This window comes from Lepisosteus oculatus, chromosome 8, assembly GCF_040954835.1.
Source record: "Lepisosteus oculatus isolate fLepOcu1 chromosome 8, fLepOcu1.hap2, whole genome shotgun sequence".
NCBI lineage: Eukaryota > Metazoa > Chordata > Actinopteri > Semionotiformes > Lepisosteidae > Lepisosteus > Lepisosteus oculatus.
The window spans coordinates 36,584,075-36,872,432 of record NC_090703.1 but is presented as its reverse complement, the minus strand read 5'-3'; the positions used below and the strand labels follow the sequence as shown (position 1 = coordinate 36,872,432).

At 36.9% G+C, this 288,358-nt stretch overlaps 3 protein-coding genes across 8 annotated transcripts; 1 reads left to right on the top strand and 2 right to left on the bottom strand.

Moving 5' to 3' along the window:
- Positions 1-13,287: 13,287 nt before the first annotated feature.
- Positions 13,288-16,813, top strand: gpr185a (G protein-coupled receptor 185 a). The gene is made up of 2 exons (XM_015351106.2): positions 13,288-13,394; positions 14,355-16,813. The coding sequence occupies exon 2, from the start codon at positions 14,357-14,359 to the stop codon at positions 15,362-15,364; it is 1,008 nt and encodes a 335-aa protein (XP_015206592.1). The 5' UTR covers positions 13,288-13,394; positions 14,355-14,356; the 3' UTR covers positions 15,365-16,813.
- Positions 16,814-32,010: 15,197 nt separating this feature from the next.
- LOC102689998 (actin-binding protein WASF3) lies at positions 32,011-80,540 on the bottom strand. Of its 3 annotated transcripts, none has more exons than XM_015351090.2 (10): positions 80,367-80,540; positions 57,925-58,093; positions 57,591-57,725; positions 43,897-44,050; positions 42,828-42,945; positions 40,991-41,166; positions 38,267-38,308; positions 35,935-36,210; positions 34,389-34,774; positions 32,011-32,676 (listed from the first exon to the last, which is right to left on the bottom strand). In XM_015351090.2, the coding sequence occupies exons 2-10, from the start codon at positions 58,055-58,057 to the stop codon at positions 32,519-32,521; spliced, it is 1,578 nt and encodes a 525-aa protein (XP_015206576.2). In that variant the 5' UTR covers positions 58,058-58,093; positions 80,367-80,540; the 3' UTR covers positions 32,011-32,518. The 3 variants fall into 3 exon arrangements, with proteins under 3 accessions (XP_015206576.2, XP_015206577.2, XP_006632674.2); XM_015351091.2 differs by having other exon boundaries at positions 57,925-58,090; XM_006632611.3 differs by lacking the exon at positions 38,267-38,308.
- Positions 80,541-106,503: 25,963 nt separating this feature from the next.
- LOC102690200 (5-hydroxytryptamine receptor 2A) lies at positions 106,504-267,774 on the bottom strand. 4 transcript variants are annotated; one of them, XM_015351097.2, is made up of 6 exons: positions 267,310-267,774; positions 178,121-178,238; positions 138,627-138,747; positions 137,233-137,817; positions 112,898-113,098; positions 106,504-108,724 (listed from the first exon to the last, which is right to left on the bottom strand). In XM_015351097.2, the coding sequence occupies exons 4-6, from the start codon at positions 137,588-137,590 to the stop codon at positions 107,880-107,882; spliced, it is 1,404 nt and encodes a 467-aa protein (XP_015206583.1). In that variant the 5' UTR covers positions 137,591-137,817; positions 138,627-138,747; positions 178,121-178,238; positions 267,310-267,774; the 3' UTR covers positions 106,504-107,879. The 4 variants fall into 4 exon arrangements, with proteins under 4 accessions (XP_015206583.1, XP_069049532.1, XP_069049533.1 ...); XM_069193431.1 differs by lacking the exon at positions 178,121-178,238 and adding an exon at positions 154,700-154,787; XM_069193432.1 differs by lacking the exon at positions 112,898-113,098.
- Positions 267,775-288,358: the final 20,584 nt, after the last annotated feature.

Here is a 288,358-nt window from a genome sequence, read left to right as displayed (position 1 = left end):
GGATGGGAGACCTCCTGGGAAAAACTAAGGTTGCTGCTGGAAGAGGTGTTAGTGGGGCCAGCAGGGGGCGCTCACCTTGTGGCTCATGTGGGTCCTAATGCCCCAGTGTAGTGACGGGGACACTATACTGTAAACAGGCACCGTCCTTCGGATGAGACGTAAAACCAAGGTCCTGATTCTCTGTGGTCATTAAAAATCCCAGGGTGTTTCTCGAAAAGAGTAGGGGTGTACCCCAGCATCCTGGCCAAATTTCCCCATCTGCCTTTATCAATCATGGCCTCCTAACAATCCCCCTCTATAAATTGGCTTCATTACTCTGCTCTCCTCCCCACTGATTGCTGATGTGCGGTGAGCATTCTGGCGCACTATGGTGGATGCTGCACATTGGTGGTGGTGGAAGGGAGTCCCCATTACCTGTAAAGCGCTTTGAGTGGGGTGTCCAGAAAAGCGCTATAGAAGTGTAAGCAATTATTACTATTGGGTTTCCACTCGGTCAAATGTAATAAATCAATAAAATTAAATCAAGCTTTCATTTTCAAAGAAAACCATGCAATATGTTAAGGCTGAGAGTGACAGAGTGAAATTCATTTTCCCTGACTACATTTAGCATGTTCCTTTAGTAGTGTGATTCCAACAAGGTAAATATTGCTTTCAAAAGCTTTAAAATGACGTTTCTGGACAGGGCACAGGTCAACAATTAGCTGCTTATAAAATTTGGTAGATTTGATTTCACTCATACTTAAAACTCAATACTTGTCACGATCGCTAATGGATTTTGTGCACCTGGATTGTTCTCCCCGGATTCACTCTCCCTGGACACCTGCACACCTTGGACACGCCCCCTGTCTCCATACCCTCTCCAGCATGACTTTTTCCCCAATGTTTCTTCACAATTCCGGATTGTGTCGTCTACATAGGGCACGGAAAGAACTGTTTCATGACAATACTGAGATGAGCATTGCATGACATTCCTCTTCACAACAGTAGAACTCATACGATATCTGTCATTAGACTTACTAGAGAAATGTCAGTCTTCTGTAATGAGGAAAAATAGGGGTCTGCCTTTATTTAAAGACATACAGTACATAAATGGGGAAAGTCGGTTATTTTTAATGATCTTCTTAGTTTTTAGTTGAAAAACATACAAATCCACAAGACTCTTAAATACTAAGAAAACAAACCTGTTTAGCTAAAATTTTCTGTCTTTAGTTTTTACCTCAACTTTTTAAAATGTAATCTTCTGGTTTACATTTAAAAAAATGTTTTTAGATATTTGAAAACTTGAACTGTGCTAGAGAGGTCTGTCAAGATGACATGTAGGTTTTCCTTCAATATTATAAGTGCTCAAATAGGGGGGGAATGTCAGCATGAAATTCCAAATCTAGAACCTACTTATGGTCTGTCAGTTTAAGATGGTCAGTTGTAAAGATCTGATATTCAATTTAAAGTTAATAAAGGTTTCCTGAAGCCTCCATTTGTCATCTCAGTGGGAGGGTCGTTGGTCTCTCTGTCCAAATAAATACAGTACACTGGTGTCTAATTATTCACTGCTCAATTATGATATTTATGTAAATGATTTTTAGTAATATATATAAAAAAATAAACAAAAAACATCTGTGAGCATTGTTTGGGAAAGAAGGACTGTTCTTTGTATATTGTCCCTTGACAAGTGTGTTTGTAAAGGAGCCTTTAAGAAGTCAGGGGGAGGAGTTTCTGAATAAAAGGCAGACTCCCGAGCCAGTTAGGCATTTTCCTGTACAGGAAAATGTCTGTTACTTGCAGTATGGGAACTTTTATTTGTTGAGACTATCTTCTGGCTCTAGTAATAACACTGCTCCTGAGTTTCAAGATCTTTACTTTTGTGGTTATTTTTTTCATCATCCCCCAAAACAGCACTTCTCAAAAGGTGTTTGGTGACAAGAAACATCTGGGTTTTTCATCATCCCCCAGAACGGCACTTCTCAAAAGGTGTGTTTGGTGACAAGAAACATCTGGGTTTGTGACTAGACTATATTTTCGTGTGGTTCAATTTCTTTTATTTTCTATATCTAGAAAAATGAAACATGAAAAGTGTAAAATAAATAATCCAACCATCTTTATATCGAGGTGCTCTCCTCAAGTAACCACCATCTCAGCCTAGACAGTAATCTATGTGCCCAATATCACGCAGGCAGATGGTGAAGAATCTGTTTCTCCTGAAAATCTCCAATAAAAAGTGATTAAATAAATGCCCCAATATTTCTGAGGTGTTGTAGAGTTTGCTTAGCTTTGTGTTTGTAATAGGCCCCATAACTACATTATTGTGATTGTATTTTTACTTTTTTTTCTCCTATTTAATAAATAAAACTTCTAGATTCACAGCACAAAGTGCTTCTGTATTTCTGATTAGAAACAGGATTACCTTAGAAGGCAATCAAGTAATGGCTGAAATAATGAAAACAGTTTTAAACTGTTCTTTAAAAAATGGTGGCACCTTAATAAGGTACTGATTAAAATGGGGTGGTGGGAGTGTGAAAAAAAAACAGACCTCCAAAAACCAGCTTTAAAAATCCACTTGAAGCCCCAGTGTGCAAATGTAGGAACTGAGAATGTTATCAATGAGAGTAACTGACACTTCATTCTTATTCTGATCATGCGCCATGATTCATAAGCTTGGCTTTGCCACAGGGCATGTGCAGTAAAAATAGAAATGCTTTGAAAGGCTTGGTATGCAATGTTTTCATTGAAGAATTAGCACACACTGCTTCTGGTACTGCTCCAACTAGAGCATCAGTGATAGTAGCACACATTGTGCAACAGGTAAGAAGAGTCCATGGGATAATGAACCTGTATCAAAGATGACCATTTCAAATCAACCCTGGCATTACTAATCATGTCCTGGCATGATCAATAAATGTCAATGGCTGAGACAAACTAATCAAAGCACAGCTATATAATATATGCACCTTAACTTTAAACCTCTAAAGCTTCAGTCTGAAGTTGGGGTTTATCATTTTAGAAGAGGGAATTATGAAAGAATGAGGCCGATCTTAAAAGCGCTGAACTGTAAACAGGCGGAGTCAACAGAAGGATGTTTATTGTTCTAAAACAGTGTTAAAGGCTCAAAACAAGTTCATCTAAAAAATAAAGTCAATCTTTAGGAACATATGAACCAATGCAGCCTTTTTTAAAAATCAGGCAGAGAAGGAAGATACATCTATGGAGGGGTTGTTCAGTTGGCTATAGCAGCTGGAATTTTAAGGGTCTTTAGCCTTGTACATCAAGCGTTCCACCTTTCATTACATAAATTTCCTTTCAAAACTCCTTGTTTCTATTACCAAATTACACTTGTCTCAGACCCACTAGTCATCAGTGCAGTTAGCAACTTGTCACTGGTTCTCAATGTCCTAACTAAACTTATTTCAGTATTGAATGCTTTTCAGACATTTATTTTATTGGTGCAGTATCCTTCACCTTGCTTCTTGATATTCTAGTCACTAGATTTTAATTCCTTGAGCACTGTGTAACGGAAGCGTTCTTTCCGGACCCTATGCGGATGACACAATCGGGGTAGTGAGGAAACACAGGGGAGAAAAGCCATGCAGGAATCGGGAATGAATATGGGGGGGCCTGTCCAAAGCGTGCAGGTGTCCAGGGGGTGAGTCCGGGGCAAACAATCCAAAGAAGAAGTACAAAGAAGAATCCAAAACTGCGCAAAAGTCCATGGCCAGGAGATCCATCCAAAACAAAGGATTAAAAACTGGAACCGGGTCAGAACCGGCGGGAATGGGAACAGAGAATAAAATCTTAATGGGACCAGGCGCTTCCAGGTCCCGGACTCACATGATACGGAGATCAGTATAGAGCCCAGATTAATGTCAGCACCTGGCTTTTAATGTGGACTGGGAACAGGCTAAAACAGGGGACAGGTGCACAAAATCATGTCCGAAGTGACAGGGCCAGAGTGCCCTTAAGGGGGAGGGACTACAGTCGTGACACACTGATCCTCTGAAGTTTTAAACTTGATATCAGATTCTAACCGAATCCTCTTTAAGTACAGTACGCTTACCTAGTTTGGCAATGGAGGATTCTACTTTGATGATCACAGGATTTTCGTTGATTACCTTTCTTTACTCTTGCTCAAGCATCATTCTGTGGCACATGTGACAACCATTCCTTTCAATCTGTTAACTGTATACCTGTTCATATTCTATCTTTAGTTTTCAGAATTTAGAAAGTCAGCATTGACATCATGGGGGCTCTCGATTCTTTTGGAGATCTAACAACCTCATCCTTATAAATGAGTTGTCATTCTTCTCAGCCAGAAGAGCAACAAAACCCTTTATTTGAAGGACAGCTCTTCTCTGTCCTAATTAAGGTTTGCCCAAACTACTGAACTGTAATTTAAAGTAACATCAGCAGCTTTTGATCAGTTTCCAAGAATGCAATAAAACAGATCTCATGTGTTGGTTGTCCCAGCCCTTTGTCATTTACAACTAACATTAGCCTTGTTGAAGAATGTGGGGTTTCGAAAGTTGGAGGTGTGCTGTATGGGTTACACAAAACAAAAACTTTGTTATCCTACAGTTAGGGATGTGTATTTTTACCTTGTTGATATGTGTAACTTGTTGACATAACTTTGCATGAAGCCAAATAATGCATGGATTTTAGATAATCAACCCATCATCTTAGTCTCCCCAATTCTTAAACTTAAATTAAGAATCAACACATTTAAATTTACTTGTCTTATTCTTTCGAAATATTCAATAAATTGATTAATAGCCACAGACATTTAATCCAACATCTTTGTGTAATGTTAAATGTTTGTGATTGCCTACAGTGACTGTAAACTGACTTTAGGTTATACTCTATGTATTTACCAGTAGTGTCAAATTTCATGGTGCAGCTTTGAACAATGGTTTAATAATCTATTTTAAAGAAACTCCTTGATATCTGAACCTTGGTGGTTGCAAATATTTAATTAATTGAATAAACAAGATTTCTGACACTGATTCCTAAACAGAATACAAATCAGGGAGCTTGATTAATACCCCAAACATCCTTTAAGTTTATGACTATGAAAAGACATAATGCTATTTGTCTTTTATTCAAACATGTACTCTTTACATTAAGCCAGTTAAAATGTACAAGAATCACCATTTGCTTGTTCTTAACATGATGACTTGTCTATAGTGGATACTTTTGACCTTGTATACATAAAGATTACAATATTGCTGTGTAGTTGTACCCCTGAGGTAATGTTTAAACATTGCCTGGATCAAAATAGGTTTATTTGGTTGCTTTTGGTCCACCTGCCTCCTGGACTACATATTTGCTAGATCCAATTGAAGGACAGCAGGAGTCAAACGTACTAGATGTAGTAACAAGCCTCATTGAACTTCATTGTATTTGTTCATCTCGTTGTCAGGCTGTGAAGCAGATGATTAAGAGCAAAACAGTGCAAAGCTCAAAACACCCTCACAATCACCAAGTCCTTTCAAGACTCCTAGTAGTGCTGGCAAGAAGAAACATAGGTCATTAATGTTCAAACTTAGATGTTTGCTTACTTTTAATAATTAAAAACAGAATTACTATAGACATTACCCTGATTGACCCACTATTCCTCCCACTTTTTACAATGAGGATCTTCAAGAAAGTGAGACAAGTAGTTAAGAAGGCACTGGGAGAGAAACAAAAGGTAAATGACACATCTTTCTATGTACATCTACTTACCTAACTCCTGAACGCTGATTTATCTTCACTTCAATTTCACTTCAGGCAAGCTTACTGTAGAGTCACACTCATTTCCCCAATTCAGGGTACCAACAGTGAGCAAACAGACTAGCTGCAGAATCACAAAAATGGGAGGAAACACACTTATAGTACCTGTCAATGGGAATTGGGTTCTAAACTGAAGTTTTCATTCAGAGCAACCTTTACTCTCATACCTTTTAACTGTCTCAATGAAAGAACAGTGCCAAAAACAAATGTTTTGAACCCCCAGTGTAAGTATTGGGAATTCCAATTTTGTATCAATGTCACCATTGTTGAATCAAATCAGTCTTTTCTTATTTTTAAATTAAATGCTTTTTTAACAAGCAATAGTTTCTTCAATGGAACAGCACTACTGAGTCTGTGTGAAATAATAAGTGAACTCCTAGTTTACTCAGCACAATTAAAGGTAAAGGAGAACCAAGTCTGGGTTGCCCTGTAATCTGTTATGTTCAGAAATGTTGTGAGTTTGGTCTTCACAATACAGGTTACTGAAAACGTCATGCCACGATCAAAAGAGATTTCAGGGGACCTCAGAAAAACACTATTTCTTTCTCATCAGTTTGGTGAGGATTACATGACCATTTCTTAACATTCGGTCATCCAGTGTCAGTGTCTACGAAAGGAAAATATTCAAGACCATATGTTTCCCTGAAAATTATCTAGGAAGTCATAAAGTAGTAACATCTAAGGATCTCTTGCAGCAGCTAATGTCAGTGTCCATACAGTACCTCAACCAATAGGAAAAGACTGAACAAACAGACAAATTAAAGGTTGAACTTTTTGGCCACAATGAGAAACATTTTATGTTACAAAAACTAAAATACTACCTTCCAACAGAAGAGCTTCATCTAAGTCATCAAACATGGTTGTGGGGGAATCATGGCTCAGGGCTGCTTTGCTACCTCAGGATCCAAATGGCTTTGTAATAATTGATGGAATCATGAATTTGGCATATTAGCAAATTATGGAGGACAATGTCAGGCTCCATAAGGCACCCAAAAGTGAGTTATACAGCAAGACACTAATAATAAGCAGATGTACAACAGAAGGGCCAAAGAAGAAATCTGAGCCAGTTCATGTTAGGAAACCCTCATCCTAAAAGCCAAAGTTAACAACTGATGAATCGTTACAGGAAATGTCTAGGTGAAGTCATTGCTACTCAAGGAGGTGCCATTAATTATTGAATCTAAGGATTCAGGTACATATTCACACAAATATATTTACTATTGGATCGTTGTGTTAAATAAATAATCCAAATATATCTTACATATTTGTATTATACGTACTGTACATTCATTAAGGCTATTGTAACCTTTTATTATGTTCTAAGTACATTCTAGTTCTAAAACACACAAGAAGAATCAACCTAGGGGGTTCACAAGTCTTTTTTCTGTTGTGTATGCAGTAAGATGTAAGAAGCTCTTTAAGGTATGTCCTTACCTATGAAGTACTTCACATGTTGCAGTTGCTACAGAACTTTGCAATCTAGTTGACAACACAGGAAACTTATGAAGACCGAAGTATAGAAGCTTGTGGTCTGACACTCTAGCAGAAATGGTCATGACATGAATTTATAATGGTACTGACAGGCTTTGACTTGTGAAAACTCTCTCAATTTATAAAAATAGTATTTATTTAAAATTTAGAGTCTCAGAGTACAGAATGACACCCAAGTTCTGAAAACTTCTGGACAGCAAGAGGTGCTGTCAAAAATATTCTAATAGGTTTTGGATTCAACAGTAGGTCTGCTTTATCTGGGTTTACCTTCAACCAGTTAAGCCCATCCATGACTGGACTTCTGTATTTACAGCCTGTAGCTTCTACATAGCTCAATCTGAAAAATTGACACCTCTATGTGGCCAAGCTTCAACCAAAAAGAAAGAGCTGGTACAGCTCTTTCTTCTTCTGGCATCCACTGCAGCTTTTTATAGCAATTGCCTTTCTGCCAGGATGCCTAGGAAGAGGCTTGAATGTCAACAAGCTCCTGTCCTTCAGGTGTGAATAATCAATAACACAGGTCAGAGAGGGATTCTAATACAAACCTAATTGCAGTAAAGTAAGAGGGGAAAACCAGGAAATCCATCAATAAAACAAAGACAAAAGAGAATTATAGTGTTATTAAATAACCTGGGTTGATAATGAAATAGTCATAATGTGAACCTCAGCTGAAACCTTGTATCATCCATCCAACCATCCATTTTCTAACTGCCTATATTCAACATGGGGTCGCGGGTAGCTGGGACACATCCTGGCAAGCAGTGGGCAAAATGCAGGATACACCTTGGATGGAATGCAAGTGTATCACAGGGCAAACACACAGACACAAACCGACGCTCACACTAGGACCAATATTCCTAGAAGTCAATAAACCTATCAGCCTGTCTTTGGACTGTGGAGTGCTATGTCCTCAATATGGCTCAGTCTACAGGCGAATGGGGACCAACACATGAGCCAGGGTTTAACGGCCAGAAATACACAAATAAACAAAACAAAACCCATTAATTACACTATTCTACAACCCAATACCCTCTAAACCTGTCTCCAGAGAAAGGGGTGGCAAAGCCAAAACAAAGTCTTCTGCCAGATATCTGTCTATTCTATCTAAACTAAGCTATAGTGGAAAACTAAAAAAACACGGATGCCATAACAATCCCAACCCTTCACCACAGCCAAGAAAACAAATCTGATACATCTCGTTTTAGCCATTTCTTCTTCTAACACCTCTCTTCCACATAACTCTCCCGATGTCCCATACGGCATTTAAAACCGGACCGCTCTCTTCAACCAATCCAGACAGAGACCCAATTTAGGGACACACCCACCTCCAAAAATGGACCTCTGCATGGGAGGGGAGTAAAAAAAAAACAGAACAGTAGCAAGAGAAAATGAGAGTAGCCTCTGGAAACTATGTGGAGTGTGTACAAATTCCACACAGACAACACCACAGGTCTGGAACTGAACCCCAGCACTGTAATGTATTTAGAATCTAGATAAGCTGTATCTGCTAACATAACTTTAAATTCTGGTCCAAATGTTCCTTTGTGTACCTGTATAACACCGATCTTTACAGCCTGTAAGCTCATCAGTGACTGTGGAATAAAAAACCCTGTGTGGTGCTTAATCAGCACTTACATTTTGCTTGTGATGATCTGCAGTTTTGAGGAAATATTACCATATCAAGTGACTTGCTGATGGAATTTCCTGCTCCCCTTCTACCCATTTACCTTCTTGCAAATTTAAAACTTCATAACATTTTTTCCAGCGATATTAATCTAGACTCTTAGTAGGGATACTTAGTACTTAGTAGTACAGACTAATGCCTCTGCCAAATTGAAAATTTTCTTTCTCTTTTTGATATCTGACAGTGTCAATCTGCAGCTTTTGTTTGTGTGTCTTAAGATGCAAAATATTAGTCTGTTGTTTTCTTTTAGATATAATCCAAGTTTAAATAGCAGCTTGTGTAAAATATGCTATATTTATCAGTATACAGCAGATATTGCTGTGTGCGGTAGCAAAAAGAAATCCATTCTTATATTGTCTATCCATTTTTAAAGAATGTGATATTCTGTAAGGTGCACTACTTGATTTAATGGATATACTTGCTCCTCTTACTTAGATAATTTAAAAGTGCTGATGAGGCATTATTGTTTATATGTACAGGTATATAGACACTGTGGCATGATGATTATCACTGCCTCACAGCTCTTGGACCCTGGGTTTGAATCATGTCCAGGGTGCATTCTGTGTAGAGTTTGCATGCTCTTCCAATATCCCTTATCCGTGTGGGTTTTCTGAGTGTTCTGGTTCCAAAAGACATGCTGGCTGGGCTCATTGCTGTTTGTACCTGTCACAATCGTAATCCCTCCTCTTAAGGGCGCTTCAGCCCTTTTGTATATAAGTTTGATTATGTGCACCTGCCTCCTGTTTTGTCTCCTTATTTAAGCCTGGCTCAGCATTGGAAGATGGACGCACGGAAGCCCGCCTACCAGCTGGTCCAGGAGTGACCTGACGGTATAGGCTTCATCACGGCTTCCTGACCATCTGAGTCCGGGGCTTGGAGCGCCTGGCCTCATTACCTTGGTTTTATTCCCTCTTTTTGTTACAGATCCTGTTCCGGATTTTAACTGTCTCGTCTTTGATGGATCCCCCGGTTTTGGACTTTGGACTGCTCCCCGGATTTTCCCCTTGGACTGTCTGAACTTGTTTGCCAGCGCCACGCCCCCCGAGCACTGGATCACCATCGTCACGCGCCCTTGTCTGTCACCCTGTCCTATCCTGCTGTACCTTCCCCTGATGTCCTTCTCCACTTACTTCTGGATTATACCATCTGCATAGGGTCCTGAACTACGCTTTGTGGGAGCCTGAACCGGCTCTCGTTACAGTACCAGCGTGATTGTGTCTACATTTTGATGGACTGGTATCTTATCAAAGCACTTTACAGGCACTGGGGACTCCCCTCCACCACCACCAATGTGCAGCACCCTCCTGGATGATGCAATGACAGCCATAGTGCACCAGTACGCTCATCATCAGTTATCAGTGAGGAGGAGAGCAGAGTGATGAAGCCAATTATTAAGGGATTGAAAGGATTATTATGAGGACATGATTGGTAAAGGGCAAGGGGAGATTTGGCCAGGGTGCTGGTGTAACACCCCTACTCTTTTCGAGAAAGACCCTTGGATTTTTTTAATGACCACAGAGAGTCAGGATCTTGGTTTTACATCTCATCTGAGGGACAGTGCCTTTTTACAGTATAGTGTCCCTATCACCCTACTGAGGCATTAGGACCCACACAGACTGCAGGGTGAGCACCCCCTGCAGGTCCCACTAACACCTCTTCCACCAGCCGCCTTAGTCTGTCCCAGGAGGTCTCCATCCAGGTACTGACCAGGCTCACACCTGCTTAGCTTCAGTGGGCTGCCAGTTGTGAGTTGCACAGTGATATGGCTACTGGTTCACCATATCATATAGTAGTTAGTACTTCAGATCTGTTGCATTGCTCATAGGAAAAAGCAAAGTGCAACACATGGATAACTTGTTTTCCTGGAACTTTTTTTTATTTGATTCAGTGATTAAAACGCAAATCACCAGAAGACATGTGGGCTGGTGAAAGGTCTTAGCTGCAGGAGAGATTTTTTTTAGCAATAGCAACAGCTTGCCACTTCACTTACAGTACAATTTATATTTTACTACAAGACTAAAGTGTTTTTCTTCACAGAGCAGGTCTCCACAGAGAAAATCATAGATTTTCTTCATGGGGAAGAAAATTGAAATCAGGGCAAACCAGCAGCCTCAGCAGATGCAAGAACATCTAGTCATCACCACATATGAGGTGAATGTAACACAGTGGGAAATCTCAGGTTTCTGGCATTGATCAAATGCAGCCCTTGCTCACTTGATTTGTGTAATATTGATTCCTCAGTTTTTGTAGTGGCAAGCTATTTGCTTTAGGCTTAAGCTCGGTGTTATGTGTTGGTGTGTGTCTCTATACTGTATATAGTGGGAAGGGTGGTCTTTCATAAAATTAGGAAATATGATCACTTTAAAGGCAACAGTGAGAACTTTAGCATGGTATTCGGACCCAAGGGAAAAATCTCTGTGTGCAAATGTGGACTGACCTTCCCTGGGCAGTCTATGAGCGTTTCCTATAAAATGGTGTTTCCAAGCTTATAATTTCCTAACATTGCCTGTTTTTCTGCCCAGCTCATTTTTATCACTGAATACTTTCTAAAAAAAGAGACACCTTACCTGTTTTTTTAATGGAAGGTCATAGCCAGTGTAAGCATGCAAAGGTTCGCAAACATGTCCTTTCTGAAAAAAAAAAAACTTAAGGGCTAATATAAGAACTGTAAGATGTCTTATTTTCCTCTGACGACATCAGCCCGAAATTCGGGCTATTATCAAGAAAGACAGTAATAAACAAAGGAGTGATCTGTTTTCTGGTAGGGGGAATCGTAATCGTTTTAAAGTAAATAAAAACGTATTGCTTTATTTGTAAACAAGAGGAAAATTGAATTATTATTTACAAATAGTTTACAGGAGCATCTGGAGTGCTCAATGTATGCTTGAAATGTCATAAAGAATTCGCGCTGCGCAAAGAGCACCGCAGAAGTTTCTACTGGGGGATCTAGCCTGAACACCACTTTTGAGCACTGATCATCATCTAGACATCAGCTTCGATTCGCGGAAAAGCTTATGAATGAAACAGCAGCATTGTAGTAAAACGTTACTCATTATTCTGCTCACGTTCTTCCTGATCCACAGACAGAAGAACGAAACGTGAATGTAGTCATTATGTATTTTTTAACTTAAAGGTATAGTGCCTAGTTTTATAATAACAATCCATCCCCCTATTTTACTAACAATATTGTTAACAACATTAGGGTGCTGTTTTATGGAACTGACCTAATGAATCCTCACTTAAGCTCAAATATGAAAACCTACTCAATATTTTTTTTATCAAACAATGATACACATGTAAAACTACCTTACCTTTGAAAAGCATTGACAGACACCATTGAAATGTTCAGGCTTGGAACCCATATTATATATGACTAAATGATTCTTTGTTTATTATCACAGCTTACCTATTTTTTGCGATTTCATCCAGGTTGTCTTTATTTTAAATAGTGATGATTGACATATGGCACCTATTCTCTAATAAGAATACTATATAGTGCCGTGGAAATATATCGTGACACGTGACAACAGAGTTCTGAACATGATTTATAAAAGAGTGCACCATTTACTTGGATTAACAGGAAACTCAGGCCAGATATGTTTAACAACGTTTAGTTGGTCAAAATTTGTTTTTTACTTGAAACAAATTGTACAATAATCTAATTATAAAAATTATGATGTCTGAGCCAATTTCACTTAAATGACAGGGCATTTAATTTAATCGATGGGCAATAGAAAACGCAATGACAATTTAGTGTAATCAAAATAAACCCATACAGTAAAATGTACATTACTTCAATTAAACACAATTTTTACCCGTCTCTCACACACGTACATGTATAATTCAAATGTCGAATATATTAATATGATTCCTCCCGCGTTCTTCTATTTTAATCCCGTACAGCAGGCTATAGAAGACCACGACAAAAGTGAACTGGCTTCCATCAGAGAATGCGACGTTTTTTAAATGGGATGTTGAATTTTAATTGACTTCTTAACTTATGTTGCTGGTAATAATTATTCATTCATTTTTTGAAAGACGTCTTTTGGCGAGGTTTACGTCGATTTCTCATTTTTAGACTATGAGACGGAGCAGTTTTTATCGCTGCCGCACCTGAACGTCGTGGAACGACCTTGGGGTGAAGCAGCTACGACGTCCACAGAGACGTTATGAATGAAATTCCAGCAGAAGGAAGAAGTCGTTATTATTATTATTCTGATCACAGCTTCTCTGATTCACAGACTAGGGACCTGATCATGAATATAGTGAACACTTCTGACGTCAGAGCTGAGATTTATCAGCAGACCCAATGGGGCAGAATATTAAGTGCAAGTCAGTGCCAGAAATCTGCCAACATTATTAGCAATGTTAACCAAGGAATAGCGCTGAATTCCAAGGACCCGGAGACCGAAAAAAAGACTTGATCCTGCGGCTTTAAACAAAGCGGAATCAGGAACTGGTAATTTTAGTGTTTTTACCCCCTAGTGTACCTTTGACAGACTACTAGTGTGTAAAATAAAACCTTGCAGCGCAGTATAACAGCGTTAGATACTGTATAGGCTACATAGTCTATGTGCTTTGGGAGAGGATACGCGCGGGCGCCTGATTTCCTAGTCTTTTTTCATATTGTACGTCTTAAAAGGATGCACCCTCGATGTACTTGGTGACCTTTGTTAGTCCTTTATTGCTGACGAAGGAGTGTAAGTGAAATATCTCTCTAGCATGCACACAAGAAATAGTTCTGCTTTTTATATCGGAAAGCGTGTTGAGGTTACTGTTCCAAAATACTGCAAGCAGTAGTAGCTAATGCTTATAATTAAAACCCTACGCGGTTTTTACCTTGAGTCTATAAATAGCTACTTTACAAATAGCGGATTTCATGTGGTTTTATTTTTTGCCTTGTGTCATGCTGGGCTGGTGCATCTAATTTTTATTGTTTTAATTAAGTTTTATGGGGTGTTTGCATTTGTGTTTTGAAATGCATAATATACATTAGGGTGGGTTTCTATGAGCATTATATAGGTGTTTCTAACGTTAAATTAAAATATAGTTAACTGTTCCCACTTCTGTATGGTTTATGATGTCTTCCCAATTTGTCTTTCGTAGCATAGTCGTTTTTTGTGATTATTTAAGGCGAGCATGTTAGCATACAGTATATGACGGAGGCTTCTTTCGTATAATAGGCAATGCGCTTAAAATATACTGTACGTAAGCATTTCTGATATTTTGTGTAAAGCAGAGCGAATACGGTGATTCTTTGATTCAAGTGTATGTTCGTTTGTATGCTCAGGGCGGGGTAGGTGTATGCTGTGGAGATATTTCCACCCCATTTGCCCCTGTTTTTTGTATTTTTCCGTTGCAATCTACATGCTGAATCTTCTCTCTCTCTCCTAACTCCCTCGTCTTCTTCCCCCGTTAGCTATGATTCACACTCTTGCCGCAGCTATGAGCAACCAACTTCCAAACACCTCTTCTCTTAATTCGCTGAACTGGAATTTTCAAGACGGTAGAAACTCATCGCTCGTCAGAGCCTCTGATCTGCGGCAACTGCCTGTTAGCCCGTGGGACATCGCACTGTGTGTCACTGGGACGCTCATATCTTGCGAAAATGCCATTGTAATTGCCATTCTTTTCTACACTCCTACCCTCCGAGCGCCTATGTTCATTCTCATAGGGAGCCTTGCCTTTGCAGATCTATTAGCGGGACTTGGCCTGATTCTGAATTTTGTTTTTATCTACATGCTGAACTCAGAATTTATTTCTCTCATCTCCGCCGGACTACTAATCGCTGCTTTTTCTGCGTCTGTGTGTAATATACTGGCTATAACCATTGACAGGTACCTGTCTTTATACAACGCACTGACCTACCACACGGAAAGGACGGTAACTTTCACCTACATGATGTTGGTTTTCATCTGGCTAGTCTGCATTAGTTTGGGATTGCTACCGTTGATGGGCTGGAACTGTTTGGACAACGAGTCGTCCTGCAGCGTACTTAGACCCGTGACCAAAAACAATGCCGCCGTCCTGGCAGTGACATTCCTGCTGATATTCGCTCTAATGATGCAGCTGTATCTCCAGATCTGCAAAATTGCCTTCAGACACGCACAGCAGATTGCAGTCCAGCATCAATTCATGGCCACATCCCACGCCTCCTCAACTACTAAGGGGGTGTCGACCTTGTCCATTATTCTGGGGACCTTCGCTTTGTGCTGGATCCCTTTCGCCATGTATGCCCTGGTGGCAGACTCAAGCTACCCCATGATTTACACCTATGCCACGGTCCTGCCTGCTACGTGCAACTCTGTAATTAATCCCATCATTTACGCCTTCAGAAACCCCGACATGCAGAAATCTCTCTGGCTGGCTTGCTGCGGTTGTGTTCCTTCTAATTTCTCCTTGAGACCAAGGACGTCAAGTGATGTATAGGTTCACATTTTTGTGTTCAACATCAAGATTTCATCAATAGTACCTTCCCCGAGGATATTCTTGTGCTCTGTGGTGCAAACTATGCATTGCCAAAAAAAGGTGAGATTCTCAAGAAATAACACGGTGTAAATTCAGTAAAATAAGCATACCATTACGATTGTACTTAAGGTAACAGGTCCATGGTTTTAAGGGAGCGTTATTAATGCGTTGGAAATACTGTAAATGAACATAAAAAATGCACTCTTGCCGATACAGTTATTAAGCTATTACAAAACTTAATTTCCCGACCGGGGGTTCCCTTCCGTTTCTGATAAGAATTTCGCAAAATCCAGGTGTATAGAATTAGAAACTGCACATATCCGTTCTGCTTAGGTGAGTGCACCTCGGGAGTTTCCATTAACGGAAATCATCCATTTGTGTGGCATTTTTCTGTCTCAGACATATATTACATATCGATAGTACAAAGTACACATTGGCACCATTGCCAGAATATTCGCCATTTTTATTTATTAATATTCAGGATGACAGGGTGACCTTTCAATTCAATCTGTGGTTTTTGTAATCCAAATATATATATATATGGCAAAACTGAAGATTTGAAAAAAATTAAAAAGATACGCAATCTAAGAGTTAGGTGAATCTGAAAGATGGATCAGGCGTCGATCTATTTATAAATGTGTCCCAGAATCTAACTATAGTTTAATACATATGATATATACATCAGTAATAGCTCCCATTGAACAAACGGAATATCTGACCTGCTGTTATTAATCGTTTATGCTTTTTGAACATTGTAAACAGTGTAAATACTGTTTATTCAAAGGTTGCAGAACTGTCTGATAAATGCATAACATGAGCTGTATTCCACTGTCCCATTCTGCGTAGTTATACAGTACACAGTACTTTTACTCGATTTCAGCACCATGGACAGCAACAAACTGATTTAAGGTTTTGAACTTGCTATTCCTGCCATTTAACTTTCTCTAAATGCGTATACACAAATCGCTTTTTTACACTTGATTGTCCTTGTTGACTGGCAAATTCTTTTTTTTTTTGTCAGTTCCCATACTTAGGCAGTGCCATGGTTTTGGAAGATTAATTCTTGGGTACTTGAAAGGCTTATGGCCAGCGACAAAATTTAATATTTTTTAAAACAAGAGATTAATGGAGCGACTGGCAATCAGTTCAATAAAACTAGACAAATGGCAGAGCTTTTCGTATCCCACTGATGTACAATTTTGACAATGCATTGAAAATTATATTTTCATTTAGTTAAGGTGTACTTTTCTTCAAAGGAGCTATAAGGTAATTAAAACAATGAAATACAATCTGTTTTCAATTGAATGCTGATTTTTGTATCTTTTCAAGATTGTTATGGAACCGCACTTCTGATAATGCCCAAATTGTGTTGATAAAATCAATATTAACTGCAGAAGCCATTAAATTCATATGAATATAGAATATATGAAGATATATGAAGATTGTGATATATAACTGCTTAACATTTCAAGTAAAGAGGTTCTTAGCATGCTGACCATTCAATTAATGTCACTGTTAGCCTGCAGCAGATGACTGCATAGATATTCTATTGGTTTTCATCAGTTTTACAAAATGTTTACATGTTTACATTGATAGTAATTATATATATATATTCTTGCAATGGAATGGACTGGAAGATGATTGTTGAGATCACTGAAGCTTCACTTGTTTCCTTTTCTGACATTTTGTGTTTCAGAATTTTCATTCATTGATTGTAAAGTAAGGTTGATGGGGATGTATTGTAAAGTACAATGATGCAGTTCTTCTGTTTTTTGAGAATCTAGTTCTGAAAGGCTAGAAGGCCTTCTAACTGTTGTTTTATTTTGTGCCCCAAAATGCTTTATCAAATTTCGCGATGGATGACATGATGACACAGTGGTTAGCATTACTGCTTTGCTGTGCTGTGTTCCTGAGTTTAATTCTGGACCTGCGGAGATATCTGTATAGAGTTTCCATACAGATTTACTGTATGGTTCTGTGCATGTTTGTGTGGGTTTCCACTGAGTGCCCCCCACATTTCAAAGACATACAGACAGGCTAACTGGTTTCTGGGAAAATTGGCCCTGGTATGAGTCTGTGCATGTTTGTCTGTGTGTGCTGGATTGGACATGTAGTTCAGCTGCCTTGCTCCTGTCAATTGCTAGGAGAGGATCTGGCTCGTGTATTGGATAAAGCAGTTAGAAAATAGAGAGGCGTACAGTAAATCTTTTGAATGAAGTTTTTTTTAAAGAAACCAGTGAAACAAACTGTACTGTTATCACTGGAAATACAAGTGATATGACATCAGACTAAATCTATATCAGTAGTTGTTCATCAGTTTTACTGCAAGAATATATGCAGCTTCTCCATAGGATATATGGAGTGCTTATTTGAAAATAAGTGCTGTATTTTACTGAGGTTTATAAAAACTCCAAAATTAAAGAAAAAAACCTCCAAATGTAAGTGTTTTGGAAACTAACAGATGTCTTTCAGTGCATTTTGTAACAAATCAAGGACTTCGTTAAAGTGTGTCTTATAATCCTGCACTTAATAAAAAGCACTACTGATGTCAAGAATGTGATTTTTATATCCTAGTAATCAGGGAGCCAAGCTTTGGTTACAGTTATATGGTCATCTAGTTTTCATTATACCTTAATTATGAATTTTGTTTTCTTTAATTATTGATATATTTACAGAGGTTTTTCTCCCTTTGCCCATATGTAAACCAGGAAAGTATTTGAAGAGACATAGGAAATGTACTCTGCTACAGTTCTTTATGACCAAAGGCATAACATGAAATTGAATGATCAGCATGTGGATTTTCTCTCTGCACTTTTATGTAAATAATTTGTGTTGATTTCTTTATGTACATAAATTGATGAGGACTCTACAATTGACATATTATACAAAAACATCTCAACCTTACATTATATTCTTCTTCTTCTGCAGCTGAGATACATAAGGACTTTGGTCCTGTTATTTTGTTTATTTTTCTTGTTTTGGTGTTTGGTTTCCAAGGCTACCATAAATAGTCAAGATAATCCTAAAATAAATACTAAAACAATGCTGTTACCAAAAACTTGACTCCTGTGAAAATGGCGCATATGAGCTAATGTAAAATAAATAATTTAATAGTTTTGTATTTTGGAAACTTTTTAAAGTCATCTTTTTTGTATTTTGAGCAGCAAATCAAATTAATATTATGCAAACAATTGGGTCACATGAAGTCTCTTCTCTATTGTTTAGTGAATCACCACCTCAGTTTTGACAAAGAATCTGTTGAGATTTTGGCCTTACCTAAGCATGACTGCAATAATGTGTGATGTGTTTTTGTGCTGTTCATTAATATTACTTAAGAGCTAAAATGAAATTTGTCTTCACTTGAGGCCTTAGGCTGCTTTCAACATATGCCTAAATTATCTTAAATATATATATATATTCTGAAGTCAAGCTCTCTGTTCTTAAAAAATGTTGACAGCTGCAATGAAAAAATAAAATGTGATCCTTTCAAATAATGCTGATAGGAGATAAATTCACAATAGAAACAAAGCTACATAGGGTAGACTAGTGCAGATATGTGATTTATTTTTATTTTACGCCTTGTAGGCTGAATTAATTGAACAGTGTTCTAGTGTATGTGCAACAGTACCTGCCAAGCACATTTGAGTGACTGACCTAAAGTGATGTCCTTGTGGATACTGTATGTGTATGTTTGTTGTCTAATGATGCACTTTTAGGTATGCATTCTACAGCATAAATCAACCTTAAGAAATCATGCATAAACAATTGGCACATCTAAGGAACATGTTGCATTTCATTAAGTCAGTGTAATTTTCTCAGGTTTTAACTGCAGTAACAAAGTGAGTTTCTCAGATTTAAACTGGTGAAAATAAAACTGCATCATTTATTCGGTTTATTACTTTCATAGTACGGTCAGTAAAAAGAGACCCACAAGACATTTTGTACCTGAGCTCACTTATCTAATAAAATTAATTATTCACTTTCTATCCAGGTTAAGCAACTTGTGATGTAAAAAGACTTGTAATTCCTGCTGCAATGCAGTTCACATGAGAATTATAACAATCTGTGGGCTCTGAAACAATTTCTCATTTACTACAAAAGAACTACTGAACTTGTATCCCCTCTAATTCACTCCATTGAAACATTTGGTAAAGTAATGGTACAGATTACGCTATGTGTATTGGCAAACCCTGCTTTATGATGTGGTATTCTTAGCACATTACACTACTGTGTACCAAACAAACAGTCTGACTGCATTCATATCTGAAGGCTTTTAATCAGTGGAGTGTTTCAAAAATACCATCTCTATGACCTCATAGTTTAAAGCACACTGTATATAATGATAATGGCAAAATACAATGTTTTAATTCATTTCATTAAGGAAACAAATGATGACAAGTTAAACTTGTTTGACTTAATTTCATTATCCATTTAAGCTATACAAATTGAACACACACATACACAGTATAAAGTATATATACTGTACATTTCCCAAAGCGTTTGTTTCTGTAAGCACAGTGGAAATTTTCTAATTGAAAAAGCCTTCGTAAAATCATAGGTAAAACCACTTCTTCTAAAAATGAAATTCTAAAGAACAAAAGAAAAATAGCTGAATTGTTTTTTGGGTCTCTTCTACTTGCCCGTTCCTATCGCTCCAATACAGCAGCTCACTTGTATCCCGAGAAATGAAAGGTGTTTCAGTAATATGAAACTTGCCAGCTGTAGAAAGGTGTTAATTCAAGGGTTTAAGCAACTAAAATTTCAGGCCTACAAAATTGGGGAGGGCAACATCTTGAACAGTTGTTAAACAAGATTGTCTCACCAGTATTGTTCATTTTTTTAGAACAAAATTGAGATTGGTTTGATTTCCAACAATGGCTGCTTGAATGTGTTTTATTTTTGTAAAATTGTACAAGAACTGTGACCTAATGTCTTACATTAAGGTTCAAATGTAGGAAAAGATGTGTGTGGTCTGCTTCAGTCATTTGTCTCTGTTCCCTTGAAAGCAACACACGAAAAATATTAATGTTCTATTGCCAATGTGTATTGTGTTGTAATTAATTAGATAATGCTATAGGGTGCATCAATTTTCCATTCCAGGGACTGGGTTTGTTTTCTTATGCAATCCTGTAAAATACGAAATCTATATTTTTGTATCAACCACAATGATCTGAGTTACTGTGTTTTTTTCTGTGTTATTTATTTTAAATCTGTCAAGACATTTTCTTCAATAACTGATGGAGTATTTCAAGTGCCATTTTTAAGTGTATTGTTTATGTAATTTGTGATTGATTGCACTTGAGAGTTTAAAGTCATTGTGCCACTTTTCAACTAAATGAAACAGCTAAATGGACATCTGTTCTGAAAGATCAATTGGGTACAGTATGTGGAAGGATTCAGTATTTTATCCCCTCTGTCTACTGTGCAGAAAAAGGTGGTGGATTCAATTTTGGCAAGCTGCATATTGTAACCAGTAAATTCTTAATTAGAAAGCTTCCTTATTCATAACTTTGGAAGCCATGGTTTTCTCTATTTGATTAATTTCGTATTTAAAGAGCTGGTTTGTACACTATATTATAGACATAATGTACTGTAGATATTTACAAAGCAATTCCCAGTAGTTGTTAACACTTATGCTTCCATTTGCCATGCTAGGTATGCTGGAAAATAAAGTCCAGAACACATTTTTGAATTTTTCTTTTTTGCTGGTGGAAATGGCTTCATGTTGAAGTCCCCCAACCAGAAGGAAAGCATTTGCTGTAGTATCACATCCGGTAACAATTCCTTTTAGTCAAGTATTGACCATCCCTGTAGTTGCTACTGTGTACTGTGTGTTCATACGCATTGTAAATAACTACAGAAAATGTACAATAAAAGTTGGCTTATATCAGGCTGACCTGCAAGTCATCTCAGAGGCACCCAGTGTAAGTCCATGGTCAATTCAAGCCTTTTACTTGTACTGCTAATCTCACTAGCTTGGACACCTTGCATCGCAGAGAGCCCTGTGCCATTGCTCTTTACTCCCATTCGCAACTACAGTTCACCCTCAGTTTAATGGACTACCAGGTAGAAGGGAATGTCCATTCACCATATTGGTGAATGTCCATTAAATCATGAATGACATTTTTTCAGTCCAAAAACACACTGTTTAAACAGTATAAGCTTTCAGGATCTTTTGACTAATTATTTGCAAAAAACACAATGAAAATTGTTTCTGTGCCTCGTATCATAAATATACAAGCTCTGTATTTCATGTATCATAAATACACTGTATAAAATGTGCTAAGGCATATGGAACATAAATAACACCCATTGTAAACCATTGACCTACCCGTAGAGGAGTCCATTGATATTCCTGAATTTTAAAACAACAGAATGTGTTGTTTATTTTTATTTTGTTTTATTATTTGTGCGTTTTATTGTACATGTTGGAAAAGTCCTGTATTTCTGATTTTACAGACACAATTCTCTGTTAGCAGATTTTGTCCATTAAATCTGAAGTCCATCAAGCCGAGGGTTTACTACTGTATGTTGAAGTTACAGCCTATACATTAGACACACATAATGTAAATGAGGTTGTGCCTTTTGTCTTACATAAAGCCACAATATGCTCAGAAATCAGCAAATTTTCAACGAAATCCATTTTGGCACAGAGGGTGAGTGTGTCCCTGAATGTGGGTTCACTGCTGGAGGGGTTGAGGACAGGCTTCCTGTACCTATTTGTGATTTAGTTCTGGTGATTGGATAGACTATGACATGGCTGACCACTAAAGTTATTGTCTGTTTCCAGTGTACCCAATCTCCGTATGAATATGCTGTGTATCAAAACAGAAATAATGTATAACATTTTCCCAAGGCTTAATATAAATAAAATAAAACTTTCAGACATTATAAAATGCCATGGGGTGATGCCACACAAGCCAGCATTTAAACAGAAAATGTTTAATGATTTCCATTTTTGTATCTTTGATTGCAAGTGATTTCCTTTGAGAGAATATTCAAGACATCCCTTCATAATTGGTGGTTATAGAGTCTGCAGTCTTCCATTTTGCCATTGTGCTTTTTTGTAGAAAAAGAAGAGGATGTTTTTTTTTTTCCGCAAATAGCCCGTTCTACTGGAAGTTTGCTGAGAATAAATGTAAATATTCTAAAAACAAATAAATATTATTAATTAAAATTCCCTCATTTGCCAAATAACACTGAACTTTCAATCTTTTTCCCTGGTAAACAATATGCTATTTATTACTGGATTGAGTAATACGGTAGTTGTTGTTGGTTTTAGATTGAATCCATCCCAAGAGTAAAATACCTTTTCAGCAATGGCATTATGATACAGTACATTATCTTAAAAACATTGGTCACTGAGATTAATTATTGTAACAATGTGACCTTTTTCTACAATTCATCGAAATATGTGCCCCCTGCCCTTATTAACAAGACTTTTTCCTCTCTAAGACTACATTTCTTTACAGGGCTTGTTTTGTTTTCACTTTGTCGTAATTTTGTTTTCCAAAATGCATCACGTATCTTCTCGTCTTTCACAAGAAAATACCAGCATTGTTCAGTGATCTTTTAGTTTTATTTTTTAATGTTAAACCATTGGGTTGGGCTTTATTTCTAAAGCGTGGTGCTATATAATTTAAATTTTAAAACAGATATAGTCTGGTGTAATTCCTTCTTTATTTCTTAATTGAAAGCAACAAATAGAAAAGAAATAGGAAAGTGGCATGGTCTTTTGCACTGATTCCTTACAGCTCCCGAAAGGACAATGACTCCTTCTGTATCAAAGACAGCTGGACAGGTTTATTGGTGTGCTTCTAAAGTATGTATGAGCCCTGAAATGGATCATTGTCCGTGGTGTTGTTTCACCTTAAACCTTATGATTCTTGAGTATGATTTATACCCCACCTGGAATTAGCAACTTTCTGATAATTGATAAATAAATAACATCCTGAAAATGCTTGAGCTTAATTTTGGATGAAAGTCATTCTTTCATAGGATAGGTTGTGAACAAAATAGTCCAGTATTTTTCAATGTACTGTAGTCAGTTTTAACTGATGCTATGGCTACTTACAAAATAATGCCATTTTACTTTTACTTTTTTGTACCATGGAAATTCTTTCTGATGACAAGTACAAATGCACTTTACAAAAAAAGGGACATGCTACTTCTTGCACTGTAAGTGTTGAATGTATTCCTTGCGGAAAATAATTTATTTTTATTACTGTGGATAGAAAAAGATGAAAACTGTCAACACAGAAATAAAAGCAGTTGAAAGAAAATGTGTCCTCTTTTTTTACACGATGCATGAATGTGACTCAATAAGAAATGTTAATGTTGGCACTATGGTCCCTTTTTGATTGAAGGATCTTTTTAGTCAGTGGTGTGTAATGGATGGAGGTTGGTCAGTAAGTCAATAGAACATGGTACATAAATGTAACCACATGGTGTCACAAAACTCCCATTAATGGCCTCAAGTGACTTTGAAAGAGAAAAGCAAGCCTTCAGATTTTGAGAAAGAGAATTATCCTTCTTAGGACCTACATCCCGTGCCACTTGCAGCTTCAGAGACATGGGTCATTTACACAGGTACTGTACATTGTCATAAAACTGCTTCACTGCTTCTTATCTCCTCTAGATTAATTCCATGATTACACTCCCTCAGTTAAATTCGAATGACCTCTTCGCTGCTTTCAAGGACAATGGAACTGTCCCCTGCAAACAGTTGTCATACAGCCAAGAACAGAAACTGAGAAGTATTTGAAATTATTCAGTAAGCCATGATCTGAATTACTGTGATTACTTTGACACCTTGTTATCTGAACTGACACCAGAATCAAAGCAGCTTTTAATATTACTGGGGGAGGGGGAGGAGACTTTGTAGAGCTGTAAACCTACAGTAGTTTATGACCTGTCATATCCCAAGGAACAGAGACTAAACCTCTATAATAATAATAATAATAATAATAATAATAATAATAATAATAATAATAATAATAATAATAATAACAACAAAAGTAAAGTTATAAATCTTTGTAACTTTTTTTAAAATTGTTTTTGCTTTGGCAACACATTAATATATCAGTCGTATGAAATTTGAATTGATAAGTGTATACAAGTCTGCTTTAAGAAACATTAAAACGATATTACATTATATTTAATGTAAAGCAAGACGACTCTGCGATACAGCAATACTCTTCTTAAGAGAAGGTTTGATCTTTGGCCAGCTCTCAAAATTGAATGAGAAGGGCTGTCAATGAGAAGACTTTCTTGCACTGCTGGAAACAGTGTGACTCAGACGCAACCGTGCTCCGTATAATGCAAGGTGGCACTTTAAAGTCCATCATCTTCAAAACAAGTATGTATTGAAAATAAAGCTTCTAAATCTTTGCCGCTGGCTCTTTCATTAAGAGGATGCATTCTATAGTGACTCAGATTAATGGTCGTACTTAACTGAGTCATTGCAGTTACAGCAATAAATTCATTTAATGTGCAGAATGTTCAAGACTGTTACCTCCCTCAGAACACGTTGAATAGAAATATCCAGCTTTATGCAAGTCACATTTTGAAAAAAGCTTTTATTTTGAAACCATGAGAGATGTAAATGATAGAATGTAAATGGATATGAATCAGATGATGGATTAACAAAAGTGACTTCTGCCCAGTCTAAACCATTTACTCTGTTTGTGCAGGATACGTATGTGGTTTCTAAAGTTTTTTAGCTGTTTTTATTGGGAGAGAGGTTTGTCACATATAACCACCGTGCCATCCCCCAAATTAAATAAAATAACATAATATAATAATAAAAAAACGTTACATGCATAGAACAGCATTTGGTATATCTGTGCTGTTCTGTACTATGTGAAATTTCCATCTGTGAAATGTATTTAAGGTTGTTTTAAGGCTAACATGACTCAGTCATGATGCATTCACATTTAAACCTCCTTAGTTATGAGACAGAAAAGCTGATGACTCAGTTTTATCTAGTTTTCTAAAGCATTATCTTTAGGATAACCTGAGCAGGAGCACAAAAAAGGTCTGGTATACAATTAAGATAATAGCAGTATTTTCTTTTCAAGTGTGATGACACTTGAGGAAACGCACATAAAAAAAGGTTAAGTATCACAAAATAATATTCAATTGTTTAAGCTATATGCTTTCAGATTCAGTTACATTATCCAACAATCTTAATGCATTCTCCTTAGAGACTAGCTTTCAGTGTTAATTCCACAAGTTACTGCCAAGGCAATACCCTTTTATTTAAGTATTTAAGTTGTGTAGGAAAGCCTCAACAGACCTGTGGGTTGACCTTTCACAAAACTGTGAACTGAGATGAGTTACAGAATTGCCATGTAAAAAGATTCCTCTGTATTTAAAATGGTCCTTCAGCTTGAAAACAATGACTTTGGAATTTTAGACAAAGCCTCCCAAATATCCACTGTAAGAGTATATTTTTAGAACACTCTTGACAGCAGTCTCAAACATGGTTTACAATGCTCTCAACAAGCTACTATGACATTCTGAGATATTTTTAATTCTTCAGCAGTGCACTGTTTGTCTATTAATAACTGGTCCCTTTATGGGAAATAGTGAACAAATAAGAATGTTAGGCTTTCTAATTAGAATTCAATTAGATTATGTTATCACTATCGTTTATGGTAATATTTGGAATTCATGTTAATAATATTAACGCATTACAATGTTGTTGCTAAATAAAAACGCAGTCTAAAGAAAAATATGTTCCTGATTCAGGTCAATGAATCATAGTAATCATCATTAAAATTAAAAGAGAACAAAAAGAAAACTAAAAGAACATACCTTATGATTTACAAAATGAAAAATGTTGGAGTTCATATCCAGCACTGGAATAGTATGTCCACAGTACTTCTAAAAGGACTCCAGATATACTGTATACATTTTCCATTCTTGTTGTTTTGATGACCATCAAAAACTTAGAACTGGGAGGAAACTATGCAGTTCACCCCACCCATTTTGTAGTTAATATTTCATCCCTTCATATTCTGAAAGAAGTAAGGGTCCTGGTTTCACCAGCATGTCTGGGTGGATTCTTACATACTCCCACAACCCTTAAAGAAGAGCTTCCGGTTCTCAGTTGGACTGAATATGTACTTCCACACAGTTTCCACTTGTGTCATATGGTTCGTAATTCTGTTAGATCCTGAAGAAGTTCAGTTATCCACTGTCAAGTGGACTACAACCTGTTTATGTGTGACATTCCCTGAAGCCCGAGGATATATAGTTGCTCTTGTCTAAAACAATTTTCTATGATGTGATTACCTGAATTGTACACAATGTTCTAAATAAGGCCTTACTCGTGTTTTATACACTTTAACATAACATCCCTAGATTTAAATTTAATGTTTTTCACTCTATATCCTAAAAATCTGTTTACTAATTTTGTTTCCCAACATTTTATAGGAGATGTACTGAAAATAATGTATCAGTACAGTATCAACACCTACAGTAAGTCTTTTTCATAAGCAGACTCTTTTGTCTCAGTGTTTTCTAATTGGTAATTATATTTTATATTTTTGCTACCTGATTGCAAAATCCTCCAGTTGTCTCCATTAAACACCGTCTGCCAGGCGCTTCCTCAGTCCTTGCCCAGATTTTTATCTAAATGCTTTTGAATTTTAATTGCTGATGCATTCAAATTTTATTTGCTCCTTCTACAGTCTTTGCTTATCGTACTTTGCTAGCAACTGCAATTTTGAGACATTTCCAAAATATATTGGTAATGTATATAGGTCATTGATGCATTAGTAAGAACAATGTTCGTAGGAAACATCCCTGTGGTACTCCACCAACTACATCGCCCGAATTTGAAAAAATAAAAACTTTATCTTTACCTATTAAGTATATTGTTTCTTTTTCCTAATAACCAGTTAAAAGTGTAGGGACCTACAGAAGAGAGAACTGTGAATGATCAAATACCACAGAAACAACAGCTGGGTCAGGGATAGAGCTGAGTGATAGTCATGACAAGCTGACAGGGTGGGCCTTTCTTCATGTAACAGCACACAACAGAGCAAGATGCATTTTTAAATATCCCTTTAAAAATGTACTGTACATGTATCTGTGATATACAGTAATTTAAATGAACAAGTATAACATGAACATAGCCTACACAATGTTCATACAAAAGCATATGTTGATATGGAGCCTATCAGCGAAAGTCACCTCTAAAATATGAATTAATGTACAACACTGAAGAAAAATAAAAGCTTACAGAAAGGACAAATTCTGAAGCAACAAATGATTTTCAGGAGGAATGAGGCAGGCTGGGAAGTTGTAGTAGCCATTTTTCTCCATTTTATCTCCTGGGCCACTAAATACTATGTCTTAGTTACCTGGAAGATATATGCCTCTTCTCAGATTCTGTGCATAGACAATGACAAGTAAATTATTCTGCAGATGCTATGGTAGTCTGGCAAGTCCTTGTGTCCATGAAAGCTGAGAAAAACAAACGAATGTTGGTTCCTTTGAATTGTTACACACAAAAAAAATCTAAACAAATGTTTTTTCACAAACAGAACTCACAAATATTCCCTTTATCGACATAAAGAAAACTTGAAAAACAAAAATACCAATTCTCCCATTACTTTGAAAAATGATGTCATTGGAATAACCGTGCATCTGTACAATGTGTTCCAAGGCTTTTGTGAACTTGCCAACCTTCTGAGTACGATTTAACTATGAGAATGTCTAAAAATGGCCTGCAAGGAGGAAATTGTAAGATCAGTGACATCTGTCATTGCTCTGCAATGCTGAATCAGCTATATATAGATTTTTCCAAATGCAGAAAATAACAAACAGTAAGCTTTAATTACAATGGGGATCTTCATCTTCTAAATTGCCATGATAATTAACTTGTATTTTCAATGTAACTTCTTGATGCTAACTGTCCTAGTTTACAAATACATAAAAATGTATCACATGCGTTCATCTTATAATGTTTAAATAAAGACAGATTGTTTTGTGTTTGTTTAAATATAGTTTATTAGGTATACATGCACATCTGCCTACATTTATGCTCCATGTGATACATATACTGTACGTTTCTTATCTAGATATCCAAAGTTACTTACGAGCAGTCTTACCAAAGTCTATACAACAGTTTGTTTAAAAAGACATGAAGAGCTCTTATCAACTGCAGGCTGTACTAACAGTTTTTCATAAAGTTATGTTAGAAAGTTGCAGTGTCCCTTTTGTTTTGCTAGGCAAAAATGCTGTTCAGATGTTTAACATGAAAATAAAGTTTAGTACATAAAATCTGTGCATACATAGCAACTGTCACCTTAACAAGTCCTTTTACCTGTCTGATCTGTTTAGTATTATCATAAAAGTTATCATGTACTTGCTTCCGTTATACCATGCCACAATATATTTCCATGTAGCAGTTCAAAAATGTTTATTTAACAGTTTATTAGAAAGCACCAAATGAAATGTCCATAGGTAAACAGCTTTCAGTGCTCATTAATGTGACGGGTGCTTGGTGTGATGGGTTTTGGAGATACTAACATTCTCTTAATAAAAAAGGAAAAAATATAGCACACCACAAAGAAACTGGTGAAAAATTATCATGAAACAGGCCAACTGTTAATTGTGTAGCTCCCTTGATAAACGTACTTTTCTCAACCTCAAATTACTTAAAAGCCAAATAAGGCATCAATATTTCAACAAAGTATTTACACAAAAAAGGGACACTGCATCTCTGATTACACAACACTGTGGGAATTACATTTGCTTTGAGTGTAACAATACAAGCAAATACAATGACTTTTCACTGTCCTAAGTGTACAGTACATATACTCTCTGAATTGCTTTATATGCAAACTTCTAAATTTATATATATGTTTATTTCTTTTAAAACAAACCTATCAATTATTCTGTACACACTGCACGCCCTCCATAACACTGATATTGGTATCCATAACGGTGATATTGATCCTGATCTTATTTGCTTAGTAAGTAAAAATACTACAAGGCAATGTTAAATAGTTAGAGGAGATACATTTTACAGTAGGGAACCACAGAAATTAGAATGATGCAAGCAAGAGACACTTTTGTTCCAAGGAACAGAGAGAATGTTTCTATATACAATAGGAAAGAGGAAGCTTTATGGCAATAGACTGTTCACTATGCCAAGCCTATACTGTCACTTTATTGAGACCATAATGGCAACATGTACTGTACAGATGGAAAGAGTATCCTGCCTTTCTGGTGACAATGATTTTCAGACAGGATCAAACGTTTTTTCCTAAGGACAGCCAAAATTGTTCTAAAAAAGTTCTTAAGGGCTAATGCATAGGAATTGAGTTCTCTTTGCACAGATTCACGTTAAACAGTCTGCCAAGACTAACTTTGGGCCTTAAGTAGGAGTGACGTCAAGAGCCTTTAATACTTTAGACCACTGAATTTTGACACCTTTATTTCAGTAGGATCACACTTTGTAAACTTTAAAAGAAGAATTGAGCAAGTCTGCTCTTAGTACTTTAGTATGGGGATAGATTTGTAAATATTGCCATCAATCACTTCTTCAGTGGTAGTGTACCTTAAATCACCCTCTGGTGCATTATCAGGGCCGAATTCCTACATCCTTAAGATATTAATGAAAGTTCTTCCATTTTCCTTTATGTAAGGGAGAAACTTTGGATGTGACCCCTGGGCATCGACCGGACCACTGTTCTAACTTTTAATCATCATTGTCATTTTTATATAGGAGCCACAGAAATATGAGAAAAAACTTTCATTAAAATGCGTCAAATGACTTGTTTGAAGATAGAAAAGCTTGCAGTATGAATTCATTGATGGGTCTCTTCATATCATTTTGATTGACTTACTCCTTTTCACTCTTACTGTTAAAGATGCAATTAAGACTGCAAGCAGCGGAACATATTGGTTTTGTAGGTGATATCTCTAGACTTTTTTAATGGATGCATAGCTTTGCTTTCTGAGCTCCTGCTGTTTCCTCTTAAAGCCCTTTCACTGGATCAGTTCTCTATACAGGCAAGCTGAAGCCAGCTTCAGGTTTTATATAATATTTATTACCAAGGTTAAATGGGAGAAAAACACATTCTTTGACGTGCTGTAGTGTTTTACAAATTTTAGGTTAAGTAAATTTGGAAAAAGATACCTTTTAACACCTACTTCTATCACATATGGAAAATATAATATTAAAATATATGGTTTTGAATGCTCTGCAACCAACATAACTCATTTACCTTTTCATTCATGAATTGTCAAACTTAACTCACTACATGATACAGCTCCCAAAGTTTTGGTAAATTATGTTTATTTTATGCTACTCTTTTTTAAAAGAGTAAACTTTAACATGTGGCTTACTAAGCACATATTTGTTTTATTCAAGACTAGAAAATGCACGTTTTACATTTTCAAAAGGTTCTGTTAGAATCTGTTAGGTCTTTACATGTCTTTTCAATGGAAATCTCTTATTGCCTGATTATTTTGTGCAGGTGTGATTTGTATTTGAGAATGCATGTCGAAGTTTTAAATGCTGAAAAGTAAATTTCTCTGGCTGTGCAGTGTGGTGTAGGTCATTTAGGAATATTTAATGCATTTGTACAAATTTTCTGAGTTTTTGTGCTGAACTGTAAATGGAGCCTGAATACCAAACTGTGTAAAATCATCTAGTAAACTGTGCATGACCACAAATCAGGCATCCTCAATTCCAGCACTTTGTCACTTCAATATTGTGTTGCTGTGAGGTAGATGTGGGGTTTCTTACTATAACTGTCTCTTTTCAGGCTACCAGTGGTAATGACTTGCTATTGGTTGTTTTAACCATCAAAAATTCAAATGTTTCCTTTTTCCTGCACTCCACCCCCACCCCCACAAACTAATATTGTATACACTTGTCTTTTCCAAGAGCTAAGAAAATTAAGGGTTTCATATGGTTCTGAACCACAAACCCCCACCAAACATGGAGGAGCCTATTAATTTTGAAATTGATAAGAATAGATCATAGGACACTACATGGCCTTAAAAGCTATTTACTCCATTTATTTTCATTCTGTGTGGTCTCTGACCTGTCTATACAAGAAATCTAAGATCCCTTATAATCAGAAGATAATCTTATAATCTCTATTATTTTTTGGGAGAAGTCTTTTAAATAAATGTGTACTCCAGATATGTACAAGATCTCACTGTTTAGGGTCAGAGGTTTAAGGTAGAATATGTAGCATAAAAAAAGTAATTTCCAATTCTCTTCCCTTGTTCCCAAAATTATCTCACTTGCTAATCAAGTCACATTATCTTTTTATTAATACTTAAAGTGTACTGTATGTGACTTGCCATTATAGAGTAATTTTAAGTTGGAAAACCTATTGTGAATTATGATTAGGTGTATATGAGGCAAAGGAACATATTTATCAGGTATGTTCTATACTGCAGTGGTATTCAGATAGTTTCACATGAAATAACCTTTTTCAGTTAAAATAGGTTGTCCAAGGACTAGCCTGACATTTTTTCTGTCATAAAACACATCAAAGCAGGAAATCTAAAACTTCTACTAAATCACACAGGACAGACACTGTTGTTAACAGGCCACAGTGTTTATACTCATGTTTTGTTAATGAAAATCATTTCTCTCTAGATCTTATTTTTGTAAACTCAAAACAGCAAATTATAACATATTCAACCCAAAATGTATTCCACTTACAACAAAAGGCAGTGAGTGTCATCCACTTAGCTCAAATGTTTCCCTAACAGCCAAGTATTAGAAAAACTCCCTGAAGACAAAGTTCATGAACAAGTTCAGAGAACTGAGACAAATCAAATTACTGTGAAGTCCCGCAAAAGCTGAAAATTGAAAAAATCCTAAAACAGATTCCAAAAGGCCACAACCCCCCCCCCCCCCCCCCCCACACAGACACACTACTCCAGTCTAGCCAAGGCTGACTGTACTGTCCCAGTTCTGGAGCTGTGCATTGGTACAGTATGTATGCTACTTTTGACTCAACTACCATCATGCTCAACAGGTTGTTATGGAGTTGCCCTATGAGCAGGTGAGAGGAGGCCCTGATCTGAAACTGAGACTGAGCAGAACGATGACCCACTGTTTCCTCCTCTGCCTTAGTCAGACCACTCATTCTCATCAAGTTCCGAGTCGTCGTCGGATTCGCTGTACTCCACAGCAATGCGCCTGGACAGGATGGTGGCCACATCGTTGCCCACTGGCTCTTTCTTTGCTTCCTGCTCTCTCTGCTCTTGAACTTTTCTGAGCTGAATACCTGCAAATGAATAGAAACTTTACTCATCAATTGAAAGGAGAAATTAAAATCTGGCTCCTATTGGGCTTCTATTACTACAATAGTTCTATTTTGTTGTTCAGCTGTCAGCAAATAAATAATTTTATTTTGTTTAACAATTCAAAATCCATGTACGTTAAAGTTAACATTTTATCACGTTAGCATCTACAGAGGATGCATGAAGAAACCTTTTTCAGCTGATAACCAGTGTAGTAAGATTCTTTTATATACAGTATACTATTCAAAGCAACTGTGTTATTGCTTGAATATCACTTTGTTTTTTAAGTCCTTACTCAAAATAAAGTTCATTAACCCATTCTCTAGATATGAAGCACAAATGTAGAATTTCAAGGCTTCAAGAATTCAAGAATGATTCATGAATCTGCAGCCTGTAGCAGAGAACCATGGCAACATACATAAAAAATACATGTATTTGCCAAACAGCAGCTTATTGTTTTTCCAAATCAAATTTCAATGTGATCCTCTAGATTTAGTTGGCTAAAACATAAAATTTTGGACAACCTCACCACTTTTAGTTGAAAACAACACCCCTTTTATAAAGAACAGTTATGGGTCTGTTCTACTTATGGTTGATTAACATTGTCTTGTCCTGGGGTCAGTTTAATACTGAAGAACAGACAGATTACCAGTATATTTTATGCAGGAAACTGGTGTCTTCTGTCATAAAACTGAACTTGATAGCATGATAACAGTACTGAACATGAGGTTGAAAAAAGGATACAAATCAGTGGTTTTGATTTGTTGATTACAGTCTCTGGTAGAACATTTATGGTATGATCTGAGGAAAGATTATACGAACATCCTGGAGAAACTCGACAGGTTCAACATGGGGTTTTAGGGTTTGATCTGAGTGTATGAAAGGGTTCATTCTAAATTTGGATTCTGATCTGTACACCCAGAGGAGGAGATACAGACATCTGCGGTGTGGACTATTTGCAAGAGAGTGGATGTGACAATTTAGAACAACTGGAAAGAGAGAATAAGCTGTGTCAAAATTAATTGTGTATGGTGATCCTTATGTTGGTCAAAATAAATATGCAAGAGTCTCTCTCCTAAACATGACATTTATGGCAGAAGAATGCATTGAAGTATAAAATATTGGAAATGTTAATGTGCTGTGTATAGCAGGAGAAGATACACTTTTTTGTGTTCCAGTTCTTCTCTGTGAATGAGGCCGTTGTGTATGAAATAAATGCATTTGGAAACTCTGAACCGCACTGTGCCTTCTCGCATGGCACTGTGCCTTCTCTTGAATGGTCAAGAATTCCTTGGGAGCAGTTTAAGAACCGATCAAAAGACTACAGGAAGTGCTTTATCCAGGTTAATAAAACCAAAGGAGGATTCACAAAATACAGACAGGTCCAGTACAAATCTGTAGTTTTTGCCTTCTATCATACAAATCTGTAGTTTTTGCCTTCTATCAAAAACTAGAGAATGCACACCTGGATTTTCATGCTAAAGTAATGTTTGATTACAGTTCAGCTAGGATATGAATATATTTGAAAGCTTCTATATGATTTAACCCCTGAGTGTGTCTAAGATGACTCTAGACTTTTGCACAGCAGATTATATATGGCTCTGTACACATCTCAGCCTTTTTTGTAGCAAAGGATCTTGCTTTCCACTCTTTTTGTAGGACATGGAGCTTCACTATGGTAAAGCCAAGCACTTACCTCTGCGAATGGCAGCCAGGAGGTCACTGCGGGCATCGCTCATGGGGATGAGAGGAACCTGGCTCTTCCTGGACTCTTGGGTGGCAGGGGGAGTGGCAGTGTGAGCTGGAGAGAGAGTGTGAGTGGGGGGACCAGGAGGAGGGGGTGGAGGGGCCATAGGAGGACCCCCGAGAGGAGGATGGGGAGGGGAGGGGATGTAGGACGCAGGGGGTGCTGGGGGAGGGGACGGGGTGTAGGGGCGAGACACTGCAGCGACCGTGCTGGAGGGCAGAGATGCCGAGGGGGCAGCGGGGCTGTCAAACGCAGTCTGAGCAGAAGGGATGAGTGGAGGAGGGGGAGGTGGCGCAGGAGGCACAAAGTACTCTGGCATCTGCATCTGCTGGGAGCTGGTGGAACAAGGCAAGGAAAGACTGAGCTGAAATTTCATTGCAGATGAAGGCTCCTGAAGTACTGCTTAGGCTGGATCAACAAAATTACACCTCTGTGTAAAATTGACAGGCTCGGTATGAATACTAAATGCAACCCTTTGAGGCTGAGAACAGAAAGCTACTAAGTCTTTCTTTTTACTCTGGTTACTAACAGATGATTCAATCATTACAATGCCACCTGGAGGCATTTTTAAGTATTTCAGTGAATTACAAAATGGTTGAGTAGTACGTGCCAGTTAGCCTTTTACATTTGCATAATATCTGTTTTAAAAATGAAAATACTTAATGTATAACATGTCTGAACAGTGTCTGCAAATCTGCAGTAGATCGTTTTCTGGTTTTATAATCATCTGTTGCTCTCTATCACATTTTTCACCACTAGGCGCGTAGAGAAAAGAGAAAAGCCACACAGATTGTCTGATTTGACTAAAGACAAACAAAAACCACGCTGTGCAAGACTTTAATAAAACCACATGGCCACAAATATTTCCAAGTTCTCTGTCCAAGACAAAGGCAGAAATGACAAACCCATGTGACATACCCATCTATGAATCTAATCACAGTCATATCCATCTGAATTTTATAATTTCATAGAAAACCCCAAAGAACTTTATACCACACAGAACAGAAGCTTTAACTATTTTCTGGTTTTCGTTTAATCACAGTTAGAGCAAAACATGTTTGATACTTTTGCTTTCGTCAGCCCTATGCTGCACTATCCCAAGCTTCTTAATGAACTAAACAAGTCTACATTCTTTTAGTCTTTGTCTCGGTGCAAGAGGAGCACATGTGTATCTCTGCACCTGCTTACAACCAGGAAAAATAAGAATCAGTGTATATACTTACATGACTTCAAATCTTACATATGCTTTCCCACCTTATATGCTTACTTGTTGTCTTTCTGGTGTTGTGTATTCTTTGTGATCTTTTAATTATTCAATTCTGAATAATGTGTTCTAAAACACAAGTTTTAGAAAATTAGATGGCATTTATACGGCAAGAAAGAAAGCTGGGTCCTCCAGCATTTGTGATTTACACTCCACTCACCTGCAACTGGGGACCATACACACTTGCTTGGCTATACTAAGGAAGAGAGAAGCAAGTAAGAAAATTGTCACCTGTAATCTTTCACCGCATGAGGCCGGGGTCCGTTGAGAGCTGGGTCAGTGGGCGGAGGTGCGTGTGACTGCTGCACACGGCCTAAGGAGTTCTGGCGGCCTGGGACAGTGGCTGGTGGGCGGTAAGGTCGGTCGAGGGACTGGGTCTGACTGGGAGCCGCCAGCAGCTCTTTGCTCTCATTGGCCGAGTAGGAGCTGGAGGTGCTGACCTGTTGAGAGGGATGGTTCGGGCTGGCTGGGTAGGACGAGTGTTCGCCTGCGTCTGATGCCACTGACCTGAAAGACGAGGGGGAGGTAGAGGAGGAAGGAATTAGCTTGAGAATATTCATTTCAGATCCAGTTGCAAAAGAAAAGACGAGGTCTCTCAAAGATGCATGAACAAGAACCTGAAAACGTCTGCAGCTGAAAGCAGACACTCGGGGAAATTCACAGAAAGGAAATGCTTTATAACCAGTGACATGATGGGTGTTCAAATTTCCAACATAGGTTCTGCCACAAACACAACCTTTGCCAATCAGTCATTTGTTATCTTTGCTGCGTTGCCTGAGTGTTACATTTGTGAAAGTAGAAAATCTGATATACAGAATAATCACAATCAATGAACCGTGTTGAAAACAAAGCTATTTTTTTATGAATAATGTTTCTTCCAGATTCTGACTTTGTTAGGCGACAGTAAAAGGACCAAGTGCTTATATAAGTTATAATAACTTTAAGAATACTTTTTACTACATCTGTTTTGCTTTCCTTTAACCCAAATCAGTGATATTTTGCCACAATGTTATGCATATTCCTCTGGACTTCTTTTCGACCTGGTGAGCTGATGTCTAACCCCAACAATTAATCTGGTGTTAAGATGCTATCCCTAACCAGGGTGTAAAATTGGCCAATCTCCATTTTTACCTTGAAACTGAGCACAAACATCAGGAAACACTGTACGGTCTGCGCCTGGTCTGAATAAGAATCTGAATAAGGTTTTTAAAACATTTTTTGTGCAAGCCACAGAATTGCTTAGGCTGGAAGATCTTGCATAATCACAGAAAACACATTGGAGCAAAAGGTTTGACAATAGCAACACTGAGTTAAAAAGCAGCCAAGCAACTTGATTGAAGACCTCTCTCAAACACCACTGTTTTTTACATAGCTGAAGACAGATCTTAATGTCCAATATAGGGGCACGTGCTACTTCACTTCACACCTTAAGGAGAATAGTTATTTTGAAAGTGCTACTAAACAATGCCACTTCTAGTGTCTTCTAGTAGAATCCTTGTTTTGTTCCCATACTCCTCTTAACATCCATCCATTTTCCAATCACTTTATCCCTGTATTAAATTGCTTTAACGCAGGGTCACAGGGGAGTCAGAGCTTATCCCAGCAAGGAACAGGCAAAGGCAGGATACACCCTGGACAGGATGGCAGTCCACTGCAGGGCACACACAGACACAAATATATACACTCACACCATTGCCAGTTTTCCCAGAAGCCAATTAACCTACCAATACAATATGTCTCCATGCTGATAGTAACCCAGGTATGGATCTGAACCCAGGGCTCCAGTGCAGCAAGGCAGCAATGCTAACCAATGTGTTATGATGCCACCCTCTTCTGAACATGTTCAGGGGGTATATTCAGTATAATTTCTTGAAACAAAATAATAATATGAGTGATATGATGAATGACAGTATATATTCAATGTCAGGGGGTTTGTAGAGCTAGCATTCTGAGCATAGTCCGTCTGTAACAATATTAAAGCAACCCATGTTGATTGGGAAGACTATAATGTGTCTGTACAAAACCGGGGACTTTTAATTTTGAATCCAGTGCAAAAAACTGACACAATTGTAATTGCACAATGAATTAGTAATGGTAGCACTGCAGGGAGGAACTTCTTCAAAGGAAACATTTTAAGCAAATTTAGTGCCAAACATTGTGAAATTTAATACAACTGCTGTTGAATCCTGAGCTGCTAACCTTCACTGTAAAGGACAGAAAAGCATTAGACCCAGGTTACATTCTGATTTTGTACTGGGATGATCAGCCCTCATCTGTCTCCAGCAATGAGGAAGCATGGATCAATTTATCTGAAGAAAACAAAGTTGTATGCGGAAAGATATTTTGTAATTGAATTGTAAAAAATGATTAACTTCATCAAAGCTCAACCAGTGCATTTGCATAGTTATAGCTCTGTGTAATTAAATAAGCATACTGAAGTGTGCTGACTATCAAAAAGTGAAGTACTTGTCTGCTTTTTGGGACAGCATTCAGAAATGCAAGCATTTTTCTTGGCCATCCATGTCATCTTGAAAATCAAGCATAACTTTGCTGTTTTGCTTACCTCTCTGATATTTTCCTACAGCTTAATGACCTTGACCTAGGACTTTAAGGAAAGAATGCAACAGTATTTAATGTGCATGGAAAAATAAATGCTTTCACAAAAAAAAAACCTTTGAGTTTTTCAAGTCAGGGAAAACAGATTTACCATATAGGAAATATGGTAAATATTTGGAAAATAACTGGAAATTTGGCTGAAAACAATTATATACCAGACAGAGCTGTGAACAGCACAACAGTGAGAAGTGACTATTTGATATTTGGAGCACAAATATCAGTTTCAAGTCTGCTTCCCTGAAATGCAAAAAAATCAATAAGTAGCAGACAGAAGCTCAGTACCCTACTTTAACAGAAAAATGACCAACATGACCTTGACTACATAAGTAAAAAAGAGCTTTATCATGACTGAAAACCAAACCAAGGAAAATCTACAACTGGCAGTATTGCAAAACTAAAGGTTAAAACCAAAGGCTTGTCTGTGGTACCAAAAAGTCTCAGATGTTTCTTGACACAATAATTTGAGCTATTGTTACTCTATTTGTATTGCTAAACTCTTTTATTATTGTTTTTTGTACAGGCGTTCCTTTGTACAGTACTTCAGCAAATCAAAAAAGGCTGAAAATCTGTGATCTGCAGCATTGCTTCCAGAGGTTATATTTCACGAGAGGGCGCTAATGAGAAGCTTTTCCAGTTCCATTCATTCTGGATAGGTAAGCCTAGGTATAAGTTCTATAACTGTTTTCCACAAATTTGGTTAGTTTTGTCTGAAGATTATAAACCTCCACAAAAGCTCTAACACAAATTACTTAAATTAACATGGCATTTATGAATACAATACTGTGACATTATATTTTTGATTTCCTTCTGGCAGAAGTGTCTGCTAACTGATTTATTATTAAATATTTTGAGCCTTCTAAGAGACCACAAAAATACCTGCCCTGAAAGCCCTGAAAAGTAATTTTGAAAATGCAGTATCTGTCAGAAGAAAATAACAGTGAGCAGAGTAATGCTACATTACATTCCAGGACAGTGTACTTTCACACACAGTGTATTCTTTGGATATATAAAACCTGTATAAACAGTGGATATACCTTGTAATGCATCAGAGGTGTTTCAACACCTCCTACATTCAAAAGAGAAAGGGTGTTAATTCTCGTGTCCTGGTTAAATTTCATTTTGGGCTTGTAAATCAATCTATCCTACATTAGTGAAGTAGTTTCTCACTTTTCTGATCTTCATGTAAGGGGGTTGCTCAGGGATAATGGCTGCTGTGTGTCTCCCAGATGGGTGTAGCACTTTGGTGGACCCATCAACTATGTAAGACACTACTTGAACACAAGTAATTATTATTTACATAGCCAGTGTAAGCCATTTCCCATTTTCCTTATACTGTATCTCATCTCCTTTCAATTGTGAAGAATTCATCAAGTGAAAGTGCTTGAAATTCGTCATCAGAAGAATAAACTTCATACCCAATTACTCAGTATTTCATATTGGTACAGCTGTAGACCCAACAAGATCTAGGTTGATGGAGACCACAAGACAAAGCTCAGAGGCTTTGCCACACTCTCAGCAAACTGTTGGCTATCCAGTCAATGATTTTCTATAACAAGATACTCAACTCCGCCTTTACGTGCTCCAGAGTGTAAACTCGAGAAGACCTCACTCCAGAATATTCCAGAGAACAAAAAATATACAGAGATACTATGAATCCAAGAGAAAAGTACTGAATTGTGATATTAAAAAATGCATGGAGATGTCTTTGTCTGGAACAAAGAAATATTGTCCGATGATGACACAAACTGTTTTTGTTAAAAAAAACATGTTTTAAGCTCTGCTTTTCAGCACATACAATCTTCAACAGTGCATCGTATAATCATTGTATATGTGTACAGAAAAAGGAAGAACAATAACTATTTTTGTGTTTTAATAAGCCAAGTAATTAAAACATCATCTTATTTTGTCCTGAACAAATCAGGTTAATCTTCCTATTTTTAAATGTTTCAAGCCATTTCAATTAAAAATGGTATATCATCATAATGGTAATATCATTACCACATACATTTCTGGGCTAAAAGGAATGTCCTACTCTGACCAAAGTTTTGTTTGAAAGGATTTATCTTTTTATTTTAATATAACTTTATTTTTTAATTTTTTAAATCTTGAACAGAGAAGATTATTGGAGAATGATGAGTCATGTGCTGTATACAAAATCCTTAAAGGTGCTGACCATGTCAACAAATTTGACTCATTCAGAATAAACAGTAAAAAATGATCTGGGGAACACAAGTGTGAACTATGGGAAAGTGGCTTGAAAAATGAGAAAAGGAGCCACTTCTTTACTCAGAGAGGGTTGTGAGAATTTTGAACAAGTTACCTAGTTATGTCATCAAAGTTGACACATTGGCTAATTTCCCGAAACAGCTTGAAAAGATTCTTGTACCAATTTACTTCTAGCAACCAAAAGAGGTACTAAAGACAATCCAACCTTTTTTCTCACAAAAGAAAGAAAATACATTGTGTCATTGTAGGTGATGCCATCTTGAATTTGACAATTCCACTTTTTCTTAAAGGGAGTCTTCTGTTGTATCCATAGAATCTCTATATATTTTATTTTCTCTTGATCATTCCCTATATCCCTATGCAGCTCTTTCCCAGAAATCAAGCACGTTGGGCATCTTGTTATAGAAGACCTCTGTCCCAGTTGCACTTGGCAGTTCAGCAGTACCTGCTGTCAGGAGAGAGGGAGCCCTCGGAGGACATGGCATGGTACGGTGATGGGGAGAAGCGCGTGTCGGGCCGGAACTCCTTGTCGTAGGCCATTATTTTCCACTCCTGTTGACGGTTCCGGGCCTTTCTCACCTTCTTCACCTCTCTGCTCGGATCCTCAACCTGCTTCTGCTCCTTTGAGGGAAGAAAAAATAAACTTGAGGGTAGCAGAGTGGCACTGTTGTTAGCATTAATAATATTAGTTTTATTGGTGCATAGTTTGTGTCATGCTTTCCAGAAAGCCTCCATATATAAACAATGCCTGCGTGGGAACGCCCTAATTTAATATTTTGTACACCCAGCCAAACTAGGCTGCACAGAGTATACATTTAAGCACTTTTTCGTTTGATGTTTTCCTTGTTCAAGCCCACACTTACACTACAGTTGCTTCCACTAAATACTACAATCTAAACATTATAGGTAAATTTCCTTTAGTAAAATTCTAACATCTTGTTTGCAGGTTTTGCTGACATAAGGCCATCTTCATATTTAACAGTGGTCAGTATGATCATTTACAGTTTTGTATAAAAATTGTTCATTCAAAAAAATTAACAAAGGAAGTCCATTATAAGTTACTCCAATTTACATTTCACTGTGCTACCATTGTCAAGATATTGGGGATGTACAATAAAAAATCTCTGAACCTGAGTATATCCTTTTTGACTTAGAGTATTTTTTAGAAAGGTTTTGAATGTTACCTTTTGTATAGCTGGTGGTGACTGTAGGAACATATACAAATGTGCAGTAAACAGTAATAATCAAGTGCAAATTATCCACTACTCAAGGTAAGATCATATAAACATGTTTCTTTAATATATGCTTGTTTGAAGTGTCATTCAAAATTCTACAAATTACACTTTGTTAAAATACATGGTAAATCAAGATAAAAATGAGGTACAGTTTAACGTAAAAATGATTTAATTACATTATATTTATATGTACAGTAATTCATGTACTGCACTGTATTTCAGTAGCTATAAGTGAAACACACTCTTTGTCTAACTCATAGTGCTTGCCCTACTCTGTTTCAACGGTACTGGATGGATATGAAAATCAGGATGGATTCTAATTTTGCCGGGCATAGTTTACTCTGGGTTATGAGGTTGCTAACCACCCAAATGTACATTGTTCATATGGTGGCAAACTGTCCTATATATTTCATTTTGCTATAAATTGCATCTTTTTACTTCCTAACTCCTACTTAGATATGAGATCCCCATACATTACTTCTATTAAATAAAAACAGTGATATTATTGGCATTGTCATCATTCACCAATGTCTTCACAGTTACACATATGCTGTCTTAGGATGAAAAATGATAGAATCAATGAGCTCCAATAGGCCCTCATTCCTAGTTTACTGTATAAACAGGTTTGAAACTATTCAGTCTGAGTTTGAATCATTATACTGTACATCCAATTCAATTTCTTTATGAAGATACAATTTTCACTTAATTTGTTGTCAATAAACACTGGTAAAACCATTTGCTGTATTGAACACCCCATAGGGAAAAAATAAAAAAATAGATCAACAGTATGTTTTGTTTTCTATTTACAGAGTTTGTTATTTCGCAGTTTTGGTCTAAAGGACTAGGTCTCACTGTTCTGACTGATTCTGTCGAGTTAAGCACGGGTACAACCTCACTTGTTTCAAAGACTGCCAGCAAGATCTGCACTAACATTGTTGTTTCATCTGATGAAGATGTTTATTAATGAGCTGATTATTATATACTGTACTATTAAAATAAACTTCACAAAAGGATATTTTAAGAAGATCCAGGAATCTATGTACATACCTTCTGTCTTCGTTTCTCTTTCCTCTTGTCTTCGGTGGCTTGAAGCATCTTCTCTTTCCAGAGATTGAAGAAATAGGAGGGATCTGTATAGAACTTCAGCCCATCCTTCTTATCATCCCTACAGAGGCCGGACAAAATACAGGAGTACTTTGAGATAGTACAGAGCAATAAACTATTAGCTAATAGTTGTATGAAGTGCAGTTAACCATTTATTGACACAGCAGTGGAAAAACAAAAATTTGCATGCCTGTTTTTGTAGGAGTTTTGTCCTGTATTTTAAAGATGGTTTAATGCTGTGCATAAGCACCTGTTGTGTTGTATTTGTACAGAAAATTAATGTTACATTTAAGTTGTGTAATGCAGTTGTGTGATATATGGAAATCTGTCTGTAGAACCAAGGTTAATTCTACGTATGTGCCAGTCCTAAGGTTTTCCTAAACATGGCATTTAAGGTAATACCAGAGATTTACTGGGACTATACTGAGATTATAAAAAAACCTTTGAGAATGACTGAATGCAGAGTAATTTAGGAAGATGTATTTGAAAGTGTTTTCTGGAAATGACCTTTTTTGTAACAAATTAAAACTAATTTCAAACCTTTTCTTGAACTGAGCTGGACTTCTTGCAGCCCTACACTTTACAAAAATGAAAAGGGATGATCTAACAGTATAACGTTCACAGAAAAAAAGGAATAAAGAGGACTCCTGAGTGGCCTAAGCACCAAAAGTGCTCATTCATTGTGGAGACATCATCAATACAAGTTACGGTGCCTTGCAAAAGTATTCATCCCAATTATCTTTAATTTAGTAAAATGTCTAGATTTTTTTCACCTTGACATTATAGAGTACTCTGTGTTGATGAGTGGCAACAATTCTCAGTTAAGTACATCATGGTTCCATGCTGTGGCACCATAAAATGTGAAAGTCCAAGTGGGATGAATACTTTTGCAAGGCACTCTATGTCATTGGTGAACTGGGACTGGAATTCTACAAGAAAGGTGCTAAACTGGCAAAGAACCACGAACGAGTGAGACCCTCCCCTCAGACATGTACAGACATGCTGACCTCACCTGTAAGGACTGAGGATGTTGAGAGGAGGAGGTTTGTCACAGCGCTGGTACATCTCCATGACTGGATTGGGAATAGAGTTTCTAGATACCACCTGCTGATCCTGGATTGTGGAGCTCTTGAAGGCCTTCCTCATGTTGATGTCCTGAAGGGAAACTGCAAAAAAGAATTGGAATAATAACGATGTGAGCACCACACTAGGGCTCGGAAAGTTATTGCAAAGCTTCCAATCTCAAGTTTAAGAAGCCAAGGTAACTTTCTAAACAAATACGTATGGAGAGGAAACACACAGCTGTGTCTGATGCTAATAAAGTTCTGTCTTTCATTTACTTCCATAGCAAAATTTGGTGGCACCGCAAGAATTGCTTTTCCAGGGGGGTGTTCCAGCTAAAGCACAGAATGAAACTTAAATCTGGTGACAGACACATCAACAGCTGTGTTTGTTTGCAACTCACATGGTGATGTAACACTTTTAGCAAGGCACAGATAGCCTACTGAGCAGACAACCTGCTGCTTTTAATTACTACCCATGAAAAGGAGGATGCTGATTGATGGATTTAATTCAGCTAAAGGGGAATATTAACTATAGGAAAGGTATAATATTCAGCCATTACAAGCAGGGGAATAGATCCTTTGCTCGGTATGAAAGAAAAGCCCCGATCAGTATAGACGGTACTAGCTGACCTTGACAGCTAAGTCTGTGTTTGGCATGAAATTTATGCATTGACTTATATACACAATCCCTTATGGGCTACTTTGTCTGAATATGTACAGTAGGCATAAATACACTAGAAGACAAAAGTAACAAACATGAATGTATTCTGTAACATGACCACCTGGTTCTTGTTCCTAGTTCTGGCACTACCAGACACTTAATTAACAATTTATGGAACATGGAAGTATAAAATTTATTTTTCCTGGGATATTGTTGGGTTTTTCAAGTCTAAACCCATTGCTTTTACAGGACAAATGTGTGATAGGAACAGAAGAAGGAAGGGAAACATTAGCAGCCTTCTGGATTTTCAATGCTGACATAGCACATCCTCAGGATATTCACAAAAGTAATCACATCTGCAAATGCTAAATCTCTGTCCTTTGCTGTTTTAGTGTGCAAAATGATACCCTAATGAGACTGATTCACAGTGAATTTCAGAATTTCATTGTCTAAGAGCTTTAGAGGACAACCCAATACCACACTGAAGCCATCTGCATATTTTAAAGTGTAACTGCAAGCTGAAAAGCTTAAAAAGCTTTCTTTAACTACACTATTGAAGCTTCTAGGATCATAGCTGAAGGTCTGCAGAGACAACAAAGTTTTGGTATAGCTGCTTTAGCTCTGAGTCACTGTATCAAGGAGAATCTTTTGATAACAGCCCATTGTGTAGAAAAAGAGGAAAATGAAAGACATATGCAGGGTTTAATTAGGCTTCTACTGAATTAAAAAGTAACACCTGCATTCTTACAGAATCTATCATTGCCATAACAGTTAACTAGCATAACCTAAGGAATCCAAAGACATGCTAGCTACAGGTAGAGGACAAGGAAAACAAGGAAACACCAATGTAATGTAAATTCACGTAATAGGATGTTGGACAATTGTTCAGACAATAGAGCCTGTATGCACTGTGATAAACAGTCTACCAGTGTCTGAAAATATGTAGGATTAATGTGGCCAATGACCATTCTTCCACAAGAAAGTCAATCAACTCATGCCTGGTTGATTAAGGTGGAAAACAATGTCTCAGGCATTGTTCCAGAATATCCCATGAATGCTTGATTAGATTCAGTGTCAAACTCACATCAACCCATTGGGCAACCACATATTGTATGTGCTCTGTGGATGGGGGCATTGTCATTTCTTAAGACACTCCTCCTAGCAGGAGAGAAATGCTGCAACATAGGTGGAAGATGGGCATACAGTAATTTTCATGATTAGTATTGAGTATTCTAAGGGAATGAGTGCCCTCATAGTACCCTCAAAGCTTGTCAAACTCCAGGACCTGGGACTGAACGCCTCCCTCTGTAATTTGATCCTGGACTTCCTGACGGGATGTCCACAGGTGGCGAGTATGGGCATCAACATATCCTCTACCCTGACTCTAAACACTGGAGCCCCCAAGGCTGTGTACTGTACTTAACCCTCTCCTCTACTCCTTATTTACTCATGATTGTGTTGCCAGGCATAACTCAAACTCCATCATTAGGTTTGTGGATGCTATAACGGTCATCGGCCTGATCACAAATGATGAGGAGTCTGCATATAGGGAGGAGGTTGAAACCCTGGCAGCATGGTGCCAGGATAACAACGTCTCTCTGAACATCAGTAAGACTAAGGAGATGATTGTGGACTATAGGAAACATCAGGGAAACATCAGGAGGAGTTTTAAGTTCCTGGGAGTTAACATCACAAAGGACTTAAGGTGGTCTCACCACACCAACATCATGGTGAAAACAGCACAGCAGGGCCTATTCTATCTCCGCAGGCTAAAGATGTTTTGCGTGCCATCACATATCCTGACCAATTTCTACTGCTGCACTATTAAGAGTATCCTGATTGGCTGCATCACTGCCTGGTATGGGAGCTGCTAGCCTTGGATCGCAAAGCACTGCAAAAGGTGGTGAAGTCAGCTTAGCTCATTATCGGCTGTGAGCTACCAAACATCCAGGGCATCTACTCAGCTAGATGTCTTAAGAAGGCCAGGACTATTCTCAAAGACCCATGTAATCTAAGTCATAAACTGTTTTCTCTCCTACCATTTGGTAAATGGCATTAAAGCATTCAGTCAGACCAAGAGATTACAGAACACCTTCTATCTTCAGGCAATAAGACTACTCAACAGCCAAGCTGCAGTCACCTTCAGCAACCACCCTAATGGTCTTTGTTAAATGGTCAGGTTACATGGACATACAGTTTTCCATTGTATTTGGAACACTGCATATTGCATTATTTGGACATAATGTATTGCATACACCCTGGATATGTAGCAGTTCTAGTTATATTTTAAATCAGTTTTTTTTAATCAATTTTTATTGCACTTTTATGATGTAACCTTATTCTGTAACTTTTAATTTTGTGATTTTAAAATTTTAAAACCCTCACGTGAGCTTGCAGAAAAGACGTAATTGCCAGCAATTATTGCTGCATGCTATATTGTTATGCATTTGATAAATAAACTTTGATTGATTGATTGAATGAGTGCACATGCTCATTCATCAAGAATATGGGCAAGGAAGATTCATGTGTACACAACACATTTCTCCACTGCTCAGTAGACCATTACTTTGTGCTCTTGGACCACTAGACTCATTAAATGTGCATTGTCAGGTTTAATACGGAGTGTGTGCACTGCCAACACAACCATTCTTTATGGAGTTCTCGGCCAACATTTTTCTATTTCTATTTCTATTGGCTGCTTGTGCCCCATGTTGAAATTTGCAGTCAATGGATCAGGTATTGCTCGTTGGTTTCTTCTTGACCTTCTGAATAATGCACAGATATCATGATCCTGGTGTATGCACTTCTGTGCACTGTTGGCCTTTGCCGAAGATTTCTTTTCCTCAGTTTCATGCCGACATCACCTTAGACACAGTTTCTCATGAAACATCAGCAGGTTCAGCTGTCTTGGTCACGAATGCTCCTATCAAATGAGCCCCAACAATCAATTCTTTTCAAGACCATGCATGTAATTATAGACAACTATGCCTGTCCAGCATTTGTATCCATGACCCTAAGCATGCTGGGATGTTATTAGCTTAATGCATGAAGCAAACCTATGTGAAAGCTTTTGCTTTCAATATATTTGTTGTCCCTCATGTTATGCAGTTATTTCCATCTTTTAGTCTGCTACCTGAAGGGTCACTAGTGTCTCTAAATTGTCATTGTCTGTATATGTGAGTTATTATGTGTGCTCTAAATCTATGAACAACCTGTCTAGGCTGTAGTCCCACCAGAACTCTGTGTCTAGTGGGTTAGGTACCAGTTCATCAGAGCTCTCAAACACCTGCCAGAGATATTGCACTAACTTGCTTTAGACCAACTTGCAATGTGTCCTTACCTGGTTTTCTGTGCATTATTTAAATTTTCTACATTTTTGCATAGTAAACTAATTGAGAGGCTGTGGAACAATGGTATCATGAAATATTCAGTGTTCACCCAGTTTGCTTTTGACTGTCTGCTCTTTCAGTGAATGATGTATGGTGCACTGCAGAAGATCAATCCTCTTCTGTTCTTGCGTAGAAATGTTAGAAATGCTAATATAGGCAATATAGACCTGTTCCAAGCTACTGTTACCTAAAGAAGAAAATTCATAGTGGTGTATATGGAGTGACTAGATTATGTTTAATGGTAAAGCGAAATATATAAACAGTATATGCATTGTTGTCGAGGATTATTGTTTGTTTTTAATGTTGATTTATTTTATGTTGAAATTTGTTTTTTGTAGTTTTGTATGGTGATGCCAGTAAAACCTTTCCACCCTTTTGAATGGACAATTAAAGTTATATGTTACCTTATTTAAGGTATTAAATACTATGCCTCGAGGGTAGGAAATCCTTGCTCTTCATTATTTCAATACATTTTTAATTACTTGGCATACTTCTCTTTTGTTTTATAGAGTACATATTAAACATATAGATCTATAGACCCCTCAGGACCTGTAATCAATCTCATTATGATCATGTCAATTCTGCAGGTCAAGGTGTTTTATTGTTGTAAAATGATTAAAATATTCAAATGTATTTAATTTACTTTATTTTGGAATTTCTTAAATTCTGCACATGTACTGTGGTTACCAGCTGTGGCACTATGCCATGCCTGTAAACAGGATGTAAAGCTAAGTGCACTTACTCACCTGCCTAAACAGAAAAAAAATCTACCCACATACATCAGCATCTTGGAAAGCTCTTTTGTTTCCTGTATTAGAAACCTAAAATTGTGTGGCTGTACCATGTACATTAAGACAGACTGATATAGAAATTTGCAATTACAAACCTCAAACTCTCAGCAGTGGGTGCAGTTATTAAGCAGACAAATGTTCCTCTTGAAACACTGAAGAATAGCTTACAAAATTTAGGAAAGCCCAGGCAATAAATGTAACTGGCCTGATCGATAAAAAGTACTGTTAACAACACTGTAAAATGCCTGAAAGATGTGCTAATGGAACAAAACGTGCTCTGGTTAAGGTTACTCCACTGTTTGTCTCATTACAGACATATTGGCTCTGGTTACAGAACCAACATGTGACAATTATGCTGGTTTACAGACTCATAGCTGGTGGATCTCTCTGTACTTTGCAGTGAATGTCATGGTTTTTCTCCTACTTTCTGGAATGATTCTTGTTAAAGATGGCAGATTCATGCCAAGCCACTCTTGTTAACATGACAGCCCCCGAGAGTATATGTAATGGGGGCAATTATTAAATGCAATGATGATGCTGTGACAGATACTGAAACTGGCCACCTGTAAAAGAGCAACAGTATTCCTCAACTGTCTGCAATAGTTATTGCTGATGGTTTGTGGTTTGGAGACCCATCAGGGAGATAGAAAAATGCAGGGATTCACAGAAGGAAGCTAGAAAGGAAGGAACTAAAAACTTGACAGGACCAGGTGCTTCCAGGTCCCGGACTCGTCTGGTACGGAAACCAGAGCAGAGCCCGGAATAGAGTGAGCGTCTGGCTTTTAAGGAGAACTGAAAAGGGAGTTGGAACAGGGAGCAGGTGCGGTGGATGAGTAGAAAACAACGAAGGGCTGGAGCGTCCTTAAGAGGAGGGGTTTGCGAACGGGACACTAATGTCATGACGAAAGTAAATCCGAGACTGAGGACAAATAGAGAACAGTGAGAGTCTGGGCATTGTAAATATATAACAAAATATACAGTACGGCGGAGTAAAAATGAATATCAGTAAAAATGAACAACAGAAACCTCAGCTTACAGGTGTGTGACTTTGCATTGTGTTAATTGGTCATGGAGTGCTTCAGAACCTTAGAATCATAGTGAAACCCACAGTTTTGTGGAGCAGTGGTTAGGAAGGTTTTTAGCTTTAGTGAAACGTCCAACTTTATAAATGTGTCAACCAAATAGATTAACAAACATAAATATCAAGCTCCTGCATGAGTGTTACTCTACATCGGGGTGTCCAATTCAGCCCTCATGCTGGAAAGCACCAAGCATCAGATCTTTGTCGCTATTGATCTCTCAGTTACTTAATTTGATACAGTACATAACTTGATCAACCTATCACCAATGAATTGTTCAAAGTCTTTAAAAGTCTTTAAAAAATGATGATTTAATAATGACTGTCAGCAGACCGGGTGCTGTATAGGAGAGTTGCTGGGTGAAAGGTGGATGAAACTCAAGGGAACTGCAGGTAATGTGCTCACAGTGTCTGGAGTGTAGTGTAAAGTGTAGTGTAGTGAGGTTCAAAGCTACAGGTGGGATTGTGTAGTGATCAAAGCAGAGATCGCAGGCGGGTAGCCAGGCAGCCAGGCAGGGATTCAGCTGCACAGCCAGGCAGCCACTCAGCAGTCGTGGAGCTGCAAGGTGAAGTGGTGACATGAGAACGCAACAGGGCAAACCAAGCAGGATCATTGGGCAGGAAGTTGTTAGCGCTGGAGAAAGGTTCGGGAGTTGTGCGGCCTGGGTTGTACATGGGGAGTTGTAAACACAGATATGGGAAGATCCAGGAATCTTAGTTGAGAGAACAAAGCAAGCTCAGAAATCCAAAGCAATGAACAGGAGACAAAGCTAGGGAACAAGCTTGGGTATACAGATGCTTACAGTAGCTTTCAAGATCTATAACTGAGCCCAAAGCAGAGTGTCAGCAGAACTGAATCACCTAGATAGGTGAGATAGTAATTGCCTGCAGGTGATCCAGGTCTCCTGTCCATGCCAACCAGCACTAGGTAATAGGTGGGTGGAGCATAGGATGGTTGAAACACCAATGCTAGCATACCCCACAGAGCAGCAGCTGGGTGAGCCCGACACCCTCTGGATAAGGACTCTCCAGGACCAAGGTTGAGATTTGTGTAGTACACGTATATTATTCTAAGAAAACAGATCCTGCTGTGTTTGTGGCTGCTCCATTTTGTTTGCAAATGTTTTGTCACATTCATATTGCCTTGCTATTTACAGTAGGTTGTAAGTTAAATATCATAGGTCTCTGTAAATATACATTTACTTTCTAAAAATCTAAGTGCCACATTTAAAAACATATACATTTTGTGAATTATAGGAAATTCAGATATTATATACCGATTTATTCTTTGTTAAGGGCATTAAAATGAATTTTAAAGAGCCTGACATGACAAGATATACTATTGACTAATAAATAACCACTAAATTAAAATCAGGCTTTTAAAGGCTCTCATTTCTTTGGCTCTGCGGGAAAAAACTAGAAGTACACGCTGTCTGGTACAAATTCAGCTCCCCGAGCCATGGAATGTTAATGGAATAATGTTCACTGTAGTATTCCGGCTGTACCTGAAATGATTTGAAGAACATCTATCATACTTCAAAAAAATATTTATATGCTTCCATCTATTGCTTGGGGTGTGCAAGTAAAGCACCAGTAATTGTTTTTAATTGTTCAAACGTGTCCACCAAAATGTCAGCTGTATAGAGGTAATGTACAGATCTGACCTCAGAAAAAGCTAGTTGCTGACTCCCGGGAAAGCAATACAAAACCATACAGATAGATTCTGGTTAATAAAAATATATTTATATTAAAAATACATTTCCTTAATATCTTTGAAAACCACAGGGGCACAACCTGGCACTAACATAACACTAACAAATGATACTTAATGTTTACGATTTTTTGTAGTGGAGGTACAGTAGAACAGGCAGAACAGAAATAATGTATTTTCATAGGATAGACATTCATTTTTATTTACTAAATCTTTGGTGTTCTATAATCAAAGAGTTTGTTTTAGAAAACTTAATCTGGAAAGCTAATGGCCCTTTTAATCAATTTCTAGTGTTTTCCTACAGCAATCTTTACCAGAAATGTGCATTTAAACAGTATACATGTTATTTCTGCTGCTCTGCACCAGCAAACTGCGACTCTCATCTACAGTCCATTTGCAGTGTTCTACATTAGGGACTCAAGGTCACTCCTGACCAAGCATGACTGTTGAGCAGCTACAGTGCCTTGCGAAAGTATTCGGCCCCCTTGAACTTTTCAACCTTTTGCCACATTTCAGGCTTCAAACATAAAGATATAATTTTTTTATTTTATGTGAAGAATCACCAACAAGTGGGACACAATTGTGAAGTGGAACGAAATCTATTGGATTTTTTAAACTTTTTTAACTAATAAAAAAATGAAAAGTGGGGCGTGCAAAATTATTCGGCCCCTTTACTTTCAGTGCAGCAAACTCACTCCAGAAGTTCAGCGAGGATCTCTGAATGATCCAATATTGTCCTAAATGACTGATGGTGATAAATAGAATCCACCTGTGTGTAATCAAGTCTCTGTATAAATGCACCTGCTCTGTGATAGTCTCAAGGTTCTGTTGAAAGCGCAGAGAGCATCATGAAGACCAAGGAACACACCAGGCAGGTCTGTAATACTGTTGTGGAGAAGTTTAAAGCCGGATTTGGATACAAAAAGATTTCCCAAGCTTCAAACATCCCAAGGAGCACTGTGCAAGCGATCATCTTGAAATGGAAGGAGTATCAGACCACTGCAAATCTACCAAGACCTGGCCGTACCTCTAAACTTTCAGCTCAGACAAGGAGAAGACTGATCAGAGATGCAGCCAAGAGGCCCATGATCACTCTGGATGAACTGCAGAGAACTACAGCTGAGGTGGGAGAGTCTGTCCATAGGACAACAATCAGTCTTACACTGCACAAATCTGGCCTTTATGGAAGAGTGGCAAGAAGAAAGCCATTTCTCAAAGATATCCATAAAAAGTATCGTCTAAAGTTTGCCACAAGCCACCTGGGAGACACCCCAAACATGTGGAAGAAGGTGCTCTGGTCAGATGAAACCAAAATCGAACTTTTTGGCCACAATGCAAAACGATATGTTTGGCGTAAAAGCAACACAGCTCATCACCCTCAACACACCATCCCCACTGTCAAACATGGTGGTGGCAGCATCATGGTTTGGGCCTGCTTTTCTTCAGCAGGGACAGGGAAGATGGTTAAAATTGAGGGGAAGATGGATGCAGCCAAATACAGGACCATTCTGGATGAAAACCTGTTGGAGTCTGCAAAAGACCTGAAACTGGGACGGAGATTTATCTTCCAACAAGACAATGATCCCAAACATACAGCAAAATCTACAAAGGAATGGTTCACAAATAAACGTATCCAGGTGTTTGAATGGCCAAGTCAAAGTCCAGACCTGAATCCAATCGAGAATCTGTGGAAAGAGCTGAAAACTGCTGTTCACAAACGCTCTCCATCCAACCTCACTGAGCTCGAGCTGTTTTGCAAGGAAGAATGGGCAAGAATTTCAGTCTCTCGATGTGCAAAACTGATAGAGACATACCCCAAGCGACTTGCAGCTGTAATCGCAGCAAAAGGTGGCTCTACAAAGTATTAACGCAAGGGGGCCGAATAATTTTGCACGCCCCACTTTTCATTTTTTTATTAGTTAAAAAAGTTTCAAAAATCCAATAGATTTCGTTCCACTTCACAATTGTGTCCCACTTGTTGGTGATTCTTCACATAAAATAAAAAATTTATATCTTTATGTTTGAAGCCTGAAATGTGGCAAAAGGTTGAAAAGTTCAAGGGGGCCGAATACTTTCGCAAGGCACTGTATGTGGAGCAGTGGTTAGGGCTCTTGATTCAAGACCGGAGAGAGTTCATCCTCCAGCTGAGATACTGCTGTTGTACACTTGAAGAAAATTCTACAGTCAGATAGCTCCAGTAAATGCCATGCTGGTGTATATAAATAAATTATACATATAAACATCCACTTCATCACTATAAATAATAATTTGTTCTCTATCAACATAACTGTATACTTAACTATGTATATTATACATACTGTTAGTCATTCCGCACGCATTTCTCTGACCCATCTCGTATTCCCATGCGCGCTGTGTTTAACAAACGTTCACGCCGCAAGTAATGTACTGTACCTATCACTGTTCACTCCTGTCACTATTTCAGTTCCCCTTTTTCCTCACTTCCTCACTTTACACATACAATGAAGTTCAGATCACTGCATTTTTCTTCATTAAGGTTTACATTATTCCCTTGATGTTTTCTGTTCTCGATACAGAACATTCTTCATCATCGCCATTTCTTTCACATTTAAAAAACATAAGAAAGGAGGCCATTTGACCCATCTTGCTCATCGGGTTGTGAAATAACCAAGAGAATGTAGAAGTTTGTCCAGTTATTTTTTGAATGAGATAAAAATATGGGTTCATTTCAAACAACATTTGTAGGCAGACAGTAATAAAAAAAATCTAGAAACAGCAATACTATCTCAAACGATCATATAGTTGAGCATTCTGTCCAACCCTAGCAGTGTAATGCACAGGGCCCAACTGCATCAGACTGGAATTATAATGTGACAACTGGCATCAAACACAGAAACAGAACAAAATTAAACGAAGAGAGTCAATTCCACCAAATGTCTGTATTACCCAGTCAACTGTAGGGAAACCAGGGTCATGGAATGCATAGTAGTTTACTCTCTTTAAAACCTGCTTACAATACTATAAGGTTATATTATACAATACTGTTCATTCCAAACCCCTCCTTTAAAATGTTTGATGCCAGAAAATATCACTTAAAACAGACACGAATGTACTAATTTCCAGGGAAAGCATAATACCATTCATAATTAGGCTTTTTTTAATTTGCAGTTTAGCATCAAAATCAAAACAAACCTTTCTTTGAAAATAAGTCACATTTCTGCCAATATGACACAACATAGTCAGCAAAGAAACTATCTAGTCAAACCTCCTTTAATTTTATACACGACCTTGAGCATATTCTTTCAACAAATCTCATTATGGGAGGGAGAACAGAATATATTGCTAAGTTAAATCATAAGGCAACATAAGAGGAGCATAGAGTGGAAGAGAAATTGTCATAACAGCAGACTTCAAAGGCATACTGATTTTAAACAAATACATATTGTTTTCCAGAGAGTCTCCTTATCACATAGGTTTAAGATGTGGAAAACTAAATCATAACCATAAAGCAGAAGTAGGAGAATGCCATCAGCATGGAGTGAAAGGCTGTATTTGAAACCCTGTACATTAAGGGGGATGATGCTCACAGTTTGTCTAATAGCCTTTGCCAGTGAAGCTCATGATAGGACAAACGGCAACGTCGAGGTTGAGTGCCTCTACACAGTGTGATCCATAGAATCCATTAGTTGTAAAATAATGAGTAAGGTATTTCGGGCATGTGTGTGTTTTATCTCTAACGTTTCAAAGTATATTAAAGCACTTTACGGTAGGTGTAAAAAAAGTTAAAAACAAAAGAAACCAGTTGTAAGGATAGTATTTACAAAACAAGCACATATAAGAGAGACCAGCGCTCAGAAATGCAGCAGAAGATACAGTACATGGTCATTAAAAAATGGAGAAGCCACAGACATTAAATAAAAGCATTTCTGAAAAAAAAAGGTTTTGAGTCTAGATTTAAATGCACTCAGGATAGTTGACTGATTTCATTGGGGACAGAATTCCAGAGCTTTGGAATGTAGCAAAAAAAGGCACTATAATCCATAGAATAGAAAAGAGCTTTGGGGACATATAGTAGACCAGTCAGATGAATCACAACCTGGTAGGAAACCAGTGCAAGGACTCCAAGACAGGTGTCTCTTGCACACGACCTGGTGAGGATTCTGGCTGCTGAATTATGAACATATTGGAGTTTGTTCAATATAGATTTACTAATCCAGTGATTAGAGCATAGCAGTAAAAAGACCAACACCTTTTCTGTTACAGTCAAAGACATCATAGAGTTTCGAAGAATGGTATTTTTCAATATTCTGCACATGAGGGTCAAAAGTCAAACCGGGACCAAATATCACCCCTACATTCTTTAATTGTGATTCAGCACAGTGCTGCTCACAGAAAGGCTTTACGTAGATGATGGGAGGTGCCGAGTAACATGACCACAGTCTTGTCACAATTTAAGTTAAGGAAATCTTGAGAATGGACACAGAGTTGAGTATCATCAGCATAGGAATGATAATTCACACCATGCAATTTTAATATCAAGTGGGAACAGATAAATGCAAATTACATGTTTCCACATGTAATGTTACACACACTTACAGTACATGTTGTACTGCACACCCTAGACTGTGTTCAGACAGTATTTGCACTAGGCTAGCCATGGATGATCTTCAACTTGGTGTTCAATCCAAGTAAGTAATTTCTCCACAAAACATTCTGGGCAATATTGTGAGATTAGAATATTCCAGCAAGACAAGAAGCAAACCACCATCATGCCAAGGTGGTGAGTCTAATATCCAGGCTGCCTAAAGGATGAGCTGTCAAATCAGTTTAGTAAAGAATTTTAAAGTTGAAGGTTCAAGGCCTGCTCTCCATAAACTGTTATCATCCCAAATCCTATTTGTCTTGGAAAGGGTACCCAATTTGTAATGAAAGTTTTGGAAGGAAGTTCCTCTTCAGTGTTCTCTTGCAGATTAACAATATGAAAGCTAGATCAGGTGCTTCTATCCTTCAGTTCAGCCAGACAAGATTTAGACAGGGTTATCTCATTCTCTATCTCTCTGATTCAGTTTTTCTGAAGTAAAAACACCAACTAAACTTTCTTTGTTGACACATGACAGAGCAGTTGCAGTTTCCTCCTACTTGCCTTTCTCAACTCCTGATTTTCTGCTTTTTAACAACTATTTTTCACACTAATCTTTGTACAGGCATCACAACAGGTGCAACTCATCTAAATCAACTAAACCCAACTAAATACTGTAAACACATCAACTAAAATGTGTTGATTTATAATACAGAATCAGTTGCTCACAAACAAGGGCTGCATCTGGGTCAACAATTTAATACAAATAACAGCGACAGATTTATTATTTTGCAATCTTTATTATGTTAATTAAAACTGAAAGTGTCTCTTAAAAGCTGTTCCATAAAGGATACCCCACACACTCTCAAGACAGCAATGTTGTGTGAAATGTGAGGAACAATTTGTCCAAAGAATTCGCAATACAGGCAGAATATGAAAAGACAAAAATTTGTCTCACAAATTATGTCCTTTAGAAATCCTGCCACTAATGTAAAAAAAATCTGCTCTGTGCAATAGGTTGAATACAAAAAGGAGTGGATTGTGTTGAATTTGATAACTTCTTCATGTTCTTTTTGAAATTCCTCACATTACTTTGTTGTTACTCATCTCAACCTACGTCTATCCTTCACAAGCAAATGTCATTTCTCAAAGATGACTGCCGATGACTAAAGGTAAAACAAAAAGCTACGCAATCATTAACAATCTATAATTCTAAGCATAAACTCTAAAATACCATTTTTATCTTCTTCTCAATCTACGACTCATTTAGAAAGCAGTAGTTATTCATAGGTACTGTAGTTAGTAATCTAATAGAAGCAGCATCCTAAAATCACACATCTCAAGCAGATGGTAAACGAGCGCAGTGTATGGAATACTAAACTGATTATATGTAAACAGCTACTCTTTCATATTTTAATGAAATAAAGCAATATTAATGACAAATTACAGCCTACCTTCTTCTACAGTGGAATCCAACTGCGTGACTTTAACTGCAAGGAGATCCACCCTCTCCTGAAGGTTATTCATCCGCATGTAGAAGCTGTTTGCTTCATTGAACAGCTCCCCAAATATATCTTCAGCATGTCTACCTGCATTAGACACATATATATGTTACTTCTTAGTAACACTGACACACTTCAAGAAACTCAATCACTTAGTTTCTGCTTTCTGACGAGAAAACGACTGTTTAACTCTCAGAGCTCAAAAAGCACGGCCTTTATTAAGCCAATATGCGGGCGAGCATGTGAAAGCAGTAACATTATGTCTCAGTAGAAAGTGTGTACTCACTGAGGCTGCCCAGCTGTTTGATGATGGCAGCAAGGGTGCTGTTGGTGACACACTCGAGCTCACTGGTGACCCCTTCTGGCAAGGCGCCACGACACAGATGGCGAGGTTCGATGCTCCTCTTCACCAAAGGCATGTCTGCCCGTGAATGTCAGCTAGACAAAACTACCTGCTTTCAGAAGACAGAAAAAGAGACAGAAAGAAAGACTCCTTGACTTTCTGACTTTGTGAACTAAAGCATACACTTGAAATGCATTGTTTTACAAAGAATTCGATTTTTGAAGCCGACAAAAGTGGAAAAGAACGACACACAAAAGGTGGGTGAGGATTTTCATGGTTGACCTTGGCCACCCTGCATTGTTAGAAAAGACAAAGATACACCACTCCTGAGAAAACAACAAGGGAACTGTTGATGAGAGTGACTATACCAAGAATCTATGAAGAAGAAAATGACAAAAAAAAAGATTATAACTTTTCTGCTCCACTGAGTTATTTTTAAAATGCAGCAGTTTACATTTTGCGCATGCGGTGCTTTGGAACTATGCATTATCCACTGTAGTGTACTGTGTCTCTTAGCATATGCATCTACTGTATTGGATATATGTTGTTATATATATTGTTATCCTTTACCAGCTGGGCAACATTTGCTTGTAGATTGAGATCCAAAAATCAGTTAACTTGAATGTATTGTGCAGTACTCTAAGCGCTTTGTATAAAGCTTTCTTCAGGTCGTGCTGGTTAGAAACACAAGAACAGAAAACAACTAGTACATTCCAGTCACACAAGGACTATGCTGAAATTAAAACACACAATATTATTTGTGTGTAAATAGAACACCAAAGCTTCATTGCATTTCTTCTAAAAGTAAAAACAAATTTTTGATGAATGCTATGCAAATTCAAAACAGTAAACATCCTTTTCATAAATGTCCATGTCTATGTTATTTCCATTCACCTCACAGCATTTATTATAACATATACTGTAGACTATTGGGTCTCAGATTATTTACCATGGAGTATAACATGTTCATGCTCTCACTTGCTCTCTGCTTTCTCCTACAGTACACTATATCACATATCTCAGACTGCTCATTTCTTCCTGCCTATGGGGAGTCATGCGATGCTGCTTAAACTTCTCTTCAAGTGCTTGACCTAATTTTTTCCAAATGTTTACCAGGGGTCTGGTCTCATTCTTATCTGGCTTCCATCTCGCATGAAAAATCAGTCCGCTGTCAGTTAGTTTTATATGGGACATTGCAATAGACAAGCATGGCATGTACAGTAGTTTGGCACAATATTTTTGTCTTCTGTTAAAAAAGTTAACACATAATCCATTTTAAACTTCCATACTGAGTCTATGCAACACCACGCAGAGACTTTTAGAACAAAAATACTTTTGACACTGCAAGACCTGTACACACACTTTCACCAAACTCCTCCTCCCAATGAGGGAATATTGTTTTCCCTCAAACTGCACCTATTTTTTTATGATCTCAAAAGGAGATTTTTGATAACATGATAATAAGTGTCTTGTTACCAATGAAAAATAAGAAACAGTATTGAGGTGTTTTAAGAGAAGCCAACAGATTAATATATATTTACCAACAGTAACTGAAAAATTGACGTGCTTTTTAGCTGTTACCAAAGAACAATGTTAATACTTTAGTTCTAGAAGAGATTTTTGCTGCTTTAATATTGCTTATATAGAGAAAATAAATAATCCGAGTAGGCTTAGGAGTAGAGGCTTAAAAATAATGATTTGGCAAAACGAGAAAACATGCTTATAATAGTTAGCCCATTTAACTATTTCTAGTAGTTAGCAAGACGAGATATGTAAAATTTGTAAACGGTTGAACAAAAAAAGACACAGAGCAGCAAAGTTTAAGGCAATGCAACAACTGTATCTTTCAATCTCTTGCCCTTTTCAATTCTAACAGATTTCCTGTATGTAAAATGCAGCTCTTTTAACACCTGAAGCACCTGCAACACATTTTGCTGACATAAAGTTAAAAATAAGGAGGATGTTCAATGGTAAAACTAAGATCACAAAGGAAATTACTACAACAGAAAGTGCCTTTAATGTTGCGAAAAATGCTTCATATAAAGAAAAAACGAATGCTAAAAAATGCTAGCGAGTACGTTTTTATTTCTAAATTGTCTGCAATTACTTCTGGATGTATTTGAAAGGATGTACTGTATACAGGTATTTTGTAGTAAAATACCCAGAATGCAAAATACTAAATTAATGTGAAAAAACACAAACATAATTTAATAACATGTAATGGTTGTGCCTATTGTTTACACACAGTTAAAGTGACCATATGGTATACAGTTTGTAGGTCTTGTAGCCAACTAGACAACTCAGTATTTACAGTAGGTGCTAGGACCTTCCTCAGTCTGACAGCTTGTGCTGTCAGATCCCCCAGAACCACCCACCACAGACCAGCATATGACAGGAACACTACATAATTCCAGTTTTAATGCTCTAAGCAATTACAATAAGGTATCACTGTCTAGAAGAACAGAAGAAAAAAAAGTATCCATAAGGAACACCCACACTAAAACAAATGGATGCCATAGTTCCCAGTAACCAAAACAAAAGTCCCAAAGAAACATTCAATAACAACATTCCCCAGAATCAATCCAGTATTGTGGTGTACTTCCTTCTGGCGCACAGAAAAATGAAACAAAACTCTTGTTTTACTACTGTACTATATACTAGTATATACTGTAGATAGTACAGTATATGCTATACAGTAGGTAGTATAGACTATAGACTATATACTACCTATAGACTACCTATAGTATCTTCTTCAGTCCCAATAGTCCCATACAACATATTTCATTATACTTCCCCTGATTTAAAAAAAAATAATAGTAATAATGTATATAGTGCCTTTAAAGGTAGCTTCCCAAAGCACCTTACTGAACAACATCAATGAAAAAGAAATATACACAAGATGAGGGAACGGAATACAGAAGGAGCAAAGGGGAAAATAAAAGAACCAGTTAAGTTAAGGTCTTCTAAAGCAGAAGATTTTGAGTTTAGAGAAGGTGACTCTTTGATATCCTTGGACAGAGAGTTGCAGAGTTTTGGGACATAACAGGAGAAGGCTCTGTCACCCATAGTGTAGACGGGCTTGAAGGACAGATGGGAGACCAGAATTAGAAGGGCGAATGTTGCAAGGTGGGGAGTAGAAGAATAGTAGCTCAGACAGGTACTGAGGTGCCAAACCATACAGAGCCTTATATTGTTGGTGAGCATGAGGACTTTGAAGTCAAAACGAAACCTGTTGGGAAGCCAGTGCAAGAACTCAAGGATAGGAGTAATGTGATCACTTGCACTAGACCTTGTCAGGTTTCTGGCATAAGAATTCCGGACATAGTATCGGGGAAGAGGCAGCACCTTTGCCTCTCTGTATCTGGCCTCCACTGGCCAAGGTTTATGATGTTTGGGTCAGGACTCCAAAACTTGAATGAGGGATGGGCAGTCTAGGTAATCATGGGGGGGGGGTTCACCATGTGTCTCAGTGCTCTGTCCCTCCTTCCCTCATCCTGTCTTTCCTCTCTGTCCCTCTATTCTAGGTCTGCTTTCAGCCTGCGTAGCACTCCCAAACATCTAGTGTGCCACTTGTGACTGTGTGGTAATTGACCAGTGTCTAGACAGTGTATCGTTTAATTTGTTATGATTGTTGCCTGCTGTAATTTACGTGCTACAGACCAGGGAACCCTTAAAGGAAGAGATAAACAGAGAGAAAAGGCACCACACCTGACAAACCCTGGCCATTATTTAAACAAAGTCAAGTAAACATAACCCCCCAAGCCACTATCCTATTCCCATGACAAATTGTGTTTCAGCAATTTATGGTATGGATGGCCCGCCTGAAGTATTTTAAACAAATACAAGTAAGGCTGCCATAGTAAATGAGTTTGACACCTCTGATGTAAATTGGTGCAATATACAGTAGATTGACCTTGACCTTCTCTGTCACAGGCGTACTTGGGATATTAATGGAACTAGAATACCTTCATGCAACAGGTATTGGATTTAGCAGCGTAACCATATCAATGAGCCCCATATTCACAGTTTTGGATTCACAGCCCAACATTCACGATTCACAACCTGTTATCAGTCTTTTGACGTTGAGCTATCTCAGTTGTGGGGTTGGGTGTCGGCTGCCAGAATCCTGACCAGGTCTAGTGCAAGGGATCACATTACTCCTATCCTGGAGTCCTTGCACTGGCTTCCTGTTAGGTTTTGTGTTGACTTCTAAATCCTCATGCTCACCCACAGTATGAGGCTTGGCACCTCAGTACCTGTCTGAGCTATTATCCTCCTACTCTCCACCTCACAACATTCACACTTCTTATTCTGGTCTCCTGTCTGTCAGCGGGGTACATTTCCCATAAAAAGAAACACTGCTAAATTACATTGTTCATTTACATTACATGCAAGGACTTTCTCAACCTAGACAAGGATTATCTACTGTAAATTTACTAGCTTCAATCTGAATAGTTACCTATGGCAATATGGCAATAAAGTTCAAGTTCAAGTTCTGTTTTTTTTTCTTTTGGCTGTCTTATTGTGCTCTCTTCTTTATAATCTGTGTTGAATAGTATATTCTAAACAACAAAAATGTTAGAAAATACAGAATTGAAATAGAATAATGTTTTAAATGTGATGAAACATCATTTATTAGATATATTTATTTAATAGCTGTGCCTTAAAAAAACTAATGAGATGTGAAACACAAAGTATACAGTGTCCTAATTATGGATCTCAGCAAGGGCCCATCAACATGGGAGCACTGTTATTTCTTTAAGTGTTTGTTATAATAAAATGGATTTCTATATAATGAAACTGCAAAACTACTAGTTATGCTGCAACATTGCTTTTCTTTAATTCTTTAGCTGGAAGGCTTTACAATTTAAATCCCACTGTGAAACGTAATAAATTAATAAATAACAAACAGTGGCTAGGTCCATGCAGAAAATTACAAAGAGTTCTGCTGTTCAGCCCTCTTCAGGGGTGAGCAATTAAGCTTTAGTAGAAGGTATCTTAGGTCACAGCAGATTTAGTCTGAAGAGGTTCAGTAAGAGAACAAGTAGGAAGCTCAACTGTCAAAACATAGATTTTTCATTCTACCTTTCAGTGTGAAATTAACCTATACGTGCTCCTTTGCCATTGGCACACTGATGCAGCTCTGCGCCTAACCCTAATACTACTTTCTAAAAACAAAAAAATGTATGTTAGTACATACAACATTTTATAATGCTATTTCAAACTGCAGTAGTCTATCAATGTAATATCTGGTTAATAAAGTTTGAAAAATGATGACCATGTCCCAGTGTGGATTTCCATACTAGTTGTTACAAATGGACAAAACAGACACTTTTGTCTGAAGGTTAGCACAGTAGGTGCACATCTGGTGACCATGCCCATGGCACCACTATGACCATCTTCCACTGATGCACTTCACGGAAAAGAAGAACTTACCAGGGAGCAAAGCCACAAGATACAATCACAAACTGATTACGCAGACTACATCTCTCATCTGAGTACTGTAACATGAGTGAGGTGAAGCTTCAAGGACATGTGCCAAGAATACTAGGAAAAAACATTAAAATGAAATCATTGGACACTTGAAATTACACATCAAAAAAGACATATTTGTAATGAACCTTCCATCACAAATGTCCCTTTAAAGTTTCTTATCTCAGGCACCACCAACTTACTATGAATCACGGTTGTTATCTCTTAATTATTAAAATCTTTAATTCTGCTACAAAACATTGCAAAACATACTTTGATATTTTGATTACTGTTGAAACACATTAAATGACAAGAAACTGGCATGAAACTGGCTCGGAGCGCCTGTCTTCATTACTCTTCTTTTAACTTCCTTGTTCCTGGTTCCATGTCCCCGTTCCTTGTTTTTATTCTTGTCGTCGTCTTGGATGGACCTCACGGTTTTGGATATTGCACTGTGCCCTGGTTTCCCTATTTGGACTGTTTTAGACTTGTTTCCCTGCGCCATTCCCCTTGAGCACTGAATCACTGTTGTCAAAACCCCCTGTCTGTCATCCCGTCCTGATCCTGCTGTTTTTTTCCTGGTGTCCTACTCCAGTCACTTCCAGATTATACTGTCTGCATAGGGTCCTAAACTACGCACTTCATGGGAGTGAGGACCGGCTCCCGTTATACTCAGTTCTAGATCTGGGCTGCTATCTGCATGGAGTTTGTATGTTCTGCCCATGTTTGGGTGGTTTTCCTTCAGGTGCTCTGGTGTTCTCCCACAGTCCAAAGACATACTGGTAGGGAAAGTGACCCTGGGTGATTGTGTCTCTGTGTGCCCCGCAATAGACTGGCATCTCATCCAGTGTGTATCCAGCCCATTGCTTGCAGGTACAGGCGGCAGCTCCTCCATGACCCTGTGTTGGATACTGAGGATAAAACAGATGGATGGATCTGAGTCACAATATTAGGCTCATAGGAGGGATATCCAGGTTTACCCCAAAAACAAACAATCATGCATTTTTCTGTCCCCTCTCTACAACAAGAAAAACTCTCCTTATCACAAAATCTATATAATCTCCTGTATCACAGAATTTATTTATGCCTTGTCCATTAGGGTTAAACATTTTAATCTTAAACTTTCCAATATTCTACAACACTAAACACTACTGGGTATTTTGTAACGTATTTCTAACTCCTACTATGAATCATTTATTTATACAAAGTAGAGCACTGCACATCCAGTCATCCGTGTATCCAATAAGCTGCTCACTGCCAAGGGGGCTTATTTCCATAGCAAACATGATTTTTAGAAGGGAAAGGGTCAGAAGGGAATGTATAAAAACATACACAAGAATACATAAGAAACATAGTGAAGTTAAAGTAGAATGTGGTTTCTAGAAGGGTGATAAAGCACCAAATTTATCAATTACATCATTTAATGTGCCGCCTCATACTGTATTTGGGATACATGTGGAAGCACAATATCGTAGATGGCTATGAATTGTTCAATAGTGGCTCATTAAAAGTCATTCCGCCTTACATAATGATCACTCAAAGTATACACTTGTATTAAATATAAAAAGCCTTACACAAAACACTCCAGATGGCTAATTCTAACATTACAAGTACCAATGGTTAATGCACTCCTTGAACATTCAGATTTAGGTCTATTAAAGAACACAATAGGGCAACTTTTATTAGAAACTAACATCAAATCTAACCCCAGGCTATGGCACTGGAAACAGGCTGGAATTATTATGGGTCTCATAAAAATGTCTTTATTAGTAACAAAGGAATTCTTTAACATACTAAAAGGAAAGCCACAATAGAAATGCTAGTGGAATATTTAGAAAGATTAATGAAGCAGTTTATCAGGGCAAGTTGAGGCATTGCACTCAGATGGAGAGCCACAATCAGCCAAAACCAACACTGTCATACAGCGGTATACTAAGATCAAGTTCCACAAAAGTTTGGAAGCTGAACAGAACCTCCTCTCATCTACATTTTCATAATCATCTGAAACATACACTTTGCTCACTTTGACTGAGCTGAGGAACATTGATGTGGTCGGACTTTAACATGGTGCACAAAACAGGAAGCACGTCAGCAGGTTGTGAATGATATTCTCACATTCCACTATCTAAACTCTTATTTTTAATGTCACTATAAACCAGTTACAGCAGATCCAGCAATAAAAAAAAACCTAAACTCCTGTTTTTAAATCAAATCGAGTGCAGGCAGCAGAGCTGCTATTAGTGAGATGTTAAAAGCTTTTTCACTGTGAAGGAACATTGCCAGAGAGCCTTTTTTCTGAGCATGCGGGGTTCAGTGAATTCTTCCCATCAGGCTAATAGGAACTGACCAAGCAACCTCTCCTTGCTGTGCTCTCCACTAATGTGCCATGGCGTTCTCTAAAAAGCCACGGCTGTCGCTGAGCTATTGCACTGTAGATGTCACCGAGCACACAAAATATTACTTTAATTCACCTTGTCCTTTAGACAGGGCTCTGCATTTTAATAGTATACTCTTACAGTGTTGCCTCAAGAAATGCATTAATTAATATAGATACTGCAATGCTCAGTGATGATGAAAGCTGTTGGATGACACATATTAAGTCCACAGAGCTTATGAGCAGGGCATATTCTAGTGTTTGTGCCACTTACTCTACGGCCTCTAGACAAGACTCTACACAAACGTCACCATCCAATGTTATTAATTCTGTTCTTTTGTAAATTGGGTTCAGTGGACGAAAAGCCTGAGACAATTGAACACATTTAATGAGCGTCCCTGGCTGTAGTAGAAAGAAGGCCTCATGGCTAATCTTTTAAAGGCTGCAAGAACTTGAAAACTCTTCTCAAAATCACTTGGTCAGGACAGCTCCACCAGGAGGCAGGGTCATGCTCTAGCAGGAATGCAGTCATTGGAGGAGGGACCAAGCCAGATTCCTCATTGGTGTTCCTCTAGTAGTGTTCTTCCTTCTCCACAGAAGCAGCGGTACCATGGACCCCTTCTATCATGGCTGGAAGTGTAAATTGGAATTGGCTATTTAAGCACATTGATGTCCTGGACTTTCTGTCATGATCGTCATCCCTCCTTTAGAGGGCACTCCCACCTTGTATTATTTGTCATCTGTACCCTGTTTCCTTCTTTATTATTTAAGTCTGGCGTCTCTGGTGTTCAGGGCTCAGCACTGGAAGACAGATGCCTGGAAGCTCGCCTACCAGTGGGTCCAAGAGTGGCCTGATGGCTTCAACACGGCGTTCTGACCATCAAAATCCGTGACTCGGAGCGCTTGGTCTCGTTATGGTTTTTAACTTCTGTGTTCCTGTTCCTGGTTCCACGTCCCGGTTCCCTAGTTCTTGTTTTTAACTGTTTTTGTCTTGGATGGATCTTCCAGTACCTGGACGCTGGACTGCGCCCTGTTTTCCCTTTTTGGACTTCCCTTGCTCGGACTCGTTCGCCTGTGTTCTCTCCATGCACTGGATCACTGTCTTCACCGCACCCCTCTCCTTCATTCTGTCCATTCCTCGCCATATCTTCCCTGATGTCCTTCTCCAGTCACTTCCGGAATATACCGTCCTGCATAGGGTCTTAAACTACATGCTCCACGGGAGTAGGATTCGGCTTATGTGACACTTTCATCCACTGGCACTTCCTTTAGGTGCTTATTTTGACGGACAAAAGGTCTGTGGCATCCGCGATCAATCATCAAGGGGGCTCCAGGCCTCACATCCCCCTACTTGCTGGTGATACTGTATATTTTCTACTGTGAACACAGCCTTGCTTGCATCCATTTTGTAGTATTCCAGAGAATACTTTCATAATACTTTATGAAATGGCAGTGACCAAATTTGTACACAATATTCTAAATAAGGCCTAAATAGTGCATTGCATAACTTTGACATAACACCCCTTGATTAAATTTTTACACTTTAATCTGTTTGCCTTTTTAAATGAAAATGGTGTGTCTATATTAAACACTACGTTATCCTCTTAAGTACTGTAGACTCTTCAAATTTGGAGTTTACTGTGTATTAAATATCTCAGGATTTCTCAGAGAAAAAAGCTTAGGCCAGGTGCTATCCTCTTCCACCTCCCCCAGATAGCTACCTAACATCTAGATTACTCTACTAGCCTGCCAACAAACTAGCTATCTTATTATTGTAACCAAACAAGATTACCCTGAACAAGACATTATTTCACCACAACAACTAGTTTGATTATATACAATAGGATTCATTAACGATGTAGGTTACCCATGAAATTCATTGGAATTTGCTGTTTTCTTTATGCATCAAGCCATTATAGTGTTATTTTTGCTATTGAGACGCTGTTTATTATTTTGCACTCATTTAGGTAACAAGTCTTTTTAACTCTGGAAATTAAGAGGCAAGCGCAAAAAGGACACAAAAAGTTTTTGTCCTGATGACCCGATGATTCTGCTGTGAGAAAAACCTGTGTTTTCTAACATACAGCAGCTCTCAGAGGTTCCAGAACCCCAATGGGTATAATTAACCATTAAAAACTGTGTGTATTTGTATTGATGGTTACTTTCCTTTACATACAGACACAACATCAGTTGTCTTTTACACTGATTACTTCATTTTTTAATTAATCTATACATGAGATTTTCAGACCAAAGCATAAGACAGTGAGATTTGCATGCAATGCATGAGATTGCATGAGATTTGATAGCTATGTGATTATAGTATGTACTATCTTGGCTACAAGCTGGCAAATTATGTTGTGTATTACTACAAAACAATATTTCCGTATGTATTCTTGTGTACTTTTTATCGGCATTTAGGGATTTCTTTGGCCAGATGGCACTGATTTTTGGCCAGGTGGCTTCCCTAGCCTGCATACAACTGCAGGAAGCCCTGACATCTGCACTTTGCTTTTCTAGTATGTAGTCTGTAGTCTAGTGCAGCCTGCACAAGTCATCTGCCAAGTGTTGAATTTACAGTCCTGAATTTGGTCTAAGTCTTTATACATTTTTCTTTGGAGCTTCTGTGTTTCTATTATGTTTGCTAATTCTAGTTTGGTATCATGTGCAAGCTTGATTCATTTACAAAGTAAACCATAATCTAGTTCATTGATATAAATTAGAAAGAACAGTAGTCCTAAACAAGCCCACATACTGTATGTTCTGCTGCTGTAGCTGGGCTACAGTACACACTTTCTCTAGGTTTTACCACATTGATGAGGCTGATCTGAGGCTGTCTTTGTGTTTTAGAGACAGCATGACATTTGCAAACTATGCCTAGATATATTAGTCTTGGCAAAACTGAAACCTGCTAAGGCCTACTACTGTATATGATGGCATTGGCATATTTTCCGGCAGGTTGTTTTTTTTGCTGTAAGATGAAACGTTACTCCTCTAGACCTGCTATCTGAAAAAAGTCATTCTGAAGATGTTAAGCTGTTACTGTTCCTAGGAAGAGAAGTGGGTGTCCTAGCCCTGCATCTCCTCGGGAAATCAAGAAGAAATAGGGCATCATGCTCCTTACAAAATGACTCAACCCATCCCTTTCCTTGTGAGAAACAATATCCCTATAGTTGGTTTTCTCTTTCACAGAACCAGGCTTAAGGATATAAGCTAACATTTACTTTCCTATAGTACTATAGTTTCCTTTGTGCGATTTTGTTTTATTTTGGACAATACCTGGAGAAGAAATTTGCTGACAATTATTAAATTAGTAGAAAAGGAGACAGAAAGTCACGCTTGACCATCAAATGCAATCAACAAGTGAAGGACTGGAAGTATTTTGTTCTCACAAATACCTCTAGCCTTATTCCTTCTGTGAGAACAGTACAGTATGTACGCATTGAGTCAGAAACTAATGTGTCTTCCTCAACTCCAAAGAAACACTGACTACAATATTACAGAAAGAGCAGTTTCCAGTTTGTAGTTTTTTTTCTCACAGCTAAGGTGATAAAAAGGGGTAATAAGAGTTCTGTTGAACAAGCTAACATACATACAGTATGTGAGTGTACCAACTATGTAAATCTGATCTAGCAGCGTTTGCCTTTAAGCCTGGCAACAGCTTCAAATGAGAAAATGGACAGGAATTGAAGCACATCAAATTCAATCAATAGAAATTGAATTTACTGAACTTTGCCCCTGCTATTAAAGAATGTCCAGTATGTTACATATATCTCTGAAAAAGCAGATTTTACTCAAATATGTGTTTAGATCACATTTAAAGGAATGTTCCATGGGATTTGAGCATCTCAGGAACTGTGGCATAATAGAGAGATATTCCACTGATACTGGAAAACTAAGATCATGAATGACAAAAAATCCCCTTAACATAACACTGACACAGTGCTTTTATATTTCTCTCCCAAACCTACTGTGGTTACCAGCATGCTAATAAGGCGCATGAAAGGCAGTATAATAAGAAAGTGTTAAGGACGCACATCGCAAGAGCAAATTCAGAGTCAGTGGAAAGCATAATTGATTTGATTTTCTCACCATTTCCTAGCAAATTTATCATGCAGATTATGTGATTAAAATGTCACACCAATTGCCATTATATTGGACATGATCTTTTGGCAATCAGTGCAGCATGGTAACAGCAATGTTTAAAAGCAGCATGACTGCTATCAAAACCAATTTTTTATAAGGTTTAGGGGGCAAACCATAGAGCGTATTCTGTGATGTCTTAAGAAAAGACATAAAGGTGACTTCGGGTATGTGTGGAGAGGATCAGGGAACATTTCATATGAAAGTTGGCTGTCCCACACCACAGCGTTGCTTTTCACTACATGGAATCCTTGACTTGGATTTTTTAGATGTGACACAGACTAGTTTTATACAGCTACTGAGGTCTTACTAAATACTCAGTCTCTGAATGGATTTGGCTACAGAGAGATACAGCTAGCAACATGCTACTCATTAAATTCCTATAGGGCATCACTGAATCTAGAATACTTGCTAAATGAAAGTGTTTGGATTTTGTTTTCAAGGTAGACATAATTAATTCTATGGAGTACTGCACAATACATGTGTAAATATTAAGTCTAAATAAATATAATTTTATCATACATTAATACAGTACTGTTATGAAATACATGTTCACTTTTTTTGTATCACTGAATGTTCTAAAATATTACAGTAAATAATGTTCCTAGATTTCCTGGACTAAATAACAATAAAACATACATCTAAGTGTAACCTACATATCTTTCAGGAAAATAAACTATCCCTTTAAAGCTGTTCCAGAATAGTGTGGTATCAGAGGGCTGTGAAGGAACACAAACTGAGCTGGCTTGCAGCCGTCTCTCTGTGGCCAACTCTGAAGTGCTTGCATTCTGAGACGGTTGCTATGGCAACCTGTGAGAAAGCTTGCATGCTCTGTTGCCCATCGCAACAATAGAGGAGTTACAAGAAACTACAAAGAGATGGAAGGGAAAAACATTAAAACTCAGTCTCGACCATCAGTAGCTTTCGTTCGTTCTAGTTCCACAAGAAATAGGACAGGATGGTCCCTTAAGGCTTTTGCTTTTGCATCACACATCTGTTTTAATATTTTGAATCTGAAATAAAAAAGGGTGAAACAAAAGGTTGTGTAAACAACGTTAAGGTTAAGAAGAGAGATAAAAACATCCGTTTATTGATACTCCAGAGAATTCCTCACAGTGGGTTCAGAATTCCAGCAATAAATTGGTAAAGGTTACAAAAATGGCTTTGCCACAGGATAAGAAAAGGACAGATGGTACCACTCAGCTCCTGATGATGTGACATTCTCTTCAAAGGACTTTAAAAAGTCTAATATGAGATCTAACAGCAGGTCATTCAAATCAATTGTCGCTATAAAAGTATACATTACTTCACTTTATTATTGGTCTGTTGTACTGTATAAACCACAAAGCAGGTGTGCTTGTACACCTTTTACTATTATGTAATTTCTCTATCTAGAAAATACAGTATGTTCAGTAATGAAATTCAGTACTGCTGACACTGCACTGAAAATCTAAATTGCACATATTGTACAAAATATCTCTATTTATATATAATTCTTATTCCTACTGTAGCTAAGGACCTAGTAGATTTAGGGCTTCCAAAATTAGGGATACTGTAGATGATGCGAATATAAGCATACTAATGCTTGCTAAGGACTTCACTTTTTTCATAGCAGTATTGAATAAGGTTATTCTGTGCATACTTCTTTGTCCAGAAAACTTGTTGATTACAAGATGTCATCTGATGACATTGTTTTGTACACCAGGCTCTGCAGACAAGCTACCAGCACAGTACTCATGTTTATAAAGGAGTTTCAAAAGATGAAAAGAAACCATGGCAACTTACCCAGTCTGTTGATTGAATGCATGTTATTTTCGTGCTTCTTTTGTACACAGTTTTACATAATTTGGGTTTAGGATTAACAACTAAGTAGTCACATTCCACCGCTCTATCACAGAGTATTTCATGTGGAAGACTGGAAACCATTTTCTATCTACACATTTTTAAGAATTCTACATTGATAGCAAACTTCAACCATTTTTTAACGAACTATTGACCAAATTTAACAGAGCTTTTCTCAATACACGATTTCAATGGACCAGTAAATATTGAGAAAAAAAACGTACAAACCGTATTCACTGATAAAGGAACAAATCATCTCATCTGAATAGTCTAATTGTAAAATAGTCCTGCTCACAGAGATTTCACTAAATGATAAATTGATAAAATGAACGATCCTGAAACAGCAAATAAGACCCACTGAATACTCACACATTGCTATATTATCAGGATATTTTGCAGCAACTCAACCATGTAAACCATGCATTAAGGTGAAAGCTAGATGCTAGGATCACCTTGGATCACGCAGCCACAAAGCAAAAAAAAAGCACCAACACTAACTAGCCAGTTACTGGATTTTCTAGAAGCTTTTCTGCTGGGATCTTTCATGAAACAACCTGATGTTTTTTTTTTAGAAAAAAGCGTAATGTCACTAGCAGCTGAATAAGCTAGATGGGCCAAATAACCTTCCCATGTCTGAGGCCACTGTTTGCTTTCAGTGGTCGATTCACTAATTATAATAATAATTATAATTAGTGAATTATAATTAGGCTTTCTGTTTCTGAAAAAGGTCTGCTTTGATTTCTGTAAAAGATCTCTTCAACTTTCCTATGCAACATCTTTTCAGGCCCTGCACTCATCTAAGCAGTAAATATTTACAAAATGTAGCTGAGACTTACTGGGTTCACAGTTAAAGAATTAGACCTGATGACTGGTCTCCAAAATAGCAGAGATAATAAAGGAAAAGTGTGGTTCACAAACTCAACCTTTAAACTTAGTACTCCATTTTAGAATTATTATTTTAAATTTATTTTATTATAAATCTTATTCTAGGCTAAAATAATTTGACTTACATTTTTGCACAATATTTTAAATCTAAAACATGTACACAAACCAGTATACTGCAAATAGTTTTAGATAATAGCAACAGTTCTCCATTTTTAATATAAAATCCTGTATTGGGGATTTTTAAGATTTTCAGTTAATGTTTTTTTCTGGGTTTAGGGTATACATGGAGAAGTTACCATATAGTGCTCTGCAAAGCACACCACAGACGTCACACCACAGTGTCCTTTTCACTGAAGAAAAAATACAACTTTAAAGTCTTGGATACTGTAGAAAAAACTATACTGTAACAACATAGAAAATGCTAAAGACAAACTGACCTAATACCACTGTTATTACTGTATAACATAAAAAGAAGAGGAAACTGGTTATCTACTGTACACCTCTCTTTTGCCCTAGAGCAGAACCTTCCATCTGAACTTTTCCCACAATTAATGTGTCTCCATCAGCAGAATCACATCTAATGAACCATGAGCCCATGTGATGGTCATTCTGGTGTACAGGGTACAAAGCACAGATTTAGAGGCAGTCCCTCACAATGCAGTGAATTAAGTGAATAAAGTTTTCATTCTGCAGCAAATACTGAGAAAATGTTAACCTCTTTCCTGTCAAACTGTAATGATACCAATTAGTTTTACTGAGCTCACGTCACAAAGCTCTTTTTGTCAATTTAAAGATTTTTTTTTTAATAAAGGCGACAGCCAGAACATTAATTAGAGTACTATGGTTAAATATGCATATTGATTGTCAAGTAAGAAATCAGCTTAAGTATTTTTGCAGTTTTTGAAAGCCACAGCCACCTGTGATGTTTTTGTGCACTGCTGACACCCACAAAAAAACTAAACATTCAAAAACATGCAAAGTGTGTAATCACATACTACAAATGCTCCTGTGTATTTTAAGATTTGTAACAGGGTTCTGTAAAACATATGCTCATACTGTAAAAAACAGTTCATGTGAGACAACATATCCTGAAAGCAATGAGAGATGAGCTTAGGGTATCTAAAATATGGGAAGAAAAATTTCAGTATACTGTCAAGTGTAGCAAATTACAACACCTGGGAAGAATATAACTGTTTTTCAGAAATCTGCACTTAAATTCACTTCATGGTGAGGAATATATGATGTTAGAATATGCTGTGCATTGAGGGTACCTCTAATATTTAATTCAGAGCATCCTTCCTCATGGTGGGATCTTTTAGCTCCATTTGTAACTGCACAAAAACGCAAAAGGTACCAGGGGAGTGCTGACATGTGTCGCATTTTATGAATATTTTTAAATATTGTACAGTTCTTACTCGAGTTATAGTAAAGGGATGACTGTATTATGATTGGAGTTGTGACTGGAAAATAGCAAATGTAGAAAGCATTTAGAAACAAGGTGACAAACGAGACAGGGAATTACAGACTATTTTTTTTTTTAATCTGAGAGCCAAATCAGGAGAGCATCTACATGAAAACTACATCCTGGGAAATAACCATTAAGGACAGATCTTGTTTAACTACAAGGTACAGTGGGTGTAGAAAGTCACCACCCCCTTTCAAAATTTGTATCTTGTGTTGTATGACAAATTAAATTGGGCTTGATCCATGTATGGGATGGTGGCAAGAAAAAAGCCACTTCTTAAAAAAAGAAGTGTTCATGTTTTGCTAAAAAGCACCTTAAAGGTGCTGTGGTCAGAAGAGACCAAAAGCTGGAATTCAACACGGTACTTCTGGCAAAAATCCAATACATCTTACCATCCAAAGAACACCATTCCTACAGTAAAGCACGGTGGTGGCAGCATACTGTTGTGGGGGCGTTTCTCTTCAGCTGGGACTGGAGCACTTTTCAGGATAGAAGGGAAGATTGATGGTGCAAAATACTGGCATATTCTTGAAGAAAACCTGCAGCCCTCAGCCAAGAAGTTGAAAATGGGAAGATGGTTCACCTTTCAACATGACAATGACCCAAAGCATACTACCAAAGCAACCATACAGTGGCTAAAAGACAGGAAGGTGAATGTCCTTGAGTGGCCTAGTCAGAGCCCGTAACTTAAATACCATCGAAAATCTTTTTAATGGCTTGAAGAGGGCAGTCCATCAATGGTCCCCATGCAGTTTAACTGATCTTGAACAATCCTGTAAGGAGGAATGGGCAAATATTCCTCCCTCTAGGTGTGCAAAGTTGGTAGAGATGTATCCAAACAGACTCAAGGCTGTAATTCAAGAAAAAGGTGCTTCCACCAAGTATTAACTCAGGGGGGTGTTCTCATATCCAACCCAGCTATTCTACTTTTTTTCAGAAATTTTGCTTTCTTTTTTCAGATTGCAAGGTACAATTTGTAAATAAAACTGAAAAAGTCTGATTTTATTTGTCTTCCTTTTGGGCTTTAGGGCAACAAAAGGTGAACATTTTGAAAGGGGGTCGTGACTTTCTATACACACTGTAGATCTTGCCCCTGTATAACTATCATACTGATCATACAAGATTTGTTTGAAGAACAACTGAAGTAGCTTTTTCAAGATCAGTGATAATGCAAACACCTCAGGATGCTAGCCTAAGGATCTACAGGACATAGCCATTTCTTTACGCACAAGATTGAAGGAATCTGGAACCAACACCCAAACTACATGATAAAAAACGTGCTCAGCAGGATCCTGTACAAATAGCCTGCAGGAATCCTCGGATCATTAATGAAAATTAAAGACTGAATGGCCTCCTGTTATCAATAACCTTCCTTTGGTTCTTCATCTTTACTCCAAAGGTTCACATGGCTCAGGGATCCAGTGCCTGTGTGGACTGTCTGACACAGGGATTTGTGTGTTTCTGCAACACACTGGGGCTGCAGGTGATCTGCCGGCCTGCAATATTAAGGCCACAGCACAAAGTAAGGCAGTACATGATATGATTTATTTTTAGCGTCCAATTGTCAACATTAGGTTGCTTTCTAACTGACAGTTCTGTGCAACTAATACAAAAATCACTGCAATATTAAATGCCAGATGGCATGGTTATTATGTTGCACTTTCGGTAGCACACACAGAGAATGGTGGTGCAGTGGTTAGCATTGCACTTTCACAGTGCTGATAACCTCGGTTCAATTCTAGACCTGGAGTGCTGTCTGTATGGAGTAGGTATGTTCTCCCCATGTTTGTGTGGGTTTCCCATGGGTGCCCCAGTTTCCTCCCAAAGTCCAAAAACATATAAGTAGGTTAACTGTTTTATGGAAAATTTGGCCCTGGTGTAAGTGCATGTGTCACTGTGTTCGCCCTGTGATGGACTGGCATCCTGTACATCCTGACTTACAATAGTTGTATGTATACTATAATACAGGCTACATTTACTGTATATATTGCAAAGAAAACATCACCTTTTAATGTTGACATCTATTACAATAAATGTAATTAATATATAAAATCATATTAATTTGAAAAATGTTGTGCTTCATGAATGAATACAAACTCAACTTTTGTTAAGCAATGAAAAACAAAGTACAAAAAATGAAAATGTTACACTAAATGAAATATGGAACCCTTTATAGACAGGCATCATACAGTATGTACACACAAATTGCACGAACCTGTTTTGTGAAAAACGATTACAATTATTATTACAAATTATATAATATTTAAACATTTTTAAAATATTGTATATCTCATTGCACAAGCTTAATCCTAGAAAACCACTCATAAAGTGAAAATTCCTGTGATAAGTTCCAGAACTCAAACAATTTCCCTTAAACATCTAAACTTCACCTTTATACAGCACAGAATGATACTTAAGAGAGTGACTAGGGTTACTTTGAGGAGTTAGTTACTCAGGTCGTCAAACGGAATTGTTCAGAGAATGTCAGAATCTACATTTTATTCTGTTCTGAGACCTCAAGGTTTGGCAGAAGAAACAGTGCTGATCTTAAAAACCAAAAAGCAGTTTTCAACTCTGGCCTTTTAATTGAAGATCATGTTATAGAAGTCTGCATAGTTAAAACCCAAACCTGGTCACATTGCAGGCTGAAAGGATGTACAAAATAATGTAAGGTTTAAGATGCTTTAAGAAACCCATTAGTCTATCACTTCCCAGACAGGTCAAAAGTTAAAAGCACAATGCCACAATCTACTTTGTAAGAATGCCAGAAGAATTCTACCCAGTTGTGGAACAGACAAGTTGCACCTCTCTCTATCAGCTCATGGCTGTCAGTAATTTTCTACCTTATTTCTTAAAATAAAAAAGACACAAAAACAGGGTTAGTGCAATTTAGTACAGTTTGATCCTAAAACAAGATTCTGTGATCTGCTACAAAATCATGTCTAGAAATAATGATCTCAGCCAAAAAAAACACATCATCATCACCAAAAGAATATGGTGTTTCACCACAGGACTTACACATCTGTTAAGTAAATATCAGCCTTCTGCATAAGCATCGAAACCTTTCGGAATGGTACAGCTGATCTGCAACAAACACATTTAAAAATATGGACATCTATTAACTATTGGGTGACATTTAACAAAACCAACCACTTAAGAACAAGCAAATATCGCAACAATGCCTCTTAAAAACTCAAATCAATGTTTTGTGTTTTAAGTCAGACTTTAACTATACACGTTTTATAAAACAGGCAGGGTCCTAGCTTTTCTTAATTTTCCAACTGTTCTGCTTTGGATCACAAACTTCAAGTAACTGAGGTATAAAAAGCTATTATCACCCAAATTCAACAGAATATAGTTTTGGAAAGATGCAGACAGTAAGTCAAAAAGACAACTTTTTAAGTGTTTGTTTTGCAACTTGTTGCATCACCCTTTATCATAGAACCAAAAGAAAGATTCAGAAATAGATCAATATCAAGCAGGGATACGTATAAGAGGAATGTAAACACATAAGAGGACCATAGTACATATAGGGCATTGAGGTATGCAAAGCAGATATGTCTGCTTAGATGCAGGTGGATCTGGAATCAATGCTCCACACTGGCTCAGTGCAGAAGTCCTCACTTTTGGCATAAAATGAGTTCATGTCATAGAGCTGAGTGGTGAAAAGCTTTTTTTCCCCCTGTGCAATTATGTACTGACAAGACTGCCTGGCTTGTAGAGGACAGATTATTCTTTGTCATATGCAGACAACATGCCAAATTCTAGGACCAAAACCATCCAGGATGATCCCTCTGAAATTCAAAAAGTCTGAAGCATGTACACCTTTGGCAGGAACTCCCATCTTTGGCCAGGCCCTGTGTGCTCAGCCATGCCATATTAAAATATTCTCTGCCAAAATAACATTGAATTCTTTAAGCTTTGTGAGTGCGGGTGTAGATCAGTCTTCTGCAGGACCTTTTGCCCCTACTTCATTCACAAGAGCATTTTTGCTTGGTGCTTTGTCACAGTTGTACACAATTACCTCCCTGCAAAGGGTACTCATTTCAATACTGCAGGGCCCTGCTCCTAGAAGCTGTGTCACACCTCCCAGATACATTCAAGCCTCGCCTTTTCTCTTTCAGAGAAGCAGCATGACATGGAGCATTGCATTACTGATTTCCTAGAGGCACTGCAAGGCTGTGCTGATTTCTCTCAAAGACAACTGATGGCTTCAACTTTGTGTTATATAAGGAAAATAATGGCAATTCTAAATAATCAAAAAGGAATAAACAGTATTTCATTCTTCCTTGCATTTTGTTTTTTACTTTTATGTGATTTCCTTTTTACTGTAACACAGGGAAATATGGCATTCATTTTTTTAACCATTTTATGTACTGGAATCTCTGTCAATTAACATCCAGTTCTTTTTCTTAGAGTAATCACATTACTGCAAGATTTCCATTTGGTTTTTAGCTTGGTGTGCCCATGTTGCTCTAGCTTAAGAATAACCAGCGGGTAACTTTGATTGGTTGTAATGGGAAAACATTACTCATGTTTAAATCTTATGTCTGATCTCTTAAAATAGACAGAATATGATTCTGTAATTGAGATTATGTGAAAAAAAACTCTGTACTGGGTCAGTCCTGTATATTTCTGCATGACACTTGGTACTTTGCACATACCTGTTTTTGTGTAAACCAGCCTGTTATTTACTATTTAAAACAACCACTACTGTGAACACATTTATGTGGAATATACCTATTCCCACAACGTAGTTCTTTATAAACTCTCAAAGCATTCTTTTGGTAGTAAAATACAAACTCCTCCTACAGAGTAAGCCTCCAATCCGTGTTGGTGAGCAACACAAAATCTGCAGTATACTGGTCTTTAAACTAAAAGATATCTCACTTACTGTATTAGAATGAAGTGAAAAGTGTGCAAAATCTATTTCACATTTCAGATAGAACTAACAATTGTGCATTCTGAAAGAACATTCTGCACAATGACATTTAGTGCATCAAAGAAATATGAAATTGTTAGTTAAATTGCTGAAGACAAATGTGTTTCTAATTTAGCCAATAATTCTAATAAATTTAACAAATATATTTAAATAACAAAAATGTATATTCTATCTTTATTTATGAATACTATCACATGCATGCACAATATCTGGCATTTCTACCTAAAATCTCATTTTACTAATGTGCATTAAAATACATTTAGCAAAGATAATCTACAGCGACTTGTTTGAAGTACTAAATAAAGTAGTAGTAGAACCTGTAGATTTCCAAATTTCAAACCATTTCAACTTATTTCTTCTGCAGATTAAAAGTAAAAGTGTATTCTTGTGTACGATAAAAATGCGTTACTTAATATACAGTAACGTCGTCTATACAATCCAGAATGTGGCTGTCCCCGGTATGGTAAACTAGTAAAGTCAGTCTTACAGTACAGACAATACTGTATTTCAGTCGTCTTTGTAGTTTGCTACATAAAATGAACAAACGATATTCCATGAACGCTTTTAAACTCAAACAAAATAACAAAATAAAACTATATGATTTCGGAATACTGAAACTAGTTGAACCGTATTGTGAGAAAGGTTGTATTTAGCAATTAATGCTACAACATCAATACGGGATTGGCTACAAATTCCATGAATCAAACAGATACCAGCATTTATTTTTTTATCCAAAATGTCAGTTCTTCAGGAATTATTATTATATTCACTGCTAGCTTTGAAATAATCAGTTGTCCTCGAATTCCTTGTATGGTTTATTACTGTACATAAACCAGCATATTCAAAGTAACTAACTTGAACACGAAATTACGATTTATCCCACAGCTAAACCAGCTGCTAGATGTGTCTTGCTAATGAAATCCTGAAAAGCAATGATTGCTGGTCTTTAAGACACTGGGTTAGACGGATATCCACCTGAGCATTTACTTGTCTATTTCTAGAGCATCATCTTCATCTTAACCTCGAAACGGCATTTGCCCGTGGGAAATTGTATCCCTGCTAGAGGATAAAGCCAAAACATCACTAATCCCCCAAACTTGTACAATTGCCATCACCTAAAGCAAAACATCCATCGTACTCTCTGTACAATATTATATACAAACAGCATCGCATCACTTAATTTTCACTTGGGGTTCGCAGCCGGATTCCATCTGATAAGAGGCTCAAGAATCAGCAGGCAAGGATTAAACATATATACCGCTTACCTTTAGTTACCAGTTTTTATTCTCTTTCTCTATTTAAGTGTTAAGACATTACAAATCCGATGCTTTGTAGTGATCAGTTCCCGTTATTTTCATGATGGAACAGGGAATGGATGCCATGAAGCTGGGCTCGGTGGAGCTGCATGTGTTTCTGTAGGAGAATCGACTCGCCTTGCATTCTGCAGTGAGAACGGAGCATGCGCGAAAAAGGCGCACAGACCACCACCCACAGTGTCACGCTTACACAATATGCAGAAGCACACTTACACACACCAAAATTGTTAGTATGGTTTTTAAAGACTCCTTTGACAGGACCAATTTCTGTCTCCAAAAGACCAAAAAATCATTTAGGCCACTAAATGATTATTATATTATAATGTCTGTGGTAACAAAGGCCTCCAGCAACAGGGCCTCTTAATTGTAATAGGATTTCTGCATAGATTTTGAAGGCTTATCGTGTTAAAGATATTACTGACAGGCCTATGAAGGTACAGCATATAAAGTTGTGTGTCAACCACGTGGAAAAGAAGTAAATGTTTTGCATTGACAAATCTATTTAGAGTTTTCCAGTTGATGAGAAAATCAGAAAAGTGTGTTAGTGAAAGGGAATGTTCAAAATATCCACTAATTTCTCAAAGACATTCTTCTCCAATAAATGAATAGGAATAGTATTTGTGTATGCATAGGATACAACTGACTATGCAGAAGAATTAAAAATACTTCTAAGCAATGAAACTTATGTCACTGTGAAAACTGTGAATAACGTATGATTAAGGAATGTGGTACAGAACAGAAGGCGTCAGTTATGTAGAACAAATGTCACATTCACTAGAATAAAGATACTTGTTTATGGGTAAGAAGAAGATTTTTCCTTTAGAGTGAGGACAAATGAAGACGACAACATAACATCCTTATAAGTTTTTGAGCTAATGTGAGCTCAACAGGCAATTTGAAAGAGGTCAGTGTGAGAATGGATTAAAAGATTTTCAACTGATGTTGAGTATTTAAAAATATTTAAGAATATATGATTTCAAATCATCACCCTGCAACTCACAACTGGCTACTGATCTTACAGTATCTATCACTTAACTATCTTAACTTTTACTGATGCCAAGCAGAGTTGAGCTTGGTCAGTACCTGAATGGGAGACCTCCTGGGAAGCTATGGTTGCTGCTGGAAGTGGTGTTAGTGGGATCAGTTCACTCTGCGGTCTGTGTGGGTCCTAATGCCCTGGTATAGTGGCTGGGATACTATACTGAAGTGGGTGCTGTCTTTTGGAAGAGACGTTAAACTGAAGTCCTGACTCTCAGTGGTCATTAAAGATCCCCGCGCATTTCGCGATAAGAGTAGGGAGTTATCCTGGTGTCCGGACCAAATTTCCCCCCTCAGCCTTTACCATGGCCTCCAAATGGTCCCCATCTATGATTGGCTTGCACTTGCCCTGTGATGGACTGGCAACCCGTCCAGGGTGTACCCTGCCTTGTGCTTGTTGCTTGCCAGGTAGGCTCCAGCTTCCCGCGACACTGTATGGTATAAAGCAATTTGGTAAATGACATGGCATGATCTCAAATCATATTGATGGCATAAAATCTGTACATCATAATTAAATCATAATTACATATCATAGGACATGTAAATAGCAGGAACTATGTAAATATTTTAACACACTCTAGCAGCATTGTCTGTCTAGTAATATTGATAGACTTTTTTAGGTTGCCTACAAACTATGAAGCAAAATATTTAGTATGACCTTAGGTGGTATATGAAGTCCCGATTACCATCCATCTATTTTCTAACCGCCTCTTCCAATGTTGGGTCTCAGGGGAGCTGGAGCCTATCCCACCAAGCAACAGGCATATGTCAGTCCATCCCAGGACAGATACACAGACACACCCATGCACTCATACCTAGCCAGTTAATCTACCAGTATGTTTTTTGACTGTGGGAGGAAACCCTCACAAACACAAGAAGAACATATAATGAAATATATGTCTGAAATTGAATCCAGGGCCCCAGCCCTGTGAGGCAGTCAGCATTATAATATGCTCTATTATTGCCATTATTGATTATATTATAATGCAATGCTATGTTTTAATTTAAAGGCTTGCCATATAGCTTAATGTTCATCTGGACAAAATACAGTATATTCCAATCGCTAAAATATCCCTTAAACACTATTGCATGACATCTTTATTTAAATCTTAAACCTTTAATAAATTGAGTACTGTTACTTAATTAACCAAAATAAAAATAACAATGTTCATAATGTATTTTTCTGGAGTTAAATGTTCTGTTGGAAACTGTTTTTTTACAAGTGGTATGATATAGTAACTATTCGGCATTTGATATTCAGTCTTATATGTCTCATAATGTCTGTTACCCCTAAGCAGTGCCATTGATCAGTTATTCAGTTTGTCTTATCTATGTCACAGATAGCAAACAGCTGGCCCATATGATTAGTCATTAACGAACCATAAACCTCAGTAAAGGTGTAATGTTAATTTAAGGGCATTTTACAAGCTCCTGTCCTGCCTCAAACTGTTCTACTCAACATGAAATAATAAGTCCCTTATAGCTGATATTAATTGTTAAGATCAGTACCATTTTTCTATTTAAAAAAGTTATCAAAATTAAACTGCTTGTTTTGTTATGCAAACCAGATTTACAGTAACTTTACTGCATCTTTATTTAAAGACATTTATTTAAATATGGGAAATACTTCAAAAATTATTTATAGAAAAAGAAACTGGAAAGTTTTTAGACTTTAATATTTTAAGTTCTATTTCTATGTGGCATCAAATTTTGTTACTGATAATAATAATAGGGTAATAGGTAAACAGACCTTCCTGACTGCACTATGCTGGTGAATTTGCCCTTAACCTCAAACATAAATTGTTTTCTTTTTCTCACAATGACAATGAACAGGATGAAAGCATTTAATAATGTACAGTGAACCTAACAAATCTAAAAGGATCAAAAACACAGATTGCAGCAGAACGTCACAATATATGACAACAAAGAGCACAATTCTCCAGACCATGTGGGTTTTAAAATGTCACAATCTCCATAATGTTTTTGAACAGTTGTCTTTCAATCATCAAATAGAAAAATGAAATGTGGCACATGCACCACCAAAAAGACACAAATAATTTAATGATTTCACTAAAGAAACCTTAATTGAAACATTCAGATCAGTTAAATTGTAATCTCAAGTAGGCTGTAAATGCCAACAAACATTAAGGCCCAAATGCAATTTGTTTTTATATCATCTTACCACTGAGAGAAGAAATGAATGAGAGGGTTCCTCTTATAACATGTAAAATAAGGCTAAGAAGAACAGTGTAAAAGGTGGAGTAACATTAGTGGGAGAGGGTGTACAAAGAGATAAACAGCAGGTAAGAGCTGGAGGTTCAAACAACAGCAGGTAAAACCAGGGTTTGACTGGAATGTGGATGGTGCCAGTGAATACAGTACCTATAGAAAGTCTACATCCCCCTTGGAGTTTTTCACAACTTGAGAATTTTTGCCACTCGTCAACACAAAGTACTCTATAATGTGAAAGTAAAAAAGAAATCCAGACATTTTACTAAATTAATTTATAATAAGAAACAGAAAATAATTGAATGCATAAGTATTCACCCCCTTGCTACTCCCCCTCTTAAGGGCGCTCCAGCCCTTCCTTGTTCTACCTCATTCACCACACCTGTTCCTTATTCCAGCCCCTCTTTAGTTCCACCTTAAAAGCCAGATGTAGACATCACCCGAGGTTCCTCATTGAATCCCGTTTCGTGAGAGCCCGGGGTCCTGACTGTGGGTGGCCATCCTCTAAAACTGAGTGTCCAAGCAAAAAGGGCCATAGTAAGGGAGGCCACCAGCTCTAAAGGAGTTACAGTCCTCCATGACAGAGATGGGAGAAATAGTGCTTAAGAAAACAATAGCACGCACACTTCATAAATCTGGCTTGTAAGGAAGGGTGGCAAGAAGAAACCCTTTGTTGAAAAAAGTTCATATACTGTAACATCTCACTTGGAGTTTATATGAGAAACTCCATATGAAAGTACATATGAGAGGTTTAACAATTTGGAGGAAGATTTTATGGTCTGATGAGACCAAAATTGAACTTTGTTTTGTGCAAACCTAACACAGCACATCACACTGAGAACACCATCCCTACAGTGAAGCATGGTGGTGACAGCATCATGATTTGGAGGTGCTTCTCTGCGGTACGGACTGGAAAACATAAAGATAGAAGGAAAAATGGATGGAGCTAAGCACAGAAAACTCCTGGAGAAAAATGTGCTGCAATCCACAAGAGCACTTGGACTTGGAAGATGATTCATCTTCCAACAGGTCAATGACCCAAAACATACAGCAAAAGCCACACTGGAGTGGCTTAAAACTGTTGTAACAGAAGAAATAAGGTTCTTGATCCCGAGATGAAGTAAAACAAATGAGTTTATTGCATGCAAGGAACAATAAAGCCGAAGTCTTGTTTCCCGCATGAAACAACAAAACCGAAGTATTGTTCAACGTACTGTTACAAACTTTTGGGTTATATAGTGTTTTCTTCTCTGTTTCTGACGTCACTCGGTCTGATGGTAAAGAGGGGGGTTCATGGTATTTGGCCAGTTTACGATGTTCTGGACAAATGGTCAGTTTAACATTACACCCAGGGGGGTTCCTAGCTTGCATCTGCAATCCTTATCAGTTAACCCCCTTTCCTGCCATAAACCCCAGCTTGTGACTTAGAAGTCTAAACCCCCTACAGAAAGGATTAAATTCAAACCCCCGTCTACACATCTTTCTTCATTCCCCCCTTATAAAATATGGCATACGTCAGTGTAGCCTATTTTTATACATACAATGTCAGGGCAGATATTTCCTTTCTTGGCGAACAGGTATGTATTGCCATGTCATTGTACGTTCCACGGTTATAGCAAGATGTGATACATGTTTTTGTGAACGTGATGATTACAATTATACATATAAACAATACTATTCCTACAAATAAACACTATAAAAAGGTGCCACCCCAGGCCCCAAACACAGACTTTACCCAAGATCCAGTTCCCCAATTTTCATTATAATAGTCCTGATATTTCTGTCCCTCATTGTAAATGTGTTGGGCCAGATCTGAGATGTGCTCAGAATTATCAGGAATATATGTGCAGCATTCAGTGCCAATTACTGCACAAGTTCCTCCTTGGGCCGCCAGTACATAATCTAAAGCTAGTCGGTTCTGCATGGCCACTGTTCTGAGGGCTACCATCTCATCATTAACAGCCTTCAGACTAGATGAGGTAGAATTTGCTAATTCTTCTAAAGTCGAGGCCATTTGAATTAACTCTCGACTCAGAAAGTTCATGCTGGCTTGTGGAAATATTATACCTAAATAATATTCCCAATCAGCCAATTTTCTTTGTGGTCTGTGGTTAGGTCCGAAGGGGCTGTGGATTTGAACACGGATATGAGGAACCACATATCCTAAATAACATGAGCCAAACCACTGGGCTGGCAACCATGGGTAGGCTCGTTTTCCACAAATGAAAGATGTTCCGTTTGGCGCTCCCCATGCCTCTGAAAATAAGAAGCTTATACCGAATTGTGGGGTGTGACGATCCCATCCTGGAATTTGGAAGGTAGAGGTGGATATATTTGCAGCGATGGTAAGGTTGCAAAGACTCCATCCAACCAAGTGCAGACCATTAGTGTGCTCAGAACATATGTTTCCCTCACGTTCCTTATTTAGAGTCAGGTATGGTGGTGTATGGCTTCTGTTATATTTAGGAGCGTAAGAGCCTGTGAAACTCGTGGGCTCTAAGCCTCGCTCCTGTAGATATTGTAATGTTGCAGGTTCAAGTTGTGTTATGGCAACCCCCATAGTTTGTCATATTAAAATCTCCTAAATTATCCCTCCAAATGATCATGCCTATGACTTCCTCGCGACGCCAAGGAATGGCTCCCATAGGAAGTCCTCCCTGTACATATTTGGGTAAGGCGGCACACACCCAGCAGGCACTTTGGTTGGTTTTCTTAGCTGTCAAATAGGAGAGGCCTAAAAAGGAATTAATTCCATGTTCTCCTTTGTGGGAGAGATGATCATTAATTCCTGCGGAACATAGTCCTACAGCAACAATTATCATTATTGACAGAAATGATTTCATTCTGGGTCTGTAAATGGGGATGAGGCTCGTCGGCAGTGTGACTCGTGGATCCAGCAATCTTTTCCTTCCACTCGAACCGCAGACTCGGTTGTCAACAGGAACCGTCCCACCTGGGCTGGAGAACCTGTGAAGGAAATTTCCTGATCCACACCCACTCTCCTGGGATGAGGTTGTGCCCTCCTTCAGGTGGTGGTCCCCACGCCTCCAGGACCTGCTCGCGGGCTCCTTGGGTCGCTTCTGTCAGCAACTTGCAATAATACAAAGGAATGGTTGATCCATCTGAGGAAACCCCAGTCTCAGCACCTGTAAGAGAACTTGTTTCAAATTATTAAAGGCGGCTTTTGCTGCGGGAACCAAGGCAATCTTGTCCTTGTACTGCACTCCCCCCTTAAGCAGATCTGTTAAGAGTTGTGCTCACCCTGTAAAAAACATTGCACCCAGGCCCTGTTAAAATTTCACAATGCTAGACACAAAAGGGCCATATCATAACTGCTTCTATTAGACACTCTAAAGCTGAAGCAACTCAGACTTGTGGGTTTCCTCGTCAGGGGAAGCACTCAGAATACCATCAACATACTGAGTGATCACAGTCAGTTGAAGCCACGTGATACCCTGTTCTGGATAGTCATTCTTTGTAATGCATAATATTCCAACCCAATAGATCTGGGATAAAACCACCCATTAAAATCTGGTACTCGGCTTGCTGTCCCAATACTCCTGTGGCCTCCTGCCCTCTTCCCATATACATTAATCTATAGCACACTGTCGAACAGAGGAGTGAAACAAGCATGACAGTAGTGCTCCAGTATCCCCTAACAGAGAAACCAACACTCCATTAACAGTACATTTTTAACCACTTGACTGGGACAGACTTAGGGAGGCTACAAGGGATTTACAGGATCTAATTGTTAGGTAAACAGATTTTCTCACAAGACGTTATTTTCCCCAGTCTCGATTCTAAACCTACAGCGTTTCAGCATGTCTGGTTTCGAGACATTCGAATAAAACCAAATTGTTTCCATTATTGCAACTAATTGTATAAAAATACAAAAACTGTTTAACTACTTTTACGTCCACATGTACTGTACTTATACGTTTCAGACGCTCTTATATTTTCCAGTCTCCTTAAGTTGATTTTCGTCAAGTCTCTTTAGTTACGTCTCTAGCCAGTCCCGCTGGCTAAACACACTCACACCGTCATTTAGTAGACCAAAACTCACAATTACACACATACATGCTGGCACACAAATTCATAAAACACACATACACATCGAGAATATATTTTTCTCTTCGTAATACAATGTGCTGTATTCTTGTTTTACTTCTACATGAATCCTTTTAATTCCTGAAGCGCACTCCAGGTTCGCTGCATTTCTAATTTCGGGTGCGGTACTTTAGCCCACCGGTCAATATCTTACGGTTTTGGATTTGATCATATGGGGGAATCAGGGAAGGTAGGTGCGAGTGCAGACCTCCTCGACGGGGTGCGAGACAGTGTTAGAGTGGCGCTGTCATCAACGGCGCCAGCCCCTGCTACATCAAGTCCTTTCCCAGTTCGAGTGAGAGTACAGATCTGCGGGCGCCCTCCCTCTAACAGGGGAGACCCTGATCCGTCTTTATCACACTCATACCAAGTGTTATCCCAATCAGACCCCCCTTCTCCATATGGCCACTGTGGGAATTGATCCCAATTATTTTCATTTCCTGCCTGTTTGTTCCCCTGTGGGAGAGCAGGATATAACTTAGTCGCCGGCTGTAGCACATTAACCAGTGCAGCGTGACCAGAAGTTAATTCCTTCTTTAGTTTCTCATTCTCCTGTACTGCCTCTTTTAGCTTTTTTTTTCTATACTCTTTCGTAGCGAGTAAAGTATCTTTTCTTCCGGGTTTTTGTTTTCCCCGTAAACACACTTTTAAATCACATCCCAATTTCTTTTTTTTTCCTCATGTATCTGCCACCACTGGTGCTGGCCGTGCAACAGGGTGGGAGCTACATGCTTGTGCTTTTACCAATCAATACTCATATGCTTTCTTTACAGGCGTCTTCGCCCCAAATTCCCTCTGACAAACTCAGCTTTTCCCATATTTTTCTCCTTCCTTTCCGTCAACTTACACTTTTCCGATATATAAACAGACCCTTCCACCACTTTCTCAAACCATCAGTTAGCACACATGTTCGGTCTCTTTTACTTTTGTCGTGTGTGAGGTAACAGCTCATACAATAAGGGGATGCTTTCACTTGAAAAACCTGTGCATTCCTGCACTCATTCAGCCAAGGGCGTCTGTTACCTCCAGATCTAAATGCCTCTCAGAGACTTTAGAGGACTTACACCACACTGTTCACAGGTAAGAAACGAGACCTCGAAAACCCCCTTTCTTGATCAGTAATTCACCATCCCCAGAACGCCAGCATCGCTGCTTTTGCCCCGGGGTGGACTTACGCACTGAGCTCAATCAGGGCGATTCTCGGGTCTCAATGTCCTTTAAATCCTGCTACTTAATGCTTTGCTCTTTTATTAAGAGGTGTGTTTATGTTAGTGTCGTGCGTACGTATATGTATTTCACAAACAAGGAAAACACCAAAAACATACATACATATATATCTATCTCTTCTACTCCTGTTTCCTTTAAAACAAAAAACCACGCCACGCCAATCCGTGCACGATCAAGGCGTAGCTAATCTCAGGACCCCGGGCGCAATTAAGGCCCACACCAATCCTGGATTATACGTGCATTTAATGTACCACTCAGCTCCAGAACCCCGGGCGCAATTAAGGCCCACACCGATCCTGAGCCACAGAACTCCGGGCGCAATTAAGGCCCAAACCAGTTCTGACCTTCAGAACTCCGGGCGCAATTAAGGCCCACACCAGTCCTGAATTACGTGCATTTAATGCACCACTCAGCTCCAGAACCCCGGGCGCAATTAAGGCCCACACCGATCCTGAGCCACAGAACTCTGGGCGCAATTAAGGCCCAAACCAGTTCTGACCTTCAGAACTCGGGGCGCAATTAAGGCCCACACCAGTCCTGAGCCTCAGAACTCAGGGCGCAATTAAGGCCCAAACCAGTTCCGACCTTCAGAACTCCGGGCGCAATTAAGGCCCACACCAGTCCTGAACTTCACGGTAAGGGTCCAAAACCGGTTCAAAAACTCCACGCGCAATTAAGGCATACACCAGCTTCGAACGCCTGTACACAATACCGCGGAACCCCTGCCAGACCAAATTCTGGGCTTACAGCAAACAACCCATTACATACACCGGTGTCTTCCCCGGGCCAGAGGAATTCAGAAACTCACATTTACTCCATCATCTCGGGCGATTCTTGCAGGGAGCAGAGATTTCCCAATCAGTCAGAGAGAGTCGGGATTTTTTTTTTTTTAAAAAGAGGAGTCCTTACCTCTTAGTAATGTGAGCGCTGACCGTCTCTCCTGCCGATGGGAAGTTTTGCGCCTTCTGGAGCATCCTGCCAACTACGCCAAATTTGTTGTAACAGAAGAAATAAGGTTCTTGATCCCGAGATGAAGTAAAACAAATGAGTTTATTGCATGCAAGGAACAATAAAGCCGAAGTCTTGTTTCCCGCAAGAAACAACAAAACCGAAGTATTGTTCAACGTACTGTTACAAACTTTTGGGTTATATAGTGTTTTCTTCTCCGTTTCTGACGTCACTCGGTCTGATGGTAAAGAGGGGGGTTCATGGTATTTGGCCAGTTTACGATGTTCTGGACAAATGGTCAGTTTAACATTACACCCAGGGGGGTTCCTAGCTTGCATCTGCAATCCTTATCAGTTAACCCCCTTTCCTGCCATAAACCCCAGCTTGTGACTTAGAAGTCTAAACCCCCTACAGAAAGGATTAAATTCAAACCCCCGTCTTCACATCTTTCTTCAAAACCAAAAAGGTTAATGCCCTGGAGTGGCCCAGTCAAATCCCAGTCCTCAATCCAATTGGGCATCTGTGGAATTACTGTTCAGAGATAATTGCCGTTCACAAATGGTCTCCATCCAACCTGATGGAGCCTGAACAATTTTGCCAAGAAAAATGGGCAATAATTCCAGTGTCAATATGTGCAACGCTGATAAACACTTATCCAAAGGTAAGGCTCACAGCTCACAGCTGTAATTGCTGCCGAAGATGGTCTTACCAAGTATTAACTCGGGGGGGTTGAATACTTATGCATTCAAATATTTCCTATTTTTTTATTTTTAATTAATTTAGTAGAATGTCTGGTCACTCCTGGTTCCTCATTGAATCACGTTTCATGAGAGCCCGCGGTCCTGCTGCGTCTGGCTCCGTTATGGTTTTAAACTTCTGTTCCTGATTCCCTGCCCTGCCGGTCCCGACCTGGCTCGTGCTTTTAACCCTTGGATGGATCTCGTGGCCTTGGACTCTACTCTTCCGTTTGGATTCTCCGTTTGGACTTTGGCTTTGTTTGTTTGCCCGGACTCACTTCCCCAGGACATCGGCTCACCTCGGACACGCCCCCCTGTATCCAGACCCTTTCCTGCATGACTTTCTCCCTAGTGTATCTTCACAATTCCGGATCACGTCGTCTCCATAGGGCCCGGAAAGAACTGTTCGTGACATGACTCTGCCATGTTATTGAAGCTAATAGCCTAAGTCAGTGGTTCCCAACCGTAATCTGCTTGTTTCCTTCCCAGTTGAGCTCTAGATCTCCTTGGCTGATAACTTAATTTGCACAGCTGCTCCAGAGTGACTTCTGAAGTTACTTCTGAGTACAGAAAAAAATCCTACTCCAAAGGTAAGGTTTCCAAAAGCTTCTGAATAGAAAACCTTATCCAGCTGCTCTTGAACTTGCTTGGTTTTATAACAAAACTAGTCTTACTACATGATCAATTTATAATGAACAGACAGATGGGAATGACTGCAGACCAGACAGTCTGCAACAATGCTGGCACACCTAAAGTCTGACACCTCCAGCATGTTAATTTTGTTTTTTACTTTTTCAGTGGTCTGTCCTTGTTTTTTGGACCCCAGATCTATCATGTTGGTCCCCTCTCAGCAAAGACTAAGATACTCTTCTTTCTCAGTGGCTTTTATTTACTCAGTTCCACTATCACAACCAACACCAATGCTTTCAAATTGGCTCAGTGACACCTGGTTTCTTTTACTGAAGAGCACTTCTTAAATCAATTGGCACTGGACAATTATCAACTCAATTAAATCCATGTTCCATGTTTGCAGCTATCACTTATATATAAATGCTACAGTACATGCAGTATATCTCCACTAAAAACATTAATTTTCCCCATCACCATTCTATTGATCCTGCCTGTCCAGGGAACACTGATCTTTAATAAGAACGTGTTCCCCCAGAGACACCAAGTAGCTAATTTGTTGTTCTCTCTGATTAAACACAGGCCACCCATCTACTGATGTTAAGACTCAGGGATTGTTAGGAGTTTGGATGATTAATTTAAACGTATATACAGTGCCTTGCGAAAGTATTCGGCCCCCTTGAACTTTTCAACCTTTTGCCACATTTCAGGCTTCAAACATAAAGATATAAATTTTTTATTTTATGTGAAGAATCACCAACAAGTGGGACACAATTGTGAAGTGGAACGAAATCTATTGGATTTTTGAAACTTTTTTAACTAACAAAAAAATGAAAAGTGGGGCGTGCAAAATTATTCGGCCCCTTTACTTTCAGTGCAGCAAACTCACTCCAGAAGTTCAGCGAGGATCTCTGAATGATCCAATGTTGTCCTAAATGACTGATGGTGATAAATAGAATCCACCTGTGTGTAATCAAGTCTCTGTATAAATGCACCTGCTCTGTGATAGTCTCAATCTCTCTGTGATAGTCTCAAGGTTCTGTTGAAAGCGCAGAGAGCATCATGAAGACCAAGGAACACACCAGGCAGGTCCGTAATACTGTTGTGGAGAAGTTTAAAGCCGGATTTGGATACAAAAAGATTTCCCACGCTTCAAACATCCCAAGGAGCACTGTGCAAGCGATCATCTTGAAATGGAAGGAGTATCAGACCACTGCAAATCTACCAAGACCTGGCCGTCCCTCTAAACTTTCAGCTCGGACAAGGAGAAGACTGATCAGAGATGCAGCCAAGAGGCCCATGATCACTCTGGATGAACTGCAGAGAACTACAGCTGAGGTGGGAGAGTCTGTCCATAGGACAACAATCAGTCTTACACTGCACAAATCTGGCCTTTATGGAAGAGTGGCAAGAAGAAAGCCATTTCTCAAAGATATCCATAAAAAGTCTCGTCTAAAGTTTGCCACAAGCCACCTGGGAGACACCCCAAACATGTGGAAGAAGGTGCTCTGGTCAGATGAAACCAAAATCGAACTTTTTGGCCACAATGCAAAACGATATGTTTGGCGTAAAAGCAACACAGCTCATCACCCTCAACACACCATCCCCACTGTCAAACATGGTGGTGGCAGCATCATGGTTTGGGCCTGCTTTTCTTCAGCAGGGACAGGGAAGATGGTTAAAATTGAGGGGAAGATGGATGCAGCCAAATACAGGACCATTCTGGATGAAAACCTGTTGGAGTCTGCAAAAGACCTGAAACTGGGACGGAGATTTATCTTCCAACAAGACAATGATCCCAAACATACAGCAAAATCTACAAAGGAATGGTTCACAAATAAACATATCCAGGTGTTTGAATGGCCAAGTCAAAGTCCAGACCTGAATCCAATCGAGAATCTGTGGAAAGAGCTGAAAACTGCTGTTCACAAACGCTCTCCATCCAACCTCACTGAGCTCGAGCTGTTTTGCAAGGAAGAATGGGCAAGAATTTCAGTCTCTCGATGTGCAAAACTGATAGAGACATACCCCAAGCGACTTGCAGCTGTAATCGCAGCAAAAGGTGGCTCTACAAAGTATTAACGCAAGGGGGCCGAATAATTTTGCACGCCCCACTTTTCATTTTTTTGTTAGTTAAAAAAGTTTCAAAAATCCAATAGATTTCGTTCCACTTCACAATTGTGTCCCACTTGTTGGTGATTCTTCACATAAAATAAAAAATTTATATCTTTATGTTTGAAGCCTGAAATGTGGCAAAAGGTTGAAAAGTTCAAGGGGGCCGAATACTTTCGCAAGGCACTGTAGTATACTGCTACTCTGAAAAGCAATGCAGGTCCTAACATATCTTGTCAACCCTGGTATGGCTGGCCCACCCTGTTCATCCACAACACACTTCACCTTCACTGAATTTGGCAAGACCCACCTCTGACAAACCTAAGCTGTTTAAGATGTATACCGTATGTTTAAGCAGAGACGTGCATAGACCTTCTGGTGGGCTCAAAAGGGGAGAAGGGGCACTTTCTGGGGCAGGATTTGTTACATTAGATTATCCTGGACACAAATCAGTGCACGCTTGTATTTCTGTGTTTTTTAATTTTACAGGAAGTTTGGATGTGACTTCAGAGGCCCCCTCTACTGAGCATATACATTATTTTCCTGGTATAACACATCTGAACAAGAGGACAGAGCAAATAAAATAATTACTTTCTAATTACATGCAATACCAAATGCAATCTCTTTCCAATTTAAGAGCAAGATTTCACAAGATTACACATAAAATCAAAGAATTTTGTTTCCCCAAAAAGTGTCTATTGTGGGACAAATATTCAGGAAGCCACTACAAATTATCATCTTAAATAAAGAAACAGATCATTTACTTGTCTTATAAAGCATTATATCTCTGTTATTATTATTATTATTATTATTATTATTATTATTATTATGTACTGGATATCTGTTGAAATTGCTCAATATACACTACTACACGTTTAAACATATTTTATGCATAACACATCAGTTTTATAATTACATATTAAGCTATCAATTAAATTCCAATAGAATAATTTGTTGGTTGTGTCCTAAAAAATACTTGGCAGAGATATCCAAAAATTATAATGGAATTACTACTCATATAGCCTGTATATTTTTTGTAAATAGGCTACAGGCAGTTTTGATATTCGTCAAAACTTAAGTCATACAACTTTTACCGATGTAATCATTCTTGTGAGGCAAGACTCTTCTGTTATAAAGGCATACGTAGAATGTAGCCTAAGGAACTGTCGTTTTTATGACAATTTACCTGTTCGTCTGCTGCTAGTTGTGACTCAGTTATGAAGCAATGTACTCCCTTTAGCTGCCTCCCTAAATTCATTCTCTCTTTTTTTCTGAAGGCATGCTCTCCTGTTTCTGTAACTGAACATATACAACTAGATTATCCATGTTAGTTGTTTATATCAAATACAAAAAGACTGGCTTGTCTACTCAGTTACCTACATTTTCTTGAGAAAAATCTCATATCTAGCTAGCTAAGTAGCCATGCAGACAATAACATGGAGAGTTCGTCAGTTTGCAAACTTAGAATAGGTGAATGAAAATTGTCTTTCTTAAACACAAAGGGCTCAATACAACACCCTTGGTGTATTACTTTTGTGTAGTCCTTCTGAAAAATCAGTGTATCTTCCCACCGTTCAAAAATGTTTAACACGACCTCCACAAGTGTAGTAGCCTACTGTGCGTTGTTTATTGCAACTGAGGGCAAAGGGGCATAGGCTTGACCCACTGCAGCCATTCTGCTCTGCACGTCCCTGTGTAAGTGACCTCAGCCTATTACAAATGCCAGCAGCTACAGTATATCACTCTGCACCTCACAACTGGCAACCCACTGAAGCTAAGTAGGTGTGAGCCTGGCCAGTGCCTGGATGGGAGACCTCCTGGGGAAAAACTAAAGTTGCTGCTGGAAGTGGTGTTAGTGGGAACATTAGGGAGCACTCACCCTGCAATCTGTATAGGTCCTAATGCCTCAATATAGTGACGGGACACTATAGTGTTAAAGGTTCAGTTCTGTGGATGAGACATAAAACAGAGGTCCTGACACTGTGTGGTCATTAAAAATCCCAGGGAGCTTCTCAAAAACAATAGGGATGTAACCCTGATGAGCTAGCCAAATTTCACATTGGGCCTTACTAATCATGGACTCCTAGTAATCCTCATCTTTGAATTGGCTTTGTCACTCTGTTCTCCTCCACTCAGGTACTGTAGCTGATGTGTGTGGTGAGTGTTCTGGTGCACTATAGCTGTCATCCCATCGTCCAGGTGGGTGCTGCACATTGGTGGTGGAGGGGAGTCCCCATTACCTGTTAAGTGCTTTAAGTGGAGTGCCCAGAAAACCGCTATATAAGTATTAATTAAAATAGCTCTTCTCTTGTCCCAGAACAATTCTTACTCATCCTCTCATCACAGACTAAAATCTAAACACAGACTGAAACCTTTTTCTGCCTAGTTGTTCTTATAAGCCTTATAGGAGTGACTCTTAAGTAGCTCATATGAGTTACTTATTCTGCAGATGACTGACCTTATCCTGTCATCTGTTTTTGCTCATGTGGAATTTCAGCTCTCACAGATTTCTAAATTATTTGGAGAACACAAGGAAACTTCAGGGCCAATTTCCCAGATCCCAAAAATATTTTTTTTACTACGGGAAGAAACCAGGGCATCCTGAGGAAACCCAAGCAAATATAGGATCTGTACCACTGTGCTTCCAAAACTAATTATGTTCAATGAAACGATCAGAAGCCACTGATACAACATTTCCAACATTTCCAACAGTCACTCAGGATGGGGGTAGTAGCCATGTATTTCAGAGTTGCTAATATACTGCTCACCTGTAAGAAGACCTTACAAAACTGACCCAAGTAATTATAAACCAATAAGCCTGACTTTCATTATATGTAAGTTTAGGGAAACAATTATTAGACCTTTAATGTACCTACCTAGGGAAAGGTCATCATGGATCTTGCCTTGCCAAACTGTTAGTTCTTTGAACAAGGATAATGGAAACACATGGAGCATACAATATTGTATATTTACTGTAGATTAAATATTAATTTTCAAATAAAACATGATTGGCATTCAGGGAATTATGCACATTTGAATTAAAAAAATAAAAATGATTAAAACATAGAATATAGCAAATACAATTTGCAAGTGAATGTTCAAATGTGAGTGATCTAATTAGTGGAGTACCACAGGGATCTATACTAGAAACGTAGCTCTTCCCAATGGTCTATATTCTGATATTTTTAGAAAGGTGTCATGTTTGTAGATTACACCAAATTAGTAGGATTAGTGAGCACTGCAGAAGCAGCAGATTAAATAAGATTTTGATAAAAATGAAGACTTTGCAGATGACATTTTATGTAGACAACCGCAGGGCTCTAAAAACATAAACTTCTTAACGATCCATGATGCTGAGCTAGAAGAGCCTTTTTTTAAAAAGACAATTTGGGGAAGGAATAAAAATGGAAAACAAAATGTTAAAATACTTACATGAATGCCAGAATTCAAATCAACGGATGCTAAGTTAAAGTTGTATAATACACTAACTGGGTGTATGATTTTAGTGACTACATTATAAAGATTTTGCTCCTCTGGAACCAGTCCAAAAAAAGTTGAGAGCAGAATTCTGGGAATGTCCAGCACTGACAGACTGAAAGAACTGAACTTTATATAAGCTTATATGTGCTATTTCATCTTTACCATCTACCTGGTCTTTCTCACACCTGAAGAAGGCTCCACAGCCTAAAATGTTGTGTTTCCTTTCTTTTCAGCATGGAATAAACCTGTTACCTGTTCCTTTGCAGCCTACGCACGGTGACACAGCTACCTACTGTACTTGAACTACTTATATAAGCTTATAACCTTATATACTGTACAATTTTCAGCAGACTACAAGGACATGATGCAAGTACTCAAAATCATCAAATACTAATACTGATACACTTTAGATATTGTTGTTACGACCCTAAGTGTCTAGGGGAAAAGGGGTGTAACATTTAGGATAATTCTTTTGGAAGCAGGGGGGGGGGGTTGGTGAGGGACTAGGAAGTATGATAACAAGGGTAAGGAACTAGAGTGGTGCCAAAGGAAAGAAAATAAACAAAATGGAGCTGGCTAGGACAGTGAGGGAAAGCTAATCTGACTACAAAAGAAAACCCGAAACACACGGTCTTCAGCGTCTTAAACACCCTAGCTAACCTGCACTGACTACCCAAAACCATACAAGACAAACGGCACTCACCCGTACTAAACTATTGTACTAATACAAAATCAACTAAGTGTGTAAGTGTACCCAACAACCTAAACTAACCTTATATACAGAAGTTCACACAAAAACACAAGTGAACCAGGAAGACAAATAAGGGAAAACAAAAGTAATAAATAGGAGTAGGGTACAAAAAGAACACAAAAGTTGAACATGTAACACTGGGGCAAGGTAATGACAAAACAAGGATGAACACACAAACAAACGAAAGTACAAAGAAACTAACGTAAATCCAACAAAACAACAAAGCCAAAGCTATACAAAAATACACGCAAAGCAAAGCAAAGCAAAGCAAAGCAAAGCAAAGCAAAGCAAAGCAAAGCAAAGCAAAGCAAAGCAAAGCAAAGCAAAGCAAAGCAAAGCAAAGCAAAGCAAAGCAAAGCAAAGCAAAGCAAAGCAAAGCAAAGCAAAGCAAAGCAAAGCAAAGCAAAGCAAAAACCAAACAGGACCAAAGTCAAACAAAAGGCCTCTCCTTGCTGATGACCTCCAGGTTATATACTGAATAAGATGTGTTCTGATTGGCTGAGAGCTAATTGATGATGACATCATACTGAAAGTGTGGTGTAATGGTGGGCCAATGGGGAAGGGAGAACAATCAAGGGTCAGCAGTGTGGAACATAGAAAAAACACAAACAGAACACACACTGGGACGTAACAATTGTCTTTACAGAAAAGTAAAGAAAATAAGTTAAAAAAAGTGATAACAATGAAAACAGCAACAAAGTCAGGAGGTAAAATTAGCACAAAGACACCGAAGGACCTATAATGTAACAGAAGATGTAAAGGAGCAGACAAACACTAATTAAAAAAAGCCTTTCTATAAAAGAAAGTTATAAGTCTGGATTTTAATGCCTTGAGGGAAGGTGTATCTCTGAAACCCCTGGGGATTCCAGTTTTGAGGCATAGCAAGAAAAGGCCCTGTCACCCAAAGAATGTTGATGAGCTTGAGAGAGAGACAGGAGAGTCAGACGAGTGAAGGTTTCAGGTAGAGAATATGAAGATAACAAGTTAGACAGACAGTAAGGTGCCAAGCCATGTAGAGCCTTTTACTATATGTGAGCATGAAGATTTTGAAGTTGACACAAAATCTGATAGGAATTGAAACCCAAATCCAAATCAGTGCAAGGACTCCAAGACAGGTGTAATGTCTCCAAGACAGGTGTAATTGCTTGCGCAGTATCTGGTCAAGATACTAGCTGCTGAATTCTGAACATTTATGAGTTTTTTCAGTATGGATTTAGATACTCCAGCAAGTAGGGCGTTGCAGAATCAATTCCAATGTGTTGACCAGCTTTTCAACAACAGTCAGAGACAACATAAGACGTAGTGAGGCAATACTTTGATAAAGGTAACGCAGTGGACATCTTTAAGATGAACAAGGAAGCACAGATCAGAGAACAGAAATATAATATATTTGGGAGTGTATGAACAACTGAGAACAGGGGGAACGTCTTTAACTAAAGGGGTGCAGGACTATGGAATAAGCTGTCTAGTCGTGTGATTGAAGTCATGAATGGCTTCCTTCAAGAAATGCCTGGATGAGGTCCTCAATCCATAACTATCAAATGGGACTGATGGTCTGAATGGCCTCCTCTCGTTTATAATCTCCCTAATGTTCAAATGGATTGTGCAAACAGACAAAAAATCAAGATCCTATAACTATTAGTTATTTATTCAGAATATGCTCTCAGATTATTATCAACTGGAAAAAGAAAATGATTGTATTGTATCTATGTAAAACACAGAACTGAAGAAAAGTTAATATTAGGAATAGACAGTCCTTGTATTTAAAAAAAGAAAAAGACAATTTAGAGTAACAGTGGCAAGCCATATGATTGACAAGGCAACTTGAGTTTCTCTGAAAAAAGAGTTGAGAGGCTCCTCTGATAAGAGGATGGATGGCAGTGAGTTGGTAGTTTGTTTCTTCCAAAGACCACAGGTCAAAGATCACTGTTCATCACCCAAAGATTCACCAATGAGGGACCCACTGGGTGGGTACCAGAACTATACCCGATAGCATTCCAACCTGTCACCAACTTGTGATGTCATAGTCTACCTTAAAAACTAGCTCTGTTATATGTGCCTGAAATAGGACAGTTTGTCTCTTTCATTTATGTCAACAACCTGAATATCCAAGCATATTCAGTACCAAGCTATATCCAGGACGAGCCATGTTCTCTCAGCTGTGTAGCAGCCAGACCTTATACAGCTGCCAGAAACACTAGACAAAGTTCTCCCCTCCTCCTCCCTCTTCTCTGGACTGGGATACTCCCACACAGAGCAAGCAAAAGCCAAGTTGGACCACAGACCAACCCAGCCCAGCTCCCTCTTCTCAGCAGGAACTTTAAACTTGTCAAAGAATGTTTGGCCAAAAGCTGTTTGACTATGAAACAACATTATTAACATTGTAATTCTTGACAACTGAACTATTTTTCTGAGCATGTTTGATGTTTAGTTCACAATGGTAAATACAAACAAAATTGAAATTATGAAACCTTCTTCTTGTAATCCCTGAGTTAGCACTTTTGTATTAAAGCAGATCATTTCACAAATCTATTACGTTTGTGGTTTGTTATGCGACTGTAAATTATTATTTTATTGATTCCTAAGTTGTCAATGTGCTCTCACAATGTACTGCTCTTAAATTATGTTACAGTGTTACAGTGCAAAACTTAAAAGTTATTGTAAGTTATTACAATAACTTTGCAGAAAAAATATATTAATAAGTAAGTTATTGTACTACAGCAGAGACTTTACTGTTGTCACAGTGAATTTAAACCCTCACATTATTACATCACAAAAATTTAAATTACCTGCCTTTGGGACATAGAAGTAAACAAAAACACCAGGAAAAATCCCAAACAAAAATAAAGAGAAGATGCAAACTCCAAACAGACAGTCCCTTAAGGCCTAATATAAACAGTACTGTAGAGCTGTGAAATGTCTGTTCTGACTGAAACACCTCTGCTACTGTACACCATGAGCACAATAAGAAAAAAATGTCAGTGCTCATCAAACAACAACCTGTTATTGCCTCAGCTACATGGCTTTCTATGCTCAAGAAAGATACTTTGGGTTGTTTTCACTGGGTCAGTAATGGCATAATGACAGCTTTAGAAGAAGCTCAATGTTTCTCCTTTAACTTGGACCATATACTTAGGAAACCATGGCCGTTACCAGACACATTTACTTAGGAAGTTTCTGCCTTCAAAACATACAAAATAATGAAACATATAAAGTGCATTATGAGACTCAAGCATTATGAGATAAAAGTAATTCAACAGTGTTTCTCCTATTTATATGGAGTTTATATGTTCATGTGGGTTTTCATTGACTGCTCCAATTTTTTCTCACAGCCCAAGGACATACTGGTACTGTAGGTTAATTGACTTCTGAAAAATTGGTCCTGGTGTGAGTGTATCTATCCATGCACTGCAATGGACCGGTGTCATCCTGAATTGGATGAAGTAGTTTGAAAATGGATAGTTGGATTAACATATTTCTAATGTTAAATATATCTATTTTTGGGAACTGGGACTTTAGAACCATCCATAAACTGTTCCGATATTTACAGTAGGTAAGTTTCTTTGCCACAAGGTGGCAGTGTGAGGCTGCACAAGAAGACTATTGCTGCAAGGAGCATTTAAAGACTGCACATTCTACAGCTTTTTAGTGCAGTTCCTGAGTATTTAGAATTTTATTTGTGAAGTATCAGAGACATTCATTCACAGAAACTAAGTAAATAGTGAAAACTCTTACAATTTATGTATTGACTGAATAAACTGTTCTGGACAAATATGTTTGTTAATGTTCTATGCCCTAAAAAGAAAATGTAAAAAGAGAATTATAAAGGTGGTGAGCCATAATAGTATGGCTTAGTGGGTTACATAAAAAAAAACTAAAATCTTTGAAAGGTTGAATCTTTTTGGTTCTGGAATGCTATGTTCACACTTTTAAAGTCCTTGTAATATTGCAGAGTTCCCATGTTTTCAATTCTCATTTATCATTCAATTACATTTAAATTTTTAGATCAGTCTTTTTTTTAAGTATGAACTGTGATTAGATTCCCCACTTTTTAAAGACCCCACTTTTTCTCCACTTTTTAAAGACCAACATGACACATTCTAGTAATAATTAATCATATTTGTACTGGGCATTTTGCACATTGTGCATTTCATCCCAAATAATTCCAAAGTTTCATATAAGGGGGGACCCCCTTCATCCACCACTGAGTTGTAGGTGTCATACAACTGTATCCTATGCCAGTTCCACTATGCAGCAGATCAAACAGACAAGTAAGAAATTGCTTCGCCAATTGATTTAAGGGGGGCATTTTTGTAGGTACTGTAGGTCAGATTTTGCAAACCAACAGTGGAAATTAGCTAGGACACTGAGGTACACACATATATTCTTAAGAACAGTGCTAAGTGATCTTCACTGGCCAAGTAGAAAGGACATTTTTAAAAGTACCACTTGAATGATGGTGCCTACTACAATACAATGTCTTTGATCCCCTTTCTGCTGCATTCTTTTGTAAGTTCTAGTTCGGAGGCAATTTCGCCAAGAGCAGCAACCTGATATCCTTAGAGGGCTTCCTTCAAAGTACTGATGAGTAAGCCTCACTCAAGTGGCCCATGATCCCGACAAAGGACCTCTTTTGTGTTCTTGACCACACTTCTATGGTGAAGTACAGTAGATGTCCTGGGCTGGCACCATTCAGGTCGTCACCTGTTGACAACCACGACCTGAGGTGTTAAGGATGTCACAAACTGATCTCTGCAAATGCCAGGGGAATGTGAACATTACCAATGAATTTAACAATGTCGATAAGATTTCGGTAGTATGACCTGTGGCCTTCTACTTCTTGAAATCTGGCAAAGTCCATGGATATTAGGGTGCATATTAATTTGTTACACCTTGCACAACTAATCTGCCAAAAACACAATTAACAGATGAAAGTTAGAACTTAATAAACTTACAATAGTGAATCATGCACTATATATTTAATCTGGCAAGATTATAATTTTAAACATCTAACAATATCTAACATTCAGTGAAATCTACTAAATTTTAAATTCTATTTAAAATGTATAATCAGGTAACAGCTACCCAGTGAAATACAGCTGTCCTTTGAGGAGTAGGTGCTATCAATTTATTAGAAAATGTATGGTATTTTTCTGGAGATTGGGTCATTTTAGTGAACCTCTGTTAAATCACTATGTATACATTTTTGTTACACTTCCTACCTGCAATATAAAATTCATAAATATAAACAATAGCATGATAATTTAAAAGAAAAATGAGACATTGATTTTCAAATAGTGTAAAATGTATAATTTAACACACCCTATGAAGTTGGAAGTAACTTTTGAACTAGAGACAGATATTCTATGATGTGTACTTATACTGTAGCTAAATGGTTTCCCCTTTTTATGGAGTTTATATAACTTAAGTTCGGGAGGGATGACAACAACCACGCTCAATCGTTCCCAGCCGTCAGTTAATAGCAATCACTCCCTTCATCCTTCCTCCACCAAACGCTATAAATACCAACACAATATCTCTCTCCCTCATGTGTGACTTTTACATCCCACCTCCACCTCTGCAGTTACCCCTTGGTTACCTTGTGGGGGGGTCCTGGCCTCCTCATCCTATGGCCAGGAGGTCGGCCCTCAGCCAAATGGGTTAGGCCAAATATCAGCTCCATAATAGTTCATTATGCTTTGATCTTGGGCGTTGTCATTCCTAGTGAACTACCTTTAATTGTCTCCCGTGACATTAGTGACAAGTAATTAATGTAGTTCATGGTAAAAACTGATTGTTTTGTTAACTTGTTATTTAGGTCCTTTTTAGGTCCAATGTCAGTCGTGGAATGATGATTCTCCATTCTAACTAAAAAAACTCTCAAACAAGGCCAACTTTGTTCTAAATCCTAACACACCCGGCTGCATTTAAAAAAAAAAGTTTACAAATTTACAAAGAAGAAATACACAAAACCTGTTCTTACAGGAAATGGAAAAGAACAGTCCATACAATCATCATTACAAAACTAAACCTCAATAAAGCCCCCGCCAATCCACCCAATCAAATGTGTTTTCATTTTTTTTCAAGTGAATAGCAAGAACTCTTTTAGTATCCCACAGATCTTGCTTCATCAACCTCAAAACCAACCATGCCAATGACTGGAGACCCAAAGTCCACTCAACCCCCAAGGAATCTCCATAAAGTGTTACGATCCCTGCCTCTCGGCAACGGAGGAGGCACAAGTAGGTGTAGCCCCTATCCATCAGTTCACCTATCAGTTTTCCCATTCACCACCACACCCCCGTCTCATCCTACTTAAACACCTGTCCTTCCCTACCTCGTTGCTCAGTATTGGTTTTCCCTATCGAGCTTCCTGGTTGCGCTTCTTCTACTCAGTGTTTGTCTTGGATTTCGGCTTACGGTTTTTCCCTTTGGACTTCGGCTTTTCGGATCTCGGCTTGGATTGGTACTTTCGCTCTGTCTTGGATTACTGGCTACCTCTGGATTCTCTGATTGCTCTACGGACTACGACTTCGGATCACACTTCGGCTTCGGTACACGTTCCCCTTCGGATATCTTGCTCTCCCTGGACTCTCGGCTCGTTCCTACGATTACGGTTTGCTTTCGGTTTACGACTTGGCTTTGTTCGCTCCTGCAAGTGGGTTCACTCACTAGTTCGGTCCCTATTACCGAACTCGTAACATAAAGCTCCATGATCTCCACAAAGCTGCCACTCAATCTAGTGATACTGTAACACCTAACATGTCATGGGCTGAATCATGCTTGCCCCCGCCCAATCTCCTGATAAAAAGAACATTCCTGAAACACATATGCAAAGGTCTCCACCAAAACAGGGATTTCTGGAGCAATATGAGTCATGAGTGAGTGCTGAAACAAGATATCACGAACTAGCAAGTACTACGGGTGGAGTGGTGGTAGTGTGCCTAAGGATCTGTTCCTGTAGTTGGAAGGTTGCTGGTTCAAATCCTGAGGCTGGCAGAGGAATCTGATTCTGTTGGGCCCCTGAGCAAGGCCCTTAACTTTGACTGCTCCAGGGGTGCTGTACAATGGCTGACCCCAAGCTTCTGTCTGTGTCTCATGTCTCATGTGGAAAGATAAATTTCTAAGGCAAGAAATTGTATATGGCTAATAAAGTAATCTTATCTTAACAGTATGTGCACTCAACCAGGATGGATATTTTCAGTAATTTTATAAGCTTGGCAGCTACATCCAAGGGCAATTACATGTGGGACCAGTGACACCACAATCGCCACACCAACCTTCAAAGCTCCTTGTATCAGGTACTGTGATCCCTACAAGGATCTGTCCTTTTTCTTACAGGATGCTGCAGTCACCGCATCTTTCATCACATGTACAATATATCACCTTGTTCTTACACTGCAGACACACCGCTTCAAGGACTTCTCACACAATGTGACGTCAATAGAATTAGAAGAGTATTCTGCTCTAAATACTTCAAGACAACACATTAAAGAGAATCTATTTGTAGCAGTGTGCTCCTGATCCTTTCTCCATCTGTAGGTTATTTTCAATCTGAATCCCATTGTCCACTGTAAGGTTTGAGAATTCAGACATTCTCCTCTTTTAGACCATGCAGTTTTGGTGAAAATATGTGAACCTGAAGAACTAAGGTGAAGCATGCACATGTCTTCTGGTCTTTTCAAATGTTTACTATACAGACTCAAACGGCTGAATCTTAGAATCAGAGCTACATGGAAGGTTAGCTCCCGCCAATTAATTGAGAAGAGGGAGTAATAGAAGCAATTTATCAGTAGAATTGGGTACTAGTAACTGATCCTCTTCCTTGTAGAATCTTATACTACAATCAGATCCTCAAGTCATTGATACCTGTTGTTCTGATTGTGTGAGTTACACAGTGTAATATCGATCCAGAGCACACTGGTTATGTGGTTTTGTAAAGCAATTCAGAATAATAGTTCTGTGCACATACAGGTATTGTTTAATGGAACTGAAATAGATTTGATAGCTCCATTCACTAAAAAAATGCCAATTCCAATTCATTTCAAATTCAAAAGCTTTGCTATTTCCAATCCATTTCCAAATTCCACACTTGATCACACATGAACTGGAATTGCTCTTTGGATTTCATTGAATTAGTGTCAGAATGTGAGAATTTAATACTCAAGGAGACAAACGCATGAATTCAATCCTTTTCTTACCTCTTTTTATTTAAAAAAGAGTAATATTATGTAAAACTTTGTTTCAGGAGTAGACATTTTCAATCTGAGCTGTCCAGTGTCCGGATTCCATGTTGGAATTCTGTTTGATCTAATTGGCCCCAGAAGTGTTGTAAAGGACTTCACCACTAAAACTGTTAAAAACAAATACAGAACATTTCAGGTGAACTGAACTGTACTGCCATGTTCCTAGTAGCTATTGCTTTTCTAGAAGGAACATAATGTGTAAATTAATGCAAATGGCCTTTCCCTTATTTTGAAAATTAGAATTTGAAGTGGATGGAATTGCTTTGGGTTAGAGAATATTAAAATTGAAAATTTTTCCATGATAAAACAAAGATGCAATTCTTAATGTTGTTAATGCAGTGACTTACTGTATACCAGGCAATCCAATCACATACTTGCTTTTTGAAATTTAATAGTTTGTACCTGAATACCAAATATATATTTACAGACATACTGTATGATGTTGAAAATTGGATTCTTATGCTTCAAGAACTGAAATAATTACAACATCTGTGCTTGTTGTTTCCTTTTGAATTGCATGCAGTATATGTTATCAGATTTTATGCTTAATCAAGAAATAGTAATTAATAAATAATATCAGTACACATGGTAACAAACCACCTTTAATAAATAAATAGCAGCATCACAAAACAAAGTGCCAATGAATGTAAACAAGATATTGTACTTTTGCATTTCAATTGTTCACAAAAATAATAAATTCTGGGAATAAGAACACAACATCTTTTTATTCTAAACACATAGCTACATTAACTAACGCTGACATCATAGTCATGTCCACAAATGGATTTGCATTAACAGATGAAATTTTTCCAGCTTTTTAAAAGGGAATTATGTCTTTGTGTCCAGTTTTCAATTTCTTAAATTAAGTAAATAGATAACTGGAAGTAAATTACATTCTACTATTTTAAACAAAACAATTTTCAAGTTCACTTTTTTAACAAATAGAAGTTCTATGAATGGACACTGCAGAATAAAAATAAAGAATTTTGGATCAGCAAAATTGTCATGTTTTAGCTTCTGAAAAGAGATAATGTCATAATCATAATTAGCCTTATTTTAAGGCCTTATTTTTTCTTTTACTTTTCCCCAAACAAGCAACTTATTTTGTTATATTACTATAACATATACAGGATTATCCAGAAACATTTTTTTTAATGATAACATTTACAACCTGGTTTGCACATTACTATTGCTTTTAATATTTGGTGTGAGAGGCTTTTGTCTGTGTTGAAAAATAGATTTATAAGAACAATTAAATTAAGTAGCATTCTCCTAATTTCAACAGGATATTTCCAGGTCTAATTTCAAGCTGTATTTTTGCAACTTTCTCCTCTACCTATAAAAAATGTCTGTAACAGAAGAACCTGTTGTAAAAGCCTTGCTATTTACTGCTTTTAGTTGAGAAATACAGGCAAATAATTCTCCAATCCACCATGATGTGGTGCTGTGATACTGCATTAAGTATGATCTTAAAGAGAAAGTAGAAAATGCTTTAGTTCTGTGTGCAGGCTGAGCTTAAAAATAGTTTCTTGAAGATGACTGCAAAAATAAAACATTGCCTTGGAGTTAGAAGGATTTCTATCAAAGAGAAAAGATTTCAAAGTCTAGGTGATTTTTGAACAATATACTGTCCCTGAATTGCTTTTCTTTAAATTCCCTTTATAGTTTGCCAAACTAATTTTATATTATATATTTACACAGAACAAATAAAATAAACAATTCTATTTATCTTTGCATGTTACATTTTAAAGTAAGGAATGCTTTAAAACTGAAAAAAAACTGTATAAAAGTCCTTTTTCCCATGGATACATTATTTACAATGTGTGGCATCTATGCATTATTGGATACAGAACACCAATCTACTGGAATATCAGGTACAAGCTGGGGCTCAAATGCTTCCCATGCATATTCTCCACTGAAAATAAAAGATGCATTTTTTAATACATTCAGAGTTTGACCATTATACACAGCTGACGTGATCGCTGGTAACATTGCAGCTGTTAATTGACACTTCAGATGTGCCAGGCTGCATCTCTAGGGCCTCGTCAGTATCGTCCAGATCCATGCTGTTGAGTTCGTTGCCATTCCTACAATTGCTATTCAGGTTAACATCTTTACTATACATGGTTGGCGTGGCGACTGGAGCCTGATAAACATTCATAAATGCCTTTTTATTGTTTCGATATTGGCAGCAGATGTAGTTTGAGAAGGCCTGTCGGTAGGTTTTGTTGAAGAGTGTGTAGACCAGAGGATTAATGCCGGAGGACACATACCCCACCCATGCAAACACATTGAGTAACTCCTCCAGCAGGTGTGTGTTGCAGGCATTTTTACAGAGGACATTCATGACATTGGTGATGAAGAACGGGCACCACATCAGAAGAAACAAGAAGAAGACCACCCCTAGGATCTTGGAAGCCCTCCGTTCATTCTTGATGGCCTGCATCATCCCCTTACGCCCATGACCTGGGTCTCTGTTGACTGGGGAATTGAGCTGAGAGGCCCCCTCTGAGCTTTGGATTATGGAGATGTTGTCAGAGGGGGTTTGTGAAGTGTCCTTCTTCAGGCAGTTTAGGCTGCTGCGTCTCGGCTGCTTGGGATGACCTTCATACAGGAAGACATTGGCCTGCCTCTGCAGCACCTGCACCGTCAGGCAGTAAGTGACTACCATGATAATCAGGGGGATGAAGAAAGCCACAAAAGAGCCAATGAGGATAAAGTTATCTTCATTTAGGACACAGCTCCCATTCACAAATACTTTGTCTTCATTGTGAAGGCCTATGACAGGGATAGGCATCGACACTCCTGTAAAAAGAAAGAGGAAGGTGAGTCTTAAGAACAATAATAGGGAAAACTGGGAACTAGATTAGCAAGCTCAGAGATCTCCATTGCTTTTGCAATCTTTATCATATTTTTACATGTCAAAGAATACAATCAAGTATAGTTTAAATTTTGAGTCTCATCAGCAATTATATAGTATAGTAATTTATGTCTCTTCCACACAGAGAATGGTGAACTGATGGAGGAGATTACAGCCTCATCATTACAAAGAAAGATCTCCTCTTCAAGATCCTCATTACAAAAGCCCTAGTTTTTCTTTTACTAAGACACCTGCAAGTAATTTTCTTCCTCGTTAAAATAAAATTTTAAAACACTTTGGCAGTATATATATTGCTATTTACATAGGTTGTACTTTCATTTCATTTAAAACATCTTAAGAAAATTACTGGTAATAATCTTGTCCTTGAGCCATATTTATCTTTTAAATCCAACATCTACATGAAACCTGAGAGTTAAGGGCAAGGCCTTATAGCATGTTGATCTATAATGTGCTTATGTACTTCTCTTTACTGCTAATTTATTTTGTGCTACACAGACCTGGTATATCAAAGTAAGCAAGCTGGTAAGGTTATATAGTTATACACTCCAGACAAAAATGGACCAGACTCAAACTGAAATGAAAAAAAAAGTTTGATTTGGAAGGTGGTAAGACAATACTGAATGAACAGATGAGGAGAGTTGTAGAAACATTTCGATTACTCAGTCACTATAATACTGTTTTAAGACCACAACAAAAACTGGGGATAGCCCAACTTCTAGCAAGATAACCTCTAGAGTTATCTCCTGTAAACAGAAGATGTGGTAGGAGTTATCCAATGTGGAAAACTATATCTTGCCAGTTTTAGGCACTGTTTTTATGTATATTCCTTTTTTACTCATGAGCCACAATTACAGAATCTAGACAATGGCATTTCTGAAAAAAACGTGTCATTTTTATGGGGCTTTATCAAAGAGGAATGTTTTCATTAGGGAAGGTGACAGTCCTTTTAGGATGCAAAAGCAAAGACTATCAGCTGTCCTCGATTGCAGCCTCCAAGGTAACGTGTTGTCAGCACATTGACTGCAGAAAAAGCCTTCACAATTTTTAAGGCTTCATCAGAAGTGGTCTAAATCATGGTCCTACTGTCATTTACTATTAAAGCTCTTCCTTTCTATGCTGTCATAAATCATTTTGAGCACTGGAGGGAAATGAATTGAACAGGTTTCCATTGTGCAGAGCATTTATTCATGCACATTGGGAGAGAAAGATTAACGCAACAATGAGCAAAGGGCTGCCAGGTTGCGCACATTTACAGTGTACCAGGTAGTCATTAGTAGAGGCGAAGGGATAGTGAGTGAAAGAATGGAAATGGAAATGACCCCAGGAGTGCTCTCTTCTCTCATCCACATTCACACCAGCTTCTGCCTTACTGAGCACCTGTCCAGCACAGAAAAGGTCTGCAAATCAACACAGCGCTTTCAGAGCATCTGGCGACAACTTTGGAATCACAATAGCACAAGTATGATTTTGTTGTGTATTATGAAGATCAATATTATTAATATAATATATTATTAAGTACATGTTTTCTCAATGAATAGAATTTAAATATATAATATTATTAAATAGTACTGTTTAATTTGTATGTGAAACAAGATTTAACCTGGTGGTGCACAGTGGTTAGCATTGCTGCCATGCAGTACTGGAGCCCTGGATTCAATTCCATACCTGGGGTGCTATCTGAGTGGAGTTTGTATATTCTATTGACTAAAACTAGCCTTGGTGTAAGTGTGTGTGGGTTTGTTCCTGTGTGTGTCCTGTGATAGACCGATATCCCATCCAGGATGTATTTTGCCTTATGCGTGTTGCTTGCTGAGATAGGCTCTGGCTCCCCAGTGGCCCTGAATTGGATGAAGCAGTTAGAAAATGAATGGATAATATTATACTTATTGCATCCTTATTTAATACACTATGAAAACAGTTTGAGAAAACGTAAGGAACAGGTTAATTTTCTGTACCTGCCCATACTGTATAAGACTTTAAATTTAAAATGAAGTCTATTTTAGCGACTGAACAAGACTAGTAAATACCTCTAAGACTTACTGTAACAACTGAATATTCTGTTTCTGTTCTATTTAGATATCATTATATTTAAAGTACGTCTAAAAAATAAAAATTATATGTACTTGCAAGTGAGAAAATACTGTTTACCTAAACCCAGGACATTCAGTTACTTGCGGCAACCTGAATTAATTTTTCAGAAAGACAAAGTCAAACCAAACAAACTAAACATACCCAACGTGGCTTTGATAATCTGCAAAACTACTTTCTCTGATGATATTCTACATTAATACAGATTCCCAGGAGCAGCATAAACGCACACATCTCTGAGATGATAAAATGTGAATTCTAGCATACACCTCTGTGGTTTATGTTGCTTGAAAGAGAAAGACACTATTGATTAGGTCTCACACTGTGTCCATAGAAGTATCCTTTTGCAAAAAGTGTAGATTGAACATAAAAGCCATGTTCTGCCCATTTGGTCAATAATCATGAAAAAAATACTTTTCTTAAAGGTACATGATACTTTTTATTTAAACAAACTGACCTAGCTTGCAGAAACAGAATCATATTGTTATGTCCAAGATTAAGCTTGTTATTGTATTATAAATTGGAGGATATGCGGACTGCCACTGTATAGCAGATTAATCCATTTCAAGTTTAACAGCTGCATCCTGTTGAATATTTAAATTCAGTTACCTTATTCTGAGTATAACACACAGAGAGATATGGGAATTAAAATGATATATATTTTTTCCTGTGTAATGAGAATGTGTTTTACATACTGTACATCAATTCAGAACAAAGGGATGACTCATACAGTATATTACCATCCTTGTTTATTGCTGAATTTTCTATGAACTTAAAGAACAGTTAAAACTAATTAATGCTACTAAACATAAAACAGAATAGAATCTGTGAATCAATGGCATGAAAGAAAGATAAAAGTACCTGAAAAGAGAGGAAAATGGTTTTGTCTACAATATTTAATATTCTAAATATCCTAATGTCCTTCAGAAGTTTATGAAAGATGTTTCTGGCCATCAATGATTTGCAGCATTTGTAGAATACAAAATGATAGCGGTAGTGATAGTGGGGGGAGCTGGATCAAATTTTGACAGATTAATTCGAGACGGGATTAGTGAGATGGTCGAGTTTAATGTTTAACTTCAAGATGTATAATTATAGTAAAAAATTAGACACATTCGTTAATCAAACCTGTTTTGAGACTCAAACAATGCTGTCTTACAAGTGTCTTGTATGCAAATACAAGAACCAGTTTCAGTTTTCATTGCATCCAAAGAGCTGTCAAGCTGGTGATGCCCCTACTGCATCCCATCATACTATGATCTCTCCTCACTTCTTCCTGTACCCACAATAACTGTACTCCTACACCACTACATGGACGACAACTGAGTATAAGCCGAAATTGTACTTAAAACTGTACTATTGTACTATTTATTAATTGCCATATTATTTTTGCACTGTTCGCCGTATTACCTTTGCAGCTGTTTTTGTCCTGTTTGTATACTTTTTTCTGTTTGTGTATTTGCACAGTTTTTGTCAATTTTGCAGGGGAACCATACTGTTGTTTATACAGTACTGTCATTGTTATTGTATTTCTGTCTATTGTCTGGTCTGCTGTTCTATTTATATACTGCACCTGAGAGACTAATGAGAAACACTTTTCACTATACTATGCCCCTATGTAAGTATAATGACAAATAAAGTTGAATTGAATTGAATCTGACCCTATTTGGTAACGCTTTATTTGAATGTTGCAGTATATTGACGTCATACTCCCTTCATAAGTACTACACAGGACATTACAATCACATGCATAATGCAAATTCCATTCGTTGTAGCAACATTTATAGCACTTGGTACAATGTTAAGCTAAAAAAAGTAATGCCTTCTTTATGCACACATTATGATGTTATGTCATTTGTGCATGCCCTTGCATTATGTGTGTGATTAGAACATCTTGTGAAGCAGTTATAAAGGGATTATGAGGCCATTACATAGCAACATTAAAATAAAGCATTTCTGTTTATTTCTACAATTATTCACTAGCTGGGATGGCACCATGCATTATTTACCAATGGATATGGTCCAGACCGCAGCAATCTTCATCATGGCCTTCGTGCGCGAATTGAAACGGCTGTGCTCAATGGGATTCCGAATGGCCACATAGCGGTCAAGAGATATGGCACACAAGTGCATGATAGAGGCAGTTGAAAAAAGCACATCCAGGTAGATCCAAATGGGACACAACTTGTGGGGCAAAGGCCAGACGTTACCTGCAAGAACAAAATGCAACTAGAATTAGACTGGGATCCAGCAAAGAGTCAGTCTCATTTTCATCATTGCTTCTTATTAATAGGGAAGAACAGTCATACCAGAAAAGCATTATAACTTTTTAAAGGTTCCTAGAACTATCATCAGTATTTTTTCTGAGTAAAAGTTGCTAAGACTGATTTCAGATAACCCCAGCAGAGCTGCCATCATGTCACCACGTCTGTGCGACACTTCCACGCCAGAATGAGCATTAGCTTGTGAAATACATCATACAAATACACTTACAGGTCACTCTGAGAGACAGTGTACATGACAGCCAAAACGTAGACGTTAGCATCTTCAACTTTTTATCTGATATTCCTAATGTATTTCATTTATATACTTTTATGCAGCTTTGGACAGGTTACAGAATTAGTAAGGCAATTATAAACGGATTGAAAAGGGAACATTCAGTGTCTGCAGGTAAAAGGACATTATGGCCTTGCAGAACTCCAGTGATTCATTTCAAGAACAACTGAAATAAGAGGAAAGTGAAGAAAAAAAAACAGTTCAGAGCTATGCTGCCCTTTTGTGTGGAATAGAATGTGAAGCTGTTATCTTCTATATCCTAAACTGTTCACTTTCTCATTTCTTGCAACATCCCTGTGATCCCTGTGATTATGGCTTCTTAACTGAAATCAAAGGACGCCTACGAATATTACATTTGGATTAAGAATTTTGTCTGGGTAATCTCATAATCTATTGCTGCTACTCTAAGAATAAGTCCTCCATGTATCTGAATTACCAGTCAAGACTACTGTTGTATCCCAATATGACTAGGGTGAGTACTCCACACACTGTACTTTATTTTTTAGCACATGCACAGTATACAGAAAGCATTATCCTTATAGGTAGGTGGGTCTCCTTTTCAGACCGTAAAGGCCCATGGGGAATGGGGGGCAAGGGCCACCATTTTTCTTGACCATCTGACACTGTAGGTGGAGGTGATGTGGTCAGCATTATGCTCCAGCCGGCCTATTACTCCTGGAAGGATTAACCCCCGGTACTCATTTGGAAAGCAGGCTGAGTGGACCTGGGAGCCGTCTGGAAGGAATTAGAGCAAGCTACATCGCTTGCCCCTACCTGCGATTGAACCCAGGACCTTCCTAGTCAGCAGCTAGACACCCTAATCCTTATAACCATTGCTTTTAAATATACTCATACTCATACTTATTTCTTTAATTCCACGTGTATTGTACAGTGCACACTTCACATATATGCATTTCAATTATTTGCAATAGAACATTTTCCAAATTCTTTCTGCTTTTAGTGAAGAAATCAATGAAGGCATTCTTTCTACCAACCTTTTAGAACAATTTAGTTTCAAAATATAATACAGACAGAAAGGAACCCAAAGAGGTTGAAAATAAGAAAATGAAGAAAGGGACTAATTGAACCAGTTATAAATACAAGAAAAACACATAGCCATATCGTCTAGTTTGCACCACCAAAATATAATATACGGAGCTATGATGCATCTACTGCACTTGCATGTGAATACAACCAATCTCTCACATTTACAGTGAGTGACCAGAGTCTATGACAGGGATGGTCAATAGCTCTCATTAATGACCTGAGGTTCTTAATGAGCTAAATCAGTTTATTATGGGATTAATGGGGCAAGTGTTCGATTTATCCCAGTTCTTTTGATGCCAGTGTTTTGAACAGATGTAGAAAACAGTATACAGTATGAAAAATAACACAAATAGGAGGGCTCAGAAAAAATACTATAATGTGCTTTCCTCTTTCCAGTTTATTTGATGAAGATGTATCTTATTTTGTCTGTTTTCTCCTAGCTTGTGTTTAATTCACTGAGTAAAGTCCAAATATTAAATATTCATATGGTGTAGCAGAGTCAGATACATTTTTCCATCCCCATCCTTTCTTTGAAATTAACTCTGGCTTGCCCTGCCCTCTATTAATGATAGCTGATTCTAGAAACTGACTTGCCCGTGAGAACTTTTGACCACGGATGTCAATCCTATTAAACCCCATTGGCTGGTATGCCATAAAAAGGTTTTTTTAAAACAAATACTGTGCAAAGTGGCTGAGTAAAGTCCATCAGATGAAGTTAGAATAAATGTTTAGAAAATGTATATATACACTACTTCATATGTTATCGGATCCGGTTTCCGGGTTATCTTTTATTAAACTATTGGTCTTTAGGCTTGATGAAGTGAGATGTTCAATGCAAGGATGTATTAACAAGAAACTGCTGTCAGTCCAAATTGGAGTGATTCAACCCCCCAGCATTGCAGAGACCTTAAAATGTGATGGAAATCTGCCTTCAGTGAAATATATATATACAGTATACAATCTCTGCTAGAGTGCAGAAGCTGTGGAGGAACTATAGAGCAGTATTCTGTACTGATGGATCTAAAGAGTTAGAAAAGATTCAATTTAGCACACTTCAGTGCTACCTTGTTTAAGTGGAATCTTAATTTATAAGGAATGTATTAGTCACCATTTCTTATTAACAAAAATGTTAACACTTTGATCGAAGAACATTTAATCATAATCACAGAACTTCCAGTTCATGCATTAGCCTTTCTAACTCACATCTTTGAAATAAATATACTTTATTTCAGAATATAAAAAAAGAAATAAAGTAATTTTACTAAACGTTCTCTTCTTAAATAGATAATAAAAACTTACCAATAATACCATAAACCCTGCAGAAAGGCTGGTGGATAGGAACTGTAAGACTAAAGCACTTCAGAGTGGTAGCTCTGATTAAAAACCATTAGACTAACACTGGGAGGCCTTGAGTCCATATTACATAGGAACTAAATGAGTTTTCCACCTGAGCAGTTCATGTCATTGAAATATCACAGAAACTCTTTTATAAAACACATTTTTCAAAAACTGTTCATGACTACCCACCTGTTGTTTTGTAGAACACATACTGTAGGAGTGAAATTAATTTCCTGCACATTCTTATATTTTTACTGGAGTTATTGAATTACTACTTAAAATATCATTTGTCATGCTACAGTATGTAGCTATGTAACTGTTTTATTAAAATGATTAAGGACTTAATTTAAACTACTGCCTTGTTTTAGAGGAAAATACACAACTTTATTCCCTTTTGTATGATGGGTGGGGGGTTGGTTATGTTTATCTGCTGAAATGCTACTACCATACATACTCCAAATAACAAGGAAATTACAAACAGTACACAAAAAGTTCCTTTCTCATAAAGTATACTGTACATCTGACTGCTCAAAAGTTCAAACTTTTTGTTTTGTGCCAAACTGCTTTTCTCAAGCATTTTTTCTCCGAAACATAGTTTCATTATTCTATGGGGGAAATATTCTTATGTGAATACTTATTGAGTCACGTAGTGACTTAAAGACAGTCAACAGCAATGAAAATCACAAGTATTTTATATAACAATAAATTCCCTTGGTGTGTGCTTACTGTAAGTACTGCAAGGGAATAAAACCGAATTTACCTACTGTTGAATGCAGATTCCTCTGTCATAACATAGTACTGCCATGAAACTGTGAAAGAGGCACACAAATACGTGACTTTGAATGGACATTAGATTCTTTTTAAGACTTGTGGAGAAAAGAATGTTTAGAATAGTTTTTCACAATGCAATTACAGATTTTCCATTTTTTAACTGTCTCTTATTTTCTCTTTTGGAATCAGATAGTGACTGGATTGATTGATCCTACCAAAGCAAATGAACTGGGTAAATCTTTTACTGCTACAGCCTTGCCAATATGCTGTTGGATTTCAATACAACATCAAGTTGTACTTTGATATTTACCTGTAAATCTAGCAGATGATACGTTTTGTCCCACTTGAAGGCAGCAATGTCATTTTTCAGTAATGTCTTTTTATATGAAGATCAGTCATTCATACTGATAACTATCCATCCGTTTTCTAAACGCTAAATCCAATGTTGGTTCGTGGGGAGCTGGAGCCAATTCCAGCAAGCAATGAGCGCATGGCTGGATACACTCTGGATGGGACATCAGTCCATCACAGGTCACATACAGACATAGACTGTAAGGCACATACTTACACCAAGGACAGTTTTCCCATACTTCTTAACCTACCAGTATGTAATCTTTGGATTGTGGGAGGAGACCAGAGCAACTAAAGCCCATGCCAACATGAGGAAAATGTACAAATTCCACACAAATAGCACCCCAGGAACTGAACCCAAAGCTCCAGCACTGTGAGGCAGCAATGCTAACCACAGTAGCACCCATATACAGATATCCACACAATTAAACAATAATTCCGATGTGCTCAAGCACCTATAAATTGTAATGAAAACAAAAAAGGAATTCTTTAAATGTTCACAAAGATTATTCATTAAATTAACTATTTCTGCAACTACATTTGAGGGGCAACTTCAAAAGGTTATGTCCCTTCTTGAGCGTTATTTGCAACTGTTGCTTCTGTATAACTTGTATGAAGGAGATCAAAAATAGTATAAGGATATTTATTATATTATTGAAAAGATGCTTTGATTCCCGAGCTGTGAAAATTGGGTATCAAATGGTACTGTGTTTGCAAAAATATTTCTGAAATCTTTCATAACTACAGTGCCAATAATGACTGTTTTATACAAACTGTTCCTTAACCTCCAATTTTCATACTTACCCTGCTTCTGAGAACAGTTCAAATAATGGATTGAGTATATCATATTATTTAAGTTAATTTCTTTTTTAAGGGCAGATAAAAAATAGGCTGTTACATTGAAATGTAAAATACATGTCCTGTGGTCTTTTAAATTGTGTGCAATAAGTCAATACACTTACTTTAGCAAAGGGGATCACAGTAGTCACTACCATATTTTGCAAAACTACCTCTCAGTAGGATGGTGGAACACTGCTTGATTTGAGACTGTATAAGAATACTATCATGTTTGTGAACCATGCTCATGATTTCACTTTACTTTAGTAATTCCATAACATTGTCCATCACTTCTATTGTGTAAGTTGCTACATTCCAAGTTAAGTCTTGTATCTGATACTAAAAAAAACAAATAACAATGATTACAGATTGGAAAGCAAGGAAATAAAGATAACATGGCTCTCCATGTTATTTTATTCAGGATCGAGAATGTCCCTACAGTGTGACAGCTTTGGTTCTGGAGTGTATGAGAAATTCTTGAGTTATAGTACCTCAGTTCTACACTGCAATAATCCCTCGTGTTTTTTTATGGAGCCTTTTTGATCAAGTCAAAAAGGCAAAGGAATCTAAATTCACAGTTTGAGAAATGGAGTGGCAGTACGAAATGACAAGCTACAAAGTATGCTCTTAACTGTCACGCCCGACATCCCTCCCTAGAGGGCGCTCCACTGCTCTCATTATTGTTCGTGTCATTTAGCTCTCCAGGTGTACCCTTTTAGTGTTATTATTTAAAGACCAGCTCTTCCAGTCCTCGGGGCTCATCATTAGGGAAAGATGTCGCAAGGCCCGCCTAGCACCAGGAAACCCTAAGTCCGTCTCCTGAGGGCATAGGCCTCATCCCCGACACCTCCCGTTTCCTGAGCCTGGGGTCTGGAGGATCTCGCCCCGTCACCCTTGGACCTCCATGTTTTGTTTGTCTGTGTGCTCCCCCCTCCCGGGGATTTTAACTTTGTCGCGTTCCAGGATGGATTTCCAGTTTATGGACTTTCGGACCGTGCTTTGACCTGCCCTTGGACCCGTTTGGATTTGGATGCCGTTTTGTCTTCCCCGTACACTGTCTCACGGACGGCTCACTATTATTTTGTGCACTATTAAACCCCTGTGTGTTCCTTTTTACAACGCCTCCTGTTTTCTCCAGCTCTTACCGCATTGCATAGGGTCTTCTACAAGATCCGACACGGATTCCAGTCCGTGTCCGTTACATTAACAAAGCTATAAAATTTATATAACATTCTACAGATATCGGTGGGGTTAGTTAATAAAATCAGTCTCTTACATAACTGTTTATAAGGTTTTGAAAATGCAGATTTAGAAATTGGGATAGGCCATCAAGCTTGAGGAAAAAAGGGTTGCTTCTTCAGTACCCTAGTTTTGAAAGGGCAGAAAGTCAAAGCAGTATTTCAGCAGTAAAAATCTATAAGATACAGTATACTATAAAATGTACTTATGCTACAGCCTATAAAATGTGTTGATAAACCAATAATATGTAATACATATCACCAAAGAGAATTATGAAATTGCACAATGTTGAAGTTGCTGGTAGTATTTAAATGACAAAATAATAATTAAAAATGTTTACTCTTCCTTGTGCTATGAACATTCTATATCTTTATTTCAACAGAACAAAAGCAATATTTTGAAATTCTTGAGGAACTTGTCACGATCGTAATCTCTCCTCTTAATGGCGCTCCGGCTCTTTCATATTATACCTGATTACTTTCACCTGCCCCCCTGTTCTGCCCCTCCTTATTTAAGCCTGGAGCTCTCACTATTCTGGATTCTGCATTGGGAGATGGACACCTGAAAGCCCGCCTATGAGCAGGTCCAGGAGAGACCCAACAGTATAGGCTTCATCACGACATCCTGAGCATCTGAGTCTTGGGCTCAGAGCACCAGGCCTCATCAACCTGTTTTTTTCCCTGTCCTTGTCCCAGATCCTGTTCTGGTTTTTAACCATATCTTGTTGGATGGCTCACTCGATTTGGACCTTGGACTTTGCACCGGATTTCCCCCCGGACTCTATGGACTTATTTGCCTTGGCCACGCCCCCCGAGCACCAGTTCACCATCGTCACACCCCCTTATCTGTCAACCCCTCCTGATCCTCCCTCCCTTTTGTCTATCTCCACTTACTTCCGGATTATACCGTTTGCACAGGGTCTTGAACTACGCTTCATGGGAGCCTGGACCAGCTCCTGTTACAGAACCATTATCTTATAGATACCGTACCTCAACTTGCCAACACAACACTATAAAAGGACAAGTCCAAAAAGTGGAATCAGCAAAGGAATTTGTCAAAATGAAACAAAATATGGTCTCAGCAACAATCTTGTAAATCTGTAGTTATTCCCACACCCTCTGCTATACCTCAGGGTTCTTTATTAAAATCAACTCTGAGAAAAAGTGAAATCATTCTTTTACCACACTGTATGCTTTCAGCATCGTGGCTTTTCTATTGCCACCCGTCACAATTCAGAGAACAGACATCCCTAAAGTTCCTTTGATGAGTATTATAACCATGCCAGCAGAGTTTGATTTTCAAGGGCCACACAGTGTGGCAATTACTGCACTTCAATCAAATCATGTGAAAAGTTTCTCATAAGCTATTTTTTATCAAATAAATCCCAGCAGGTTTTAACAAATGCTCTGTGTTATAGCTTCTTCTGTCATATGGCAAGCTGGTGGAAAGTATTAAACCCTGAAATATCAACCCAATGAATACCATTATAACCAGAGAGACAAATGTAGGATTAAAGTCCAAATGAATAGTGACATATTAAATAAAGAGCTCAACCTTCCATGAATAACTTTCCTGTCCTCAGCCTATTTAGAACAGTATACTGATTTCACCTATGTGGCCTACTGCTTATTGGGCAACATCTTAGGGGATTGTATCTGGTCACAGTGTAGGTGATGTTGCTTCACGTGAAAAAAGAGAGGAAATAAATCGATCACATGTAAAAAAGAATACTATAGTACTTACTGTAATATCTTTAGATCTAAACATGCTGTATTTCTAATAACTCTAGCACATACCTTAGGGTTTAACTGCTCTACAATAATTTTCTCAAGTATTTCTCAAGTGATTTAGAGATGCCTAGGAATGTCCAGGACTGAGGGACTGAGAAGTCAGTCGTTTTTTACAGATTTTTATGTATTCAAATCATATGATGTAATCCACAATAGTTTGATATAGATTTATCCTTAAATACAGTTATTTCCAGCCAGTATGGTTTTGTACTACCGGAGGAAACCAGAGCACCTGGAGAAAACCCATGCAGACATCCAAACTTGACGCAGAGAGAGCTCCAGCTCCAGGACAACAGCATTATTGCTTATTGTAGACCAACGTCATCAGATTTCAACAAGTGAGCAAAACTGGACCCAGGCAGTATGGATAGGAAACCTCCAAGGAGAACCAGGTTGCTGCTGCATGTTTTTGGTTGAGCAGGAGGTGGCGGTCTTCCCTCTGCTTCAGAAGTTCCATACTAATGGCATGTAATGATGACCAGGGACACTGTGCTATACTGAAGGATGAACCGTCCTTCTGGTGAGAAGATAAACCAAGTTCCAGCCTACTTGGCCATTAAAAACCCAATGACTCTTTTCAAAAGAGTAGGGATGTTAGTCTGAGTGTTCAGTCTGGTTAAATTCCAGTTTGGCCTCCCTAAAGTTACTCCTTAACTCAATTGATAAAGTAGTTTTTCATCTGATATGGTCTGTAGTGGAGAGTAATAGCTGCTACACATCACCCAGATGGGTGGTGCACTTCTGTCCCCTCTGATGTAAAGCTCTGTGAGATTCTTTTGGATGAAAGATGCTATATAAGTGCAAGGAATTATTATCAAAATGGTTTCAGCGCTTGCCAGTAAGGTTGGTAACTTCATAAAAGGTTTAAACTTTTTAGAAACCTGGTTTGCAGTAACAGATCATCTTTGTTTTCAAGGGACCAGCACTGCAACTACTTTGACCAAATGAGATAAATGAGATCAAATACTTCACTATCACACCCAAAAGGGACATTTTGCCACAGATTAAATTTCTTCTTATGCTTCTAGCACTAGAACAAGAAACATTAGGGAGTTAAAAATATCAAAATGCACAAGGTCCTAGGCACATCTAGAGATTCAGAATCATAAACCATGTACAGTAAGTAGGCTGCCTGTTTAAAACCACTCAACCTTAGAGAACCTTAGGGAAAAAATGCTTCACAGACAATCTGTCCCAATGCCATATTCAAATAATCTGTCGCCCACATCCAATTTGCATATTTTATTTAAAACACCTTCAACAGAAGAGCAAGCATTTTCCCCTCAATCTGAGATATTCAACACATAATGAATGTACTGGGAAAAAATGATTTGCTCTCCAACAAGGTATGCTTGATGACAAAACTGAAGGAATCTAATGCAATATTAATCACTTTTGCACATTTATACAAACTGAGGGAATTGGACACTGAGCTTTGCAGGAAGAAGTTGGCTGAGCAAAATCCTTCATTGCAATGGAAATACTACTTATCCCAAGTTTATGTTCTTATATAGCAGTAAGCTTGATTTCTGACTTTGCTAACCTTCTCACAAAATGTTTAAATCAATTAGGACATATTTTAGTTTGCTTTTAATTAATTTAGCTTTATCCTACCTTGTGTAAAGGAAGGAATAGTAAAAAAAACATATAGTACCTATGGTCGTAAACAGCATTTTTGACCTAAACATGAAGAAAAAAACACTTAGACATTTAGACATTAATTCCTAACAGATTCCTAACATGTTTAGCATATTTACAGCAACACTTCAAAATGTCTTCAAATGTAATCAAATGTAATCAAAACAGTAGTTAACCAATGATACAAGTGCTGATAAAATGTGACAACAAAATTTGTCTAAATAATTTATGTATGCAGTAACTCATAAATATATTCACTCATGAATGCAACAACTATTCTCACAGTCTGTACATGTGATGAAGACACCATTTGCTGAATTCTATAAAAAAGAACATGTGAGAACATGTGAGTTATTCGGCCCTGATAGGGATAATGTCAAAGATGAAAATGAGCCACAGCACAATATTTTCAGCACGAAACTTTTCCTAAAAACATTTTGTGGTGAATAGCAACGTATTACAATAATTCATTACATAAGCTTGTTACTAATATAAGATTGAATTGGAAGATAGGTGACTCAAAAACAGATTAAAAAAATGTTTTTGTTAAGCTGTTGGTGAGGTTGCCCTGGTGCAGGTGACATTCAGTACTGTAACACTATTATGTACATTCACTGTGGCCCACACCATGTTTAAACATTGAGAATTTGCTATAACTAAGTAAACGTGCTACATTTCTTTATGCACTGAACAATAACTTGTTTATCATGGGATTAATATTGTTACAGTAATTTAAGTTAAGTAAGGATGATAACTGTATGATGAAAATATACTAAAAAGTGACTTCTCTTCACTGCCTTTTATTCATTGTGTTGATAGCAGAACTGACATATTGAAGTAGTACCACAATCTGTTTTCCTTCTAAGCTGTATGTAGTTATGCAGTAATTTTGAAGGTAAAATGCTCAAAATATTGTAGATTGTTTAGAAAATTTTAAGACTTCAATTATCTATAAATCAGTGAAGGCTTAGAGAGAGTTAGAGAGAAAGAAAAGAAACAAAGAATGAAGTAAAGCAGGTAGTAACCCATGACACGAACAAAATATCATACAATCATTGTCATATGAGTTTCTATATATTACTGGAATCAACACAGCTGGTGGCATACAGTTGTAGTTCTATGCTTTTTTCAATTATGCACAGAACCACCCACTTCTCAGGAGTCACTGTCAAGGCAGTGTTTTTACATTATTATTTGAAATGCTTTTGTGCTAATTGACTGCTCTCGTCAAGCGTGGCAAATGAAACTGACAGATCTTTGCCTCATTTTATCATCATCACACTGTGTGTGCGACTGCTTCAACATGTCCAGCTAGATGAGACACTCATGAATCCTGAAAACCCAACAGATTTCAAATGGATAGTGAAGAAAAGGTGTACTTACGCACTTTGGGTCTCAGAAAAAGAGCAAAGAGCTGAGGAATGGCTTTCACTCAGCCAATAGCCAATAGTCGAGCCGAACACAACTGATTCTGTATGTGGTTGAAACTGTTAGACATTTTTCATTTTTACCTACTCCTCCACTGGGGTTGTGTGCAAAATTTGCTCTGAGGCTAATGCTAAAAGATATTTTTCAACTGGAAAAACGTAAACAGAATGCACAATTGATGTAGTTAAGACTTTGCAAAATAGAAAGTGTAGAAGGGACATTAACTATTGCCTTCATTCAAGTGTATCCCAGAGAAATCTGATCCTGAGAAAGTTCAAATAAACTAAGCAAATAGAGACCAATAGATCAGACATCTGGGCAGAATGATGTACCATTGCTGCCTTGTAGCGTTGAGGTCATGGTTTTAATTTTAGACCTGGGGTGCTATCTGTGTAGAGACTGAATGTTCTCCACTGTCCATGTAAGTTACTCCAGTTTCCTTCCACAGTCCAAAGACACAATAGTAGTTTAATTTGCTTCTGGGAAAAATAACCCTGGTGTCTGTGTGTGCCCTGCAATGGACTGGTGTCCCGTCTAGGTTGTATCCCACCTCGTGGCTGTTGCTTGCCAAGATAGGCTCTGGCTCGTCCGTGATCCTGTATTGGATGATGCAGTTAGAATATGGATGGATGGAAGTATAGTATCTATTACAACTAAGGTTATCTAAACAATTATAACTAAAATAAAGATCACCTATATGGGAATAATGTCCTATCAAACAGTCATCATAGATTTAGAAGGTACTGTAGGTCTTGCTTGACTAACTTGTAAGGGTTCTTTGAACAAGCAACAAAAGCAATAAATACATTTTTTAACATGATATGGAATATTTTCAGAAGGCTTTTGATAAAATATTAATTCACAAATTGCAGGTGGCAGGCATTCAGGGAAACATGAGTGTCTGGATTGGGAACTGATTATTAAATGAAATTTCACTCCTCATCACTGCTCACTGTGCATGAGGGCTCCTATGGCCAGGAGGTAATCCCTCAGCCAAGCAGGTTAAGACAAATTTTAGACTTGAACTGAAAGGACTATGATGGAACTAGATACAAACATTTAAAGTCCCCAAAGACATTTGTAAAACAAACCGAAATGGTTTCTTTAGAACCAGCAGTGAAACACAAACCAGAAGGCACAGGTGGAAACCCACATTTAAAACCAAAACCAGGTAGGAATTACTATAGCCAAAGGGCTGTGGAAGGATGGAACAAGCTACCCAGCCATGTTTTTGGAGCTTAAAGTCTGTTTTAAAAAAATAGTTGTCTTTGGACCTCTTAATTATTAACTACCAGACATGTCTTCATGGACAGAATGGTCTCCTCTTGTTTGTTGCCGAGGCACTGATTGACAAGGTCCTCCTTGTTAGAAAAATTAGTCAATGCTGTCAGTGCACCAGAATCATAGTAATTTAATTAGATATGTAATATGTTTTATGCTGGAGAAGTCAATAATACGCATTTAAATTTGTTCAGTCGTTCAAGTCAGTGGTTTAGTTCAGGAAAGTGTGAGAAATGCTTTTGTCCCTCACTTCATAATTGCTGAAAGTAATGGCATTGCCATACATAAAATTCTAATTCTTAACATCTAATGTTGGGATCAAAATGACATAATTTTCAAATCAGATATTGCTAGCATTAATCAGTTAGCTGCATGCAGCACTTTAGTGCAGGCAGGATTTACAGAATTGTGATGCTATCCTCTGACAGTACCCCTGTTAGGTTAGGTAAACTCAATGGAGCTACAACATAACTGAAGTGACTTGTACTGCATTTTGTGGAGCAACGCTGCATTAGGAGGACTAACGGATCTATAATGCTTGGGAATATGTGCCTTGATTATGATGGAAGCTGAAACGTTGTTAAGAACAGGTTACTTAATATTGTGTAAATCAATTGTTCAGGTCTTTAAATGAACTATGCTGACTCCTGCATTACAATGTTCTCAATTCTTTTCAGATAAATGATGGTGTTGTGACGGAATACTGTACAAAGAAAACAGATTCAAATGAAAACCCAATTGCAAAATGTATTCACACAAAAAGAAATACCAAAATACCAAAATACAGAATTGCTCTAGCTGTACATGAAGATATGTTGGAAGACCTGCTCAGCTCTGTAACATTTTATAACAGAGTAACCTCACTGTGACTGATGAACAGTGCCTTGCCAGAGCATTTTATTGTACTGCAGAAGAAAGCCATTTTTCTTTATTTTAACTATTTGTCTAAATTTAGTACCATATCTAGTCCCCATGAGCCTGTATTGGATAATGGATAATGGAAAATGGATGGATGAATCTAGTCAAATAAACAACCCTTATTTTGTTACACAGCCCCGGAGATCACTTTCACACCTTGCTTGTTTTGATAATTGGGTTTCTAGCTCTTTTTCTACAGCATTCAAATCAGCTAAATGAAGAGGAATGCAGACATCAGCTGAAAATAATTTTTAAAACAGTAACCCTGAAGGCCAAATTTTTTAAAAAAAATATATGTTAGCATTCCTAGGAAAAGCAACATAAACAGCACACAGGCATCCTCTGCGAATCCCACTGCTTATATAAGTGTAACGGAGCTCAGTGGCACTATGTATGTTACAGCAGTTATTCCCTAGAAATCTATAATATGTATAATCTTCCAACAGCAAAAAGGTCCTGGTGGATTTTTCTGCTGTCTAGGGAGAGGAGCTGCGTGTCTCTCAGACTTTGACCAACCTTGATCAAATTGCAGCAGAGGCAGTGGAGATAAAGAATTAAAACAAAGAATTACCAAGTTATATCTAATTCAGTTTTCATATAAGCACTAATGTCAATTCCAATTTAAGATGCTTACGGATATCTTACTTGAGGGCATTGCTTTTGTTTCCCACTTTCTTGTATTCTTTGGAGAGACTGGGTCTGAGCTAACTGATTTCTCAAGAGAAATTGAATGTTGCCAAGGTTTTGATCTGTTTTGCTTCTACTGTAAATCATCTTTATTTCTAAAAATACTTGTTTCTAAAAACTCCCCTACTTAATCTAAAACCTTAAGCCTTATAACTGTAGTAATATACTGTAATCACTGATTATGGTGCATGGTATCTGGTATTCAATTATGATGAGATATATATGACAAAGGCACATGTTCCTAGATAATTTAAGGTGTTCGGTCATAAGAATCAATGTCTGTATCCTGCAACACAGCTCACAGGTGTTATTGTACATCTGACTCCATTTACACTGAATAACACCCTACAGTGCCTATAAAAAGTATTCACCCCCCTTGGACTTTTTCACATTTTATTGTGTTATAGCATGGAACCATGATGTATTTAAATGAAAAGTTTTGCCACACATCAACACAAAGTACTCTTTAATGTCAAAGTGAAAAATAATGTCCAGACTTACTAAATTATTTAAAAATAAAAAGCAGAAAATAATTGAATCCATAAGTATTCAGTCCCCGAAGTTAATACTTTGTAGGACCACCTTTGGCAACTATAGCTGTGAGTCATACAGTTAGTAACTCCCAGGGACTGAAAAATTGCCAGTGTGTGCATATCCACAGGAATGGTGACAAAACTGACCCAGATTTTTATAGTACAATACATCTGACTTATTTTACATGTAAACTTAAGGCAATAATCAATAGCATTAACTTGAGGATCACTTTTATGGTAATAAGTACTAGTCACCAGGAAATTAAAAAAATATATATAGGCCTTGCTCAATCAACTTATTAGAATACTTTGAACAAGCAACAACATGAATGGGCATTCACAATTCATACAGTATTGTAAGGTTAGGTTTCAGAAGGCTTTTAATAAAGTTGTTCATTAAAGATTAATTCTCAAATAACAGGCAGTAGGCATTCATGTGCGTTTGGATTGAGAATTGATTAGTACATAGAAAACAGAGCATAGATAGGGGCTGAGTGCTCAAAGTGGGGTGATGTAATCCGTAGAATATCACAGGGATCTGTAGTAGGAACATGGCTCTACCTAATTTATATTAACGAAAAAGTGTAGATCGTAGTATAGACAGTAAACTAGTCATGTTTGCAGATTCCACAAGCCCAAGATTATTATTAATGGCTGTAGAAGCACCAAATGCAATCTAAAAAGATTTACAGTAGATAAGGCTAAGTAAACACCTAACATATCACATTAATGTCTACATTTATGTAGACAGGTGCAAGGGTTTGCTATACAGGCAGTGACTACAAATAATATACATACAAAATAGGAAACACTGAGCTAGAAGAGGCAGTTTATGAAAAAGGTCTTCATCCATCCATCATCTAAGCGCTTTATCCAATATAGTGTTGCAGGGGAGCCAGAGCCTAACTGTTATGACCTCAGGTGTCTAGGGGTAAAGGGGTGTAACATTCAGGATGGGTTTGGATGCAAGTGGGTTTCTAGTGAGGGACTTAGGAAGCGTGACAACAAAATTTCAGTGCAAAAGTGATTTAGTTACCAAAAAAATTGATAAGTGACTGGTAAGTACTGTATTTACAGGACACAAAGAACATAGGGAAAAAGGAACTTGAGCGGTGCCAAAGAAAAGAAAATAACAGAACAAAATGACACTAGCTAATACAGTGAGATCTGAACTAACTTACCAAAACAAAACCACGAAACAAAAGGTCTTTGCCGTCTTCAAAAACTGTTACTCACCTACACTGACTATTCAAAACCAGAAAAATATAAAGGTAGCACTTGCCCATAACCTAGTGTGTCTAGAAAAAAACAAACCTACATGTGCACAATGTAACCCGAAGACCTTACCTATACCTTTGACCCTGGTGTACAAGTTCACAGTTAACACTAGCACGACACGAGTGAACCAGTTGCTCGGGTATGGGAAACAGTTAATATACGAAGAGACAATATACACGAGCCAAAGCTAACCACAGTTGAGCAAAAAGCTGATGACTTCAGGTACATAAACTGTTGATTTTGAATTCTGATTGGGCAGGAGTAAATTGGTGATGATGTCACACATGTAGCGATGGTGTCATGATGGACCAATGCGGGGGGGGGGGTCGGGGGAGTACCTGCATACAGGAAGTGGAAAAAAAAACAAAACACACGGACACGCACGGGGACGTACTGTAACACTAACCCAGCAAGCAACAGGCTGACAGGCTATTTTTTACAACATATAGACAATGTGGGGAAGTAACCAAAAAGGAAAAAATATGTTAGGAAATTAAATCTATAATTAAGATAGAATAAAAGTCAATATTAGTGAGGCCTCATTTGTACTGTGCACAATTTTGTCCACCACTTTTCAAAAAAGATATTCGCTGGAATTAGTCTAGAGAAAAGCAATACGATGCATGCTGGGACATAAAGTAGTGTCATACACTGAAAGGCTGAACCATTTTTAGTCATGAACACAATGGACTATAAGAAGACCTGAGACAAGCATTCTGAAACGTACTCTGCCATGTTGTTGAAACTAATACTCTGGCTTGAGAATTAATTCGTTAATAGAAAATAGAGCATAGATAAGGGCTGTGTGCCAAGAAACAGCTGAATGGGGCCCTAAGATCAATTAGCTAATAACTGCCAAAATATACTAGATGGGCCAAATCCCTTCCTCTTTTTTGTAGCCATTCTTACCTTCTTACAGTATGTAAAATGAGTAACAACCAAAGCATGGATAAAAGGAACAGAATAAAATGTTAAAATTGCTCTTTACTGTATAATATTTGCAAAACTACAGTCATATACACTAACAAAAAGGTTAATTTAAGAAACAGGCCTTTAGATCCTGCTTCTGCCTCAAAATATGAAATGATATAATGTCAAGAAAAATAATTAGGGGCTCTACAGATCATTGAATGGAATCATTGCAGTCTAATGTGTGTAGGAGACTGATAGTTTTGTTCTGACAGATTCCCCACCCAAAGAAAATACGACCTAATGTGGCACTTTTGCTGGCAACAAGATCCTAACAGAAAGCTTTTAACGGTTCTTTTGTTAGAAAACTTTAACATTTTTATTTTGCTATCCATTTCAGTATCAAACAAATTGTGTCTTTAGGTAAATTAAAGGGAAATTGAGTCTTTTCCTATTTATGCAAAAGTCAAGACAGTAAGTCAGTATACAACATTTCAGATTTTGTTTGTTGGGTAAAATGTTGTCATTTACAACATTTGTCATTTGTGACAAACATTAGTCAAACTCGGTGGTACAGTGGTTAACATTGCTGTATCACAGCGCCAGAGCACCAGAACCCCTGACTTGGGGTGCTATCTGTGTAGTTTTTGTGTGTGATCCACACAAATGGGTTTCCTCTGGCTGCTCCGGTTTCTTCCCAGGGTCCAAAAACATACTGGTAGGTAAATTTACTTCTGGGAAAACTGGCCCTGGTGTGAGTGTGTCTGTACTGTATACGTCTTGCGACGGACTGGAATGCCATCCAGTGTGTACCCAGACTTGCTCCCCTTGTTTGCCGAAATAGGCTGCAGCTTCCCCACAACCCTGAATTGAAAGAAGTGGATAGAAAATGGATGGATGGTTTAGTCAGCCTGGGACTGTACAATGACAGCACATTCACACAGACACTAAGAAAATGCAAACTCAGTACCCCATCTGACATTCATAAATGCATTATGAGGTTATTTTCGTCACATTCATTCTAAAATATCTATCTCAAAAATTGATTTTTTAGTGCTGTTTACACATCAGTTATGCGATTAGGTTGTTTGTGTGTGTAAAGGCATTTTCACTTGCCCTTTAAATATACTTATCTTTTAATTACCTATACCAATGGGCAATTTTATGTATCTATTCTGTCCACATGTACATTAGAACACACAAGCTAATATTCCTTTGACCATCTGAATACAATTTATTTGTCAGGTAAATGTGGGCAAACAGATACAATGAATAAATACGATCACAGAGGAGGGTATAAAGTAATACAACTGCACTAGTAAGCTGCAAGCAGTTTTAAAAGTCCCTCCTGACTTTAACAGCGTTAGTTAACTGTAAGGGAACTAGAGGAACTGTAAGGGGAAACTAGAATTACACCTAAATTTTAATTTGTTAGTGTTGTGGGGTATATTTCACCAAGCAGGTGATAAGCCACTGTAGGGGAAAAAAATGTTTCACTACAACATGTAAGGTTTAAGTCTGAAGCAGATGTTAGTGTTAGTAGTTAGACAGCCATCTTGTTATACAGAGTAATGACAGCATGCCAGATGTGAATGGTAATCACATGCTGATGATACAGTACCATGTTTGTAATTAATTTTTAAAATAGCTTTTACGCAGGAAGATTGTGTGAACATCAACAACGACAGCACAGAAATTGCTGTCAGGCTTCGTTAATGTAGAAACTCAACTTTCCCACATACAGTAGGGTCTTGACATTTGCAAATTTAATATTTGCGAATTTGCTTATTCTGATTTACTCTAGATGACGGGGTTCTTGATGAAAGAGGAGCCATCTAACTAGTGAGTGAACCTTTCCATCTCACCTGCCCAATTACCCACTACCCAGCATCCACATCTGAATGTGGTCTTGTTTTTAATATTGTTACAAACTCTTCTGGTTCTGTTTCTGAAGCATGGGGAATGACATGCTGGAGATGACTTTCCCAGGACACTTACAATTTTGTTCCCTATTTCATTACAATTGGGGCATGCTAATCATGGAGACAAAGACAGAAAAAGTGCAGCCTGGAAGAAAGATTCATGTAGTTTATTTTAACGGATTACCATATTTTGTAATTACTGTTGTAACTGCAGCGAGCACTGGTAAAAAGTCAACACCCCAGGAGAGGGGATGGAAGCACTGGTGTGAGGCTAGCAGGGAACAAAAACAACACAAAAACGTGATGGGACAGGCGAAAAAGAAAAGAAAAAGAACACCTTACACGGGTGCAATCCCCTCTCGGACTGTCAGTATAAAACTCTTTCTTCCGAGGGTGGTCTTGCTCATCCCTTTGGGGGGGTGTCCAGTGTGACTTTATAGGTCCAGCCAGCTCTGGCTCATCATCTAGAAGACGGGACAGCTGTGACTACAAAAGTGAGGCGTCACGGTTCTACCAGGGCTCTGTGTCCACACTGGGCACTCCCTCGCGAACTGCCACAAAGCCAATGGATTAGTACTTTAATTATCACACAAGGGAGTAACCTACAGCAAGTCTTTTAATTGTACATTCAATGTATATATTGTAGTACATTATGCAACGGTATAGAGTTTGACTTGGATATATACGAATTTGGTAATCACAATTGGTCTCTGCACTGAACCATCGTGAATGTCAAGACCATACTGTATCCATCCCTTTGGTTGGGGAATTATATATTATAAGGTTTCAGGTTAAAAAAAATGTTTTGATCTGGAGTTTCTGTGATTTCTCGAAATGATTTATAACCCACAGTAGGCACAACAATATTAATGGTAAGCTCTGACCCGTTCCAATGAAGAAAAACTCAATGTGCTGTCTTACTAAAGTTACACATATTTTTATATTCATACAGTGTGAATGAGTGACATATTCTTCTTGTCCTACCAACACAATATTCAATTAGGTTTAATCTTGTGTATGACCACTGTGAATTATTTAATACAGTCAGATTATTTATGAATGACTTATGACAAATGTATTAAATGATGCATGTTGTACAATAACAAAAAGACAAATAAACGTTCTGGACAAATGGCATCATGTCCTAAATTATTTTTTTCTGATTCAGCATTGATTATATTTTCTGCCAAGAGGGTGGAAACAAGTTTTAACTAGTGATGCCCTCAAAACTAATTATATTAATATTTTTACAGAATTAATCAGAAACACTGTTACAGAATGTTACAGAAAATGCACAATACAAACTAAAAAAATTAGCCCATTAATAAGTTTGCCAAGTTGATACCTACTGTAGATGGCATAGATGTTGATTTAAAACACATACATGAAGGACATACTGTAAAAATGTTTCTTTTAAGGCATGAGTCAAGTATTAAAAGTAATGGGAGAAAGAGAGTCATGGTTTCGTTTTGTACTACTTTTTGTGACAGGTTTGAGCTAATAGTTACTTTCAAAGGCTGGCTGGAGATAATACGCAAAAAACCTAATATATGTATTTGTATCTGAGTCACCCGATCCACTTCACCAGTTTCTATCATCACTGTCACTTTTATATTATATTTCAAACTGGTTTATCCATCAGTGTCAGTATCTGCACAATCAATAAATGCTTAAAATGTGTGAATTAAAGTAAAAGGAATTTTAAAAGAACTCTGATCTTCCCTGAGGGCTTGTCATAACCATTTAATCAATAGTGAGGGATTTAATGGTGTAGATTAATTTTTCCACAAACAGACCATTAGTAATCCTACTAAAAGGGTTCTGGACAGATGGTTATCCCTGTTAAACAGACAAATGAAAGCTGTATTAAATGTCCTTGTTTTGGATCAGAAAATAACGAACATTTCACAGAAAATATCTGATCTTGGACTTAAAACAGGTCCAAAGAAATTCTCCTTTTCAAAATCCTTCATACAGTACCACAAGGGCTGGAAAATAATTATTTCTTGTAGGGGTCATGGCACCCAACAGCCTGACCTGGAAACAAAGGTTGAAAATGAGACTTTGCCCTTGACGGGATGTTGGTCCATTTTAGGACATGGAGACACACCAAATAGAAACAATATAAAGGCACCAATAAACCTGCTCAGATATACTCCCATTGTTTCTGGAAAATGGGAGGAAACTGGAACAGAAACTGGCTTCTTCTGGTCAATCCATAACCAATCCATCATTCAATGAGTGAGGCAAAAGTATTGACCACCACACCACCATTCTTCTAAACGTAGAAGAATGAGGATATAGAATGCTGTGAAAAAGTATTTCCCCCTTCCTGATTTCCTCTATTATTGCATAATTGTCACCCTGGATGTTTTCAGAACTTTAGACAAAATCTAGTATTAGATAAAGGGAAGCTGAGTGAACAAATAACACTTTTTTATTATTATTTCATTTATTTATTTAACAAAGTTATCCAACAGCCATATTCACTGTGTGAAAAAGTAATTGGTTGTGCCACATTTAGCTGCAATGACTGCAACCAAATGCTTCCTATAATTCTTTCACATTGCTGTAGAGGAATTTTAGCCCACTCTTCTTCACAGAACTGCTTTAATTCAGAAACATTGGTAGGTTTTCGAGCATGAACTGCTCGTTTCGGATCTTGCCACAGCATCTCTATTGGGTTTAGGTCTGGACTTTGACTAGGTCACTCCAAAACTTTAATTTTGCTTCTTTTCAGCCATACTGATGTGGGCTTGCTTTTGTGATTTGGATCTTTGTCTTGCTGGATGATCCAACTACGATTCAGCTTCAGCTCACGGACGGATGACTGGACATTCTCCTTAAGAACTTTCTGATACAGAGCAGAATTGATGGTTCCTTTAATTATGGCAAGTCATCCAAGTCCTGAGGCAGCAAAGGATCCCCACACAATCACACTACCACCACCATGTTTGACTGTTGGTATGATGTTTATACTGTGGAATGCTGTGTTTGCTTTACACCACTTTTGACTTATCTGTCCATAGAACATTCTCCCAAAAGGCTTGAGGATCATCCAGGTGCTATTTGGCAAATCGAGGAGGTGAGGATTTATGTTCTTCTTGGTTAGCAGTAGTTTCCTCCTTGCTACTTTCCCATGAAGCCCATTTTCGCCCAGTCTCTTTCTAATTGTGGAGTCATGAACACTGACCTTAGCTGAAGCAAGAAAAGCCTGCAGTTGTTCAGATGTTTTTTGAGGATCTTTTGTGACTTCCTAGATGGTTTTATGCTGAGCCCTTGGAAGATTCACTACTGTTTCAAGTCTTCTCCATTTGGAGATTATGGCTCTCACTGTGATTTGGTGGAGTCCCAGAGCCTTAAAAACAACTTTTTTTCTGATCTTTCCTTTGATCTTTGCATAATGCGTTTGGTCTTTGTGCTGGCAACTTGACTCTGATGGTAAGGGTCAAAATAAGTTAGGTTTATATTGAGCAGGACTGGCTATAATCAAGCCTGGCTGTGTTCAATCAGCTAACTTTAAATTATCCCTTTAATTGGGTTGATTTAACTAGGGGGCAATTACTTTTTCAACAGTGCCAGTTGGTGTTAGATAACTTTGTTCATTTAATAAATTAAATAAGCAAAAAAATGTTTTATTTGTTCACTCATGTTCCTTTTATTGAATGTTTTAATTTTGGTTGAAGACCTGAAAACATTCAGTGTAAAAAATGTGCAATAACAGAGGAAATCAGTAGGGGGGCAAATACTTTTTCCTGGCACTGAACTGTACAGTATATAAATACAGGATATATGATACATAAATACATCAAGTAGTATCAACTTGGATAAACCAAAATATTTTCTAATAAACCAGATAACGGTGGGTTATTTTGGAAATTATTAAACTTTTTTAGAATTTGTTTTGAGTGTTTTCAGAAAATGAACAAACAAGGGATACATGAACCCCAATATCAATATGTTTAGATGACACCCTGGTCAGAAAAGCTCCTGAAACTGGAAACCTCCCTTCCCTTTCATCACTATAGACACTGCCATTAGTCCTGAAGCCATCCAAGGTCCAGAAGCTCTTATGCTGTAGGCCACATACTGTAGTAAACTCATCTGTTCAGTTAAATCGAGAGCCAATTGGAGGCCTTGAGAGTGTTAATGCTTTCATTTCAAATTGATCTCTAAATTACTCAACTATGCAAACTTCCATCTTAGTCAAAATTAAAGTGCTCCAAGTATTCAGAAGGTGGTAATTTTAGGGTAACCTATTATGCCTTTCGGACTGTGTGTTTCTCTGGGTTTTAGGATGGCCACCCCTTACCTAAACACTGTGAAAAAGTTATAAAAAAGTAAACTTTGTTTACTCTGCCTGTGAATATTCTCTCTTTTAAGGTTCTAAATCTCTCAAAGCTTCTGAAAGAACACCAGGATTGTACCCTTGAGTTGGAATTTGTGTTGCTAAACACTCCTTTATTCCTGTTTTTCATTGTCTTCATTGTCAGTTTTGAAACTTATATCTCAGTACGGAATATTAATACCTCAAGGAGAGAAAAAACATATTTTGATTTCTTGTAATAAGGGGGTTAGAACCCACAATACTGAGAATTGGAAACCACTGGTTTCCAGAATTTAGAACAGGTTGAGCCTGAGGTATTGTGGTTTCTTGATCTAGACTAGCACCCAGAACTATGTTACTGAATATCAGAGTGGCTATGTCTGTCTTTGGAAGTGTGAATATAATGAACATCTAAAGAAAGTTCACATAGGCATGAGAAGCATACAGTACATACTTAAATTGTGTATAATTAAAAATGAATAACTACTTTACAGATATCTTTATTAATGAAAATGTTGCAAATATCCACATTGCTATAGATTATTTACACTTAAGCATAGAAAGCTGTGAAATAGCAAAACCTACTGCATTTACAGTCATATCCTTATAGCATATGCACCAGTATTGTTACAGTGATCAATAATTTATAAGCCACTAACAGACATTTTTTTCTCAATGTTTAAAAGCTGATGAAAATCCAGGAGACCTTACTAATATAATACCAATACTGAATCAGCTGATTGTAGGCCAGTCAGCTTAACATATACATAATGGGAAACATACAGTAGGAGTCCAAAGAGTACACTAATGCTGTTAATGGGGCCAGTCAACATGGACTCTGCAAAAGTGATCATACTAAACAAATCTAGATTGTCATGACCGAACAGTGAAACACAAAACAGAGGGCACAATTGGGAACAAGTTGGCATTGCTTGCTGTATAAAAACTGAGAACAGGAGGCACTTCTTTACCCAAAGGGCTGTGGCAGTATGGAACAAGATATTCAGCCATGTTGTTGAAGCCAATATTCTGGCTTCTTTCATGAAATGGGATCTTCGGATCTATTAACTACTAACTACCGAAAGGGCTAGATAGATTGCACACCTTCCTCTTGTTTATAACGTTTCTTATGTTTTTATTAATTGGCATTCCTGAAATTAATGGTAGTCCATGCAATAGATGTAAAAAGGGCTCTTGCGTTGCCCATAGAGCTCTTCCATAGAGTAATAGGAAGTTGGATTGGAAATCATTGGAAGGAATAAATACTCTTGCAAGGCGCTGTACAATCTTTGACATTAATTTGTATGTTGGCTTTATGGCATAGGGCTAAATGGGTTTATTGAGCTCATATACCCATTTACCATCTGTTGATGACGCAGTCATGTGAGTATATGCATTTGGAACTTCATTATGCAAATGATGCAAAGGCCATCTGTAATGATCTATTAGCAGTGACCTTTTAAAGGTGATAATAAAAAAGAGAACATGACCTACCATACAGAATGTTAATGAGGGAGACTGGCATGACCAGGATTCCCACGAGCATATCGGCCACAGCTAGGGATCTCAAGAAAAAGTTGGTGGCGTTCTGCAGCTTTTTCTCCAGAGACACAGCCAGGATCACGAGAATGTTTCCCCCAATGGTGAGAATGATAATGATTAAAAACAGCAAGGCAGGCCAATTCTTCTCCATTTGCTCAGAACTGTTGAGAGGCTCCATGCCATCTGAGCTGTGGTTGGAAATATGAGAGCTGTTCAGATGCAAAGCCATGAGGCTGCTGTGTAATGCTGCATCCAGAGTTACTGTACTTAGACTACTAAATATCCCAGTACTACTAGTACTGCTCATCATCCAAGTATCTTCTTGACCATTGCAAGGGTCTAACCGAGGAGACAGAAGAGTTCTCACTTCAGGTCTTCATGGGGAGGCAAATTCTCCATGCGTGGAAATGGAGCTCAGAGAGATCAAGAGTTGTGCACTTCTTCGAGAGGAATGGGAAAACAAGAGAAAAAATTCCCACTCTCCACGTGTAACTAGAGGTTTGAGTTTCCAGTTTCTGTCTTGTAGTTCATCAACACCTAAAATAAAAAGGTAACCTCCATAAATCTTTATGAACATGGAAAAGAGCTTATGTGCACCCCGAACTGAACATCTAAGGCTCTTTAATTAGAAATTAGTGATTTCCTTTTTATGGCCCATAATTCTTTGAGTGACTATGTATGAACCAGATGGCATTCACTAAAAATATTTGCTATTGCAGTGCATTCCATTCTGTTACCTCAAAGAAAATATTTTAAAATCAAGAACTTAAGCCAAAAATGAGATGGTTTATTTTTTAAAGTATAAATGGAAGCATCTATTAATTTTTCAATATCATCATTATTACCTCCCCTTCACCACTAAATGTCACAATTTACTGTATAACGATGTTAATTCCACCTCTACAAAACAGTGGAAGGATCAGTCTTGATCCATAAAGGTCATGCAGTGCAGATGGAAAAAAAATAATCTAACACATTTTCTTTCACTGTATTCAAAAATGTTTTTATTTCAAGGCCTTCACCTGAACACAGGCGAAGCAGAATTACACCAACAAACCGTGTAAATGACTTTCTTTATATTGATAATCAATACAAACAGGTCCAATCATACAATATTTATTACAAATATGTCTATGCTCTGTGTAATGCTATTATGATTATGGTATAACCTTTATAGATGTTATAGCCTCACACATGATCCAATCTGTAATTCATTCTGCTATTTGATGTGTCTTGTTCCTATTGTATTGGGGTTATGAACTGGAGAGCACTGTATATCTTTATTCTTCTCCCCTGTTTATTCTGCTATCATTGGCAGGCAGTGCAGTACAGGAAAGAACACTTACCTCTTTGTGCAGTGACCACTTCATTAAACATGAGCCCTGCATTTTGGTTTTGCATCCACTCTGTCTCATCCTTTGCTTATTTGTTTCACACCTCCAGGAAAACTCAGCCACATCCATCTGCCTTTACAGAAAAAAAGAAAGACATTAACAACGTAATCGATTTTGCATCTATGTAAATTGTAGAGATATACAAGAATTGTGGTTCACATATCTTTTTGACCAAAACATTTTAGTGGTGTTATAATAGAACTGAGGTGAAGAATCAGGGAGGAGATCTGATAACCTCAAAAACGGGTTTAGGAAAGTGAGTCAGGTGCCTGTCAATCAGACCTAAAAAAATAAGACTTAATGAAAACTAAAAGAGAAAGCAGGCTTCACAGCTATAAACCAGATCCTACACTTCAGTCACTGGGAATTATAGGGTATTCGATTATTTGCTCCCACATTATTATTTGCCAAGCTGGGAATATTTAGATATTTTGTAAATCATGTTTCAGATGAAGTTCGTGATTAAAGGTTTAACAAGTGGACAAAATCTGGAAATCTTAAATTTGTTGTGATAACTGCCCAGCTAATTGATTAGCAAAAACAAATAATAATATTTGAGAATCAGTAATTTGACATTGTGACTTGCTTAACATTATGGACCATATACTGATAAATCACTATGTGGTGATGTCATGATACCCTTAAAACAATTGTACTTCGTACTTCATCAACGAGAAGTAAATTCATTTTTATATGTAGCATGGATATGCTCCCTATATTTTTTAAAATCTTATCTCTTCGTGTAAACTCATCTGTAACTTACACTTTAAGTTTTCCTATAACTAATCCCTTTAAAAGAGAAAAGCAGTAAATCAGATGTGCTTTGCTATTAATTTCCCACTTGCTATGATTTACATGGTGATTTCTCTGATGCAGGGATCCTTCAAAGTAGGTTTCTGACTAATTACCTAATTACCTTTTACAGCACCCATTTTTATGAGGTTCTCCTCAATATAGAGCCCCAATTAAACTAAAAACTGAAAATGAACTCTATTCCTAGTACAATTAATTATAAAATCTAAAAGCAGAATTGGAGCTCAAAAAGAACTGGTAGAGAAGATGAGCTATGCACAGAAGCATGACTTGGAAAAAAGGTCCAGTGCAAGGACCCCAAAAGATCTTGGAGCCCTGGTTGGGAAAGACTGATAAAATGTACTGTAATGTACATTTGTAAGCCCCTGAGAATTGTGGGTGAAGAAAAAAGAAGGTGAGATGCTCTAACATGTCTACACAATCATTCATTTAATTCATCTAATGGTACCTTTAGGAAACTGTGAATATCCAACCTCAACTTTGTGTAATACCATGCTAACAATCTAGATTTTTTTAAATCAATACATTTTCTAAAAGATTTCTTGGCAACCCAGATTTCATTTAAATATCCCAACTTGTTTTTCAGCATACAGTATATGTGAGGGAAACATCATGCACATCTATCACGTACATCTATCATGCACAAACAGCATGCACATTTTCTGGTCTTAAAATGAATATAATATTTTTAATTGAGTCAGAATATTGCCACACTGTATGTAAGTGTCCCAAGCAGAGTACTAAGCCACAAAGAAAATGAAAATCAATTTTTTATTCAAAATAAAATTGTTGATGCCACACTATATATTTGTTACCTTTTATAGACCCAAAGAGAAAATGCTATGCTCCCTAGAGAGTTATAACCTTCAGAGTTTGATGTGATAATGTTTGCTTCCAATGTCCCATTTTTAAAATGATTCATAGGGGCCTTAAAGCCAAGAATAAAGACTGCCTTCTTGAACCCTATAAAATAAGTCATTTCTGATTGTTTTTGCACCTAGTATATAGTGTAGGATACAACACATACTATATAATACAATTAAATCCCTTCCCAATAGTCTTCAAATTTCCTTCTTCCTCTCCCCTTCCATATCCTCTTAGTAATCATGCTCTGTTTTTTTTGTAAACACCACAGAAAAGATCTGACCCATATCTGATATCAACACATAAACGGCAACACAAGAATCATGGCCAGGCTGTAAAAGAGAAGATAAATGACATCATAATAATTAGTTCAGTTGATTAAACAGATAGTAGCTTAGAGGTAAAATTAACTAATCACATAAAAAAATAACATGAGATGATTGATCAAACACATTTAATTAGTCTTTGATTATTCAGAGGCATTTAGAAATAGGGCACTTTAAGTCTTAAAGACTTCTATTTTGCACATATAAAGTTGGGATCAAGATTTCTTATATACTGTGTATATCCATCCATTTTCATCCAATTTAAGTTTGTGTGGGACAGGATGTCAGTCCATCGAGGGGCAAACACAGAAACAGACATGCACCCATTCACACCAGGGTCAGTTTTCCCAGAAGCCAATTCACCTTACCAGTATGCCATGTATACCACTATACCAGTATGCCACACAAACATGGGAATATTCCATGAAAATAGCTCCCGGGTCCAGAATTGCACCCAGAGTCCCACTGCAGCAAGGCAACAGTACTCACTACTGCACCACCTTGCCACCCACAACAAAGGAATATGTTCAGTTAAGTTTTGGAGGGATATATAGCAATTACTTGAGAGAAGACGTTCTTTCCTTTTTTTCAAAAAGTAGACCACAAGCTTAATTCAGTCAACCAAAGAAAACAACTCTGAATTTCTCAGTTCACCATACACATGCATCAAATCCTTTTTGCAGTCACTGTTGTTGACACTGGCTATGGATGAAAGTCTGCTAAGCATGCTGATGGTCTGATAAAAAGGGAGAAACAATCCTGCTGCTGTAATGCATAGAGAAACATCCCACAGCAAACGTTTTCACAGATTATATCTTTAGCCTCTGCCAACTGCTGTGATTAACAAGTGACACAAACCTCTTGAACACGGACAAGATTACCATAGCGTTTGTCTAAACATGAGACGTGAACTGGATTTGTTGTATAAAATTAAAAGAATTAAAAGAAACTGTGCTAATAAAAGGAGTAGTTAGGTAAGTCATTTCCATATACTGTAAGTGCCACATTGACTCATTGGGACAGAGCATATCCTGTTTTCTTTGATATCAAGTGGATGATACAGCACATGATTATCCACCCTTTCCCAGAAGGGACACAAGTGAATCCACTGAAGTGATAAAGGATGGATTGGCCACAATTAAACAGTAAGGTGGACTGGAGCAACTTGGGGAAAGGTACCTCACCTGTTTGCAGGGACTGCACACCTGGCTAAATTTCAGTTTGGCTTCACGCAGTCACTGTAAATTCCCTAAATTTCCCTCTTGATTCATTTTTTCATGAATAATTTTTCATTTGATTTGGCGTGTAGTGACGCATACCGTCTGCCACAAATCACCCAGGAAAACTCTTCACACTCTTATGATTATTATAAATTCAGGGAATATTTTTAATTTTCTTGTTAGTCCAGAGACTTACCCGCGATGCTACATTGCCCCCAGTACAAGGAGTACAAAGTGAAAAATGCCAAGGCTCACTTTCTAGCTTTAAAGTTACTGTTTTAAAGTTGCATATTTATCTTAGCCAACTGAAAAAGAACATCTTCATGCAGAGCAAAAAGTCCAGTATTTCTGTGAATCATAATTGTTTCAAGATAAGGAAACACCTCAGGACAACAAGGTTGTTGTTGTAAGTGGAGCTGGTGGACCAGTAGGTGACGATCAGCAACATTGCCATCTAAACGTGTCTAATCTCACTAGAAAAGGAAGGCTGAACTTGGTCTACACTGTGATGGGAGACCTGTGAGGAAAGGGAGGTTACTGTTGGAAGAGGTGACAGGGGACCTGTAGGAAGCACTTTTCTTCTGGATCAGAATTTCCAAACCAGTGCCATATGGTTTGTATGCATGGTGTAGGAGGTGTACAGTATGTGACCTGTTGTAGGAGGTACAGTACTTTCCTTCTGATGAGAAAATAACCTGGGGTTCTTACTTCTATATCACTAAAGATCCCATTGCGTTTTTTATAAATGTTTTATATATGTTATGGAGCCAAGGCTTAATTCCAGTTTGCATTCACAGAATTTATCTCTCTAAATTTCCATACAGATGAATAATTTTTCACTTGTACTACGGGGTAGTGGGACTTCTGACGCATAATGAATGCCGCATGTCACACAAGAATGCTCTTTACACTCTTAGGATTATTGTTAATTTAGGAAACGTTTAATTTTACAGTGATAAAATTCTCTGGCTTTAGACTTTACATAAGGAGGAACTTGTCTATGTTCTTCAAACCTTATGTTTCTAAGCCACTAGCTTTATATTTTTCCCCAAATATTAAAATATTGTTACAATATGAGGGTAACGAAACTGGTGAAAATCAGGATTTGACCAAGCGGTTTAGTCAATAAATAAAATAATTATTCATAACCCCCAACTTATAAGTGATTTCTTATATACAGTGCCTGAGAGGTTGATAAAATTGGAGGCACATAAATTCTTTATTCTCTGGCACAGCTTTATTAAAATGTCAAAACACAACTACATTACACACAACAAACATACAAAACACAAGTTACTTTATGTACAGTATTTACAAACAAGGCCTTTCAGAGGCCTAACATTCTGGTTGCCTAGAAAACCCCAGATGGCTACTGAGATTGAAACCAGTCTCTCACCACCACATTAAAAATGTTTAAATTTCTTCCCGAATATGAAACTGCTTCTTTTCTTCTGGAAGAAAGTCTGAAAGTCTGAAAAAACTTTAAACTTGACATTTATAATTGTCTAGGGAAAAAGTAATTTAGTTTTGAAAAGATATGTTCTTTTTGTCTAACATTTCTAAACAGGGGTTAGCTTCAAGTGAGAAACTAAAAAAAATCTGATCAAGGTCCTTTCATAAATCAGATTGGATTATAAGTGGTAGTAGGAGATGGTTATGTCAAATTATGTAAATACAGTATGATCATCATATTTGTGCATATTTTGTATTGGATTATGCAGAATAAATCCAGATTCCAATTCATCTTTAATCAGATTAATCTAGGCAGTGACTAACAGCATCTATCCCAAAAACTGACACATCACAAATAATATTAAACAGAATATTAACAATCAAATATACTGCTAATACAGTAAATCAGTACTGAGAATCTAAATTTCAGTAAAATCTAAAGTTCAAAGACAGAGCTCCATTGTCTTTAGAAACTAAAAGGAAAAGTTAACTGGACAACCTGAGAGGACATTTTGGTCCCAAAACAGGATTAATTTTTTTTCAAATGCACTGCAGGTCTTCAAGCCTTGGGCAGACTGAAGGGCTCCATTTAACGAAATACAGTTGAACAAAATAGTGTCTTTTTCACAGTTTTGTGAAATTTAAAATACAGTGACTTCTTATTCACTGTTCAAATCAATTTTAATACATCCTACAGTATATCACCTTTGGTCTTAAACAATGTAAGAGCTGAGAGTGTCTGAACCAGCACTATCAACTATTTTCAATATTCTAATACTTTTTGAGCTACTGTCTTTAATAAAAATAACAATAATCCAACAGCTGCACATTTAGAATTATTAAAAAAAAACAGAGCAAATGTTAGATTTACCTTTTGGGCTTTGAAGGAAATATTTGTCTTTATAACGACTGTATTGGAACCCTCAGGAACGCACTTAAAATGAAAGACATGCTCAAGAATCACAGGAGAGTAAGTCATTATTTGATCCAATGAAAATGATACCATCACTGATCTGTGTGTAGGATTGTACTGCGGAATCAATATTTTAGATCGATGAGACAGCAAACCTTCCCAAGAGAGCAAATAATCACTGAGAATTACTGTCTTTGTCAAAATTTTGCATTCATTTGTCAAGTTTGTTTGGTAGCTTACAAAGCAGTGCAGGCTGTTAATTAATGTGTCTCTAAATTGTGACCAATTAATATAGAAAGCATCTGTATTGGCTGGGGAATTCTGAATCTGTATTTGGGAAAATAATCAATTTTAATCAAAGCTTAGTATTGGGACAATGAAGTGAAATTAATAATTTTGGCTGTACAATAATGAAATTTGTATTTCTGACCAGATACTAATACATGGCAAAATATAGATTCAGCATTTGTTTCTGGGTATTATTTTGCCTACATGTTTAGCCATGTTAGAAATAATTCAACATAGTTTTCTGAAAAAACCTTCTAATCACAATTTTTATTTTATTTTAATGTGAAGTCAAAGTTTTAATATATGAACTTTAAAAAGGGTATGTGCACCTCATACAACAACATTTGGAATATCTGTAGTGGTATCTGGGATTTTAAAAACCTAGTTCTGACTTCACAGTCAGCTTTTGACAACAATTGCGCAGAGATATCTAACAAAATGACATGGTTGACAGTTAAATTATATTTTTTGTAGATTTTTCTGCCTTTGGTGCAGTGAAGAGTTAAACTTTGAAGTGTGATGATCCAGCAAGTGTTTCTTTTAGATACTGTGGGCTCATGAATTATTAGTACCCTTGATAAAAATGAAGAAAATTAGGTTCCAAAAATAAACAGCGTGATAATTTGTTATAATTCATGCCCCCCAAAATGAGAATAAAACACGTGTTACCTCTTTTTTACAGCCCTGTGAAACAAAGACTAAAAAATGTTTCTTAAGACTGAGTTGTATTTAAATAAGCAGACGTTCATTGCTGATTTCATTATGTTTGATAAAAAACATAGGAGATCCAATACTTTTGACATCTATATTTAAAAAAAATAGTATTACTAATTTAAAGACATTAGTTTTGATTTAATTGCAATTATTAGAATAATTTGGGGGCATTCTGTTTATTTTCTATGACTTTTTATCTTCATCTTTATCAAGGATGCCAATAATTTTAAGCCCACTGTATAATACTAAGAAAACATAGCACTGAGCTGCAGGTATAGTTTTAGTGAAATTAGTACATTTCACTGCACTGTAGTCCATTAGTGAAAAGCTCCCTACAAAAAATACATTAAAAGGAAGAAAGTGTATTTTTTTGTAGAAGAAACCTAATAAACAAGCTTCTCTTGTTGCAAAGAGAACTTAACAATTACAGAACACGAGCTACACATCCCTCATACACAAAAGGCTTTTTCTCTTGACACAGATTCACTGCTTCCTAACATCGATATGCCTCAAATGTAAATGCCCATGATAAATCAAGAGTAATGGTTATACAATTTGTCTTGAGGACAAATTTAATAAAGAAATTAGATCAACTTTCAGGTAATGTTTTGCATGTTTATGTGCTATAAAGGAAAATAATGTGAAACCATGTGGGGATGTACTGTATGTCTCTAATAATATCATGGGATTTATGAGAAAACACATATACTGTACTGTAGGGAAAACATGTTGCTCTTAAGCCTTCAGTATTTCATAAGTGTGAAACCTGAGTTAGCTTAATTTATTTACATACTGTATAAGTACATCCTCTTCTGTCTAATATTCATGTCGCCTACCAGCTGTTAATTAAATGCATCTTGTGCAACTGAAAAAAGCTGCAAACATAAAAACATGAGTTTCAAGGTTTCAAATACCAAATAAATATGTCTTCACCAAAGGTTTTGAATGAAATCACACAATAGTACATTTGCAAATAAATAAAAAGTAAAATCTAAACCGAGTAACCGATATCTCCCACTTATAAGTTCTCCCTGAACTTATAATATTCTCCCGTTGAAAGATACAGTACCTGGCAAGGTCAGGCTTCTCTGCATCAAAGCTACATTTATTTAGCAAAGGTTTATCAAAGATGCAGTGTCATTTTTTTACATTACATCTGTTTTCATTTACAACCAGTGTCTTGTTAACAAACATTTATGCTGGTGGCCTCTTGTACTACACAGAATACTTTTATTTTAGTATATGGACAATTAAGAAACATGCATATACTGTATGATGAAAAGTATAAGAAACACAATATAATCCATGTTGCTTACAGGACAAGCTCTTTGGAAGAATTCTGTTTCATAATGTATGATTATCCTGATGACATGCAATATCTGACTTCAAGCTCATTGATCTCAAAATCAGTAACTGTATCACAGGTTTTATATTGTTGTTCAGGGAATTAATTTTGGATTGTCATCTTAACAGTCTGGTAGAGTACTGTGGCACGGTCTGTGCCAATGATAAGAGACTTGACTGCTGTCACCTTATGACTTGGTTTTTAATAGAAGTGGTGAGAAAAGAAAATAGGCTCTTTTTGTTAGTTGTTTACAGTATGTCGGCTATATAAGGGAATCTTTGGGAAGATCATAAGGGAAAACCTGCTTCTCTTTTTCTCCTTGCCTGTACATCCTATCCCTTCTAAAGGGATGGACAAAACAAATCAGTTTCAGTTTCCCTCTGATTTTTCACCATTAGGTGCATATTGAACTTCACACAGCAATGCAATGTTAAAAGACTGTCAAATATTCCTGATCTGTGCACAGCTTATACCTTCTAAGAGAGTGATGGACAAAACAAATCAGTTTCAATTTCCCTTTGATTTTTTTGCCATTAGGTGCATATTGAACTTCACAGAGCAATGCAATTTTAAAAGATTGTCAAGTGTTCCTGATCTTCTACATTTAAGCAAACCAAATTAGAATTTATAAGCATGAATTTATTTGACAATTTGAATTTGAAATTGACTAATGTGTCAAATCTTCTTCGTGTTTTTACATGGATGTTGCTTGGTCTAGTTAATGAATTGTAATCCTTATGTACTGGTTCATTCATTTCTTGATAAGCAGCTGGGTACCAATCAGTGTCATAAATGCCATGGCAGCATGACAAACATCTGAATCAAACAAAATAATCCAGATTATCCCCATCCTCCTGGCAAATAGAAGGCATAACTAATTATCTGAAGCCTTCCAGACTGTTGCATCTGTTCCCAAAAATACATTTATAGTCTGAACCACATTAACTGCCAGTAGCACTTATATCAAAAGAATTACAAATTCTACTACAGTTACATCAAGGCTGTGCAGTTTACTGTATGCTACTGCAATTAAGAAACTAGACTTCAAATGCTGATGCTGTAATACAGGCTGTAGTCTTTAAAAGTATTACATTTGGCATTCAAATATGAAGTTCATGCTCATAGAAGCATAAGCACAGTAAAAATAATTATGAAGATATCGCTTTATGTGGCAGGGTGAATTTTGCACTTTGTGCACCTTTTTTCTGATCCAATCTCTTACTAAAAATAATGATGATAAAAATACTTAAAACAAAAGTTAACTCAGGTACAAAATTAGAGTTTTAATAACTTGCTTAGGTAATAATTGAGTTCAGCAGTTGCACCTATAGGCTTCAGCTAACCTCTAATAATTTAGGTTTGGGACATGTCTCTAAACCTCTTTATAATCCAGTTTAAGAATTGTAAGCAACAGAAATGAAAATCAATCAATCTATAATAGTTGTGAGCCTACCACAATTAATATCTCAAAAACATTGAATTGGCTCAATGCCTTTTCTTTTGTCAAGATGCTTATGATATTTGAACCCATTAAAATTTAAATTAACTTTGTATTTGCAAAATGTAATGAGATGGGATTATTGCCATTTAAGGCAGACAGGAAATAGTTTAAATTCAGATCTGGAAGTGCCAGGTTTTACAGCTAAGTTAAATAATGATGTGTTTGATTCAGGGTCACTAAATGCACTAACATTTGTAATCTTGTTCTACAATCAATATTACACATTTAACTCCTTAAATCTCTTTCACCATGTTGTTTAATCACCATGCCTGTTAAATTGGTGGCATGGTGAAACAGTGGTTAGAACTGCTGCCTTGCACTGCTGGGACCCTGGATTCAATTCCTTCATGACCCTGTATTGGGTTAAATTCATAGAAAATGGAAGGATGTAAAGCTTTTTCCATCTTTACACATTCCCTATCCTCTTGTAGCTGTGAGACAAGTATTTAGTTTTATATAATGGTCCATACTGTATATACTGTATACAAGTGAAATTGCAGCACTAATTGCATTCACTTGAAAGTGGAAGAAAAAGAATGAAGAAAATGCAAAGAACACTAGACCTTCCATCTACATTCAAAAATATGTACAGTAGAGCAAGAGCAAATAAAGTATCAGGAATTGTTGTGTCCAATTATACTCTCTCAGCTAACTTGTTTCACATCCTCTTGTATGTACCTAGTCATTTTCAGATTTTATTTAATCTTAGATTTTCATATGTATATTAATGAGAAATGGTGAACCTTCATGGGCTGAATAGTTAGTACTGTACTTCTCATAAACTTTTATTCTGTTTTGATTAACATGATTCATCATGATCTTGATGAATTCATATCTGAAGTGAAGTACTGTATGTTAAAACTGAATATAAAGTGTTAAAGAATGGAAAACAGAATGGTGTAAGACTAATTACTGTCTGCAGAGTTTAGGATACTTCTGTGCAGCACAGACATCCCCTGTCTTCAGTGTATTGTGATGTCTGTACCCGAAAGAACTATACAGGGAAGGTGAACCTCCTGCTGTTTTGTTCTCTCATTTTGGAAAATCGTGAATTTTGGACAACCAAAATTATACGTCTGTGACTTCCTCATTTTACTTCATGCAGTGTTGGTGACAATACAGTACAATGATATAGTGTACACACCGCACAAATAAGTTATTCAGAAGCTTAAAAACAGAACTGTCAGCAGACCCAAATAAATGGCGTTAAAGATGTTTAGACATTTTACATCAGTGTCCTATTGCGATAACCTTATAAATAGATTTTTAGCATTTCACAAGAAATCTAAGTTATGAGAGGTCTAGAAATCCTTCATAATTTCCCAGCTAAATTACTACAAATATTGTAGTTTTAACCAGATGTAAAAAGCTACTCCTATTTTTATCCTAAAGGTTAAAATTATTCATAATTTATAATGTATTTGACCAATCACCTTCCTTTTAAACAATGACTTGTTTCTTGAAATCCCTGCAGATTCCTGTTAGATCACATCTCTTTAAACACCTTGGACCCTGTTTATGATAAGAGGCTCAGACAAAGGTTACTATTGTAATCACTCAACAGTAATCTCCAAGAACTTGTGCATCACCTGTTGATTTTTAATCCTTAGTACTTTGTTCAGCCACAAAATTGCTTTTAAGTAGGAATTAATGAGCAGCTTTGCAATCATTATGTTACACTGAACATCCTTGCTGATGTAGAATTTTGCACCCCCGCCATGCAGAGCCATTCAGAGAAAATCAAAATTGTGAAAAACTAAAATAGCTTTAAAAATGCTTCTTGCACAACGTTCCTGTCTCACTATATAGACAGCAAAGAGATATACACAAAACCTAGAGTCATCACAAATTCCAAGCACTCTTCATGACATTTATATTAAGATGCTCCATTTGTCTGCTCAACCGAATATCATTGTGACTGAGCTGCTCACTACAGTATATAGGTGACTATCACAAGGACTTGCACATAATTAGAATAAGAATTCACTTCATAGAGTTTAAACTTTTATTTTGTCAAAAATAAAATTGTTGCCTGGCAGTAGGATTGCCCTGACATATTTAATAAATGCACATTTTTATCACAACTAAGCAGTAATGGAAGAGGGGTGAAATTGCATCGGAGTTTGAAGAATATATCCAGCAATTAAATACTTTACAAGTATGATGTGAGGCACATACATGCTAATTTGTTTCTATATTAATTTGTTTTCCAAGGCCTTTCAAATGGCAGACAATGAAAAATACTAACAAGCCTAAAAAGCAAATTAGATTTCTGAGGTCAAAGGAAAATTATGTATCTGAATAATTTACATATAATAAAATTCAAATTTTTCACCACCACATCTAAACTTCAGCATGGAAATTGTTTGTAATTGGAAATGAAATGTCTTCTGTGTAACATGGAATGTATATGACCATTCCTGTCAGAATTAGCTGACAAAGCAGAACTTGCAGCAATGCAGAATTTTCTCGTCACACAACAAGTTTTGTCAGCTTCGCTCACATAAAAACAAAACTCAAGATAAAAGTTAATTTCTTCATTTCTGCAATGAAATCAATTAATTAAAATCAGCAGTCAGCATCACTGGAGTAATATTTTTTTTCAATTTATAATTTTTAACTAAGGTAGAGCTTAACAAAAACACTGTAGTACTGTAGTACTGTAATGACCAATGGTTTAACTGTTTTTGGAAGTTGATCAATTTCTCTAGGATTTCACATGATACACGGAAATGTGTGTAAAATCGAGGAAGAGACCCATATTTATCTACTGAACCACATCAAATGTAAATAGTCAACTTTTCTATATTTTCTATATACTGTATACTGTAGCATGTGATATCTAATTAAAACTGATGCTGAGAACATTTGGTGACCAGGACTCATGAGCAAGGTGCATTTAGAAAAGCTTAAAACTTTGAAAACAGTATGTTACAATTCAAGGTACAATGCTCTAATATATAATGTGAATTTATATATTTTTTAACATCTAAGAAATTCATAACCTAGTACAATACTTAAAACCACAGACTTTAGTTGAAATACCTGGCCCTTAAAGAATTACAGTGTCATTTACTGTAGGATTGAAGACCTTCTAAACTTCTACATTATACAGCAATGAATTAATTCACCCTGGCTTGTAGTTTTGGAAATTAAAAATATAATAATGGTTATTTCTCTTTAGTAATGATTGAAATAATATAGTACATCATGTTTTTTTAAGTATCTCCTGAAATTTGAACTGCAAGATTTCAGGCAATCTAATCTAGAAGACAATTTTACAATATGTCATAGAATGTAATAATATATTTTCACTATATTGATTGGGAAGTCCTGTTCATAGCAAAGTGTGATAATTTATTATTACTTGGGAGGCAAAAATCAACCCTAGGGATTCCTTTTTGCTCTAGGCTATCCGTTTGCACATTACTTTCTGGCCTGGAATAATAATAAGGTATATTTTACACTCATGAGGATAATCTTCCATTAACAAAAACAATCACACCATCTTCAGCAGGGAGTATATAACAGATTAATTCTGGCTACATTTAAAAAGCAAATTGGAAGTTAATCTAAAATCAAAGCAATTCTAGTTCCATTTACACTACAGTAAATTTTCTCTATGGTTGGTATTATTTTCACACTGTGATATTCTCACAGCAGAGAGATATCCATCAGTATCACCTCTCAGCAGGTTGTTGCTATTATCAGGCCAAGGAAATGTACAAGTGTAACTTGTAACAGCAATTAAGGACTATAATACATAGTATATGTACAAAGGTATAGGAACATCATCCAACATAATTCATTTTACTATTCAGAACTGGCTTTTTAATAGTCTGAAAGCTGGCTGATATATCTCTGGCTATAATTCCTATGAAAATTAAGCATTTATTAAATATAGGACCCTAAAATTGTGTATAGTATGCCTTAGTGCCAAAAGCAGCTGTTATGGTCAGACTCTAATTTTCAATTTAATTTATTTACTGGAGGATTGAGACACCCATAGCTATGCAGTGGGGTTTAAGTATGTATCTTATTTAGATCAGAAAATAATTTTGCTTCAATATATCATTTTTTACGTCTAATGCATTTTGTATACATATTCTACTGTAAGTACTTGCAACTGGGTTCGCAAAATCCCTAAATATTTAGTAAAGGATTTTATATACTTTCTTAAATGCTTAAAGATCTTGTAAAATCTCAAATTGGTCTCATGTTCTTACTGTAAAATACATGCTGGTTTTAATACAGTTAGTCCTCATTAATCTGTGTTGGAACAATTTGAAGTCTAGCAGAAGGCCAGATTGAAGGCTGAAAAGGCTGAATGGATCGTATTTATTTGGCTCACTGTTACTGTGGATTTATACAGGTGTTTTGAAACAATTTGTATAAAATGAATGAACACAGCAAGATAGGATATTGCATATTTTAAACTGAAAGTAGTCCCTATGTGGCCTTTAAATATAAAATTCTTCCAACTGATCTACAATTATACTGCACAACAAGCTAATGAGATATGCTTGTTTTTCACATAACATAATGGAAACACTGTACTGTACATGGAAACTAATGAAATGTAAACCTGTGCAAATTGGCATCCCCTTCGTTTCTTCTGTTTGCATCATCCCTGGTGTCTCATCTTGAAATGGCTTCAAAATCACAGCAAGCAGTTCTCCTCCTCACATTCATCCCCACCCACCCACCACCAGAGGGCTGGACAGAGCTCACCTCCACCAGTGTGACTGCTAACCGGGGCAGGCACAATGAAAGCGAACGCTGGCGACTGGGCCATCAGGAAGGTGGAGCACGAGTGCATGCGACAGGACCCGGGAGATGGTGAACTATGCCTGGGCAGTGCAGAGCTAGAGGAAATGCATCTTTCTGAATCCCTCTTTCACCCCATCTCCACCTCTGCAGCTACCTCTTGGTCAGGCCAGGTCAGCTGGTTGGACCTCAGCTAATCAGATTATGTCCAAACCTGCCTGACGTTTGAAATAAACATTCATAACGCGTTTTATCATTGGATGTCATTATTTCTAGGGAACAATTTCCTAGGGTGAGACTTCTTCTAGTTCTCTTAATATATGCAGTACAAATTTGTCCAACTAGAGTTACTACTCGGTTAACTTTTATATTCCCGCAGATGAATGTGAAAGACTCAAGATAAGATAAGATCACTTTATTGGCCATATACAGTACAAGTTCATGGATTAGGAATTTCTCATTTTCACATACCCCAGCTTGCTCTCCATAAGACACACAGGCACAGAAACAAGGAGAGAGAAGCTTGAGGTCAGAGCGCAGGGTCAGCCATTTATATGGTGCTCCTGGAGCAGCTGGGGTTAAGGGCCAAACAGAGTAGGATTCCTCTGCCGGCTGCGGGATAAAAACCGGCAACCTTCCAGCCAAAGGCGCAGATTCTTTTTTCAACACATAGCACAACAGAATATATCAAGAGAATCGAGAAAGAAGAAACTGTAAAGATTATAATGGAATATTTTGACTCCCCTACTTCAGCTGAAGGTAATTGTTTTGATAATTAATTAAATGTCAACAACACAAAACATGAACTGAAAACTAAATTATTATATATTGCAGGTACAATAATTGAAAATATAGCTCAGAGCTATTAATGCAAATTGTACATTAATATGCAACACTTGCCTCATTTAATTCCTTGTGCATACTTAAAAGTACGGATTCTGTAATTTTGCAACCATTTAAGTTACATTTCAATTAATTGTATACTATAGGCATTGTTCTTTTGTACTCTGCAGCTACAAATTTTTATTTTTCCTTGACTTTTCCCCATAAGCAGCAACAATTGTAAGCCACTGTGCCTTAAAATTTGACTAGTTTATTTACTAGTTACTAGTTATTTTTTCTCCAGATGTTGTATTATTTCTAGTAAAAAAGATTATAAATCTAAGGGGAACTACGGTGTGTTTCTTAATGATGCATACTTATATACTTATAAATCTATACAAATACATAAAAATACTTATGTACAAAAATACACTCAGCTCTGACAAATGTAATGTAAAAGCTACAGCATTTATCAAACTCACAAAATATGTGAGCAAAATCCCTGATCAAGGAGTTTTAGGTTTTCAGTAAGAAATGTGACACTGTTACGTTCCACATCCCTCCTCTAGAAGGCGCTCCTACCCCTTTCTTTTATGATTAGATATTATTATTTCCTGGTGCGTCTCGTCTGGCTTTTGGTTAAAAGCCTAGCGTCTCTGCAGTTCTGAGCTCAGTATTGAAAGATGGACGCCACAAGGCTTGCCTTTTCCCCGGGATCACGGGTAGCCCGAGGGCAGGCCTTATTCCCCTGCGTCCTGACCATCTGGGTCCGGGATTCAGAGCGCCTAGTCCCGTTATGCTTTTACTTCCTGTTCCTGTGCCAGGTCCGACCTGGTCCCTGTTTTTAAGTTTTTGTCTCTCTCGGCCTTTGGATTATGGATAGTGCCTCGACTTCCCTTTTTGAACTTCCTTGGGCTTGGTTGCTTCTGCATTTCCCCCAAGCACCTGATCACTACAGTCACCACCCCCTGTCTGTCAACCCATCCTAACGCTGTTGTACCTTCCTCAGTTGTCTTTTTCAGATTCTACCGTCCGCATAGGCTCTTTAATAACGCACTCCACGGGAGTCAGAACCGGCTTCTGTGACACTGTCAAAATAAAAACATCACATGTTAGTACCAGATGTAACTTCTCTGAGCTTTGTCACAACACTGGCAGCATTGACTCCTAGACCTAATCAGCCTGCGTGCCTGACTGCTGTGGGATGTTCCACCACTTTCATTCTATCAGACAAAAGAAGCACTAGTGTTTTTGCATTATCCTGCTGAAAAATTGACACACCCAGATAGGTTTCTGGGAACTGAAAAAGACTTAAGGACTTTCTTAGAAGTATTTCTGAGCAATAAGGTGTCTCTTCATCTGTGCTAAATTTGTTAAAGAAATGCCCTCCCCACAGCATCATACTGTACATCCACAGATAAACCTATTTGATATATAGGGTAAAATACAAATAACATTATGTGTGGAACCAATTAGCTACTGAGGTAAGATGTAAAGCATTGTGTTAGGAATACTGATGTACCATGAAAAAGGCAATGATTCCTAAAAAAAGGAATAGCCAATGAGAACGCTCACATGCCCCTGGTACTTTATGTGGAACAGGTGCACTAAATTATTTTGGATTATTAAATTTAATCTGAAATGACAACTGTTGCTGCAAAAAACATGTATACATGAGTCTCTTTGACAATTTCTGATTGTCAGTCGTATTATTTACCACCACTACAAGTGATTTAGGTAATCAAATTTGCTATAGTGCTACAGGAGACATAATCAGACTTGTCAAATTTATTGCTAGCAGATTGGAGTCTTAGCATGACAGTCCTGGTAATATGATTCTTAAGTAGCTGGAGGTGAGTCTCTAATTATATGAAGATCCCTGAGTTCAAGGAGAAGTGTCCACTTGCATTATGATTACATTGCATTACAGAGATAAGTATTGGAACATTGTGAATAAATTATTGAGTGACATGACTGCACTTTGCAGTAAAATATCCTTAGCAAAACTGCTGTGCATGCTTATAATACCAGTGGTACCTCATCGTTCACTCACATGGCTCAGAACTGAAACTTTAAAAATTAAAATACTGTGGCAGTCAGAAGATGTTCAAAGGGATAGAATAGTAAAAGTTAGTTGATTGAAGTTCATCTCCTTTTGAGTTAATTCGATACACTTTAGTATAGAGATAATTGTAGCTTTACTGGATTAATTAAACAAATGCCCATTACAGAGTGTCAAGGTGTCACAGTGGTTAGCACTGCCTCCTCACAGTGCAATTCCAGACCTCGGGTGCTATCTGTGTGGAGTTTGTATGTTCTCCCTTTGTTTGCATGGGTTTCCTCCGGGTGCTCCAGTTTGCTCCCACAGTCCAAAGACCTGCAGTATTGGTAGGATAATTAGCTTCAGGAAAACTGTCTCTAGTGGCAGTGTGTGTGTCTGTATCTGTGTTTGCCCCGAGATGGACTGGCATCCCATCCAGGATACATCCTGCCTTGTGCCTCTTGCTTGCCAAGAGCTCTGGCTCCCCCATGACCTTGAATTGGATAAATCAGTTAGAAAATAAATGGATGCCTATCACAATTATATGATAAAATATGTAATATTATTGTAACTGATTAATTTGTTAGCTAGACTGATATCAGCAGTGTTATAATGAGCTCCTCTTACATCGATAAACTTTGGTGTGAGGGAACACTCACATAGCTGTATTTCAGTCTTGAGATGACACAGCAAAGTTTTGTGCCTGAACCAGAAAGGATTAAGAAATCCTCTCTGCAAATGATTTCATTGTTTCTGGTATAAGAAGGAAAATGTCCTTATACAGTATTATTACAAATAGGAAAACATTTTATATAGATCCAATGCCTAGTACAAGTAACTCATCAAGTACTGCTGTTACATTTTGAATGTTTGGGAGGCATTTCTGAGCTTTCAAACTGCATTATATGAAAAAGATACCACACAACATGAGCTTTACAGTACATTGATGAAGATTGCACAAATGTTTGTCCTTTGAAAAACAATCTTTGCTAATAATAAATAAGCTAGGATTTATTCAAAGGAATGTCACACAAAAAAGCTAACTGAAGGTAAAATTTATTTAATCCCCGATCAAAATGCTTTTCTAAGCATATTTCATATAAGAAGGGTTACATTTTATATCTGATTCTTGAAAAGTAGCCAGTGATTTTCTTAACAAGGAAATACAAGTGCATCGGATAACTAAGAGCAGAATCAAGCATACTTTGAACTGAGCAATTTAAAAAGCTAATTAGTAAGGGTGTCCTTAGAAAGGAAATGCAGGTTCATTAAGTTATGTTAAAATAACCTAGTAAAATTAAATGTAATCTTTCAATTCAGCCTATATTTAAGAAATCTGTATCTTTTGCCATTGTTTCATGGGATCACAAAATTAATCTTTTACATACTTTTTGCTGTATGATGCATTGTGTGGTTGATATCTGTCAACCCACTGGTTGACACTGAGAATTCCACCTTAAATTTTGAGAAACCACAATATTCCGTCAAAAACAGAAGATTTTAAACTCAGACAGCTGCAAGGCAATCTCAGAGGCAGCCACAAAGCTTAAATTTTATCCTCTTTTATTCAATTGTGTCCTATTTTGTTAAAAAAAAATCTTAGACCAAAGTGATCCTCATTTTCTGTGTTCTGGGTGGTTCTTTGTTGTTGCTTAAGATTTGCATTCTCATTCACTTAATATGCCCGTCAAGATAATTTTGAAATGGATTCCACAAAACTGACTGCAAAAATGAATAAATCATTACCTAAGTTTGCCATGTGAAGTTGAAAGAACATAAAACAATATTATATAATAATACAATAGCTTAATCTGCCCCAAAAGTCTTTTGGAGTTTTCACAATGTTAACTTCTTCTGCCAATTTCCCAGAAATGTACTTGAAGCGGTCTATTAAATTTTTCATAAGACGATTAGATACCGTAAGTGATATTCTAACCTGAGACAACAAGAATAGCATGTCATAAAGGTGTAATATACTATCTCCACTGATAATATGGGAAACCTTGGGTACCAAACAGCAGCTCATTTGGTTGTACACTGATATACATCAAGGAATGCCTGTGACAGTGATAAGGCTAGAAAGGGTCTTTTGTATCATTGGGTGTTTACTCATGTTTTAATTGAGTTGCCATATGAGTCTGAACTCTCACATTTCTTTTATGAATAAAGTTAAGGTCTCAAGGTGCAAAGACTGACGTTTATGCTAATTTTTCTCCTCTGCCCAGCTTAAGTACAATAAAATTATTAACACATTTTGAAAACATAAAGAAACTATTTGTATGTCGTAAGATATCTTTTATATCATTCTTCCTTCCTCAGAATACAGGTCTGCAAACAATCAAAAGATCATATTAAGGACTACTTTGTCGATGTAGTAAACACTGTAAAGCAAGGTAAGATGGAGTGTTTTTATTACACATTATTTATGTTAGGGATTACTGCCTTTATTGTCTATATTGGACTGAAGTTTCAAATTTGGAAAAAGAATGACAATTTTATTTGTTTTGATGTATTGTTTAATTACACTGAGAAGCAATAGACACACAATTCTTTTTATCAATACATAAGAGCTTGTGTGACAGATATATTTTTTTATTTAAGTGTTTTATCAATTCAATAAGCAGAGGTAAGAGCTACACTATAAACTGGTATGGACTGGTTGACAACAGATGTCATAAAAATATGCAGATTTCTGATACCTCGTAATGGGTAACTTTGAGCCCTGATACCTTAGAAGCTGTCCTTTAAGCTCAGCTGTCCTAGACATCTTACAAGTACTTGTGGGGGAGTCGTCCAATGATGCTACAAGATCTGCAACAATTCAGTGAAGGTCTGTTATCTGTGCAATCACACGTGATGATCCAACAAGTGTTCATTTGGGCTCATGTTCAATTGTGAACATTTAAACATTGTGTGCAGAAAGGAATGCACATATAACCCTGTTTCTGTGTGGGTGTACATATTGTGATGGGAAATCAACTATGTCTTTGTCTGCCACGTAGTGTAGCTTTAACAGTTGGAGGATTTCTGTATGCAAAATGTTGTCTACATACAGTACACTAGTGCAAGATAGTAAGACTTCACAATACAACACTTTCTGTGCAGAACTGTGCATTAATTGCAACAAATTCCATCACTCCTCCACCAAATTGAACTAATTTCAATCCCTTGCCAGTCGCTCTCCCAAGCTATGATAGATACTAATTCATCAGAGAGAATGGCACCTCCATTTGCTGCCCAACCTTGTTGCACAAGTCTAATTGAATTTAGATCTCGATATGCCATATTCTGCATGGACTGTCATCGTCTGTCATTAATTGACCTGCTTCACCTCCTGATTGCAGCATTTGATAATTTAGCATAAGTGGCCTGATGATTTATTGAGTGCTTTCCAAAAAGAAATTGTTTCCCCTCAGTATAAAATATGCCTATTGTAAACTTCCCACAAAAAACTTATTTTTGGCAACAATATATCAGTCACTCAGAGGTTTTTTTATAGTTTGTCTTAGGGTAGTACAGCTTTCAGTTATTCTCATTCAATACTAATACTGTAGTTTGAAGCACAGCTTGACAGAGGAAGATAAATGGTTATTTATGGCGGAACCTTTATAAAACAAAGGAATATACATACTTGAGGACCCTGAACTACTGTTTAGTGAATTGTCACTAATTTACCTATAGCTTTATTTCTCATTAACAAACTTTAGATGGCAAAACTGAATGTACATTATTTAGTTGTCTGTAAATCTTTGGTTCATAAGAACTGAGCTATTTTCAACACACACATTAGACATTCTGTGTATATGCACCCTACTAATTAGCTCTTGCAGTTTCATAAAGCTAAGAGGATGAAACCAGTTAAAGAGACTGTTACGTCCAAGTATGTGTTCTGTGTGTGTTTTTTTCTGTTCCACACTGCTGACCCTTGATTGTTCTCTCTCCCCCATTGGCCCACCATCACTCCACTGTTTCAGTATGATGTCATCATTAATTAGCTCTCAGCCAATCAGAACACATCTTATTCACTATTTAACATGGAGGCTTTCAGGAACAGGAGGCCTTTTGTTTGACTTCGGTCCTGTTTGGTTTTGGTTAACGCTTCGCTTCGCTTCGCTTCTGGTTATTGCTTCGGCTTCGTTTGTTGGTTTGTTTTGCTTTGTGTGTGTGTATTTTTGTATAGCTTCGGCTTTGTTGTTTTGTTGGTTTTACGTTAGTTTCTTTGTACTTTCGTTTGTTTGTGTGTTCATCCTTGTTTTGTCATTACCTTGCCCCAGTGTTACATGTTCAATTTTTGTGTTCTTTTGTACCCTGCTCCTGTTTATTACTCTTGTTTTCCCTTATTTGTCTTCCTGGTTCACTTGTGTTTTTGTGTGAACTTTTATATATAAGGTTAGTTTAGGTTGTTAGGTACACTTACACACTTAGTTGATTTTGTATTAGTACACTAGTTTAGTACGGGTGAGTGCCGTTTGTCTTGTATGGTTTTGGGTAGTCAGTGCAGGTTAGCTAGGGTGTTGAAGATGCCGAAGACCGTGTGTTTCGGGTTTTCTTTGGTAGTCAGATTAGCTTTCCCTCACTGTCCTAGCCAGCTCCATTTTGTTTGTTATTTTCTTTCCTTTGGCACCACTTTAGTTCCTTACCCTTGTTATCACGCTTCCTAGTCCCTCACCAGAATCCCCCTTCCAATAGAGTTATCCTAAATGTTACACCCCTTTACCCCTAGACACTTGGGGTCGTAACAGAGACATCTAATTTATCCTTTTGCATAGGCAAAGTCAAGGTTAGTACAGATAAGGAGGTCCACCCTTTAGGGCTCATCAACATGACACAACTAATTTTGACCAGTGACATGTACTGTATAGTATTTACAATATTTATATCTTGCAATTAACACTTTTAGGGTTATGATGTATATTATGGAAATTAATATTAATTAGCTTTTACCATTTTACAGCTGCTGCCTGACTGCTAACTTAGATTTCCATCCTTCCATTTTCTAATTATTTCAACCAGCTCAGGGAGAGCCTGAGCCTATTCCAGCAAGCAATGGGTGCATGTTTGGAAGGGATGCCAGTCCATCACAGGGCACACACAGGCACAGACATACTCATATCAGGGCCAATTTTCCCAGAAGCCACTTAACCTACCAGTATGTTTTGGACTGTGGGTAGAAACCAGAGCACCGGAAGGCTATGCAAACACAGGTAGAATATACAAACATCATGCAGATAACACCCCAGGTCCAGAAATAAACCCAGGGCCTCAGTGCTGCAAGGCACCATTGCTAGCCACTGTGCCTCCAAACGTTGACTGCACATACACAAAAGATTAAATTAAAGGTTCAACCCTCTCAGCCTTGGGAAACTGCAAGACCTAATTAATATTCATTCTCATAATTAATATGCAGACTATCTGCTCTAAACCATTTTGAATTCCCAATCCTTTCTGCACTGTACAACAACAGATTTGAACATCAAATTGCCAATAATTATTGTTGATCCTTAGGGATCCCTGTTAAATCATTATGGTTACAGTTAATGAGATCAGAAAACTTACACTAAGCTTAATAACTCCAGGGACAACACAGAAAGAAGCTAATATTTCATGGATGTTCTCACACAGTTTTATGGTATATTGTTAGTGCAAGGCTTGCATGTTTATTATTTACAGTCAGCATGTCTGACAGAGTATATACTGTATGAGGATCTGAAATAATTGCTTGTTTCCAAAAAGGAGATGGGACTAGTAGTGATGAAATATTGTAAGTAAACACAAAGGGAACGATTTGGGCCACTTTGCAAGGTACTACAGATAGTGAAAAGTGTTAGATTTAACTTTGAATCCCAAGTGTTAATTGCATTGCAGTGCAATTGTGGAACCACGTTTTATGCACGATAGCACAACTACTATCTAGCTAACAGTTTCTTTGCTCAGTTCACCTTTAACATCACATATGTCATCACTTTATCAATTTTACGATCGCCTTGGCATAGTGCCTATCCCGGGAAGCACTAGGTGGAGGGTGGATACACCCTGGACGGGACGCCAGTCCATCGCAGGATACACACAGACACAAACATGCACATACTCAAACCAAGGGCAATTGACAGAAGGCAATTAACCCACAACATTAACAGGGCAACTGGAGGAACCCCACGAAAACATGGGGAGAACATGTAAACTCTACTCAGATACTATCCCAGGGACTAAATTCAGTGGCCCAGAGCTGTGAGGCAGCAATGCTAATAACTGTGCCACCGTTCCACCGAGCTCCTTAGCATTTCCCTGTGGAAAAACAGGGACAATGACACTTGCACTCGCAATTTAAAAGAGCTGTCTTTGAGAGGCTCAGAGCAGGTTCTTAAATAGTTCTGCAGACCCTTAATAGTATTGTCCAGAGCAGGAACTGCAGTGTTCAGAGCACTACGATAAAACAAAAGTTTAAACATATAGCAAGAGAAAAACAGAAGCTGTATAAAGAGCAAATGTTGAATGGATTGTGTATTTTAGTTTTGTATTATTGGTTTTGAGGATTGTACTGTCTATGGCCATTTTTGTGCATCTATTTTTAATGGCTGAGGGATTATTAAAGAAGATTTCATTCATCGGGAGGTTCTTTTAAACTTTTTGCTTAAAATGTTTTTGCTTAAAGGGAACTTTTGTGTTCTTTGCATTCCTCTTTCATTGTTCATTTCATTTCATTCAGTTTGGTTGAGCAACTCAGAAGCCCTGAGAGTGTATGCAGGCACGTTTGGAGCAAATAAAGCTAAAGCAGCTTCTTTTCTCGCCTTTCATATGTTCAGGATGTCATTTCAGGGGTGCCAGTGAAATAGAGCAACTGTGAGAGGAGACTGGGATCAATTTCACCAGAGTTCATCCTGCTAAATCTCTAAAGAGTGCCTGAATCCTGGGAGTGGCAGCAATTAGACACAGGGATATTCTGTGGGGTTTTTGATGAAGTTTATTTTTCCTTATCCTTTTAAGGAGTGGGTTACTGTTGTAGGGAGAATTGGGAAGGGGGTAGGAGGGGATGTTCTATTCTCATTTATGATTCTGATTTTTTCCATTGTTTATAAAAATAAATATTTAAATATTAAAAACAGAGATTGAGCTATTCTCATATTTTGGCAGCTCCAGAAATGTGTCCTAGAAGTACTTGTGTGGAGCTTTTTCTTATGTATTTTCAATACTCAAATAAACCATTATTTGCTCATTTGAGATTCATTATGTGCCTGAATAGACAGATCTGCTTGCAGCTGAGAAGCTGAACAACTAGGAATTTATGGTAATCTGTAAGCTTGCTAAAGAACAAAATGGCAAGACAGAAATCTGTACATGGCTCCTTATTTTCTCTAATTTATACAGTAGATGACATAGAACATCTGCAATATTTTCAAATGTCTTCTGTATGCTGATATTTCCATTTACACCTCACACTCCCCCATTCATGTAATAACCCATAGACTTAACACTGATCTCAACATGCTATGATGACTATCTTGAGATGAATATCCAATGTATTTTAAGTCCCATAAAAGTCCCATTTTTCACCAGCCCAGTATAATAAGCTAATTATTATAATCCAGTCTCTGTTTATGGTAGATTAATAATTGATACATTTAAAAACATTACTTTTCTTCCCCCAGACTATCTGGCATTTCATAAGGTCTTCCCATCTGGCCATAAACTACTTGAGAAAGCACGGTGCCAACCTTCAACAAATTTCATGTTAACTACTTTCAAGCTGCAGGGATCCCATAGGACTCACCATTGTAACTTTTAAATCTTCTGTTTTGTGAAAAGACGTAGATTTCTAAAACTCTATTATCAAACACAACAATCTTTCCCTCCCCTTAAACAAAACCTGTTATCCCGACCATTATAAAATAAGATCCAGCTCACTAGGCCAGAACCCTGTTCCTAAACACAAAAAAATGATATATTTATAAAGATCTTTTTTTCACAATACACCCCAATTTGGAATACGGTCCCACTCACATTAAAAACATACCCTACTTGACTTTAAAAATACCTCAGAAGAAATATACTTTCTCAACTACTCTGTTACAAAGCCTAAACACGTTTTGTCCTTCAAAGTACCATCTAAGGTTGGCACATATTTTAATCTTCCTTCTCTTACTTATTCTTGTATTTAATATTTTTTGTTGTTATATAACCCCACTTCTGATTTGGAATGTTTTCAGGACAGGAATCCTTGCAGGGTGTCCTATATGTTAAATGAACTGTGACATTTTAATCCACTACTAAATAAATAAAAAACTGATGCTCATTTGCCTGGTAAGCCTAGTATCTCCCTTCTGTTTACCAGGTGAGTTGAGGGCGACAGTGTCATTGGTACAAAACCGAAAAGGACAATACAAAAAGGGGAAACTGGGAAAACATTACAAACTAGTGGCTTGTGGCTATATTAGTGGGACATTAAAATTGGTTAGGGTAAGTGGCTCTTTGTGGGGTATAAGGCTGTAGTGAGTTTTAAGCCTTACAAGTATTAATATGGTGCACAATGTTTAGTATTCACATTTAACTAACCCAGCTTTAATAGTCCAGTCATGTAAGATACAGTATATACCATACTGCATTTACCTGGGAAACACTTCTTGAGCATTTATTGTATTATGAAACTTAATACAAACTAACTCCCATATGCAACAATTTATAAACACAGGGAAGAACATTTAAAGTAATGTAACTACCATTTATTCTAAAGGAATAGGTAAATAAATTAAAGTGTAACATGTATTGAACAATCATATTGAATCAATATATTGAATCAGTACTGAATCAATAATTCCTGTTGTGTAGGGTAAATACAGTTGGGCTGAACAGTAAAACATATAATCCTGTTTGATACCAAAAAAGAATAATCCAAAGATTTAAAAAATAGAAATCTCAAAACATAGACCGAATGTTTTAAGTAAATTTGGTCACATCTCCTCTGTGGTTGTTACAGCTGGAATACACATCAGTTAGGCAGCATGAAAAATAAATCAGACCTGACCAAATGTATACATTTTGAAAAATAAATTCATTTATTAAAACCTGCCAATTAGAAATGTGGTAGAAAAATATGAGATTAAATAAAATCCTGGTAACCAAGTTCCTCAATATCTCCAACCTGTCAATTAGACTCAATACAGACAACAACAAGTCATGTAGGTTTTTAAGAGGTGTACTGTATTTATATAGATGATATGACCAGCATACTCAACTGGAGCTAGTATACCATACAGAATATTTGCAAGTACAGTCAATCTGAGGTCATTTACCAACTGATCTGTCTCCTGTATCTAAATGGTGATATGGAGTTCTGTATGATATATTATTTGATATAATTATCTAATTTTGTAGTGTATCATGCTTTTTTACTGAACCAAAAACAATAAATTTGAAACAAAAGATCACTAGAATGTGTGTATAAGAACAGAAGTCAAGTTACAAATGAGAAGAAATGTATTATTTGTAATAATACATACTGAAGATACCAGTACTAAAAGATATTAAAAATGCACCAAATGCTATCAGTTCCAATACTCATCTCTTGCATCTTTAATGCTTTGAAATATATATAGAAAATTTTATACACATGTGAACTGGCACTGTCAATGCTGCAGGAGCAAATGTTATTACTGAGCTATTGACCTGAACATCCCAATGGGTGCCATTTTGAAGTTCAGACAGAATTCACATCTGTGATTGATGATTAATGAATACATGAGTGCTGTTGATACGTTCTATTGATTTAGCTATTACTAGAGCTTGAACATTACAATTTAAAGGTAAGTGTCTATATTAACATGATTACACCTACTTTGGCAGCTTAGATAGTTCCACTGAAGAAAAAAATGTACTTATGAAAACCTAATTAATTTACACAGTTCACTTTATATAAAATGAGACTGAATCCTTTAGATACAAAAATTAAAAGAAGTGACATTTCACCATGCGATAGAATAACTGTTCATTTGGCCCATCAGAATATGTCATTTACATCATTATTTTATTATAGTACCATGCTGAGTTTTAAAAAATATCTAAATCTCTTTTGTAATGTGGCATCTTAATTTATTATTGTGCTATATAAGAGGTTAAAATGAAATACAGTTACTTCTATGGCTAATACTGTTAATCCTTTCTAAGATTTTAAAGTCCTCCGATCAAAATCCCCTGTTAGATAAGTACTTTTGAGACAAGAAAACATTAGGTTCTCTGTGCGTGTATCCTCATAATTCCCATCCTTAGTTCCTGGATTGCTATTTTTAGTTCAATAAGACTCACTGATTCTTTGTATAATTGGAAATTAAAACTATAAGATGCAGAACTGTAGTATTCATTCTTATATCTCTGCCTTCTGTTCTGTTTGCTATGTATTTGTCTCTTCTGTTGCCTCAGTTCATTGCATAAATACTGAAAGCGATTGATCTAGTAAATTGTCATTTTCTGCAAATGTGGCATTCATAAAGGTACAGATTTACTAATCATTTACAGTTATCAAAATCTGTAATTTTCTTTTTTAAATGAAAGGCAACATTACCTGACACAAAGACTTATCTTTTATTGTTTTCTTCCAGTATACATTACTAAGAGATTTTTTTAAACTAAAATACAATGAATAAATAGAATACATACTATATATAGGTACTGTCTCTGTACTGTATATACGGTCTGACAGAAGTTTAAACACAGAAAACAATATTTCATTGTAAAACCAAGAGCCACAATATTCTGTTTATGATAAAATGCCTGTCATGGCTGATTTTACTATAGTAATTCACCATACCTTCACTCTCCTGTCTACTGTTGCCGTGGACACGTACAGTTGTAGCGGCAATGCTTATTAATAATACAGGAATTAAGTTTGCTGCTCCCTTGCCAGTCTCACTCCCTCATCTCTGGAGTGTGCTGGACACAGAGAGGCCATTCCTTGTGGTCCAGATTTAAGGTGTTTTTTCCTGTCTGATAGAGTTTCTTGATAAGGAACAACTCCCAGGGCTGAGATTCTCTAGCCACCTTAATGAATGGTCATCTCTGGAGCCTTTCTGTCCGGGGAGAGCAAGGGAGAGTCTCAACCCAAAGTGTTTTCAACCCTAAGTTCAGAGAGCATTGTTACTCATCCTCCACCTTGATCAGCCAATCAGGAACTGGTAGGGCAGGTTAACTCCATGTGGGTCTTAAATGCCCGCAAAACTTTCAACCAATGAACGACCTTAGTTCCTCCAGATAAAATTGGCAGCACAGGGCCCAGAGGGTGATGCTCCAGGATGTTCTCAGACTCAGCTCAGACAATCACATGACGGCCAGTGTGTCTGAGTGCCAGGACTTTACTTTATTCTAAGAGTTGAGCCCGGAGGTCACCCGCGTGTAACCAAAGGATCCACCCAGCAGCAAGCCTCATGAACCATCAGTAACCCACAGTGAATGGTCGCCTGATTAACATGTCAATTATGGTCAGAACTGTCGACAGCTGAATCTTAGTATTCAGGACTAGCGCTACATTGGGAACGGTTTGGGGAATTTTGCTGGTCTTCTTCCTGTCTAAAGAGTGTGAATTGCTCGGACCCGCAGTCACTTTTCATGTGCACAAACTCTGCTAGTTCAGCCAGGACTAACTAGCGAGGTCCTCAGAGAGGCACTGCCAATGCGCCGCAGCAGAAATCTCTCCCTCCTTCTCCCACACCTCTAGCCGCACCAGGACTGCCTGGCACCAAGCCAGAGGACACCAATGGGACGCAGCAACAGCCTGATGCTGTTCCCTTGTCTCCGCGGGAAATCTGAATCCACATAAATTGGATGAGTATTCAACATTCTGCATTACAGCTTGAGAATTCTCCCTTCTCTTAACGACAGACTAATGTTCTTTTAAATTTTCTCTATTCATTGGAAGTTTCATTTCACACCTCTCTGCACCCATTCTGACTTCACACCTCTTGATTGGCCTCTCTTTCTGTCCCCTGCTCCCGCCTCTCACTCCTCCTCCCTCCCAACCTTTGTTCTCTACTTTACCTTTGCCTACTGCCCTGTCTCTCTCACACCTGAAGAAGGCTCCACGGCCGAAACGTTGTGTTCTCTTTCTTCTTTTTTTTTTAGCATGGAATAAACCTATTACTTGTTCCTTTGCAGGTGATATAGATGCTGACTTAGTGGTCCCTGGTGGTCAAATGACCAGTATAACTTGTTTTCTTCAATTCCCCTATGGCAGTATTAAAACGCTTGCTACACTATGACAAGAAGTTGAACCTAAATGATTAAATGCTTTGTGTTTTGAGTGGCCTAGCCATGGTCCCATCCCTCCTTAGGTACTGTTGCTAACCTAGTTGAGCTTTGACCAAGCCACAATAGAAAGCAATCGAAAAACTGAACAATGTATTGAACTCAACCTTTTTCCAGTTATCAGTCATAAAACCACATGTGGATTAGATTAGTCATTGTTACTAAACTAATAGTTAATTGCCTAAATTTATCAATATTTTTTTTCTTATTTAATTTATTAAACTGAATGTTGCTTCTGGGAGACCCTTACTAAAATTTGTTTATGTTTTCATAAGCATTGTGAAGTCCAGAGCAGGACTCTGATCCCTTTGAGTCCTTAAATCTTACTAAGTTAAAGCAGTTTTGTAAAGAAGAATGGGCTACATTTATTCAAAACCAATGTAGGAAATGATAAACATAATTAGGAAATGTTTAGCTTAAGTAATTTATTTTTACTTAGTATAACCATAACTCATTTGTGCTGTATCAAATAGTGCTTGTGCTGCTATGTTTCTCCAAGATAAAGCATTTTATTTCAGCTCCATTACAGCAGGAGAACAGAACGCTGCTTTGTTTTGTACTGTGCAGTTTGTGTTTATTTGCTCTTAAATAGAGTATGGTTTTAAAGCCACTTCCATATGTGTATAATATGTTTTTATAATCTAAAATAAAATTATCTGTTTCCTAATTACATTTTACTTAAATTAGCATTTAAACAAGATAGATTTTAATGCGGATGTAAACCTGTAAGAACATTGTGTTCACAACGGCCTATAACAAACATTTTTTAATATATCCGGCTGAGTAATCTTGATTTGTTAAACAGCCCTACTTTTATTTTAAATATTGATTAAATATTTTACATTAATAAATAAAATAGAAATTTTAGAATATTATGTTTTTAAAAGGCATTATGTATAATATTGCTGCAAATGGGGGGTTACGAAACTGGTGAAAATCAGGATTTGACTGAGAGGTTTACTCAATAAGTGAAATAATTATTCATAACCCCCAACTTGTAAGTTATTTCTAGCAATAAACTTGAGCGGCTGGTATAATTAGAGGCATGTGAATTATTTGTTCTCTGGCACAGCTTTGTTGAGAAGAGTAACAATCCAGGCACACTTGGTTAAACATATATTTATTACAATGACAAAACACAAACTACACTACACACGTTACTTTATGTACTGTATTTTCAAACAAGGCGTTTCAGAGGCCTAATATTCTGGTCACCCAGAAAACCCCAGACGGCTATTAACCATTCAATTATACATTAATATACCCACAGAGGCCACACAAGAGACAAGCTGCCTTCTAACTAAATACAATGTAACCTGCAGTTAAATCTCTCTCTCTGCACCCTGGTTGCCACAAAATAAATGGGGGCCTATATCCTTATCCACAAAACACACCCTGAGCAGGAAAGAAGTTTCTAACTGAAATATATTTTACCCAGGAAACTCAAGTTCCCTAAAAACCACAGAAAAGCATGCTCTCTCTAACAAGGTTCAAATACTTAACTGTAGTCAAGTTTGATTTGGATTATCATGAAGCAGGGGATCTCGCCTGGTGCAAGCTTCAAGTCCCAGCTCATCTGGGCTTCTCTCTCTTTCCCTGCCTCTTCTTATTTCACAAACTTTATATAAAATCTAAGAGACACTTAAATCTAAAATAAATTTGTTTTCTTATTCTATTTACACACACATACTAATAATTCTGCATACTGAACTTAATGAAAAAAAATCTTAGTGTTACTGTTCAGTATGACAAGTTTAGGAAAGCACTGATGGGTTAATACACTTTTATCTTTTATTACTAAAACAAGATTTATTGTACAGTATGTTAGACACATGGCATATGAAGCATTCACTGCACCACTTATCTGTTTTACAAAGTAGTGCAGTCCTGCATCAGATTTGAAAATGGCATGTTTTTTGAGATACCATGCATTACACCTCAAGCATTCTGTACTTGAGCACCTGCACTTTTCTACACTTAATTATTAGTGCATTGAATGCATAAGGTGGACAAATGTTAGAGTAAGAGTCAGTAAAAGGTCAAGTCTATGTAAGAAATTAAGGTATGACCCTGTGCTGGGCTCCAATACCTTAGCGAAGCTGCAGAGAGTCTTAAACGTGAGTACAGGAAACATAACCAGGAAGCAAGCAGAAGTCAAGTAGAGAGAAAAGATCAGCCAAGAACCGAAAGAATGCGCACTAGGGAGCTCCAAAAGAGAATCCGCAACAGTGAGCGAAGGTAAGAAGAAAGAGGAGAGTTTAAGTAGTGAGGGGGATGAAAGGTGATAGGAAGATTCATTGCGGCGTGAGCGTTTGTTGAAATGGGTGCGAGTTACATGCACCAGTGGGCTGAGCAGCATATTTTTATCATTGACTTTTCTTATGTACTCCTCTATTTTTAATTGATGATTGATTTTATCTGACCACCCCATTTTTTGACCACCCCATTATCTCATATCGCAGACCATCTGCTTTACCTTCTTGTTCACAGCTCACTTGACCACCCACAGCAATCATCCACACCTGGTCTTTCTCCTGCAACAGAACTCCCTGCATCACCTGTAAGAATCTATTCCTTACCACGCATATTCGAGACCCCTCCTGACAATTCTGGATTACTCAGATGACATCATGTATTTCCAGCAACCTTATTTACTGTGTCTCTTGCAAAAAATGCCCAGCTATTTACATTGGTGAGAAAGGTAGGACACTGGGAGACCGTTTCAGGGACCATGTCAGAGCTGTGAGGATCAAAGATCTCCCCAAACCCATCGTTCCCCATTTTAACTCTAATGGCTGTGATCATACTGATCTCAGTGTCTGCGTCCTCACAGAGGGGTTTCGGAAGATATCCAAAACCAAATTATCCTGAAACTCGGATCACACCTTCCTCCTTCCCCAAATGACAGACTCGTTTCCTTCTAATCCTCTCTATTCAATTACAGGTTTTGCTTTAAACTTCTCACAGAGTATGAATACTTCTCCCCTGCTCCTCGCCTCTTCTCAACTACCCTGTCTTTTTTCTCCCATGCTTCATAAACTACCGGTTTCCCTTTCTTCCCCACACCTAAAGAAGACTCCATAGCTGAAAGGTTGTGTCTTTTTTCTTTACCTATCAGCATGGAATAAACACTTACCTCTTCACATTATTTATAGTCTCTGGGAACATGCTACAGTTCTGTTAGTGGCGTTATACTACAGAGCAAAATTATTTTTTTTTACACAGCACACTGAATTTTATGTCCATGTCCCACGAGTAAGTATGCATATTTAATAGGAAAAATCAGACTTAATCAAATAAATACTAAACAATTGAACGGTGATTGAGCTTGTCTGATAAGCCAAAACTATTTTCTTGTTATTAGTGCTTGTCTGTAACAATATACAATATACATAAAAATGATGTACTGTACCAAGAGTAATACCAGGAGCCGAACAAGAGCATGAATCTGAGCAATACAGGTTATGAATTTATGTAAAACTTTAGGAACTGTTGATTTTAGTGTATACTCTTTGTTATAAAGGACAAAAAGCTGTGAAGTGAAACCTACAGCCAAATTCATTTATTCATTAAGAAACAATGCTTGAGTAATTTTTGCAGAAAATACCTGCATATTAGCTATAACTGCATTTCACTCACCATTTTGTTGTTAAATCCATTACAACAGCATGGAAATGTATAATTAACTAAATTGCTTAAAGACTTGCCAAGATTCTGTTTGTGTACTATTGTTTTCTTTACTTTTTCCTTTAATATTAGAAGCACATTCAAAAAAGTAAAGATGGACCTCAAGAGCTCTCTAGCATTTCTTATCTATTTTTTGTCTCTCTCTGTTGAGTCACCTACAGTATCTGTGAAAAACACCATAATAATAGTGCTTTTAATATAACTAGCTGTCTGATTCAATGTCCTACCCATCACTTTTGGCTGTGGTTTATCGACTTTGCTCCACGGATGCTGACTTGGTAGAATCTAGTATTTAAATTACTTTTAAAGTATCAGTTTTAGCAGCAACACCGAGAGAATTTGCTTCAAATCAAATCTAAGAAAATGATTCATGTTCACTGCAGGAAGCTTCATAAAGAAAAGCATGTCATGCACCCAAGCTTAATAGGACAATTAAACTCTCAGAACTGTAGACTGAAAATATATAATCTTTTATTCTTTTAAAACATAAAGCAAAAGACCTTGCAAGTGTGTCAGAAGACTACAAATCCAGTTTCCCCAGGGTACTAACTTTTCAAGTAGGAAAACAAAGGGTTTTCAGTTCCTAAGAAGAAAAAAGGTATAAATATCTACAGTAGCTTCAGCAAACCACTACAGTACATTTGAAAGACTAATGTGCTAAAGAACATCAGGCGTAATTAATGACTGCCTGTCAGCAAAAACAAATCGTATGCATACTTCAGAGAGGAAGAACAAACCTAAGAGGAAAGAAATGATAATCGGCAGTTTTTCATATGACTTTGCACAAAAGATGTCTGTGCAGCCTTTGTTACTTCTGACCTGTTAAATCAGTTTTATAAGCCTAGAGAAAACTCCATGTGGATGTTAATCAGACTTACTGCAGTCTCTGGATATATAGAGACTTACTATGACATACTGCAAATCAATTTCTTGCCTAACATATGGAGGTGGATGCGGTGTCAGACACATTTTCCATTTACAGATTTCATTTCAAGAACTTAGTTCAATGGGAATTCAATTAGTAGAAAATTCCCAATGATACTTTAAATAGATATTAAAACTTCTAAATTGGTACCAATTAGTTTTGGTTAGCATTGATTTTGGCATCATGCTGATAGTAATAATCATTTGTAAACCTAGATTATTTTGTATTTTTAGTTGAAAGGCATTGAAAATTTCTTGTTTGTTCTATTATTAGAATGAAAGTAACCTATTGTTTTATTTTGACTAATCTTGAGGGATGCAGACTACTGTATATTGCTACTACCATTTTTGCTTTTAACTTATATACCATTAATTTATCTCTGTAAATGAACAGTAGATTACATTTTTTATTTACAGTTATATCTGATCAGCATTCTTATGTATTTCCTTTTGAATGCCATACACTCTGTAAGTTAAACCCATCAATCCATTTTCTAATGACTTCCTCCAATCAATCAATCAAAGTTTATGACATGCACAACAATACAGCATGCAGCAGTAGTTGCTGGCAATTGAATGTCTTTTCTGCAACCTCACCGGAGGAGGGTAAAAATAAAAAAGTAAAGTTAAAAAGTAAGGTTACATAATAATACATAATAGTGCAATAGAAATTGAATGAAGTAAGCTCAGACAGAGCTCAACACAAATAGAGCAGCGATGTGTCCAGGGTGTATGCAATATATTATGTCTAAGTAGTGCAGTATGCCGAATACAATGAAAACTGTTTGTCCATGTTGCCATTATGGATGATTTTCTGAAGAAACTGCAGCTTGGCTATTTGGTAGTCTTGGTAGTCTTATTGGCTGGAGGTAGAAGCCAATTCACAGTACCAGCACAGGTTTTCCCAGAAGACAATTAACCTACATGTTTGGTTTTTGGACTGCTGGAGGATACCCTAACACCCAGAAGAAACTACATAAACACAGGCAGAACATACAAACTTCCTGTAGATAGCAGCCCAGGTCTAGAATTGAACCCAGGGCCTCAGCACTGGGAGGGAGCAATGCTAACCATGGCACCATTGTGCCATCCACTGTGTAAGTGAAAATAATCAAAATAAAAAATGTTGCGTCTTGCACAAAATAGGACCAAGGTTTGTTCGGTGAAAGTGATGATGGTGAGGAAATATAAGAAGCACTCTGATCTACTCCTGAAGAAACTGCCAAGGTAAGGGCTGTCAAGTGCGTATGCTTAACAAATAAGTATTTGTCCTGAACGTATTTGTTATGCAAATCCTATCCTATTCCTCTTAGGTGTGAATGGAAATAAAATGTTGTTTGTTAGCTATTTCAAATAATATTGAGTTTATCTCAGAAGAGCAGATAAGCTGAGTGCAGAAGAAGTATTAATTCAACATGATTTACTGAATCATGTTTCTCGGTAACAAATTCTTGCTATACAGTCATTGACAAAGGGCATGAATTAAGAGTCCTGCAAAGATCAAGCATTTTTTTCGACACTGTTCATTCTGTAACAACTTCAATGATATATTTTCAAAGCGTTAGCAGATTGTGTTCATGAACAGATTTTATTTGAAACTCCTTTGCTACTACAGCTGTAGTTATAATTTTGTAGACTTTAAATGCTGCTTTTAGAAATTTCCCCCCAACAGGGTAGAGAAATTTAGATTAGACAACAGTGGAAGTGCAGCAAATTAAACAAGCTGGTTAAATCATCTGCAGTAGACACACTTTGAAATTATACACTTTACTGTGGAGCAGGAGAAGACAGGCATTGTTCCCAGTTACTTAAAAAAAATCTTTTTCTTCAACATTCATTCTAATGTTATTAGATAAACGTCTACTTCAATCTTCTTAAATTGCTGCAATTGCTCATTCCTCTGCTACATTTCAGACAAATTGATACTTGCTGCACTGGTATTTGCATATTTCACCTGTTTTGAAGCTTCTTCTCTTATTGTCTTCTCTTATTCCCATACTTCCATTGAGCTTGGTTTTTTACCTTCTTTGATGTGATAACAGTTTCTGCAAATCAATACATCTGGACACCTGATTTCATAACGTATTTAGGTACTGTAGTCAAGTGATGCCCTTCCATGGTGAATTTGATCAATTGACAGACTAAAGTAATAAAATCTTCTAAAGTGGCAAACAGTGTGAGTTTGCAGCTTTTTAATTTAACTGTAGCACAGAACCTTAAGGTATTACTTGTTTGTAAACCATTTTAGTTAACTGGAGAGAATCAAGAGCTCCAAGGAAAATCAGGTTGCTATTATAAGTGGTGTTTGTAGATCAGTAGGTGACACTCTACCCTCTGCATCAAAATTTCTAAATTAATGCCTTATTATGATGACCAGGAACACTTTGCTATAGGAAGAGCTTTCCATCAGATGAGACCTTAAGTGGTCTTGAGTATACTTTCATTAAAAGACCAGAATTAAGGTCTTGACTATACTTTCATTAAAGTTGTAAAGGCTCAAGAGTAGGGATACCTTTTTTCTTGAAATCTTAAACTACGGTACACAGACACATATGCTCTTTACTCTGTCAATTTAAAGTTGGAAATCTGAAATATAAGTAAGATCTCATGGGTTACAGTCAATAAATCAAATAAGACAACAGAATGTTTCAACTAGTGACAACATTTTAATTACAGTATGTCTTTCACTGAACACAATTATAACTATTATCCATAGTAAACAAATATGAGTAGATTTTTGTAAATAGACTGAAGAAATAGTGGTTTTGTACCCTAATACCTCAAATGAAGGTAATCTTAATGACATACACAGTATTAATTTGTATTTAATTAGTGTCCCGAGGTTTTAAAGGATATTCATTTTATCACCTGGTTAAATTCCAATAAAGATTTTTCTAATCTCATTAAAACAGCTAGGTTAGCAACCGTCTGTCTGCACAGTCTTGTTCTGTTGGGAATTCACAATGAATAAAACCAATTTCTTAATTTGTTAAGTTCACCTAGTAATAAACAATCAAATTAACCCCTTGCACTCTTCTGCAGCAAAAATAAAATCTGTTGTAAACAGGGTGGCAAAAGGTGGTTACTACAGGGATTAAAATATTGTTTGCATTTTATGCACATTTTTCCATTAGATGCTTCCCACAGCAGCACAGCATGATTAAAAGATTGTCACAGTTAATTTAGTGCTTCAAAACCACCTGAGTTCCAGCATTTCAGATATAATAGTCGTTCTTTTGTATTCATGGAAGATTTCAGCTGCCTGTCTACACTACAGCAAAGGCTTGAGTGGCTATTATTGTCACAGACAGTTATTGACCGTGTTCTTGATTGCAGAAAGAGATAATGACAATTTGATAAAGAGCACATAAGTTTACCGTCATGAGAAGAGCATGCATTTGCATGTGAAGTTATAATAAAGCTGAGAATAACTGGATCAGATTCAGTGATATAGATGCTTAAATCTCAATTGCTCCCTATGTGAACTGAACCTTCTAAGTGTTTGTGATGCAGGACCCATAATGTCATAAACTGGGATTAAAATGTTAATTTGTACACTAAGAAAGGAAACCCCATGATATTTAATACTTTAAGTATTAAAATGACTAAAGAAAACTTCCTTTCTGCCAAGTGAAATGGAACATATGTAGAAATAAAGAAAATAAAAAGAGAATGACATGGATGTTTAGAAAAAACAGCAGGAAGTTGTGTAGTCAAACAGCAATGGAGTACAAATAAAACAAAAAGTGTTTTACAGTATGTTAATGATAAAAAGGAAAATAAAACAGGACATAATAACTGAGGGAAAACTACAAATTGATATAATGAACATTTTGGTCAGATGTCATAAGAAAGGATTTAAACAGCTTACCAAAGATAACAGAACATGCACAATTAAAACTGCTGGATTCTGAAATTTTCCTTCAAATTCCTAGGTGTTTACATCTCTAAGGACCTCACATGGGCACTCAACACCTCCAGTCTCATCATGAAGGCACAACAGCGGCTGTACTTCCTGGGAAGGCTGAAGAAAATACACCTGCATCCACGGATCCTCACCAACTTCTACAGATGTACGGTGGAGAGCATACTGACCAATTGCATCATAGTCTGGTACGGCGACTGCACCTCATCTGACCGTAAGGCACTGTAGAGGGTGGTCAAAACAGCCCAACACATCATCTGCAGTGCCTTACCATCCATTCAGGAAATCTACAACACCAGGAGTCTGAAAAAAGCCACCAAAATTATGTCCGTCCCCAAACACCCCAATCATAACTTGTTTGTCCCCCTACCATCTGGTAGAAGGTTCCAGAAGCTCAAGTCGCACACAACAAGACTCCAAAATAACTTCTTCCCCAGAGCCATCAAGCTGGTGACGCCCCCACTCCCTCCCATGATACTATCATCTCTCCTCACTTCTTCCTGTACCCACAATGACTGTACTACCACACCACTACATACACGACAACTGAGTGCAAGACAAAATTGTACTTAAAACTGTACTAGTTGTACTATTTAATAATCGTTGTATTATTTTTGCACTGTTCAACATATTACTTTTGCACTATTTTTGTCCTGTTTGTATACTTCTCTCTGTTTGCATATTTGCACAGTTTTTAACAATTTTGCACTGGCACCACACTGTTGTTTACACTGTTATTGTTATTGTATTTCTGTCTATTTTCTGGTCTACTGTCCTATTTATATACCACACCTGAGAGACTAATGAGAAACACGTTTCACTATACTATGCAACCGTGTAAGTATAATGACAAATAAAGTTTAATTTGATGAATTTATGATGTGTTCAATACACTTTGAAGGGACTAATATTTCTTTGCTGAAAGAAGTGAAACACACAGAGCCATTATTTACCCTGGGGTAACCATTTAATGTAAAGTTCTTAACAACTTGGACATGCAGTGTCAGATTAGAAATTAAAGATAAACACTAAGTAGTAAACAAAAACATTAAATCTGAATCTGGGAATTGTGAAAGATTGCAAGATCATTCTCCAAAGCTGTCTAGTAAATGTAGTTCAGACAACATTCACAATCCTGTCTGAGCTTGCTACCTTCGGACAGATGTTACTAGCATTAAAGATGGTCATGTTCTGAAGAACTGTTTAAAATATTATATATAAATGTATATTGCAATTCATAAATATATTGCTGTTAGAATGTTTTATATTTGCGTCAACACCATACTAAATTAATGAATGAATTTGAGATATCTTTGCAGTACACATAACACAGCTAAAGAGAGTGCAATGAACAGAGAAGACAGAATGCCTTGCAAACAATTGAGAAGGTGTTTTTCAATATAATGAAAAGTTCAGAATTTTACAGAGACAGGTTGCACCAGTAAACATTCTTTCATTAATTGCAGATAATTATTTGAGATTGATTAAACCATAAATGAGGGAAATTATGCCACAAATTGCAGGCCTGATTGTATAATTTCTTTATTATTACTCACTGGAACTGCAGCATAACAGGCTGGTTATTTATCTGAAGTCTTCATCTTCTGTTGGCTAAAGACATGTTGGGTCCCTTCCAAACATCTGTTCTCACTACTTGATTATTTCCTCTCTAAGCTGCAAAAAAAAACCAAAATCAGTTGTTGTACAATAACCACGAAAGTAATATTTTCTTCTAATTTAACTCAGAATTAAGTTGGAAATTTCACAGGTTGTTATTGTTAATAAACTGGAACTCAAAACTATTAAAACATTAAAATGGCTATAGTCCAGCTAATTAAGGGATATGGAACATACAATCAATTAGATCTTATTATGTGATGCCATTGTAGAGGAGTGTACAACAGAACTAATTTTCATTTTTTATTTTAGCAAACGCTTAGACCAGAGCAACGTCATGATAAGACCTTGATTTTCATAACAAACTCAAATTGTCTTGGGTTGTAATGAAGTTTTGAATTGAGCAAAATGATGCGGTCTCTACGGAGGTGATATTATCTCTGCTTCCTGTGGTAAGGAGCCTGGCCTGTTTAATTAACTGCTTTGAAAGCAGGCCCTTGGATCGGAAACATAAAAGCTTGATGCCTGTATAACATAAATGAGTGCGTAGGAAACACAATGATCACAGGGAGGATATTCAATTGCATCAGTCACAGCATTGCCTCATCTATAGCCATTGCTGATAGTTTCCACATTGATGTCTAGCAAAGGCATAACATTTCCTTTTAAGTAAGATTCACTTTCCAGTAACATAATTCATGGTACATTCCATTCTCCTGTGAATGTGGTCTTCCAAGGAATTTAATTTATTTAAGCACACAGGATTTGAGGGATCTGTGGGATTTGTAATGAAAAAAAAAACTGCCGTAACAGGCTTCCTAAATAATAAGTCATTTATGTATTTATATGAGATACACACCACTTGAAAAGGAAAATGTATCATATGGCCAACAATTCTGTTTACACTGCCTGTATGCTTATTGTTCTTAAGGCTCACATGTTCCTATTAACTTGGCACGTTGGACACATTTTGTAAACCAGACCAAATGTTGATACATACTTATAGTAGTAGCCCGAATAGTTACCACTGTATGCTTCCTATTTCAGACTGTAGTCAGACTTCAGAGCTTGCCAAACAGGCACCAGTCTGGAATCTTCTTATTTCATTATGTCATTTCAGTTTAAATGTGACATTGAGAAATGAGAACGGATTGTCTTCTATTGGAGATAATGATGAAATTGCAAAGCAGGAGAAGCATTAGCAGCACTGGTGAGGGGACTGTAATGTCATTAACTTGTTGTGCAAGAATAAAATTCTTTTTTTTTTGGTTTAAAAGATATTCAGCTAATTAATCAGGTCATGTCCAGCATCATTTTCTGTATATGTGCTTCCTGTTTTCTCCAAAGTAAGGAATTAATAAAAATACCTATTTGGTATGTTAACTTAAATCTGGATGCACTGGCCTAGTGATAGTCCATGAGTTTCTGCCAGGGTCTTTTTGATGTGCGTTTACACAATTAAAACTGTCATCTACAGATGCTGTAATCTACTGTACATATGATTAGTGGATGGTTTGACTTAATCCTGCCTTAACTTTAACATACAGATTTGTTTATGCTCTGCCTCTGCTTTCTTTGCAAAGAAACAATTGCAAAGAACAATTATAAATCTGTATAGTTTCCATAAGTAATTCAATACACAAGACTGTATATAATAAACATGCTTACCTGAAGCATCAGGAATTAATCTAAAATATTGACATTTTCATGAAAGAATAAGCATTTCTTTACAAATTGCTCTGTATTGTAGTCATTAATAGCTACTTACTGCAGAATATTCAATTTAGGACTTTTTTTTTCAAAGCCTTATTTTGATATGTAGATTTATGTATTTATACATTTAATACAGTGTTTTATCCATCCATTTTCTAAACATTTCATCTGATTCAGGATCACAGACAAACCATACTGTGTTTTATCCTTAATGGTAAATTCTCCTTTGTCAATGATTTGGAGATGACCAATCTTTTTACAAAGGGTGCAAAGAATATAACTAAGGAGAATTCTGCAAATTATTCAGTAATATTTTCATTTTTTTCCCATAACAGGTCTGTCTACTTATATGTACAAAAAATACACTGACAAATTACCTTCAGAATGTATTCCATTTAAAAATTAATGTCATAGGCAAGCATCTTTTCTATTTCAACAAAACCTATTAGCATTTTTTTTGTGATGAAGGACAATAATTTATCTTTAATGAATCTACTTCAAACCCACAAACCTTAAATGATTAATACATTTTGAAATAACCAATATCCTGACTTTTTAGTTGCATAATGAGAGATTTTTAATGTAACAAGCCAGTCTACATGACCATCTTTTATTCTGTATTCCGAATTATGTTATTTTATTGTTATTACTGTCATATCTTGTTGTATCTGTCCTTAACTATACTGTTATGAAACATTTGGGAATTGTATCTGTTCTGTGAACCTTTAAGTTCACAATTCACCACTTGATTTGAATTTTGCAATACTAATTACAGAATAATTACCGTATGTGTTGAAACACATATCAAAAAGCATGAAGCAAGTAAAGAATAACACATTGAAATAGAGATATTAAGAAAAAACAAAAGGCCTCATAATATTGAAAACTAGTCTGTTTTCATCAACAATTAGATAATGAATAATTCAATACAATATAAATACAAGATTAATGACCAAAGATATATATATATAACATAATAAATATCAGAATAGACTTTTAACCCATTCAACCTCGTATAAAATATATGATGGTTGAACAAAATGTTGCCCACAATCAAAAAGACCTTCCTGGCTGTTGTGGTGAGAACACTACTGTTCATAGGAGAAAAAATTAAAACTGACTGAAAGAGTGAAAATAAGTCAGAACACATGATTGTGAAAGATAATTATTTGAAAAGATGTAATTTCAAGAGAAATACAAGTAATGACTGGAAGTACAGTATATGGTGAGAGAAATATGACAACAACAGTCATTAACACATACAGAGAGCCTAACTGAATTAAGCAACAAAAGAAAACACTTATGTCCTGTTTCTAGTCTGTGTTTTTCTTTCCACCAATTTCATCTTTCATCCAAAGTTCAAAACCATTTCCAAATGTTCCTCCAAGAATAACTTTGCCAAAAAAACTGAAATCCTTCCTACTCAACTCGCTACTCTGATGGTTAGGTTATGTTTTGGTATCTTTAACACCTGCTCAATTAGCCCCCTTTCTACCTATTTTTATATGAAATCCAATTTTCTCAATGGGGTTTGTTTTTCTATTGGTCACATCTGTAGTGATGCTTTCACCTTTAAGAAGAGAAAATTCTTATGACCTTTAATTTTCCAGCAATCAAATAAGGCCTCCCTTTCATTTGAAATGTTTTTTTTATGATCACATACTGTAACAAGCTGAATTTAATAAAGATAAGATACAGTAAACTGGACTTAAATACTAGTCGATTGGGCCCCTTTGAATTAAAATTTGTCTCTTCAGTTTTGTATTAGTTTATATATAGTTTATAAAGGTTTACATAATATAATAATATAATAAAGCAATATTACCTGTCACAGGGTAAATTGAATCTAAAATTATTCATCCTATTCATCTAAGCCTTCTTATTTAAATGCCATACATATGCATGGAGGTTTATTCACATTAAAGTATTTTTACACTTTAACGAGACATGCAAGAAGACAGTCTGTGTATTTATAGAGCATTATTTTGGATAAAATAAAGTACAGTCTCATAATACACACATATTTATGCTTTCTGTAAGCCAGTAATCTATTAATCCCCTTTTGATGTGGCTTAAAGAAAAATATACAGTAGTCCAAAGCATGATCAAAGTAAAATTTGAACAGGTCTTTCCTGTCTTATCCAATTTTCCAAAATCTAATAACTCCATTAAGGGATACCTACACTGGTATGCTTGATTAAGAATTGCACTCTGACCTTGAGATCCAACAGGGTTACTAGTGCGTATGTTAGGTCTTGGCATTTTAAACTGACAAAATAATCAGAAGCAAATAAATCTTGGGACCAGTTACCTTTTTGTTATGCTCACTATGTTTTAGGAAATTGTGTCAATTGTGTCATGGCTAACAGCTACACACCTTACAACCACACACAGATGAAAATGAGAAAGAGTAGGCAGATTGCTCCAACCTGTTCACCTTCAAAGCGGCTGTGTTTTTAATACATAACAGGCACCACTGCCCCATAATACAGTTCACTGCCAAATGGAGGATTGGCATGTTCCTTACCAACAGCAACATAAACTTGCAAGCACCACAGGAAGCTTCAGGGGTCACTGCGTTTGCCAAGAGCTGAGAAATCCCCAGCCAACTATTCCCATCCTCCCCTCAGTATCACTCAGAAAACTGTGCACCATCACTTGAGGAATCCCTGTCTCAGTCAGCTAGTGACATGAAACCAAAACACCTGGATCACAGAATGAAGCCTGTGCTTATTTGGGGCATTAAATAGTACTCTGAAAGAAAACAAATACACCTTATTTAGGCTCAAATCACTGACCTACAGTATGGATGTTCCCTAGGTTCACATACTGTATAGATGTGACACCCGGACTCTGGTTCAGACGTTCCAAACAACACAAAGAAGCACGGAGAGGTGGATTGCACAATGGGAAAACAACCAATGTGAAAATGAAACAAACCAAAAGCTTGTGACAATATTGGGAGATGGCAAAATTGCTTGACAGTTAGTAAGAAGATTGAAGCACTTTGGGTTCTGAATTAGATTCCAAGGGACAAGAGGAAAGCCAACACAGAAGCCAAATGGAAGACATAACCTGGAAATTAAGAAGTCTGTTCCTGAGACATGGATGCAAAGAGCGGTAGATGGAGATCTGTGGAGAAACCCTTCCAGCAGTGATGATAATGATGATTATATACATGATAATTAAGAAGTGAGTTAATCACATGAATGCCTTTTTATTCAGACATATTGAAAACCTACAGTACTTTCAAATCTCAATTCTTCTACATTAATCTTATAATAGTAAACATACTGTACTGTAAGAAAAGATAGCCAAGCACCACAGAAAATGTTTCTTTGAAAACAATACAATAAACTGGTAAAAGGTGTTTGTCACTACTTTGCCATGATGGGATGTTTTTCAAGCTTTGCAATGCAATTTCTCCCATTTTTCAAAAACCGGAAGAAAAACCAGATAATAACTCATGTGAATGTTCTTTTTATGAAATTGCATATTATTGCATATACAGTATATATACAGTACTGTACAGTATATAACATATTTAACATTCTCTGCTGAGATACAGTCTGGCAAAATGTGTACTTTAAAATATAATCTAAAGTGTGTTAAACTGCCAATTCTATATTGAAAAGAAATCTTTATTCACAATGCAAACATGCACCCAATGATGACAAAGGTCTTCATGACATTACTGGCTAGAGTATGTTAAAATTCTAATGGCGTAATGGGAGAAAACCAATGCCTCATTATTACACATTGCCATACAGCTGCTATTAATTGCTGTTTTGTTCTCCTGATTTATCTATAATAGCCTTCTGTAACTGAATTTGTTGTTCAATGCAAATGGGAAAGCAATGTTTATCAATTCAAAAATAAATGACCTTTGCCACAATTCCCTTACAGGAGGAACAAAATCACAGAATTTGTTAATGCACCTTGCATTTTTATTTAATTCTGGATAAAGTAGCAGTAGAATGAACCCAGTCTGCAAAATGTTTGACGCTAAGTCTGCTTTAAAATACAGTGCCACTTCTAATGATATCTTACATTTTTTAATGAATTGGATTACATACAGTACAAGTCAATACCCTAGTCTAGACATTATTATAAATGCTTAAATATACCTAAAATTACATGAGCTCAAATGTTCCATACAATTCTATACTGTTTGTACCTTTGTATAACTGCCAAAAACATTTTACTGAGGTAGCCCATTTGGCTTTGTTAAGATTAATATCTTGGGATGGACTACAGTACCAGCTGACCACTAACTGCCATTTGCTGGCTGCCAAGAGGACATAAATTCAAATAGGAATTCTAGGCAAAAATGTTAAAAATCATGTTTAAGAGTGGTAGAACTATATACTGTATAGACTGGGGCCACAGGATGTTTTAAAAGAGCCCTTCTATTCTTGAAGATAAAGACAACTAAAACAAAAGGCTAAGGAAAAAATAAATAAAAAGCTAACAGTCAGGCTTGTATTGTGATGAAAAAGCAAAAGATAAGCACATTATGTCTGGACCCTTCCCAGTTTCCCAATTGATTGATTTTTTTTTGGTTTCCAGACATAATTTACAGATTGGATTACCAGTTCCGTGAAGTACAGAGTCACAGAGATACTAAACTGAGCCAACATGCTGGTTATAATCAGAAACCAATTATATCTCTGAGAGACCATAAGACATGACTGAGTAGAATATTTTAGTTAAGGGCACATTCAGTGTTTTATTGTCTAAATGTGTTGTAACAGTGTGATTAGACCATTCTAGAAGCACTGGTGGTATACATGGCTTTCTGTGAGAAGAAATCTTGAAAGACATTGAAGCTTCAACAAACCATTACCAGCAAGGTCTGTCAACAGTATGAAAGAAGTCTTGAATGAATGCCAGCTACTGCACTATGCTACTAAAACAATTAATGTAATAACTAGAATTGTTTGGGACAGAGACTAAAACATGGGTCCATCTTTATTCACCAAACGTCCCATTAATTGTTCCCCGTATATATATTTTTTCATATAATGTGATATACTCTCCGTACTTTATTCTTATTTTTACACTAACATCACTTTTGATAGCATATAACTAGTCCAGCCAAAATATTTTGTGAAAATAAACAGTGTTAATTAATGCAATGTCTGTTTCTTGCCTGACACGATATTGATTTATTAAAAAAATACACTGTGGATTATTTACGTTGCCATGAATATCCCTACAGCTAAGAAATTGCAGATTTTCTCTGAAACATCATAACGGATATGTAAATTAAGACACACTTAAATAATTCAAATGATTTAATAACACCAGTAAGGAAGCTGTTTCAAACTTTCTAAAGGGGTTAAAGAAAAAAATATGAATAAAAACACTTTCCTTTACCACATAAAAAAAAAACATTGTACAGCTACTGCAGCAACCTTCGGAGGCTCCAAGAGACCATGAGGGATTGCAGCTCTCCCAAGGAACTGAGGACTCAGTCCGATCACCTTTCAGTCCGTCCAAGTATGTACCGAATCGTCCAATAAAAAGGGGAACTGCAATGCTATTTTTATATCTAAACTAGTAAACAAGAAGGCTTGAGACAAATACTACTTACTTGTTAACTATGCATACAGGTCATTTTGGAACATTTCTGCAGTGAAATGTCTGCTGCACAACCTGTACTTATTCACTCATACACTGCATTACAGTAGTCATAACAGTGACTAGTGAGCAGGAAGGGCTGCATTATGTCGCAATTCCTGAGAACTCTCAGTGGTTTGAGAAGAAATGGCGACTATCCAGTACATTCCCAAAGTTCACAATTTTGTGCTTAATTTGGAATTTGTTAAATTTTGCGATATCGTCAATTGATTTATTTTGTTACCAAATTGTTACCAAAAAACTGGTCTGAGAAATTGAGACTACAGTTCCCCTTTGATAAATCAGTATTTTTTCCTTAAATGCCATTCTGAAGGCACTCCACCATTGAGGATCAGCTTTCTGTGTGTCAGTTTGACCACAGATAGCTATCCTGACACTTTGCCCATGAGTACCTGCTTCTCCTCCAGGTCCTGACGAAGACTTTCCTTCCCATACCTCAGAGAGCTTTCAGATGCTGAGCGTGAGTGAGCTTGGTAAGCTTTGGTTGAGCCTCCCCTTTAATACACCATATGTTTTAGTCACACTGCAAACGTTTCTCACATATTTCTCATCATTCTCAAATGCAATTACTTTACATCTTTTATAATTTATGCTCAAAATCAAGCAAAAGTAGAAATGCCCAGATGCATCAGCATCTGAATTTCTCTTTCTCAAATAATTTGGATAACTATGCTCAGTTTCTGAAAAAGGAGTTCTAGTTTAATCCTTCAAGATCAGCCATCCATTGTTTTAATTCAGATTATTCCAATTGTAATTGTAATTGTAGTAAGATGATGCTAGCCTCAGTCATTCATTTATGGGGAGATGCTGTAATCAAAATAAACAAAAAGAAGGGTATTGAAAAGCCAAAAAATCACTTTACAATGACAAAGTCTATGAACCTCACCTAAAATAAAAAAATGTCCTTCATGGTGAATTAACAGGGCAGTAAATAAGGCTTATTTCTACATCTTGTCTCCACATTACAGATTACAGATACAGGTTATTTATTTGATTTACCACAGAACTAAAGAACTGTCTGAACTGACCTCTGGAAGGTTTCCAGTTTCACAAATACCTGTGTTTGTCATACAGATGAGATTTCTACAATTCATGTGACATTCTGCTTTATATCTCTAAAATGAAAACTTCCTTAAAGGGTGTACTGAAGAAAAAACATTTAAGTTAAATGAGATCAGTATAAATGCATAAAAAGCAAACCTTCATGAAGGTGGTGGATGGATGGTGTAATTCTGAAGCCCTTTTCCTGCGGCCATTCTAGCAAAATGATTGACACCATATCCTCAAATCCTCCCCTTCATGCAAGACTGCCTCTTCGTTGGTTTTATGCATCTATAAGCCACTTTGTAGACTGCTTGATTTGCATGTTTTGTCTTTGTTTGGTATTAATACAGCCAACCTGTGATAATATACTTATAAATGGCTTCGGTGCTACGAGGTGTCAATCGGTGTACCTAAATAAGCACACACCACTGTAATTTGCAACTGTCATCTATGAAATGTCATTCACCAAGATGAATTATTCTCTCCATGCATTTAGTATCCCATCACTTACAGAATGACTTGCCATTTCCAGTTTCATGGACTTTAGTTTCAGGATCACACCGAAAATAAAATAAAGATCCGAAAGAATACACCTTTCTCTTCACAGCATTCCCTGCAGAAAGGCAAAGAAACCATTACCCCTGATGAAAAGAAAAAAAAAAGCAATATATATGGGGTCTTTAGGGCAACTCAAGGAGTAATGAACTGACAAATCAGAAAAAGTAACATCTCCAAATGAAAAATTGAGGCTCTCCAAATGGCAGCAGCAGTGGTTAAGGCTTTGGACATGTAGCAGGAATTTTGTAGGTTCACATTCTAGTTGGAGACAGTACTGCTGTATCATTAAAAAAGGTGTTTCACTCAGACCACATCAGCAAAACACTAGGCTGTAAATAGGCATGAATAAGTAAGTCACTTTGAAGAAAAAAGTCTGACAAAATTAGTAGTAGTAGTAATTATAATAATATAAAACTTTATTTTATTATAAAATGAATTATATATTTCTTTCATTTTAGGAACCAACAGTACTTGGCAACTTCACATAATTAATCTTTACATTGATGTTAGTACATGGAGAGGACAGAACATGACCAGTCTAAAACTCTGGATCATAGCAGATAATAGAACAGTTTTCTGCTTGTACAGTACATTCACATGGCTTCCTTGACCTTCCTTGACACCTTAACCAGCATGTTTAACAGTCGGGTTTGGTTTCTCCGGACAGATCATTTCTCTTTGTGGCCAACACATTCAGCTTTTGACTCATCTGTCAGATAACATTCTTTCTAGTTTTCTTGTTGATAATTCAAGTTCTCTTTGATAAACCTGAGACTCTTATTCAGTAAACTATCTCCACATTTGTTAAAACCATATAAATGATTATAAAATGAGATACATTTTCTTCAAAATTTCTCATTTTTAATTAACGGCTGAAGGGTTTTAATAAATGATACCAAACAATGTACTATTAATGTAATTTTCCAAAATATCTCACCTAGGATGGCCCTTCGCATTAAAAAGGATTTTCTGCTTACATTTGTAGAAATACATTGTAACAACATATTATGATACTACTCATACCATTTTTAAATTGGCAAAGGAGTTAAACTAGTTCTTATAGTGCTGAATCCTAAAATCACAAATTCACATTGAATCCCTGATAGAAGCATATCAATATGATTACATTGTATGTCTGATAACATAAAAAAATTAAAATGTAAAACTCTAAAACAAAAAACACTAAGGTGCAGGGCTGTGTTCTAGGGAGAATACATGTTAACAAAACAATTCCAATGTACTTTAAATGTATGTACTTTAAAAAAAACAGCTTCCTGATTAAGTCCTAAATTGTTTCATTGAGGCTTGAGATACGAGGGAGTCACAATGCTTTTATACGTTTACAGGCAGACTCTAACCACTTTTGAGAGTGCTGTAAAACACCATCAAGGAAACCCAGTGCATCCATTTTAGGATTAACATTGGGAAATGTTTTATTATTAGTTTGCTAGGACTACTGGGCATAAGCCATGTCCTGAAGTTCCATATTTGTGATAACCTGCAATTTATTTTGCTATAATTCTCAAATATGTTCACCTCCTTTTTCTTTTTAAATGATGTACTGAATATAAGCATAACTCAAGTCCACAGGAAACCACTGAATGAAAATATTTAAATTTACTTCTTCCTGTTAAAACCTTTTTCATTGTATAAACAAGTGAAAAAATAATGTCTTTGTAAGAATATTAATTAAATCAAAATCTGATTAACAAAGCAACCGAGGTAATAACTAACTATGGGGTGCTCCAGAGATGTGCAAGTTCACCAGTGCTCTTCATTCTCTATACGAATGATTGTGTTGCCAGTGGTCCAAACCAACTCCTAATAATATTTTCTGATGGTTCCACCATACTTTCTCTGATGAATGATAATAATGACCCCAGCCTATACCAGAACTGTGTAGACAGTTTTGTTGATTGGTGTGGCCAGAATTCCTTCATTTGTAATATTAAAGAAACTGAATAAATTGTCTTTGGTCTTGAATATGAATATCCTTCCCCAGTTATACTTCATAATGAGCACATTAGGCAACTTACTGTAGATCTTATAAATATCTGTGAATATACATACATGCGAATCTGCCTTGAAAGGCCCATATTGACTTTATTTTGACTAAGATACAACGGTGAATTTACTTTTTGCACAGGTTATGGGTTTAATGGTGTTATTCTGTCCTGGTGTTTCACTTCTGTGATACAAATTGTTAAGCAGTATGGTATAACTGTCTGGTATAACTATTGTGTTGTGCAATAAAAAGCTAAGATGTCCAGATCTGAGGGTGTGTTATAAGTTAGTGGGGCAACCACCTGAGCAGAGCTTTCCAACTGTTTACATTAGGAGTATGTTGAGACTAGCTGTTTGTATCAACTCTGACCCCTTGCATGTTCTGCATGAAGAATATCAACTCATGCTTTCAGTCAGATGTTTCAGAGTCTCTCAATGTATACTTAACAAAATGAGGAATTCCTTTATGCCATACTCAATCAAACTACTCAATCAACAGAAGAGCTCACAATAAAGGACTATTGGTTTTATGGGTAAGAGCAATCAGTAGATTATGTGCAAAAATTAAAGGATAATATGCAATTATAGGGGCACAGGGTGAGTGTGAGGAAACTAAATTTACAGGGTTCTGGTGTACATGTGTGGATTCCTGTAGGAGTGTTGTGTTATGATTATGCATGTGTTAATGTCAGTTATGAAATTATTTTAATGTGAAGTTTGTTTGTACTGTTTGTATGTTTCTTGTTAATTTCTATATGTGCAAAACAGCAGCTTGGATGCCAGCTTGCTTTCTGAGATATCATACAATAATGTTTTAACATATCATATTGTATCAGATGAAAATGAAGGAACCTTAAAATCTCCTATTTTCAGTTTAATCTGTTCTGGTTTTATGTCCTTTTGTGTGTACTGTATTTCCAGTATACAAACAAATATTAAAAATCAACCATCTAGTGAAGAATAGCTGGAAAATACATTTACTTCTAAAAAGAGAAATGAAATGGATTAGTCTTAGTTGTTCTTTAACTTTAGAAAAGAATGAAAGATCAGTTTCAAGGCATTGTTAGTCTGGTATTTTAAGCACATTTCCTTTCTAATCCCTGCTTCAACAAAGGAAATTGAAAGCAACTGCTTCATTAATGTGTAAATCAAACTGGAAGCATTATCAATGCAAATGAGTCTGAATTCACCTTGAAACAATGGTGGCAGTTGAGGGGGTGAGAAATGGTGTAAAATGAGGGACCCAACCATTAGAATTAGAATATCAATTAAACTCAGTTCATAACAAAGCATTAATTGCTCAGATACAGTACATTTATGTTTTTCAGTCACAATCCAAAAGTCAAAGCTGAAAATAAAAGCTTGGCTTTAACTAAAGTCACCCTTCATGGTTTTGATTCTGTTCATACTGCTTTCTAACTATTCTCCAGCACTTTAAAAAAGCACTTTATTTCTGTATGCTTACTGCTTTGTTGACCAAGTCATAGCAATGATAAAAGATGATTCTTGGGTAATGGTCTGCCAGAGGATAAGGGCAAACTGGCCATGACTTTATTCTCAGTTCCTATAATCATTAAACATGTTTCACAAATGCTTTGGGGAATTTATTATTTTTTATTGTGAGATAGTGGCAGCTACAGTCATTCAAGGGGTGAATAGAACTGGAACTTAAATTAGATAAAAGAAAATAATAGTATAAGGTGATGTTCATCTAGTAGAAGCCAAAACATACTGAAGATTGCCTGAAGATATGTTGTTTATCAGTGGTATGTTCTGTGCATTTTAATTTGCCTGTTACAAAGGTTTTTATTATTTATGATTCTCATTCTTATACAGATGCAGCCATCTAGAATGAATCGGGTGTCAAAAGGTATACCTAGGTAGATACAATGGAGTCATGGACTCAAGTGTGGCATCACCTTTTTTCTTCAGATAATCTGATGCAGGACTGCAATACTCTGTAAAACTGCCAGGAGACGCAATGAATCCTTCATGTGCCACAGCTGTGTGGGGTTGTTAGACAAATCGGTACAGTTATTAAATGTTTATTAACCCATTAGTGCTTTCCTGGGCTAATAATACTTTATATATACTAGCAACAGACAATGTAATCAAATACAATAATTACACCGTTAAGACAGGAAGTCTTTACCATATTTCTATCCAAATGAGATATAGTGCATCATAATACTGTGTAACACTTTTTAATTACATACAGCACATTATGAGTAATAGTGTATAAATAGTCATACGATCAGACTATTTTATATTTTCATTATAAAAATACATTGTGCACTGTGGCTTTAAAACAAATTTAAAAGCAAATAAACAAGTAAAAAACAGGCCAAATTAAAATACTGTAAAAGTTTTGAGTGGTGATTTGAATTACTTTGTCACAAACTGTAAAATGTAGCTGATGCAAGTGCTGATTTTTGTTGAAGTCTACACCACACGTAGCTTAATATACTTAAATTGCTAATGTTGCAATTCACCATTATATTTTTTAGGTATTTTAAAGTATTTTTATTTGTTAACTAAACTAATTTTTGCTGTTCATTGTCTTCATAATGCTGTTTTAAGGTGTAATGGATGATTAAATTAATTGTCCATAAAACAACAGGTACTGTAGATAATCTAGAAAGAAACAAACCCAAAGCTCTTTTTCAAACACAGACATGTCCCTCCTCCAGTGACTGTCTGTGTGGATTTTATATGTTCTTCCTGTTCTCTCCCCCACTTCCTTGCTCCTCTGTCTGACTACATGTACTCATGTACGTATGTGCTGTGCCCAAAATCAGGCATTTTGCTGGCTTTTTTAAACCTAGTTCATTTCACACAATGCAATTTACTGTAGATACAGTATCTGATGAATTTAATAAAAATACGTTCTCAGTTTAATATCCTCCTCTGTACAAATGGTGATGTACAATAGTGTGAAATGCCTTCATTAGCTGGGCAGCCGATAATTGATTGTGGTACATGTCAATTGTTTTTCATAAATTAATATTGTTAATGATGGAAATGTTATTATACATTAGTTGTTTTTATTTTTAGCTACCAAAATTCCCTTTAGTTACATGATTCCATTTTAAGTGGATTTAAAGAAGTAGACTTACAGTACATGTTAGTTATAATACTATTCTTGGAAGTACCTTACTGCACACACTGGTGTAATACGAAAGCTTTCAATCTAATGGATCCAGGCTCCATTCATGGCATGTAATCCCCCTTTTCAGAAAAAAATACTGTACAGCCACCTTACATTTTACAATGGAAGCAAGGCTATGTAATTATATAACATCTATATAATTTATAACACTTTTTATAATATTATATAAAACGTCATATTTTCTCAAAATATGATTATTAGATGAAGATAAAACTGATTCAACAAAGTTTCCGTTTCAGTAACATCTAACACAACACACATGCCAACTAGCAATCTGTTTTGGGTAGTGTGGCTGAAAGCTGTATGCAGGAGCAGGCTGTGGATTACCTCAGAGTGCTTTCCACTGACATGAATTTTGATACACATTCTAGATGGCTGCATTAGTACATACTGTATACCCAGATTGACATTGCCACAGTACCTCTTCTGATGCATGTTGTATTGTTTAGGCCAACAAGTTCTGTTAGAGCATAGAGAAAAATCAATGCTGGTAATTACTGTACTTCAGGCAGTAAGTCTCCATATTTTAAACCAGTATCATGAATACATAAAGAAATAATAATGGTTGATTGGTTTAATAAAATGCAGATTAATAAATCACTTGGTCAAGAGAACATTATAACTATTAAACCATTCACAAACACAAAACTGGAAAACTGCTGATGTATAAGAAACAGTATTAAATTAATGGGTGAGTTGAATTGCTGGTGATTGTTTTGTGAAAAGCACAACAGGACAATCATTAAAACATTTCTTTCTGAAACAATAGCTGTCCATTTTTTTCTAACTCCAGATAATTTCCAACTAATTCACAGATAAAATATTTGAAACAAGCCAGAAAACATACCTTTCATTCATTGAGGTATGCACAAAATACTGAAGCTGTCTTATCATAATAGATATACAGTTGTCTCTAAGGTTTATGTTGTACCATAATTGTAAAGAGTACAATTGTGACAGCTTAGTGATGATTACTTAACTGTTCTTCCCAAGAGAGTTACCCAACAGTATTAATCAATTGTCCAAGCCGACTGAAAACAGAAACATGTGGGCTGAGGTCAACCAACTTACGTCAATGAGGAAACCAGACTCTATGGAAGCAGGCACAGGGTATAGTGACTATAACCAAATAAGTTCAGAATATAAGAGTATAAGAATATAAGAGTCACTATTTTTAAGGTGACTCTATAAGAAAAACGTTTTTTTTTCATCTATAAGAAAAAAGTACAAAATGGACAAAATTATAATATTGAACCATTTAAGTCACCAAAGATTGGTCTCTTTGTTTTGACCTACCTATAAATGGTTAGAATTATTGAAGTGCTGTACTTGTAATGTGGTTTATCCCAGGTAACCACATAGTCCTTGTCCTTTGATATCTACAGTAAATTGTGGCATTTAAGACTTAAGTACTCTAAGAGGCAACTGACAGCAAGCAGGTTTACCACCCTGAAACCAGATCTCATCAGATTTCAGTAGCTAAGAATGAATTGTCCTGGTTGGTACTGTGATTGGATGGAAAATCAAGTTACTGCTAAAAGTGATATTGATCTTCCTTCTAGACCACAGGTGACAGGGGACAGTGCTGAAGTTGGTGCCAGTAATTAATTATTAAAGAACAGCTAAAAAAATTACTCCAGTATCCTACCTAAATTCAGTTTTGGGATTTTACAATCTGGCTTACTGTACCTAAAGTCCCCCCTTAATTCATGTGGTAAAGCAATTTCATACTTCTCCACCGGACTTGCTTTGAAGTGGGTCTCTTCATTCCTATTTGCTGCTGTGCATCACTCAAGTGTGCACTGCACTTCAGTGGTGGATGAAGTGGGTCCCCATCTTGCATGTAAAGTGCTTTAAGATGAAAAGCACTACACACGCATTGAATTATTTTGATCATCCCAGTTTCTGGACAGTTAAGAAAAAATGAATACCAGATTCAGACAGGGGCCTGACCGAGTGTCACCTTTCTTTCCTTGTAGATCAAAACAGTGACAGTTCCAGTTCTGTTTGAGCTGCTTGGTTGTGTGTATTATTTTTTGTCTAAATTTAGAAGAACTTTTGTTGCCATAATTAAATCTTTCAGAGGAAACAACAAAAACATAATATTACAGTGAAGTAATTAGTTATTAGTGACTATTAATATTGTGCACACTGTACTTGTCTTCAAAGGAATATAACAATTAATTCAATACCTACATTTCTTAGGAGTACAACACTGAGACTTTATGAAGCTGTTTATTAATATTTACCATTGATGCTACTTACAGTACAAGTAGTTTTGTCAAAACTGAAAATACAATTTATTCCAATTAATTGCAATGATATTTGCAGTGGAGTGGTGATTAGCATTCCTACCTCGTAGTGTTGGGGCCCTGGGTTCAGTTCGGTATGAGGTGGGATGTTGAGTTTGTATGTTCTCCTTGTGTTTATGTGGGTTTCCTTCGGGTTCTCTGCTTTTCTCCCATCCAAAAACATTTTAATTGGCTTCTAGAACAAATTGGCCCTAGTGCAAGTGTGTGAGTGTCTGTATCTCCATGTGCCCTGTGATGTTTAGTGTACTGTTCATTGTCAGAGTTCTCAAAGAAACCTTAAAAAGTTGTATCCACTGATGAGACCAGGATAAACCCTTACTAAAGTGATGGAAAGGATAAAGTGTAGAAAGAAAGTTACAAAGAACACCACCTCTTGTGTGTCTGAAGACTGCCTCTGGAACTGGCTCACTTATCTTCATTGATAGTGTAGCTAATTTAGAGTGCAGCAGAATGATTTCTGAATTTAAAGAAACACTTTGTCTGCTTATGCAGAGAGACATATTACTTCTCGAGTGGTGTGCTTCACCATGCAGCATGACAACAACTCAAAGTATGCAGCCAAGGAGGTCATCAGGAGAAGAAAGTTGAAAATCTTAAACTGGCCAAATCAATGTTCAGATTGAAAACTGAACTTTCATTTTACAAAAAAAGAAATAAGGCAAAAGGAATAGGGAATAACTTAAAGTGACTGCAGGAAACATTTGACAAAGTACCTCTAATGATTATCAAGAAAGGTCAGCTCCATTTCTTGTAGATACATGCAATTGTTGTTTCAAAGGGCTATGCAATCAAAGGTTAACTTGTACACTCTTTAATTTGCTTAAGGTGAATGTGTCCCAATATAACATACAGTACAATGTAGTTACTTAAAATTACTGGGTTGAAAAAAGTTTTTTTCTTGTTCTAATACGACTTAATGGAATTCTCACAAAACAAAATAAAATGTCTGATTTATTTGTACTGGTCTGCATCAAGCCCCACAAGTTCCAGAGATCCAGAGATCTGAAAGCATAAAATAAATCTACAAAGGCAATGCTCAACAGTTTTAATGCAGAGACTTTCAATAATTAACAACAAAAACTGTAAAATGGTCTCCCCAAATTACAATCAAAAACACAATCATCCAGAAACCCTCTTTTAAACACTACTGATCAACCCCTTGTGAGATCAAGGAATTAACCACCACTAATAACCTAATTCATTAGCTAACTGTGTGGCTATTTGCCTGCCACTTTATTATCTGTATTAATCTCATGATCACTCATACAAAAAGCCTGACTATGAAACAAAAATAGGTTTTGACTTTGTTGTACCAGCTTTTTTTCCAGTTAAGAATATCTGCTGCCACAACAGAAAAGAGAGATAAAAAACAATAAAGAAAATAGTGAAATAAGTAACCACCCACATTCCCCTTTTCTAATTGAAGAACCATATTTGAAATCATAGGCTGAGAAAAGCCCTGGACAGCACATATTGGCAGCCAACCTAGGTACCTCAAAAATAGAAATGTCTTCTATTTTGAGCTACTCTGGATCGAAACTGAGCAGGCTGTGGTAGGAAATGGCTATAGAGTTACAAGACCCTCACTGGAATAACAACGCTGGCATTTACACAGCTGGGTAGACTGGCACAATGAGGATACTATACCTTGCTCAATGCCAAAACAGGAGTGTGAGGAGTGTCAGCAGAGCCATTGATGTCTTGAGTTCATGACCCCATGTCCAGAACCTCTGCCCTTACTTCATGAAAATGTACCTTAAAAAATCTTAATATCTGTATCAGCTGGATATAATAAATATGTTCATCAATGAATGCTGTAGAAAATTTATGAAATTCAGAAATGGAAATATTGATGTAATAGTAGTTTTCCAAAACATTATTATTCATAATTCAGCATCTCTCTTAAAAGATTAAACCATAAAAAAATAAAACAAGATTCACACAAAACTGTTTCAAAATGATAAGATCCCAGCTTGTGCTATTTTTAAAGACATAGCTTGAGATCAGTGAATCATTACAATCTCTATGAACTTAAGCAGATGGTTGGTTTTCTCTTGTTTTAAAATTTTGCCGTGCTCTTTTGAATATATTTTTGTGACAATTATGCAAATGAAAAGGCTGAGCAAGTGCTTAGTAATAAGCCACATCCTATTGCAAGCAAACCTTGACAAACATGGAAACCACAGCACTTCCAAATATGGAAATGCTTATGCAGATGAAATCAAGCAATGCTCACGACTTATTATTATATAATTATTGGAGACATTTATAATCTAGGATCACAGACTGTAAGAGTTAACAAGAGCTGTTTCTTGTAAAGAAGCAACACTCTCACCCTGAGATTTGTACCCTAAAATATTTTACATCAATTCTTTTAACATTTAAATTCAATAGCCTTGTCTGCTCATTGCTATGGTATATATCATAAAGCCAGATTTCAGATTTCAAATATTCGGAAATGTAAATCACTGAAGCCAGATTTCAGATTTCAAATATTCGGAAATGTAAATCACTGAACCAAAAGAATACAAATGACAAGGTCTCCTTCAACATGTTCCCATCACTACAGTTCCTTCAGAGCTCTTTCAAGTCTAACTTAAATTTTACACTTAACAAACTTCATCTAAACTTCCTCTGAATACTTATTTTTCATCCTTTTCTAGGCTTTTGGTTTTATTACAGAAATGTAGGTTCCTATAACACTACATGGCTTGTTTAAATATGTCCTTAATGTTGATATATTTATATGTTTATACAGTGTACTCTTACTTTACTGGACAAACAGGGGGAAAGGGGTGTTTGGTATTGTTGGCTGTCCATGATATTACAAATGAAATATTCTAAATAGTCCTAAAAACACACTCATATACGAGAAAAATATCTACTGTATACAGCATGTTTACTGAATATGTACTGTATATAGCTACATGTATATACAGTACATGTACGGCTGTGCTCTACTTTATATAAAAATATAGTTTTGCTTTACACTGTACTGTGTCATTGTTTTTTATAAACTGGTTACAAACAATGATATATATTTTTGGATTGCTTATCCATTTTATAAGGCTTTTCTATTTTATGTATTTTTTATCATTTTAAGGTGATTTACTTTATGTACATGATTTTAAACTTAACATCACCTTTTGTAAAAGTCTAATCATGATTACGATTTGCTCTTCAGCCATGCTGGGCAATAAATAGATGCATATTGATACATTTAATGTGTTTTAAAACAAATTATTATGTATCCTATTTTCATATTTGTTATGAAAAAAAACATGAGTATTGAAATAAATACCTCAAGAAAAACAGAAAATTAATACAATAAACTAAGCTTTGGGTCCTTAATTACAGACTAATTGGTACTTTAACCAATTAAAAGTGTTCCTTTTGTAGGCAATATCTCCTTTACCAGATCAGAATCCAAAGACCATTCAAGCTAGGGGTTACAAAGTATATATTTATTATTTGCATAAGTTACTTGCTATGCATTCAACTGTTTCACATCAACATCAAAATCAAAATGTTCACAGTAATTCAAGTAATTCTTTTCCCAGTACTAAGAATATTCCAGTCTAAGGTAGACACTGCATTGAGTTTACTTTTAAAGTGCTCTTTTTCTCAAATGCAAATTGCTTGCTATGGCATAAGAAATATGTTTAGTTAATTAAGACCTATTTTTATTAATTAATATAATAGTGCACTGTCTCTTGTTGGCAACAGATCAAATTACCTTAATCAGAAATTTCATAAATCACAGCAAGAGACTAGAGAACATATTTTGGTATAAATACTTGACTGAAAATTTCCGATCTTTCATTACCATGCATAAGGTTAGGAGAATGTCTGACATTACGTGGTTTTAAATTGATGGAAATCAATTCATGGTATGCTTCAGTTAGGGAATGTAGGTTAGTTAGTCTACAGTAAGTAACATTGGACAAGGCGGCCAGCAAAGAGTTCAGACCTTGTGTTATGCCTTCTTAAGTCATTTTAATGCAACCCACCCAGCGCCCTGCAGAAGTCAGAAAGCAAGTTTGCCTCTCCAATAGTCTTTTCACAGCATGGAGAGCCTATGGTGAAGGAACCTATGCCTTCATAATTAACAATTACGTCAACTCCCACCTGGCCATGATTCTTCAAGGTCTCTTGAGCAGAGGTGTAACTCATGTACCCTACATGTGCTTTAGCAACATGAAAGGAACAGGGCCTCAGCTGATTATGGTCTTGGTTAATTGCCCAAGGATGACCTAACTGCCTAACGTTCTGACCTTGTTTATACCTTATATGGTAAGAAGCTGCTACTCACCAATCATGAATGTACAGTATGTTGTGGTATGAAAATATTGGTCATTTTCTAGATTAAATGCTTGTTGCTGTCCTTAGGAAAGTGTGTGAGAGACGGGGTTTATCCTGTTAACTTCATCTGTCCTCCTTTCTTTATTGCAATAAAGAAATCACCATTTTGATTTACCAGAGTTGTGTGGTTTACTGAGAAAATGATATAACAATGGGTTGTACAGTGATTTCTAATACATTTACTGTTTTGAATTCATTTATAGGCAACATGTTTAAATGCAACACTCATGGATGTTTTTCCATTGCAGGCTATTTCCTTCCATCCATTCATTTTTCATTGAAAAATGTGCATCAGATATTATTCCTTTCCTTTCACTCAGTACAAAATAATTGTACCTTCACCCAGAGGGGGTGCAAATGTCACCCTGAACAGCTCAGTCCATAGTGAAAGTCCTGAAGCAGCTGTCCATCTTGTCTTGAGATGAACATTTCTTCAAGCAATATAGCAAACAATAAATGAATAAATGGCAATACCATCACTGCAATGCCAGGAGACCATGAAACATTTCTGCAAAAGCAAGAAAAATATACAGACCTCAGTCATTTTGATAACATTTTTACTTGATCAGTGAAAATACTTTTCCTACTGTATTTCATACACTGTTCTCTTCATATACTGTAGTCTTTGCTTCACTGATGTTTTTGTTACCTTGTTTTTACACTTCTCATTAAAGCGTTTTATCTTCATGTATTTTACACCATTCAATAGATTTCATGTGAAACAAATGATCTATTAATCTGTTAGCATAAAACTATTTTATAATACCTACAACTCTGTTAGTAATTATTTCATAGATGGGAAAGACATCACTGTCAATGTTTATGAATAAAAAATAGATTACTTGTAAGGTGTTTGAAAACAGCACTTGAGTAAGTAGGTCTTATTTGATAACATTCTGCACATTAGGCTAAAAGATTAAAATACCATTTCACATTTGATTAATCAAATGTAGAACAGTGGAAAAAATGTTCTGTTTGTACTGAAATAACATAGAATGCCAGGCTCTGATGACGGAGAACGGACGAAATGAGATTAGAAATAATGCATAATTCATATAGCATGAAAAACACAGATGAAATATTGTCAGGAATTAAGAATCCATGTGATTATCAAGAATGATCAAAAGTTAAATTAAGAATTCATTTACATTTTATTTTGGAAGAGGTGTTAGTGGGGCCAGCAGGGATCCTTGTGATGGGGACACTATACTGTAAACAGGCGCCGTCCTTCGGATGAGACCTAAAACCGAGGTCCTGACTCTCTGTGGTCATTAAAAATCCCAGGGCATTTCTCTAAAAGAGTAGGGGTGTAACCCCGGTTTCCTGGTCAAAGTTCCCATTGACCCTTACCATTCGTGGACTCCTAATAATCCCCATCTATGAATTGGCTTCATTACTCTGCTCTCCTGCCCACTGAAGGCTGATGTGTGGTGAGCGTTCTGGAGCACTCTGGCTGCCGTCACATCATCCAGGTGGATGCTGCACATTGGTGGTGGTGGAGGGGAGTCCCCATTACCTGTAAAGTGCTTTGAGTGGAATGTCCAGAAAAGCGCTAAAAAAGTATAAGCAATTATTATTTTTATTTTCTTATTTTGCAGACAAGAAGAAGAAAAAAGAATGGAATAGACTTTGTTTCCCAATGGGTTAATTAGGGAACAGAAAGGTGAAGTTTTTCTAAATTTTTTATCACCGAGGAAATGTCACATGCATTTGCCAAAAATAACACATTGCATGCAACAATTGAATAGTGTTTATCTATTAACTTGTAAAATGCAAATAAAGTTAGCTGTGTAAGGAAGGTAAAGCAAGCTTTCAGTATATGGAAATCCCCTGGTTGATAAAGAGAAGATTTGTTTGCAAGTCAAATGAGTAACAGTTGGGTTCTTTGAAATCAGATGAGGGACAAAAATGATCACTTCTACGGTGAATCAGGTTATGACTCTTCCCTTTTTGCTGAAATCCACCGGAAAAAATATATTTTAACAGCTGACAATTATGCTTCCAATGTGCATTTGGTTGCACTGCTGTGAGATTGAGACAGAAAACGCTGCCTATTTGCAGTGCAAGACTGTACATAGAACCTAATTGTATTTATTCAGAGTTAAGTCAATGTTACTGGTGCTACTTGTATAAAGACTACACCCTACTATGGCAGGCAGAAAGCATTCTTTTATTTTGCAGACTGAATCAACTCAAGTTATACTAAACATTATGCACAAAGCTTGTAACATCCTACTTATATTTTCAAACTGAATTTAACTTACTGTACTTATTAAAATTAGAACCTTTGGCAAGTGGACAGAATTATGAATCATATAATCAACCCACTTCTAAGTACATCTACTTTTAACTATTAATGTTGGTTATTCAAATAAAGTATTAAAGAATAAGAAAGCATCAGATAATTGATTAATGGATATGATATTCAGATAACCATGAAATCATGATAACAAATACAAATTAAAATAATATAATACAGATTAATGAGATATTAAAATATGTATTTAACAATATTCAATTATTGTCCTTTGGTCAGAAAAATATTTTATTCTGTATTTGCTAAACACAAACAATGGTTGATTAGATTGTGAGTTGAAGAACACAGTGTTACAGTGTTAAATTCCTTCTTTATCTAGGATCTTTATCAAGATGTTCATTATGACCCTGTAGGTTTAAACAATTTGTTCCTTTACAAGAAATAATTTTTCCGACTCCATTTTCCATATGCCTAAAAATAATAACCAAAAAAGAACCAGATGGGTTGAAATAGATTTCTGCAGTGGCTGGTGTAAATGCACTTGCTCAAAACAGAAAAATCTGTGTATTAGGACTAAAGCCTGTCTCCCTGGGGTAATGGTATCTAGAGCCCTAACCACTAATCCACTCAGCTCTCACACATGAGAAAAAGGACATGTTTTTCTTCTTTTTTTCATGTTCTCTAAAAATCCTAAAAGCCAATAAAAAGGGGGCAAACATAAGAAATACATGCTCATTGCTAAAGACTGGAGCACAGCTACAAGCCAAAAATTTGGTGTTCATTCAATGTGGACAGGCTTGAAATACAGTACTTCTTGAAAGTCAAAGATTTACTCATTCATATTCCTATCTTGAGCAAACACTTGTGTTATATTTGTGATTTTTCTAAAAATACATACAAGGTCAGTTCTAGCAGTTCTAGCAAGGATAAAACATTAAGTAATAAACAGACTGCATGCTGACAAGAGATGATAACCAAAAACCTAGATAATCTAACTCATTGTCAAAACTCACCTCAAAGTGTCATTGTTCTAGGTACACCTGATCAGAAACACTGTCTTCATTCAGAAAAGTTATCTGTGGTGGAAAATTATTTATTTTACAACCACTGATGAGCTGAAAACACTAAACAAACAGTTTAAGTTAGGGGAATAGAAATATGCCATTATCAGTGTAAACCAATTAACTGATGAGCACGAATGCTTGCCGTTGATCCATTGTCCCCTTAAATGACTGACAATTGTAATAAACATGGGGCAATGGAGAGTATACCATTGATGCCTTGCAGCACTAGTGCTCTGGGTTCATTTCCAGTCCTGGTGTCCTAGAGTTTGTATGTTCTTCTTGTGTTTGTATTGGTTTTCTCTGGGTGATTCAGTTTCCTCCTGCAGTCCAAAGACATACTGGAGGGTTAATTGGCTTCTGTGAAAACTAGCCTGGGTGTGAGTGTGTGTGTGTCTAGTTGTCTCTGGTGTGTGACCCACGATGGACTAGCGTCCCATTCAGAATGTATCCTCCCTTATGCTCATTGCCAGCCGGGATAGGCTCTAGCTACCCCACGACCCTCTGTTGGATGAAGTGGTCAGAGAAAGAATGGATGTAATAAACATGGAGCAGCAGTATCACCTTGTACACTAACCTCATTACATCTCAAAAGCTAAGGACTGGACGTTAGAGACAAACCAGACTGCTGTTAGTGGGGCTGGTAGACCAGTAGGTGGTGCACTTCTGTCTGAATGTTAAAACCAATGCCTCAGTACGTGAGACAGTAGACTCTGCTGTAGTAACTGCTGTGTTTTGTATGATTCATTTGATTTAATATGTTAAGCAGCAGTCCTGCCTATCTGGTCATTAAATAGTCCTTGATGCTGCTCACAAGTGTAGGGGCATTAATCAGAGGGACTGAACTAAATTCCACTCTGCACCTGCAGAGACTACCTGAAATTCACCCTTTATTCAAATGGTAAAGCAATTTGTCACTTCTCTACCTAATCTGCTATGTGGTGGTGCTGCTGGCACATAATGAATACTGCACCTCATTGATGGATGACATAGGTCACCTTCTATGTACAGTACGAAGAGCTTTGGTATCCTTTTAAATGAAAAGCACTCTATCCATTAAAGATGTCAAACAGTATAGAGAAATTAAACATGGAATATCTTGAGTCCCACTTCGTTGGACTTTGGAAAATTAAGTACCACTGAATGCCATAAAAATACAACTACTGTAACAAATTGAAAGTTGTATATAACATTCAAAACAATAGAAGTGGGGCCCTGAATAGTCAGGAGACAGGCGGTTTGAAAGAATAATAAGAAGGATAAGGAGAAGAAGGGTAGGAAAATGGTTTTCTTGTGTTTGTATAGATATTCAAAGGGTGCTATGGTTTCCTCCCAAAAAACAAAAACATGCTGACTAGGTAATTAGTAGCTCTAAATGGTCCCATCCCAACTGGGGTGTAGTCCTGCATTTTTGCCTGTGCTTTCAAGACAGCCTTCAGGTTGCTGTGACTCTACCAGGCATAAAAGGCTCTCTGATAAAAGACTGATGGCATATTTTTAATGCAACACCAAGGCCTATGTCATAATAAAAGATCTTTGTGTATATCCTTTAAGATACTTCTATTTTGTTCCTTAATTTGCTGCTGTATTCTATCCATCATTTTCTGCAAGGTCTGGCTATACACATCATATTGACAATTTATGAAATTTAAATCATAGCACTGTAAAAATGTATACTATTATGTTAAAAGCAATTCAAGGCCTTAGGCTTTAAAAAGTGTTTAAATGAAAAACAGTAATGGTAATGACATTTAAATGCTAGACTGCATCGGATTGTAATAAAGTGGTACTTATCTTTACCATAGTTAGGTATTCACCAGCTCCATGTGAGGGTTATTTTGTAGTTTTGAGTATGATAAAAATTCCTAGAGCTAGAACAGTAAGAATAAGTTAATGGAGTGAAACAGCTAAAAGTTCTTTCTCAAAACTTATTTAATAATGACATAATAACTTCCACCATTATGTAAAAATAATTTAATTTTTAAATATTATATTTTGTTAGATTTAATATGAATCAAAATTTGAGCAAACAGTCCTCTAAAATATAAAACTGAAATACTAATTCCAAAAATGAATACTTTACTTTTCTAATTAGAGTCATGTACTGTATATTGGACAGATAGAAACTAAAATAACAGCCTGTTTAATTTAGTTGTTAACAGATTAAGCCATGTGTATAGACAACTTCACAATCAGAAACAAAAGAACATGATATACCGTATACTGTAGGTGGAATCTGGGTTAGATTTCAAAGGAAAACTACAAAGAAAATGGAATTTTGTAAAAGAAACACTGGCAATTAAAAAAAAACCCAGATTACTAAAGACTTTATTGCCAGAATGTTTTAAATACTGCTGAAAACACTATAGTGTTCTCACAGTAAAAAATATCAGTTAATGATTAAACATAAAAGTCTATTCCCATACTCAGATGACATCACCCAACATTACTATAAAACAGTTCTACAGATTTGATGCAATTCAAGTTTCAAACACCGTATTACCAAATGAACTAAAAAAGGCTTAAGAACGCAGATAGGTGACACCTGACAATTTAAATTTAATGTGGATAAATGCAAGTACAGTATTACAACCAGGTAACAAAAATGTGTTTTCTTCAATAAAAAATAGGTGGTACTGAATCAATGTATGAGATGGATCTGGGAGCTTATCTGTATTCATCACTTTTCTCATCTAGACTATGGTGTTAGGCTAAGAAAAACTTAAAAAAGCAAACAAAATGCTTTGATAAAGTACATACTACAATTATTCATTCACTTTTTGTAGCTGCTTCATCCTGTAATGGGTCAGAGTTGTACTGATATTATGAGTGTAAAATTCAAATTAAGGGAATTATGTTAATATGATACAATGCATTAGTTAGCCCTTGCTTGAAATAATGTGTTCAGTCTTGGATACAAGAAGAACAAGAGCTGTTTTAAATGTAGTACAAAGCATGGCAACCAAACTAATTCCTGGTTAGAAGGATCATGGAAATTAATCCTTTTAGGAACAGAGGAGATAATGTGGTGACTTTTATTCAGAAATGTAAAACCCTGAAATATATTGACCGAGACAGACTATGGCACTTTTTCAAAATCAGCATCCCAGAACAAGAATACAAATCAATCTTAAGGAGAGAAAAAGGGATTGAAGGAACCTGGAAGTTAACTACTGTATGTTTTTTTTAAGAAATCAGATGGAATTCTTGGATTCTACAATTAAGCAACTGATTGTTTATCAATTTCTCTTGTATTGTCTGATTCCAGTCAGGATCCTGTTAACATTTAATTAAGGTTACAAAGGTCAGCAGTATGATAAGATGCGAATTCTTGAACATTGCATAATATAAGTTGTACATGTGTAGTACTATGGAGTCAATGAGTTACTGTATCTATTTTTAAATGAAATACATACACATTGGAAACATAATACTTAATAAAAATGCACGTGCTAATGTATACTCCTTCTAACCATGACAAAGGAGATAAATACAGAGCTTTGTTATACAGTATAACCTCTTTGGATATTCCTGCTAGACAGGCAGATTTAAAAAGGTTTCAATGAAAATAATGCTTTTGTTCAAACGTGTTGCAGTAAAACAGGTTGACCTATTTGTGGTTCTTCTGCAACTTCCAGTTTTCTGGCTAGGCCAGAAGAGGCCTAATGAATAGCAATGTTTTTATGTAAATAAGTTTTAATATGAAATAAATGTTTTGAAACATATTTTACTACAGTGATTAAAAAATACATATCTAAAGAACAAAGAAAACACATGCACAAACTATACATTGCACTTAAAAGGGTTATAGTTTAACTAAGCATTTGTAACAGGCTTCCCTTTTGTTGGAAAATTCCACAAATGTGGCATTCAGTGTGATTAGGAAAGGATAGAGACCAGAAACCACTTGTTAAAGGTTGAGTATGCATGGTGTGGATCCTATGCAGATTTCAAGTTAGAGAGTTTGGTGTCCAAGGAGATTATTCCAGGAAATAAGGTGCAAATCCGTAAACTGAGAATCCAAGTTGTTTCCGAAAACAAAGTCCAAAAAGCCAAAAGTTCACGATGCAAGAAAACACACAGACAACAGAGAGTAGAGCTAAATGCCGGGTGAAACCCAAATACTAAGCGATGATGTTAATGCTTGCCACCCTTAAGTAATCAGAGAGTGAAGGTGTGTTGGAGTGAAAGGATACCGAATGGCCCGATGTTGTGAGGACCCAATTTGCGAGAGTGTTGTCTCAGAGGTAAGTTTTGTGTTGACAACCAGACAAACTGCTCTCGATGGAAACGAGGTAGTGATCTGCAATGTTTGTCTACGGTTTTCTACTATCTGTCTGATGTATGTAAAAGTATCATTTTAGCCTATTCCAGAGGTTTCTGAGATTGGAGATATAATCCTGTACTGAAGGGATCTGAGAATCTGGGATAGAATCAAATATGAAGGGTGGCTGATACCCTAGGGCCCGTTGGAATGGTGACATGCCCATAGCAGAAGTGTAGGGTGAATTATGAGCATATTCGGCCCGAAGGATAAGTGAGGCCCAATTGTCCATGACCAAGAGACATATGCACGTAAGAAGGTTTGTAAATCCTGGATCAGACTGGCTGTTAGTTTGTTGATGATGATAATAATACTAATAATAATACTACTTATAATAATAATAATAATAATAATAATAATAATAATAATAATAATAATAATAATACTTGCTTACACTTATAGTGCTTTTTTCTGGACATTCCACTCAAAGCGCTTTACAGGTAATGGGGACTCCACCACCACCACCAATGTGCAGCATCCACCTTGATGATGCGACGGCAGCCATAGTGCGCTAGAACGCTAACCACACACCAGCTATCAGTGGGGAGGAGAGCAGAGTAATGAAGCCAATTCATAGATGGGGATTATATTAAGCGGCCATGATTGGTAAGGGCCAATGGGAAATTTGGCCAAGACACCAGGGTTACACCCCTACTCTTTTCGAGATACACCCTGCGATTTTTAATGACCACAGGACCTCAGTTTTACATCTCATCTGAAGGACGGTGCCTGTTTACAGTATAGTGTCCCCGTCACTATAATGGGGCATGAGAACCCACATGGACCGCAAGGTGAGCGTCCCCTGATAGCCCCACTAACACCCCTTCCAGCAGCAACCTTAGTTTTCCCCAGGATGTCTCCCATCCAAGTACTGACCAGGCTCACACCTACTTAGCTTCAGTGGGCTGCCAGTTATGAGCTGCAGAGTGATATAACCTGATGTGAGGGAAACAGAGGCTCCTAGAGAGTTGCAAAAGGCTTTCCAAAATCTCAAGATAAGTTGAGGTTCCCGGGCTGAGACTACATCTTTGGGAATGCCATGCAATCTGAAAACGTAAATAACGAAGAATTCAGGTAATTCATGTGTCGTTGGTAGAGAGGGGAGAGGGATGAAGTGAAGTGACTTGGAAAACCTGTCCACAATTACCAATATAGTTGTATTACCTTGGCATATGGGGAGATCTGTGATAAAATCCGCTGAGATGTGTGACCATGGGTATTTTGGTATGGGCAAGGGTTGTAAGAGACCGGTCGACTGAAGACAGGGGGACTTAATTATGCACACACAGGACAGGCTCTGACATATTGTGTCACTTCTTCCTTGGTGGTTGGCCACTAAAAGTCTCTTGAAATCAGCTCGATAGTCCCGTGAATTCCACGGTGTCCAGCAAAACAAGAGTGACTGAATTGACAACAAACAGTGGAGGAACAGTGTCCAACCAAAGCACGTCTAATCTCTTCCTTGATGTTCCAATGAATTAAGGCTATGAATTTACTAGATGGGAGTATGGGTTCTGGGTCTTGATTCATCTCAGGAGCGTCGTTGAGACGGGAAAGGGCATCTGCCTCGGTATTCTTTGATCTGGTGATATACTAGATAAAAATGCTGAAGCTGGAGAAAAATAGTGACCACCGTGCCTGTCAGGAATTCAAGCGTTTCGCAGATTGTAGGTAGGCCAGAATTGTATGGTCAGTGTAGCGGCGAGGCTTAATAATAAGAAATAATTAAGTGTTCTGGGCTTTCCCAAATGAGGACCCATTTCTCTGTTCATCTCTGTGGTGCAGCCACAGAGAAACTATTCATGCAGGCTGATTTAAGATGTTTTCTTTTGATAAGAAACAAGCTCCCAAAGGGGGATGCACTTAGCTAAGCCTGGCTATCATGATCAATGGTCATCCATTGGTGCCTATCTGTCTAGGGAGTGCCAGTTGGACATCTGGACTGCATTCCTAAGTGTCAGGAGTAAGTGACTCATATCTCACCTTGATCAACCAATCAGGGACTGGTAGGGCCGAGTAACCCACGTGGGACTCTGATGCCCATGGAACTTTCAGCCAATCAATGAGCTGAAGTTCCTCCAGGTAAAAACAGGCAACACAGAGAGCCTGTGAGATTCAGTAAGATTCAGTAAGATTCTGGAGAGGATTCTGTGGACTGTTCTAAAGGGAATTCAAAGGAGAATTCCAGGGCAGGACGGCCCAGGAGCAGAAGGCTCCCAAGGGCAGGACATTCTCGCAGCGCGCCTCCTGACCATCCTGAGACTCAGCCCGGACAACCACGGAATGGCCAGTGTGTCCAAGTGCCAGAACTTTCCTTTGTTCTAAGAGTCTAGAGTGGTTGCCAGAGAGTAACCAGCAGCAGGCCTCGTGAACAGGTCGGAACTGTGGACAGCTGAATCACTATTCAGATCTAGCTCTTCATCAGGAACGAACTGGTCCTCTTCCTGACTTGCTGGGACTCACAGTCATCTTTTCTCCTGTGCACAAACTTTGCTAGTTAAAGCCAACAGTGAGCATCAGCAGCGCACCGTCGCAAGCCGCACAGCACAGCCTGGCACGGAGCCAGAGAGAGCGGATTGGACAGCAACAAGCCTGCAACTGTTTCTTTGTGCCTGCAAGAGATCTGAATTCCCAGAGATTAGATGAGTATTCAACTTCAATGCATTACATCTCGAGAATTCAATTGTTATCCCAACCAGTTGATATCAATTTAATTCCTAAGAGTTATGTACTTGTTTGAGTATCTAATGTAGAAGTTATAACCAAGTTCATTTACGAAACGGTCTTAATGAATGATATACTGAACGTATGTCCTCTTGATATATGTAACTCTTTGTAACTGACTGAATATATACCTTTTGTATTCTGATAACCCTCTCGATAAGATCTGTTAGGTTTACATGCATATTCTATGTATTAATAAATGTATCCTCGTGTATTAGTACCTGTGTGTGCGCGTTGTTTGAGTTATGTCGCATGGTTGGATTCTAAAGCCATCAAAAGAATCAACTTTGCGATTTACTGCTACAATTAATAATTGTCTCAGTAAATGCCCAAACCCTACAGAACTGGTGCCTTCAGAGAGCCACTACATTTACATTTTGGCTATGATTACATATTTGGCGTCCCTGAGCCGGTTTTCTTACAGTCAGTATAGATGATAAACGGATGTTGGGCCCCCTTGAGCCAGTGTCTCCATTCTTTGAGGGTCAGCTTCATAGCGAGAAGCTCAAGGTTGCCCACATAATAATTAATCTCCGCCGGTGATAATTTCTTAGAAAAGTAGGCACAAGGGTGGAGTATACTTTTATCCCCATGGTGTTGAGAGAATACAGTGCCCACTCCATAAGCTGAAGCATCTACCTCCACTACAAAGGGAAGGGAAGGTGGATCACATGCAGATTTCTAGGCAGAGTTTTATGTCCGAGGGGTTTATTCCAGGAAATAAGGTGCCAAATCCCAAAAAACGAGAATCCATGTCGTTTCCGAAAACAAAGTCCGAAAAGCCAAAAGTACACAAACCAAGGAAATGCACAGACAAGAGAGAGTAGAGTTCAACGCTGGGTGAAACCCAAACACTGAGCAATGATGTAAAAGCTTGCGGCACTTAAGTAATCAGAGAGTGAAAGTGTTTTGGTAAGCTGGTGGTTAGCTAGTTGACTGAGAAAAACACCTTCATTAAGGGGCCGAAGTTGAATTACTAGGGACCGTGACATCACTGGGGTCATTAAAATGCCTCCGAGACATATTGCAAAAGATTCCACACCATCAGCTCCCAACAAATTGTTGGTAAGACTTTCCAGTCTTTCAGAACAAAAGTCTCCTGGCTTTTACCTTGAAAGCTCCCAAGCTTAATTTTCATTTGGGTGTCCGTGTCTTTGACTGATTGTTTATCTTGAAAATCATCCCTGGGTTGAATTGATCAATGTATTTCTGGAATTTGAGTGTCCTTGAGTCAAGATCAACAATGCTAATACTTCTTCCTTCAGGCTGAAAATATTTAGTTCCTCTAAGATACCTCTAGCATTCCTTTTCAACCAGGGGTGGGGAACGTCCGGCCCGTGTGCCGTATACAGCCCGTGAAATCATTTGGTCTGGCCCTGCAAAGGCAACCGCAGGCGTAGAGCCTGATGATAATTCGATAACGATAATTATCTCGATATAATTTTCCTCGATATAATTTTAACAAAAGTTTGATAAATGTTCATGCTTTACGCATGATACGCGCATGCGCACTAAATACTGCGCAAGTGCGCGTGCGTGTTGCAGACCGGGCAGCTAGCAGATTTGTTTAATGTTTCTGCTGTTCGGCAAGTGTTGTGTTCTTAAAATAAGGAGTTGTTTAATTCACCAATTAACTGTCTGGTTTCTTCAACTTTCACTCAGGAGAAAAAAATCTGCCTTTAAACTTGAAAGAAATAATGATTTGACATTTATCGTGATAATTATCGAACTCGACTGATACGAAATTTTTTATCGTGATAATGTTTTTGGCCATATCGCCCAGCCCTACGCAGGCGGGACTTGAAATTCAATAAATCTAGGAGCTTTTTTCATAGCAACATAAATTTATATTAAGTGAATCATAATAATAATGTAAATTTTGAGGGACAAGCAAGGACACATATAGGATAGACAGGACACATATGAGTAAATGTCGGGACAGCCACGCATGCTCCTTGCCAGCGGCCCATCTGCCTGTATTGTGGTGACTCAGAGGACAGTCAGTGCCAGGCGGGCTGGGAGTGTACACGTTGCGAAAGTGTTAACACACTGTGTTTTACGAACTGCGGGATGAAGTCAAGCAGTTCATGGAGATGAAGGGAAAATCTGTCAGGGAACTCAATGATAGCAAGTGGCTGTTTGATTGACTGCGCACCAGACTGACCGACGCAAACCTGGAAAAGCAGTTGCGAGTAGCAACATCATCAATACCAGCTAACATCACACGCCTCACCAAAGAGAGGCAGTTCCAGCCATCACATTAGGGGTGAGTTTATTAAATGTTTGACCAAATATAACAGGCTTATTTTTAAATTGATAATTTTGTATGGCCCGCAAATGATGTTATAAATCTCCAAATGGCCCTTGGCAGAAAAAAGGTTCCCCACCCCTGCTTTAAACCAATACATAAGTCTGCTTCTATAACACAAAGGAAGCACCTTTGTTTATCTAGCATGTTGATCAAGATGGAACATATTATTCTAAATGAGATCTGACTTGTGTAGTGGTTTCTAACCCTGGTCCTGGAGGAACACTGTGCCTGCTGAATTTTAAATTCCAGCTGAGCTGTAAATCTCCCAGGCTAATTGAAATTTTGCGCTTGCTTTTATTGAAATTGTTTCTTCGGTCAGTCCTGAGTGTTAAAAATAGCCAAATTCAAGGATACTGTTTCCAACAACAGCATACAGAACTCAGTGCAGCCTCTACTGATCTCATTTGCAGTTAATCCTGACTTTCACGAGTGGATTAAAAGATGATGAACACACATGGGTGTGAATGACACTGTATTAGACACTCTGACAAAAAGTATTTCTTTCTATTGCTAAGGTCCTGTTGGTTACATTTCTTAAACCTAAACTATGGCAGTTCTGAAACCCAAAAATCTGGTTCAGGGTTGGTACCAATTACAAATCCCATTTGACTTCTTAAAAGTAAAATTGTTCCCCCTAAATAGAAAACTGAATTAATACATCCTGTGATTAAAAATTCAGCTCGAGCATAAATCAGAAGTTAGGTTAGGAACCACTGAACTAATGACAAGTGTCATTTTAGCTTAAGTGTAATCAGGATGGGACTCTTGAAAGTAAGACATATTTTTTTTACATCTTTTTATATAACTGGTGAACTACTTTTGAATTTGTAGATGAGCAATAAGGTTTCTTCACCACACTTTCTCTTTCAAACCTTCCAATGTTGGAAAGAATAACAACAAAAGATAACCTTTAACATTTGAATGTGGCAAACATTAAATTTTAATTTTAACAACTACATTTTAAAAACAAATTATGCCCTTCAGCTGCATTTAATTTAGCCTAACGTGCTGTCTGCTTGATTAATCCAATTATTTAAAATTTCATAAACATTCAGGACAGGTTATATGGTGTGTGATGGCTACAAAAAATTTCAGTCGCATAGTAAAAAAAACGTTGTTAGAGTTTTCTTTCATTATTGTTAAACAATTAAGTAGACTGAAAAGAAGTTTCAGAAAGATTTAAATACTCAGGAAGCTATACAAATTGTGGTAAAATCCAAATATCTAAAAATGTAAAGATTTTTTAAGAATTTCATAAAAAGATATAATACTGCATACAGGTATGTCCACAAAACACCAATGAAAATCTATGCAGACAGAAAAAAATCAAGGGCATTCATGTGGGTAATGACTACAGTATATTGCATAGGGAGGGGGTAACTCAGTTGTTATCATAGTTCTGATGATACCAATACCCAGGGTTCAGTATATGTCTGCTCCCATGACAACGGTTTGGCACCCTCAATTGAATTGCTATTACATAAATGACTCCTACCACTGTGGAATAAGTCATAATATCATAGAGCCAAGGTCTAATTCTGATTACACCATATTAACTTTCGACACCTACAGTAGTAGTGTTTCATGGTCAGTGGAAGGCAGGTAACTGGTGTCCATCAATAGAGTTTTAGATAAAGACCTGATTACACTTGTGAGAAACTACCACAGGTTCCTGGTCTTTAACGTGAGCTTTTTATCGTTGATATTTTTTTAATTTCCCCTTAAACTAGTGAATTGTGAGCGGGTTTGATGACAAGAACTGAGGCAGTATTACTTTAAAAATATCATACACTATGCACGTGTGGAGTATACAGTACACATGCATCCAATTGTATTTGGAAAATAACATCTCATTTTATCTATCCCACTGCAGTTTTTAGAATTCAGACACACACAAAAACACTTTTAAAATATTTGACATATATTTAAGTGTTATCACCAGTTATTCTTGTTCTAAAAGGTAGACTTCAAAAGTCAATTGAATGCAATTGCATAGCCCCAAAAGCACAATGCTAGAAAAACTAATACTAAACTTAATTATATTTTGCATCTTAGTGCCTTAGTCCCATTCCCAAAACGACAGATAAAGGTGGGTTTCAGAAATACTGTACAAATTCTTTGATTTTGGCCGTTTAAACAGTCAAAGATAATTACTGAGAGCACCGCATCTTTATTAGAACAAGTAATATTTCCATGAGATATACAAAAATAACACTTTAAACATGTCATTAAATGTGGGTTCCTCAGACCTAACTTGGAATCTAAGCAAGGGAATTAATTCCACTTTTCCTTCTATGCAGTCATTGCTTATTCTAGGCCATGAAGTCAGTCTAGGATTATGAGACAGAGCAAAACGAAGCCACATTTTTTAATTAAATAACTTAAAGAGTGTGCCAGCAATTAATGTTTTAATCTATTTCACTGTTTTCAAATGAACTTCTGCCAAATTGCTTCTTTCAGTCAATATGTTTTATGGTTCAGAATCATTCCTACAGTTGTAGTAAATGGCCAGGTCTAAAGAAAAAAACAAGATTACAATAACATTGTAAATCAAGACACAAGCAAACAAACAGCAGATTTAATTTAAATTACTTTAGACCCCAGCACAAATTAACCCGTAGGACAAAACTACTGTGAACACAATAATAAAATTGTCCTCATTTAAGGAAACAAAGACAAAATAAAGGAATTAATACTTACAGTAGTTATTCTGATCTAACCTATTCCTGTTTTTCAGATAAAAGAGAAAGAGTTGAATATAGTGTAAATCAATTTATTTAGTAAAAAAATACAATTAAAATACCACTTATATAAATCAGTGCATAATTATCTGTCTTACAAGACTAATTAGAAGATCAAAGTATAATTTTAATATACTTGAATGAACTACTACCTAACTGTGTGCTATATCAAGAATTCATCATTTTCAAAAATCTAAACAAAATCCTATCATAATTAATGCCCTGCAATAATTACCTTTCAAAATGATGGGGCTTACATGACAAAAGAGATACTGCCTCCAATGTTGTGCATTTAATTTAGTTATTTTTTGTGACAGTAGTAAATGAATTCTAATATATTACAGAATTTCAAACTAGAAAATGAGCAAGGTAGTTATTCTACAAGATTTATTGTTAAACAAAAATGACTGATGAAATACTGAAAATGTCATATACACACATACAGTATAGTACAAACATTTACACATCCATATGCTTATTCATGCTGTATGTACTGTATAGATGCATATTGCTGTAAGAAACATACTGAGTTCCCTATGTATTAACTCATAAGCATGCTAATATGTTAGTTACAAAAGCAGTCCTACTGTACATGTATTTCAGATTGAATTCCACTGATAATTAAAATATACCCAATTAAAAAAAGTACAAACAGTTAGAATAAAAACGTGACAACAACATGTATGAATCACAGGTACTTCTTGTCACTTGTTTTGAACACACTTATATTTGCTTTTATGAAAATAACTGGTGTTTTGCTTCATACTGTACATACTGTGTGCAGGTTCAAAATGACACACAATCCCACACATATTGAACTGATTTTAGACAACAGAATGAAGTCATATGTACCAAATATCCATAGCAATGGCTGTTGAAACAATGAAATCATCCACTTAATGTGAGGGTAAAAGTGGTCCGTGGCTTTCTGTAGGTTTGAACATCTGAGAATAGTCTTAGATAAAGAAAATAGGAATACCCATGAAGTAAGGAAAACTTCCTCAGATCCAGAACCATCTGCAGACCGGTGTCATCAAGGACATCATGAATAGTGTGAATGAATGTTGTAGATCATTGACAGTGAGGGGTAGGTACTGTAAAAGGCTTAAGAATCAATCTAAGGAATTTTATTCCAAATTAGTAAAGTCTTATGAAATTGCAGGAAGCTGCTATCCCTCCAAGCTTCCCTCCAAATGTCTATTTAGTTTTGTATTGATTGGACAAGAGGTTGATAAGTTTCCAAAATCTAGCTATTTTCTAAACAATCTGATGTGAAAAGCATTGTATGTGAAATTAGACACAGCCAAACCAGCAAAAGCTTTTGCTATAAGGTTGTCACATAACCCTCATAAATAAACTACAGATAGATATCCGTTGTGGTGGGAGGGGTATTGGTATTATGGAAAATAAGGAAATAATGCTCCTTTATGGCATAACTGTCATGCCCTCTGCAGCCAGAGGGCGCTCCTTCTCTGTCCTGTCCCTAGTTTCCGGTCTGCTGTCCTTCCTGTCCCTCTTTCCCTTGAGCTTTATATTTCCGGGTCTTGCACTCTGTCCGGGCTCAGCATTGACGTTCGGATGTCCTGAGATCCGCCTAGCACCAGGGCGCCCCACGTCCGCTCCCTGAGGGCATAGGTTTCTATACGGCATTCCTGAACTCTTTGCACTAATGAGCCCGGGCCTTTTTCCCATCTCGCCGCTACACATATGGGTCTTTTTCCGCTCTCCTGCTCCCCACAGTTAGTCCCTTTGGACGTCCGTGATAATAACTCCATGATTGACTGTGGTCCTTTTCCCCTTTTCCTTTTCACTATGCATGGGGGTATGATACACTTGAATCATCTACCAGGCAGCTCTACCACTCTTCTGTGGTTTAAAACTTATTCATTATTGCCCTAATAGTGGCAAGCCGAATATTTAATTTATTTATATTTGTTCCCTTTGCCTAATTTATGAAGGTCAACAAGCATTTGTCTCTTTTCATTTATGAGTTCTTTGCCTTTCTCCAAGGGGATGGATGTCAAAGGGATATTTACAGTATGTGTGTTTCCACATTTTCATATCACAGTGAAACATAAAACCATGGTGTAACGAACAGTTCTTTCCGGACCCTATGCGGACGACACAATCCAAAGAAGTGGGGAAACACTAGGAAAACGTCATGCAGGAATACGGGGCTGAAAACAGGGGGGCGTGTCCAAAGTGCGCTGGTGCACGGGGGAGGTGTGGCCGAGGCAAACAATCCAAAAGAATAATCCTTAGAGGGTATCCAAAACACAAGGGTAAATCCAAAGCCAGGAGATCCATCAAAACAAGGAATTAAAACCAGAAACCGGGTCGGAACTGGCGGACAGGGAACGGGAACAAAGATTAAAACCTTAACGGGACCAGGCGCTTCCAGGTCCCGGACTTGCACGGTGCGGAAACCAGATGCAGAGCCAGGATGAGCGTCAGTGCCTGGCTTTTAAGGTGGGCTGGGAAAAAGGGATCAGGTGCACAGAATGAAGTCTAAAGTGAATGGGCTGGAGCACCCTTAAGGAGGGGGGACTATAATCGTGACACATGGAAGGCCGCTATAAATTTTACTTAAGAATGAGATAAACATAAAAAGTAGAATGTTAATGTTATTTGATTTTATTTATAAGAACCTTTACGGGTGCCAATAATTTTGACACCTATCTTTTTGAGAAATACAGTGTTTACTTGTTAACAAAAAACATTTTCTTTGAGCAATTGCACACTTGCATTATGAGCATAAAATATACAGTAGCTCATTACCTGTGTTCCTTATTTTATACAGCCCTTTTTGCTTGAATTTACCAAGGGTGCCAATACTTTTGTAATGACTGTATAGACATACAAGGGACAGTCAGAAAAGATTTAATTTTCTTTCAAATTCATAGAGTTGTAGAGTTGTAAAAGTTGGAATTGTTTTTATTTCATTTGTGTACAGTACTTTGTCTGGAGCAAGAATTACATTTGGAAACGACATTTCAGTGTCCAATCAAGCGGTAGTTCTATTGTATTTGTCTGGGGAGGGGTTCTTCCAAAGTGTGTGTTTTTTAAGTCATCAGCTCTCTAATAAAACATATAATTTGGGTTCCCATAACATCAAAAGGATTTACTAATACCGAACGGGCTCAAGTGCTGGACTACAATGTACTGTATCCTCAATCCAACATGATCACATTACGGTTTCCCAGTTTTTCAATTTCCAATGAAAATGAATGGGTACAACTGAGACCACAAAACGAAATGCTACACAAAATTATAAGATACCTTCCAAGAAAATCTCAAATTAGTTTCACATCAGATTGTAAATAAGACAATTTCCCTCTGGGTTTGTTCTCTTTTTTTTTCGTTTTTATGAAGCTTCAATGGACTTGTCTTTTGTTTTTTTTGTTTTCTTATTATTAAGTGGACAGCATAATGAGTACTTAATTAGACTCATAAATGGCAGGTTGAAGTCACTGGGTTAAAGTCACTGATGCAAGTGAGATACTTTATCTTGGATGTTCCAGTCACCCCAGCTCTGTAACTTGGGACCAGCATTGCTGGGTGGCAGATTTGAAATTGACACATGCTCTCTATTTTGATTAATGATGCTCAAACCAGGATGAGCTCTGGGCTGTTAAGCCCCACTTGCTTTGGTATGGACTTTGCCTTCTTTTCTTTTAAACTATCTTTTTCATTAAAGAACTAGAGATAGCAGACACTAAAACTGTATTTTCAGGTCCTGTTCCGGCAGAAATTCTCTCTTCACACCTAAGGGAATCAGATCTCTGTCAGTACAAATATATACCTCTTGTCTGTCAGTGTTCATTAAGTTCCCCGTCTTGACTTAAGCAAAGCACCTCCTGAGCTAACCCTCCTGCAGTTTGCTCACTCAGCTCAGACTCAAGAGTTTCAGTATCAGACTGCAGTTGCAGCCTTCCATTCTAATAAACCTTGAATTGACCAAGTAAAGCCTTGTTAACAATTGAAAAGGACATGAATAAAAAACCAAATGAAAATGTAGAACAAAAATCCAAATAGACCAAAAATAGACCATAAAACGTGGGGAAAGTGTGCTTAACATTCTTTGGCTTTATGTCAAAAACAGTGAGCATGAAATCAACCTGAGTCATTAGGTCCAAAGCAAAGGTAATGTCTGCACAAACTACGAAGGAATGCGTTACATTCCTAAGTGATTGACAGACTGAAAACTACCAGATTGAGATAGCCGGGAATTCATTAAAAGTTCTAATCTTCATATTGCTTTTTTAGCTGGATAGTGACCTCTCAGTGTCAGTCATAGATCACATGTGTTTGTTTGAGTATAAGGTACTAATAATGATGAGAAACCATTACATCACTTAAATCCATGATGTTTATACTACAGTACTTTTGGAGAAGAATGGAGAGCTTTAGAAGAGGCAGCAGTCATCCCTCTTTTAAAATAATGTTTATCATCTGAAAAAAAAGAAGTCAATATCTATCAAAGAAGAATAAGATTAGAATTAGAATTTAGAATGTAAATACAAAGGATGAATTTTCAAACTTTCTTTCTACCTCTTACAGAGCACAAAAAACATTCTTTCAGTAACAACTTCGTAAACCTATTTCAGAAGCAACAGGTTTTCTGCCTTTTTTCACAAACCCTTATAATTTACCTTTTTTTGGACAGTTTTTATTCCTCTCCTACTGTTCTTTTTCAGGCAGATCTATTTGATTTGCAGTGACAAGAATTGTTAGTGCTCCCTAAGAATTAATGTCAGCCCCTTTTCTTTTCTAACTGAATTCCCATTATCACATTGAGAGCTTAAGAAACTGATGTTTTTCATCAGAGCAACCATTCACTTCACAGGTAAAAATACATCCCTGACCTGAATGACAAAAAAAAACCCTTTCAGACATAATATTAAGGATAGTTTTCAATAATATAAAGTAAGCCAACAATAACTTCTTTAAACTGTTATCTACCTGTATTCTTTATGGTGCTTTTTTGCTGCAGAGTGTAGACTGTACCTCTTACATCAGATCCCAAAATTAAAATGCATTTACTGTATACTGATATGACTTATGAATCCAGCGGTTATGCCATTATTAACGTCCAATAAAAGTGAAAAGTGTCCCATAAAATAATTGCTGGAGTGAGAAAAACTCTCAAATGAGGAAGGGAGCTACAGGAAAGTATTGTTGAAGGGAAAGTTTATAGTTCTTTGAAGAAGGGAAACAAATCTACAGACACTCCCTGACTTACATAAATCAGTTTTTATGTTTTTAAGTTTCCTTAGAGTAATAAGCAAAAATTCTCAAGCTGACAAATTTTAAATTAAGAACTACTTAGCATGCAGAGGAGAGAAGCCACCACCTCGTGCTTTGTGGTCAGCATTCTGTCTTGTTCTTCACTGCTTTGTGTGAGTATCTTCACTTACTGTATGTATGTTCTGTCTGGAATCATGTCAGCCATGTGCTTGCAGTGTTACCCTCTGAATCATGGCTGAAATTACCTTTCCAAATGTATTTAAAATCATTTGGTTTAAAATGAGTCTCGAATTATCTGGATAGGGAGAAACTCAGAAGTGAGTTCACTTGAAGAAGGCTCTACAGCCGAAACATTGTGTTTTCTCTCGTCGCTTTTCAGCATGGAATAAACCTATTACTTCTCTTTTCAGCATGGAATTAACCTATTAATTATTCCATATTGGAAATATAATAAAAATGCAGCATTACAGTGGCCAGCAATCACTAGTGTGGGAGAGCCTTTATATTTTTGGATCTGTCATGTGCTGGTGTTTTGGCAACCAATGGGTAACTTCTTAATCTTTGTTATGAAAAATGGGGTGTGTATCCCCATGATTTTCAGAATATATGATAATAATATATCATTATTATGTCATAAACTGTCTATGTAGTACTGAGTGTGGCTTAGTAGAAAAAAAAGTTTCCATCTATATTTTTTAAGCAGTAAAACGAAGTATTGCATATTCATACAGATAAAGTACTGAGAAATACTGATATCAAGTATATTAATAATCTACCAAGAATTACAGAATGAAAACCTTGTTCAAAATAACTTATTTAATTTGCAAGAAATAAGTATTTATTTATATCCTTCCAAATACTCCGGTTTTTAAATTAAGTTCATTGAAGTAGGATTACTTTAAAAAAAGCAGCAGCACTTTGAAAAGGTGTGCATTATATAACTAACCACTTAAAAGCACCTTTTCTCAGATTTTGATATTTATAAATTACACTTGGCAATAAAAGGTGTTTTTTTTTTAATCCAGAAGAGCTTTAATTAAAAAATGAAACGTTCCCTAAGAAAATATTTTGCATAAATGGATATCAGAAAAATGCAGCTTTTGACCTTGATTCCTCTACAGCTTCTTATATCGAAAAAAATAGTTTGATATTTCCTTATCAACGCGACACACTGCTTTCTACTTTTTGTTATGTCTGAGCTCTAAGTATCTTCATTCAAATTATTTCATTTTTGTTGCCAGGTTTTAAACTGTTATTTAAACTGTTGTTTTAAACAATGTTTCCCAATCCTTGTCCTAAAGTACCTACTGTACTCTTGATTAAATTAAGCTTACTGTACTTAAGAGCTCTTCTCTTTCTAAAGCTCATGAAGAGTAACATAATATTAGAAATTTAACATAAACCCTGTGCCAGAAGCTGACATTCAGAATTTAGGTTTATTGTTTCAGAGTGAAATTTAAATAATGAGACCAATCAGTAAGAATGCCTATAATGTGGATACAGTATTTGACAGTGTTTTTTTTTCTTTTATTTGGTGAAGTCCTAATTAATAACCAAGTTGAATGCATAGAAAGCATACATCTGACCTAGAATAGCAGTGATACTTATGTATTTTTTTACCATAACATTGAATTAAAAGTCTTGGAAGCAATAACTATTTTTGAAGTAAAATTAAGAATTGTTAAATTAATGCAGATCAGCAATTATAATAAAAGTTATGAAAGACACAATGCACCCATTAACTGTTCAGTTGACAAAAACCTTTTACTTGTTCGGAAGTATGCATATGTACTCATAAGTACTTTTTAGCCCAGAAGCAGTCTCATTCTTGTTACTGTCAATCTTCCAGTCTTGCAGACTTTAGGTGGGTTTTGGTTGCATTAATTTGCACACATCTTAACAATAAAAATAAACACAGCTAAACTTCCATTTAATTAGCCTTTTTCCCTTATTTTTTGGAAGAACCCATTTTTTAGTTGTATTGTTCTGTATTTGTTCAACCATTTTTTCTTGCTAAAACAATTAATGAAAAAAACATTGTTCCAAAAAAAGACTCAGAGCTTCCAAATCTCTACAATACTCTATTATCGAAGTCTGACAGCACCAGCTCTTTATTTTCTGAAATATTTTAAATTGAATAAATTATATAATAATAAGAATAATGGCTTGAATTTTTATACTGCTCTTCACCCAAAGGATTTAAATAAGAGTAGGGGCCCCACTTAATCCACCACTTAAGTGAAACATCTACTTAGGTGAGGTGTGGCAGCCATTATATAGCAGCAGCACCAGATAGCATGTTAGCTGTAGGAGAGGAAAATTGCTTCCCCAGTTGAACTAAAACCATCTAGGGAAACCAGATTGTACAAACCTATAGCTAAATTTAGCCAGGACACCAACTCTTGCAAACAGTGCAGTGCGGTTTGTAATGATCCAGCTAAGTAAGCAGGACTTCAGTGTAACAACGCATTCAAGGACACCATCAATATCATATTGTTGTGCACAAAATAAAAACAGGATTTAAATGTTTTGTATTTTATATGATGGCATTCCCAAAATTGTACCTATTTTTACAATCTGTATCGGGTCTTCTTTCAGAAAAGCTTGAAGAAATCATGGGTTATCTGACTGTGTAAATACAATTCAGTACCTAAAAGACATGAAACAGTGGAACTGTCACAGATGTCGGAAAGGGCATGCCGTGGAATGGCCAGGAGAGCAATAAAGACCCTATGCGTAGTGGCAAAAGGGGCAACAAGGAGGTCAGACAATGTTGGGTAGAAATCTATGCCCTCACGCCGCAGAGGAGACAACCTGGTGCTAGACGGGTCTCAAGACATCTGAGCCCTCAATGCTGAGCGAGGAGGAAAGAGTGATCCGGAAATATATAGCCCCACACAAAGGAAGGAGAAGAAAATCAAAGGAAAACTAGGAACAGGACAGAGTAGGAGCGCCCCCTATTTTTACATTTACATTTCAAATAGCAATAATAAGGAAATTATATCTTTAATATTGTCTCCTTTTGATAAATGACAACAAGGTGGAAAGTATTAAGAAAACCACAGTAAAACCTCTAATAACATTTTAAATATTAAGCAGGCTGGTGGCTTATGGTGAATTTGAACATGTAGGAATAGTGCCAGAGGTGTCTCATAAGCTACAGGGATTTCATGAATGGACATGGCCAGACTTAGTCTGTTGAAAAGCAAACCAACTATCTGCAGTACCTCGGCAGCATTAAAATCAGTGGTGAAGTTTGACATTAGACTGAAGAATACCATGAACTCTGCACTGCAGCTCCAAACATGTTACTGTTTTGAATGGTTTTCCAGTATGCAAAACAATTTCCTTATCCTTCTAAATACAAGATAATGGAATCTGACAGTGTGACGATATCTACACCTAAACATACTATTACAATGTACGGTAGCTCCCTTGTGTATGTTATGTTTATGTATGTCTCTTTTCAAAACTGGCTTTAGTTTAATTGAGGTCCTAATCCCCACATTAATAGGCAGAGATAGGCTGTCCTCTACTGTGCAAATGAATTTCCTCCAAAATTTTCAAAGGAAACTGAATGTGAATGTTAATGATGAGTTACTAAGTGTTTTCTAAGCGTAGTCCTATACACAGCAACATACTGTACTTATTTTACTGATTATGTATAATGACAAGACAAACAACAGATTCAAATGTCTCTTAGCTACAGAAAGTTAATGCTGCTATGCAAGGTTGTAAGAATGCAGATTTGAGAGCTGTCAACATATTCTGTTTCAGTCTGCAATGGGTAGGTTTTAAGTGTAGGATGTTTAAGGATATTTATAGAAAGACTGCAATGAGCCTTCCAATTTAGAGTTTAGAAAATGATTTAGATAACATATCAATATGACTCTCAGTCCGCTAATGTTGGATGACTTGCGACTAAAGCAATATGAAAATAATTATAAGAGGTTCAGTTCATTCCATTTCTGAATACTAAATAAACTGGTGTTGCTCTGCAGGTCTTGTCAGAAGTTTTCACTAATTTATGGAAGCCGGGAGGAAACTGTAACTCCTGTGCCAGACAACCCCAAGAAGACAGACAAAAGAATTGCCAGCTTCTGTGTAGAAACTGCAAGAAGCAGCTCCATTGTGAGGTCTGTTAAATAATACATTCACAGTTTGTATAAAATACTGTGAAGTCTTCATTCTAGTAGGTTTTTATGGGGAGCAGGATCCTAACGGCTTAATGCAAAGAACTAAATACTTCTATAGTACAAGAGCGATATTTCATGCAGAGGCAATCTCAAGATATTCACCTATTCTTGCTTCTTAACTATGTGTAAAAACAGTCATTAAATATTCAATCCAATAATCACAAATGAAATGGCACAGAGTACAGATAATTCCCAGATTTTTTTCCATATGTCTTGCGTCTATCTCTGCATGTTTGACTTTTGGAGGATAAAAGACAAACACTCATAAAATCAATGATAATATTTTTACAGTACTCTCTTTTAGATTACACTTTCATACGCAACCGTGTGCATATGACAACCGCAGACATCCGTCAATCCAAATGCAGAGCCTTCATTTAGTATTAAAAGTAGGACAAAACATTAGCAGGTTAGCAAAAAATAATCTGCTAGTTATAACTTTAGACTAGCAAAAATTAATATGTTTTTATGGTATTTTGGTGCAGTAATTTCGAAATTTAATATATTTGTTTTCTACAGTATGTTTGAAAATTACTATATTATTGCAAAAGCTGTAAGAAGAGACACCTCTTCACCCGTCTTTAGACAAATAATAAGGGAAGAAATAATATTTGCCCAAACATTTTAGGAAAGTGTGATGCCTGTAGACACTACTGTTTGCTCTAATTTCTCGCAGTGCCTCTTATCAGCTAATGATAAATGTTGAGACATAATTCTTTCATGTATTTTCCTCACAAATGATCTCAAACTGCTAATAGTAATGTTTCAAGGAGTGAGTAGTCATGCATTCAGCTGACTCCAGAAAGGCATATGGCAGCCAACCTGTATCGGAATAGGGAATAGTAGGGAATACCAACAAAATGAAGTGTTCCAATGGATATCTGATGGTAAGTTTAATTGTTTTTAGAATAAGAAAATTAGATGTTATGTGCATAAAATATATACAATATAAATTGCCCATTAAGCTCTGAAACATACAGTATGGATTTTAAGTCTCTGACAAGGGTTCTCATACTGCTATTTTAACAACAATGAATCCCTTTTCGGAAAGATGCAAGATTGAGCTCCAATGGTCTTCTACTGAACATGATTATTGTGTGGACATGAAGAGAGATTAACTGTCATAAGTGTTCTTGTATCTTTGCCTTACTGTTGTTTTTGTAAATTTAATCTTTGTCAGTTAGTTTGAGTGCTTGTGATTCTTTAGAGATTTTTGGTCACAGAACGCATGTGGGGAAAGTCCCTCACCCTAGGAGATGGGGGATGGCCAATGATACTTCTCTACCCAAAGAGTTGTGGGAATATGGAAGAAAATACACAGGCATATTGGTAAAGCTGATGTCCTGGCTTTTTTCAAGTAACAGCTGGATTAGATTTTTGGTTCAATTAACTACTAACTACAAAATGGGCCAAATGCTTTCCTCTCGTTTGTAACAAATGTACAGTGTATGCCAAAGGTGGCATTTGTTCTTATTGTTCAGCTGTCTGTTGCCATCTAGAAAAGCTATGAGATGACCTGGCTATTCCAAATATAGAATGATACCATGTTACCTATTCAGACTTCTGAACTGAAATGATTGTCACTGAGTAACAGAGATTCGAACAAGCATGGCACATACTGTAAGTCAGAAAGTAATGGTACTCCTCATTAATCAAGAATATTTACTATTTTTAATACAATATTATAATGTTCAACTGAGTTTGGAAAGGTATCAATTATAAATATAGGCTAAAACAATATTTTTTTAGCCTATATTTATAACATCCACAGGTATCTCAATTTTACCTCCTCCCCAAAATCCACAAACCGGACACCCCTGGACACCCCATCGTATCAGCATGTAACTGTCCAAATACTTACATCTCAGCCTTTCTCGACAGCATCATGAGACCACTGGTTGAAGATCTTCCCTCATACATCAAAGACACCAACCACGCGCTCCAACTTTTTAATGATTTCCAATTTCAGGGTACCGAATGCTACATTTTTACCATGGACATCACATCTCTGTACACCAAAATTCCCCATAATGACGGCCTTACAGCCCTCAAGCACACACTGGACAAATGCACAGTGCTTGATCCACCCACCCACACCCTGGTACGCCTTGCAGAATTGGTCCTCACACTGAACGCATTCTCTTTCAATAACCTTTTTTTACCAAAAGGTCAGTGGAGTTGCCATGGGCACCAGACTGGGACCCAGCTATGCCAATATTTTTGTCGGCTGGGTAGAAGAACGCTTCTTCGCTTCCTACACTGGCTATGTCCCTGACCTCTACAAACGATATATTGATGACTGCGTCGGTGCCGCCACATGCTCCAACGATCAGCTTGAGTTCTTCCTGCACCATTTCACCAACTTCCACCCGTCCCTCAAATATACGGTTAACATATCTTCCACTACTCTTCCGTTTCTAGACATCAACTTCTCTATCAACTACCCCCGACTGTCCACTTCAGTTTATTACAAACCCATGGATTCACACAGCTACCTCCTGTACAGCTCATTTCACCCCAAACACACTAAAAACTCTCTTCCTTTTTCACAGTTCCTTAGGTTAAGACACTTTTGCAGCAACGACATCGACTTCGAGAACCAAGCCCTTGAAATGTACTTATTTTTCATCAACAGAGGATACGCCAGCAGTGTGATTGACAGGGCCCTTGCCCGAGCCAAAAACACCCCCCGGACCATCAACTCGATCAGGAACACCCACCGTAACAACCGCATTCCTTTGGTGCTTACTTCCCACCCTAACACACTTCCTATCCCCAGGACCATTAACCACAACTTTTCCATCCTACAGGATGATCCCTCCATTTGGGCCCTCTTTTCTGATTGCCCTATCATCTCATATCGCCGACCACCTAATCTGCGTAACCTCCTTGTTCACAGCTCCCTTGACCGCCCTCAACAACCATCCACACCAGGCACTTTCCCTTGCAACAGAGCTCGCTGTATCACCTGCAAGTACACAGCCACCACCACACTCATTCAAGGCCCCTCAGGACAATTCCGGATCACCCAGACAGCATCTTGTACCTCCAGCAACCTCCAGTAACCCTGTATCTCTTGCAGTAAATGCCCAGCCATCTACATTGGAGAAACAGGAAGGAGACTCGGAGACCGCTTCAGAGAACACGTCAGGGCTGTGAAGATTAAAGATCTCTCCAAGCCCATTGTTTCTCATTTCACCTCTGACGGCCACGACCACTCTAATCTCTCCATCTGTGTTCTCAAAGACGGTTTTCCAAACTCATACATCAGAAAGACCACCGAAACTAAAATTATTCTGCAGCTAGGATCACACATTCTCCCTTCCCTTAACGACAGACTACTGTTCTTTTAAATTTTCTCCATTCATTGGAAGTTTCATTTCACACCTCTTTGCACCCATTCTGACTTCACACCTCTTGATTTTCCTCTCTTTCTGTCCCCTGCTCCCGCCTCTCACTCCTCCTCCCTCCCAACCTTTGTTCTCCAGCTACTTTACCTTTGCCTACTTCCCTGTCTCTCTCACACCTGAAGAAGGCTCCACGGCCGAAACGTTGTGTTCTCTTTCTTCTTTTTTTCAGCATGGAATAAACCTATTACTTGTTCCTTTGCAGCCTACGCATGCTGACGCAGCTACCCACCTAAAACAATATTTATTAACTACTGAATATCACTGAATTAAAGGGTATCAATCCTTACACCTATCACAAGGTAGCTGACAGGCCAAGGGCTTATCCCAGTTCCTGTAGTATTAAGAAGAGTAACAGACAATGAATCAGTTCACAGGTTAACTACCCACAAAGTTGTTACCCACAGGAATAAAGAGTGGATCAACCAATAAAGTTGACTGGGCCAACCAACACATGCATTAGGAGTGCAGGTTTAAGCCTGCAGTACACATGCTGTCAATTCATACTGTATATACACAGTATACAGTATAGCTAAGATATATTATATATAGATAAGATATATTAAATATAGATAAGATATTAGCTAGCTGTGACTATGATGGCCTACATAGCCTTGCGATTTCATTGCAGTCATTTCTGTTGGTCTTCACTTGGCCATATTAAATTCTAATTATGTAATGGGTACATAAAGAACTTGGGAGCCTTAGAATTTACAACGTTATATTGCTTTTGCAGTTGTACAGTACCTCAACAGGATGTACAGTACCTCAGTAGTGGGCACGTTGGACGGCAATATTCCCAGTTCTTGCTTTTCCCTTGCTGATACTGTGTATAACTAGGACCCAAGTTGATCAATGCCAATGCCAATCATTTTTGTAATTTCCAACTGATTTGGAAGTTGAGTGTCTTCCAGTCTTAGCGTGCAGACTCCACAGACCTGCTTGCCTTCAAGACACTTGACTTTCTGTATGTCACCAGAACCAGAGCCCCCTACTGCTGATTCAGTACCGGTTTGAGGAGAGATTTGTCCCTCACTGACCCCACTGCATGCTTGCAAGCACCCAGGAGACCCAGCATCTGTTGCTCCTCAAATGGACAGAGTCTTAAATAATGGCTCAGGTCATACATTTCCTCCTTATTTTCTCATTCTAGATGTGCTGTTTGGAAGGGGGTTTCAGGGGTGGAGGTTAGAAACTGCTACTACTAGACAGCTCCCTAAATTCAAAAAGTTGGGACTAGACAAGAGGAACTCTGAGGCAGTTGAATATTTTTTCCACATAGTCTGTCTTGATTTAATTCTGTACAAGTTAAAAACTGAGTGTGCTTTTACAGACTCCATCCAATCCCTTGTCTGCCCATCTCAAAAGGGTTTGGGCGTGTATTGGAGGGACAGGTGATTCTACATTTTGTGTTTCCTTGGTTTAACCTTTTACCAGAAACAATCAAGTAAAAATCAACATATGCCATAACAGATGTACACTTTATCTAAAGAATATGTTCTGTAAGACATGGTGGTCTCCTGAGTAATATTAGAAAACTGGCATCCAATATGAAAGTTACATTTCACCTACTGTCCACCTACTTGCACTTTCATTCATTTTCCATGGCCATCAGTTTGAAAGTAAATTGCTGGGATATGTAATTCAGTCTTGGTCTATTAAGTAACTCTCAATGAAACAATATAAAACTATCTGTAGAACAGAATATTAAAATAGCAAATGGTTCAGATGTATGAAATAATTTTTTGAGATGTGAAAATGTTAATGTTTTCATTAGAGAAAAAAATAATTAATTTATAATTTTACTCGCAGTACATCACTCTGCGGTGGACTGGCGTCTCGTGCACGGTGTATCCCACCTTGCACCAAGTGCTTCCTGGGACAGACCAAATGCGGGTCTGAACATTCATCATTCACCAATTAAAAACAAGAACTGAGTCTTTAACAGGAAACTTCTATGCAGAAACTATAATATTGCTAATTGAACTATAACTTGTAAATGGACTGGGCAGCTCATTCTGACTATTTACTGCACTTTGTGAAAACAAATTGAAATTGTATTTATTCCTAATTTGTTTAATATATGTCTGTACAACAACATCACCAGCTATAAAAGTGCACATCAGTTTGGTCTCTTCATGAAGGTACAGCACTTTAGCTTCCAGTTTAATTAAATGAGTCACTGAAGTGTTCTCTGTAGCCTCACAAATGGGTTTATTTATTCATGTCATCTGTGTTCCCCAGTTTCTCTCTTCTCCTTTGCTGACAGTGTTGGCAAAAGCACCAAACCTTTACTCAAGCATTTCAAGTTGGCCTTATTGATAGCATAAGTGTAATAAAAAAGCATTCTAATTCTCCTGGTTTTAAAAAAAATCTACTAACAAGATGATCGCTAATTTCCTTTGGACTTATATTATGTCACACAGTTTAAAATAAACCGTAATTTCCTTCTGTGAATAAAATGTTCTAGTTTCATTTGTCTCCCATGTTTTATATTTTCACACACATTGTTGCCCATGCCTACTATGTTCTCTGAATATTTCAGTGACAAACTGAGGTTAGTTACCAGAAAAAAAAGTCCTCAGAGATCTAGTGCTCAGTGCTTCATTTCTCCACATCTCTTTACTCTTCTGGCAAAGAAGCAAGTTGGTTTCGAAGACACAATGCTGTGTTGAGGTGAGTAGCCATAGTGACCCCAGGGAAATTAATTTTATATGATTCTTACAGAGACAACCCATGCAATTAAATGATTAGCAATAAGAACTTGTGAATATTTCACAGCTACTGTACCTTGCATTTTTTAGATGTGCATTAGTTCTATTACCTTGTAGCAGAATTAGCATCTAGCAGCCTGACTGCTTCATGTCTTAGAAGCTAAGCAAGTTTGGGCTTGGTTAGTACTAGGATGGGAAGTCTCTAAGGAAAACCAGTGTGCTGCTGCTAATGGTGTTGGTGAACCAGCATGTTGCACAATTTTTTCCAGATTAATGTGTCTGTAGAGCAAGCTGTAGGACAGTGATTTCTAACCCAGGTCCTTATTCCCATTTACATCTGTTCATAAATTAATCGTTTAGTAAGAACACTCATTGAGAAGAGAAGGTATAACATTTTCTACAGTATGCTGTAGTTGTTGGCTCCTACCGCATATGGAAAGCATATTGCAAGGAAAAGTGCAATGTAAATGCAGGCAATTACTATTACCATAAAAGAAGAACCTTTGACAGGAGAGCAGTAAGACTCAAAGACATTACAAAAATCATTAAAAAAGGTACTTAGAATCCATTATAGTCTTTCAAGAGTTTACAAAAATTAAATAAACAAGCTGGATTATTTACATCTCAGTAGATGTGAGTTAGTGTTAATGGGTAAAAAGACATACAGGTACCTTAACATGTGCAACACAAAATCCCTCAAGACAACAGGGGCTGCAGCACAATGTAAACCCTACCAGAAAAATGTATAATGGCAATTTTATGCTTAGTAGTAGATCAGTGAATATAAGTAAGGGAGCTAGAGCCTCAATTAGTAGATTAAACCAAAGAACAACTGAAATGTGCACTTAATAAAAAAGAAGAAACTGACAAATATATACTAAATGATTGGATGGGTGCGATTGATTCTGGCAAACAGCCCTTTTCGATCGCAGCAACCCATCTTGTGGTTTTCAATAGTTCTTGATATTGGATCAGACTAATAATCAACACTGTTTGCTTGGTAATCTATCAATACAGACAAACAATTCTGCAGAAAGCAACACTGCAGCTGAACATGAAAATAAGTCACGTTGTCCTATTATGATGTCTAAACAATACTTTTTTAAAAGAAAATACAGTCTCAGAAGTTCTTAAATAAGTTAATATTGTTGTTTAAGACATCAAAATGTACTCTAACCTTAAACACAGTTTTCAATATTATTGTGATATAACACTGTTTCCAATTTTTTTTTAACAAAATAATACTGTGGAACTCATATTATGAGCCTCTCATGTTGACATTCCTTACCACTTTCACTCAAGAATGTCCCAGCTTTCCATTTCAGGAACTTTAGCTAGAGTTGGTTTGGTGGTTGCCTGAGTGTATGGATTGACAGTGTTTGAGCTCATCTGAAGTCAGAGCACGATGGAACATTAAATTGGTGCCATGACTTAGGTCAGTGAAGCTGATGCCTATAAGTTTCTGTGAGAATTAGAGGGGGAGAATGGAACAGATCCTACAGTTATAATGAAACTATGAAAATGATGCGACTGACCCAGATCAATTAGGAACACTAAACCATTCTCATTGAAAGTTGTGCCTCTGCACAACCTGACTAAACTGTGAAGATCAAACACTGATAATTGGGACTGTGAATGCAGTTTTCAAAGAAGTTAGTGAACATTCTAAAAGAAATATAAATAATAATATTATAAAGGATCTCTCTCGTAGGTCAGCTACTAAGGTGTTTACTTATAGGTTGAATCCTGTATTTCAACAATGTGGAGCAAGCCTAGGCCCTGTCACTGGTCAGCTGTGACAGGGATTACCAAAGCTGTAGCACTCAATAGGAGGAATACTGCCCAGACTGGTTGGGTTAGTCAGCCAATATAGTCTAGGCTTTTGGTGCAATAGTAACTCCTGGCTAGCATTGACATTAGTGATACAGCAGATGCACAATTTCTCCAATCTGTTCTATCTCTGCAGAAAGCACTGGTGAGCTTGCTGCATCAAAAGCCATATCACCCTGCAACTCGCAACTGACAACCCACTGAAGCTAGGCCGGTGTGAGCCTGGTCAGTACCTAGATGGGAGACCTCCTGAGAAAAATTAAGATTGCTACTGGAAGTGGTGTTAGTGGGGCCAACAGGGGGGCACTCACCCTGCGGTCTGTGTGGGTCCAAATGCCCCAGTATAGTGATGGCAACACTATACTGTAAAAAGTTGCTGTCCTTTGGATGAGATGCAAAACAAAGATCCATTTCTTGAAAACAGTAGGGGTGTTACTCCAGCATCCTGGACAGATTTCCCATTGGCCTTTACCAATCATGGCATCTTAATAATCCCCATCTCTGAACTGGCCATATCACTCTGTTCTCTTCCACACTGATAGCTGGTGGGTGATGAGTGTAGTGGTGCACTATGGCTACTGTTGCATAATCCAGATGGGGCTGCACATTGGTGGTGGTGGAGGGGGGTCCCCATTTCCTGTAAAGCCCTTCGAGTGGAGTGTTCATAAAAAACACTATATAAGTGTAAGGAATTATTATTATTATTATTATTATTATTATTATTATTATTATTATTATTATTATTATTATTATCCTATGCCCCAGTATAGTGGAAAGCCTGGTAGGAAGTCAGTGCAAGGACTTCAGGACAGGAATAATGTTATCACTTGCATGTAACCGTGTCAGGATTCTGGCTGCCAGATTTTGGACATACTGATGTTTTTTTTCAATGTGGATTTAGATACCTAAGTGAGTAGGGAGTTGCACCAATCTATTCTGGAAAATATGAATGTGTTGGGCAGCTTTTCAGCTACAGTCAGAGACAATATGGGATGTAGTCTGTCTAAAATCTATCAAGCTTTTAACTGAAAGGTTTTCACATGGCTCTGAACATAGGTTCTTCTTTTAAGGGTGAATATAATATCTGTCAGCATTTGGAAAGTCAAAAGAAGAAGAGAACTTTCAATGAGAAGTGGTATTTCAGCCTACATTACTCATTAATTATGAGAAGCTTAGGGAACCAAGAACATTTTCTAGCCGTTGCTAAACGTTGCAGGGAAGTACCCTGTTATGATTTCAAGGTTATTTTGTTCTACTCAAAATCAACATTCACAAAAAAATTAAATCTGGCAACAACACATTTTTGGACATAATAAAGAGAATATTAATTCTGTAGGATGTTCTAAAGGGCATAATGTTTCCACCTACTCTGTACCAACCTACAATTCTAGTCTCCACAAAAAGACACGAAGAGAGATAAAAAAGAGTCTGTTAATTACTGGTCTGAAAGATATCCATCTGTTAAAAGCTTAATCTCTTCAGTCTTGAAGATAAAAGATTAAGAAGAGAATTTACTACAGTTTTTAAAATTCTTTAAAGATATTGACAAAATTAATCCAACAAACTACATCAGCTTCAACAAAGAAATAAGAGAGTATTTAGGAGCAAGAACACGGTGCATGCATTGACACAAAGTAAACATATTGCTCATCCATGCTGTATGAAAGATACATTATATCTTTCAAGAAACAGATTGTATCAAGCACCAGCTTGTAACCAAGCTAGCTACTCTCATGTTACATTTTTATGTTAAAACCTCTAACCTCTTCAAAATTGATTTATTCAGATTGTGCATGGTAATCTTATCACTGTGTGGTACTATTGTTCCCCCAAAAAATCAACACTTCCAGATTGGCTTGTGGCAATGCACAAACTGTCAGATTAAGGACTTCATCAATATATCACTGAGTAGTAACGTTGCCCCCAATCTGCACCAAAGACATTCTTGTGTTAAGGAAGATTGCTCTCCTTAACAGCACAGTTCCACCACCTCATAGTGCTTACCATAACATCAACACAGAACACTGTCTCCCTCCCTGTCTCTCAGGTCTACCAAGGGTAGTTGAGGCACTTGGGCACTTTTGTTAAAAAACACTTCACCAGTCTCTTTGAGGCAATTCCTTATCTTCTCTGGTATGGTAAGTCAAAGCATAGTACACTGTAGTTCTGAAATTAACTACAAGTTCATTATGAAAGGTTCTCTAGAGAGCCAGGCAGATAGACATTGTTGTTCTCTCAGATTGTAGCATAGGGCATTTCTAAAGTCATTTTACAGCTTCACAGTCACAGCTTTACACAGCTACTTGTGTTTCCTTATGAAGATTGAAACGTTTTTTTGGAACAAATATCTTAAAATGTCAGCATGGAAAGAGTATTTCTGAACCATAGAAACGTAAAGATTTAACAGATTTCTCACAGCTCTTGTCTACTGAGGCAACAGGTTTCCTGCCTTTAAATATGTAAGAGATCTAGTCTCCATTCTGGCAACAGAAAACAGTGACATCAACATTAACTATAGACATGATAGCTCTGAAGACCTACAGTACCTGCCAAGCGTACTAATCCTCTTCATATAGATGGCAAACTCTAGTTATAGCTCTGGCTTGTTATTCTTTCCTGTACTTTCTTTTATATAACACTCACTACAGTCAGAAAGCCATTAGTTTTTTACTTCTAGGATATGTCCTGTCCCTCTCAGAGTTGATTTCCCTGGTTTCTTTTACCCTTTCTTTTAACTGCTATGTTGATTGTTGGAGAACATCTCATTCTTCAGGTAACATCTTTTATACATAGTGATACCCTTAGCAACTTTGATCATGCCAATAGCAACAGGAGATCTACATTATTAAAATGTGTATTTTTGGCTGGTCTTGACTTTAATTAAAATCTTGTCTATTTGAATGGTTATTTCTAAGATTCAGAATCTACACAGGTAGGCAATTTTAAGGTTAAGTACCAAATATGAAAACAATATATATATATTTTAAATCAGATAATAGTACTCAACAATCAGCAAACATGTCAAAATACATATAATGTAAGGTAGATGTGTCCAAATAACTACTGATGCAAAATTTAGATTTTGCATTGTGAATCAGTATATGTAATTACAGAGTATTATAATGGTAATAATTTTGATTTAGTTTTTCATCAACAACATCGATAATATTCAGTAATTAAATGGTTTTTATGGCTCTGTAAAATAATATGGTGCTTATTAAATATTGTTCTGTACTAAGGTGTCATATTTGATTGTAACCTTTTGAAAATAAATAAATGATAACATTTAGCTCAGTCGCATTTTAAAGTTTCAATGGATTAGTTTGTCAAAACAATACATCAACATCATCAGAAATTGTTGTAAACTGATAAAATCGTCTTTCTACCCCTACAAGCAAAATGAGAAAGCTCATTTAGTTTTCTTATTAGACATGGATCTTAAATGTCACAAAAATGTTATTATTACAGATTTACTCAGTCACTGGCATTCTTTAATAAAGCTTTTCCTTGCCATGCCTCAATGTGTTTTTAATGATACTGATGTACAACTTCAGGATCTCTGAATCTGGTTACTGCTAAAATAAATATGCAAATTAATTTATACATATGCCCCTGTATGCATTACAGTGCTGTTCTAATTGCCTTGAAGAATCTTATATAAGATGCAATGTGTTTAATTGGAACAGCCAAGTGATGCGTTGTGATATGAAAAAAACAAGTAGAATTCTGCAGCATTTTTGGAGGCACAGCTGAATATATTTTGACACCTCCACGAGGAAAGACCGAAAAAAAACCTTAAAAGATATTGTAAAAGAACATTTGATTTTAAATTATTAGTGTGCTTTTTAAGGAATGCAAAAATCCACTGGAATTACACTGCGCATATTGGGCCTTGACTCTTGGGACTGTGTGGGTTTATCGCTTCTCCACACATTGAACAAAGCTGGACAGAACCCCACAATGTCCACATTGTATGCGCTGTGCGTGTACCGAGAAGGCACACAGCATGTACAATGAGGAAACTGTGAAGCCTTATGTATTCTTCTTTCTTTTGTCTGAAGTGTTTTACAGCTATACTTGTGAAACAAAAAGAAAAACAAGTGACATGAATAGCAACTTGATGATCTGGAAACAACGTTTAAAATGTGTTTTACATCACAGGGGCAGATTCCATAGAAGATGAAGAGATGATTACTGATAACAGCTGAATGGAACACAGCAGCAAGAAGATGTTTGTTAATACATATTACATACAGTACTTACACAGAGCTGTTTACACAGGCATTTACTAGATTCATGTAAATTAAGAGAGTAAACTTGTTATTGTATTTCTAAAACAGCCGCAGTTGGTATAACAGCCTACCTTCTACTATAGCGTTCCTCTACAGAAATGGCAAAGTCCATTTCTCTCAACCACCGTTCAGGTACTCTGCACAGGTAATTATCATATTGTCTTTGATTAATATCATCAGAGCAACACAGCCATAGTGACATATAAACTGAAAAGATTTACGATATTTTGATGATGCAGCAAATAAACCTCATAAATTCTCCTCTACTCCTTTTCTATTTGGCACTGCTGGTTACTTCACAGACCAAAATTGATTTGAAAAAGAAAGCATGAAATAAACACTAAGAATGAAAAGAAGGTAAAGAAAGTAAAGAAGGCAGAGAGAGTAACCGGAAAGAGCAATTTAAAAAAAGAACTAATTTGTCAAATTTATTGTAGTTGACTTCTGAAATACAACTAAAAAAAATCACAACATTTTGTATCGTAGCCCCCCTCTCTATGTGCAGTATATTCACTGATGATTATTACAGCCTACACTGTTAAGCAATTTTAAAGGATGACAAATATGATACTGTGTGGTAAATTTTCTTTCCACCTGTAAATGAAGATTGCCTATTGTCAAGCTCTTTATATATTTACAATTTCCTGATCATTAAATGAATATAATAAAGTGACTGATTACCCAGTGGATCATAAAACAATAGGCTATAAACTGTAGTTGACATACACTTATTAGCCTAATTAAATTTTTTTGATTCTCTTAGTAAAAGCAGCATGGCTTTGATTAACTTAGATTTTAACTTCCATGTTACAGAATGATGTGTTTCAGAGTTCTGTAGCTTCTGGGTTCTTAACTCAAAGCAACAGTGTCCTCTTGACCACAAACGTACACAAGTACTGTACACACTGCAATTTGCAGAATAATTACCTTTTTACAGACTAATTACCTTACAATTTTACTTTTTACAGACAAACATTACATGGATTAGAGTTAAATTCCTGGGATATTTGACAAAAATACAAAACCAACGTAGTACAGTGAATGTTTGACTCTTCGAGTTCTTCTGAGGTTGAAGATTTAGAGGTGAAAGTATAACCACTCCATTAAGATGTAAGATGTAGTATTCATGAGATGCAATCTACATAATAACACTGCTCCTAGGAATTACCAAACATTTACAGTATACGTATTACAACAAACATGGCGAGTTAGCACAGTAAATTATACAAATAACCATAAGAAAATAGAAAATAAAAGTGATAAAAATGTAATCTGCAAATTAAATTGTTTATGTATCTTGTTTGCTCTTTATAAAGTACTCTACAAGCACACAAAAAACAACTCTTGGCAGGATATTGGAAAATAAAATATGAACAAAATCTACAATAAATATATTATCACTATTGTTCTGTAAAACAGACATTTAAAAGAATGTCTGTATGTATGACATTATATACTTGTAATGTCACTGAACTATGCAAGTACAGTAAATGCATGCTTCTATTCACTGAATGTTACAGTGTTATATACTCTACAGCACTTCAGCATTTTTTTATGTTTTAAGTGAGAATAATAGAGTGCAAACTGGGTATTTTCTTTGCTTTTCATAGTTATTTAACTTTTATTTTACATAAAAATCTGCTTTCATGTGTCATTACTGCTGTTGCGGAAATGCAGTTATTTTCTGTACATTGGAGGAGTCCTGTATGTGTACAGTATACTGTATAACATTATAATATATTTGTACTTTAGCTACCTTTAATCACCACCTAATAAGCCATGTCTTAGGAATAAGCCTACATTTATTCCTGAGCCTTTAGAATTCCTATTTTCCAGATTCTGCTTCTAACCTTTCACTTCAGTTCTGTACCTTGAAGGTTATTTTTGATATACAGTATAGTCTCACATAACCACCCATTGAAGTTGAGAGGATTTTAATCAACTTCATGGAATAACTTTACATTGTTCTTTGAAGTGCACTCTGTGAGTTATGTTATTATGCTAGCATTAAAGACAATGCTTAGCAGGCTCAGAAAGTGATTTATCATTGTATTGTAGGTCACTGTGTGTTCATGTAAACAAAGCATATAAGGAAGATATCAGTACCTCTGCTCTTTGGAGTTTAGTTGGATGCCCTTTTTTGGTTGTCGATTGCCTGTGATATGAGAACAGTTTTGTTTTAAATATGTTGTATTAAGATTAGGGAAACAAGGTAAATGTTGAAAGAGCAAGAACACTAGTAAGCTTGAACGTAACATTTATCTGAAGTTTGACTTGTTCTGTAGAAGTTTTTCCTGTTGGGTAGATTTGGCAAGTCTTCAACTTCCATGTCTCCCAGAGCCCAGTATTTTGGGTTATATTATTCCTTATGTCTAAAGCTTTCTCTCACAGTGACTGTTTTCATGACCAGTTTGCTTAGTGTTATAGCCCATTGCTTTGTAAAGTGTACAATCCTCTTATTTACATAAGATATTAGTGTAGATGTTTTGCGAGATAATTTCAGAGTGGTGAAAATAAAACTTCAGAATGTTATATTCAAACACAGTTGTAAGTAATGGCTATCAGAGTTTAAAATGGTTACTGAAAGTGGATGAGATCAGAGCCCAGGTCATGATGGAGTGATATGAAGTCTGAAACAGTCATTTCCTTGGTTGCCTACACACCTGACTTCAGTTATGCCTTAGCTTTTCATTTTTCACTACCATTTAGCTGACATACTGTACTGTATTGGCCACTTCTGCACCTGGCCATTTGAAACCTCTGGACTGCATGTTATGTTACATTTCCTTTTATGTAAAGGTATTTCAGATTCTGAAGTTGCTCATTATGGGCTTTCTTTTTAAGGTGTCTAATTTTTTTCTCTTCATGTTCATCTCCTGTCTTTGGTCCTCCTAATTTGTGATGGAAATGGATGTATTCAGAAAATGCTCCAACTGTCCCTAAATTGCTAGTTTTTCATGAGGTTCACTGATTCATTTCCTTTAAGTCTCTGTTCTGTTTTTAGTACTCAAATCTTTGTGGTCTTTCAAGGGTTTAGACAATACTGTAGGACTTCATCTGATGATTGTGTTCTATCATCAAATGAATCCATTTCTAAAGCATGTCCATTTCTACATCGAGGACTATCTGGTAAAGAAACGTTTAAAAATAGTATCAATTTACAGGAGAACATGTAACATGTAGATTCTCACATTAAAGATAGTGTTGGATAAAGAGAGAACAACTTTCAGCAAATTCAAAGATTCTTTAACAGCATTTACTAGCTTCTGTCTAAGCAGGCAACACTAATTTTCCTTCTATTTTTATTTCAAACATTTATAAATGAGTGGCACAGTGTGGCACAGTAATGATTGCTGTCTTACAATACTGGGGATGCGAGTTCAATTCCTGGGGTGCTATCTGTGTGGAGATTGTATATTTCCTCTGTGTTCATGTGTTTTTTTTGCCAGTTGCTCCAGTTTCCTCCCACATCCCAAAGACATACTGGTAGGTTAATTGGCTTCTGGGAAAATTGGCCCTGCTGTGAGTGTGTGCATGTTTCTTTCTGTTTGTGCCCTGTGTTGGACTGGTGTCCTGTTGAGGGTGCACCCCACCTTGTGCCTGTTGCATGCTGGGATAGGCTCCAGTTCCCCATGGCCCTATACTAGATAAAATAGTTAGGAAATGGATGGGTGGATTAATAAATGAGCAAATAAAGTCAAATATGTATGAACTATAGACCAATAAGCCCGACATCTCATATTTCTAAAGTTATAGATACAATTACTCAAACTAAATTACAGAATATATACGTAAATCAGATACAAGGGAACATGGATTTAAAATGTAGATCTTAGCTAACCAGCCTTGTTAAATTCCTAACATGCAACAATAGTAATAAATACACACAGAGCACATAATACAGTGTATTTCAATTTTCAGAAGGCTTATAATAAATGTTCCCGATGAGTGATTCTCAAACTACAGGCAGTTGGTATTTAGGGAGTTGTGTTAAGATTGAGAAATAGTTAATAAATAGAAAAGAGTACAGGTAAGGGATGGAAGCTCAAATTGGGATGATGTAATTAGTTGAGTACAATAAGGATCTCTAATTGGAGCACTGCTCCTCCTAATCTATACAATGATCTAAATTCTGTATAGTTAGTAAACTGTAAGTCAAATTTGCAAATGATACCAAATTGGCTAAAACTGTAGAAGCTGCAAATAAAATTTAAAAAGATTTTGATAAAATTTTAGAGTGGGCAAATACCTGGCATATGATGTTTAATGTAGACAAATGCATACATAAAGTGTGGTGTTCATAGAAAACATTCTCCACCATGTGTTATTGTACCTTTGGAAGCCTGAGTTATATTCCATCAACTTAAAGGAGTAGATATTTCTCAGACAACAGAGAAACTCTGTATTCAGGACATTGAACATTCAGCTTCTGAAGATTTCAATGAGTAATTTAAAGATATGGAGATAAAATGCAACAGCCACACACAGAGATTTTAGCAGAACATTTTGTGTGCAAAATTGAAATAGGTAGGGACACAGATACAAATAATGTAATGGAACAGCTCACCCCATAAATCACCACAAAAATAGCCTTCTATGTTCACAGTATTGTAATGTTCTGACAATTTTTTCATTATCTTTTCATTTCATGTTTAGCTGCTATTCTGAGTCATTTCCATGTCCTGGGAAAAACAAAGCATGTCACAGTTAGCTTTCCAATCTGAGCAATACCATTTCTGTTCTCCTTTGTGAAAGTTGTGTCAAAAGTGTTTTTTCATTGTTGGGACTGGTAATATTTTGCAGATACTGTATACAGTTTTGCTTAAGGCTCTGGGGCTTTTGACAAGAGAGACACTGTTTTTTTACTAGTTAGGGAAATGGTGCATTTTAATGGTGAGTTTTAGTTTAGTGTCACCATTCTCCAGCTACAAAGGGATTTCAGGACTACATCTAAACTACGTAAACCCCAAGAGCTGAAGAGTAAATTTGTGATTTCACCAACCAGTTAATTATTTTAAATGACTTACTATATACAGAAGAAAAGATGTGCTCTGTTAATCTGCATTCATATTTTATTCAGCCCACATTCAGTATTTTTTGTGCCACCCATTGCCTTAATTTTATTTTATTGGGATGTGGCCATATCTGATATCACATGATCATTTCTGAAATACAATTTTATAGATTAATACATTTTGCATGAATGGTGTTTTAAGGCCCAGTATTGAATATTTCATTCATCTAAAGGTACTATACTAAGCTGAGTCACTTTACAGAGATAAAAGATCTGGTTGTGCCAAGGAAATACTGATCAGTTCCCTTTTTTATCTACTGTATAACACGTCTTGAATGTATGGAATTTACACTTTTTTCTCAGAGGCTTTACATATAAGAAAAATGCCCTTGTTTTTTAGGAAGGTGCCTTATGGCTTATTACATGAATGCACCCCTTTTTGTTTATGTCAAATACTCTTAAATGGACTGTCAGTCATTCCTTATGGAAAAATTAAGTGTGTTTCCTGTGTAATTTAACTCTGATTACTTAACAACTATATTATTATCAAGTAGGTAGCTGTGTCAGCAAAGCAAAGCAACAAGTAAAGGTTTATTCCATGTTAAAAAGAGAAGAAAAGAAACACAACTGAAGAAGGCTCCACAGCTGAAAGATTGTGTTTCTTTTCTTCTCTTTTGAGCATGGAATAAACCTAAATAATTATCATATATTCTTAAGACAATTTATGTTCATGAAGTGTTCATAAGGAAGTCTTTACACAGAAATAATTCATATTTATCTGAGTTGGACACTTTGTGGGTAAAACAGCATGCCGATGATGCTTACTTCCTTATGTGTTCTACATGTTCCTGGAATACGTACTGTAGTTTATCCCATGAAACAGAGTGATGTACTGTCTGGCCTCAAGCATCCAGGAAAATGAAAGAAACAAAGGAGGCCAAAAACATTCTGAAACGTTGGAATCCAGACCTTAACAGAGCTGGCACACTATAAAAGACTTACTGTATTCTTATTGCATTAATGGCTAAAAAGATATAGATCCTGCCCAGGACTTCCAAACGTATTATAATACGTTTGACCTTTATTAATAGGACATCAGTGCTATGCTGACTGTATATACATGAGATTTTAAGAGTACTTTAACGTAAAATGACACATCTTTTATTATTATTATTATTATTATTTATAATCAGAAAAGGAATTTGAATCTATTGAACACTTGAATAGATCTCTTCCAGAGTGATTTTTATTAGAGGAATGATTTTATGTCCCAGACAATTCACATAATGTAAGCACTGCAATCCATCATCCATGGTAATATTCACCATAACAATCTCTAGATACTGATTATGCATGGTGTGCAATGGACTGGAGGTGCTCAGACAAGGGTTTGGTTATATCCTTGCTCTCATTTTTATTTCCAGTCCAACAGACAAACTTAATATTTGGGAAGACACAGAGAGTTGAGGTTGTCATTTCTTTAAGGGGGAATACAACAAATAGAAGAAATGGAATATTTTGAAAAAGCAACAAGGACATTAGATAACACTAAAACATGATTTATTTAGATTTCCACAAAGCTTTTGAGAAGGTCTCTTATAAAATGTGGATTCTCAAATTAAAAGCAATAGGTTAAGAATTAAGGGTTAAGAACTTGTTAACAGAAATGAAACAGCTTTAAGGGGCAAAACTTCCATCCAGGTGTCAGTCATGGTGTTGTAGGGATGGGATTTAGACGAATTGATCTTCCTGACCTGCTGTGTATCAGCAATTTATGATATAGCTATCAAATAAGTTAGATCTGTAGCTGAGGCATAAATAGGCTGAGTAACAAACACAGAGTGACAAGTACGTTACAATGAGACACAGACAAAATCTTGGAGTGGATAGACATGAGGCAAGTGAAATGAAATTTCAATAAATGAGATTCAGCAGTGGTACAGTATGTGTAATCCATACCACAAGTAGGAACATGCGTACACCCTATATATATATAATAACATATCATATACATTATATATATACATAATAACATACCTTGCAAAATATTCAAAGACTTGCACAGTTTTCACATTTTGTTACTCAAAAATTGACATGACACTTTGAGGTAGCAATTAATGTTATATACAAAGTATACTCCACACATTCAAAAGAAAAACATATAATTTAATAGATAACATTTTAGAAAAATAGAAAAGAAATGGTTGTGTAAGAAATTGCACAATTTGCTGTAGATTACTAAATGAATTTAGGTGCACAAAGTTACTTTAACAAACTGAAATTGAGTAGCCCTCATCTTTGTGCAATAATAGGTGCATTCGGAAGAGCACAGAGATTAAGTTGTTGAAGAGCACAGATCAGTAGAAATGTACAAAGAATTTTAAAAGCACAGAATATCCCTTTGACTACTATGAAGTTCAGACACTGTCGAGATTTAGCAGTACATTTTAAATAGGTAACCAGGCAAAGAGGCAACTGTGAGGCTAACAGTGACTTTGAAAGGGCTAAATTCAATGGCTGAGATAGGGAAAATGAGAATGACTTAACAATATTCCAGTCTAACATCCCACACAGAGTTTGCAACTGAGTGATACTACAAACATGTGGCAAAACATTTTATGGTCAAACAACACAAAATTGGAACATTGTGGTCTAAATACATCTGACACAAACTCAACATAGTGCATTTGTATACATAAAATCTTAATGAAGAAAGTGGAATACTGTTTTTTTTTTATTTTAGCTACCACTAGCAGCCATATACAGTATGGAGAATATATTTATATTCCTTAATTAATATATTTTATGATGTTCAGAGACATTATGCTCCTGTAATTTTTATGCTCGTCTACCAGAATTTCTCTTTAGTTGTAAAATTCCATAGTAAGTGGATTTAAACATACACAGCAGAGAGATTAAATGACACAATTGTTTCACTAACATCTACTGCAAGTGCCACCTATCGATCATCTTTGGCCAGTTAATTAGATGCTGCAGTAAATCACAGCCTGTGTGGCACGTTATGGGGTTTTAACACGCAATCTGAATGACTTTATCTGTAGGTGAGGGTTTCAGGTGCATTTGTAAAGGTGTATCCATATTTTGGTGTTTAGTAAGTACTGTTTGTGTGTATACAGCATTGACTGACATATTATATAATACACTTCCTTTATAATTAAAACATGCCTACATTTTATTTTATATATTTTACAAGAAAGACAAAAACACTATACTATTTTAATTTACCCCCTGCAGTGTTGAAAAAATAAATCAATATATTTTATACCCACATTGCATATCTTCAATGGCACAGGGTCAGCTACAGTTTAATGAGAATGAGTAGGAATATTTTAGTTTACTTCACTGAACAAGACATACTGTACACATACATTTACCTGCAATCTGAGGATGAAAGGTCAAAAAACTGGATCAGCATAAAACTAGTGTCACAAAGATTGTGACTTTGAGTTGCAATACATTAACCACTCACAGAGGTGAAGGTCATATTTCTACTGCCGAGCCAAGAAAGGTTTGATGTTTGTTTTTAGCCTAAATAGCCCAGAAAACATTACAGCTTTACTGTTACTTTCCACCATGCAGGACAATCCATTAGCTGAAAAGTAGTTTAGTGATGTGATGAGTTTTGTGCAGAATTTCAGGGGCTAAATTCTAATCATATTGTTCCTGTCAAAGCTCAATTTTAGAGACTCAATGGAGTCAGCATTTCTAAGCAATCCTAGAAAAAATAAATTTATGATTCTTTTTTGCAGCTACAGAAAAGACACACACAGCCTGGCAATATTACTAAGATGGAAAAAACAGTATAATATTCTGCACATGAGATTCAAAGATGATGAGGGAACCAGAACAAGTCCCATTATTAGAAATTATATCTTTTCTAACTCGTTTATGTTCACAAGCCTTTGGTCTATAATAATAATTCCTTGCATTTATGTAGCACTTTTCATCCCAGAGTACCTTAGCGTGCTTAACATAGAGGAAGGAACCTACTCCATCCAGATCTGTGGTACAGCAATCATTATGCAGCAGATCAAGGTTTAAGAATATCGAAGAAGCCACTGAGTCATGTTGTGAAGTTGAAATACTTAATCCTTCAAGAAATGAGTAGATGGGTAGATGAGATTCTTGGATCAATGAGACACCAACTACTAAATGGGCAAGACGGGCCAAATGGCCTACTCTTGTTTGTAACCTTACTTTTAGTCATATGAAAACTGAGATAAGATGTTTCACCAATTGAACTAATGGCAGAGTTTGGGAAAGACAGATTGTACAAGCTCAGAATGGAATTTAGCCAGGAAACCAGGGTTATCATCTGTATTGCATCAAACAGTGCCACAAGATCTCTAATGACCAAATATTTAAGACCTCAGTTTAAAATGTAATCCAAAAATAATTTCCTATAGCACAAATAGCACTAAGTGTCCCTAGTCACCACTGTGGGCCACTGTTTTGGCAATTCTGTGACAGAAGGACGCAAGCCCCCTTACTGTTCAATCAAACCCATAGCAGAAATGAGGTTTTCATTGAAGGTCGCCCATATTAATCACACTGAAGTCACTTTGTATGAACCACAAATATACTGGAGCAAGTGTATATCTGAGCAATTGAGGCTACAGTTCTAAGATGTTGCATTAATCCATTTTCATATTTTTCATATGTTTTCCTTTTGCTGTTAAGACTGTATAATGACCTCAGACAGTATATGGCATGATGTATGAAAATTATGTAATCATTTTTTATTATTCATAGTTTGCAGGGACATAAGTATATAAACAAAACCTAAATATTTTAGCTTAGAAAATTAAATCTGTAAAATGTAATGATGATCAGCTGCTGAGCTACACCTCTGTAAAACGTTGAAGGGTAGGGAAAAGGATAAAAGCAGCCTGTTATTAATAATGCTGATTACTTCAGTACTCTAGCTGTCTGTGGTATGAAATATGCATAATAGTAGAGCAGCACAATGACATGGTGGTTTACACTACTGCCTCACAGTCCTGACTTTTCCAGCCTGGGGCACATTCTTTGTGAAGTTTACATGTACTCCTCTTGTCAGTATGGGTTTTCACTAAGTGCTCCAGTTTGCTCTCATGTTACAAAGACATTTTGGACAGATATACTCTAACTGTGTCTCTATGTCCCTATGTGTGTTCCCTTTTATGGACAGGCATGTTGTGCAAGATGTAATCCCTTGCATATAATGCTTCATGGATGGGTTTGGGTGGTCAAGGGAACCTTCTGAAGATGAATGCATAATAAGAGCCTCAATCAACATTCAATATTGTTTGACGTCAATATTTGGCCCCTAAATCCAACTCCTCCTGTATATGAACTGTTTACGCAATTACTTTTAAACTTGGTTGTCATTCCAACTAAAACACATTCACATATTATAGTGAAAAGGGGGTCCCTTTCTGAACCAGACTGACAGTACCTTTGTTCTTAAAACTCAAACTACCACTGTCTTGGAAATTTCTGAATTTGAATTGAATTGCTAACTGTAGCTCTAACTCCTGAAAAACCATTTGGCCAATTAACTCCATACGTGGTTGATATCATTGTAGTGTCAATGCAATGACAATTTAGTAGAACAGGACTCCAGTATTTACCCTGGATGGTGGCCTGAGGACCATTTTGTTCTCTTGTCAATACACTCCTCATACTACATAACTTTTCTGCATAACAATCATTTTGCCCATTAACTCCAGACTTTGAAGGTACTATTCTAGTTATAATATACAGTAATTAAAATATGGCATTTTTGGAGTTCTTGTGTCAATCATGACAAGAGCCTGGTTGAGAAGTCATCACACTCCGTTAAATGCAACCCATAATGCAAATAGCTTAATCTAAACACAGTAGGTGTCACTCGGGTGTCAAAACAACTGCAGTGTGCTGAGTCGATGTTCCTGTACAAACCAAAATGGTCACCTGACTGCCCTTTTTTCCAGTTGTCAATGTGACCTGCACTGCAAACTGCTATTGTCGAAACCTGTTAAACCAGTTAAAATCAAACTTAAATGCATCATTGTGAGGAAGATATAATTACAATACTACACTGTAGGTTTCTTAAGTATTTTACAGCATATCTGCCTGATGTTGTTCATTTAAATTAATATATTCTGAAAATGCAGATTGCTCATGTAACAGTTACTGGTCAAACAGTAACTGATCAGAACTTGCTAATCAGCTTTACCAGTGATATTAAGACCTTACTGCCAGTTACTGCCAATTTAGCTCTGCTAAATTAAGTGTCACTAATGATTCTGATGCTAAAATATTTCATGACATTGGAACTTGCTTTGGATGCCTTCAGAAATAGTTAGTTTTCCAGTATTTACTTAAGTGTCTATTAATTTATCAACCTGTGAATTTTACTTTGTCTAGCTTTACACAAGATGTGCTGAATCAAGAAATAAATACAACTTATTTTAGCCTACATAACAAGCATCGCTCTTCAAATATTGACACACAGATTATGTCACACAGCTTAGCGCAACTATGAACATACACGTAACTCAGCTCTAGTAATAAGAAGAAATAGCCATATAAATTTGGAATTACAAATATATTTTAAATATATATTTTTGTTCACAAAATACTAGAAATGTTACTTCCTAACTGGCAAAAGAAATTCCCACATTTGTCTCAGCAGAATGCATGAGTAATTCTATTAGATTTTATCTGTTCTGTAAAATCAACAACCCTACATACTTTTGTAGCGGTGAGGCTTATTAATAAGAAAGAATTAAGTGTTTCTGAGCTTTCCCAAATTAGGACTCATTTCTCTGTTCATCTCTGTGGTGCAGCCACAGAGAAACTATTCATGCAAGATGTTTTCTTTTGATAAGGACAGCTCCCAAAGGGGGATGCACTTAGCTAAGCCTGGCTATCATGATCAATGGTCATCCATTGGCGCCTATCTGTCTAGGGAGTGCCAGTTGGACATCTGGACTGCATTACTAAGTGTCAGGACTAAGCGACTCATATCTCACCTTGATCAACCAATCAGGGACTGGTAGGGCCGAGTAACCCACGTAGGACTCTGATGCCCATGGAACTTTCAGCCGATCAATGAGCTGAAGTTCCTCCAGGTAAAAACAGGCAACACAGAGAGCCTGTGAGATTCAGATTCAGATTTAGATTCAGATTTAGATTCAACAATTCTAAAGGGAATTCAAAGGAGAATCCCAAGGGCAGGACATTCTCGCAGCGCGCCTCCTGACCATCCTGAGACTCAGCCCTGACAACCATGGAACGGCCAGTGTGTCCGAGTGCCAGAACTTTCCTTTGTTCTAAGAGTCTAGAGTGGAGGTTGCCAGAGAGTAACCAGCAGCAGGCCTCGTGAACAGGTCGGAACTGTGGAAAGCTGAATCACTATTCAGAACTAGCTCTTCATCAGGAACGAACCGGTCCTCTTCCTGACTTGCTGGGACCCACAGTCATCTTTTCTCCTGTGCACAAACTTTGCTAGTTAAAGCCAATGCTAACTAGCAGGCCAGTGAGCATCAGCAGCGCACCGTCGCAAGCCGCACAGCACAGCCTGGCACCGAGCCAGAGAGCGCGGATTGGACAGCAACAGCGTGCAACTCTTTCTTGTGCCGCAGGAGATCTGAATCCACAAAGATTGGATGAGTATTCAACTTCAATGCATTACAGCTCGAGAATTCAATTGTTATCCCAACCAGTTGATATCAATTTAATTCCTAAGAGTTATGTACTTGTTTGAGTATCTAATGTAGAAGTTGTAACCAAGTTCACTTTACGAAACGGTCTTAATGAATGATATACTGAACGTATGTCCTCTTGAGATGTGTAACACTTTGTAACTGATTGAATATATACCTTTTGTATTCTGATAACCCTCTCGATAAGATCTGTTAGGTTTACATGCATATTCTATGTATTAATAAATGTATCCTCGTGTATTAGTACCTGTGTGTGCGCGTTGTTTGAGTTATGTCGCATGGTTGGATTCTAAAGCCATCAAAAGAATCAACTTTGTGATTTACTGCTACAATTAATAATTGTCTCAGTAAATGCCCAAACCCTACAGAACTGGTGCCTTCAGAGAGCCACTATGATTACATATTTGGCGTCCCTGAACCGGTTTTTCCTACATTATTTGGCGTCCCTGGGTCGGTTTAATCTACACTTTGTTTGCCTAGTATTAGTTTTGCATTTACTTGACACTCTATTCAATGCCAATTACTTTTCCCTTAAACACGGGGTACTTACCTACAAAAGGCAGTGCTGAAAACCAAAATGCAAAACAGCCATTTTGTTAGATTGGACAACACATTATTTGCTTTGTTTTTTAACCTGTTGATTAACATATTTCTACAGCACATGACAAAAATAAATATGCACATCAAGTTTGAAGACAAATGCCACAACCTCCAAAGTTATTCAAATCTTTGATGATCTGTAACTGGAAAAATATACAAAAATGTGTTCAGAATGTCAACAGAGTATCTGCAAAAATTACTTACATTTCTAAATACACAATGCTTAAATGTATTAATATCCTAAAATATGTTTAAATTAAATTTTGTATATTTAAACTAAAAAAAAATCAGATGTGACAGGAATGAACTCCAACCTCTTGTGACTGATGGTTAGATAGTGGAGAGGGTAGACTTTTAAGTTTTTTGACACAACAGTCTCCTCCACCTTGAAAAAGAAGACCATTGTACACCAGATAGTGAAGAAAGCCCACTAGTTTCTCAGGCAGCTCAGTTTGGTGTGTGTCAGGAAGCCATAGTTTATTTTTACAAGGCAACAGCTGAGAGTTTATTAACTTTTTCTGTGATGGGCATACTGTATAGGGCAATTATAGGGCATAAAAACCAATGCTCCTAATTGTTTGCTAGGCAAACTAAATAAAAGCAGATATGAGATAAAAAAGCAGATCAAGAAAACAGGTCACACAACCTAGTGAGCTGGAAACGTGCTCATGAGACATATTTCACTGCTTCTCCATGCAGTAGTTTATGAACCTATTAAAAGGAAAAGGTTCTTCAAGGTTTTCAAGGCCAAAAGAGGGTTCAAAGACTACTTTTCTTACACAAATTATACAGTATGTATTGTATGTAAATTTGAACTGTATAAAACTGAATATGCTAGAAACAGATGTACTGTACTGTAACTGTTTATGACAACAGATCAATTCATAAATGAAATATTGAATGGTATGTTTAGATTTTGTTTTTTGTTAGAAAACACAATTTACACTGAAGTTTTATGATACTAAGGTTATAAATAAATAAGGTACACCTCTGTTGTAGCACTGTGCTAGTACAATTCAATGCATTATTTTGTAATTCATCATCACAATCCATATTAGAAGTCAAATGAGCAACTGAAAACTGCTTCATTGTTATGATGTACAGCAGAGTGAAGAGGAAATTGAAGTGAAAAGGCTGAATGCATCTATACACGGTTAAGCAACTTCCAAAAGTAAAATCTTGAAAGCCTTTTATAAAATTGTTCAAAAATAAAAATGGCCTCAGAAACCAAAACATAAAACAAATGAGATAGCTATCTTGACAGTGACACTGTACTGTAAAAAGGTGGCGTCCTTTGGGTGACACAGGATTACATCCTGACTCTTTATGGTCATTAAAAGAATCCTAGAGCCCTTCGCGAAAAGCGTAGGGGTGTTACCCTGGCATCCTGGACAGATTATTATTATTATTATTATTATTGTTATTATTTTTGTTATTATTATTATTAAGACAAGTGGCTGTGAGAGCTGGGTGTTTTAGTTCATCCTTAACCTTTCTGTATCAGACAGGAATTGCAGCAGCTTATTATACTTACATGTACTGTATATCATTTTATTTTAAAATAATTTTATTGTTTTCACTTCTGGGTTGTGTCTTATTAGATTTGTTGATTAAGACCTAGAAGATGGGGAGCACATATGATTTCATAATTCACTCTAACAATTTCTCAAAAACAGATCCTTAATTACAAAAAAAATGTAATCTCTTATGTGGTAGATACCTGGGCTTTCAAATAGAAATAAGACTGTCTTTTCCCAGTTTGAAGTCTGAGAAGTGGAACACTCCTATCAGCAGCTGACAGAAAAATAAAATTGTGGCCAGTAATTCTCCTTGGCATATTCACTCCAGACACATCACATCACTGGTACAGACAGCTCCCAGAGAGGCAAGACTACTTACATTGACAGTCTTTCAAGTTCTTGTGTTTAGAAACAACATCCAACAGTCAGCCTTGAGCTGTGTATAAAACAGAAGGAGCTCCCTAAAGTGAAGAGTGATATGCTTCCATATGTAAACAATAACAGTAGCAGATTCACTTTGCATATTCAGGCACAATACACTAGTTTATGTAAGACTCTCAAAAGCCATGTGATCGAAAACATTGTCAATAAAGCCAACCTCCCTGCTCAATATCACTGGTCCTAAAAACAGTTCTGATATTAAAGACATGAAATTGATTTTTAAACCTAAAATACATTTCCAAAATATCAGATCATCTCACATAATGAAGCAGAAAACCTATCCATGTTTATTTTAGACATTTCGAAACAGTATGTGCAGGCTCTACAGATCCATGTATGAAACCTCAACTATATAAACTACTGTACATAAGCCCACAGTTTGGGTCGTGATAAGGCCTAGGTTTGAGTTATGTTTGTTCCCTCATTTGACAATAGCTGTGTGGTAGATGTGGTCTCTGGAACTGTATGTTCCACCATGGTTTATACTCCACCGTGACAAAGAAAATCCTCACCAATCACCAGGCACTGGAGCATTCATTCCTGACTTGATTTCTGCATATTTAATCAACTCTCTATACAGTATTTACTCATCACTAAGCTCTAGAGTTTTCAAAGCAATTTACTTAGTGACACTTGATTTTATCTCCAACTTTTCACTAGCCCTGTCTCAACACTCACTAAACTTTGAAGACTTCACCATAACATACTCCTTTCCTCATTAACCACCACTTCTACTTTTCCTCCTGCTGATTCTTTTTAGTCAAGGACGCTTCTCTATAACAAACAATTGAGTCCCTGAAACTGCAACAGCCTGATTTGTGGTTACCTCTCCTTGCTCTTATCTCAATTTCTGAGACTGCCTGTCTATCTAGTGTTGTTAAAGCGCTACGAATACTCAGGATTCAACCTTCACCATTAGACTGCCTTCTCTCAGATATGGGGAGAAGATATGTCACAAACATAAAAAGTAATACTTGCTCTCATCAAGAATCAATGCCTCCAATCGGCCCTGGCCAACAGAAGGCCAACCCTTCTCCATAACAGCACAATTAATTCCCACTAAGCCTGGCAAACAAACTGCCACTTGTCCACAATCTATGACACCTACAATCTACCCTGTATCTTTTCAACTTTCCAACTTTTTTCACTGTGTTCCATAGGCTTATACTGTAAATCAGCCTAATTTGTCATTATTGAGAACTCCCCCATTGGAGCTCGCATTCCTTTTCCACACTGAAGACCTGATATAGATTGAAAAATTTTTCTGCCGAACTGGTTTTAAGCTTCTTAATTTGAACAAAGGAGTGGCTATCCTGTTAGATATTCTGTCAGCTCTTTTCAAAGGTTCACTCCCTCTGAGTGCCAAAGACTCATTCAGTTCAGCTATGCCTAATTTTGCAGCATTTCAAAAATTACAAGGCAGCCATCTTGGCTCAAGGCCACACTGGGTCTGCGCTATGAGCCAGGTTGATATACATAATGTATGAATGAGTGTGATATACTGTAGTATATCCTGTATTCATAATGTATATTAAGACCAAACTATACATTAATAGATAAAAAGACACAGTACACAGTTGTATAAAGCTATTTTATAATATATCATAGTAAACAAAACCATCATATGAGATTGATTTGTGGATATATTGGAAACAAAGTAGCACTGCACCGTGTAAATCTTTCTGTTATATTTTCTATTACTATTTCAAATACATTTTTCCAAACTTTTTTTTTTAAATCTCACAATAAATATTTGAAATGCTCTTACATGATATATTTATTTTCACTAAGGTTACTTCACATCTGCTCAGTGTAAATGAAAATATCTGAGGTAGCAGAAACAGTTTTCAATGTTCTCATAAGACTAATGTCTTTTGGCTGGATGTCAGGTAATGTGTGAGGTCGACTCCAACTGTTACTGCTTCTGGTAGTTATTACTCTTTTCTTTCTGAACTGTGTATGGCATCTGTTGCTTTGTATGAGTCTTGATTCCATAGGACTATACAATGAGTTAAGCAGAATACTTTTATGTCAGTAAAAGTTGCACTCTGGAGTACATTTTTGAAAAAAGAATCCCATGAGACTAATTGTTACTTTTCCTAATGTTTTAGTTGCATTTGTACCAAGTAAACACCCATCAAGTATGGAGTCTTAGTTCCCTTTATTATTATAGTGATGCTCACTGCAGAATCTGCCACTGTTTTCCAAGAACATTCAATTTACAAACACCATTCAAGGGTCAAAGTTTTGAATTGCAGGAAGCCCATGGTTTCAATTATTGGCTACATCTGTCTCAAGAAATACAGGTAAATTTGTATCCTCTTTCTTGTAACACCATGATGATGAACTGGATGCCTAAATCCATTGCCCACGTTCTAAATGGATACAAGCATGACTGAAAACAATATAACAATTGATTACTGCAGTGATTCAGCCCGTGATAAATTTCAGTTTTTGTAGTGTTACTATAGGAAGTAAACATAGTAAATTTAAAGCAGCTGTCAATTTCATTCTGACAAAAAAATAAAGACTTTAACAGCACCATGAAAGAATATCAAATGCAATTTCAAAGCAAATGAAGAAGTCTATTGTGTACTTTGTGACAAAATCTTAAAATGACATGTTTTGAGCCATCCTAAAATTCAGCTTGAATGAGATGTCTAGGGTCATCTGTTATTTCCATCTCACTAAAGTCTCTATCATGTGGAGGAGTGTATGCAGCTTTAACTTGCAACTGGAAAGTTAAGAAATTAGGCAGAACTCACTTTTGTATTTGTACAAATACATTAGAGGAGGTTTAGGTCAATGGGAGAAGCAGAAATGCCATTAGGTACTATGAGATTCAGGTAAGACTCAAGCAACACAGATCCAGAGATTAAGGAGTCTTCTTTCCTCAAGGCCAGTGATCTTGCATTGATCCTTAAAGATGCAGAGGTTATGGTAAGTTCAAGGAGCTCCCAACAAGTGAAAATCACCCTCACTGCTGTGTCATGGAGAATATTGAATGGTTTATTTTTATATAGAATTCTCCTGAACATGCTGAACACTATATACTGTATATTCCAAACTAACCTAGAATAATCCAAAAATAATCTGGGATGTTCCAGAATTTACTGCAATATTCAAAATGCACAGATTTAATGCATGTCATAATTACAAGACATGATGCTGCAACCCCTAAACCTGGTTTGAAAATCTGAACTACTTTAATTTTTATTCATGAAAAGTTTAAAACATTTACTGTACATCCTAGAGACAATTATTTTCCTAAAAGAAGACATAAGTGACAATGCAGCACTAAGCGTTAAGACATTATTTACATTAAGCCTTCATAAAGTAAATAAAATCAATGCAATAGATGAATACAAATAACACTGGAATCCTTTGATGGATCATGCAGCTCTAAAAATGGCTCATCATTTTGGTGTTTTATTAAAAAATAAACTCACAAATGATAAATAAAGTAGATTAAACTAAGCAGTTGTGTAGAAAGTGTATGACTTTAGCTGCTAAAGATACATAATGTTTAATGATACTAGGTCCTACTATAAAATGTACATTCACTGATTTTTTTAATAATATAATGTGGAAAAGTTTTAAAATGATGGGAAATATAAGACTACTCTTATCTTATTATCTATTATTCTTATCAAAAGTGTTACAAACAGGATGTAAGACATGTCTTTCCTTAAAGTGGTGCAATAATAAAACATTTCTTTGTTCCCTTTAACATTGACAAAAATTTAATTTGAGCAAAAATTCCAGCAGAAAAAAGACAAAAATGGTAGGGCGATTGTTCAGGGTTTGGGCTGAGACAAGAAATCTGCATTTAGTTATTAGTCAGCTGGGATTATTCAAGTGACTCTGCGCAATTTGGGTGGGCCTGAGGTAACCAGGGTATCCTTAGTTTACTGTGGAACAGGGACCTCTGAGTTTTGGCTGTGAATATTGTCACTGCATTACTCTTTCACTGATGCTATCTCTCCATAGGCACCGTGGGACTTGCGCTTTTAAAAATGAATCTGAGAACAGTGTTTGTCTAGGGTATTTACAGTATACCTCCCATAGCTTTGGCCAAAAATGATGAACCAATCATAGGTATATAGAAAGAAACACAATTTGGGATTACAATTCTGAATAAAATATTAAAGGTATTTTACATCAAACAATAGAAAGGAATGGCAAAAAAATAATACTTTCCTGTGAGTTTGAATTTGCCACCATTTTACAGCCTGTGTGCCAAGTCTTTCTCAGCCTATATATCACATTCTTGCCCTATAAATCATCTCTAGCCTATACTCAGCCAGCAAAGATATGGCCTGAGACTTTTTGTGAATTCTCCTGCAGAACTGCAAAATAAATGGTCAGGTCTATAACAGGTGTGACTGAATTCTCAAACTGTTCTGATTTCTTGTTATCCGGTTAAGAAGTCGCATTCTGCAGTAGTCTAGTCACTACCCATTTTTCAGAGACATCCAGCAAATACAATACATAGTAATTTGGGTTTATTTATGTTGCTTCTTATTGTCAGTGTGTTCATCTTTGTGGAAAAAAGCATTCAGCTATGATCAGAATCTTCTTATGAGAGTTTATACTGTATATATTTCGAGAATGATTATCTTAAATTTGCAGTTGCAGACAACTCTAGTGTAGGTGACTCTTGTGTGCAATATTAAACAAGACCATACAACAGTATATTTATTGAAATGTATAGGGCCTTTTCCACTAATGTCTTATGCATCACATAAAATTTAACTCAATAATACATTATTTATTTAGTTCACACCTTACATACTCCCTTACTTATGAATCAGAACAAAGATCAGACAGCAGATATCTATTTTGGAATTTTTTAGCTTGCCTGTAGCACACTTTGAGTTCTGCTGTCATCTTAAGGAATATACATCCCCATTTCAACTCTGGGCTATGTTATTATTTGACTATAAACAAGACTCCTGAGCAACCAAACACAAGGTTAATGTATTGAAATCAGCGTCCTTGTTTTTTTTTTTGCAAAAAAATTTAAATCCCAACCATTCCAAATTTGGGAAATTATTGCATACCTCAATAACTCAGTTAGATAGCTCACTTAGATAAAAAAACATGAGTGGACAAGTAATTTTGAGTCTTTACATGGGTATTATAAATTATATCCATGAAAGTATACATTTGAAAACTGATGTAAACAAAAAATAAAATATAATTTGAAAACACATTTAAATATTCAACTTGCCATTTGTTATGCCCTTATTTAACATTTTGACTTCTGACCAACAGGAAGACACAGGCATTACTGTAGTCATCCCTAGGCTATTTGTTCTCTTGATTCACAATTTTATTGACAAGTTAATACCTGGAAGCATTAAAGCGCACATCAAAGTACTGCTTTGTGGACGTTATACAAAATGAGAGTTTGGCACAGGGGATTGCTTTATTGAATTACCAGACTTGTTCTCTGGTGATTCTGCATACAGGAAATCTCTAACTTATTCTGCTGCAATACAGTGACTAAACACAGAGCAAGTGAGTACATGCCTGACTGCATTTCTCAACTTGAAATTGTCAGAATTGATTGACATGTATTAAGTTACAATTCGACCTTTCTTATATAATAGTTTTACCATGGAACAAGAGAGATTTTGCGGGACCCTGATTCAGGGTCAAGGGACACTAATTGAAATTCAAAATTAGAATCAATTGGGACAAAAACAACACAAGACAAGACAAGGAGGAGACTGAAACCAGCACTCTTTGCCAAGTGACTGAAGATGACTCTGTGGGATCCTCTAAGAAAAACAAACAAACATGTGATTCTAGGACCATTAAACTACTAAAAGATAAACAAGAAAAATGAACAGAATGGTCTTTCATAATATTTCTAATCTATATTATCATTACTGTTATTATAAATAAGTGAGATAATGGAAGATCAGAGTGCTCTTGCTTTATCGAACAGAAGCAATAAATGGAGAGAAAATGATGCACGACTCTTTGCATGATTTTTTTGTGGAATGAAAAAATAAAACTTTCAAGACCAAAATCTGATCATTTTGAAAAGTAAAAAGATCAACAAGGTTGTTATTATTTCCTTCAGGCCACATTTGCCAACACTAAAAAGCTTCTACATATTCATTTCTAAAGAGAAGCACTTTCTATGGTGTATTATTGATTTAGATTACAGCACACAGCTGGCAAACCGTCAGTGAGGTCTGAGTGGATTGGCAAAGACAGAAGCAGCACTGCTACTCTTGACTAACAAATTAACTATTTGGACTTTAATGAGAAAAAGGAATAGAAGCTTCAAGATTAAAGAGAAAAAGATGGATGTTGAGTTTAACAGAGGCAGACTGTATACATTCTGGACTACATTATGTTTACTGGAGCACTTCAATTCCCAGGGCCTTAGGTGTTTCTATGCTGCAGTGAATTGGATAGAGGTGGTCTGAAACTCCCTGGTCAAAGACTTTCAAGATCCACAGTAGCTTACTTCAGTGAAGAATTACGTTTTTTTGTTTATAAACACACATCCAAGGGGATTCTTTTCTTCCTCAAAATACAATACTAAAATGCATTTTAGCTGTGTTTTGTGACATCTTCTTCACACCGGTCTTAAATATTTTACTCTATTCCACTATTACATATTATTATATATTTTGATTACAAACATAAACAAAGCAGGATGATACTTGCAAAATTTTTCATGGTTTGTGAGGTTTAGAATAAAGCACAATTTGTACCTCAACCCCAGAGGAAATAAAAAGTTCAATTTTGTGATGAGAGAATGTCTCAAGAGTGTTTTTATGATTAGTGCTCATGGATCTAAAAATATCTTTACAAAATGATATATTGGTGCTAAATGCCTCTTGATGCTATAGTCAAGATATCCTAACACTTTTGCATTTCTGGTCTACAGATTTATTGCCTTGTCTCTCTAGGAATCCCAACACACAGATGTGAGCACTAGTGCTTTTTCTCTTTGGTGATGTGCAACAGTGTTAGGCTATAAAATGCTACAACTAGATCACTTCCTGTGAGCAGTGAGGCCTGACTCAAAGCAGGGAAATCAGACTGCATCCTGGCGCCATCATCTTTATATACACAATCTACACCAGCAGTGGTACACTGTTTTACACATGCCATTTTTTATGCAGATTACTTCATATAATGTAAAAAACAATCACCAGGAAAACAATCTAAGTTGAAGTACTACAAACATTAGAATTTTTTAAACACCTCACTACAGTAATAGAGTAAGAGTCGTTTTACTATAAAAAGCTAAAGTAATCAAACAATAAGTCAAGATTAGCTATCACTATTTTCTTAAGCCTTTGTCACACTACAGGGCTCGAAACAACTTCTAGTCAGAGATCATGTCAAAGTTAACGACTGCAGTTTCTGAATCTCGTTGCCTTTTCTGTCCTAGAGGGTGTCAAATTATACGACTAGGAATTGCAGGGGGTGACTACTTACATGATTCCCTCACCACTTTTCATCATGGTTCCAAATCTCATTTTGCGCCACGAAAGCCTTATTTTGGCAAGCCAATTAATGTGGAGCTTACAGGAATAAGGGGAGGAGCCTGAAAGTAAACTAACAACCAACACATCTGTGCTGGCTCCAACATTTGATGAGCCTCTCCTCCATTTGCACGGTCCAAAACACTAGCTTTCCTTCTTTCCTTGCAGCCACATTGTATGCATTGTACTTCCGGTTCAGAGCTCATTGCCTGTTGACTGTCATAAGAGCCCATCCCTATGAATTGCGACTCGCTACTCTTTGATTTTATAGTAGAGAGTCGCAGAGAGTCGTAGGGGCTGTTCAGAGTGCTGGGGTGTCACACTACACAACTGATGGTAACGGGTGCGCGCTACAACTCTCTTCAATTCGCTGTGATTTTCTTACGATTATGCAAATAAAGGCTACGACTGAAAATCCTAGGAAAAGTTGTGTAGTGTGACGCCGGCATTATGGGAACTTAAGATTCTAAATTTCAGTGTTTTGAACAAAGGCTCTGTAAAGTTCAGTAATTTAACTTCTCATATAATTTTCTGTATTATCCAGGTGGAGTGGGCTATAGGAGGCATACTGTCATGGTGGTTAGCATTTTTGTGTTGCAGTGTTGGAGCCCCATGTTCAATTTCTGGGGTGCTACTGTATCTGTGTGGATTTTGTATGTTCTCCCCGTGTATTGTGTGGGGTTCCTCTGGGTTCTTAAGTTTCCTCCCACAGTCCTAAGACAAATAAGTACTGTAGGTTAATTGGTTTCTGGGAAAAAATGATCCTCATATGAGTGTGCGTGTTTGTCTGTGTGTGGTGTTTTTCCTTGCATCCGTTACATGCCAGGTTAGGACCTGCTGTCCCCTGTGACCTTGCACATGATAAAGTGGTTAGAAAATGGATGGGTGGATGGATGGGGTAGGTTTATTTTCTTGGGTAAATAATCAACAAACAAGCAGTGTGTGTATGGTGTTTAAAGTTCCAATACTCTGGTTGTAGCAGTTAAGGGCTATTCAAAACAACTACAAATTTAAGGTAAGCAGGTGGTTTCGAAGAGCAATTAGAGGCTTGGGAAGTATAGGAAAGAAAAATAAAAAAAAACACCAAGTTCCTATCAGACAACTGTGTTAAATCCCACTGAGAGACAGAAGACTGAAAAGGGCTTCAGTGTGACACAACGACAACAGGCACAAGATATCAGGCAGCAATTAATCTAATCTATGTGAAGATCCATCAAGTTGGCAAGTGTGAGACTGGAATGGCAGTCCAGCTCATGCACTAAAGTCTCATCCCTTAATCCACAATATCAGAACATATCTGTAGGATAGAAAACACTCCAGGCAGTACTGTTATGGGCCTCCACTTTTGTATGTTGCAAAAAAAAAACACAAGTGAATCCAATTGATGTTTGACTTCTACCATCTGTCTAGTCATCAGATGAGTTACTCTCTCTGTATATACACTCTACATAACACCATGTCTGTGGATCATTATGTTACTAAGCACTTGAGGTTTAGAATTTTCTTTCTCACACAAGCAGGCAGAATGAAAAAGAAGTGTGAAGTAGGTATTGTAGTGTAACAACATGCACATAAACTCTATTAAGATTCACTTTTCTTTCAAGGTACCAGCAGCTGAAATGTATTGTTGATGTGACTATATAAACTGCAAGCGATTTCTGGGAATGGAGATATTACTAATTAGTAATTTTAATTGAATCGACTCCAAAGTAAAGATTAAAGGAATATGTCATGGTCTAGCCCTGCGTTCAAACCACTTTAATCCTTGCACAGTTTCTTTAATCAAATGATCTAATATCATTATCATTTCCATAATTATTTTTTACAAGCACCCGAATACATCTATTCAGGCCCATTTGGTGAACATCTCACAGGTACAGTATGATGAACCTGCAGTCTCAGATCTTAGGTGCTTTCCTACGTGGAAGATGCATGCTTCAGGAATAGAAAAAACAACATCTAACTCTGCATGCTGCCAAAATAAATCCCATTAAAATGTCTTTAACGTATTTTACAATGTAGAAACACACAAAATACTTTAGATCAGTCCATATTGGTATCAATGTGCTTTTATCATGAAAGCAGATAACAGTAGCCCACAGGTTAGGGTTAGGGTTAGGTCATATAATCATAATAATCAGTGATCAGTCTAGTTATCTAAGTCATATAAAAAAAAGAATTGATTGAATAATTGAAAAACATAACAAAATGGTGACAATCAATACAGAATTAACTATTAACATGGGGACATTTTTTCTTTTATTAAAGCAATTATTTGTAATGTTCCACTCATAAATACAATAACACTGAAATAGAAATAGGCATCAGGAATCACTATTTTTCTCCCAAATGAACCCTAATACTACTCTAATAGTATTAGGGGTGGAGCGGTGGCTAAGGATCTGCACCTATGTTTGGAAGGTTGCCAGTTCAAATCCCACAGCTGGCAGAGGAATCCTACTTTGTTGGGCTCCTGAGCAACGCCCTTAACCCCAACTGCTCCAGGGGTGCTGTACAACGACTGACCCTGCACTCTGATCCCAAGCTTCTCTCCCCTTCTGTGTGTCTCATGGAGAGCAAGCTGGGGTATGTGAAAAGATGAGTTCCTATTGCAAGAAATTGTATATGGCTTATAAAGTGATCTTATCTTATCTAATGGTACTTTCCAGACATATTATTCTAATTTAGTAGAAGAGATAAGATGATACTAATGTTCTTTTTTTTCCTAAAAGAAGCTGTAGTTTCCAGGAAATTCAACACATTAAGCATTGTGAGGTTTGGAAATATTATTATATGTGCTGCAGTTGTTCAGGGTTTGGGTAGGTTAACACCGCAGTTATTGTACTATGAATTTTAGAAATCATTATTAATGGATTTCAAAGATGGGATTTTAATGATGGCATTAAACTGAAAACATATAGAAAAGTTCCTTATAAGTTTTGAAACACTGTAATTTACTATGCTAAAGGTCCCAATAAGTAAATCAGCGTGTTAGTCAAAGTGTTACAATTAGAGAAGCAGAACTTAATTATCTTCTTGACATTTCCTGTTAGAAACCATAGTTACCATTCATCAATCAATTGCAACGGAGATACTTATGATGGTGTATATGGTGGCAAACTAGATCCTGTTCTGTAAGAATAAGGCACAAGACATGAGTGAAAGTACAGTAGATAACTGGTCTCCCCATGACAGAATATCAGTTCACTGTGCCTATATGGGGAAAGGAACTATTTAATAAAAGCTGATTTTACCTAGCCAATATGTCTTTAGGAGTGTGGAACGAAACTGCATTGATCACTGAAAGTTCATGCAAACAGGAAGAACATGCAAACTCCACACACAGTAAGACACCTGAAATCAGATAAAAGGACACAGGTGCTCTAAAGGAGCAGTTATATCAGCTACCCTGAAAACTAAGTTTATATTGTGAAACTAGTCTTGAAAAAAGAATTTTACTAAATATGAAAAGTGTACAAATTTCTCTATTTATTTTGTGTTTTACTGAACACAATAAAAAAAATGGAAATTAATTTTTTAATACTGGAAAGAATCATTTTATGAATAACGTTGGTGTATGAAGAAAATGCACGGAAAAAACGAATGAGACAGATGTTCAACCCTGGTTTTTCCCTACATTACACAAGCAGGTTCAAAACATATAGATATATGCAAACACTTTCAACTTAAATATTTACAAAATGTATATGAGAGTTGCCAATTTGCAATAAGACGACTGACAAAAATATATTGAGTGATTTGTGATACACCTGTGACACTTCATCACTAATATTCAATTCTAGGTGTTGTCCTGATAAGACCTTGAATTTCTATCTAAGAAATATCAAAAGCACACTGAAATAATGAAAACAATGTTTTTAGAACAAACTGGGTTATATTCTTTTGATATCCATAATTTATGTCACAATATTTAACGTATACTATATTATTATACTGTATATATGTTTCTAATAAAACTTGTAATTTGGTTAATATACTGTACAGTATAATGCATTAAAAAACAACAATTACACCGTTTAAAATGATAAACCAATTACAACCTACAATAAGTTGACAAATAATTTGCTTTAATTATAAACTAGTTATTATGTAGAATTTATGGGCACAGCATAGTTAATGTGCAAAATGAGAACCACTTGTATCCTGCTGTAAATCTAGGTATAATATACTGTATATACTGTACTATAGGTTTGCATAAACACCATGATATTACACATGATTTATGTTGCACATATAACACTTAATTTGCATGCATTTAATTAAATGTAGAGAACGTTCTCTTTCCACATATGACCAGATAAGCATTCATAACATTACATAAAAGAAATAGTATGAAACAATCCAGTTAAGAAACAAGAAGCATAATTGGAAACAATAAGAACAAAATGCTAAAACATTAAGATACCCTAATAAAAGAAAACTAAAGTTAATTAGCTGACACGTTATTCCTGACACATCACAAATACATAACACATGCTGTTTTTTAATGATTATTGAGGAGCACACCACAATAATTCACCACAACATGTATCCTAAAATGTACAGCAGGGATTTCGGTTGAAACCAAATTGCTTTAAATATATACAGATCAAGGCCAACATTTTCCACTGCTACCCTGAGATGAATAAATACACAACCTAATTCTGGCATTTCACATTATAAACAGGTTGAGCAGAAGCTGTCTTGGGACATCTTGAGATCTGCACAATCAACTCTTTATTCAATACATTCACTGTCTCCTCATACTTACAACATTGGTTCTCAAAAGTGCTGGGCTATTCTTCCTCCATATTGATTAGTCAAGGTCTGTTATCCCCCAGGAGCTGATATCACTGTTAGATTTCTCTGTGTTTTCTTTAACTATGTCTTTGTAAAAACGTTTGTCCCACTTTTGGTGTGATTGCTCTGTCTAAGATTGAGGTTTGACATGCAGATGACATGACAAACCAAACATTATATTCTTACATTATATAAGCTTCAAATGCTTGTGGAACCTGCTTCATATAGAACACTGATATTGGTGTTCCTCTCACTTGCTATATAAAATCTTCCACAAACAGAGTTGGTGACACAACTTGAGCCTTTTCATTTGTCTTCTGTGGTAGTTCGATACAATGGGTGGGAAGGGTTATAAATTGAGTATCAATTTAAATTATACATTTGTAATGAACTAACAAAGAAGAGCATAAAATATGACTTGTTTTCAGTTTGATCCATTTCAAATTTTCGTGAGCTGTAGGCTCATGTCTGGCTCAAAACTGAGGATTGACTGTAATGCTATTTTGAGTAAATTTGCATAAATCAGCATATTTAGAATAGTTGTATTGTTAAAATAGCATGGAATAAATTGTTCTTCTCAATTAATAATCCAATCTGTAAGCATGCTTACAATAAACCATTGGTAACTTAAACTGTTCAAAAGAATGAGAGCTTAATTTGCTCTCATTGAATCACATTACTAAGGATGTACTGTACAGCACCAATTATTACATAGGTCCAAAGATAAGACCCCAAGTGTGAGGGGTGATTCATCTCTTTTCTCAAGTACCTTGAGAGTAATTTTAGACCTTTACTCCATCTATGGATGGAGTAACATAAGTAAAGAGAAAGATGACATCAGATGGGAGAAGGTTTATAAATCCATCTGTTCTTCTACTGTGAACAGTAGGTTGTGATCGTATTGGGCATTCAGTCCCAGACAGTAAAAGTAGTAAGTCGAATTTGGGTCTTTTGATAGAATAAATAATGTGAGATGATAAAGTGATTTTAAATTAAAGATCAACTGGTTGAATTGATACTTATCTTTTCTGGTGGAAATACACCAACATCTACTGTGAAATAAAACAATAAAACTGTCTTTTCTTGATCCGAAACCCTGTTGTGAGATTCTGCTTGTTTGTTTGATTTTTCAACCATAATATTTCTAATTTAAATACACCTACACTTCAGTTGAGCGTATAATTGGAATAACATTTACCGTGCTGTTTCATTAAAATTCTTATGCTTTCACTAAAATATATAGAAAATTCTCCAGGCTGACGGTAACCTTGAACAGAAGGAGCTTTTTTTAGGAGGAGTACATCTGAAAACTGGAATTTCCCCTTACCAACACTGTCTTACCTCTCTTCAGCTACATTCAAAATGACTAACCTCAGTTGTTTATTTGTGCAGCAGTAATTATGAAAAAAAATAGTATAAACTAAGCTGAAAATGTTATGTGTATTAGTGAAAAATGGTCCACTGAAAGGTTGTTCGATATATTACAGTTTTTGGCTGATTCAGGTGTGCACATCTCAGAACAAATCATTAACTCTAAGGTATCTACAGTACAGAGGTTTGCAATTCTGACTTGTACAGAAAGATTAGTTGTGGTCTTTTCAAAACCTGCTTTTAAAAGTCCATGTCAAAGCATTCACTTCATTTTAACACATCACCTCCTGTTATGGGGAATCCTTGTTTTAATTTAATCCCCAAAGTAGTAACAGACACACCATTGTATGAAATACCCAGTGGAACGACCACACAATATTGCAGACTTATGCTGCAGATAGAAAACTGTCCACAAGGGGCTGAGGTGGATACCAAGCCAGGCTTATGAAATAAAGGATCAAACAGATAACAGCTATTCTTCAGCTCTGAAGGTGAAATTCCTGTCTATTGTAAATTCATAAAATAATGATTTTTTAAGACAAACGTTACACTGCTGAGGTAGTTCATTATGAGATGTAAGTTTCCAAAGAGGGACACATATTGTATGAAAAACGTTTTAGATGTATTTCTGTTAATAAAGGTATCAGAAAACAACGACCTTATAACAAGGTACAGTAGCTCACATTTATTGTTGTGTCCCATCTGAGTAGGATGTAAAGACACATTTCCTGCAACATCCATCAAGAAATTATAATCTTTCCTAGTTCTAATGCAGATTGAAGTTTGAGCTACAGAATAGTCTGCATGTGTCAATCCCTTATTTTATCATCCCAATCGTGTAAAGTGTTAATTTCAATAACAAAATTCAAGTTTTCAACAAATGCAACAAGAAAAAATGTAATGGAGTGTGCTCTTCATATACCAAATTATGTAATGAGAAAATAATTAATAAATATAAAGAAAGATTTGATAACTTAAAATTTTTAAATATTTCAAGATTTACTAAGATGAAATTTAAAAAGTAAACAGAAATACAGTTAAACCGGATTTGTTACTTAGGCTGTTAAACATACTGTATGGTCTACATCACTATATCACTCTCCTAGCACTGATGGTTAACACTGAAAATTGCTACTCAGATGGAAACAATTTTACCTCAGATTGTAAGTCAATTACAAAGTACAATTCGCGCCACGTAAGATACAGTATTCGAAAATACCTTAATTGATACACGCAGTCAAATCGTTGCTCTGATTTGTCATATTTTCACATTTGCGAACAGACACATTTCTAAATAAAATACAGGAAAGTATTCATAATTTTTTAAGCATTTGATCATGCGTTTAAAAAAATGAAATCATCATGAAATAATTTATATTATAATTTTAGGTCGTCTTAGATATGGATATTGAATACCTCCATTTCTTTTTGGTCTTCTTTAATGTGGTGTATTCATTTAATCCTATTTGATTAAAAAAAATGCTATCTTTGACCTCAATCCTCCCACACTAACACTGAGGAGGAGAAAACAAAATGTAAGATTTCCTTTCTCTTTCCAGATCTGCAGTTAACCACACAAAGCGATTGAACATAATGACATATTTGTTTGCAACATCTGCATGATAATGCATTATTAAAAGTAGGTATATCATCTTTAATATAACCATTTGATGAGTCAGTGTGTTGATGTTTAAAAGCTACAATGCTTCATTTGGTCATTAAGGTCGCCTCTACTTTAAATGTTCAATTACAACTGACTTTGAACTTGGCAAAAGCTACCTGCGTTTCTTGTTCTGATTGTAAACAACTTAAAAGTTGTACACAGAATTATATTTCCTTCTTATCGTTTCATTTATTGTAGATACGCTTTTCTCAATTATCTTTTCCACGTACAGTAGGTACACTGCTTACGCGGGTATATATGGGTCGAATGGCTGATTTCTTATTTTTATAACCTGTGTATTGGACAAATGTACACGCTGAAAGATAAAATAACCATTCATCGCAATGCCCACTGTTAACAAAAGCTCGAACATGCAAATTGATATGTGATGAGCAAAAACAAAGGTTGATTAATGTACAGCAGGTTCAAAAATAAACTTTGCTGAACAATTTTGAATAGTAAAGCAACTAGATTAGACCGGTTCCATATAGCATTTTCGTAATAGATGTTTAAGCAAACAATACTGAATTAAAAACTTACTTCATGGTGATAATATGAATTGAAAACAATCTGCGACGTACCTGCAAAAGGTGTTTAATTCCGCGCAGCTCCCGGACAGTTAAAACTTCCCTCTTTTTGTAAATCGCTGAAAATGTCAGGTCCTTTGCGGTCTGCTATTATACTTTAATTCCGACACTGAGGCAGACTACTTCATTCATCCACGCTTCAAGGAATGAAGACGCATTAAGCTTGTTGAAGTAGGAGCTAGGGACCGATGAGAGAGAACATCCTCGCCATCGGCATGCCAATCAGTCAGTAGGTTTAGGGATAAAGATGGACCGAGAAGGTCTGCGGAAAACAAGATGTTAAAACATTGCAGCTTGACTTCCCTGCAGACGAGACTTAAGTTATTGTGGAGCTACAGCACACCCATATTAACGCGGCATTCTTTTTTTTTTATATATCAAGGAAACAACGCACAAGTCTCAGATTCACAGGCGGCCCGGAGCACAATGTCCTTAGTATTAGTTTTTGTAGTTGCTGTAGTATTAGTCACAGCAGCTGTTGAAATAGCAGTGCTGGAATGACTGCATGCTTGGTTTGCTGCGAGACATGTTTTGGCAGTAAATCTAAACGTAGGCTGAACTCATTCAGAATTCAAGGGATTGGCTACTTTAAATTGTCCCTCATAGGTATTATGAATCCGTGATACTACAAGTACCGAGTACTACAGACTTACATTAGCATGGTGCCACTAGTATTTTTAATAAAATATATTGTATATGTTGTCATCTATAAATTAACTGATATTGGTAACTCCGTAAGAGATGCTTTGTATGCACTTTCCTTTTGAATCTTTTTGTTAATGAAATAGAAGACATTTGTTACGATTCATTTAAAGAATTATACCACCGCGCAAAATAAAGTCTAAATCCATTAGTAAAATGTGTTCTGAGTTTTACCTTCTAAAGCAATGATTTTCACCCCCTTGCCCGTGAACCAGTACCGATCTCACCTTAGAGGCAGAGCCAGAGAGACACATACTGTAATACATTAATTCCATTTTTTTCTTAAATTATTGTGTTTTATATATCAAACGATCCTCAAATAAGAATGACTTTAAGGAACCGGTCCCTGGTAATGAAAGAAACACGGTGTGAAAAGGAACGTAGCCTCTTTTTATCTTTCTAGCAAAATATTCTACATTTCAGAATGTAATCACTGAAATGTGGTCATTCGCTTTTCTACTTCGACTAAATTAGCCTATGTGGAAACCGAAAGCTTTACTTTGTAATACAGTCATTCACAATAATTCATAAATTATAAATGATTTCTCAAATTGTTTGACATTTGACTCCTCTTCAACTTATTTCTTTTCTGAACCAAAAGAAAAAACAAGTCACTTCCGTGGAGCTTATGAAATACTGAAAGCTGCATTCAAACTTAAAACGTGAGCCTGATTTCACAATTACATCTCCATGCGCTGGGGAAAAATGCTGGTTTTTCTCAAAAAAGTTGAGAAAATATATTTTTGGTGCATGAATGGATGCTCGGGAGGCACAAGCGGATCCATGAGCATATGGTTGTGGTGTCAGGGAAGGTAGCCCTCCCTCATTCCACAGTGACATGGTGGGGAAAGGAGTTAAAACAGGGCAGTTGTGAAGAACTGTACAGCCTTTGCAACTCACCGGTGAAGAAACAAACAAAGCTTAACAAAGTAGGAAAATGTCTAACAGCTTAACTAAGCTGCCAAATGTACACACTTCTAATAAGAATAAGAAGAAGAAGAAGAAGAAGAAGAAGAAGAAGAAGAAGAATTACTTGCACTTTTATAGCGCTTTTTCTGGACACTCTACTCAAAGCGCTTTACAGGTAATGGGGACTCCCCTCCACCACCACCAATGTGCAGCATCCACCTGGATGATGCGACGCCAGCCATAGTGCGCCAGAACGCTCACCACACATCAGCCCAGTGGGGAGGAGAGCATAGTAATGAAGCCAATTCATAGATGGGGATTATTAGGAAATTTTTTTTGAGCATGGAAACCATTGTCTTGGCATGTCAGAAATGTCTACTTCAACACTTTAAATTATGATCCTTGATCCTCAAAAGTATATGTCTCATGGGTTCACCACTGACTGAAGTGAAGACTGAATTAATACAGTGAAAGGAACCAGGATTTCCACTGCCAAAGAAGTTCTATACCCAAAACTCATAATTATTATAGGATTATATGTTGGTCATTCCTTGAAAACTACTGTTGACAAGTGATGAAATCAAGAATTCTATTATGGGGGAAATTGTAACATTGAAGTATACTGTAGATTGACTGAATGTAGTATTATAAACTGTGATCACACTGTGAGGTTGAGGTGAGGCTGATTTCATATACTGTATCTGCCATATAAAACAGTTAAGGAACAAGTAATAGGCTTATTCCATGCTGAAAAGAGAAGAAAGGAAACACAATAAAATACTTATAAAACAGTTATTCCTGATCATTCTTACAGCTGTCCCTTCATACATTTAATAATTTCTTTTCATTCACTTTTAATTTCCTCCTAAGAAAAACAATGGATCCAAAGTACAAAACAATCAATCAAACTCTGGGTGCCAATTTTTTTATGGTGCTACATTTTTTTCCTCTTATAAGATAGCAAAATGTTTGCATGTAGTTTTTCTTTTTTGTGGTGATCATTATATCTTCATGATATAGATCTTGGAGATGGGTTAATTGGAACTATTTTCTGGGGATCAGATGAAGATAACTGGTCTTCAGGGCATGGCAAAATAAAAATGGTTGATGATATCTCCATCTCTGGCAGCTAATCAATTTCCATATAAAAACCTTGTGATCTTAGGTAAAATGACTAGTGACAGAGAATATTCCCAATGTCTAATAATCATCTTCCTTTTGAATTGGATGTGACTATTAGAATCTCAGGGTTCACATGTACACGTATCAGATGTTTGTATGAATATAATAACTGCATGTATTTGTTGCCATTATTTCTAAAACCAACAATAAAATCTGCATTTTGGAAATTAACCTCAATATATTCCTTAATTTTTTCATCTGCTATACATTAAAATGTTTCAATCTGCAATAAAGTGTCATCTTATTTCCAATTTATTTCCTATAGTTTTCCATGCACTCCTGAATTTACAACATATTCAATATTATACAGATGCTGTAAACTTCTTACTGTGAGGGAAATTGTGGTTACTTGCATTTGCTAGTTGTTAACTCACAGGATTTCTGGCCTGTGCTTTTCTGTGCTGTGCTATAGCATTGGTTCTAGTAAATGTGCTATATCGTCTGAAAGAACAAAAATAATCATACCTTTCGAAGATCAGGAATTGAAGTGCCCATTGATTTGTACTGTAACTAGAATAGATGGTTAAGTTATTTAAAATACTGTTAATAGAATAGTGAAAAGAAACATAAACTGAATAGACTGTTAGTGGAGAGACCGGAAATCTACCAAACAATACAACATTGAAAATTCCAGCATTTTTGTTGTGCTCCTGCTAAGGTCTTCAAAATCCAGTGAAAATCAATAAATTAATAATCAAGTAATATCAATAAATTCCGAGCACTGAAATGCGTTTCATTTCTTGTGGCTGAACTTATTATGCACACCTTTTAGAGTATGTGTTGTCTTGCCAGAAGCTTTGATTGTACATGCTTTGGAGACCTATCCCTTGAGTCCATCCGTCAGATCCATTCTCAGTAAATACAAATTACAGTTTTGTAGAAAACTTTATTATATTCCTCTACATTTTGTGTCTTTCTTTTTAGAAAAAAAAAGCCTTTTTATTATCATTACAGAGATGAGAGATTTTACTCTTGGCTTCTTCACCATCAATAATAACTCTCATTGGAAGGTTGCTGTTTGTTACAGAAGTCAAATTAAAAGCAAATAATGTACTGAGGATTTAATGTATTTTTGTAGGGCAGATTTTTTTAAATAACAAATGTACAGTGTTAATTTCTAAAGTTAATAACTCCTGCTATCTTTGTTTGTCAGTGACTGCCATGGAGAGACACTTTCTTTTTAAGATCATTAACTGTTATGATTTTATTTTAATTGATTGCTAAAGGAAGTCAAATAAATCAACTATTAGCCAAAAACATTGACTATGAAGCCTGGAACAAAACAAATTCAGAATTGTGTATGCACATTCCTATGGTAATCTCCCAAACAAGAACAAAGGAAATATGCATTCACCCCTGGTTTAACAACAATGTGATCAAAATATTGGTCAAGGGCAAGGACTTGAAGATGTACAGTACAACACTGCAGTACAGATCATATGATAAGCCACATACTGTACCAGCAGCTCTTTCTATCCACCACAGAGACAGCAGTTTACATTTCCTGATCACAGATGAATAGTACTGGAACCCTCCCTTCAACATGTCGTCATGCTGGTTGGAGGAACCTACAGTAGTTAGCCTACTGCAGGCAAATGAGCAATTGTAATTGAGCACATGTTTGACACACACCACACTGATGTGAATGTCCTGCCACAGGTAAACCAAGATGATGACAGCTGATTGCTAGGAAGCTGGGAAAAACTACCATGCCACGGCTTTCACGCCCCGGACTTGCCCTCGCAAACGCCATTACGTTCCCAAACCCACTGTTTCACAATCTCATTCCTAAGTGAACCCATCACATTCTTACAGGCACCAGATTCTCACTCCTGTACCAATTATCCAACCATATCCCTCTCCCTTCACTTTTTAAAGTTCCCTCATGCACCAAACCTTGCTCACTATTAAAACACCTCCTTTAGAGTTTTCTAGTGCGTAGTTTTGTCTTGTTGGATTTCCCGGTTTTTGGACTTAACTTTTCCCTTTTTGATCTCGTCTCTTGGCTTTCGTTTTTTCGTCTCTTTCAGGTTAACTGATCTCTAGCTTCTCCTATTGACCTTGCCTCTGGATTACGATTTTGGATTGTTTGCCTCTGCATCTCGCAGAATTCATGGCTACGCACAGGATCCTCGGAAAACTACCTGCTGGTTTCCTGACAAAGGCAACATGCGAGAGCAAGGACAGGTGAAACCCTCACTATATCCATCATGAAGGGGAAACATGACTAACTCCTACAGGAAATGTAGGTTCACAAATCCTAAAAAGAAACTGCGGGCTGATTCTGACCTCTCTGTTCTATACCAGTTGAAAAGTAAGAACCTTAGAATTGTTACAAAGAAGAAGAGACCATTCAGCCCATCCTTCTTGTTTACTACTTAGTATCCTTTTGATCCAAGGATATCATCCAGCTGTATCCTAAAGGAAGCCAGGGTAGTGTCTTCAATAACACGACTGTCCCACAACGCCCACTACAACAATTCTCTGCATATAGATGCCATTGTCATTCTTACTCAAGAGGAAATCACTGTGTAGAGTCCATCTGTATGCCAATATTGAACTGCTGACCACAAACTGAGCTACTTGCTCAGTCCTATATTACTGCTGGAATACATATACAATGAAAACAAATGTGGTGTAAAAGGAAAATATGGTTACAAAGAGTTAACATATTGTAACTTACAAAATTACACTGAATAACTGGTGGACAAAAGTGTTTAGCTACTGTTTTTTAAATCTATGAAAACACTAAATTTCAGAAATTATGGCATGACACTGAACCTGCTTCTTTAAAAACTTTTTTTTCCCTAAGATTGTGTGAAACTGCTGTTTTATATATATTGCAAATTACACTTTGTACTTAAAATTATTTGTCTTGTTTAGACATGTTTAATACTGAAGCAGCAGGTTTGTTTGGTACACTGCAGTTTGGATTAAGTTAATCTGACCCTGGGGATAAAGTGACATCTAAATTAAATACATCTATAGTGGCTCAGTTTTCTAGGTTGTTAATCTAGATAAAATCCCCATTCCATAGCTTGATGCTAAAGGACCTATTAAATCTCAATATTATTCTTTGACATACATTTCCTCAAGGTTTCTGAGTATGTAACAGATAAAACTGAATTGTGGCAAAAAACTAAAAAAGATCTTTCTTTGTGATGAAATTTAAGATTATTTGATCATGTCTAACAATGACAAAGATAAGATTTTCTTCATAAAATCTTAAAAGAACATTGTATTCTTTACTATACAGTAAATGAGTAGTGTGAATCAGTATTGGAATACACTGCACAAATCATCTGTTTTTGTCTTAAAATACTTTTATTTCATAATTTAAAGGGGAACTGCAGTCCAAATTCCAAATTATTTACATTATATAGAATTCATTATAGAAACAAAATTACAAATTTTAAATTAAGCACAAGAACTTTGCAGAAGTACTGTAAATCACCATGTTGACACAAATAGCATTCATGTTTCCACAAATTGACAAGTGATGCGGCCCTTCCTGCTCACTAGTGACTGTAATTGTAATGACTAATGTACTGTGATTTACGAGCGTATAAATACAGGTTGTGCAGCAGACATTTAGAACCAAACTACTCCAATGTGATCTGCATGCAAAGTTAAGAAGTAAATAGTATTTGTCAACAAAATCATCTCAGAATTAAAACCAATCTCTTGGATTAAAAGAGACATACAGTATGCCTTCTTGTTTACATTGTTTACAATGTCATAAGACGTTACCAGAAGTCTTTTTGCCCCATTCTGAATCGCAGAATATGGCGTTGAGCACGCCTAGATATGTAGTCGATTTTGTGATGTAAATTGGAGGTTTTACAAGTTACTGTGTGCATTTTACTCATTAATATTAATTCTTTCTAAGACCAAAATCTGAAATTCCCCTTTAATAGATTTTAATTGTCGTCTTATTCTTTTTGTTTTATTGTGTATAAAAACAAAGATCAAATGAGTGAACTCCTGTATCCAGTAAAATTTAAATACCTATATATAAAGGAAAAAACGTCATTAAAAGATTCCCCACAACATTTTAGAGATTTTACTTTGCAGCCTTATGAGTTTCAAGACTGGCAGTGGAATTCACAGTATAAGGTAGGTAGATAACTTCAGAATGAAGGAATCTTCTTTTCAAGTGTGGCTTGACCATTAGTTTCAGAAATTCCATTTTGATTTTTTAAAGCTATTCAGAACACTGACAAGGAGTTATCTAAAGATACTGATAAATGAAATTGGTATGTACAGGAGATTGCAATTTTTAAGCAAGTAACTCTCTCACACACAATAAAAATAAATATTTAAAAGTTGAATGACATTGAAATATGAAAATGATTCAGATTTTAAGGAATATTATTCATAAAAAATTCTTACAGATATTGGAATTTATGGAGGTTTGATCCAGGAGTTATTGTACATTGCCTTGCAAAAGTATTTAGACCCTTCCTATAATGCCCCATTTTGTGAAATTGCTAAATGACAGATACAGTACATGTTTTTTTAATTTAATATTTTATTTAAAACATGAATGCTCAGATGATGCCTTCTACTAATAAGACATGTTACACTGTCTTTCGACATAAACTGAAGAGAAAAAAATGATATATGTTTAGACCCATGAACTCAATATTTGGTGGGAGCATTTTTGCCAGCAAGTGCAGGCATTTACTCTTTTTGGGTAAGTCTCTACAAACTTAGTACACCAGGTTGGTGCACTTTGCTTTGGACCAAAGTTCCCAAGTTTTTACACAAGATTATCACTGACACTGAAATCATACCTCTAAATGTTGGGGCTTTCAAGACTTTCCACTTTCTTATGCTTACATTACTCCAGTGCAGCTTTGGCTTTGTGCTTTGGATCATTATCAAGCAGAAAGTTGAACTGGGTTTAGGTCTGAAGCAGGATTTATTCTAAGATTTGCCTGTATTTTGCTCCTTCTATGTCTACATCAGCCGTGACAAGCTTCCCTGTTCTTTCTGGTGAGAAGCAAAACTGTGACATAATACTTTCACCCCACACTTGTCAGTAGGATGAGTATTGACTGAGTGGTCCCCTATGATGGGTTTGTGTCAGTTTCCTCACACTGTAATAAAATAAAGCACACTTTCTTTTTTATAGCTTCACTTTATTCTGCTTTACTCAAGACAAATCTATAAAAGATCTTCTTATAACAACATGCCCCCCTCTCTGCTACATATGTTGGAGGATGCAGGCATGGGGTTGTGGTTTTTGGGAGCAGATGGGTGTCTTGTGGTCATCTGGTGGCAGTGCAAGGGAAGTTTTTTTTAGAATACAAAAATATACATACGCAGGATCTGATCAAATAGCTGATCCAGTTCGACCCTGTACCAGCACATCATATACAATACAAAGCCTTGACACAAACAGAAGCAAAATGAGGTCTTGTTAAAGAGACAGCTGCAGCACATGAGTGCAGACCTGATGATGGCAATGACCAAACCCCAATGCAAAGGAAAGACCACAGGACAGACCACCCCAGGGTCTATGTAGTGAAAGGTTTTGCCCTACAGTTCAGAGTGTGAGGAAGAGGAAGAAAGTCCTTGGGTACTTAAGGAAGTGTGGAACATCCAGAGAGCTACTGTCATGAGAGGGGTGGGTGAATGGAAATGAGCACCTTATCAGTGATGCTAGAGGTGATAGGTCGAATCAGATCCCCAGACTATTGTTTGGACCACTAGACACATAAACAACAAGTAAAATGCTTTGTTGAACAAACTGGGATACAAGTTTGTTTTTATTGTTCCAGCTGCAGTGCAGTCATTCAGAAAGCAAATGCTCGTGATGAAAGTGGTTGGATGACGTGAACAAAGAGTTGAGGAGGTGCCTGAGCTAGAACAACAACCACCTCCATCCAGACATGGAAAAGGGTGGGTAAAAGCTAATAATCCTCATCAAGACCCAATCCAAGAGACATAGAATGCATTAGAGAATGTCCTCCTGTCCCTAGTCATTTGACCAATTTGTGGAAGACAATTCTGAAGAACGTAGGTGGTCCATGGATGTTTGATTTCTGACATCTAATCCAAGGGACACTGTACTGTGCTACATCAGAAGGATAAGGAAAAGAAGCACTGACTGATCTGACTGACCATGGAGGACAAGAATGGCCAGTTAAAAGTGTTTCAGAGATAGACTGGCATTTGGATGCCTGTCAGCAGCTTAACTGCCCAATTGTTTATACTATAAAGGAAAAGGACACTCTAAGATGTTTAGTTTGAGCTCAAAAAGAAGCTTTTCTGATTACCCCGAGGCCCACCAATGAAAAACATTGATACGTTTCCATAGATATACAAAAACTACAGTATTTCTTACAACTCACAGACTTATACTGTATATGTAAAAAAACTCATTGTGCATGCAACATACTGTATGCCATAAATATAGCCACAAAATTAATTACATCTTTTAAAATATTTCAAAATGAAACAATAAATAACAATACAGTTAAAAGTTCACAAAATCTTATTACTACTGATATTTATATTTTTACAACTACCATTAAAAATACATTTAGCACACAATTGTGACTCAGCTACTGAAACTTGCATCAGGATTGAATATTCTAAAAGGTGAAGTCCATTAATAACTGATTGATAATCCAATAAAGCCTGTTAGCAATAAAAGGGCACAGGATATTTTTGTGACTGTTTACTCCTAATGGGGGTTTTCAATCAATTCTGCTCATTAATTATGGAGTAAGGATGCAACAACTATTTAATATTATAGTCATTATTTTATAGTGTCTTGTTATAAAATTAAAAGAGATTAGTTTTTTTAATTGAAGCATTAAATGATTTTAGTTTTATTTTTGAACAAAAAACTTAATTCATTTTGTTAACACTAATGTTTTTATCATGTATTTCAAATGAAAAACTGTGTTTTCAATTGAATTATGCATTATATTATATATTATATAGTGACAGAAGACTGTTGTTACAAATTATGAATGAAGCCACTACTATAATAATAAAATAACTTTTACAAATAAGAAGAGATGATTTGTCCAGTGTTATCTTTGCATTTTTGATGAGCCAGGGATCACATCAAATGCGGATCTTATTTAAATATTCCAGTCATCATCAACAATGTGCCTAGGGAGGTTGTGTCAGCCCTCAGAGCACTTAGCCATTAGGATTCATTACTGATGGGAGAGATGAGAGAATCAGCGATGTCCACTAAGCTAGAGACATACTGGACATCCTTCACTGTGTGACTGGATGAGCTTTTCCAGATAAATATCATACCCATGCGAACGCTGCCACAGGCACCCAAATCAACATGGCAAACGACCGAGTCTCCTCTTGGTTTGCCAATTCACCATTGGCCGTTAAGTTGAGATCAGGATGATTACTGATACCACCAGTGCGCAATTTACAGTAGCTGGTATTTAGTGGGTCCAAATTGACAGTACTCACTGAGGCATTGGGTTTTTCTCTCGAGTCTCACCTTTCCTGCTTTGTGGTCTCTTCTTGTGAATCACTTGGCTTTGAATTATATTTGTTTTGACCATGACTTTGGATTTCCCTAGTGTTTTGCCCACTTTCTCTGTGCTTTGACCCTACTTGTTTGACCTCATCCAGGACTGACCCTTGTGCTTTGAACCCTGCTTGTTATATGTCTCTCCTATGAATTCTCTCTTGTACTTTAATCAATTTCTGTTGGCTTGAACCCTGCCAGTCTGACTGCTTCTCTGGATTGTGTCTAAAACTTTTCATGTTTCATGTTTGCCTGCCTACCTGCTTCCAGCAGAGCCTGCTCCTGGATTCACTCTCTCTTTGCCCGGCTACTGCTTCCATGAGGTCAGTGCAGGGGATATCACTACCAATTCGAAAGAAGAACTTTTAGACACCCTTTGCAGTGTTTGGCTTTTTGGATAACATCAATGGCCCCAGAGAAGGCCGGAATGTGCACAGTCATACGATCTGGCCATACAACACACTTCTTCCTGGACACAGCACCTTTCAATCTACCCATTAGCTATTGGAATATGGTGCATTACACAGCCTAAAGGACATGACTGTGTAGCACCAGAGTCTGTGCCCCATGGATCAAACCGAGGGTCCAACTCCACCTCCCCTTTTTCCTTTCTTTCTTCCTGCTCATTCTACATTCCCTCCTTCCTCATATGGGTGGAGCAGTGGCACTGTGGCTAAGGCTCTGTGCCTGTGGCTGGAAGGTTACTAGTTCAAATCCTATGGCCAGCAGAGAAATCCTACTCTGTTGGGCCCCTGAGAAAGGCCCTTAACCCCAACTGCTCCAGGGGTGCCATATAAATGGCTGACCCTGTGATCTGACCCCAAGATTCTCTCTCCCCGCCTGTGTGCCTGTGTGTTTCATGGAGAGCTAGCTGGGGTATGCACAAAAGACAAGTTTCCAATGCTAGAAATTGTATATGACTAATAAAGGGATCTCATTTAATGTGTCCAAACCACTGTCGCAATAGTGCCTGCCTATATTTTGTTGTTTTGTTTAATCCCTTTTCCACAATCCTTGTTTAGTCCCTGCAAAAATCCCTTGTTTGCTGATTCGCACTCCATTCTTCGAGTGCGTTCGAGTGCATGGTGACTGTTTGATAGATCCGGGCCACCTTGTTCACAAAGCACGCTGTCCCTGGCATCCTGTACAGTATATTCATTGGCTTGTTTCATCATTATTAGAATTTGACCAAACTACTGAATAAAAGATTAGGAGTTACAGGATAGTTACTTTTAATGGGCTCTTGATGGAACATTTTCTGATGCAATGTCAGAGGGACAAGCCTACTTAGAACCAGACAGGAGACTAGGTAATGCTATGTATGGTAACTGTAACAGCTAAAAAAAAAGTTTCAGACAGTGGTTTGAAAGTTCATTGCTAAAAAGTGAACAGGGGAAGGAAATCAGTATTAGAGATGTAGCCATTCAAAATTCGTGATAAAATCCCATAACGTGGGAATGGGGCTGCATGTGATTCACTGGCCAAAGATGATCGACAGGTGGCACTTATGGTGCATTAGATGTTAGTGAAATGATGGCTTCATCTAATCTCTCTACACTGCAAATTTAAATCCACTTAATATGGAATATTAATATGGAATTTTACAATTAAAGAGAAATTTTGGTACTGTAGCTGAGCATAATGTCTCTGAACATCATAAATTATATTAATTTAGGAATATAAATATATTATACATATTGTATATGGTAGCTTAAATAAAAAATACACAAAAGTATTCCACTTTTCATAAACATTTTATGCATAAAAGTTTTTAACTATTTTGGAAAGGTTTTGGCATGCTCATTTTGACTATATAAAGTTCATGTAGTTTATAATAAGCTATAATGTTTTAACTTTTCTATGAATACTTGTGCTCATTATTACAGTAAAAAAGGTGAACTTTTTGAATCTGCTTAATAGAGAATATAATATGGATCCGCGGATCTAAAGAAATGATTACTTATATTAATTTAAGCATCTAAATATAATATGGCTCAAAGTATTACCGTATTCCACTTTATTTATAAACATCTGCATCCATTTCTTTGACTCATTCACTCGTGATTACATTGGAAATATTTTAACCTGTCTGTTTCAAAATCTTTCCTCAGTGGTGCTTTGGTACAATGGATTGGCTGTTTGTTTATCACCCTAGAGATTAGTGTTCAATTCCCTGTTAAGGCATATGTTTGTTCCTTTAAAAAATAAAGACTTATTTAAAAATATAAAATAGTAGATTTTATGTACACTATATTGACATTTTATTATTTTTATATATCACAACATGTTCAATAAATAAATTCAAAATAAGAATAGGCAAATGTGAAAAACCAGATCAACCAATTAAATTAAATTAAATTCAAAATACTGCATCCCAATGGGGTAATTCAAGACAACCCTTAAACCAACAAGTCTTAAACTAAAAAATTATATATTATACTTATAATCGAGAGTAACAAAGTGATATTAAAAACACAAATGAAACAGAACTATAATAACATATTTGATCACTAATAACAATATTAATTTATTAGTAATAAATAACATTTTCAAACTGCTCGTATTTTGATCAGGTTCATTTGTCAATGGTTTTACAACTTTTGCTTTTTTATTAAAATGTCTGTTTTTGAGACACAATGCTTTAGATGTCAATAACTTTGCAAACAAATGACACAGAGCCTGCACATCACAGGCTTTTTAAACATCATAATGCATGAACATTTTCACAACTTTTGTATAATCAGCATCTAGTACCTGGTTCCATTTTCAGTAACCATATTTTGAATGAAGTGGATCCCAAGTGTAAGCAAGTTCATAATGTGAGAATTACTTTTCATATGTACTGTATGTGAAACACTGGACCATATAAAGCAGAATTAGACAAACTCATTGAGTTCAGCCTCTCCTTAAACTTGAAAAACCTGTGGATATCATCAATGGTAGCGGTAAAAAAAAAGCCCTAAAACAAAATCATATAAGCAGTTGAAATAATAATCTAGAATAACAAAGTGGTATTAAAAAGGCCACTGAAACATGTATTGAAGCCTGTGAAACGGTCTGCTTTTAATCACAGCCAAATGCAAGTTATACTTTTAAGAAATTGTCCCTTGGAGTGCTTTGAGTCTTTTCCAAGTGCTTTCTTTGTGTGTTTCCTAATCACAGTGGGGGGAGACTGTGGGGGAAGGTTTAGGCTGCAGTTAAATTGGCACTCTCTGTTCTTCACACCTGAAAAAAACATTCACAACCAAAACATTGTGTTCCTTATCTTCCCTTTTCAACATGGAATAAACCTTTACTTGGTGCTTTGCAGCCTATGCATGTTGACACAGCTACAGTACCTACTTGAACTCTCGGTTCTTGACCGAGAAAGCCGCGGGGAATTTTACAAACATTTTTATTTTCTTTGTGATGCAAGTTTGAAGTGTAATGACAAATTTAACCAATTGTAAATAAAATGATGTTGTTAATTGTAAATATGATGTTTACATTGATGTTTTTAATAATTTTATTTATCGCAGTGTACTGTATTTACTTGACATTCGCAATCACTTAAGCTTACTGTACTGAGGAGTACGTGATGTCTAGGAGATGCCCCCCACGTATGAAGTAGAGCTTTTGGATTTGTGTTAAGATTTGTACAGTATGTGTTGTAACTGTTAATACAATGGAAAATTTAACTGGGTTTTACTATTTATCACCAAATAAAAAAAAATACACAACAAAATTCCACTTTTGTCATAAATATTTTATGAAACAGTCTTTAACTCGGTCACTTACAAGTTTTGATGTGCTCGGTCTGACTATATAAAGTTTATATACTTTATAAAAAGCTATAATGTTTTAACATTTTCAGCATGAATACTTGCTGTCGCTATTGCAGTAAAAAAACATGTACTTTTTAGAATTGTGATTATTATACATCTGCATTATGTGTTGTGGTTTTTAGGGTTATAATAAATTGAGCAAAAACTTTGTATTTATTTGTTGATTATGTATTGTTAAATCAAAATGTTAGGCTATTTACTACAATGAGGAAAACAATTATACACACGATTTTTTTTCTCCCAATCAGGATTTTTTAAGCAGGGTTTTGTTGTCTCCCGACGTGCCACTCACATGAAGTCATTTCTACAGATACAGTATACTGAAAGACTAGCATAGACAGGTCAATGAACTGTAGTGCTATCTATACCGTATGACTATACTGTGTATACAGTATGATACTGTATGGTTTTAAAGCCACTGCAATACAATATGTGAAACATATTTTTATAATCAAAATTTACATGTCGCTGAAATTTGCATTAAGACAACATCTGAATGATCTAAATATGGAAGTAACCTGAAGGAAACACATTTCGCGGTAACCCCGGTGGGCGTGTCGCATCAAAACGCAGTATCACGCAGTATCACGCGGTATATCGCGTCATTTGACGTCATGCGGAAAGTATCCGGCATCACCTTGTAAGACCGCCAGGGGGAGCCAATAAAGCTTAACCTCTCATGTACAGCATTTGAGCTTTTAAATTTAAACTGTGTATTACAGCATGTTAATCATCAGTCATTAAAAAGTTGGTATATTTTATGAAAGCAAGATTGCTCAGTTGGACAAAAGTACACAACATACCTTTATCAGAAATATTTATGCATCAAAGCCTTTACTGAAGATATTACTAATAGTATTAATAATGAATGACTTTGGAAAAGCTGTAAACTCAAAGTATAATTTCTTTAGCACATTTGTACAAGCACTTGGAATCTGTCCAAGCCCTACTTTGTCAGGCATTTTCTTTTACTGCAATGGACATAAAAACTCCCTTGGTTTTAACAGAGCGTTTTCCTAATTTCTAACTACTAAAATTATTTAAACTGCGACACTTATCATTCAACCAGAGCTCAAAATATCACATGGATCCTCAAGAGCACAGCAAAGACTGTATTAAAAGATATTTGTATCAGATACACGAGAATCAAGGCTTTTTTAACAACGCTTTCTTTTCTGTATACCAGATATTATGGAACCACTTCAGAAGGGTGTCAGCCAGTCAGATTCCAGGAATCGGTACTTTAAGAAAAAATACACACCGGTATTCGATTTCTCCCTAAACATTTTAAGCATCGAAGTCTTTAACTAAAGTGAAATAGCGTGTAAAAAAGTGGTAGTTTTAAGCTTTTCTGCTAATATAATATGGAATCGCGTATCTACAGAAATTAATAACGATATGATTATATTCGTGTACTGTGGCAGAGCTGTGTAGGGCTGTTTCGCCTCACTCTTCATGCAACTTCCCTAGTAGCCCACTGGTCTATGTGCCTGATTACTAACCCACAGGTTGTGTGTTCAAACCCAGCTGGCACTATGACTTTTCTTTTAACAAACATTTCTTTGAAAAAATAGAATAGCAATATTATGGACAATCAATTAACTTTTATATTTCTAAATATCACAACATGATCGAATTTAAGTCATTTTTGATAAGAGAAATGGAGGCTGTACAGTATGCGTAACAATATAAACATTTATATTGATTTAAATCGCATTTTGATTTAAATCGCAAACGCGTGTTTAGTTATATGTTTAGTTATATGTGTTTAGTGTGTTAACTTGTTACACACATGTTATATGTGTTAACGTGTTTAGTTATATGTGTTTCTTGAATCATAATCAGACAAATGCAACATAAATTGATACAGTATCTTTGTCTTCTAAGTATCTTAATAAACTTTCAGCATAGCTTTCATCCCATTTATCTTTATTTTTCTTGGAATTTTGGGATCAAACGTGGAAAGATTAGATTGTAATAGTTTTTATTTTTTAAATACGTTTTAGAAAAGTGTAATCTATACTAAAAAGCTTTACACCACCTGCTATACAGATACATATTGTAATACTTTCGGGTTTGGATAGGACGGACACAAGAACTCGGACTTGTGGAGTTAAAGGAAGTGAAAGTCTTTATTTTTCTTCTCCGCCACCACCTGCCAGCCCGGCTCTCCCGCGCCCCCGCCTGCCAACAGCATGAGCCAACACACCGCCCGCGCACCTGAGAGAGAGAGAAAAGAGAAAGAGAGTAAGACCCAGGGGTGCAGAAGCAGGGAACTATTTACAAGGAAAACGGATACCTCCCCAGACTGTACGCCCCCTTCACTGTGGGACAGCCGCACTGGTCGGCGGCCTTCCTAAACCCCGCCCTGACCACTTTCACTCCTGTCCTGCTCTTCCCCGCGCACCCCAGCCGGGAGCTCTTCGGCCTCTGCCCATGGCGAATGTATATTTAGATATTTAGACCCGGCGCGGCACGGAGAGAGCTTCTGCATTTATAACTTAGTTTTTAAAATTAGTCAAGCAATACGAAGCATCTCTTTTTACTTTTAAGTCCCTTAATTATCATTAAGCACAGCTTTCTCACCACTTAGATTACTTTTTGATACCATCCTTAGACAAAGCAGAAACTTCTTGTATTTTCCGATGACATACAAGTGGAAAGATTACAGATTTTAATCTTCTTTAATTTTGTTAGGTTATACGTTTTAGGAACGTTTCATCTATACAAACACCATAAAACTATTCTCGATTGTATTTCTGAATGTTATGTTACACTTACAGTAGTTCACTGTTTTAAATACATCTAATTAAGAAAGTTAGGTGTAAGCATAAACTATTAGTTATCAGTAATATTGAATTTAGCACTGTAATAAGTTGTTGCACTTTCCCCCGCATCTTGTAAAAATATATTTTCATTGTTCAAATATATATTAAATCTGACTATCATATAATAAGTTAAATACAAAACCAAAGAAAAAACAGGGTAAAATATAATTCAAAATATTTAGCTAACAATGATAACTGTTTATAAATAATCAATTGTATTAACTAAGGAGTAGGATAGCACTGTTATTAGTATGCTTTTTTGTTTTGTTTCTTTTTCATAAATACAACAGAAGTACCTGATGTCTCAGTGGCTTTCAAAATTAAATTATGCATGCAAACCTGTGAACTGGCCTGTGATACTGGCTATGTAATACCCTGCATTGTGGAATAATAATTTATTTTAAAGAATAGAGAAAGCACAGGAAACAGACAGTTAGATTGGTCAGATTAGTACTAGTATACTTAAGATCTTTTTTCTGAACCAGGGAAAATCTGATCATGTTTCTCTATAACAATAATAAAAAACTTTGATTACAAAGTAAATACCCAAATGCAAACACGTTTTTAATAAAATGCTTTTATTCATTCAGCAGAGAGAGACACACACACCAGTTTTCATTGATAAAAAGTATTTTTTTTTTTTACATTCCTCTTGTCTAACAGGAATGTTTTGTTTGTGGACAGACTGTCCACAAATGTGAGACTATCTTTCTCAGACTCACATTCCCAAATGTCCCCCGCCCCGGTCAACAATCCTAGGAAGAACACGAAACAGCCTGTTAATAAAATTGTTACAATTTTGTTCGGTCAGTTCTACCTCTCAGAATTTATAGATCGCATTGATCAGTTCCTGCTTTGTGATGGGCTTAGCAGTTTTCTGAACATAGTCTTTCAGCGAAAACCTGGGCGTAACAGCTGTTCCTTTTTCTGATCACTTGCTCTCTGGATACACGTCTCACCTGTCCTGTTCTTTGTTTTACTAATTTGCTGATTATGCCTGCTGCGATCCGCTCCTGCCCTCACACCTAAAGAAGACTATTTTAAATTTCTTTGCACGGTCCATTGTGCAATTAACCCTTGTATGTGCTGTCCTTAAGGTGATATCACATAAAGGTGATATGCAAAATAATGTTTTTTATTATTGTTATAGAGAAACATGATCAGATTTTCCCCGGTTCAGAAAAAAAAAAGATCTAAAGTATACTTGTTTGTCACTCTTCTCATCCCCTCTTTGCTAGATGGCTTTTGAATAGAGTCACATGAAGAGAGAGGTGAAACATCCTTACACAGCCCTGTCGCAGTACACAAATATAATTATATCTTATTAATTTCTTTAGATACGCAATTCTTTTAATACAGTCTTTGCTGTGCTCTTGAGGATCCTTGTGATATTTCGAGCTCTGGTTGAATGATAAGTGTCGCAGTTTAAATAATTTTCGTGGTTAGAAATTATATAATGCTCTGTTAAAAGAAAAGGAGTTTTTATGTCCGTTACAGTAAAAGAAAATGCCTGAAAAAGTAGGGCTTGGGCAGATTCCAAGTGCATTTTTGCAATTTACGTTGCATTGTGCATTGTGCTGCTGTAATACAGTTTCAAATAATTAAAAGTCTAAACAGTATCATCTTTATTATAGGGTTGCAATTGTAGTGTGCTCTCTGAAGGCACCAGTTCTATAGGGTTTGGGCATTTACTGGGACAATTATTAATTGTAGCAGTAAATCACAAAATGATTCTTTTGATGGCCTTAGAATCCAACCATGCGATATAACTCAAACAACGCACACAAACAGGTACTAATACACGAGGATACATTTATTAATACATAGAATATGCATATAAACCTAACAGATCTTATCGAGAGGGTTATCAGAATACAAAAGGTATATATTCAGTCAGTTACAAAGAGTTACATATATCAAGAGGTCATATGTTCAGTATATCATTCATTTAGACCGTTTCGTAAATTAACTTGGTTATAACTTCTACATTAGATACTCAAAACAGGTACATAACTCTTAGGAATTAAATTGATATCAAGTGGTTGGGATAACAATTGAATTCTCGAGCTGTAATGCATTGAAGTTGAATACTCATCCAATATTTGGGGATTCAGATCTCCTGTGGGCTCTCTGGCTCCGTGCCAGGCTGTGCTGTGCTGCTTGCGACGGTGCGCTGCTGACACTCACTGACCGGCTAGTTAGTGTTGGCTTTAACTAGCAAAGTTTGCGCACAGGAAAAAAGATGACTGTGGGTCCCAGCAAGTCAGGAAGAGGACCGGTTCGTTCCTGATGAAGAGCTAGTTCTGAATAGTGATTCAGCTGTCCACAGTTCTGACCTGTTCACGAGGCCTGCTGCTGGTGCTAACCTCGGGTGGATCCTCTGGTTACTCTCTGGCAACCTCCGCTCAAGACTCTTAGAACAAAGGAAAGTTCTGGCACTCGGACACACTGGCCGTTCCGTGGTTGTCCAGGCTGAGTCTCAGGATGGTCAGGAGGCGCGCTGCGAGAATGTCATGCCCTTGGGAGCCTTCTGCTCCTGGGCCGTCCTGCCCTGGAATTCTCCTTTGAATTCCCTTTAGAAAAGTCCACAGAATTCCACTGGAGCTCTGTGTTGCCTGTTTTTACCTGGAGGAACTTCAGCTCATTCATTGGCTGAAAGTTCCATGGGCATCAGAGTCCCACATGGGTTACTCGGCCCTACCAGTCCCTGATTGGTTGATCAAGGTGAGATATGAGTCACTTACTCCTGACACTTAAGAATGCAGTCCAGATGTCCAACTGGCACTCCCTAGACAGATAGACGCCAATGGATCACCATTGATCATGATAGCCAGGCTTAGCTAAGTGCATCCCCCTTTGGGTGCTGTCCCTTATCAAAAGAAAACATCTTTAAATCAGCATGCATGAAAAGCTTCTTTGTGGCTGCACCACAGAGATGAGGAGAGAGATGGGGGCTCATTTGCGAAAGCACCGCAAAACTTAATTCTGCCTTATTAACAAGCATTGCCGCTACACAATTTTAAAAAAGTCAAAAACCGCACTCAAAATGCAATTTAGAGCTTTCTGGCAAGAGGAGACACCCAAATTAATAATGTAACATGCCACTGTTTGTGCATGAACAAAGTTATACTGCTATTCCTTAGATACACGATTAAAAAAAAATTTTTTTGAATCCCCAGCGGAACCGGGCATCCATAAGAATCAAGTAATAGGTTTATTCCATGCTGAAAAAAAGAAGAAAGAAAACACATTCCATAAGAATTAACGCTTTTATATATCGCCTTCAAAGGTGGCTTCTCAAAACGCTTTACAGGATAAAAACAACAATAACAACAACAACAACAATATTGTATTTCATTGCACTTTGACAGATCATCCTTAAATCTATTGTTGACTCTTCTTTCTTTACTACTTGTTTGGAGTGACTGAGCTCCGCTCTGTACCACACAATGATCCCCCCAGAGTCTCTGCCCCGGGTGATTTGGTTTTTTTTGACAGAGGGCAAAAAACTCTCTCTCGCTTGCCCTCTGCCCCCTGTGTATTGTCTGTTTTTTTGTGCTGTCCTTTGACAAAACAAGGCTCTCCAGATAATGTGAATTGAAACCTGTTTTTCTAGCTTTTAAAGTCGTGCGATGTGTAAGCTGGAACACATCATTATACTGTATCTTACATATGAAAAATACAGAATATAACTCCAAAACAAACGCAAACATGTTTTTAATAAAATGCTTTTATTCACTCATAATCTGACAATTTCAGGAAGACTAAGGAAGGACTAAGGGAATTGTCATCTGTTGTTGAAGCTCTGTGTACTCGGTGAATTTGAGTCCACTTGTTATCCCAGGTTGTTTGAATCGCCACAATTCAAATAGAGAAAAAAGAGCTGACTGACAAGATTTAAGATGTGGCTGTCAATGTTGGATTAAAAAAAACACATTGCCCGACGTTAGTTGCATTGCTTGAAAAATAATTTTATTTCAAGAGACTGGGTAAGTAATTCAAGTGTTGTTTTAACTTCCTGAAAAACAAGTAATAATTTAACTATACTGTATGTGCAAACATTTTATGATATGTCGCTGTTG

Coding starts and splice junctions, on each gene's coding strand:
- gpr185a (XM_015351106.2), top strand. CDS start 14,357: ATGATTCACACTCTTGCCGCAGCTATGAGCAACCAACTTCCAAACACC.
- LOC102689998 (XM_015351090.2), bottom strand. CDS start 58,057: ATGCCTTTGGTGAAGAGGAGCATCGAACCTCGCCATCTGTGTCGTGGC. Junction 57,726..57,924: donor CAAACAGCTGGGCAGCCTCA/GTGAGTACACAC, acceptor TGTCTAATGCAG/GTAGACATGCTGAAGATATA. Junction 38,309..40,990: donor TCCCTCTCTCCTGACAGCAG/GTACTGCTGAAC, acceptor CTTTCCTTAAAG/TCCTAGGTCAAGGTCATTAA.
- LOC102690200 (XM_015351097.2), bottom strand. CDS start 137,590: ATGATGAGCAGTACTAGTAGTACTGGGATATTTAGTAGTCTAAGTACA. Junction 113,099..137,232: donor CCTCATTAACATTCTGTATG/GTAGGTCATGTT, acceptor TTGTTCTTGCAG/GTAACGTCTGGCCTTTGCCC. Junction 108,725..112,897: donor GGTCTGGACCATATCCATTG/GTAAATAATGCA, acceptor TTCTTTTTACAG/GAGTGTCGATGCCTATCCCT.